The 288,358-nt window shown below is 32.1% G+C and overlaps 16 protein-coding genes and 2 long non-coding RNA genes across 48 annotated transcripts; 11 read left to right on the forward strand and 7 right to left on the reverse strand.

The window, feature by feature from the left end:
* Positions 1-6,085: 6,085 nt before the first annotated feature.
* Positions 6,086-60,729, forward strand: LOC148611874 (contactin-4-like). The gene is made up of 32 exons (XM_088592841.1): positions 6,086-6,157; positions 10,669-10,729; positions 14,928-15,185; positions 16,354-16,665; positions 17,780-18,070; positions 18,445-18,586; positions 19,281-19,447; positions 20,329-20,482; positions 20,902-21,020; positions 21,451-21,564; positions 22,686-22,838; positions 23,292-23,407; positions 23,835-23,985; positions 24,568-24,774; positions 26,284-26,352; positions 26,888-27,017; positions 27,280-27,449; positions 28,174-28,311; positions 28,960-29,136; positions 29,346-29,416; positions 30,323-30,545; positions 30,871-30,941; positions 31,362-31,477; positions 35,764-35,876; positions 36,373-36,534; positions 51,221-51,355; positions 51,952-52,170; positions 54,004-54,052; positions 54,570-54,651; positions 55,420-55,498; positions 56,254-56,348; positions 56,760-60,729. The coding sequence occupies exons 2-32, from the start codon at positions 10,669-10,671 to the stop codon at positions 56,925-56,927; spliced, it is 4,512 nt and encodes a 1,503-aa protein (XP_088448967.1). The 5' UTR covers positions 6,086-6,157; the 3' UTR covers positions 56,928-60,729.
* Positions 60,730-62,633: 1,904 nt separating this feature from the next.
* Positions 62,634-71,506, forward strand: LOC148611875 (salivary peroxidase/catechol oxidase-like). Its single transcript, XM_088592844.1, has 11 exons — positions 62,634-62,766; positions 62,997-63,167; positions 63,507-63,546; positions 63,886-64,001; positions 64,651-64,752; positions 65,970-66,065; positions 66,372-66,864; positions 67,130-67,330; positions 67,530-67,696; positions 69,594-69,702; positions 71,200-71,506. Exons 1-11 carry the CDS (start codon positions 62,658-62,660, stop codon positions 71,264-71,266), a joined length of 1,671 nt encoding a protein of 556 aa, XP_088448970.1. The 5' UTR covers positions 62,634-62,657; the 3' UTR covers positions 71,267-71,506.
* A 325-nt stretch (positions 71,507-71,831) lies between these two features.
* On the reverse strand, positions 71,832-93,552 carry LOC148611876 (serine/threonine-protein kinase TNNI3K-like). Of its 2 annotated transcripts, none has more exons than XM_088592842.1 (22): positions 93,461-93,552; positions 92,428-92,538; positions 91,436-91,544; positions 90,453-90,556; positions 89,685-89,782; positions 89,343-89,456; positions 87,492-87,590; positions 86,626-86,770; positions 84,736-84,874; positions 83,820-84,019; positions 83,352-83,507; positions 82,933-83,076; positions 82,080-82,230; positions 81,464-81,590; positions 80,389-80,456; positions 79,433-79,590; positions 78,681-78,730; positions 78,263-78,395; positions 77,836-77,945; positions 77,369-77,604; positions 76,491-76,549; positions 71,832-75,181 (listed from the first exon to the last, which is right to left on the reverse strand). In XM_088592842.1, exons 2-22 carry the CDS (start codon positions 92,465-92,467, stop codon positions 75,066-75,068), a joined length of 2,556 nt encoding a protein of 851 aa, XP_088448968.1. In that variant the 5' UTR covers positions 92,468-92,538; positions 93,461-93,552; the 3' UTR covers positions 71,832-75,065. The 2 variants fall into 2 exon arrangements, with proteins under 2 accessions (XP_088448968.1, XP_088448969.1); XM_088592843.1 differs by lacking the exon at positions 93,461-93,552 and adding an exon at positions 93,417-93,453.
* Positions 93,553-97,495: 3,943 nt separating this feature from the next.
* LOC148611877 (uncharacterized) lies at positions 97,496-99,710 on the reverse strand. Its single transcript, XM_088592847.1, has 2 exons — positions 99,483-99,710; positions 97,496-98,898 (listed from the first exon to the last, which is right to left on the reverse strand). The coding sequence occupies exons 1-2, from the start codon at positions 99,565-99,567 to the stop codon at positions 98,093-98,095; spliced, it is 891 nt and encodes a 296-aa protein (XP_088448973.1). The 5' UTR covers positions 99,568-99,710; the 3' UTR covers positions 97,496-98,092.
* Positions 99,711-100,406: 696 nt separating this feature from the next.
* LOC148611878 (uncharacterized) lies at positions 100,407-107,190 on the reverse strand. Of its 2 annotated transcripts, XM_088592846.1 has the most exons (8): positions 107,017-107,189; positions 105,053-105,224; positions 104,210-104,322; positions 103,428-103,550; positions 102,966-103,148; positions 102,519-102,634; positions 102,040-102,157; positions 100,407-101,053 (listed from the first exon to the last, which is right to left on the reverse strand). In XM_088592846.1, exons 1-8 carry the CDS (start codon positions 107,060-107,062, stop codon positions 101,004-101,006), a joined length of 921 nt encoding a protein of 306 aa, XP_088448972.1. In that variant the 5' UTR covers positions 107,063-107,189; the 3' UTR covers positions 100,407-101,003. The 2 variants fall into 2 exon arrangements, with proteins under 2 accessions (XP_088448972.1, XP_088448971.1); XM_088592845.1 differs by lacking the exon at positions 100,407-101,053 and having other exon boundaries at positions 101,077-102,157; positions 107,017-107,190.
* On the forward strand, positions 105,073-113,597 carry LOC148611879 (uncharacterized). 3 transcript variants are annotated; one of them, XR_015924265.1, is made up of 5 exons: positions 105,073-105,207; positions 110,644-110,658; positions 111,011-111,315; positions 111,619-112,557; positions 113,202-113,597. It is a non-coding gene; the product is annotated as an uncharacterized LOC148611879 (long non-coding RNA). The 3 variants fall into 3 exon arrangements; XR_015924263.1 differs by lacking the exon at positions 111,011-111,315 and having other exon boundaries at positions 105,086-105,207; positions 113,202-113,591; XR_015924264.1 differs by lacking the exons at positions 105,073-105,207; positions 110,644-110,658 and having other exon boundaries at positions 110,665-111,315; positions 113,202-113,591.
* Positions 113,598-117,678: 4,081 nt separating this feature from the next.
* LOC148611880 (uncharacterized) lies at positions 117,679-122,207 on the forward strand. The gene is made up of 8 exons (XM_088595334.1): positions 117,679-117,953; positions 118,510-118,524; positions 118,873-119,053; positions 119,325-119,425; positions 119,642-119,770; positions 120,190-120,369; positions 120,651-120,766; positions 121,971-122,207. The coding sequence occupies exons 1-8, from the start codon at positions 117,938-117,940 to the stop codon at positions 122,205-122,207; spliced, it is 975 nt and encodes a 324-aa protein (XP_088451460.1). The 5' UTR covers positions 117,679-117,937.
* A 641-nt stretch (positions 122,208-122,848) lies between these two features.
* Positions 122,849-128,376, forward strand: LOC148611881 (uncharacterized). Of its 2 annotated transcripts, none has more exons than XM_088592848.1 (5): positions 122,849-123,128; positions 123,391-123,501; positions 124,164-125,411; positions 126,508-126,636; positions 126,916-128,376. In XM_088592848.1, exons 1-5 carry the CDS (start codon positions 122,921-122,923, stop codon positions 127,095-127,097), a joined length of 1,878 nt encoding a protein of 625 aa, XP_088448974.1. In that variant the 5' UTR covers positions 122,849-122,920; the 3' UTR covers positions 127,098-128,376. The 2 variants fall into 2 exon arrangements, with proteins under 2 accessions (XP_088448974.1, XP_088448975.1); XM_088592849.1 differs by having other exon boundaries at positions 127,878-128,376.
* Positions 128,377-130,594: 2,218 nt separating this feature from the next.
* On the forward strand, positions 130,595-136,707 carry LOC148611882 (uncharacterized). The gene is made up of 7 exons (XM_088592853.1): positions 130,595-131,247; positions 131,875-132,058; positions 132,821-132,921; positions 133,917-134,045; positions 134,907-135,083; positions 135,953-136,071; positions 136,437-136,707. The coding sequence occupies exons 1-7, from the start codon at positions 131,166-131,168 to the stop codon at positions 136,575-136,577; spliced, it is 933 nt and encodes a 310-aa protein (XP_088448979.1). The 5' UTR covers positions 130,595-131,165; the 3' UTR covers positions 136,578-136,707.
* Positions 136,708-137,027: 320 nt separating this feature from the next.
* LOC148611883 (uncharacterized) lies at positions 137,028-143,989 on the forward strand. 2 transcript variants are annotated; one of them, XM_088592851.1, is made up of 5 exons: positions 137,028-137,526; positions 137,789-137,893; positions 140,232-141,212; positions 141,509-141,664; positions 142,566-143,989. In XM_088592851.1, exons 1-5 carry the CDS (start codon positions 137,154-137,156, stop codon positions 142,859-142,861), a joined length of 1,911 nt encoding a protein of 636 aa, XP_088448977.1. In that variant the 5' UTR covers positions 137,028-137,153; the 3' UTR covers positions 142,862-143,989. The 2 variants fall into 2 exon arrangements, with proteins under 2 accessions (XP_088448977.1, XP_088448978.1); XM_088592852.1 differs by lacking the exons at positions 137,028-137,526; positions 137,789-137,893 and adding an exon at positions 137,919-138,319.
* On the reverse strand, positions 143,452-166,296 carry LOC148611884 (uncharacterized). Its single transcript, XM_088592854.1, has 7 exons — positions 166,207-166,296; positions 154,739-154,803; positions 153,401-153,703; positions 152,729-152,892; positions 151,220-151,370; positions 149,991-150,092; positions 143,452-148,669 (listed from the first exon to the last, which is right to left on the reverse strand). The coding sequence occupies exons 2-7, from the start codon at positions 154,791-154,793 to the stop codon at positions 148,614-148,616; spliced, it is 831 nt and encodes a 276-aa protein (XP_088448980.1). The 5' UTR covers positions 154,794-154,803; positions 166,207-166,296; the 3' UTR covers positions 143,452-148,613.
* Positions 166,297-172,028: 5,732 nt separating this feature from the next.
* LOC148611885 (uncharacterized) lies at positions 172,029-178,956 on the forward strand. 2 transcript variants are annotated; one of them, XM_088592855.1, is made up of 10 exons: positions 172,029-172,159; positions 172,557-172,622; positions 172,999-173,077; positions 173,444-173,534; positions 173,710-173,820; positions 174,345-174,436; positions 175,771-175,861; positions 176,675-176,807; positions 177,059-177,210; positions 178,653-178,956. In XM_088592855.1, exons 2-10 carry the CDS (start codon positions 172,586-172,588, stop codon positions 178,776-178,778), a joined length of 912 nt encoding a protein of 303 aa, XP_088448981.1. In that variant the 5' UTR covers positions 172,029-172,159; positions 172,557-172,585; the 3' UTR covers positions 178,779-178,956. The 2 variants fall into 2 exon arrangements, with proteins under 2 accessions (XP_088448981.1, XP_088448982.1); XM_088592856.1 differs by having other exon boundaries at positions 172,098-172,159; positions 172,557-172,618.
* Positions 178,957-180,624: 1,668 nt separating this feature from the next.
* Positions 180,625-188,378, forward strand: LOC148611886 (uncharacterized). The gene is made up of 10 exons (XM_088592870.1): positions 180,625-180,692; positions 184,932-184,986; positions 185,169-185,250; positions 185,450-185,540; positions 185,864-185,974; positions 186,245-186,336; positions 186,716-186,806; positions 187,296-187,428; positions 187,636-187,787; positions 188,060-188,378. Exons 2-10 carry the CDS (start codon positions 184,953-184,955, stop codon positions 188,189-188,191), a joined length of 918 nt encoding a protein of 305 aa, XP_088448996.1. The 5' UTR covers positions 180,625-180,692; positions 184,932-184,952; the 3' UTR covers positions 188,192-188,378.
* Positions 188,379-190,164: 1,786 nt separating this feature from the next.
* LOC148611887 (uncharacterized) lies at positions 190,165-200,624 on the reverse strand. Of its 12 annotated transcripts, none has more exons than XM_088592858.1 (10): positions 200,436-200,624; positions 196,129-196,176; positions 195,438-195,540; positions 194,966-195,056; positions 194,536-194,646; positions 193,804-193,895; positions 193,402-193,492; positions 192,905-193,037; positions 191,301-191,452; positions 190,165-190,377 (listed from the first exon to the last, which is right to left on the reverse strand). In XM_088592858.1, the coding sequence occupies exons 1-10, from the start codon at positions 200,587-200,589 to the stop codon at positions 190,231-190,233; spliced, it is 1,122 nt and encodes a 373-aa protein (XP_088448984.1). In that variant the 5' UTR covers positions 200,590-200,624; the 3' UTR covers positions 190,165-190,230. The 12 variants fall into 12 exon arrangements, with proteins under 12 accessions (XP_088448984.1, XP_088448988.1, XP_088448990.1 ...); XM_088592862.1 differs by lacking the exon at positions 200,436-200,624 and adding an exon at positions 199,049-199,196; XM_088592864.1 differs by lacking the exon at positions 200,436-200,624 and adding an exon at positions 198,564-198,738.
* On the forward strand, positions 199,475-202,058 carry LOC148611888 (uncharacterized). Its single transcript, XR_015924266.1, has 3 exons — positions 199,475-199,788; positions 200,620-200,725; positions 201,204-202,058. It is a non-coding gene; the product is annotated as an uncharacterized LOC148611888 (long non-coding RNA).
* Positions 202,059-203,901: 1,843 nt separating this feature from the next.
* On the forward strand, positions 203,902-235,226 carry LOC148611889 (protein zer-1 homolog). 12 transcript variants are annotated; one of them, XR_015924268.1, is made up of 19 exons: positions 203,937-204,060; positions 204,869-204,958; positions 206,727-207,523; positions 209,055-209,243; positions 210,375-210,483; positions 212,319-212,462; positions 214,036-214,094; positions 215,003-215,065; positions 215,349-215,403; positions 215,741-215,794; positions 217,064-217,225; positions 217,549-217,639; positions 220,006-220,076; positions 221,076-221,123; positions 222,552-222,619; positions 225,473-225,661; positions 226,311-226,408; positions 226,894-229,628; positions 234,871-235,226. XR_015924268.1 is itself a non-coding variant. In XM_088592874.1 (18 exons), the coding sequence occupies exons 3-18, from the start codon at positions 206,754-206,756 to the stop codon at positions 227,079-227,081; spliced, it is 2,358 nt and encodes a 785-aa protein (XP_088449000.1). In that variant the 5' UTR covers positions 203,902-203,922; positions 204,869-204,958; positions 206,727-206,753; the 3' UTR covers positions 227,082-230,798. The 12 variants fall into 12 exon arrangements, 7 of the variants coding, with proteins under 7 accessions (XP_088449000.1, XP_088448997.1, XP_088449003.1 ...); XR_015924269.1 differs by having other exon boundaries at positions 234,930-235,226; XR_015924270.1 differs by having other exon boundaries at positions 229,535-229,628.
* On the reverse strand, positions 232,340-241,718 carry LOC148611890 (tolloid-like protein 2). Its single transcript, XM_088592880.1, has 8 exons — positions 241,573-241,718; positions 239,009-239,105; positions 238,109-238,227; positions 236,048-236,221; positions 235,570-235,660; positions 234,975-235,099; positions 233,484-233,789; positions 232,340-232,914 (listed from the first exon to the last, which is right to left on the reverse strand). The coding sequence occupies exons 1-8, from the start codon at positions 241,625-241,627 to the stop codon at positions 232,850-232,852; spliced, it is 1,032 nt and encodes a 343-aa protein (XP_088449006.1). The 5' UTR covers positions 241,628-241,718; the 3' UTR covers positions 232,340-232,849.
* A 2,689-nt stretch (positions 241,719-244,407) lies between these two features.
* Positions 244,408-285,241, reverse strand: LOC148611891 (uncharacterized). Of its 2 annotated transcripts, XM_088592878.1 has the most exons (22): positions 285,134-285,241; positions 283,809-283,882; positions 278,837-278,857; positions 274,608-274,733; positions 267,668-267,758; positions 266,971-267,032; positions 266,645-266,707; positions 263,705-263,792; positions 260,566-260,655; positions 256,478-256,524; positions 255,542-255,601; positions 254,074-254,161; positions 253,728-253,745; positions 253,272-253,315; positions 249,322-249,381; positions 248,317-248,398; positions 248,037-248,066; positions 247,114-247,155; positions 246,334-246,501; positions 245,910-245,969; positions 245,065-245,224; positions 244,408-244,623 (listed from the first exon to the last, which is right to left on the reverse strand). In XM_088592878.1, exons 1-22 carry the CDS (start codon positions 285,165-285,167, stop codon positions 244,440-244,442), a joined length of 1,692 nt encoding a protein of 563 aa, XP_088449004.1. In that variant the 5' UTR covers positions 285,168-285,241; the 3' UTR covers positions 244,408-244,439. The 2 variants fall into 2 exon arrangements, with proteins under 2 accessions (XP_088449004.1, XP_088449005.1); XM_088592879.1 differs by lacking the exon at positions 278,837-278,857.
* Positions 285,242-288,358: the final 3,117 nt, after the last annotated feature.

Consider the following 288,358-nt stretch of genomic DNA (forward strand, 5'->3'; position numbering starts at 1 on the left):
AAGATACTTTACAGCCCCATGTTGTAAAGAATTGCGTGGGAAAGACTATCTTACCAAAAAAGTCTTTTGCTATTCCGCTTTGTGTAAGGTTTATAAGTACAGCAGTAAATAGTCATTGATGTCATGGCTAACTTGACGCCTAAGCGTCTTATAAAAAAAGAGAAAGTGGAGACGGGGAAAAGAGGCAATCCATGGGCTTTCAATGGACAGTGAGAAATTTCCCACACCAGAGTCTAGATTTGACTTGATCCTGAAAAAATATACCTGTCCAGCGAAATGGGCATCACATTATATGTATAAAAGTCTATCAAACAATATGTATAAAGTCTATCGAACAGTTAAATACTGAAAATGCTAGATCTAGAGTTTCCTGACTTGGTACAGTCTCGAAAGATGCGTGGGTTTGAACTACTTTGATGGGTCAAACCCTTCCCTATACCCCTGGCAATTGTAGACATAAAAATACACTCCTAACAAAAATATGTAAGAAATACCAAATTTCAAAAGAGGTCGGAGTCCTATACAAAATGGTAAACATGAGATGCATTTATTCATATACTATTATCTGAACTGATCGAAAGATTATGCCTCACCAAATAGCAAAGGTTTTCGAATTTCAAACATGGCCACAATTTCAAATTGACCGCCGTCCAAACTTTAAAAAAAATCGTCCAAAAATCACCAAAAAAAGTTTGGTAGAAAAATAAGCCTTCCATCGGTCATGTTGAAATTTTAAAAAATGACCGCAAGTCAAAAATTTTATTTTTTTTTAAATTGTAGAAATTCATGGGCCGTAGAAACTGATTTAAATTGCTCCTTTGACAAAGGAGGGTGGGCTGGTGAAACGTCCTGTTACGCTGTGCGTGACAAATATAGCTAGCTCAGTATCCTTTTCATTCAGTTTAGAAATTATTTAAATTTATCAAGAAGAACGGAAACGTTGTCGTAAATCAGAGAACAAAATTATAAGACTAGTAACACTGTGTAAAATTCGAACACCGACTCAAATACACACACGGAAAGAAAAGAAGGAAAAAATATTATAAAGTTCTTTTTTATTTCAGTGCAACTTTGTGGAATTTTAACCTCATAATATAATTAGTATGGCACTAGTATTTGAGTACTACTTTATTTCCGGGTATATATCTTTTCTGTAAGTACGAAATCTCAATAAAGGCGTCCTGATACTCAAGTATATAAACAATAACCAACATCAAAAATTTGTTAGATGTTAACTTAAGCTAAATAATCACTTGATATGATAAAGATGTGACAATATAAGGATTATGAGAATTGATATTCACAACGCCCAAGGAAGGAGTAGTTTTAGCCACCAGGGGTAGTTAGTCACTTGATAAACAAACATTTAAATGTAAATATTCCTGACCGAAGGATATGAAATTTAGTTAGACCATGAAAATGTATTTACACCTTGTGACCTTGAGTATTCATGATAGAAACAACCTAGTCCAATCGATGTCTGGACCTGCTTCAAACTGCAGCTGTGATTTATAGTCGTTGAGGAAAATAAGCGGAAAAATTGTTACGGACACATACGGAACTAATGAACATTATTCCCATATAAATTAGAGAATAAAAATTTCCTGATCATATGCACAACAACAAATGGTGTTCTTGCTACATACCAAGTTTCAAGAAATGCTGTTGGATAGTTTCAAAGGAATTGTGATGACAAGCTGATAGATGTAGATCTATGGTTTAATTACCAAGTTCAAAGGGCATAACTCCCTTAAAAATTAGAGAATCAAAACTTCCTGATAATATGCATAACTACATATGGTGTTCTTGATAGTTAAATACCAAGTTTTAAGAATTTTTGTTGAGTAGTTTTAGAGGAGTTGCGATGACAAGCGGAAGTGTTGCGGACGGACGGACTCAACTCCTAGTACTATATCAAAATGTGGAATTAAAAATTGGAAAACATGCAACATTCTAATAACCGACTCTTTCTTCATTAGTACCCTTACGAACAAAACCTTTCACACAAGATGTCACGATGACTTAAGTTGCAAATCGACAAACTTAGATTATGGATTAGAATGCTACTCATGCGGTCTAGAATATGTTGGTGAAACACAAGAACGATTAAACGAGCGAATGAGAGGTCATCGTTCGGGAATTAATACCACCAAATTCCCGACAGTTTATCAACATTTTAATCTACAAGATCATTCAATCCTCTCTGTGAAAGTTCGTATTCTTGAAAAAAATTACCATCCAACGAACAGCCCTGTCCTAAGTAAAAACTAATAAAGGGAAAGCGAGGAATTCTGAATACGCAGACTAGATACTGCAATACCGTACGGGTGCAATGACAAGATCAAATGTAGGAAACATTTCAAGCCAATATAACAATAACATAAATGTCATGAATTTATTTGGCGGATAAGGAGAGATGACCATCGCCACTCTACGTCACCTAAGATGCATGATGTCTCCATAGATGGTCTTCTTCCTTTCATACAAAAATCTATAACTCTTTGACTTCATCACATTCGAACTAAACTTTATTCTTTACCTCTCAAAGAACTACACTCCCTTTACAAAAGAAGTCTTGACACTCCTGTTTCTGAATCTGCCTCATTATACAGACTTGTTGCCTTCCTTTTGGATATTGGTTTCCAAAGACTCTTTGAATCAGTTTGTGGAAAAGGTCAAGATGAAGAAAACCGATCATTCATTCCACTACCTTTGTCAACAAAGGTATAGATGCAATTAATATGGCTAACATCATCCATCATAAAAAAACGTTAACAACAAATTTCCCCCCTATTTCAAGGACAAATCAATACCAATTATTTCATACTCCTATACTTCACTTATTTACATCCAAAATTTTCAAGAAAGACTATTGAAGGACCTCGAGATTGAGGACTTCAATTCTTAACCACCTGACTGTTCTTGCAAAAACTCTCCATTCAAATATAGTCCTTCTGGTCACGTCGTTACGGAAGATTTAAGCATCATCGAAAACGAATCTCTGCGTAAGTTCCTTAATAAAGGTCCCAAGTAAACCACGCTCCATAAATTGGAACTATAACTTTAAAGTTCTCACAGATGCCGTGGAGGACTACGCAAGAAAATGGATAAAACGAGAACAAGAAGACATTTATTCTATGTCAGAGTGGGTAAAGGCCGTGGAATCTCTAATTTTGAAACGAATGAAAGTTTTAAGTAGGTCAATGAGTGTCAATGATACATTAGTTTTCAAAGACCCCGATGTAGCAAAAACATTTAGTGCATGGGCTGGGAGGGTCCACCGTGCACCCCACCCCCACTCATCAACTTCATAGTGATTTTTAGGTACCTTTATACCTCCCATTACCGAATCAATTTGTTGCCAAAGAATATTCTCGAATTCTTTTTCAGTATAAGCCTATATTTATATCCCACTGGCTAAAAAAGCCAAGATTTTTGTGACTCAATTGTTTGAGCGTCTAAGCCTTCCTGGGATAGCACGTGTGAACAAACTAGACAAATTGAGGTATCTTGTAGCGTAATGTCTCAGCTTTACAATGGTACCATGAAACTTGCGGTAACTCTTAGGGTTTTGCAGCAAAATGAAGAACATGTATCCCTACACTGCCGAAAAATCGTTTAAAATGACAAATTTTTCAGGGTTATGTTGCTACAAGATTGAAGTCATCACTACAGGAGTTTTATGGTCGTCATCATGAGCTCGTGGATTGTTACGGTGTATCCATCTGTGCCATGAAAACTGATTTGTTCAATGTGTCTTAGTTCTCCTGTCCTCTTTTGTCTACTCGGACTTGACTTTTTATGAGCATCTCGGTGGTTGTTTCTAGAAAAGCAGAGGACGCTTACCCTACCGGTGCACCCGGTCCATGCTCCCAGTTTTTAGTGGAGTCCGAGTTGCTCATTTGCTTTTGTTACTTTGTATGTATGATTTTAGTTACTTCATGTTCTTTGTTATGTATGTCTGTTTTCCATGTCTGGTCTTTGTCCCTGGATTACATTATTTTGATTACCCTATAACCTTGGTTCCCTTGATTACTCTTTCAATGTCAAAACCCCTTGAGTATCAATGCTTCAGTAAAAATGGCTTATTTGGTATTTCCTGTTTACTATTATCACAAGTTATACTTCTGGGGTTCTTCTGATGAATTTTTGGGATTTTTGTGGTCAGAATTTACTCCCCCCCCCAAAAAAAGAAGAGAAAATGGGATTTTTCACGGTCAAAAGTCACATAAATTCGACTCTACAAGTTATTATTGCTCAAATAAAACGTCTCAAATTTGGTATCGCTCAATAGATAATTTAATTTTCTACATAAATAAACCCCGAAAACCTAATTTTCAAGAAAGGAATTTCAAAAAATGATACAAATATTACCCCATACCCCTAGAAAACTGGTCTCAGTATCAAACAGAATTCTCATTCACAGCATACCAACACCGTAAAACTCATATTTTAGGCATTCATAATTAAAATAATGATGTTCCCAATATATCTGATCAATTAAGGAGCTCAGATTTTCTTTTTGGGCTAACAATTACTATAAAATCGTAAAAATGGGAATTTTCAGAATTTCAGAATTTCTTCCATGTCACCCGTTATTTCCCTTTTTTTCAGAATACCGTAGTTTAATCAAGCTTTTGTGTGATATGGTACATTAATATAGTGTCTTCGCTTCAAAATGAGCCCAAATAATACATCTTAGAACTATACAACTGTACAATAGACATGTTGGGTACTATTGTTTTAATTATTGATGTATACAACATGTCTTCTCATTTCAGGCGCGTATTTTTTAGTTTCAATCTGACAATAATGAGTTTTTCATAAAAAGGGGATTTTTTTTTTCAAATACCGTACTTCAAATAAGCTTTTGTATATTCAAATACAAATATATAGTGTCTTACCTTTAAATTTTAAATCTGTGATACCCTCTTTTGGTCTCTCTACCAAAGACGATAGTTGTGATTTACCGTCTATGTATTGTATTCCTTAACTCCACAAGAAATCATACAAACAACACTACATAGCTGGATCTGCAAAATATACTTATATATCATTATATAAGTACAACCATCTCGTCATACAATCTAAGCTTGCAACGCATATATTTTGTAACTTGGTCTGTTTCTATGAATCAACCACTGGTCTGGAGCAGAAGTAACCAACTGAATGAAAGCCGGAGGAGCATTCTTCTTGATGACAAAAGTGTCCAAATATTTGAAGGGGACATATTGAAAGCATTTGAATTAACTTTGGCTCATCTTTCTCACAATACTGTGACAATCTGACTTTTTTTTTAATATAATCAAGTTTTTATGTTGTACTTCTTTGTTTAACCCGGATACCTTCAGGGATAAATACCCTGAGAACCATGCAGAGCAAATTTTACAAAAAATAAAGATGAGGAGATTGTTAGGGAGACAAATGTAAAGTGGAACTAAAGAGATCCTGGGAAATTCCAGAATAATAGGGTGTTCAAAGCTATAATTTGCTGATTTTGTCAAAATTTTGCACGGAATGAACAAAATTTTCTAACAAAATGAGGGTCTCCGGGCAGCGATCGGAGATGTAGGAAAATACGGTTGACAGAAACATCAACACTCCACTACATATATATATTTTTGCACAGGAATGTCATCATGCATTCCATCATGAAATGAGTTTTTGAAATTTAAGCACAACACGTATAGTAATCAAACGAATGATGAATTCAAAATTTGCAAAAAAAAAAAAAAACTGCATGACCCCTACCCAAATAAAAAAAAAACAAAAAAAACGAAAAAAACAAAACCTGTAAAATCTAATTGATATTTTTTCCAGTAGCACAAAAAGCAGGGACTGATCCAGGATATTCGGTGTTGTTAGAATTAAATGCTGACCTAGCGAAGATTTCACGCACAAAAGTATAATAGTTTTCTCAAATTTTGGAGGGCGTGTTCGAACTATTAAAAAATATTTTTTTACGTCGGGTGTCGCTTTAAATTTCGCGCGAACATTTTCCCGCGGTTTCATGTTGAGTTATTCCCCTTTATTTACATTTAGTATTGATTGCATGGAGCCTGCTAATTTTCATGAATATTTTATTCTTTCTTAAGAATCTTACAACAATACACCTTGTTAGAGAGTTAAACGAAATAACAATGTCATTATTTACCAGGTAATTGATTATAAACCATTAATTATTTAGCCATAATTGTTATTTTTCGGGCCAGAATATATCCCAATAATTAGTGGAAATTTGTGCTATTAGGGGATAGACCATACATGTGCATAGTGTGCATTCAGTTCAAGCAGGAGTACAACTTAACAGGTAAAGAATTAAATAATGTTCAGCATGAGGATTGATATTTTGATATTTGAACAGTTTTTATGTAAAAGTTAGGGAGCAGTGGACCATTTGATATTGAGGGGAGGGTTTCGGAAGATTTCTTGGGATCAAACTACTTTTTTTTTGCCTTATTAATGGTTGATATATTTATTTTTCATGTACAATGAATCAAATTATATTCATATAAGTAAAAGCACTGACGGTGATATTGGATCAGACTGAAGTAGAAGGGTCAAAATATTTTTTTTTCATGAAGGTCTTGAGTTAACATATTTATTTTAATTTTCTTATAAGCCTCCCAAGTCTTGAGTTAACATATTTATTTTAATTTTCTTATAAGCCTCCCAATCAAATTCAAATGGTCATCAACAAATGCTTGGAATGACCTGCTTTTAAATGAGTTTAACGCAAAAGCTTGAAATCTTATCAATAGATACCCTACTAAGCTCTGAAATATGGGTTCACATTCTTAGAGCTGTACATCATTTATTGATAAGATTTCAAGTTACAATGGTAGTCATATTAAATGATAAATTCTCGTTAGTTGTAATAAATATTTCTACCTGTGAATTTTATTAAAAAAAAATGCATGTTTTGTTTCGTTTTGTTTTTTTAGGTTTTTTTTTTTATATTTTTCTTAATACAAGGGTAAATTTTAGTTAATGCAAGATCTTGAAATGTATTCAAAATGCCAACAACTTGTAGCTGTTGAATAAATTTGTATCTGGAGAATTTTCCCCTGACGTCACTTTTTAAGTGTTGATTTATATGCTCATAGAACAAACATTTTATGTCTAAAATTCTTCAATGTCATTGTTCTATGTAGTTGGCTCTGTTACCAGATTGAAATAACCTTTATGAAGGCAATGCTTTTCCACCATTTTAAAGCATAAACACCTTTTAATAAGGATTTTAATCCTCACATACTGATCCGATAAAAAGGGCATGGCATTTTGACAAGGTTTTATTTGAATTTATAATTATTTTGGATTTAAAAAAAATATTTGAAAAAATTAGATCAACTGGCCGAAAGCCACATGAGCTATTGCCATCTGAAACTTTGCACAGTTGTTCCTTAAGGTATCTTGCACAAAAGTTGTGTTTATACTTTTGATCCGTCAGATAACATGGCCTCCTTAACTGAAAATAGAACATAGGTGTCAGACGGAAGTTTTTTCGTATATATCTCCAAAACATTAGGTTTAACCAAGTTCTGACAGTGTAAGTGTGCAGCATGATGAGATCTATCTGTGATGAAATTTTAATCTGTTAAGCCCTTTAGGCGTTATTGCCCTGTTTCAACATTTTTTTGCTATTTTAAATGTTATTTCTTTGAAAAAATCTTCTTCTCTGACACTACTTGACCAATTGGAACCAAACTTGGAATGAATGTTCCTTGGGGTATCTTGCACAAAATTGTGTTAGAAATATAAAAATAGAACATAAGGGTCTGACAATAGATTTTTGCATATATTTCCAAAGTTTAGCCAAATTCTGACAAGGGTAAAAGTGTTCAGTAATATGATATGTATTTGTGGTCAAATTTTCATTTTGATCTGTTAAGTCATGTAATGATCCTTATATTAAGTCTGAGTAAAGTCTTCTTGAGTCAAAATTGTTAGAAAACTTCTTGTTAAATTTATTACCTTTGAAAGACAAAATTTAACCAGGTGAGCGATTCAGGCTCCTGGGAGCATTTGTTTACAAAACTTACCCCTACTAAAGGGGTTAGTCATGCCGTCATGACTAAGGGGGTTAGTAAATTTTCCCTGCCTATTTTTATCCAACTAAGCTTACCTTTAGCCATGACTGCATGGCTAACCCCCATAGCATGGGTTAGTTAAACACATTTTTTTTTCATTTTCTTAATTCCTAATTCAAATAATATCTTGTTTTATGGAAATTTTAATCCAATTTTTGTTTCAACTTCAAGCAAATAAATTAAGATAATTAAAAAAAGATCTCTAATTGTTGCAACAGATGGTCTTTCCGTATTGATATTGGTAATTATGATTGAACTAATTGGCTTGATTTATGACTTAGTATGTTGGAATTAATTTGAGGGCAAATTCTATGCCTTGGGTAAGGTCTATGCTCTGACAGTTTTCTTAAAAAATTTTTGGTGGTTCAAATTTATTTGAGTTGAATTCCCTGGACTTTTCCAAGTTGCAAATCACTGGTCCATGCAAGAAAGATTAAAAGTCTATAATAAACTGTTAATGAAGACTTTAAAGGTTTAGGCCCTAGGTTAATGAAACTTGGAAGATTCTAAGTCTGGATTTAAGGGTCTTTTAAAAGTTTTGATTTTGATGAACAGTTTGGAGTAGAAATCTGCATATATATAACCTACTTAGGTGGTTAAACTTTGTACCAAGTATCAAAGATAGTTTTTCCAAAAGTTTTATTTTCTAAACTTTGGTTGTCAATAATCAGAAATTGATTCCTTCATTTGGCCATACTTGAAAGATATCATTGTTCATTATAATGTAATTTATCCAGATATTTGAATAGGTGTTTAAGTATTAAATAAGTAAAAGTTTCATTTTAGGCCTTACATTATTTATCATAAAGTAAAGAAATGACTGCTAAGTTACTAGATGTTAGTACATATCCTGATGGTGAGGATTTAATAAAGGCAGTGGTATAAGGACTGAAGATATTTATCTTCTTACATATCCTATTACTGTATGTATATGGATTTGGAGTTTCTAAAGAACTGGATTAAGGATGGTGTGTTAAAAAGTTCATAAAACTTTACTATGATGACATTACACTTCTGTTTGGTCATAGGTTGTTGTTTGTAATGGCATAAGTTAATATAACTTGAGTGTGATGACACTTCATGTCTTTTTGGTCATAGAATTATGTTTGTAATGATATAAGTTAATAGAACTTTACTATGACGACATTACACATCCTTTTGGCCATAGGATGATGTTGGTAGTGGCATTAGTTATTAAAATTTAAGTGACTTTTCATGTCTTTTTGGTCATTGGGTGATGTTTGCAGTGGCATAAGTTAATCAAACTTGAGTGTGATGACATTACACTTCTGATTGGTATGATGTATGTAATGGCATTAAATTATAAAATTTGAGTGTGATGACATTACACTTCTGATTGGTGTGACGTATGTAATGGCATTAAATTATAAAATTTGAGTGTAATGACATTACACTTCTGATTGGTATGACGTATGTAATGGCATTAAATTATACAATTTGAGTGTGATGACATTACACTTCTGATTGGTATGATGTATGTAATGGCATTAAATTATAAAATTTGAGTGTGATGACATTTCATGTCTTTTTGATCAAAGGATGGCGTTTGTACTAGTGGCATAAGTTAATAAAACTAACGGAAACTCAATGTTATCATTATTTTACCACAGGTTGGCCTTTAATGTTGCATTGTTTTTCCCTGAGCGATGGCGAGGGGTAAAGTTATGACATGAATTGCCACCCTGTGGTGAAACAATTACAAAATGGAGTTTCCCAGATTTATTATGATTCTAATAGAGCTAGATTCATAATATTTTTGAAAAGACGCAGCCAATGTGTTGCATGAAATAGTGACCATCTTGGAGCAAAATTCTGTTGTGACATGGTAAATTTGGGTAAAACTTTTTTATGGCAGTGAAAGTATGACTGTTCTACATCCATGACTTTGGTCATATGTTTATCAAAATTTTACCATGGGTGTGGTCTAAAGAGCTTTGAAGAAGGTAATATTAAAATTCAAGTATGTTTAGTGTTATGTAGTTGCATTAGTTAATAAAACTTGAATATGGAGACAATTCATGAATATCTTAGTATAGAATGATTTGTGTAGAGGCACAAGTTTATAAAACTTTAGTGTGATGGCATTTCATGTCTTTAGGGTCATAGGGAGATATATGTAGTGGCATGTTGTATGCATTGAAGCAAAAAAAATATAGGTACATTATCAATGAGGTATCAACCCCAAGTGATCAGTAGTAAGATTACAAAAGCAAAATGTTGAGCTGTCAACACTGTGTTCTAGGATTCCACTTTCCCATCACCCAGGGCAAGTGCAGTTTTGGTGTGGGAAAGTTAAATATTATTCCTTACTTTCCCTTTGGCAAGTAGAAAGCTTGAACTGTTTTAAAGGATTTAAGTTTTAAAGCAAACTTCAGGTGTGAGAAAGTTAATCTTCATTTAGAGTTTTCTTGTGGAAACCTAAAAGTTTGAAAATTCCTAGAACACTGATATGTTTGATCTTGTCTCTCATTGTACTGTAACCCTCCTAAAAGTTAACAAAAGTGTACAAAACTGACTGTCTCAAGATAAAATTATAATTATGAAATCTTACTTTCAGATGAAGTCCACAGACTGCATTGTTTTCTGTGCTATACTTGGTATTGTGTTAGGAAGAATAGGTAGGTCCATAGTTTAAGTTGGATGGGTAATTTTGTTGCTGTACTCTTTTGAGATGCAGCGGATCACAGAATGTGGAAAAGAGAAAAAGACCAAAAAAAAAACAGACAAAACTGAAAAAAAAACAGCCAAATATACCACTTCAACAAAGTGGGCATCACACTATAGCCTAAATATATTTATATTAAAAAAAAAAAAAAAACTAAATATCACATGAGATTTACCAGGGCTATTTTCTAAAGACAGTGTTAGAATTCAATTTGTTGCTATCTTGATATAATGCAACACATCATTGTTTATGTGGTTAGGATAAGAAGTCTAGGCAGAAGACCTTTTGTTACCATATAACAGCTATTTACCAATTCAGATAGGTTTAATATTTGTATTTGTTTTTGCACCAAATGCATGTAGATTGGCTTGTTTCAGAATATTTTTTTTTCATGACCTATAAATTTTGGATACATTTGAACAAACATTCACTTTTATAAAAACCTTAGCCTAAATTGAAAACAACTTTATGAAAGAAATTAATAATTCTGTGATGCATGTAATTTGACAGGTACATGTATGGGTTGACATCAAATCTTAGCGATACCTCTTGAAACGCTTGTCAACACTTGAGATTGATTGACTTATGCACGTACATATATTACATAAGACTTTGATTCCTTAGTCTCTGTGTTATTGACTCAGTGTCCTTAAAATTGGCCTTGGTTCTGTTGCAATGTTGACGTAATAATTGGTTCAAAATTGCACCCTGTAGCATGGTCATATATTTTCAGTTTACTAGGGGAGATAAATCAATATTTTGTAATTTCATAGCTACTAAAGTCATAGAATATCTATGATAAGTTGTTTTGTTGCTATGTCAATGCAATAATTTATGGTTACCACCCTTGTTGGTGTGTCATCCAAATGTTTGTCTACCAAAGATTCCCTAAGACTGTCCCAAACTTATCCAGGGGAGAGAACCCACTGGATTACACTTCAAGAAGGGTGGTGATTAATTTGTTACATTTAATATTTTTTCCATGTAGTTCCTGGTGGTTAACATACAGACAACTGTATGATCAATTCTTTACTAAGGTATTCTATTCCATATTTTCTAGTATGCTGGTGGTCTTTGATATTTCTTTTAGAAAGTTCAAGATTAACAAATCCCTCATTACATTATTATGTTACTGTGCATGTGAACATCATTGCTTTTTATCTTGGCATTTGCACGGAGACCTTGTTTTACTTAGACATTTTATGATATATTTTCACAAAATCCTGTTGGACTTGTTTTTATTGATATTTTTGTTTGAATAAACAAGGTGTGCTTATAAGTTGCTTTTTGATTGTGAACTAGCTTACAGAAAAATCAAGTACTCTTTCAAGTTAGATACAGCTTGTTGTCTTTTGTCCTATTTGTTAAAGTGTATTCTGTATCGATCTCAAGAGTTCGATCAGAATTCAACAGATTTTTATAGTTTGATAGTTTGTTTTATTGTTGTATTTTCCCACATCTGTCCCAGGTCATGGGGAAGGTTGAGCACTCACAAACATGTTTAACCCAGCCACATACTTAATGTGTCTGTCCCAAGCCAGGAACCTGTAGTCCAGTGGTTTTCATTGTTTTTTATGTTCATTGTTATTCATTATATGTTTTTTTCTCTAGATTAGGTTGATTTTAATCTTTTATGCATAGTTTTACTTCATTTATTTTGGGGTCTTTTACAGCTTGCTTTATGGTATGGGTTTTGTTCATCATAGAAGACAGTGCGGTGATCTGTAGAAGTTTAATTGTTCGTTGTTTGGCTTTTGGTGGATGACTGTCTCACTGGCAATCATATCACATCTCTTATATTTATATTCACATGATTCAAAATTGTGAGACTGAATAACAACTTAACATTCACCTATGGTGTCTATAAATAGTAACATTTGATGTTAACATTTGAATTTTAATGGGATCACCTAAAATATTCATTTGTGCTTTAAATTGGCAGTTGACCCATCAAATAGGCAAAAGTCACATAGAACTTTCATCTAATCAGAATTTAGATCATTTTATGAATATTTAGTATTAACAAATAGTTTGATATATGAGTATTTCGTATGAACAATGTACCATGTAGAATACTTTCATGTTTTAAGGGGAGATAAATTAATATTTTGTTGTTAAATGGCTATCTAAGCCGAATAAATATCAAATTCTGTTTTCTGGTGTATTGTTTGTGTAAAAATAGTAATTGTTTTAATGTCTTACTTACTGAGATTTTTTTAAAATGTCCTTGACTTCCCTTTAGATTTCAGTCAGAAGAAAAGGTATGCAATGTAGCATATATGTTGATCATACTGCTGCAAGCAAAGGTTTTTTTTAAGTATATTTAGGGATCATCTTCTCCTACTACCTGCCTATTTATCTATCCTTTCATATATCCTATTATGCTTTTAAAAGGAGATAATTCAACACCATGGTTTAGTATGTACACAACTCCTCTTTACCCACAAAAGGATTTTGAGTTATCATTTTGAGAAGTACTAGTGTTATTTGTAGACATGCATGAAACAAGGTGATCTTCCAAATGTAGCCTACTCTGCTTATCAGTTTTAAATGTTGCTGGTGGGAGTTCAGTGAGTTCTAGTTTTTATTTGTTTATGGGAGTGGAGTTTGGTATTTGAGTTCTAGTAGCCCTCTGCTACTAGTACTTTTGCAGAAGAGCAGGTAGTTTTAAGGAGGTAGACCAAGGGTGAGGGACAGAACTCTTGAAATCAGTGATATGTTTGCATCAAATGTATATCCAATTTCACCAAAGCATATAAAGCTTTCATTAGAAACAGAATGAAATCCTTCCAAGTTACTTTGATGCTTACATAAGATTGATGTAAAATGCTGAAACGAAAAGTTCCAATGATTTGTAAGAGTTGTGTCCCTTAGCCTAGGGTACCTCCTTAAAACTTTTTGAAGTGTGTATTGTCAGTCTATATTAATTTGAGTATGCCAAAGTTTGATTGTAATTGCATTTTTTATCAGAATATCAATATTGATATTTATAACTCTACTACACTGTGAAGTGCATGTATTCTGTACTAAACCAAGAACTTTTAAAAATTGAGTACTAGAAATTTGTCAGTGTGTTAATTACTGTACAAAATTATATTAGGAAAAAAACTTTCTAAACAAAGTGCATGTAGTTAGTTTCAAAAAGTCGTATTTACAGTGTGGAAAACCACCGCTCGCCAGCTCGGCAAATACGGGTAGAATTGTAATTTGGCAAGTTCTCATTAGCTTACACTTGTCAATTTGGCAACCGTCAATGGTTGGCAAGTTCCAAAGAAAGTTAACCAGTCAACAGGTTATTTTGTTAAACATCCCTTATCATCATACATTAAAAATATGTTCCCTACATTTTAAGAAGTTTAGCTTGAGTATGTCAAGTGAATTTTGCACAATTTTATTGAATGGTAAAGCATTGTTTACGATCTGCCATTTTAATTTCCGGTAAATGGGATGTGCCAAAACCTACGTGACGGTCCCAATCTCGTATTATTAGTCAAATGAAAGAAATTATCTTGGTAATTTATGAAATGTTACCTTGCAAATTAGTTGTTTATTGTAAAAATAAAAATGAACAAGAAGCAAATGATAAACACTTTCTTGTTTCATAATGATGAATCTGTTGAAATATCATTTTATTTTTAAAATATGAGTTCAGAAATGGAGTACATTAAATACTTAAAAAACTTCAATGGGAGGAAATGTTTGAAAATGGAAAAGTTTTTGATAAATTTAGAAACAAATGAAAAGATAGTTGAAGAAAGAAATAGAAAGGCAGAAGATAGTCAAATCCAAGAGAAAACAGATGATAGTACAGACAAAAAAACCCTAAAAATTAGGCTAGTTGAATTTTGATTTGGCTAGCAAGATCAATATTCCACTAGCCAGAATGGCAAGTTGGGAAAAAATGGTTTCCCACACTGATTTATGGTAATAAAATGCCAGTTCTGAGTTGTATGATTCTGCATAAATGTACTATGATGGTGTGTATGCATAATTTTTTTAACACATTGTTTCACACTGAGAAATAAAATTTCATTTGGCACAAAAAAATTCAAACAGTTTTTTTTCACAGGAATATTTTTTCTTTTCTTAGGGTTAAAATGGTAGGGCAAGGGAACAATATCTTAAATTGACTTCATTTTCGCTTTTTTCAGACTTCACTATCAAACCAGAAAGCCAGACAGTAGTATTTGGACATAATGTGATATTGGACTGTAACGCTGTGACTGATGGCTCTGGTACCCTTGTCTACTCTTGGTACCATGATGGAAACCAGTTGACATCTTCAATTTTTGCCAACCATTCCTTGTTGATTGTGAATGTCGACCAAAATACACTTGGAAACTACACATGTCATGTGACAGGAAATAATAATACCACAATATCTGCATCAGCAATTCTTATACAAGCTTGTAAGGAATTATAAAATTACACTTTTGTCTGCATGATTTTTTATTTCTCCACTCTACATAGTGAGTATGGGAGTTCAGAGAAGTCACACTATGTCCATTCAATAAAGTAATCACCACATAAAAATTTCTTAGTTATCTTCCTTTTCAAGCATTTATAGGTACATTTCTGTTATGTACAGAGAAAAGAATTTTCAAAAGTTATATTGAAATTATTTAACCCCCAAAGTATTTTTGGTTGAGGCAAACCTGAAAAAAAGTTTTGGTTTTTGCTTTCAGCAAGAAAAAAAAACAAGGTAGGTATGTAGGGAAATTATTTTATTTTTATAAAGCATTTTACACTGAGTTATTAGGGAAACAGTATATACTTTACCAGTGCCATAAATTGACATAAAATTTAGGTTGGTACAAAAAATAGGGTATACCTACCCTATTTTTTGTACATACCTGTACTATAAAGCATTTTATGGCAATTTATGGCACTGGTAAAATATAGATTGTTTCCCAGGTAGCAGGAAACAGACATATTTTTTTGCCCTGACAGAAATGTAGTGGTCTTACTGCTTTACATTTTATAAAAACATTTTACATTGAGTTATTGGGGAAACAATCTATACTTAACCAGTGCTTTAGCTAAAATGGCCATAAAATGTTTAAGGTAGGCACAAAAAATAGGATAGGTAAGGTAGCAGGGAACACCATATTATTTATTTTGGCCTGACAGAAATGTAGTGGTCTTATTGCTTTCTTTCTCTTTTCATTTGCCAATCTTTAAGCTCTAAAGTGACAAAGCTGTTTTTAGTATTTGAAGATAAATTAAATCCACACAATTTCATTTAATCACAGAGATTTTATGAATTTGTCACTTCATACATCTTCCTACTCAGCAAAACCTTACTAATAATTTTTGCCAACTCATCACCTTAAGTGTTACAGGAATGATAAATTAAAAATTCTTATTTAATTTTGACTCTATAGTTTCTTTTTCAAAGTATCCTGTTAAGCCTTCCTGTGAAAATTTTGTATAGTTTTTGAGTCGTATGAAAATCACTTGATGAAGATCTAAGAGACTTTCATTGCCAATTTTTAACCACAACGATAACCACTATTACTGGTATAAAATTTTAAGACTGCTTATGTTCTATACATATATTTTCTGTTTTGTTTACAGACATAAGACCTTTTCTTTCCAACCCATCTTCATTGACTGTGACAGAGGGTGAAGTAGCGTCATTAGACTGTGTAACTGGGGATAGTGCTCCACCGTCTGAAGTACATTGGGAGAAAGATGGAATTCCAGTCACATCAGGGAACCAGTACAAAGCTAGTTATGGAACACATGCCTCTGACATGGTTGGCCAGTATTACATGAAGCTAGTCCTAGATTCTAAACCAGGAGAGACTGGACTCTATGCCTGTGTTTCCATCAACTCTGTGTTGGGGATTACAGTCAGGAGTTTATCTGTCCAAGTTACTGTTAATGGTGAGTTCTGGTAATGGTTGTAGAAAACTGTAGTGTGTTTTAAATTGAAGGTAGTCCATGTAACAAGGTATTTTTTGAATTTGGAATTAAGAAAATTATATGAATATAAATTTGTAAAACTAACCCTTAACCAAAGGTGGTTAGTCATGCCATCATGGCTAAGAGGTAGGGTCAGTAGGATAACAGAAGTCAAGTTTGTTTGTTTGTTTGTTGGGGTTTAACGTCCGAGCAGCAATATTTCAGCTATATTAAGACGATGAACATGAAAAGGATGATAAAATGAACATGAAATGAAAAAAAAAAGGATGGGACACAAGGATAATAGGGTCGACAAATTTTGATTGCCACTGGAAAAAGGGGGGATGGGTAAGGTCGGGCAATTTAGCCTCCTGTGGCGGAGTGCAAAGGTTCCTTCTCCTATCGAATACCACAGCAGGGTTCTTTAACGTGCAAGGAACGTGGCATCTTTCCCAACACGGTGCACCACTATGGTTTGCGGTCAGGTTTTCCGTATTATAGCCTGACGACCCCAGCATGTTACACGCCAGGGGTACCCCATTCCACCACCTGGGGCACACATCCCAGTTGCTCTGTGGGCAGAGCGCTTTAGCCCCCGGCTAGGGTTCTGAGCACTATTTAGTCGCCTTTTACGACAAGCTTAGCGCTGCTGCAGGTCTATTATTTTGACACCCGGACCTGCACGGGGTTAACAGAAGTCAAGGAAACTTATTAACCCCCCTTAGTCATGACTGCATGACTAAATCCTTAGTAGGAGTAAGTTTTATAAATAATTTTTTCCCTTATTTTCGTAAATCCATAACCTTGTTCTGTGAATATAAACCCAATGCAGGGCTACTCTGGATAACAAGTTAAAAGTTTATGTTGACCAAAAATTATCTTTGAAAGCAAACATTGCTGGCTTACATCATAATTTGTCATTTGTAATCCAGTTTAATACAAAATTAATTATTTCATTTAGTTATGTCTACATAAAAACTAAACGAATTGTGTTGTCTTTCAATCAAACACAGTTTAATTGTTAAAAGTTTCAGGACTCAGCATATCTGAATGTGTCATAATGGTCATACATGTGCTTTGTTTATTTACTTTCCAGCAGTGGAAGCAGCTCCTTATATAGATCCTGATATTACCCAGAACTCTACAGTTATGTCCCCTCAAGGATTTCCTCTGACCTTGAATTGTGCCATAGGGGGATTCCCAAGGCCAGTAATCACATGGTATAAGCTACAGAACAGAATTGTCTCTGACAGTAGGATAAGTGTGTTGTCCAATGGAAGTCTGAGTTTTGTTTCCTTGACAACCATTGATCAGGGTTACTATTACTGTGAGGGGAAGAATTATCTTGGCTTGGTTAGAGTGGCTGAAATATATGTTCAGGTTTCTTGTAAGTATATATTAACAGTAAAGCAATGAAGATAATTCACAAATAACATTCACAATGGTTTAAAATATAATTTGACAAATCTTGTACATAATGAAGTCTCAGTGTTGGGTTGATAAGTCTGAATTTCCTCTTACCCTCCTTTTTTATATGGATGTTGGTAAGTTTTGGGGGTGTGCCATACATGGTGATAACATCACATGCTTCTCATACTTTCTTGTTGAAGTGATGCATGCCAGACCTATCTACTTTGATTCCATATTCTTTTTCCTTTATGCTGGTACAATGTACTATGTATTTTGCTAAGTTTTTATTTTTATTAAAGTACATTATAACTCATGTTTTGACAACATTTCCTCTGTGTTAATTTTGAACAGATATTGACCTATTGTTTAAAGAAGAACCAGACTCTTCCTATGCCACAGCAGGGCAACCAGTCATACTCCACTGTTCACCACCAATCAGCTATCCTCCTGCTAATGTCACATGGTATAAAAACAACCAACCATTTAAATATAGGTATGATCTATAAAGTACTACATTTATTTTGTAGTGTTCCATGTAGCTTTTGAAAATTGCAGGGTAATCCAGACAATTAAGGGGCACTCTAGCACATTAGAGGTAAATTTGGAAGGACATCATGTAAAAATTTAGGGAAAATTGACAGTAAATGGCAGGTTTCCATCCTTCGTAAACAGCCTTTAGGGAACACATTTTGGTAAAAATGTTGTGTAATATGATAAAAACGTATTATCTAATTGGTGTTCTACAAAAAGGAAGGAAGCTTTTACAATTTACTGTAAATTCAGAGATCATTTCAGTATTTTATTATTGTCTAAAATGTTTTCCAACAATTATATCTTGCATAATGGAATTTTCACTATTTTGGATGCCATATTATTCTCAAAGTAGTAATAATTAACATTGCTATTTAGGCTTACAATACAAAATTGCAAATTTAAAAAGATGCAATATTTTTTAAATACAGTAATCCAACAAACATTTAAAACAGCTGAAAGTGATATCATACATAGCAGACAAGTCTTTCAAAAACAATGAATCTGATAAAGCCAGATTGTCTATGGACTTAGTGAATTAGGTGCTTCTAACATTTCTTTTTAATTTAAAAATTGAAAACACTGGTGTCAGATTCTATATATAGGCATAGATTAAATGATTAATTCTGTATGGATGTTTTGTTTGTGTATTTCAGGACTGGAGAGTATGCTGTTAATATTGTGGACCTTAATGCAGGTATATGGGACCTATTCTTTACCAACATCCAGAAACAAGATGAAGGTCGATATTTCTGTGTTGCCACTAACGATTTTGCTCTACCTAAAACAAGGACATCCAAATATGCAGATTTACAAATTGGAGGTAAATGTAAATTTTCATCATCAGTTTTGTGTTTTTATGAAACAATTTGATTTTAACATTCTTTGACTTATCATAACTATATAAATCATATAAATAAATCAAACTGATTAAAATGATATCTTTGATTGTGTAACCTTCATGGAAGGCTAGAATTGACAGAAATGCTTGATAGTACTTTCCTTATGTATCATGTGTCACATAACCTTCAATAACACTAAGATGTATCAGATAGCAGGGATGTCTGTTGAAGTAAAGTTGTAATGGGTGAATGTTAGATCTTGTATGAAGTGAAGCATAATTCTAATTTTGATTAATAGATTGTCAATAATTGTTTCATTAGATTAAAGTTATGATGTTTAAGTAGCACTCCAGGTAAGAATCATGCAAAATGTGATTCATGGGTAAAAAGCCTACATATTTTTATTTTTGATATTTGTTTGAATTGCCATAGTAAACAGAAACTTACATTCAGTTTTTCATATAATCCGTGCTCTTAGAAGATAAAAATTATATAGAATGCGCTGTAGATTTCAAAATTAAGGGAGATAATTCTGTAAATGACACTTGAATACAGTAGAATCTATTGGATTTTCAATGTTGACAGCAGGCAGATTTGAATGAATAATTACACATTTCATAGTATAGACCCATAAAACAACTGAATTACAAAATGAAAAATATTTAGCCTTTTTTTTTGTGTGTATCACATTTTTCAGATTTTGCATGATTCTTACAAAGACAGCTACTTAAACCAATAAAATGAAAATGTCTAAAACTGGTACCCCCATGAAACTACACAATATCCATGTATGTGGCTCAAGTTCCTTGAAACCTCTAGGTTTATTTTCATGTCAAACTAAAGCTGATTTGATTTTAACCAGGAGGTCCAGCGTTTATAGATCCTCCCCAGTCAACATCAGTAATAAAGGGAGAAGGTACCCAGATGAAGTGTACTGTAAGTGGTGATCCCTTCCCCAGAATTACCTGGCTACTGGATGGTAATGGGGTCCAGTTGGATAATACTATGATTTTAAGGTATGAAATCCTGTCTGTCAGATTTACTTTTAGTCTTAGTTGATATTTGTGTAATCTTGCATTTTAAATGTTAATTATTTAAAATATGGAGAAAAATATAGATTGAATAATTGTATGAAAAAGACATGGATTATTAAGAAATAAATATAAATTTTAACCTATGGCATAATCTTCAGGTCTTAAAAATAAAATGTGGAAATCAATGATTAAGGAAGGAGACATTTTGAGTAGTTATTCAGACAGAAAAGTATCACATCAGAATATGAACAGATAGAATGGAAACTGACATTTGTGAAATACTTTCTTTACACAGTAGAGGAGACATATGAAAAGAAAACAAAGACATTCAATAATAAAGTTACGGATATTGCTGTATCATAATATCATTCACACCAGAATTATTCTTTTTGCAATTTTAGGAACAAAAATCAGGAATTACACATGGCAAAAGTCAACAAGGTACATGAAGGGGTGTATACATGTAGAGCAGAAAATGTGTATGGTGTGGCAGAGGCTACAGCATTCCTGAAGGTTTTAGGTAAATACAACAGCCATCATTTATTTTAGGGTCCTGTACCTAGTCGACAGCATTACTTAAAGATTTAGAAAAATAAAATGATTTCATTTACTTCAGTGTCCCACTTCATTTAAGGTTATTTGATATGTTTGTATCCACATCATAGGCTGTTTCAATGTGCTGTCTTGTAATATGAATCAATAATTTAAGGTGGAAGACCTAAGGTAAGGGACACAACTCTTACAAATTATTGGAATATTTGTATTCAGGCTCTTTATAATAATCTTGTGTAAGCATCAAAATAACTTGGATTGATTTCATTCTTGAAAGGCTTTAGTGAAATTGTATATAATACAGACATGTCACTGATTTCAAGAGTTATGTCCCTTACCCTAGGTATACCTCCTTAACTGACATATATTTATGTGGTCAGTAATTTCTCATTTTCCAGTACCGCCTGTGTTAGTAAACTTCAAAGAGTCTGTTACAGTTACAGCTAAACAAGACCTTGTTCTACCCTGTTTTGTTAACGGTGACCCCAGTCCCTCTATACAGTGGATGAAAGGTAAAATACTACTTGTTAACTCAATTGTATCATTCAATACAAAATGTTTTGTGTTGTCAAGTGTCATGACCTGTTACTGACTGAAAAAAAAGAAACATAATTTGAAAAGCCCTGACTTTTGAATAAATATATTTTATTTGTGATTTCTTAAATGCCAAAGGTACAAATTAAGGAAATCTCTGGAGAAAACAGCTCATGTACACAGAAAAGACAACATTCAAGTAAGAAGTATAAGATGAAAGAACTATAAACAGAAGAACCAATGGTCTCACTAACCACTTCCGGGTCAAATGGTCACCCCCTATGTAGTACCAAAAACACACTGAACCTAGACATATGCATTGTAATTATTTGTGTGTATTATGATTAAAAGTAATTAAAATAAGCTGAGAATGTGTACTTTAAAATCATATATGTAATTAACTACAAAAGTGTATGAATATTGTTTACATGTGTGAGTAATTTGCCTCCATGCTGTCAGTTAGCAGAACAGGTATAAATGTGGATTTTCAGTATTATTTATTCAAGTAAATTTTGTGAAGAATTTCTACTATCATCGTACCATTAGCATAATGATTTTGGAAGCCTTACTTTCCAAGCTTCGCAACGGTATGCAACTTTAAGATGTCATTTGTCCTGGGAATTCACAGTGAGACTTTGAAAATTACTTTTTTAACATGTAAAGTAATGGAAACGTTAGAAGTGGTTAGTGAGACCAATGGATATGTATCAAATTTAGTGTATGGTATTATGTAGACGGGGCTTAGATTTTGATTGATTTTGAGAGCTTTTTTTTATCAACCTCCTGTTTTGTGGGACTTTTTCACTATGTAGAATGAAAGAGATTTTGTCACAAAAATCTCTGCATTCAACGGATTGATTTCAAATTTGGTATGTGGCAATTACATAGATGGGGCATATATTGTTAGCTATTTTGGGGAGCTGTTCAATATCAATTTCTTTATGAGTTACCTAGCTGAACAACGTGTGCAACTGCATGTTTTTTGGGGTATTGAATATATTTCAACACTTAAACATTCTGCAAATAAATTAATGTTCCATTAATATGTTATTATTTTTGTATTTAGATATATTGCCATTCTAGCTTATTTGTTTTCTAGATGGCTCTGATGTGGTATCTGATGACCGAATTATAATTAAACAGGATGAGCTTGAAATAAGAGAAGCTATTCTGGAAGACTCTGGGATATATACATGCCACGCCTTTAATTCTGCTGGATCTGTTGTTGCCATGGCAACTGTCACAGTAAATAGTAAGCACTTAGTTTTTATGTATAGATTGTATTAATAGGAAAAAACATCCAATTTTGTGTGTGTTCTAACCTTTCTTGGTAACAGAAAGTTATTTTCCCCTTTACTAGCAAAGTTGCTTAAGGGTTGATAAAGTGGCATTTTCCACTATTCTGTAGCATAAAAACTCAAAAATCAACATCCGTCAATTTGTTATAAAGAATGATGCATATAGCCTTCTATATGCTTATAAATTATTATAGGTCAACGGCACAGTATTGTTTACTTGGTGAGTGGTTTTCCTTGTTGAAAGCATGTTAATACCCATGTCCAGACTTGAAGATACCTATGATTCTCTTTAAGCACTGTTAATGATCATAGGTTTGATGAAAGAAATGGGAATTTCCAGAGAAGTGAAATTTAAGAAATGAACTAACTAAATAATGTTGTTCATTATTCAGAATTTATCATTTCAGTGAAACCAGACTTCATCAAATCTCCATTTGATAAAACTGTGACCCTTGGCCTCTCTGTAACTATGGAGTGTGAGGTCAAAGGCTATCCTCTACCTTCGATTACATGGCTTTTCAATGTGAGTATTAAATGTTCTTAAAAGGTGCCAATATTGTGAGAGTTACCTCTCTTGGAAATGGAAATTTCTTCCAGATTTGGTTTGTAAATGCTCACATTCCTACATTTTTCAAAGGATATGGATAGAATATTTATAGAATCTTATAACCATGAATCTCTAGGACAATTTGGGTGAGAACATGAAACACTGTTCTTCTATTTGGAGACAGATAATAATGATAAATTAATAGGTTATTTTTTTTTTAAAGATATATAATTCATTTCCTCTGCAGCATGATGGGATTTGGCTTGTTCATTAATTGTTTTTGAGACAGTTGTTCCTAAGCTGTTTACTTAATACTGTATTACAATGTTTGTATGCAGAAATTTATTTATCAGGGCTTTTGTATTTAAACATTTGTTACGCAAGATATCTATATATTTTCAAGGGGACCAATTTGCTGCCACCAGGAACCATGATAGCCAATGATAATGAGCTGTCTGTTGCCATAGTAACATGGAGACATGTAGGTCTGTATACTTGTGTGGCATCTAACATTCTTGGAGCATCAACTAAAGAAGGGAAATTGTCTGTTAATGGTAAGTTAAACAATGCCATCTGAAACTACTTATGTTACCAGGTGGCAAACTAGCAATGGTATATGCTGGACATTTTCTGTTGTTATAGTTTGTTTACCATGTAATCCACAAGCTTATCCTATGTAGATATGTTTCACTGAGAAATAAAACATACCTTGTCAAAAGCATTTAATAGCAGCTGAAGAGTATAGTTTTCAGTATTTTATGATTTATTTGACATAAGTTGTGAAAATTGAAGGTCAATGACTCAAAAAGGAATTTGATATGAAATCTGAAAGAAAAATCCTTTTAATTAAGAAATTTTTGGTAAAAATCCGCCATTAAAGTTTAAGATTTCAGAACTCACATTCAAGTGCTGTAAAGTATGAAAAATGTAAACAAAAATAACACAATGAATAAACTTAGTTACAGTGAAATCTGTCCAAACTGAACCCTGAATAATCTGAAAACCTGTCTAAACCAGACACTTTTTAAACTCCCTATTTAAATGTATTTATAACCTTTGTACACTGAACACCTGTCAGTCAATATCAAAAACCAAAAGTGGTTTCATTAAGTCAGGTTTTACTCTATATCTTTCAGTGATGCCTAGGATAGCAGCAATTAATGGAGACCCAGTGGTGTTTGTTAACCATGTGCTAGAACTAACCTGTAGTGTGGCAGGTATACCCAAACCAACTGTCAATTGGTACTTTCAAGATCTACCATATTATCCTTCTCTCGATGGTAGAGTGGTAATACCTGCTCCTGAAAAAATGATTATAAAATATACCAAAGCTTCTGATGCAGGTAATTAAAAAAATTGTCAGTAAAAATGTGTCATGCCAGTCATGGTTCTATTCAAGATATCAATTTTAAGCTAGGTTTTATCATAATATAGGCTTCAACAAAAATTGAGTAAATAATCATCCTCTCAGTCTGTTTTAGCTCACACTGCCTGAAAGGCCATCTGAGCTTTAGTCATCACTTGGCAACCTTTTTTGACAATTTTCCAGTTTTTCCTGTTATTAACAAAACAATAGCAGATTAATGATTGATGATTAGTGTAAATTGTGAAAAATTTCGAGTATAAAGATCTATGATTGGTTCAAATTTGGGAAAAATCTGTTGATTGCATTTTTGAATGATTTTTTCCCCACTGTCAGCCTATTACTCTGCTAAGATAAGTAGAATGAAGATTAATGTTTTAAAATAACAAAAATGTTCAGTATCATGACAAATGTTGTCTGTGCAAATTTAGTTAAAGGTGTTCAATGATTTTTAGTTTTTGCATGTATTCAACTTTTTAAAGCTATTTAACCAGGTGAGTGTTTCAGGCTCTTGAGAGCCTCTTGTTTTGTCTTCCTATCTTTGGTCTATTTATTAATTTTTTGAAGTACAACTCTTTCAAAACAGTTCAGTGGAAAAACAACTTTTTAATTCATTTATATATATCATTTTTTTATGTGCCAGGGGGAATAATGTGCCGTAAAAGCCCCCAAAATCTGTTTCATGGTTTTTAATGAAACTTTACATTTAAGTTTGGCATTGGATGTATATGTAGATTTCATACAGCAAGGACCTGTGCAGGTCCAGGTGTCAGAAGAATAGGCCTGCAGCAGTGCTAAGCTTGTCGTAAAAGGCGACTAAATAATGCTCAGAACCTTAGCCAGGGGCTAGGGTGCTCTGCCCACAGAGCAACTGGGTTGCGTGACCCAGGTGGTGGAATAGGGTACCCCTGGTTTGTTACTTGCTGGGTTGTCTGGCTATGATATGGAAATAACTGACCGCAAACCATAGTGTTGCACAATGTTGGGAAAGATGCCACGTTCCTCGCATGTTAAAAAAACCCTACTGTGGTATTCTCCCAGAGTAGGAACCATAGGGCTCCGCCACAGTATGGTAAATTGCCTGACCCTACCCACCTCTCCCTATTTCCAGTGGCAATCAAAATTTCTCAACCCCATTATCCTTGTGTCCCATCCCATTTTTCATTTCATCAACATTTCATGTTCATTTTATCATCCACTTCATGTTCATTGCCTGAATCTAGCTGAAATATTGCTGCTCTGCGTTAAACCCCAACAAACAAATAAACAATTATACAGCAATAATCCATACTATGAGTTATACAGTTATGTGGATTAAGGATTTCTAAGGAGATCTGACTCGCATTACTTCTTGTGGATCCACTGCACCATATTTTAATATATTTATGGTAATGATTTATTATATATTTTGATATATTTCATGTTTTCCTCTTGTTATATAAGTATATGAATGTCAATATGTACATGTTATTTTTAACCTATTTTATAGGAGAATATAAATGTGTTGCTACAAATTTGGTTGGTACAACAGAATTTTCTATAACTGTGTCCATAATTGGTAAGATGTTTATCTATTATACACATAATACTGCTCAAGTGTACCTTACTGCAATATTAGTTTTTTTCCCTCATGATATATTAACCCTTGCTGTGCCTTTAAGATCAACATCAGTCTTTGTTCAGATTTGAAAATGCTTTCAACCAAGTCCTACTTTTAATGAAGACTATGAGGGTACAATATTAAAACTGTTACAGTTTGTTTTTATATAAAGGGAGGCAATCCTGTCACAGATTACATAGAGTTTCTTTAATTTGAAACCAGTAGTTTTCCTTTGAATCTTTAATCAGTTTCCTTTTACCAGTTCATATTGTATTGTTTTATTAACAGATTTATGCAAAGGTTAATTCATAAATGGCCTGGGTATTAATCCAAACTCCCAGATATTTTCTGTGCACAGAACAGTTTTCACGAACTTTTAATATCTTTGCCTTTTTTAGCTTAAATGATCGTTATTTTGTTAATAAACCTACTATAATATAAGATGAGATTTCTACATATAATCTAGTGACTAAAAAAGGAATATGTATTGTAGAGCCACCACTGCCCCCTGTGCTATTAGATGCTTTGTCCTTGACCTCTACATCTGTAACCTTGACATGGACACCTGCCACACAGAAGCCAAATACCATAATATCAATGTATCTTGTATACTATAAGACAGAGTAAGTACCATATCAGGTGTCCAGAAGTATACATCGTTTCTTATGTACAGTAATTTCAAAATCATGAAGATCGTCTTTTGAGTAGTTCCTTTACAAAAAATTTGCAAGTGAGACCAAAATAATTGGACCATCTTTGTAAAAACTAATCTTATAAAAGGTTGTGTGATTTAAAAAACAATGAAAATAGTTAATGCATACATGTATGAAGGTTTTGAAAAAAAAGAATGGGTATTTAAACAATTATTTGTTTCAATAATGTTAGGATAGAAGCAGACTACAGGAGATTGTCTGTAACAGCTGACAGTACTGATTCTCAAATAGTGGTCAATGGATTGTCTCCTGGCATTGTTTACATGTTTGTCATGTCTTCTGTCAATCCTGCTGGAGAGGGTAACCATAGCAATGTACTGTCTGAAAAGACAATGGACTCAGGTAGGATACTAATTGTACTTAGAAAGACTAATTAGATAATTTATTTGTTCTCATACACTCCCATGTCAATTAAATTGAAAAAATAAATAAAAAATAATAAAGAAAGAAAAAAGCTAATCCCTCTTACCACTGTATAATTGCATTTAGATGTAAAACAAATACCTCCCTCTCTTATTTGTTTTGTAAGATGGCCTTATAGAACCTAGAAATTTACTTGAAGTAAGTTAAAGAGGTAGGCCAAGGGGCATAACGTTTGTGTAAAGCATTTTACATCAATCTCATGTAAGCATCAAAGTAAAGGATTGATTTCAATCTGTTTAAATTAATTTAATTTCAAATTAATGCTTGATAGGCTTAGGTGAAATTGAATATGATACAAAGATATCAATGATTTCAAGAGTTATTTCCCTTACCCTGAGTCTCCCTTCTTCGCAAGAATTTTAATCAAGAATCAGTATTTGTATTTCAGTTTTTTATTGTGCTAAATTATAGGTAAAAATTATGTTAATCTTGCTGTACCATATTAAATGAACCTAATATTTTCAGAACTAAATTCATGCAGTATGTACTGATAAACTGTGATACAAAATATGTGGACTTTCAAAAATGCATGCCTTTTTATGGTTACAAATTAATATTGTCAAGCAAAGCAGACCGGGGGCAGATATGATTTCTCTTCTGACCTGCAGTGTATTTCAGTTGATTTCGTTAAATTGTCTTATAGGACCATCACAGCCGAGAAACCTGAAAGTTCTATCAGTAAATAGTTCTTCTGTGACACTGGAATGGGAAATACCTGCACAAACCAATGGTCAAATCAGAAAGTACCAAGTGTTCAACAAAGTCAAGGGAGAAAACTCAGGTGAACATCTGTTTAAGACTAGCATCTTTTTTGATAGCTGGAATGGTACACTTACATAAAGGAGTTTATACAATTTATTTCATTCAGATATCTAGTGTTTAAAAATTATCAGTCTATATGTATAAAGTGTAAGAAACAATACAAGAACTACAGAGGATTTGTAAGACTTTAAGGTGTTTCTTGTGAAAATTGAATATTTTAGTGACAAAATGATTAAAGTTATTTTACAGTAGTAAAGGGGGATATTAATTGCCATTGTTTTCTTGGTTTTTATTTTTGATATTGTTTATGTTTCTGCCATGAAGTTTTACCTGTGTTTGTCATTCCCTTATTCTATCAATCAATCATTCCATCATTCTGCAAAAAGAAAAAAAAAACAGTTTTCCTGACATATTTATCTTAAGTGCTTGCTGTTGAAACAATTGAATTTTTTTTCTTCAAATCTAATGTTGAACTGTTTGTTTATTAGAGCTTTTACAAATTACATGGGTTAGTAGTTAGTGAATGGCATATGATAAAATGCCAAATTTACTGTAACTTGCAAAGTGAAAAATAAAAAGTGTCTGTTCAAGTACAGATTGTTGTAAACAAATAGTATTGAGACATTTTTATTAAGAATTTGGAATTACTTTGTTTCATTGTTTACAGCCTTGATATCAGTCATTACTGACAAAGATGTCAACAAACCTTTACTGTCAATTGTTGTCCATGACCTTTTGCCTTTCACCTTGTACGAGTTCAAGGTCAGAGGAGCTACACAGGAAGGAGGCCAAGATCTATGGGGCAATTTGACTGATAATGTGGAAGTCAAGACATCTCCAATAGGTAACATTTAAAATTGATAGTGAGATATCACAGACATTTTTCTTTTTTTTTTTTTTTTTTTAATTTGACACTGTGTAAGCCCAAAAAACTGCAAATTAAGACCAGAAATAGAATCAGATTGTCAGTACAAAAGTTATATTATATTTTAGCACTTTAAATGTTTGATATATTGCTGTTCCCTTCCCATAGTTATTTATTATAATTTTTAGCTCCAAGTTCAGAACCACAGATAACAGACATACAGACTCTTTCCACTTCAATGGTACAGCTGGGTTGGCAGGTATGCTCTTTTTCATCTATCATTTCATTCAGGCATCCTTGGTTCTGTCCATTCAATGGCTGTATATGTATATATTGAAAGCAGTTTAAGTTAAAGGATACTTGAATTTATTTCCATGTAAATGATAATCAAAAATATTTCTCTCACAAAAATCTGATCTGCAAATGATTGGATTGACATGACCTTTGGTTAGCTGTTTCATGTCATTTAGTTGTATGTTGGAAGCAATTGATTTCTGTGTAATGTCAACTTCCTGTTCATAGGATTTTTAGTGTTCAGGATTAGCAAATAATAGGGAAAATTTCCTTTGCAATCATCTTTGCTCCTAATGATAAGAATGATTCATAATTTGGTTTGTGGCTTTACTTTAATGAGTTGTATGTTGTATGCAATTTTTGTTCCTGTCTAAAATCAATGTCCTGCTCAGCTGAATTTTGAATTTTTAGGGGATCTTAGTGATAGTGTTATTTTATTAAAAATGTTAGTTTTCTGTGAAGGGAATGATCTGAAATTTGATGATTTGCAGCTTTTGTTTGATTAGTTGTACATTACAAGCAATTTTACATGCTGTCTGATATCAACTTTGTATCCCACAAAACACACATTATTAGTTTGTCCATTTACATGGTTGTCAAGTTGTTTGTCTGGTGGGCTTTTGTCCAGATGTTGCTTGTAATGCCTCAGGATGAGGTCTGCTTTAACTCTTTTCTGTGGAGACAGTTCACATTACCATTAAACTTGCTAGCCAGGTACATCATTCTATGTACTTTAATATATGTATTTAATGTTTTTTAGAAAACAAATTATGAATGACGCCTTTGCTGTCCACTGAATTAAAACTTTCAGTAACGCAAACATTAGTCTGCTGCTTTATATGAATCAGATCAATTTTATTTACATCTATAGGTACCACCTTTGCAGACATGGCATGGACAAGATTTAAAGTATAGAATTTCTTACATTGACCTTAACTTCACTTCTGATGAGCTTCAGTTGTCTATAACTGATACTGTAGTCAATGTGACTGGCTTGTTTCCATGGAGGTGGTACTCTTTTGTTTTGGAGATAGGAAATGAAGCTGGCTGGGGGAAGAGGAGTGATCCTGTTATATCACACACAAAGGCTACTGGTAGCTATACTTCGTTTAAAAAGAGAATCAGTAACCTGGTGAAAATAACCTTTAAAGAAAAATATTTGATTATGGAATTTAATTTGATATTTATTTTCAGAACCAACTCACAATCTCCCACCTTTCATTAAAGCATTTTTTTTCAAAGTTAACTTTCCTTCCTTTATCCATAATTTGACTAAATGAAACCTTCACAAATGGAAGCAGAACTATATTGACTGGGGACACTTTTTGGTTTCATGCGTCATGGTAACCATCTTTAAATTAGATTTAGTTCATTGCTTTTGTTTAACCATATTGCCTAAATACATTATTTCTTTTTCAGCTCCAGATTTATCTCCCTTGATCAGCAATATCAGTGCTTTGCCTAATCAGCAAGTTTTAGTAATCTATCAGGTGAGTGGAGTCTTCAGCACTTTCATTTAACAAAAAAATGGTTTAAAAAGATTAAAACAATGGTTTTACTATAGTGAAAACTGTCCTGCTGAATCTAGAATAATCCAAAAACCTGTCTAAACCCGTATGTTAAAGTAGCTTTATTTCAGTTTATATGAATTTTGAACCTTGGAAAATTAACACCTGTCTAAACCACATATTCTATTGTACAAAAGGAGTTTGGTTGAGACAGATTTCTCTGTATATGAAAATAACAAAACTTGTTCTACATTAGCTGATTGTCTTTTACTAAGAATACAACTTTATTGTATTATTCTTTATTGTATTATTGATTGCAGGAACGCTTATGTATTGTAACGTAATGAAGAGTGAAATTTCAATTTAGTGAAAACAATTAAGCTATATTTTTGATATCTGCAGTTGCCAGACCCAAGAACTTGGAACAGTCAATTGAATGGATTGATAGTTCAATACATAACAGGCAGTGATTCAAGGACTAAGACAGTGGAGAATATACAAGGGGAGATAACTATTAGGTAAATCGCAACCTTATGTCGTGAATATCTCAAAGAATATGAATAATGTTTAGTAAAATATCCCAATAGTTTGTCTTTTTATACGTCAAAATACATTATTTTGCTTGATAAAATGTTCCATTTTGGAAAATTATGACATAAAATTAGAAAGTTGTAATCAAGTTACAATTTAATGAATGGATAATTTCTTACTTACCAGTCACTAAATATACATATAGGAATTATCTCTGTATCAAATTCTCCCAACTCGCCACACACAGATGACTATGATTTAAACATACATCATATCCGGTTACCTGTGTGTGAGTAGCCTCAGTTTATTGGGCGGGATCAAAACAACCCTGATACCAGTTCACAACTGGGGTGGTAATGGGCACGTTGACTGGTAAGTAAGAAATTATCCATTCATAAAATTGTGCCTTGATTACAAATTTCTAATTTTATATCATTTAATTTCTTACTTACCAGTCACTAAATATACATATAGGAATATTGCAGATTTCAAAGCAATCCTACAACATTTGTGAATTTTCATCATAGTCTCACAAATACATATTTAAGTCCACTTGGAACTAAAGTAACACATATCTTTCAATACTGTACATACATCATCTAAATAATGAATACGAAATTGGTGCACGAATCTGTGATTAAAAACCTTCCACCAATAAATTTCGACAAAACTCACAGATTATAAACTTAGTCAAGTTTCTTTAAAACATTAACATCTAATTCTCTGAAATAAAATCTACAAAACATAGACTTTAGCTTCCAATCTGCAGACTGTAAGATTGATGTTAACAAAGCTCCTTTAAACAAAGCCCAACTTGGACCAATTGGTCTATTAGAATGAGCCTTAATTTTATACATTCCAGACTGACTTTTGCCACTGTATGTTAGCTTTATGCATTCCGGACTGACTTTTGCCACTGTATGTTAGCTTTATGCATTCCGGACTGACTTTTGCCACTGTATGTTAGCTTTATGCATTCCAGACTGACTTTTGCCACTGTATGTTAGCTTTATGCATTCCAGACTGACTTTTGCCACTGTATGTTAGCTTTATGCATTCCAGACTGACTTTTGCCACTGTATGTTAGCTTTATGCATTCCAGACTGACTTTTGCCACTTTATGTTAGCTTTATGATACTCACAATCCATTTTGCAATAGTTTGAGAAGTCACAGGTTTTTGTGAATCTAATAAAGATAGGAATAATTTGCCTCTTTGATCTTTAGATAATACTTTCCTATAAGATTCACTTTTCCTTAAGTAATGTAGAAGAGCTCTATGTGGATCTAATAATGAGTTTTCTGTAAAAGTAGGAACCAAAATCTTTAAACCAAAATGGCTTTCTTTGTCCTGCTTAGCTAAACCTTGTTAGACAAAAGTAATTCCATTGTGTTGAACCCTCATAGCCGTTTCCTCAGTTCTTAAAGCCTGTAGATTGCTGCATCTTCTGAAAGTAGTAAGAGCAATTAAAAACACAGTCTTGAAAGTTAACTCTTTCAATTCTTATTCTCTAATGGTTCAAAAGGACTTTTCTCTAGCATATTTAATACAATATGTAAATCCCATTCAGGTATCAGTTTTGTAATTGGAGGTCTAGAATTAAAAACTCCCTTGATTAACCTAACTATATAAGGATGTTGACCTACTGGATATTTGTCTACAGGAGGTAATATGTTTGACAACATAGAACGGTATCCAGCAATAGTTCTGTATTGTGAACCCGTACCGAATAAATCAGTCAGAAATTCAGCAACCTGATTCAAAGATAATGAAGTGGGATCAATTTCCCTTGCACTACACCAGCTATTGAACTGTTTGAACTTGGAGCAGTAATCTTTCTGAGTTCCTTTCCGCCAAGAGGCTGAAAGCAACTCTCTAGCCCCTTCAGAAAAACCTTCTGCTTCAAATTTTTGGTTGAGAGTAGCCATGCAGTCAGACTGAACACTTGTGGGTTTGGATGGAAAATCTGATTTCAGGGTTGACATAACAAATTTGGAATCACTGGTAACCTTACTGGTACAGCAATTAGTAACTGTAGCAGTTCTGGATACCAGTGTCTCCTTGGCCATAATGGAGCTATTAGCAAAATCTGACAATTGAACTGCCTCATATAATGTAGGACTTAAGGTATCATGCAAATTGGAGGATAAGCATACCCATACATTTTGTCCCAAGAAATTGTCAGAGCATCCATTGCAAAAGCCTTTGGATGCTGAATCCAAGAGCAAAAAACTTCCGTCTGACAATTGTCTGCCGAGGCAAACAGATCTATTAAAGGACTCCCCCACATTCTGAATAGGGTTTGAACTACATTCTTGTCCATTCTGCTGGTCTGATTTTGGTTCTGCTCAATTGATCTGGTAAAATATTCTTTTTCCCCATTATGTGGACAGCTTTTAGAAAAAATTTGTTTTGAATTGCCAAATTCCAAAGATTCCAAGTCCAATTACACAACTGGGGGGATTTTGTTCTCCCTTGCTTGTTAATGTATTGAACCACAGTTGTGTTGTCAGACCTTATCAAAACTTTTTCCCTTTCACTTGTTTCAGGAAATGTTTCAGAGCGAAATGGACTGCCTCCATTTCCAGACATTTTATGCAACTTTTTCTGAGATTCTGACCATGTCCCTTGAAAAATTTGATGAAATTTGATGTTCATGAAACCCCCATAACCTGCAGTCAAGGCACCTGTTATTGTGACAGAGGGTTGAGGCTGAACAAAAAATTGGCCTTTCTGCATGTTTACTCCATTTTTCTACCAAGAAAGATGAGGGAACAGATGTTGAGTAATTGGAATAAGAGTTGACAAGTCTTGGGAACTTGGTTTCCAAAAACAAAGAAGGTGTAATTGAATTGGACGCATGTACAGACGTGCATTTGGAATAAGTTGAATACAAGATGCCATCAGCCTTAGTAAATGTAGGAATTGTTAAGCTGATGCTGTCTTGTTCATTAGACAATTGACAGCTAAACTGATCTTTTCTATTCTCTCCAAAGTGAGAAATACTAGACCTTTGTCCAGACTGAGAAGCTTCATTTGAGGAACACAAAGCCAATAGGTTGGATTTCTCAGTAATGTCTGGGTTAGATTTCTGACCTAGCATCAAAATCTAGGGCTGCCTAAATCTTCATCAAGATTAGGTTCCAGTGGTACAAGCGGTCTATGCACCCCTAATGGGCCATTATCCGACATAGTTTCTCCATGCTGCATGACTATACCACTAGTCTGAGAGATATTATATTCATTTACTGCTGACTCAGTATCTGACTTTTTAGACAGTAAATTAAACAGTAAATCAAATTTCTTGTCAAACATTGATTCTAAATTCTCCATTCTTTTCTGTAACTGGACAGTTTTGGATACTCTTTTCTTCTTTCAAAAATCTTTACTCGCTATTCGCGACATCTCTGAGATTTCCGAAACATGCGACAAACTATCGTCCTCTCGAATCTCTATGTCTGTTAAACGTTTGACGACAGACATTGTTCATAAGAACAAAATATAGTAACTTCAGAAAGTTGTCTAACTAAGACTTAAAATTTTAAGAACACATGGGAGAAGCATGTTATTTTGATTCCTGCAGATGATAAACTGAGGCTACTCACACACAGGTAACTGGACATGATGTATGTTTAAATCATAGTCCTCTGTGTGTGGCAAGTTGGGAGAATTTGATGCAGAGATAATTCCTATATGTATATTTAGTGACTGGTAAGTAAGAAATTAAATGATATAACATTGCTTTATGAAAATCAAATTATCTGAGGGAAAATAATTTTTATATTTTCTGCTGCAAAGTTTTTCTTTTAGTTCTTGTATTATGTCCTACACAAAATGAAATCCTTTCAAAAAATTTAAAAATATAATCACATTTATACTATCATGTGTGCTGAGAATATCAGTAGCCGAGGTTTTGACCTCCAGATTCTCTGAAATTTCTACAATTTTTTTACTGCAAATTACTCTTTACAGATGTGAATCTCTCAGTTGTACCTTTATTTAAAATGAAATTGTCATAAAATACAGCCAACAATATGGATTTTCATAAACAGGTATGCAGTATATAAAACTTCAGCAAGAAACTATGTGATTGGATATTAATGTTTTCTTTATAGCCATGGTCATATTTTGGCCTTTCTCTCTTTTTATTTAGTTATCTTATGATAACTAATACTACTAAGGGGGTTTTTAACATCCTTAACTACTCTTACGAGTCTCACATGGATGGGTGATAACTAATAGTATTGTATTTCATAACATACAATAATTTTTAGTGGTTTATTACCATGGACACAGTACAGAATTCGATTGGCTGTATACACAGATTTGGTAACCAATGGTAATGGACCTTATTCAGATTGGTTCCCTGTAAAAACTTCAGAAGCAAGTAAGTGTAATAGAATGTATCAAAAAAGAGATGTGAGTAAGATGCCATTAAGACAACAACATCAGTAAAAAAAATACCTGAGATTTTTAGGTCTTACAAACTAGACTCCAACTAAACAGCAAGCCTTTATCTTAAATACTTCTCTTCACTTTAAGCATTAATAAAATGTCATTCAGTTGATAACTATTAATTTAGAAATTATTTCACACATGAATTATTGTGGTTAAGTCACTTAAAAATGATGTGATTTAAGTTTCTGCAATTATGAGAAAAATCCCACACAAGTTAGTTTAAAATTTCATGGGTAAAGTTTTGATTATTTGCAATTAAAAGACAGTCACAATTTTTTGCAATAATGATAACAATGCAATATTTTCAAAATTTACAGTAGTTTAGAGATATTTGAAGATAAAAGTTATGGAATCTTCTTTTGGAATAAAAAAAGCAGTGATTTTATTTGTCTCCACCTAAATAATGGCTATCACACTTTTTTCAGCACCAGGCAAAGTAACCAATGTACAGCATCAAGCTACACCCACTAGTATGACCTTGACCTGGACAGTTCCTCCCAAACCAAATGGTGTCATTTTATATTACATAGTGGAGTATAGGGAATCTGAAGTAAAGGGAAATCCCCTGAATTTGACAAGGCAGAACGGTAAGCATACACTCATGTATGAAGAAAAACACAATGCAGAAAGAAAAATCGAAATACTGATGTCCATCTATGTGTGTGTTGGTCACACTTTTTCGACATGACTCCTGTGAAACTGCTCAATGGATTTGTTCAAATTTTGTAGGATTTATTGTCACAAAATGAAGTTGATCATATTGTGCTGCCGCTTTGATTGACAAATTTAACAGGAGTTATGGGACTTGTGAATTTGTTTATACTACACCATAGGAACACCTTGTGGACACAACTTGCTGAAAACTGCTCAGTGGATTTTGTTCAAATTTTGTAGGATTGTTAGTCATCAATTATGGAGTTGATCATATATGGACACCCTTTTGATTAAACAAATTTTACAGGAGTAATGGGACTTTGTTGAATTTGTGCATACTAGAGGATGCAACTCCTTGGAAACTGCTCAGTGGATTTTTTTCACATTTTGTAGGATTGTTAGTCATCACAGTCATGTAGTTGATCGATCATATTATGCCGCCATTTTGATTTGGCAAATTTTACTTGAGTTAAGGGAGCTTTTGCACAGTGGTGGGGGAATTATGGTTATGGTAAGCGATCTTGCTTGAATGAAAATTGTGGCAGACCCAAAATGATTGGATGTTTTTTTAACTCACTTGGCGGTAGTCCATGTGATTTATAGCCATCACTTGGTTCCCTTCATCATCATTGTCGTCATATGTCATCTTTCTTGTCATCGTCAACAATATTTTAAACATCTTCTTCTCTGAAATCACATGTATTTGGATGAAACTTAGCATGATTGTTTCTAAGGGTATTCTGCACAAAATGATGGTTTGGATTTTTGATCTGTCAAAAAACATGGCCGCCATTACTAAATATAGAAAATAGGGGTCAGACAGCAGTTTTTCTCATATATCTCCAACACCAATAGGTTTTACAAAATTCTGACTGGGTAAAACTGTTCAGCATAAAGAGATCTATCTGTGGTAAAATTTTGGTGAAAATCTGTTGATCCATGTTGGAGTTATTGCCCCTTTTGAAAGTTTTTTTGCTGTATTTGATGTTATTACTTCCATAAATCTTCTTCCCAGAATCTACTGTATAGAATTCAATGAAAGTTATTATGATTGTTTGTTAGGGTATCATGCACAAAATTGCTGTTTGGATTTTTGTATAGAACAAAAGGGTCAGACAGCAGTTTTTTGCATAAGGTATAACAAAATTCTGACTATAGGTGAAAGTGTTCAGCATTATCAGATCTAGCTATAGTCAAAGGAGAAAGTTCACTAAGGACCCTTTTTGGTCGCATAATTTGGGCATATGTGAAAATTTGATTAAAGCTGACTTCTAGGTAGTAGTAGTATTGTAAAAAGGTCGCAAACACTGAATATAAGATGTTTTTGATGAGATTTATGACATTATTCCAGAAATAACAGTATGCATATATGTAACTTTTACAAAAACCTTTAACTTTTAACATTTCTGCAATTTTTTGATAGTTTTTGTGTGGAATGAGTTGTAACTGACAATTATACACAAGACATATAAAGCACTAGGGTCAACACATATGTGGCCATTGTTAAAGGTGTAAAAAAACTGCACAAAATTTTGTATTTTTCCAGTCTTTTTAACAGATTTTCACAATCTCAGCCAAGTTTGAAGGACTGTATATGTTCAAATTATTACCATAAACCAATCAAATCAACTATAACTTCTTTTGGTGATAATCTGTTGAACCATTATGGAGTAATTGCCCTTTTTGGATGTTTTTTGTTGTTGCTGTTTTTGATGTTACTACTTTCAAAAATCTGCTCATTAGATACTACTGCACAGAATTCAATGAATGTTGGTAAGATTGTTTCTTGGGGTATCCTGCACAAAATGACTGTTTGTATTTTTGGTTGGTGAAAAACATTGCTGCTGTTACTAAAAAATAAACATAGGTCAAAAGACAGTTTTTTTTTTAAAACAACTTGAAAACCTTTGATATTAATAAAATTCTGTTGGAGGGTAATATTGTTCACCATCAGAAGACAGATCTATGTGGAAATTTTCAAAATGATTTGTTGCCTGATGTAGGAGTAATGGGCCCTGAAACATAATTTTTTGCTGTTTTTCACATGTACAACTTAGAAATCGTCTCCTCTGAAACCATACTACAAAATTTAATGAAAGTTGGTATAATTGTTTGTTATAGTATCCTGCACAAACTGATTTTATATAATTTTCCATCAGTCAAAAACATGGCGGTAATTAATAAAAATAGAATATAGAGGTTAAAATCATCTTTTTGCTATTTTTTTCCTGAACTAAGAAGAATAATGAAGATGAAAGCTACTCATTAGATATACATGATTTTCTGAGTTGACTGGCAGTATTGCTCTGATTCCAATGATTTTTTATTTGAAACGCTGTGTTCTAGGTTGAAAGGTGATGACTTATTACATTTTCCTGCTAGACTAAGCTAAGTACTTGCTTTGATTTCAATGATATTTGGTTTATACAATAAGCATGGTCATCTGAATTGTATGTTGATGATGAAAATATTGTATAGCCATGGTTTAACTTCATTTTATGTTCTTTTTCAGCTCATGTATACTGGGCTAATGCCCAGTTAAATAACAGGGCAATGGGAGACCCCTACCCAATTTTTTTTCATGCTCTTTTTCAGCAATTTTTGTCAAACATGGTAACAAAACATGGTACTTGTACTTACTTAGTTACTAGGGCATGGTTTGCCAGGTGAGGGATTTGGGCTCATCTGGAGTCTCTTGTTTTAGTTAGGTTAATGGATGGTTCATTAAATCAATATAGGCTGTTCAATATCTTAAGCAGAGTTTATATTTGCTATTCTAATGCAGCATTTGTTGTAACTAATGATTTCTTTGGATAACACCAAATATTTCAGGATGTCAATTCCTCGATTGACTGTCTCTAATTTTTAACGCATGTGCAGATTTTTAAATGTTATTTTCACATATAGCTGCATTAATATTGTATTTGAAGATTTGTCATTGTCAATGTAAATGTAGCAAATATTTACTTACTGACTGTTAAGGCATTTCACATATTGTCATTTTGATGATTGAGTAACTTTACAGATTTGTAATAAGTAGTGCTTATAATTGGTGAATAAAATCACATTTTGTATAGCAGGGCCAAAGTCAGATAGCTGACTGATACATGGTGAACCAGTAAGTGTTATAGGTCTGTGGAGGAAATTGAGGCTGTTGGTCCTAACTTTGACTATGACAGTAACCTTACTTATATCAACAAGTTGTTGGACTGTTTTCTGTTCTGTGGACATGATTATTGTGTAGCAGCTGTAGAAAAATGCATATTTATGTTGGAAAAAGCTGTAATGAAATTATCAGTATGTCTCCAGTGGTTGTGATTATAGCTTGCCAGGAAAAATATGAATATGTCGAATGTTTCATGCCATCTCCCCTTGTGCGTTAAACCTAGGATTCTTAAATTATCAGAAAGCTAAATGTAGTGTTAGGGTAATATTGATATTTTTAACATATTCTCATTATTTGTGGAGTCAATTATTCCAGTATGACCAAATAATAACTGCAAGACAAATATGGTGATATTCTCAATATAAGAAAAATAATAGGCTATATCAAATGGAAAAATTCAGATTGTTTTGACATATAAGTTCTGTTCAGAAGATAAACACTTTGTCTTATTGTATTCAAATATTTTTATGTTTAGTTCAAAACTGTGAGTGTGTGCCTTTTCACAATGTCATTAAATTTCAATAAAGAAAAGGTGCATTTTACAATTTTATGATAAAGATTGTAAATATCTACCTTGATTCTATTAAAATTATCTCCCCTTGACCAACATTTTTTTAGAAAAGTAAACTGAAGTTTCTGATGTAGTTACACTTATATTTCATGATGTATAAGTGTTTTATCCCTAAGAACTGTGTTGTTTGATTCAATTGATGATAATGTTTTATTTTCCAATGACACTTAGGGGTGATGCTAAGTGATTGACCTTTGGACTGTGTCCATGTACATTATTATTCCTGGTTCAATTAGAGGACTACCTTATTTGGCTATAAAATTGTATTCAAACAATGACTAAGGAATTGACAAGTTTTGTTCAAAGTTCAAGTTATGTAAGAACCATCACATTAAAGTGTAGCTTGTCGAGCACTTTAAATGTCATTGAAGACAAATTTTCTACTTAGTTGAAGATCAGTTGTTTTCAGAAAATCAAAGAAGATAAAAGAACATGTTAAATGTAAAATTACAGTTTTAAAGGCATAAAAAGTTAATGGCTTTTGATAAATTGTGTCTTTTTTTTGGTGAATATATGGGAGAAAACAGGATATGTTCAACGTAAATAACTCTCTGAATAAAATGATCTGTTTTATCACAGCTAAGTGAAATCTTGATGTTTTAATATCTTCTTTATGGAAGAGATGTTTTATAACTTCATATTTTTTTTTACAAATTTACAGACTTTTTGGCAGAATTCCGTACTTTGATGTTAATATTGATATTTCATGATAAATGTTTCCTATATCATGTTAACTGTTTTAATAGCTATATCCACTGGCAATTGGAGTACATGTGTCTCTTGTTTCACATGCAAGTGGGATGTATTTGAAGGTCTATTTAATAATTTCTTTTTAGTCCTCTAATAGCAATTTTCCACAAAAGGGACTTTAGGTTTGAGCTTGATCGGCCCATCAGACTGTCATTCTGTCAAATCAGTTTTCCACACTTTTTTTTTTCGTCATGCTTGCAGATATACATTTGATATATGATACATTGCTTTTTCATGGCAAGTTACTGATCAAATTCAAATTTTTTTCTGGTCTGTTTATTTTTTGCTGAGAATGGCTGTTGGACTAAGAAAATTCATGCAAAAACTCAGTTTTCTCCACTTGTAAGGTTACCTGGCCGAAGGCTAACTGAGTTATTGCCATCACTTGGTATTTTTAGTTGTTGTCGTCCATCGCTGTTAACTATTTTTTAAACTCTTCTCCTCTGACGCTACTTGACCAATTGCAACCAAATTTGGTATGAATGTTCGTGAGGTTATTCTATATAGAACTGACATGGGGATTTTTGATACATGGAAAAACATGGCTGCTGTTACTAAAAATTAAATCAGGTCTCACTAACCACTTCCGGGTCAAATGGCCACCCCCCTATGTAGTACCAAAAACACACTGAACCTAGACATATGCATGGTAAGTGCATTATTTGTGTGTGTAATGATTAAAAGTAGTCAAAATAAAGCTGAGAATGTGTACTTTAAAATCATATATGTAATTAACTACAAAAGTGTATGAATAGTGTTTACATGTGTGAGTAATTTGCCTCCATGCTGTCAGTTAGCAGAACAGGTAAAAATGTGGATTTTCAGTATTATTTATTCAAGTAAATTTTGTGAAGAATTTCTACTATCATTATACCATTAGCATAATGATTTTGGAAGCCTTATTTTCCAAGCTTCGCAACGGTATGCAGCTTTAAGATGTCATTTGTCCTGGGAATTCACAGTGAGACTTTGAAAATTACATTTTTAACATGTAAAGTAATGGAAACGTTATAAGTGGTTAGTGAGACCTCAGTTTTCAGATGACTCTCTGATAGAGTTATTGCCCTTGAAAGGCAGAAATTTAACCAGGTAAGTGATTCAGGCTCCTGGGAGCCTCTTGTTTTGTCATGCTTGCAGATACACATTAAATATTTGGTACATGGTTTTCTTTTTGTCATACTTGCAGATATACATTTAATATTGATGCATCGTTTTCTTTGACAATTTTCAGATCAAGGTTGAATTTGTTTTACTCTTTTGATTCTTTGCTGACTTGGCCTTTGGACTTAGAAGATCAATGCAGACTCAGTTTTTAGCATTTTTCTTGTTAAGAAAATAATGCATGGAGTTCATATTCTATTGTCCTTGATAGAAATTTCTTCCTGTAGTGGACTTTGAAATGCCAGCCAAACAGTTACGAAATGATTGTTTGAATTTTTATGCGGTGGAGACATTAGAAATATAACAAGATAGCGTTGCATTATCAACTAAGTCAAATGTTGTTTTTTTTTAAGCCCCCGCAACAAACAGATGGGGGCATATTAATTTACCCATGTCTGTTTGTCCGTCCATCCATTGGTCTGTCTGTCCGTCCGTCGTCTGTCCATCTGTATGGATTACACACAGGATCATTGCTTGTCTGGCTGCCTCTTTGTACAGTTTTTTTTAGCTACATCTAAAATGTTTTACAAGACATTTCTATACATGATGAAGGTGTGCAGGGCCAAAGGATTTTGATTTTCGTGAAATATTACGGAAATTGGTGATAGTTACACTTGGTCATTTTACTCAGAAATATATGGATCATGGCTTCTCCGGCTATCTCCTTGTACAGTTTTTGAATTCATCTTAAATATTTTACAGGATATTTCCATACATGATGAAGGTGTTCAGGGTCAAAGAATTTTTATTTTCATGAAATATTACAGAAATTGGTGATAGTAAGACTGAGTCATTTTCATCAGAAATAGGGCTGTATGGCTTGTCCTGCTATCTCCTTAAGTAGTTTTTGAACTACATCTAAAATATTTTATGCAGGATGTTTCTACACACTGATGAGGAGATTTTTTGTGAGATATTTTGGAACTGGATGATAGTTGGACTTTGTAATTTTTATCAGAAATATACCCCAAGCAACAAAGTTAGGGATTTGTTATAGGGGGAATTAACATTTTTTATATGTCATTGCAAGTATTTTTGCAGTGCTTAGCCTGACATACCAAATATTTACTGCCTAAGCCAACAGTACATAACCTTTCTGAATCTGCAAACCATTTCTTCATACAAAAAGGAACATGTTCTTAATTTTGCAAACCCAGCGAGTGGGGGTATCATTAGTGTCTTACAGACACATTTGATTTATTAAAAAAAAATCACTACTGACAGATGACACTGGGGCTCCTGTGAAAAACAGGGCTTGTAGTTTTCAGTACAAAAAGCTCTGTACTTATAGGCAAGTTTTTTGCAAAGAAAATATTCCAAATTTAGGGTGTTACATGCTCTAGTTTGGGGTCATTCTGTGAGTATATTGCAATCATCTTGTCCATATTTAAATCCCTAACACATATCTAATTTACCAATTTCTATTGGATGGAATGCTTAGACATTTAGACTATTTCTTTTTCATGATGAACTGTACTGTGTCTCTCCTTTCTAGGTTTCTTGCTTATCTGCTTGCTTTTTATTGCACAATATAATTTGACATTAATGGTTGAATAGGGTTATTCTTAGTATCATGTAGCTTGCAAGATCTTGTTGAATCTGTTTTTATTGGAACAGAAGCAGTTTGATGAACTATTGAGTCAGGTACATTTTTCATATCTTTAGTCAACTGTTGATTCTACCAACTTCTGCATATAAAATGAGCCTACTATAACTCGATCACTGAGGGGGACTGTAATATAATATGTAAATTGAACTAAGTAAATTCTGTTTTTATTCAATTATTTGATATTTTGATTAATAACAATGTTTAATCTTATAAACATCACACTTTAAGATGACAAACTTTTTTAAAAGAAAATCTTACAAAATAACAAAAATGTTCCACTGAAAAGGTTGGTTTGATGAGTGCAAAACGAAAGTGAAAGTAGAGAAAAGGGCTATTTATAGTTCAAAACTACTTTTCTGTCCGATCTTCATGGACTCACCCTATTTTCTTTGCAGGAAATTATTTTTTTCATATGTCTTTAGAAATGCTACATAAGTGAAAGTTTTATTGAATCAATTTACATATTTTTTTTAAAATCCTAAAAATATGCACTTCACTAGAGAAGTCTATGGGAAAATTAATACAATACTGAGACCATGACTTACATGTATTATATTCCATAATTGTTGAAAGAGTTAAGGTTCTTTTGGGATCTATAATGTAAATTCATGAAACAGGTGTATGGTTTATATTAGTTCAACTAGTTATATCAAATAACTGTTATAGGTTGATATAGTCCAGTTTATAGAGGTGTCCTGTTTAAACAAGGTTTCCATTTTACATTTTGTGTATTCTGTAGAGTAACTACTGTTTATTGGGTATCAATTTTCATGATATTAGGGGTTCAAAACTTCAAATCTATATTGTCAGTAACATTTAGTGTGAAATTTCCTTTGTTAAAAAAAAATAAAATTCACAAAATTAAAATCCTCAACTTCTAGTTTGTTTAATTCAAGGGTCACATGTGTACAGAACTCCCATTTTCATACCATGTTTACGTTTTCCTTATGATCCTTTCAAGTGAGGCACATATGGGTAAAGAATTATCATTTGACACTTAGCTCTAGTATAAATTGAATCTACTGGTACTGTTATTACTTTTATTTATAGTGAAACCTGTCTAAACCAATCACCCTGTAAAGTTGATTCAGTTTAGACAGGTGTATAATTACAAAAGTTCCAAGTACATTTAAACTGATAAAAAACATTTAATTGTGTCTGGTTTAGACAGGTTTTCATATTGTTCAGGTTCAGTTTTGAAAGGTTTTACTGTATTTTTTTTTCACTGTCCTTCATGCCTATTTGAATGAAGAATTTCACTCAGAGATAGTCCTTATGTTAAGATGATACTTGAGTTGCATGGTACTAACTAACACCTTCAAAGGATAATGTGTGAATAATCAATGCATCAGCACATCTCCCATGGATTATAGGTCTGCCTAGTTTGTGGAAAACAGGTCTGATTAGCTTATATATGGTGTTGTTGTATGGTTTAAAATTTTGCAATATTCAATAACTGTTAATATGTAGAAAAATAGTCTGTACGTAGGCTTCAGTTGCTGGAAAAAAAAACAATCTATGTACATGTAAATGATAGCTTATCATCGTTTGTGAAATTGCGATTGAAATAATTCTAAGCATTAGTGTACAAAGGAAAGGAACAATTATAAACATGATATTTATAAAGGGACTATAGAAAGCTTCTAATTTTAACAGATTACTGAACAGGTAGCATTTTTTTAGGAGGTGAAAGGTTCCTTACAGACAATATTGGTTGGGTACAGGTGCCGTCCTTTTTTATTGTTTTTATAGACACCATGCCTTTGTTTATCAATTTTCCCTTGAAAGATGTTGATGCTGGCATGATGTGACCTCAAATTTGCCCCTAACATACTAGAGTGTCCTTTTTCATCAGGATTACTCTGCCCTTTTCAAAAGCTGTAGGGAACGCTAAAAAGGTTGTATAGATATGACACTACATGAGAAAATTACCTCTTACATTCACTATATTACATATACCTGTTCTAGTTAAATCAGTTTATTTTTTGCAATCAGTCTTGCACTACCACATGATGGTGACTTGCACTTTACTGAAAATTGATCACATCATTTAGGAAATAAATAATCATTAAATTAAATAGATTTGGCCTAAAGGTAAACTTACACACCTGTCGAACAGGTAAAATCATATCTAATTAAAGGTATTGATAAACTTTGAAATATATCACTGTAATAAGAGATAAAAGTTGAATTAAAACTGGATTTGTGCAGTTTAGTATATATATGAAAATTTATGGGATAACTTCAATGAGAATAAGTTTAAAAGTAGTGTGCTGTATGATATGGGTCTTTGTATACCTTTATCCTGTTAAATAGAAAAGTTAAATGTTTGTGCAAAATGGATTCATCATTAGATTTAAAGTAAGGTAAATATCACTTTTTGTAGTTTATGCATTAATTTGTTAAGTTTATGCAAAAGTTAGTAAAATGCTTCCAGCTGGAAGAATTATTGTGCAAGAAATGGACATTTTAAGTACCAGTCCATATAAAATTCAGACACTGCCCATATTAAAGTGATTCATAGTGAAGAAAAACCCACCGAACAAACAATGCTTTTTCAATCTACATATGCTATATTTTTACTTAACAGTTGGCCTTTCCATATTCAGATCTGTACTTTTGAGAAAACCACACATTTATCTCCCACTAAAATCAACCAAATCAAACCAAATCAAGAACAGTAACTCTTGCAGAGTGTTAATTTCATGTACAATCTATATACATTTTATCTAAAGAGCGCAACACCCAAATGTAAAACTATGACTGGTTATGTGGTCTGTAACTGATTCTGATTAAGAAATAATAATGAATTCGATGGGTTTTTGACATGCATGAATCACCTTCTGTCTGATTTTTATAGACTGCAACTTAATATGATATTCAAGGCAATATTAGCTGATGAATATAAGTAAAATCACAACCTATAGTTGTGGATGATTTTTATACTCTGGGGTCTTATGAGATAGAGGCATTATGGTGCAGTACCTGAACTGATCCGTGCAATTAAAATCGTGATCGGTCATTGATCACTGATCAGTTTCCGATCAGTCATTGATCGGTCAAAGAGATCCATTAAACCGGTGATCGCATCATGTGACCACAGAGCGGTCAATATAATTTACGCTTTCCCAAGTATCTTTGTCATTTGTACTCGTGTTTACAAGATGCAGTAGATTAAAACATTAATTTATACTTTTAATTTACATTTGTTTTATTTTTAACAAATCATCCGTCATTTTATATAACAAAACTGCGATCAGATCAGTCACTGGTCATCGATTATCGATCCATCAGCGATCAATCAGTCAGTGGTCATAGATCTGTCAAATCGTTGCGCAGATCGGTTCAAGGACTGTATACAAATGTCCCTCCCTTTCCATCCATCTGGCAGTTTGTCATCTGTTCATCTATCATTGGTCTGTGTAATTTTAGTGAAAAATTTTGTAGTCTGTTACTGAGTTAAGGAAAAGGGGGATTTCTTATCTTAAAAACATTTATCAAGTTTACTTCAAACTTTACACAAGTGTTTGATATAAAGTTTTCATCTAAAATTTAGACTAAATACTTCAATATTAGTGAATATCTATTTTTGTTCCTGAGTTATTGAACTTATCCTAAATAAAATGAGATCTTTTTCTTGTATCATATCTCAGAAATACCTTCTCTGAGTATACTTTTTGAAATATTGGTGTTGAAAATCAATACAGATTGCAATTTGGAGTTGAAAGCCTAATGAATGAAGTGTAGAGAATGGCAAAATTCAAGATATTTAGGATCAAATCTATAAAACTCAATACTAATTACCATTATGAGTAAACATATCTGCTTGTCTCATCAAAAAATTTCTTACATAAGCCTCACCTCTTATTCTAATACAAATAGAAACAATAAAATTCAAATTTTTGTTCGTGATGTACTGTGAAAGTACTTTAATTCATGGATACCAATTTTCGTGGATAAGGAAAGAAACACAAATTTGTGGTTTTGAGGTTTCCAGTATACACTTCAGTGGAAATCTCCTTTTCGTTGGGAACCAAATTTCACAGTTTGGCCTACCCACAAAAACCACAAAAATTTGTACCCAACAAACAATAATACTTTCACAGTACATGTAGTGAAATGTCATAATTGAGATAATAAATGAAGGAAAAACAACAAAAGCGTAGAAGAAAAATGGATGAAATACAAAACAATGCCTTCATCATGTTTACCTTTTGATTTATGAATAACTGCTGTAAATGTACTAATTCTTGCTATTTTTGCGCTGGACAGAAAATCACATAAATAGTATCTGCGAAATTTATTTTCAACACTACATAATACTAATTACTTTTTTGAAATAGTGAAAACTGGCTCTGGCAAATATGTTTACTTAACAGAATCTGCAAAAAAAAATATGTTTACATCATACTGAAATTTTTTTTTAAAAAAACTTTCACAGAATCTTTATCTTACCCCACTCAATGAGTGGATGGTATTTTAGAATCACCTTGTCCGTCTGTCCTTCCAAATTTGTTACAATTGTCTCAGTTCCCAATGGATTGATACTGGATAGATTTATTTCAAATTTGGTGTTTGGCTTTATATAGAAGGTGCTTATGCTGTAAGCAATTTTAGGCGCTGTCAAATGTTAACTTCCTATGGGATTTTAGCATACTTTCATCACAAAAATCTTGGCTCCCAATGGATGGATTGGTTTCAAATTTAGTTCGTTGCTTTATATGGATAGGGCATTTTAGGTGCTATTCAATTCCGTCTTCCTGTATGAGTTGAGGTATATCTAGCACAAGTTACTTAGTTTCATATTCCCATTGTAACCTCCCACTTAAGATTATGATCTAAATAAATTTAGGGGGCAAGGGGTACAGGAGGTATCAAATAAGTGAGCAATTATCACAGTTTTTCTAGTTTTCGTGGTTTTGTTCCTTAAAAAATCAATTACCTGGGTACCTGTAGATTATATAATTGCCGTATGAAATGTCAATATATACACCAGCTGGTAAGAAATTTTCAAATATCTTGATATCAACTGAATCAATGGTACCTAATCCAGGACTAGTTTTTCAATACATAAAAAAATGGACTTTTCTCTCTTCTTGACTTACTTGGTTTTTATTAGTCTCCAACTTGAAATGAATTTACAAAATAGACCCTCGTCTTTGACTTAAAGGGGGACTTGATCCAGAACTAGTTTCTCAAATACCCAAATCTTAAGGACTTTAGTATTGATTCTTTAAAAAGCATTAATCTTTTTGAAGTACTCGAGAGTCGTTCAGATAAGGTTGTAAACAGATACATCTTATACTAAGATAGACATGTACTTTACATATTTGAATAGCCCCATGGTAATCTAGTGTTCTCCATTATAAAATCTGACCACGAATAAAAATTTAATGTAAATAAACTTAATAAATGTTTGTATTTTGATAGGGTAGGGTGATAAATGTAGTAATAATGGTGACAAAGTTTTAGTGGGGGGAGGGGCTGGTTACTTTGGTTTAGTGGGGGGGAGAAGCTGGTTACTGATATAGTAGGGTGATAGATGTAGTAATAATGGTGACAAAGTTTTGTATTGTGTCTCTTGATCTAAGCTTTGTTTTGTATTGTGTAAGAAATAAGTATTTCTGGTTGGTTTAGTGGGGGGAAGGGCTGGTTACTGATATGTTTTAGTTTGGGGGAGGACTGGTTACTGATATTTTTTAGTGGAGGGAGGGGTTGGTTACTTTGGTTTATTGGGGGGAGGGGCTGGTTACTGATATGTTTAAGTGGGGGGAGGGGCTGGTTACTGATATGTTTTAGTGGGGGAAGGGGCTGGTTACTTTAGTGTAGTGGGGGAGGGGCTGGTTACTGAAATGTTTTAGTGGGGGAAGGGGCTGGTTACTGATATGTTTTAGTGGGGGAGGGGCTGGTTACTGATATGTTTTAGTAGGGGAGGGGCTGGTTACTTTAGTGTAGTGGGGGAGGGGCTGGTTACTGATATGTTTTAGTGGGGGAAGGGGCTGGTTACTTTGGTTTATTGGGGGGAGGGGCTGGTTACTGATATGTTTTAGTGGGGGAGGGGGCTGGTTACTGATATGTAATGACTACCTTAATGTATTGATATTTTAGACAGATTCAAATAGCATGAAAGTACTTTTGAACTGCTATGATTAATGATAGTGAGAATTTTATACGCCCATATTTTTTTTTACAATAGTTGAAATGGTACTCTTTTAACCTTTCAGTCTTTCTATTCATCAATAGGTCATACTATAACCCAAAATGTTTTAATGCTGTTCAATATTTTCTGTCAGAGTTATGGGACTTTTTAACACACCACCCCCTCCCCAAGGTGGTGGGATGGGTCTGGTGTACTATGTAATTTCTGTAACCAGTTATTAGCTAAATACAATTATTTTTTATAATGATACAGCATATCTGACTGTCATTACACAAAAATTGAAGTATTCATGCATGCATTTTGGCTGTATTTATCAGAACTTATCTAAATTATTTAATTTGCCAGGGTTAATGCCCTTTCTTTAGCAGACGTATGATAACTAATTGTTTAGCGAACTCATGCATGTAAATATTACAGTCAAGCATACTCAGATATGTTCTTCATTAATCATTCAGGTGAATAAACTATCAAAAATAATTTAGACCTTCAGGTCACCATTCAATGTCCTGTTATATATTTACTACCAGTTTCTAGTGTATTCAAACAATAAAACATTCTCAGAAAGAAGTACTCTAGCTAAACTTTTTTAGGAGTTTGGAGTACAGTGAAAATATAACTGCAAGACATCACTCCCAAATTTTGATAGTGCTAAAAGAAAGGAGATTTGCTTTCAAACTCTTAATATATTAAGTATATGTATTATTCTATATTACATCACCTATAACCCCATTCCTTATCTCAGGAAGACACACATTGTTGATTTGGGACTACTATACCGTCAGCCTGGCCCTGTGTTCAAGTGACACTAGTTAATTACTTACAGTATCACTGCATTTAATTTTGATAATTGTACATTTGAAGGTTCACGCACTTCTGTAGGTAGTTTTGTTTGTTGGTGATGGATTTGGATTCCTATTTCGATTGTATTTATTTTGAGTACTTTTTGTAAACAACAATTTTTTTATTTAGATCTTTCTGTGTATTTGACTCTAATATTGTTGATGAGAGGTTAGTCCATGAAACATGTGTACAGCATTTCACACTTTGCAATATTCTTTTATATTTAGTACATTTTTGTACTATAAAGCATGTTTATAGTCAGGATTAAAATAGAACAAATTCAATTATTTTGAATTTTTGTTAGAAGTAATATGAAAGAAAATAAAAAAAAAAACTTAGTTGATCAATTTTGTTTGTTTTAGAAATTGAAAGAATCAAAACAGAGACAACATCGGCAGTATTAGAGAATCTATCCCCTGGACATGTATACATCATTACTATTATGGCTGTCAACAGTGTAGGTGCTGGAGAACAGTTTGATTTCCATGCTGCTACAGGTAAACTTTACATACAAACTCAATGGGGCAAGTAATTAAAGTGTATTTTCTTCTGTATGTCTGACTGTCTGTTTCTGCTTATAAAGATAAGTATCTTAGCTTTTTTTTTAAGAGATAGAAAATTCATGAATCTTGGTATGACAATAGTCTGTTTTTTGTATGAAATTATGAAGATAAATGTTACTGATGATTTGAAAGACGAAAAGGAAAATGAAATTATAAAGATAAATGTTATTAATGATCTGAAAGAAAAATTCTAAGTACAGAACCAGTGTGGGGTCAGCATACTTTATTGTTTTCTAAAGCCTTGATGGATTTTTTTATTTCATTGCTAAAGAAGATGTGATGTAGACAAAAAATTAATTATATCTACTCATATTATAAAATATTTAAAAAAATTAAAAAGTGATGAAATTTGAATTGGCTACCTTTTTTTGTTTTGAGGAGGCGGAGGGGGCGGGTTGGGGTTGGGGGAGGGGTGTATGAGAGATTCAGAGGTACTGCCTTGCATACTTTGAACAATGACCATTTAAAATACTGCAAAGTAGATACATGGAAATGAGTTTAGATCAAACAGACTAGATTATTTTTTCCAGTCTTGTTGCCTACAGTACCAACAGAACCTACAACAGAGGAAATAATGACAACAGCAACCTTTACAACAGGGAACACTTTAGGGTCAAAGGGAGATAACTCATTCCTGTCGTCTGCTGTATTTGGTGGTATTGTCACAGGATCAGTATTTGTTGTCATGGTGATTATACTGGTTACCTGTTTATGTATCAGAAGAAAAAGACAAGACCAAAGTAAATATGGTTAGTTTTGAAGTAAACATGTAGTTAAGTTCATTGGTCATCATTGTCCATGGCTGAATTTGATGCCTATGATAATAAGGACTTATGTGATTATTTCATGTTTAGGCCTATAAGCCCATTGAGTTTTGAAAGTTTACTCATGTGAAAGATCCAGAATCATCTAGAAATTTTATTGGACTACCTACACTAAATACTACTGAAATTGGAAATAATTTTATTACAGTGTATTACTAATAATGCTTCTAAAACTTATCGTTGGAGTTGATTTATTGGATACAAAAGTCTGTCATTGCAGTGTCATCTTGTAAGGGAAATAAGCGAAAATTCATATGCTGAAAATCCTATTTCAACCATCTTGTATATTTTTTGGGGGCCAATTTAAAGTATATCAGATCCTTAATTTTATTTGGCCATTTATCTCCGCAGAAGCATAGCATGTCCAATTTGCAAATACTATCTTTCTTTTCTTTAAAATCATCTAGTATGTATGCAAAGTAAACCTTTTGGGATTTTTTTGTGAATAGTGGTATAATTAAAAAAAAAATGCAGAAATGGAAGATGCTAGTGAATGTTTAACAAAGATTTTTTTTATTAATTGAAATTATAAGAATTGACTAAATAAGATGTTAAAATTTGTCAGGAAGTTAATATACATGTTGATATATTGTAAAATATAGACCTTTCAAATCAGTTAGATTTAGATATAATGTTACATGAAAGGAAGTCTTGTATACTATTTAATAAGACCACAATACAACTTATTTTATCAACCCACTTAATGCAATGGTATCATTTTCCATTATTAATTGTATTCAGCATACTTATTATCTACAGTGAAATCTGTCTAAACTGAACACATTTTAGACTTTAAAATTTATTCAGTTTAGACAGGTGTTTGGTTTACCAAGGTTAAAAATATGTTTAAGTGTAAGTATTTGTAAGAATCAGGCAAGATGGGAAAAATCAGAAACATACACTGTTCTGACAATGTAATGTCACTCAAGGATACTTTCTCTATTTGAAAAAAAAACCATTTATTTGATCTCTGTATCACTGGCTTTACTCAGAGGTTTTCAATAGAATGTTAGAAAAATGAGGTTTTTGACTGAGTTATCTGCCCCTGAAATGTTCATTTTCAGTGCATTTCAATGAAATTATAACTCAAATAGCCAAAATGATATGGAAAATATTCTTTTTACCTTGATTCTGATGGTGCAGATTGTCAAATTACACTATCAAAATGATGGTTTTTTTTTCATACCATGTTTCACCCACTGCCTGATTTTTACGAAGACTGCTACTTAAATATATACAGGGAGTTAAAAATGTGTCTGGTTTAGTCAGGTTTTCAGATTACTCAGGATTTGGTTTAGACAGGTTACACTGTATATGATTATGAATGACCCATTTATTAAGGATGTGATACTGCAGATCAGGTTACATGTAGAACAGGGAAGTTCCTGTTTCTTTCTAATAAATCTTAATACCTCAGGTGTGTCTACAGCTGAATGAGGAAAACTTAATATTTTGATGTGATTTTTTTTTGTGGTGTATAGTTTTCCTACAATAGATTTCATTGATATAATGGAAAATGCTGCTTTTCTAACTTCATGTAAGAATTTGGAGTGATATTTTTAAATTTGTTTTTGATTTCTAAATTCATATTTTTAAAGTTTTGTGTACAGAAAATTTAATATATCGAACAATTTTTATATCTTTTCTATCAATAAAAATTGGGATTTTCTTTAACTGAAACAGAATTAATTAATTTTTTTTTGCCTATCAGATGTTTTATATGACACCTATAACACCAGTCATTTTTCTCTTTTTCAGCAAAGAATCCAGATGTTTTTGGAAATATAGATGGCAACAAATCTTTAGGGTAACTACTTACTTTAATGATTATAGCTTTAGAAAAAGAAAAAAAAAATGATTTGCTATTAAAGAGTATTGTAGTAAAGTTATGATTTATTGGAGTCTGACCCATTAATGATCACTGATCCATGACCCATCCGTGATTATATGATCACATATCCATGACCAATCCATGATATATTTTGACAGATTAGATAGCTTATCACAACTCCTCCTTAGCTTTTCATTGGATTTGCAATTGATTAATATGCTTGAAAAAATCTTGTTCTATGCCTGCTAAGGTAGATAATTCCTGTTAAGAGGGAGATAATCCAACTACATGGATTTACATGTTAAAAAAAAAACGACTTTAAATGGACTTAATGAAAGTTTTAGCAATGGTTAGGCATAATTGTTGATGTGCATAAAAGAAGATAACCATTGTATCAAAGCTTTATAGACATGTAACTACCTTTCCTGTGTGTCATCTTTAATATTTCCTTCATAGTATATATATTCTATTGATATAATTTTGTACTATTTAGAACAAAAGACAGAGGAGCCGTTAGGAGAATAGACTTCACGGGAGAACATACTCAGTATGGGTCAAACAGTAAAACGGAGAAGGTATTTTTCACTAAGAATATCTCTAAAGATTTTAGATTGGTTCTTCTTGCACAGCTGAAGAATGATATGAATTTATTGTAAACCTGAAAGTTTTGTAATATTTATACCTCACAAAGAGGGGGTATGTCTTAGATTCACCTTTTTCACCTGCCAATCCGTCCATTCATCTGTTGAAGTTTCGTATCAGTGGATTTCAAATTTGGTATGTGGCTTTATATAGATGGGGTATACATTGTCAAAAATTTGTGTTGCTGTCTGATATCAACTTTCTGTATGCGTTGGGGTATACTAGTATACCTAGCCAGACCATGTGTGCAACGTCATGTTTGTTATTGTAGAAGATGCAACTAGGATCAATTTGTGGATCATAATAATTCACATTTTGAAAATTTTTGATGGAAATGATGAGGATTAAAAGTTAAAAAAAGATATTTTTCATATTGCAAAAATGATGCTTCTGGGAGTTTTCTGCAAAAAGGGTTTTTGCTATCCCCCCAAAAATACAAATTGTGGTCATCTCTGAATATATTGGCAGTACTGTTTCCACTAAAAACTTTGGAGTATGTACCAGGTGCACCAGTAGGCAAAGCTCACTCTGCTTTTCTAGACACATCTGCCCAGTTGCTCATATGATGTCAAATCTAATGATTTTGGGATGCATGCATATACATACATATTGTATTTTAGACTTGATCTCGTATTATCTCATATTTTACCTATTGTAGTTAACAACTGGTTGTATAAATAATTTTACTGGTTTTATTGTAGGATAACCAGAGTGCCCATGTGTCAGCTTTAGAAGTTCCTGATAGAAAACTGTTGAAGAATTCAAACACTTCTATACATGGTAAGTCTACAGGTTTCTTTAATCTCCTACTGGGGGAAGCCAAAGATGACCAGTTTAAGGTTCCATTAATCTATCTGTCCTTGGTCCATTTCATACCCAGATGTATGGGCTATTAAGATATTTGATTTTAATGTAATAGATCTATTTAGATGAATTGTTGATTGAAATAAGTTTTGATGGAGTTAAATCCTCTGGTTTAGTATTTTTTCATGAAATTTTCAGATGTCTGGACTTTCATTAAGCAATTTGAAATATGGGCTTATATTTAGATGAGCTACATATGAAATTTGAATTTTTGTTTAGTCTAATTGTACCACCCCACAAACAAAGTTTGGGGGTATATAGGAATTAACCTGTGTGTCTGTTCACATTCTTGTAAGCTCGACTCTTCCTAAACCGCTCAAGGGATTTTGATGACATTTTATAGGAATGTTGAGCATCATAAAGGTATATAACTACTGTCAATGGACTTGTAAGGGAGATAATAAAACTGTAAGGTGATACATTGAACTACATTTGAAACGGGGTTATTCACTTTGTGAACTTGCTCACAGTATTTCTAGTTCTTCCTCAGCTTTAGTCATTCTAATGAAATGTTATGATTTTTAAACAAAAATAGAACAGAATCAGAATAGACCCAAGAGAAACAATCCAATGGCAAGATGAAATGGTAAATACTGAATAATTTCCAAAAATGACCAATTTTAATTTAGAGAAATACAGTATTGTGTTTCAGTTATCAATTTGATTTGCAGGTATAGAGAACCCAGGGTACAGCGAGGGAAGAGGGGGAGACACAGAATCAATAGCTGTCTCAATGACATTGTCATCAGAGGATTTACTCTCACAGGTATTTTCGGAAGCAATGGGAAAGGGGTTAATAGGTATTAGAAATTTTGTGATGAAAAAAGGTGAAGGAGACAGACACCGTTGCCACTGTAGAATTTACCATACATGTCGTAAGGGCATGATTAAGTAAGTTACAGGGACTTGTGGTAAAAAGGTGTGAAGAAGGTCACATAAAAATGTTTGGATTTGGTAAGAGGTTTCTTCAATAGTTGGAGTTGAGTAGGGAATAAAGTTGATTAGATACTTAAATTTAAAAAAGATAACTCATATGGAAAAGGTCTTTATCTGTTATTTATGGTCGTAACACATAATTTGAAGACAAAGTGGCCATTTGACAACATATAAAAATATCATTTGTGATGATATGAACAAGTAAATCTTTCATTACTTTAATGATTCTTTTCAATTGCAGGGGGGAGCTAGTCTTAAAAGGACCAGCAGAATGAAAAGTGAAAGTGCAGCAGCTATTGCAGTTATGAGGAACAAGCGGTTGCCACGGTTACCAAAATCCATGGATGACACAGACACTTTAATCAATCATGATTCAGTGGTAGTATATACAGAAAGAACGGCGCTGTAACAAAGTAAACAATTTTTCCATCAGTTTTACATGTGAGAAGATTGTAATTGGAAGTTGACAAAACTGGTTTTCTGCTGTTTACTGAAAATTGGCTTATAGTAGAAAGAAAGTGTTCAAATCCAAATGTTGATTATGCTTTTTTAAGTTGTGAGATGAGTGAGAAGTTGAAAAGCAAACATTTTTGTGCTGTTGCACGTTAATTATGTGCTTTTATGGAGAGGTTTTCTAATTATGTGATGCCACTGTTGATGAGTTCAAATTATTTTCAAAGTTTAATGTTGATCAATAATTTGAGAACTAAATGAGTTGTTTGACTTAGATTTGTGAACAAGATTTATCAATGCATTATGAGCATGAAAGTTCATGTTTTTTGTGGAATTTAAGTGATCCGTAAAGATTTAATGTTGTAGAACAGTACTATAACATAAGGTACTAAGTTTTTTTTATATTTTATTTTTAATTGTGAAGGATAGACAGTGTAAACTGTTATGTTTGTGTGTTTGGTACTTGTAGTTTTTCCTCAGTGCAGTTGGGATATTTGCGGAATTTGCACAACTCAAAATCCTTATTTGGTCATTAGTAATGAAATGCAGTTTTTAATGCAAGGATTTTTTAAAATAATATACAGAATTATACTCAATTCAACAATTTAAGAAGAAAACAAATTAATTTTTTCATGAAGTTACATCAGCGTATAATGGCTCACAGTAAGGGTATTCAGACAATATGTAAAATGAATAGATATATATAGTTTTTGGTATTAACACTAGAGGCCTCAAGAGCTTAAATACTTCAGAGGTCAAGAAGGTTACTTCCAAATGCACTTAAATTTTAATTGTTGGGATTGTATTTCTTCCATTTCTAAATTGTTGTGATAATTATCACTTTGTCTCAAAACAGTTGCAAATTCCTTTTATATGATGTAATTTTTACCATAGCTTTAGATACTCTTGATTTATAGATTCTCCTGTAGTAATGAGTTATTTAAATTATTTCTTCACTGGAGATGGTAATACTAAGATTTTCAACATGTAGGCTTAAGTGAATCATCAATAAATAACCTGAAGGAGAATCCTTTTTTCCCATGAAATTTGTAAAAAACTTGGAAAATGTAAAATGGTGGGAAAACTATTACAGAAATTTAATCACTGCCTGATAGTTCAAAAGTCACATGTATTTTTAATCACTGTCTTAGAATGGGACAAAATACTTTTCATACTGTATCAGAGTATTGTTTTTAGTCTGTATTTACAATATTTGATAGATAAAATCTGTAATGTATAAATGTAACAGCAAAGCTGTCATTTTAATAGGTGGGAGAGTTGTTAAATTTACTGATGCTGCTAAAATAATTCTCCCTGTGACAAGACTAGGGTTTTCATGACTTCTTGTTGGGTTTATGACCTAAAAAGAACAAAGCTAGTTAAGCTACGTGTATAATTTTTTCTCAGCACAAAAACAAAACTATGTAAGAAAATCCTTCACTGGCATTCTAGATAGAGTCTTTATTATATATCCCCAGTGATTTCATCTGATGTTTAAATGAACCTTGCATTTGATTAATTAAATTTAGTGCATAATTTACATAGAAATTCAATTAATCATCTTTAAGAATTTTATTCATCAACATTATTATACATTTTAATGATGCTTGAGCAAAAATAGTCATATTTTTTTTTAGTAGAGGAAAAAAGGGGTAGATAGGGACGGAGGAAATTGTCATACTTTTTTTTGGTCTTACAGCAATATTAGTGTTAAATTCACAATCATTGTTTGTCTTGTGTACATTGTTGATATTTACGATAGAAACTATGCAGATTGTAAGTAGTATGTAAGAAAAATGAAATGTTGTTATTGTTTTCTAAGGCATCTTTACATAGTGATACAAGTTATGTTTCCATTGTCATTCATTGAAGACCCATGGGTGGCCTTTAGCTGACATTTTTCATCCCGGTGGGGTTGTTGTTCCTTTTAAATATTCGCCATATCCCTTCTTGCTATATGTTAAGAACACTACTATCAACAATTTCAATTTCTCCATTTTCCACCCAACACAGTGGAGTCACCATTTCAAAATGTGTCTGTAGCTTACTTTTTATGACTGCATGCAACATATATATCATGATTTTTATACATATCATTTCAAAATAATTGAAAAGTATTGAAATACAGAAATATTTTCTTAGTTTCTGCTTTAGCAGAGACACGGATGAGTCACAGTGAAGAAAAAAAAATGGTTCCATTGTGGAGAGAGGAGAACTTAAAATTTAGGTTAATACTTGGTTATCTTACTATAACACTGTTTGGAGTGTGACTTTCCATGTCAATACACATCTCTTTCAATAAAGGAAGAAAATTAAACCCTTGAACAGATATCTGACTCCACTGAAGATTTCTTCATTATACACCTTTATAGAAAAAAGAGCTTTTTTGGAGGTAGAAGGAGTTAATATGATTCACACTATCAGTCTGTCTGTCTGTAGGGCATTATTAGGGAAGCTTTGAGTTCAATCAATGAATGAATGTTTTGCAGTTCCATACACTCAATTGAAATGAATTTTATCGTTTTAAAAATGAAGAGTGTTTCATGGTACAGTGTAACTTGTCTAAATCACTTATTGAAGTCCTTCTATATCAATTAACGTATATTTTGAACTTTGGTAAACTAAACACCTGTCTAAACTGAACAAAGTCCATAAGGGGTTAAGTGTAGATAGATTTCACTGTATAAATAATTATTTTCAGTTGAACAATTTGTCACACTTATTTTTCTGTTTGGAAAACTCTAAAATTAATGCTCATGTTATATACATGAACATAGTACTGGTTGCCTTGGACTTTTATCACATTGTAAACCTGCCTTTATTTGTTGTTAAATGTTAGTTTTCTGACTTAGAATGTGTCAATATGTATTTATAGTCATTGCAAGAATTACATTGTTGTTGTAGTCAATTATAATACTCAGGTTAGAAGATTAGCGAGTGTCTTATGACGCTGTGTCAAGTGATGGCATTTAGCTTTTTAGAAATAGACAAGTTTAGAAACTAGTTTCATGACAGACTATTTTGAGTACTGTAAATTCTGTATTACTGCATCATTTTTATTTTGGCAAAAATTTTCATTATCACGAAAATATAAATGACTTTTTAGGTAAAAAATAATTTAATCACAAAAATAAAGATATGCAGCGATTTCTTGAATTGCAGTTAAAGGACATATGGTAGTGTATTTATACATAGACCTTTACCTAAAGTGCCCTTTATCCAGTATATTAACTTATAAACAGATTACAGACCACACCAATTAGCTAAGTAATGATTGAATCGGTCATTCATTCACTAAGTAAACATAGAAAAAGTTGAAAAAAGAATTTTTTAATTGTCAAAGCTACTTTTATGGATATGAAAAAATTCACATCAGTTTGTAAAATGTTCATTACAGGTTGAAATCAATCCATGCAAAATATTTTTACCATATTTTTTATATGGGAACACCATAGTTTTTGTCAGCCATCTATAATTCTGGTACATTATAGTAGCTACAGAGAATCTGATAAAGCATGTTCCCTATTGTCAGTTATGCTAGAAGTATAGGTTATCATGTTTTCACTTCACCATATTTTCATTTTCCAGATTTTCAAAACTGTGAAAGGGAAATAACTCAAGATTCATGATTGTGATGCAACACTACACAGTTAGGTGTCTTTCATAGATGCTCTTAATCAAAATTATACGTTTTTGTGATCATTTATGTGATATTTTTTATGTGTTCACATTTACTGTTGAATAAAATATATAGCAAATGTTTTTATTTCTCTATGAAGTGGCTTTTTTGAAGACCTTCCTTAGGTCTCACTAACCACTTCCGGGTCCAATGGCCACCCCTATGTAGTACCATAAACACACTGAACCTAGATCCAAGCATTGTAAGAGCATTATTTGTGTGTATCCTGATCAAAAGTAGTCAAGATAAAGCTGAGAATGTGTACTTTAAAATGAAATTTGTAATTTACTACAGAAGTATGAATATTGTTTACATGTGTGAGTAATTTGCCTCCATGCTGTCAGTTAGCAAAAAAAAAGTAAAAGTGTAGATTTTGAGTATTATTTATTCAAGTAAATTTTCTGAAGAATTTCTACAATCATTGTACCATTAGCGTAATTTTTTTGGAAGCTTCGTAACGTAACTTTAAGATGTCATTTGTCCTGGGAATTTACAGTGAAACTGAAAGTTACTTGTTTAACATGTAAAGTAATGGAAGCGTAAGAAGTGGTTAATGAGACCTTACTCCTCATAGGGTTGGGCTCTGGAGAACCAATAGTGTTTAAGTTAATGGTTTTTGAGATGTCATGAGCAGTTACTTTTTTAATAATCTTAAAAGTCCTAAATGTGTTTACCAGTCTCAAAACTAGACAATGTCCCAGTTGCAGAGACTACAATATTTAGTTAAGAAGATGTAGCAACCCTGAAAGTAGAAACAAAGGGAAGATTTTTGGAGAAAACCATGCTGGAACACCAAAAACACTGATAAAAGTGTTCATCCTTACAAAAAGAACACTGAAAAGTTCATTTTCCTTTCTGTAACCTAAAAAATAACCCATCAATGTTATATATCACTGTAGGGAATAGAACACAAGTCTTCACATAGTTTGTACTACCTTGCCTCGTCAGCACAGGTGATGAACAAAGCTACGAGGGCTTTAGTCTAGGAGCCAACAACAGTCAAATCTTCATTATCATGTCAATTCAGGTTTGATAAGATCTTAAATACTTATTTCTTGTCCTAATTATGTACAATAAAAAGCAAATTAGCTATATTGTAGGCAATAAATTAGGGTGGATGAATGTATGACTTAGATGCAAAAAGTAAACATGACAATCCTGTTCTATCATTTTGCATTGTAATTGTTCGATTAAGGCTGGGCTTTTGTCTGTCTTCATTGGCTTTGTCTTTCTCAGCTTAATGGTGTTTTTGACAACTGAGTATTTGCAGAGAAGTTTTTGTTGGGTCTTATGGTATTATATTCTTTCCTCTTTATGACAGGCCTCCTTGTACAGACTAAATATGGTGAGTTTGCATTTCATTTCAATATTTACGACCACATTTTAAAAGATGTGCTTTGCTATTGAGTTCTACTGATTTTTTAGGATTGATTTTCTCTCATTGAAATATATTCTTCAACATTTGGTGAGTATTTTGTAGACTTCAACAACAGTCAGCTCCAAAATTAAAATGATTTTACTTCTTATCTTGATTACACAGATTTTAAAGATATATCAAGGGTCATCTGGTTTTTAACATTTTCAAGATGAAATGACTTTTTTCAGATGTTCAAATGGACTTGCTTTAATACAAAATTTAATTTTCGAACGAGAGAATACTGCTGATCCTGATGGAAATACATCTATGATACCCCTGCCAGGGGCACAGTTCCTTCTAAGGCAGGTACTGCTAGACCAGTACCATTTTTTTATTTTTGATACATCATGCAGTACCTTAAAATAGTATTTTACTCCCTAACTAATTAAATTCAAATACAACTGCCATAATAATTGGGTGGTCCTGCCATTTTTAACAAAGTCATTATTATGTAAAAGAAGTCAATTGGAGAGTCATATTGCTCAAACTTTAAATTGGTGATAGCTATGTATGTCCACATGATTTAGAAATAAGAATGGAATGTTGATTTAGTTACAGGAAAGTGTCTGTCCAATACCAGATACAGAACAATGGATGGTTCCTGTAATAACTTGTTACATCCATCATGGGGTAAAGCTGGCACTATACAGAGAAGGCTACTAGATAAAGATGGACTGCCTATGGTAGAATATGGTGATGGTAAGTAAGTGGCAAAGTCTTACATTCCAAGGTTATTTTACTTCTCAAAATAAATTGCTATAACGTATCTGTTGAGAAACAAGATATCCATCAAGTCATGATTCAAGACTGTTTCTCTAAATTTCAACAAGCTGAAAGCTAGATCTTATGTCTTTTTTTTAGGTTTACGAATACTGGTATTGATAAAGTTTTAAAAGTTTACATGTAAAATGTGTACCATATATATTTAGATTATAATTCTCCACGAGGCTATCCAAATAAGCTTCCTGATGCCAGGATGGTGAGTAGAGTGATAGCCACATCTACCAGCAACAATGTGATGGACAACAAGAGAACAGGACAACATATGTCGTATGGACAGTTACTCGCTCATGATTTTATAGAAACAAAGATACCTTCAGGTTTGTGGACAAGGATCCATTAAATTGTCTGAAATGAGCAATTCTAGTAGATGGGCATTGTATGTACAATGTTTATAAAAGCAAGCATACTGTGAGAAAAAAAACATCTTCGTAATGCAAAAAAAGAATTTCATGTGAATTTATATGTCATTGAATTTATTGAGTGTTCACAGCATTTTCATATTTATTTAGGCTTCAGTAAACCTCATATGTAAGATACTATTCTATTAAATGGGAGATAACTCAATTTATTAAAGTATAGTTTTTTTTCAAAATTACATTAACAATTGTGGCATCTTTTTTCTTGACCTATTACATTCAGTTAGGTTTCCTTTGTAGGTATAAATTGCTGTAATGCATCAGACATGGTTTATAACAAGTAAGCTTTTGTGTATCTGCCATCAAAATAAAATCCTTCCAAATTTTAGTATGTGTTATTTGAAATTGTTGAATGTTGTCTAAGGGTTGAAAAACCTCCTAAAATAAAATTGAAATTAAGTATGAAATATCACGATGCAACATCTTGAAATGTATGTTTTATAGTGTATCATTTATCTTGGGTCAGGTTGAGTCAATTTGTGAAGAATTATTGCACTAGAAAATGAATTATATCATCTTCAGGAGTAATCTAAGTCACAAAGTTTTAGTTGCTTTTGTCAATATTAAGAAAATTTTGGTTTTCTTTATGTTTTTAATTCAAGATCTTTATTTTTTTCAGCATAGATTTCTGCTTCCCATTTCAAGTCCCCTCAGGTGATAGATATTTTTCGCCTGGATGTAAAAATTTTGTGAGAGCAACAAAGGCATCATCTCCAAATTATGGAAGCTTACCAGGTAAAGGTATATATATTCATAAATAATTCAATTCAATTTGATTTGTAACAACCTAGCTTTCTGATTGGTTGGTTCTCTTTGAGCAAACCAGTTTACTTTGTATAATCTGGCTTGGTACTATGATGATATGAACATCAATTGGACGACACTTCATGATTCAAATAATCCAAAACAAAATAACATTTTGATTACAAATCAGTTATTTGGACTGTCATTAATTAGAAAGTAAATTATTATGAATGTTTATAATTGTTTAACAGGTTTCAAAAACCTGGGTAGGGCCAGTTTACAACTTGTTCAAAAATAAGAAAAATTCCTGAAGTAAAATCCAATTCTGAAAACCTTAAAAAATTTACAGAAGAAAAATATTTTATACAATCATCTACTGTGAAAGTACTGTTTTTATGGAGTTCCAATTTTCATGGTTTTTGTCAGTAGGTCAGTAGGTCAAACCACGAAATTTGGTTCCTGACGAATAGTTGTTTCCCATTGGTGTGTGTACTGATAACTTAAAAACCACAAATTCAAGAATCCACGAACTTGAGTTTATTCCCTGATCCACGAAAATTAGTATCCATGAACAAAATTGCTTTCACAGTACATTTTGACTGCTTGAATTTTTATTGAGTTAAAAATTGTATTATTTCAGCTTACAGAGAGCAGGTTAATCTATTGAGTTCCTTCATTGATTGTTCATTCTTGTACGGGGACACAGAATACTACACAGCCAAACTCAGGGTTACTAACAGTTGTAAGTTTTGTTGTTCTAAGAGGTTGTCCATACATATTATTCATACAACATATATCTTTACGCTAGCTGCTGAACTCTCTCTCTTTTGGTCCATGTAGCAAAAAAAAAAGATAAGGATCGTAAGAGTTATGGTTCCATAGCTATCCTTACACTAGTCAAACAGCCCAGAGTTATATTGAAGATCTGTGAATGTTGCAATACTATTAACAAATCTATAACATGGATTTTTCTTGATATGGATATTTATTAGAATACATGTATATGCATTTTATTAAATTCAATACAACACTGATGCTGGATTTATCTCCAAATAATAAGTGCATTGAATGTTTTTTTTTGTCTCATGCAATGAGTTGCAAGGGGCCATGGAAATGCTGGGTGCCTGTCCGTCCGCATTTTCCGCACTTTTTTTGGGGACATTGGAATGCTGTTCCTTTTATCATTTTATAGCAGACACAGCAGGAAAATGATAATTCTGATAGCCAGTATTACACTTGTAGTGCACAGTTGCCTTAGGTGAAATACTTGTACATAATCAACTAACCAGTCTGGCAACTGTTGGCACAAAACAGAAGTTCCTCTGTTCCAAACAGAAAACATTATGGAATTTATAATATTTGTTCCTTTAAGAATTTGCAATAATAAAAATTTTGTCTACTGAAAAATAACAAAAAGTGCAATAAACAAAATATGCACATGGAAAATTTATGTTATTTTTCAATAGACATTATTTTTATTATTGCCAATTCTTATAAATTAATTTTGAAAGATATTTTTATCTTTAAACATGAAAAAAGTAGCTCGGAATTCAACTGAATAGGGGCGTGTCAATATTTTTTTGTCCATTGAGATATAACAGAATTATTTTAACCAAAATTATTTTAACCAATCAGATTACAGTATTTATCTCAAATTAATTTATTATGGAAGAAATGTTATTTATATAATGTTGATTATAAATTAGTGTTTGTTATAGTTACTACAGGAACATTGGTTATAAAGAACAAAATTACATTGACAGCTACAGGAAAATAAAACAAGTGATATGAAAAACATCAAAAATAAGTAAATATAATATTTAAAGAATTTTGATAGGGATATTACATCCTTTAGTTAGGGATGTGAAGGTGGACTTTAAACTATGACTTGCACGGATGAGGATACTGCTACATGTATTACATGTATAATGGTTTTATTTGATGTGTTAAATATTTCAGGTTTATTAAAAACAGATGAAGGAGACCTGTTACCAACATATGACAAAGGACCATGTTTTAAACTTGATCCTGCTCATGATAAGTGTCCCCTTTCTGGTAAGTTTTCATTTTAAAATAATTCCCTTCATGGCAATCACAGTGAAAACCTAACAGTAAAACCTGTCTAAAGTGAATCTCATTGGGACTAATTAGACAGGTGTATGACCCTAATTCAAATGGACTTTATAACATCATTGACTTATGGTATTTTTGATATTTTAGTATTTAGGATCCTACAAAACCAATCATTCTTTCAGATGATACTAACTCCAAAAATTTACAAGTTGGATTCTTGTATTCTGTAATTGTTACTTGTACCATCAAGTTCTAACTTTATTATGTACAATTAGTTTCATATTCCAGGAGACAGAAGAGTTCATGAAGCTCCCAATCTCGGATTGAATGCTCTAGTTTTTGTCAGAGAACACAACAGAATATGTGATCAACTCCGCCAACTGAACCCACACTGGCATTATGAGAAAACTTTTCAAGAGACCAGAAAACTATTAATTGCTGAGGTTCAGCATATTACCTACAATCACTTTCTGCCATTGGTTATTGGTCACATAAACATGTGTGTATATGGACTATACTCTAAATTAAAAGGCCATGACAATGTTTATAACTCCAAGATTGACCCATCAATATTCAACAGTTTTGGAGCCACTGCTTGGCGATATGGACATTCTCAAATTATGCCAGAGATCTCAGAGTTAAAACAGAATTTTCGAACAATAAATGTACATAAGATTGAAGACAATCTTTTCTCTCCTAATCTATACCAGCATAACTATGGTGATAGAGTGGAGGATCTTAGTAGATGGCTGGCTGTTAAACCTGCCAGTAAAATTGATCAGTAAGTGTCAGAAAAGTAGCTGTAACTATTTGTTGTCATCATGGTCATTCCAACAGAGAAGTTTGGCAGCATGATAAACCATCTAGTAATACAAAAAATGTAAAGTATTCCAGGGTTAGAACTTTTCACTTTATATTCTATTAATTGCTGACTAAAACATAAGATGAAACTAACTGGTTTGCTGTCTTTAACCATAGTAATGTTGGTAATTTCGAAATTTTTAATCAGATAATGCTTTACTTCTAATACAATTGTATATCAACAGATTTCAAGTTGGAGGGATCCAAAACAAATTATTTTATCTATCATCTCCCCCTGGATCTGATCTGTTTGCCATGAATGTACAGAGAGGTAGAGACCAAGGAATCCCAGGGTACAACAAGTGGAGACAACTCTGTGGGCTAAACAGTTTTATTAGTTTTAAAGACTTTGGAGATGTAGGAGATGAGCTAGCCAGTATTTATAGGTTCATAAAGTAGTATATTTGTTTTTAATAGGAACATTAGAAATTAATTATTTTCATACCTAGATGAAGTTTGTTATGGGTGTTAAAGAGTATTGACTAAATATAAAAGGAGATAATTCATTCTTTTAAGTCTTAAAACAAATACACTCTGACAGAAAATTAATGATTTTAAATTAGTTTGTTATTTATGATTACACAGCAATGTTGATGACATAGATCTGTATGTTGGAGGAGTATTAGAGACAGGTCCAGATGGAACAGTTGGTCCAACATTTGCTTGTCTGATTGGAATTCAATTTAAACTACTGAAAATAGGAGACAGACATTGGTATGAATCTGATGACCCAGTCCTGGCATTTACAGCAGGTATATACAGACATTGGTATGAATCTGATGAAACGGTCCTAGCATTTACAGCAGGTATATCATAGATATTGGTATGAATCTGATGACCCAGTCCTGACATTTACAGCAGGTATATACAGACATTGGTATGAATCTGATGGCCTAGTCTTGGCATTTACAGCAAGTATATCATAGATATTGGTATGAATCTGATGGCCCAGTCCTGGCATTTACAACAGGTATATCGTAAATCCAAGTTGGTATGAATCTGATGATCCAGTCTTGGCATTTACAACAGGTATATCATAGACATTGGTATAAATCTGATGGCCCAGTCCTGGCATTTACAACAGGTATATCGTAAATCCAAGTTGGTATGAATCTGATGATCCAGTCTTGGCATTTACAACAGGTATATCATAGACATTGGTATAAATCTGATGACCCAGTCCTGGCATTTACAGCAGGTATATACAGACATTGGTATGAATTTGATGACCCAATCCTGGCATTTACAGCAGGTATATACAGACATTGGTATGAATCTGATGACCCAGTCTTGGCATTTACAGCAGGTATATCATAGATATTGGTATGAATCTGATGGCCCAGTCTTGGCATTTACAACAGGTATATACAGACATTGGTATGAATCTGATGACCCAGTCCTGGCATTTACAGCAAGTATATCATAGATATTGGTATGAATCTGATGGCCCAGTCCTGGCATTTACAACAGGTATATCGTAAATCCAAGTTGGTATGAATCTGATGATCCAGTCTTGGCATTTACAACAGGTATATCATAGACATTGGTATAAATCTGATGACCCAGTCCTGGCATTTACAGCAGGTATATACAGACATTGGTATGAATCTGATGACCCAGTCTTGGCATTTACAGCAGGTATATCATAGATGTTGGTATGAATCTGATGACCCAGTCCTGGCATTTACAGCAGGTATATACAGACATTGGTATGAATCTGATGACCCAGTCCTGGCATTTACAGCAGGTATATACAGACATTGGTATAAATCTGATGACCCAGTCTTGGCATTTACAGCAGGTATATCATAGATGTTGGTATAAATCTAATGACCCAGTCTTGGCATTTACAGCAGGTATATCATAGATATTGGTATGAATCTGATGGCCCAGTCTTGGCATTTACAACAGGTATATACAGACATTGGTATGAATCTGATGGCCTAGTCTTGGCATTTACAGCAGGTATATACAGACATTGGTATGAATCTGATGGCCCAGTCTTGGCATTTACAACAGGTATATACAGACATTGGTATAAATCTGATGACCCAGTCCTGGCATTTACAGCAGGTATATCATAGATATTGGTATAAATCTGATGACCCAGTCCTGGCATTTACAGCAGGTATAACATAGATATTGATATAAATCTGATGACCCAGTCTTGAAATTTACAGCAGGTATATCATAAATACAAGTTGTAATCTTTTGGTGGTGTACTTTTTGAGGCAAAAAAGAGTCAACAGGTAAAACAGAAACTCTCATATAGACAAAGTTACTACTGGGTACTTTCTCTCCATAGTTGAAAACTACAACATACCACAAGTCAAGAATGTCCCCTTAAATTGTCTTCTAGGTATATCAAGCTATTAAACAATATCATTGTCTCAATCAAACTGCCCTGGTTTTGAACAAGAAGTAAAAATTTAAGTTTGTTATATCCTGTTCATAGTTTTATGTTTTGAAGATAACAAAATAATATTAGAGAATAAATCAGTCACTAGCACATGCATTAGAAAGACATTCATACAGTGTATGTACAAAAACTCAGAAAGAACCAAGTGTAGAAAAAATGCATGCCTAAAAAAACTAAGAAAAAGAAGGCACAAAATGACATTTAATGCACCTTCTCCTTTTTCATTACAGATCAGCTGAATTCTATCAAAGCAAACACATCTTTAGCCAAGATTTGGTGTAAAAATTTTGGTTTGGATTACATACAGCACGATATTTTTCAAGTGCAATCACCTTGCAAGTACGTTTCATCTCATTCAATTTTTTTTTTAATAGGCAGGTTGACATCAAATTGTCTCATAATCATTGCTTACGTTTTTTATATCACTGTAATGGCCTAAGATATGCCTTAAATAGAAAACTACAATTTGGATTTTGCTGAAAATTGAACTTAATCTATATTTCATGGTACTAAACAACTGTGCTAAGTTTAAAAAAAATCATTGCTCAATTCTAAAGTAGTACTCCAGCTAAGAATTATGCAAAATGTGAATCATGGGTGAAAAACCTTCATATTTTTTTGGGGGATATTTTGTTTGAAATGCCATAGTAAACAGAAATTAACAGTTGGTTTATCATATAACCCGTGCTCTTACGAGAAAAATATTATAAAGAATGCACTGTAGATTTCAAAATTAAAGGAGACAACTCTGTAAATGACACTCAAATACAATAGAATCCATTACATTTTCAATGTTGATTATCTCCTAAGACCAGGCAGATACAAATAAATAATTATGCATTTCATAATGTAGACCCATAAAATAACTTAATTACAAAAATAAAAATATGTAGCCTTTTTTTTGGGTGCATCACAATTTTTAGATTTTGCATGATTCTTACAAAGATTGCTACTTAAGTTATTATTTGGAAACCATCAGGGGATGACAGATGGACATGCAGTCCACACAACTTTTGGAGGGTACCACATAAAACCTTGCCACCTCGTGTGGAGGTATATGACAAAAGAGAAATGTTAAATTTGCCAATAAAATCAAGGACAAAGTGTATTTCTGTGTACCATATACAGTTTTAGGATGACTATAGTATGTTTGAGTTTATGAGCATGTGGTGTTCCATTTTCAAATGTGCATTATTTTGCATTGATATTATTTCACAGACAGGAAAAAACAAGTGGTGTATAATAAAACAGGCAATCTTAGAAATCAAAATTATAGTGTAACAACTAGAATCCTTGATGAAATGACTAAACACATAGTAAAATTAGGTCTAAACATGAAGTTACACACATTGTCATGCTCGGTACACTCATACAGGAAGCTGATATCAGACAGCACCCTATATTGTTTACAGTTTATGCTTTATCAATATATCACCAAATTTTGAATTAATCCACCCACTGAGATCTACGACTTTTATGATGAAAAGATTTTTTTCTATAATTTCAAAAAGTAAAAAAATGGAAAAGATCCACAATAGGAAGTTGATAACGGAGAGTACACAAAATCACTTACATCATATGCCTTATCTACATAAAGTCACATGCCAAATTTGAAATCAATCCATCCACTGGAAGCCAAGATAATGTGACAAAGTTTGGATGAATGGCACGACAGATAAATGGATGGACAAGGTGATTCCAATATACCACAAACTCATCAAACGGGGGTATAACATGAGGTGATAAATGAAAATCTGAAAACAAGTTACTTCTGAAATAAAATTCGTGAAACATTTTTCTCTTCAATATTATTCAGTTATATTTATTTGTTTACAGTAAACTTACTTTCTGTGACAGTCTACCTGAAGTGGATCTAAGCTTATGGAAGGATGGGAAAAGTTGACAAAAGGATTATAAAACTTTGCACAGTTTTGGGTGCAACAAACCTGATTTGTAGATTACAGTTAAACATTCCTATAAATCTAAAAATTATTGTTATGTTTTTTTTTTTTTTCATTGTGAAAATTGCTACTGGGACTTAATACAAAAAATTTCAATTAGCATTTTGAAATTTCATTTTGAGCATTATACTTGTACTGATATTACAAACATTACAATCAAATAAGGCACAGATCCTATAAAAGGAGTGGCGGTCACCACCCCTTTAATTTATGAAATTACAGTATAATCAACCACTGTGAAAGTACTATTGTTCATGGGTTACCAATTTTTGTGGTTTTCATTGGTAAGCTAGCCCAATTAAATTAGGTTCCCAACGAAAAGGAGATTCCCACTGATGTGTGTACAGAAAATCATGAATTCAAGAATCCACAAGCTTGTGTATTTTCCCTAATCCACGAAAACTGGTATCCACAAATTAAAGTACTTTCACAGTAAACAAGAGAGTTTGACCACACCCATCCAAATTTCCCTGTTACATGTGACCTATGCTTCAGAAATGACCCAGGAACAGTAATGTATTTTATTAGCTAAAACATTGGCAATATCAAATAGCTTTACAAAACTGAACATTTAGCAACTTTACATGTAGAGTTAATGCCCATACAAATAATGATGTAATTCACAATGAAATAGTGTTAATGAATAAACAGCTGTGCTAAATCACTCAATACATCTGTCCCAATTTCAGGTCTTTTTTGGGTTTCTCAAGTGTGAAACTAACACTGAGAATAATTGAAAATAAACATTGTCATACCTGTTAACCTTTGAAAGAGTTCATATGGGTGATTTTAACACTGTCTTGTGTAGGGGGTTTTTATGTAATTTACACAATAATTCAATTATTTAGTATTTTTCTACAGAAAATATAGGAATTTTAATAAAAAAAAATCCTACAAATCTTTCATTTCAATGTGGGAGATTCTAAATTTGTCACTGATTTTGTGGGAGTCTCCCCCCTAATGTGGGAGGTTTAACAGGTATGATTTTTTCCCAAATAATTAGTTTTAAAATAAAGGTACATGAGAGCTTGTGTAACCTGTGGTAATAAAAAAAAGTAAACCATAATACATTTGTCAATAGAATGCCTTATAAAAACACACCTGATGCTGCCCAATTCCCAGTAATTAAAAAAAATCTGTTTCAAATGTAACAAATGATAACTGCTCCATCACCATGAAGCTACATATTAAAGGACTAAGTATATTTACGGGAGTTTTTGACTTTCCGTTACATGATAATTTGCCCATTTGTTGCCAAATTTGATAAGGCACAGGACCATTACCACATAAAGTTTTTTTTTAATTAAAAATTTTCTTGTAATGACAAGTCAAATGTTGTTTTAAAAAAAATAGCTGAACTGGATAGATAACTGATCATTTTTTATTCAAAATTGCAATTCCTGTTCAAAGATAAACCCACAAATATTTGTGAACTAATATTAGTCTTTCAATACTGGAAGATTTTAAAGGTTTACATTTGTACTGGTTCTTGTCTGGTCTTGCAATATCTCAAGTAAATAATCTTACTTTGTCTAGTGGTAATGACAAAATTGTGCAGTATGGACTAATTTTAAATAAACCCTATTTAACTTGAGGTCTATCACCTAAAATCAACAAGTAAAAATATGCTTGGACTTGTCTATTTTCACATAAATTAGGAGGCCAATATTACATGTACATGTACCACAACCTTTGAAATAATCTCAATAAGTAGAAGCCAGACTATTTGGACCAAATGACTAGACAGACAAAGTTATTCCAATATACAACCCACTTGGGCAGTAAAGGTGTAATACAACTTGTTTTAGTAGATCTTCAAAAAAAACCAAAAAAAAAAAAACTTATAAAGTTACATAAAGTGCTTATTAATGCTGAGATATTTGGTATACATGTACTTTTCAGTAACTTCATAGAAAACAAAATATAAGAATAATATAGACTTTCTGTAATTAACATTACTATGTGTATACTTCATAACTTCATGTGAATCCCTGAATTAAAATGGTGATGAAAATGTTTGAGTATTTTACACAATATTCATTGTACATGTATTATATAAAAACTAATGCCTTTACAGCCTATGAAATACACAAAACTAATGATTTTGTACAAAGCTATGAAATAATTGCACTATTTTTGGACAATATCAAATACGCAGAAAAGCATCAGAAATTTGTTTTTTTTTTTAATTTTAAATGTTAATGAATGGTCTTTATTTGAAGACAGATTATAAGTTGTTTGTTTCTATTGGAAAGTCTTCAAACTCCTGGAAAAGTATCTAGTTGACAAACTAAGCACTTTGTAGTTTTAACCAGATACAATTGTAACTTCAAAACTAGAGATTTATACCTAAAACACATTTTGCACATGTTCAGATTGCACTGAATAAAAAAAAAACCTAAAGATACAAGATTACAAAAACACATGTGAATGTAGAAAGAAATTCTTAACATTATGTGACACTGACAATTGGAATAAATATTGCAAAATTTCTTCAGTAAAAAACTCAACCAAGGAGTCAAAAAGACAATTAAAGACCTTGCAATATGTTCAGACTCATATGAACAAATTACTGTCAAGATATAAAAATAAGAACACACAGAAATAAATGTGAATAGATTATCTTAACACTTTGTGACACTGACTGCTTTCTTCATGTACACAGGAAAAATTGCAACAAATGTTTTCCTATGTTTCAAAACAAATGGACACATATTTTTAGGACCACTATGGACATTTACATTTATATATATTTTTGCACATTAAATCTCATCAACTGTATATTTTGCCCCAATCCAAGAAAATATATGCCTTTAATGAATGAAATCATGTAGCAAAGATTTGTTTTCCTATTATTTTTTTAATAAAAGATAAACATATATTTATATCTAAATGAAAGCACATGTATTTAATGGTGGTCCTAAACATGTGTAAAAACATATGTTGCAATTTTTCCTGTGTAAAAAAAAACAAACCAAGAAGTCACAAAGAAAAAACATAATTAACAATCATAACACTAAAAATAAAGCTACATAGTTACCATAATCAATGTTGTTTATATAAATAACAAAATGCTGATCACAAAACCATTTGATATGTGACTCTCTCACATCTGGAGACACATGTACACATATTAGGCACTTCCTTGAGCTGTAAATAAGCTATCCAGGACTAAGTTTACTGGTGAGGTAAACGTATATGTACATGTAGAGTGTGTTGTATTTCTTTAAGAAATATTACTACAATTTAAAATCCCATGCTCTCATGTAAATAGAAAATATCTTCCAAGAAAACAGCATCTCTAGGGAATATGGGATATCTAATAATTGTGGTCAATCAATGACCCTTTGAACATCCTATAGGTCTGATGGATATCAACAATTCTAAGGTAGTTCATCTCACAATATTGATCATGATCAGTTTCTTTCAAACACCTGCTAAAAGTTTCTAGCACTTTTATTAATTAAATCAACAGAAACCTGGTCTAAGCTTGACAAAGATTTGCTTCAGCATTGCAGATGGGTGGTAGTTTTATCATTCATTCCATCAAGCACATTGCATCAAAAGATGTGATGTATAAAAATTACGTATGGCACTTCAAAACTAAGCATCTGTGATGTCAAATATTCCATCATTGTAGCCTGGTCAATACTTGGAGCTATCTACTTCAACTTGTGTATGAGCATGTACCTTACTAATTGAGTCACTATAGGGATAATCATCTTTGAAGTTATTCAGCCATTATGTTAAGCTTGACGTCGTACTAGAAGCACTACTTAAATTACCAGTGCTAGATGAGTTGGAGAGAGGTAACGTTACTGGTAGTCTCAGAGTACTTAGTGGATCTGATACATAACCTGTAAGTATAAAAGTTAAAATAGTTACTGTGGATTTGCTATAGTTCATGGGGTATTAATTTTCATAATTTTCATGTGTAGGCCAAACCATGAAATTCAGTTCCCAACAAAAATGAGATTTTCATTGATGTGTATACTAAAAACCCCAAAACCACAAATTCAAGAATCCACTACCTTGTTATTCTTCCCTATTCCACGAAAACTGGTACATGTATTCACGAATACAAGTACTTTCAGAGTATCCTATATAAAGAAAACATTGCACTGTGCAATAACATCATACTTATGAATATTGCTGGTGACACTTAAAACAGGGACTTTCACATGCCTTCAAACTGTGGTTTAATTTTTATGTACTCATTAAATTTCTCCTCATGTCATATTTTGCTGATATTGTTTAGATCTATACTCGACGTCATATATAGCACATTTTCGAATTGAAGCTCTACTTTTTAAACCGTCGGGACTTACCACAAGACTTGTCTCTCTTTTATTTAATCTGAAGATAGTTCGCATATATGCATGACGTGTTAGTACCAACGAGTCGCTTATTGGCATAAATCATGTGTAACTAAGCGTTACGGGAAAATTCCATACTAATACCCGCCATGTTGGTTTCTACGGGACGATTTGTTTACAAATGAAGTTTGTAAGTTCCCGTCGAACTCCGGTGACAATCGTCTGCATGATCAACTTCTCGGTATTGTACTTTGTTCGCATAAAATAAATCTGAGATATCCGAACTAATGCCGAAATGCATTCTGGGTTCTTCAATTTTTGGCCAAACCATTTAAACGTAAACAACATCTCCTAGCAACCCGATCACTGTAAACATGGCCGACTTTTGAGAATGTAAATATTGGGACCGAGAATTAAAATCTCACCGGAGTTTAACAATTCAATGTTAAGGGAGAAGCCGTTTGGCTAAACAAATGAGCAAGTCATTTAAGACAATTTAAACAATGGTAGGTGTCAATAAAGTCGTAGAAAATATTTTTATTCAAATTTTAACAGTATCTTATTTATGTGATGCCGAGTATAGAAAATGTAGAGTGCTCTAACAGTGTTAATATTAGCAGATACTGTCTACAGATCGTATCTGGCTTATCAGAGTTTGGGGTTAACAATGTTAACATTAAATACAGCACTGCTCTCAAAAAGCAAGATTATGAAAACCTTTGTTAACAGATCATTTGCGGAACAATCATTGCCTCTGGATATAGTAGGTAATGGAATGACCAATGAACAATTAGTTTACTGATAAGCTTAAATTCGTCAGATTGTACTTAGGAATATTCTGTTTACCTACCATTTTTATCAATAGTTGGGAACTGTAGTCTTCTTCTAATTTCCTCCACTGATACACAGCTGTAAATAAAGTAAGAATAATGAATCTGTGAACGATAGCCATGTTTAAAAGGTAAAAAAAAAAACTAAATACAAATTAAATATGAATAAGATGTAAAAACAAATTGATAAATGTGAGCCAAAATTTTCGGCTTTACAGCCTTCATTAAGGGCAAAAGGTATTGACGATAAAACTGTCAATTCCTTCCAAAGAGACAAGGTGCCCTCCAAAATTGATGTAAAAAAAGGTAATTCAGTATCTTTTTACTGCATTTTATTATCAGAATAAAAGTTTTATGAACACTGCAAAATATTATTTCCAATTTAATTGTTTTATAGAGAATTTTTCTTACCATCTTGTTCATCAGAATATCTGCTTAGTCAATTAAAATGCTCCTTAAAATTCAAATACATAATCTAATATTTATATCACATAATTTTTTATCAAACATAGTTTTTGTAAACTGAAACGTGTGTAAACAAATAGTTTTTGTAAAGCACATGACAACCATTCTAATTTTAAATTGGAAACATTCAATAACTCAAAAATAGCAACAAAAAAAAACCCTACAAGGAGTTCTTAAAGTACTGTATCAATGGTGCATGGGAAGTGGAATACCATAATTTATCTACTAAACCAGGTTGTATTATAAAAACCATTATAAGCATTGTGTGGGGTTTAATGAGGGATGATTTTACAAGATCAAGAAACAAAGCAGAAATTGTCAAAATTGAAAGTAAATATGCAGTACAAAAAATACGAATTTTAACAGTAAAATCTGGATTTGAAATAGCAGAATTCCGCTTAAAAGCAGAAAAATATCCTCCCTGTATAATAACCTGCTGTTTCTATTGGCTTCTAGCTCCCATTTGTTTCTCAGAGCAGACACTGTCCCCACAACAGGAGGTGTAATCCTCCCCTCGTCCTCTGATTCGTCATCTTTGATTTGAGGTAATGGAGAGGTAAAGTGAGCCACTAAACTTGCTGTAGAGGAGGTATTATTGATAGTCCCAGCAGCTTGAGATTCTCGACACTCTTCAATGAAAGGTAAAATCTCACGAAATTCTGGACGATCCTATAATTAGAATAGATATTACATTATCAACTTTGATACAATTAAGGACTTGTCACTGAACTTGCTAAATGTGAACAGATTAAGCAGAACTATATCATCCTGTTTTTCTTCAGGTTCTTTTTATTAAAACCACAAAAAATGAAATCAATGAAAGTGAATGAAGCCACAGTTATTTGGATATGAAAATTGTATACATACACAAATGTCTATAGACTTCATTTAAGTTAATACCTCTGGATTAGCATGCCAACCTCTCTGTAGAAATGCCACAATAGGTTTAGGAAAGGTAAGAGCTATTGGAGGTCTAGAGTTGTGATACGCCATTTCTGCAGCTGCAGCAGCTGTAATACAGAATGTTCAAACAGTTAAAAACATATTATGATACAGTCTACTATACAGGCAATTTTTTTTCATATTACACCTCATTTCACATTAATATTGTGTTAATTTTTTATGTTAAATTCATGCTACTTTACTCTATTAATTTTAATTGTCTGTGACAAGAGGAAATAAAGGAAAGTTGATTCATCAATCACAAAACTTTTGTAGGGTTTGGTAATGCTATCCTGAGACCATACCATCAACTGTTTACCCGACTCAATGTGAGATTTACAATTCTACGATATAAAATCTGAATCTGAGTACATTTAGTACTAACCTGGCTTTAAATGAGCAAATGGGAGTTCTCCAGCGAGTAATTCCCAGAGACAGAGTGAGTAACTGAAAACATCAGCTTTAATGCTATATTTATTGCATTGAGTAAAGATTTCTGGGGCCATCCATCTTAAATTCTGAAACAAATGAAATGTATAAATAGTTTCTATCTTCTCTTCTTGGTTTCTTTTTTTATCTGCAGACAAACTTAAAGGAATCCTTAGATTTATAAGATTTGTACAATCTAAGGATCTGCTTTACAGTTACATACACTGCAAAATGTTTTTCTTTCAAAAATCTGTCTTGTATTAAAAAGAACTTTTTCTTCTGTCTTAAACCTAGTGAAAATTTTGGGTTGTTTCAGAACAGCTTTTATTTAAAAAAAAGAAAAAAATTATATGGTATATTGGTTGCAAACTTACCCCAGGTTGTTTGGTCATGTTATCTTCAGTTGACCTCAGAAATCTGGATTCTGAAATAAGACAATAAAAAATATTCCAAGAGTTACAAATCAAAGTTCAAGCAAATAAGTATCAGCAACTGCAAGTTATAAGATTATAGTCTGTGCCACTTTTCCTACAAAACCTTCAGAGAAAGTACTATAAAAAGTACTCTAAAAAAAAAACTACAAAAACTGTGAGCACACAATCACTCAACGATACCCGCACATCTCAAATGGTCATAATACATGTATAAACAAAGTCATCAAACAATAAGTTGAGTTTCTTGCTTGAGCCTGAAATTGCATCCCATGATATGGCATACCAGTACAGTCCTTGAACCGATCCGCACAATGATTTGACGAATTGATGACCGTTGACTGATTGATTGCTGACGGATCGATGACCGATTACCGGTGACCGATCTGATCACAGTTGTGTTACATAAAATGACGTAAGATCTGTTTTAAATTTAAGAAATGTAAAATAAAAGTATAAATTAATGTTTATATCTATTACATTATGTAAATATGTGTAAAATTAATAAAGCAAACAACAAAAACAGTAAAATACATTGACCGCTATGTGGTCACGTGATGCGATCACCAGTTAAATGGATCGGTTTGACAAATCGATGACTGACCAGAAACTAATCGGTGATCGATGACCGACCCCAATTTTTGTTGCACGGATCGGTTCAGGTACTGTATAAAGCATTAGCATTAAGTGCCTACCTCCAAAATCAGCAACTAAGGCATGCCCATCATCATCCAATAGTATATTGTGACTGTTTAAATCTCGGTGGATAATTGGTTGTGGAAGGTTGTGAAGGTACATCATACCCTTAGCAACATCACTGGCTATGGTCAGCTTGGATTGTAGGTCTATTAATCTAAAATACATGTACATATATAAATATCAGTAATCTAACATGTTACTACAGATGTAAAGCAATCACAATTTGACTGTTTCTTAGTTCAAGCAAGCATTTCAATAACTGTGTAACTAAAAGCAGAGGCTTTTGATCTACTAGATTTTACTACAGAAATTGGTTCATTTCCATATTATTTGATCAAGCAGAACAAAAATAAAATTATCTATAGAGCACTGTCCAACACCTACAAAGTTTCTCTCAATTTGTTATCATTTTCAAGACATTTACATGTATATAAAGCTAAAAAACTAAAAGATAATTATTCTTTACTTTTCAATGGCAATACCTCTTAATATTATACATTTATGATTTTCATTTGTTTACTTTCATAGATATAATTGCCGGTCTATATAACGTCATATGGACCAGTGGGAAATTATATGGACTGCCTTACTTTCAAATTAAGAACTGGATGTCATAATTTAAGAAGATGTGTACAGTCTAGAGTAAACTATTTATAAAAAGTACTTTAGCAAATAAATAAGGTCACATTGCAATATATGGACTGGTCGGTTGCCCCAAAAAGGTTCAATGGACCACAGCTAAGCTTCAGTCCATATAATTTTTGGGGTGACCAACTGATCTATATATTGCCATATTATCCTCAGCATCATGAATTATTTGCTAAATAAGAATCTGCAATACAACTTTGAGCTTTGGAGACATGATCACATTATCAAATACCTCAAAAACTAATATATTATATTAATCATTCTACTTCAATATGTAATGCACCCGTAGATAAAGCTGATATACCTTTTGTGTTCATGTAGTATACTGAATACTGATCCACCACTCACATACTGGGTAACTATTGCAAATTGCTGATAATGATAAAATGAGAATTAATGATAAATAAGGGGTAACAATGGCAAGTTACTGATAACAACAAAGCAAGAATGAATGAGAGATAACAAAAGTCTGAAATCCAATTCAATTATCATTAGAAAATGAAATAAAGGAACTGAATTGATAGAGGATACAATTTTGGAATTAACATTCTAAAATAATCTTATCGCTTTTTGTTTGTTTGTTGGGGTTTAACATCCGAGCAGCAATATTTCAGCTATATTCCGACGATGAACATGAAATTAATGATAAAATGAACATGAAATGATGATGAAATGAAAAAGGGATGGGACACAAGGACAAAGGGGTCGACAAATTTTGATTGCCACTAGAAATAGGGAGAGGTGGGTAGGGTCGCCTCCTGTGTGGCGGAGCCCTATGGTTCCTACTCCGGGAGAAAACCACAGTAGGGTTCTTTAACGTGCGAGGAACGTGGCATTTTTCCCAACACGGTGCACCACTATGGATTGCGGTCAGGTTTTCCGTATTATAGCCTGACAACCCCAGCATGTAATATGCCAGGGGTACCCCATTCCACCACTTGGGGCACACATCCAAGTTGCTCTGTGGGCAGAGCGCCTAGCCCCCGGCTAGGGTTCTGAGCACTATTTAGTCGCCTTTTACGACAAGCTTAGCGCTGCTGCAGGCCTATTCTTTTGACACCCGGACCTGCACGAGTCTAATCTTATCGCAAATTATTTTTACAACATATGCTCAATTAAAATGACAAGCTGTAAAATGTTTTTATTTGTTCATGTTAGAAGATCTAGGTCACAATGTCTGAAGTCTTTATTCCAGTTTTTTATGTTAAATGGAAAATACAATCACACTTATTTCTAATATATACTGACCACTACACTAAATTTGTGACTAGTTGGATCTGAAATTATAGCTCGAATGAAAAATTTGTTTTTTTTTCTTCAAAATATAATTGGACATATATAACTTTCATTTTAAATGCTTCTCTAAATGATCTACTTACACTAGGGTCATCCAGCGTGGCTCCTACAAAGTTGATCACATAAGAGCTGTTCAACTTGGATAAAATGGCTACTTCTCTACAGAACATATCTACATCTGACTTGGCACCAAAGGAATTCCCCCTGTATCTATAAATAGAAAGTAACAATAAGGCATTGTAAGTATTATATACGAACCAACTGAAAATAGCCATACGTTCTGCAGATATAATTTGAATTGTTCACCAGTAATAACATTCTGGAAATTATGCCGCTACATGGCACACACACAATGATACATTGTATAATTAAAGCAAAAATTACTTTGAAATTACTTCCTCAAACTACACTAAATCATGTGTCAAGTTACTGGAAATAAGTTGAAAGTACATATTAATGGTTTATATAAATTTTCAAACGTGAGTTGAATCTTTGTTTTCAAACCTTTCAAATTTCAATATAACTAAGCAATTTAACTACATTGATAAAAGTTACAAACAACTAGATAACTGAAATGAAAAAGTCAACATAAGATAAAACCATCATTTTGCTATGTCAATTGCTATACGAAAAAATCTTAGTACAACACTGTTACCAATGTTATAAATAGTAGATACTTAACCAGATTAATAAGAATACCTTTTGATGGCAACAGTTTTTCCACCACATAAACCTTTGTACACTTTTCCAAATGACCCACTACCAATGGGTTCCTGGAAGGTAAGGTCTGTCAGTTGTAACTGAAACTGACGTGGTAATGTAGCCCGTAACTGTAATACATCTATCTTTTCTAAAATAATACAAGGTAGAAAATACAGGTATTTCTTCTACAAAGTTCCTCATTATTCTTGTTTTGTTTAATGCATTTTTTCTCTCTGTTTGGCCAATAAGTAGACAACATTCCTTCTTCTGTTTTAAACAATATGGTGGTAACATAGATATTGTTAATTTAAGAAATAAATCAAGGAAACTCATTAAATAAATCATTGTTTTACCACGGGAGGGCCATTTACATCGCACTGTTTTACCAAGAGCAATAGCGAGGGGTTAAATAACGACATAAATGGCCAGCCTGTCGTAAAACAATGATATAATGAAGTTTAATTCAATTCTAATAGGACTAGTTTATTTCATATTTTTAAAAGACCCAGTCTGTATGTTGTACAAAATGTTGGTCATGTGTTTATCACTTTTTTACTGTGGCTGTAGTCTGAAAAGCTTTTTAAAAAACACATCAAATTAAAACAGTATTTTCTCCACACCTCTGTTTCACATGAAGCCATAATGAGATTTTAATTTACATGCTGTAATAAATAGAAATTGACATCAGGATTGAAAGTATTTCTTATTACTTTTAAGAACATCTTAAATCAAACATTATCTGATTTAATGTTGTGCCTTTATGTATAAATGATAATTGGAAGCACTCAGAAGAGTTTTCGTAAGAAACACCTTCATCAATTTCCCAATATACACATAAATAATCACTCACCTCTTGTCATACTTTTGAGTTTACCAAGGGGTGAAGGCACAGAGACATAGGACCCCTCTTGTCCTGGCTGGGAGTAGTCCCCACAGGCTGACTCTTCCTGGGGTAACTTATGGTGCTTCAGTAAAGTTACAATGGCATCATGCCCTAAGTAAGTGATAAAAGAAAACAAGTCATGGAAAATCTTCTGTTGTTACTATCAATATATCCTGAATTTTAGGTTTTGTATATTCTGTATGTAAAGTATGACAATAGGATGACTGAAGATATTAAAATCATTTCACACATGGAATAACATATTACATTTGAAATGATAATATAGTACGATATGACTATATGATAGTCAATTAGGTTGCAATGATGATTGTAGAACTTTTGGGGTATAACCATTATATTTGGGCTATGTCTCATTATATCCATACCTTGCTCATAAGCCCACATAAGGGCAGTTTGATCCTCAACTTTCTCCCCATCCTCCTTTTGTTCTATGACTTGTGCTGTGAGATTCATATCAGCCCTCCACTCCAAAAGAAACTGTACCACCCTGATGTGTCCATGGTAACAGGCACTGTGTAATGCTGAAACGAACAACAAATAAATACCTATAACTTTGCTCAATGACCTGAATTTCAAAAGAGGACTAATCCTAAGTGAGGATATTTGCTTTGTTGTCAGGAAAACTGGTATCATTTATTTTACTCTACCATTCTTTTCTGTTTACAAACATGTTTATAATTGTTTTACCAACTTAATATTACTGAAATCAACTGCAGATTTATTTTCCCATCTTTTTTTTCTATTTTTTTCAACCATTGCTTTGCCATTTTAAGAACACATACTTTTCATGCCTTTCCCTTAATCCACCCTGGTGATGTAGAAATGTCACTTACCAGTATGTCCATCTTTACCCTGGTAATTAATGTCAACACTAGGTTGCTCAAGAAGGAACTTGATCAGTTCTAGACTTCTCCCATTAGTACATGCACTATGTAGGGGAGTCTCCCCAAAAAGGTTCTCCATCACTAAGCTATCAGGTCCAGTGAGAGATATCAGCTGTTTAACTACTTCTACCTTGGCATTATAACAGGCTCTGGAATTAAAATATCAGGTCAGAAATTATAAGAAAACAAAGAAAAACCTAGATTGCAAGAGATCTGGTGATAGGTGTTCAAAATAACTAGAAATGAATAAAGAATAATGTATTGCAGAAACTCTTTGCTATTTTCCCAAGGATTTTGAAACAGGAAACAAGCTTGTCAAATTTAAAATAAATTGTCTCTAAATTTCTTCTCATTCTAAAATTTCTGAAGTGCCAAAAAACTAAAAGGATAAAGCTTGTTAAACAGTATTAAGAAATATATTTTTAGAGCACTGAAGTCACAAAATGGGCAAAAAACATAACAGTGACAGCATACATATGCCATATTTTTAAGAGATGTCTGCTATTCATTTAAAGTGTTCACCATGGGCATTGAGGTTATTTCAAATAGACCAAAAAAATATAAAAGTCATTCCTTATAATTTAAATTAAGTACCAAAATCCAACATGTACATCATTAAAAAAGTTTGATGACATCACAGTCATTACAAAATTTGGTCTATGTGAAGATAAACAAAATTTTTGATCCAATCAAAAAACGTGTTACTTGTGAAATTAAATTATTATTTGATAATAAATAAATAAAATTCTAAGGTATAATTGTTCAAGTTTTGTTCACCTAAAAAAAGCAAAAATCATATAATTAACAGTAAGTATTGGTTCACTCTCAAACTGCCTGGTTATTTCCACTTTATCCATGTACTTACAAATGAAGAGGTGTATCACCATAGATGTTTTCACCATGTGCATCAGCATTATGTTCCAGAAGATAGTGAAGAACCATCAGATGGCCAGATTTACAACAGAAATGGATTGGTCTGTGGTTTTCTTCATCTGTTACATTAACTGTTGACAAAATTATTATTTTGAACATATTCTAATTTGAATGAATATTGGTGTGTTTATTTTGTATAAATGCACGAATAAACATTCAACATCAAAATACTATATTAGTTTTTGTTATTACGATCACGTAACTGATGAAGGTTCAACCAGAAAAGTATGTTTTCATGCTAAGAATATATACAATATATACTAGATGTGAGCTGAGTCTTCCCTACATTTATATCATATATTTAGATTAAAATATGCCTTTTTTGTATAAGGATTGTAAGTGTTTGTTTAAACCCTATATTGTTTACCCTATATCACACCTCTAGACCTATATCACACCCCTAGACCTTTATCTCATACCCTATACCACACCCAACAGAGAACACACTCAAAGTTTATGTAAAATATTTGATACAATGAACATGACATGTTAAAATCTGTATCACATGTAGTATAAACCCTCAACATATATCATCCTGTGGGCTAATGGCCCTTGGGTTGATACTGAGTGCAATACAGATTTTGACATGTAACATTCAGTATATATCATAAATTTTCTACTACATATACTTGAAGCATAAAGAATATCATAAGATTGCTCAATGATGTGTTATTTGGATTGGAAAAAAAAACAATATCATATTAAGTTTATCATATGTTTAAATACTCAGACATGTACATGTAAAATGTTAATCATGTAACCTCAATCTTTTGGGATGCCTTATTAACTATTGATATACTGTCACTGATACATGATACTGAGCTTATGTCAATCACATATGTAGAAAAACGTATATTTTTTCACCATATGATATAGCTCTATAACATCAAAGCACAGATTATCACTTTTGAAAGCATCATAAAAATTTAAAAGTAACAAACAGCTTCTTACTGATTAATTCTAATTAGATATTATATTAACTGCTTTTCTATGTTATTCATATTCAAATTTGATGATATGATGAAGTGTTAGTGGCATCATATATACATGGAGTCAGATACATGAATGACTAAAAATCATTCTCTCAGTAATGACCGGACTTATTTGGAAGTGATGGCTTCAACTTTTAAAGCAGGCATAGATAGGGTGTTCTAGAAAGTTTGGAATAATCCCATAGATCAAGGCATCAAAATGCAACATTAACAAATTCCTGATTTGAGTCTAAATAGCTATATCTTCACAGGTGTGTCTAAAATCATGTAAACTGGTAAATTGTGACAAATGCTGTAATAAAATGAATGTTGGTGGGCTTTATGTTTCCCTAGTAACAAGATTAAGTTATTTCACAGACAATATTGTTGGACAGGGAAAATATTTGTTAAGATGAAATAATTCTATTCAAAAATGTGAGGTGACTGTAAGATGTTTTCATATACCTGTGGCTAATGTATAACTTCAGCTATCCAACTGAGTCATTTTAACAGGAAAATATGCATTGGTCCAGTGACATTCTAAAGAGTCTAAATGTTGCAACAATCGACAAGTAAAAATAAAGATTGGCAAGGTGTTTTGAATAATATACAAATTTTTCACAGGTGAGCTGCTCACCATCAGTAGTGTTACTTTACTACCCTTTACTGTTGCAGATGGTGAGGAACAACATTTTCACCTCTAGATTTCCACTACAGAAATACCTATTACCTAACACAAATGACTCAATTGAATGGCTGGAGTGATACAATAGTCACAGGTAGACAAAACATCCACAGTAATCTCACATTAATTTTACCGTGTAGCTTTACCTTACATAATTGTTACATACCATCTGCCTTTTGTTTGGATGTTCCATTAACCAATAATTTAGTGATATTTAGATGACCTTTAGAGCATGCTAAGTGTAATGGTCTGTCACCAACACCTCCAGATATGTTTACATCAGCACCTTGTGAAATTAATAAATCTACAACCTGAAAAAAGACACAGAAATTGTCAAGAGTTGAATGATGAAATACAACATCATGAGCAAGAGAGAGAAATTATAGCCTATAATGAATTCATGAAGAGGCAAATTTTTTGATAATGCAATACTTGAAAATCATTCACACATATCATATTCTACTTTAGAGAGGCTTCGACATAGTTATTACAGAATAATGGCAGTTTTGAAGTTTTGAAGATGAAACAGAAAAAATAAGAGTGAGTCGTCGAGATTGAGATTCAATGGTTTGTCGAGACTCAAAACTGGTGTTATTTTGTTTATTGGTAACACCACAGTTAATTTGAAGTAATGTTGTTATTTGGATATTGAAGTAATTTTTTAGTATCAGGGCAGTAACCCGAGATAGAAAAAATGTCTGGAAGTAACTATGACAGAAAAACGATAGAGTTACCAATAGAAGTTGAAGTATCCCACAATTGAAATATCATTTAATTTAGAAAATATTTGTTGATTTGATAGACCTACAAAGGGAAACAATATACCAGGGTAGGAAACTGACTCAAATTCCAGCCAGTCCTGAATACAATTTTTCAATAGTAAGTATATTTACTTACTATATGGCTATATAAATTTTTGCTAAAATTAGCCAGCCCCGCCAAAAAATAGCCAGACTTTGACTGGCGGGCAGGCTACTATTTCTAACTCTGAATATACAACTCAAAGTGGTAAGCTGTATAAATACAACATACCTTATCATGACCAAAGTTACAGGCTAGGTGTAATGGAGAAAACTTTACAGCATCCCCTTGGTTTATTTCTGCTCCATTCTCAAGTAATAAACTGGTAATCTACAAAAAATAATATGCAGCATAAAAGCATACACACTGTACTCGAGTAATATGACAGAGGCAATGGCTTTATATGTATAGAGTAGAACTGTTTTTTAAAGAGACAAATATCCCCCTGTGACTGCTAATGAGCTAAGTTAAACCAAATGACATCAAGTGCTGCCATATGCCAGGAACTGACAAGCCAATTAAACTGTTGAATAGTTTATTCCAATAGCACAGAATGATGTAATATGCGAATGCATATGCCTATGGTGAAAAGCTACAAAGAGAAATGAAGCTTCCTTATAACATAGGTTTAAGCACATAAAAATCAACAACAATGCGTCAAATAACCAAAAATGCATGTACAATAAACCTAATCTACCAAATATCAGTTATGAATACTAACTGTAAACATAATCAATCATACATCTCAAATACCTAAATTACCCACAAAATTACAAAGCATTCATCATACATAAAGAAAGACACATATTCCTACCTATAAACAGCAATTAACACTTTTGATGACTCCCATGTACACACATGGCGCGCACCCATGTATGTAACTTGTAACTATAAAAATCGATTAACATACACACCTACAGTCATTTCACAGGTAAATGGGTGAACAGAAATAATTACATTTAACAGAAAGAAACGGGCAGAAAAGTTATCGTTTATACAAATACGATAACTAGAACACATTTAACCAGTAATAATACAAAAATTAACTGACATCGTGGTATCAGAAGGATTAATAAGCCGAAAATGAGGGGCTCTGACAGAGCGCCGTAGTAAACTAACGGTAACCTCCGGAATGACAACCGGACCGATTTCCGGAAAATATGGAACATCAATAACCAAAAATACAGGGGTCGTGACTACCCCAGTTTAGGATGTGTCATGCTTAAGTATATACATTTGTACCAGTATTCACATCTTTTATAAAACTTGTTGAAACACTAACTAATCCACCACAATATGCAAATTTTTATACAGTAATCTAACAATGGATAAATTTTCACGAAAATCCAGTGAAAAAAGTACTTATCCACAGTAGATTTTGTTATCAAGGGTCTGATTGTAATTTATCATCCATTGGCAGATATTTCATGCATTTCAGGAAAAGAAAGCTTTTTCAATCAAACAGACCCGTCCTTGTACTACGCCAACATTCTGTGCAAGATTTTTACTGTGCTAGCTCAAAGAAACAACAGCCTTCAGAAAGGCATGTCATCCAAGCTGAACTTTTTTGGGTAAGTTTTACAAAATATATTGAATACATATACAGTAAAACTTTGGTAACTCGAACTCAAAGGGACCATCCAAATGTGTTAGAAAATTTCCTTCATTTTTGTTGTTGCCGATCTAAGTTACTATATCGTTAGAAATTGCTTATTTCCTACAAAGTTGTTTAGTTCTGGGAATTTTTATTTGTTTTCAGAAGATTATGTTTATATGTAGACTGTGTCTGAGAAATCCTGGGTGTTTGAGCCATTCTAGTTGAGGGTGACTGAAGTACATCTGTATTTAAAGATAAATTGTATTCTTCAGTCTTATCTGCATAATAAAACCGTTAAAGTACCAGTTGAAAATCATTTTATTGTATATTATCATGATTAAAGACTTTTTTCTGCAAATATCCACAACAAAAGTAACTTTGATTTTTTATTGGAATATACAGAACTAAAATATTAAGACAAAAAAATGATCAAATTTTTAACTGAAATACATGTAGGTAAAGAAAACTATAACCTATGCCATTACCTCAGAGTGCCCACACATTGCTGCAATATGCAGAGGAGTAATACCACTATTTCCTGCCAAGTTGATACCAACATTGTCATGTTCTAATAGATATTGTACACATTCAATATCGCCCTGAAAAATGATTGGTATGAAGAGAGAAAATATTTACAAGTAATGATTTTCATTTAGCAGTTTCCTTTTATGGATACCAAAGAGATGTGTTAATCAGCCAGTAAATGTTTTTAATATTGAAAGTTTTTGCATTCATATCTTCAGCTTCAAAGTACACAAATTTGAACCATATTTTATGTTTAATATACATGAAGTAGCAGTAAGGAAATATGAAATTTAATCACAAACCTTGTATGTAGCCAGATGTAAAGCTGAGAACTGGTTCTTTGTAAGGCAACATGACTGAACACCATTCCCTATCAACAGATCTACTAATGACCTGCTTGCTGAAATTAAAGCCAGTACTGGTAATTTTAAGAAAACATAACTGTACATGTACAACTGACTTCCAGTAAAAACTAAAGAATAAGTTAATGAAATGAAAAAGTACTTACATTCTGATACATATAAGGTTCTTACAAATGGTATGTGCCTGCATTTGTTGTTTGCATTTTGTCTCTTGTTTTTAATTTAGATTACAACTTACTGCTATAAGCTGGCACTGAGAAAGAAAATTTTTCTTAAGACTGCTGAGTTTTCAAATGTACACAGTTTTTAAATTCCTTGTGTTTGGTACATGTACATACACAAAGATAGAATTCAGACCTTAACCTTGAGAGTAAATATTCATGTAAAAACTTCTTTCCTCTACTATGACTACCAGTAGTTATGAAGATAAAAGGCAGGGTTAAATATGTATTGAACAGCCTGATGGACAGATTTCTACATTGCCAAAATTAGCTTTTTAGTGACAGGCCCTATTATATTGGCAAAATAAAACCATTACACTGTCTTTGGGTACCCTTTTATTATTTAACTGAACCCTACCAATTATTATTTTCTATGATAGAAATAATTTTGTCACCTCTTAAAGTCTGATATTTATCAGTATAAGAAAATTATTTTTTTTTAGATTAAAACACATCAGTCTTCAAACTATGACAGTCATACACTTACTGCCTGATAAACTAGCTATATGTAACAATGTAAAGTTCCCATCAGTTTTCTCTGTAACATTCTCCTCTGTTAAAATTTCTCTCACTTTGTTTACATCACACTTTCTGCAAGTGAAATAGATAGAAATGCTAGGATAAAACAGTATATGTCTTAATCCTATTTTAAACACCTGTCTTAACTCGGAATATTGTAAGATGTATGTAATTATTATTACATGTATGTGTAAACACGTGTATTTTGGAAAGGAAATAGATATGATTTGAGAGAAAGCCATACATCATCAGAAAAATGAAATTAAAAAACAAAATGTACATGTGTAAATGTGCTTCTAAATTTTTTGTGATCAAAGACAGTCTTAATTGCTGATATAAGATGATATGTCTCCCTTGAAGTTAAATATTGGTTGAATGCACAGCACATCATTGAAGATCTGATGGTAAAAGAGTGTTTAAAAGATCCAATATGACTGAATGAATACTCATTTCCTGAAATGCTTTAGGCATCTGTCAACTGAGGTATATATTAAGTTAAGTATCAGTACTTATAAAAATTTGACAAGAGGTGATTCATGCATGTCAAAAAACCCACCAAATTCAGTTTTATTTCTTGTTCAAAAAGAGTTAATGATTACATAACAAGTCTTAGTTTTTTATTTTGTTGTTGCAATTTTGATTTAAAAATTATGTAGATTGTACATGTATGACATTAGCAAGAGTTATCATTCTGGGTTTTGTTTGATTTGGTTCATTTTAGTGGGAGATACATGTAAATATATGATTTTCTAAAAAGTGCAGATCTGAATGCAGAAATGATTATTGTTATACAAATGTATATCATATGTTGACTGAAAAAGCATCATTTGTTTGGTGTTTTTCTCCACCATGAATCACTTTACCATTGGCAGTGTCTGATTTTTATGTAGACTGGTACTTAACTACATTCTATCAATTTATGTTTGGAACAAATGTACACAGATTACTTACGCACAGAATTGTTGAAGATCTGACCAGTCAGAATCTCTTGGTCTTAAATCTTCTATCACTCTTGATCGAAAAATTGAATAGCTTTCACTTATTTTCTTTTTCAATTCATCTGAAAGTAAATACAGGGAGAAAACTTTTCATGGAAAATATAACTCTCCTAGATATGAAAGTGATTACTATTCACTTCTGATAATTTAGTAACTAATTAAAATAAAATCTACATGTACGAATGTGTATCACTCCTCATAAGTGAACTTCTGGGTATTGACACAGAAGATTTAATTTTTATGCTGTTTAAAGCTCTATACAATACAGACAAGGCTGCTACTGTTCCAATATATCAAATGTAAAATGTTTTACTTTTTTTGTCTACAATCATGATAATAACATGATCACTTCTATCAGTCAAACTATATATCCCATGCCTTCTAAAGCAGTTATATGGTAATTACACACTGTACTGCTAAGTAATGATTTTTTTCTGATCGTTTTCGTACTATTCCCTACTTGCGGAGCTCAGGATGCAGTCAGATTTTATCCTGTTTTTGCAGAGTTACCTCCCGTAAGAGCAGGTATAATTTCAAAGTCTCTCTAATCGATGTTCGGATTCAGGTGCAGAAAAAAGAGGTAACTCGAATGAAAATGGAATTCTCAGCAGACAAACACAATGGTGTTTCTAAAATTTACAGGGTGTTTCATTTTGTTGGTAGGTTACATAAGGATGATTTTCATTTGTATCGGGTAAAGAAAATTTATGGCAGGGTCAGTAGAACGAGAAATTCCCTTTTGACTTTAGAGATTTTCTAAAGTATCATCGATATCGGATGGAAAACCTTACTTGTTCCGAATAGACACCTGCTCCAAAGGGAGATAAATGTTGACAAAATGTTGGTCCGCAAGTCGGGAATACCAGGTATGTTAATGTGATTCTGCTTAAAAGAAATATACACTGTAAGAAGTAACCATGACCATGCCAAGAATAAGTATGTTACCTGCACAAGAAACAGTGGGTCTGGATTTATAGTTTCCCATCCCTGTTCATCATATATCTTCTGCATTATGATCATCACTTCATCTGTTACTACATCTCTATGCCAACTTAACTACGTAATATTAATATACAACAAATATCTACTCACTAATTAATTTTAATTCAATATCAAATTGGTGAAAGTAGTATTATACAAAATGCAAGTATATCATTTACAACTTAACATGTTACTATACACAGAACTCAAGTAACTTTTAATCAATATCAGTGTTTGAACCTGGTGGAAAAAAATTGGGTGTTGAATACCTATGCATGTGGGTACTACTAAACAAAGGGTGGTAAAGAGCACAAAAGCCTGGTAAAGACTGGTACCGAAATATTTATTTTATTGAATAAAAGTTTCTTCGTATCTAAATAGTGATATTCTTTTATTTTTAGCTAAAATGTTTTTGGTGCATTTCTGTAGACATTTATTCACATACGGTCACAACATTTTCGTTTCTCCAACATGGCGGCCGTAAAGTCTGGAGGTACACAATTCGTGACAATTTCAGAGTGTAATATTGTTTTTATGCAAGTTGTAGTTTAATCATGTTATTTTGTCATTTTCATGTTTTTAAAACTTTTTCAGTCTTTAATATTGTATTTTATCACTCATTTATAACTCCCAGATGTCACGACAGATTCGTTGTAGATTGGAAATTGTCTATGTCAGACTGGGGCTAGTTAGAGAATTAGCCCACTCTGAATGTAATTGAAAAGTGTACATGCTGCAAAACATAAAAACAAATCAGGAATTTTTTTAAATAGTTTATAGACTAAAGAGAATGACTGTAGAACATCAACCCTAGGCCTAGGTCAATAGACGGACGAGAAGGCGTTCTCTCTACCAACATATACATGTACCGAACTGGATACGATTGCTGGTGTGAAATTATCATAAAAGAAAAAAATGAACGGTCAATGTTGAGTTTGTAGCACGCTTCGTACTTTAAATGTTTCTTTCTAATCTGATAACATTTGAAGTTTCTTACATTTGCTCAATCCAGTGTTAGGAAAGTTTCCGAGTAGTTCCGATTGAATTTCTAGCTTACCAAGTCGTCTCAAGACTTTTTCGATCCAATATATCCAATCGCTCAATGGGAAAAAAGAACATGCAAAAAATCCAAATTTACTATATTTCAATTAGTTTGATAAATTATTATAGTTTGAACAGTTTTCAATTATCATATATGAAAGATTTTAGATAAAAACATTCAGTCAATTTCAAAAAGAAGTATAATCAAAACCGGGGACCATGGGGTCGGACCCCCATTTCTAGGACAATTTTGTTCATTTCGTAAAATGAGCAAATGATAGCATTGGATACCGATATAATTATATCGAGATAACGATATAATAAGAGATAAAGACATGACATAATTATATCGAGATAACAAAATAAATATATCGGTATAATGATATAATAATATCGAGACACCAAATTAATCATATCGAGACAACGAATTCATTATATCGATACAATGAAATTAATATATTGAGATAACGATGTAAATATCGAAATAACATAATAAACATATCGCGATAACATAATATATCGATATGAAGATATAATTATATCGAGATAACGTTATAATTATATAGAGATAACGGTATAATTATATCGAGATAAAGAAATAAATATATCGAAATAACGATATAATATAATTATATCGAGATAACGACATGAAGATATCAAGATAATGAAATGAATATATCGATATAACGATATAATTATATCGAGATAACGAATTAATTTATTTCAATATATAACGAAATAATTATATTAAGATAACGAAATAAATATATCGTGATAACGATATAAATATCGAGATAACGATATAAATATATTGAGATAACGATATAATTTTATTTTTTTAGGTTCCCTATGGGCTTCAGTAAATCAGTTAATCAAACACATACAAACTCGGTGATTCATGATTAGGCTGGATTTCGTAATAAATTTGACAATACATAAACTGAACTTTTAACTTTGCATGGAAGCATGTGCATACGTGTACATGCTGTTGACACAATATTTATGTCGTATGATGTTTAACTGTGCGCCAGGCTGATGTGGCTTGTATTGCAGTATCCTCTGCAGGGGTGGATCCACACTGAAAAGAAGGGGTGCCGGCCGGGCTTCCTCGGAAAAAGTTTATGTGTGTTATTATTACCTTTTTTTTGTCAATTTTACACATGAAAATGACAAATTTTCCAATAAAAAGGGGGTGCCAACCCCTGCATCACCTCTGGATACGCCACTGCTCTGAACAGATTATAATAAACGAGTTGGAAACAAAAAAAAACTGATTCCTTGTAAAAATTCCAACACAAAAAGAAGAAAGAAGTTCAGACACAATAGAACTTTATGAATTTTTTACCTCTGACCAAATACTCCAGTTATAGTAGCCGTATAAATATTAGGACATAATGTTAACATACCTGTAATTGAATATTAGCTCAAAGGAAACATATCATTGACCAGGGCAGGGGCAAATCAAGAATATTAGAAAAAAAGAGGGACTCTGTTCAAAACGTTTATAAACAGGTATACAATCTATCATTTGCTATTTACTGTCTATAAGTTGTCATAAACCTACTTTTTTTGCGGCGTAAACATTCATTGACAAAGCAATTGTAGTAAGTGGATTGTGCATTAAATTCATTGGTATAAAAAAGAGTTACTTCTTTTGTCATTTTGACAAGGCAGAGAAGTTTTTTGAATATTTACAATGCCATAATTTTAATTTTCCGGCAGCCAATCACGTCTGTCTCTTAACGTAAAGAATGAAGACGTGAGCCACTTTAAAAATATGGTTGACTTCTCGAATTCTGATTTGCTATAATCTAATACCATTAAAACTGAATCTGGGATTTATCACAACTGTAAAACAGTGGCGGATCCAGAGGGGTGGCGGGGGCCCGTGCCCGAGCCCTCTCTTAGAAAAAAAATCGTTGAAAATTGTGTGTGTTAAATCATGAAAAATACTTACTTCGTGATCCTCACCGGTGATCCTGTCAAGGAATTTTTTTTTGCCCCCTCCCCCTTACCTAAAACTCTGGATCCACCACTGTAAAAGCAGCTTAACTAGCCAAGGGTTACGGTCTTACCCCCTCCCTTCATTCCATGGGAGGGGCAGAATCGTAACCATTGCCTAGCGAAGATGCTGTAAGAGCTAACAATCGGAAATAAGCCACTCATAACTTGGAAACTTTTGATCGGTCTATATGATAGTAAAGGCCGATTTTATTCAAAATAATCCATTTACAAAAAAAATCTTTGTAACGTTCTCTTTTCACCGTCACATACTTGATGACTTTTAAGCAATGCTGGAGTTTCCCCTCATTTGTTTAAATCCGAAATGACATCATTTATATCAGAACAGATCGACGGGCGCTTAAGGAAAACAGAGAAAAGGCGTTAGAATTAATATCCTACCAATGAACCTGGTCCAAACACCCAGTTTATTTTGTCAAGCCTGGGTTGCTAATTAATTATTTAAATTTATATATGTTATTGTTAAGACTATCTTTGGTGCCTTGTCTTGACTACGAATATCCTGTTCTTCGGTCCAATTTCACCAAAACGAACATTGTTGAGCGCTCAATTATTGAATAACCAAAAAAAAAAAAATATGTCAAACTTTTATCTATCAACTTAAAAAAACCACTTAAAATATTGATCATGTCAAAAATAAGTTACTTTGGATAAAATTCATGCTTTTCTGTTGTAAGAACAGTTCAGAAACAGAACAGGTTGTCCGGGAATTTATTTCATATTTTACAATTATAGTATAATGAGTAGTTAAGTAGCTGTCTTTGTAAGAATCATGCAAAATCTGAAAAATGTGATACACCCAAAATAAGGCTACATATTTTTTCTGTAATTAAGTTGTTTTATGGGTCTATACTATGAAATGTGCAATCATTCATTCAAATCTGCCTGCTCGTAGGAGATAATCAACCATTGAAAATCCAATAGATTCTAATGTATTTGAGTGACATTTACAGAGTTATCTCCCTTAACTTTGAAATCTACAGTGCATTCTATATAACATTTTTTCCCTAAGAACACGGGTTATATGAAAAACTGAATGTTAATTTCTGTATATAATGGCAAACAAAATATAATATCAAAAGTAAAAATATGTAGGCTTTTTACCCATGAATAACATTTTGCATGATACTTAGCTGAAGTGCTACTTAATATGTGAAAATTTGCAAATTCAAACTCATTTTTTCAAAGCCCATGTTGCAGATCGAATCGAGAACGTTGTGCTTATTTTATTTGTTATTCAATACAGAATATTTAGATATACATGGTAATATTCTACGCGGTGTTTTATTATCTCTTAATCACTGAAAATGCACTAATATGCAACCAATTTCTGGCATTTTTTTTTCAGTGATTAAATAGTCAACTTTACATTTTTAAATTCTGTGCATGTGATCCCAATACCTGCAATAAAATATTTCACTTAAATTACTTATCAAAGTGTACTGGGGTCGATTGATCTTTGACCCCTCATCTAATTAATGCAAAATAGCAGAAAACTTTACTTTTCAGTTAGAAAAGAATAATATTCAAAAACAACATTGATTTTTCTTTCCATTGACAATGCCCGTATACCCTCTAGGCCCATTAAACTCGAAAACTAAAGCACTTTTTAATACCTGTCCGCAGCACTATATTGAATAAAGCATTATCAAAAAAATATGTTCAATATTAATTTCGCCGTCATAGATAGATGTATCAAAAAATTTGCGAGCTTGAATATATAGAGGGCGCGCTCCAGAAAATAGTGAATTGCATCTTCTATCACCCAACTGCAGTCACATTTAGGACATTGTTTTAATCCAACACGAAATGTCTTAGACATTAAAGAATCATAAAATTTATGTGATCTTGGAAAGGTACCTCGGATATTGTGTCTGTAGGATGGAGATGTGGAAAATCGGATACTAAGATCCAGAGCATTCTATAAATTTACCGTTGATGGAAAGGAAGAATAAGAGAATAACCGAAGTCTTGTAACACGTTTACTAAACAAAATAAAAAAATACAGGACACAGCTATAGGTCTTTAAAATCGTCTTTCTGCATCTGCTTTAGATACACACATGTGAACGTAAATATAATGTGGTCCCAAAGATTTTATTTAATGTTTTTTATGAGTATACATATATGCGTCACAAAAATATATAATCGACATTTAAGTGACTAGGAATTTAATGAATATCTAAAGACCCAAGAGTTTTGATCAAAACATGGTTACAAGAGTCCATACAAGAACAAACTCTGTTTATACCACTCGACATCAGTGCAAAATCCGAAATAATCCATGAGACACATTAATTCGCGTGGTATGGTTATGAATTATATGAAAAAAAAAGTTACCAGAATAAATTTGTTTAAGGAATCACAAGCCGGTAGGAAAGATAATGTTTGAACAGTTATTCTCCAGCAGCAACACACATTAAAAGGATTTGAATTATATTTGGAAATTATTTTCGATGGACTAGAACCAGGTTGACATTTGAGAATTTAAAATCCGAGTTACATATATTAAAAGAATTATTATTCGAACAAACCCGATTAATTGAATGAAGATCACAATACAGTCTTCATCGTTCAAAATTCTGAAATGATCCTGGCATTTGGGTAAGCTCACGTACCGCCGGATATCTCCTACGAGTAGTGTCATTAATTTTCTTTGTAACGGTTATGTCTGGCTTTGGCTGAGGAGTTTTCATTGAACTGTGCTTATCTACTGAAAATAAAGAAATATTAGCCTCTGACATAACCATATCTATACTTGATGGCCTCTGAATTGACAATGGTGTTGAAGTTCTTGGAAATGAAGTGCTAACAAACGAATTGTCAGCTTGGGCAGATGGAAATGCTCCATTCGATATTTTATTTTGGCGCATGCTCGACGTTCTAGATTTGGATCGTGGATTGTGTACGTATAGGTTCATTCTATATTCTAGCGGAGCTAATGAGGGCACTTGACTTGTTTTACTGGCCGCTGCAGCTTCTCTCGCCATTTCTTCACGATCAGTCTTTTCTTTAGCCTTTAACACGGAAATAACACGAAGTTCTCTCTCTAAGTTTGTTCGAACTCTATCTATCCTTAAAGCGTTACTTCGTTTTCTTTCGGACTCTTCCCTCATCTGTGTAGCTATACGACTTTTCATGGTGTCAATTCGTTCGATCGGAGGTTGCGGCTTTGTTACCAGTTTTAATCTGCCTTCAGGTTCCTGGAATTCTTGATTATGTTTCCATTGTTGGAGTTCCATACTCTGTGGTTGTCCATTTCTAATGGGTTTCACCTGAAGGTGCGGCTCTGTCAATAATTCCTTGTTGACAACCGTTGATGTATCTGATAATGTTACAACAGTATGTGCTCCTCTCGGTAATGGTTTTGGAACTGTTAAAAAATAAAATGAGTGTCACGTATAACTCTTTTTGCCATTGAAAATATTCTGTTTATATTTATAGCAGATTTTGGTATACGCATATCTCGCTTCCGTGGCGAAAAAACGTGTTAAGTTCATCTTAATTTCATTATACCACTTTCTATCATCATCATCCCATTTCAAGATTTAACTAAATCACTTCATATAATAGTAATGTTTATATTAGAAGAACAATACATTTGATATACCATGAAACTTGTCTTAACCGAACCCTGAGTAATCCGAAAACCTGTCTTAACAAGATACCTTTTAAAGTCTTTTTTTATGAATTTAAATTGTATTTTGAAGCTTGTTAAACCTAACACCTCTAAAAACCTAAACAATCTTAAAGTCCAAAAGGGATCTGATTAGACAGGGTTCATTGTAAAATGTTTAAACGCAAATGTTTTCAGATAAGAACCAACCGTAATGAAGAATGGATAATACTTTGGAAGAAAACATTTCTATATATTTTATTGGTTCGCTTTCATGCATTTTATGTTAAACTGTTAAGCAAAGAACTATATTAATCAAAAAGAAAACATATCAAACCTACTTATTACAATTTTCTTCTCGTGTTTTTTTATATGTCTTCTGTAAAGACAAATCCCGATCACGATAGCTAAGAATATGATAAGCATGATGGAAAAGACGATTGCAAGTATCGCAGCAATGCTCAGATAATCATTCGATGACACCGGAGCTGAAAGAAAGAGGAAAATTCAAATGCTTAGATACGCTGAAAACGTAGTACTATTAGATTTTGAGACGCCATTTTAAGAGCGTTTAAAAGCCTATAATACTAAATCGTACTATATTACGGTTAATTGCTTTTTTTCTACAGCTACTATGTTGTTGGTCACTGCTACTCCAAAAATAATACTAAATGAAAAATTCAATCGATAGATAGAGAAACAAAGACCTCATGTTAAAATACGAATGATAATAATAATAATAATACCCCCCTCAAATAAGACTTATTCTGTGATACAGTATGGAAGCCAATCCTGACAAGTTTCAGGCTATTACGATTAAGAGAACATTACTATTGATTTAGATGGTAATGATATCCTCTGTGAGGATGAGGTAAATCTACTTGGAATAACATTTGATTTTAAATGGAACTTTAATAGCCATATCTGTAATGTATGTAAAAAGGCATCACAACAATTTAATGTATTAAAAGAATTGGAAATCATCTCAGTAAATTGTGTAAACTTACAATATATTATTCTTTTATACTAGCAAATTTCAACTATTGTCCATTAGTATAGCATTTTTGTAATGAAAGCTGTACCAAAAAGTTAGAAAAGATTCAAGAAAGAGCTTTCCGCATTATTTATAATGATGATAAAAGTACACATGAAGAGTTGTTAATAAAGTCTAAGATACCATCCTTAAGAATTAGACGATTGAGATTTTTAGCTATACATGTATATTAAATAATAAACAAACTTACTCCTATATACTTACATGAATCGGATATGATAACTGTTAAAGAAAGTTCTTACTCTTTTAGGTATACAAACTTGGTGAACATACTAAGAGTAAACACAACCAGGTATGGCCTGCAGCTATGGGGTAGCTAAACTGTGAAACCAACTTCCAAATGAATTAAGAGGGGACATGGGATTTGATCAATTTAAAAGTTTGATAAATAAGTGGGAGGGGAAGGGATGTTCTTGTTCCTTTTTACAATAGTTTGGCTTTCCCAACTGACAGGCGCAACATCATCTTCTTAAAATCTTTCAATTATTATTTTAATTTTGCCGGCTTGTTAATTTTAATGCTTTTAACTGCTTAGTAGTATCTGCTTTTAAATTGTGTCTGCATTGCTCTTATTATTGTGCTTTTTTTATGTGCTTGATTACTTTCATGTTATTTATAACCAGTATGTCATATTGCTATAAGTTGATATGTATGTCTTGTGTTTTATTTATGTCGATTTTAAAAGCTCTTCATAGCTTATGTTTATTGTTTGACATATCGACTTTAAATAAAGTTTACTTGACTTGACTTGACTTGACTTGAGTTTAATGTTCAATTTATTTGCTAATGTTTGTCTACCATCATGAATTCAGAGATGATTATCCCTTATCAAATATCCCACAAACTTACCACAGGAAACTATAAAAATAAAATAAAATAAGCATATCTGATTAGTTTACACCTGTAAGTAGTAGGAGAAAGAGCAAAACTCGTCATGAAATTGAAACTCGACAATACTAAAAATTAACAGAAGATGTCAGAAGTCTAGCTAGACAATAAATATCGATAGTTTCATTTATGATATAACATTTAAGAAGACTTATGTACACTAGCAGAAAATATTACGCAAAACATGAAAAAAAGAAATATAAGATGTGTAAAAACTGTATTAACCGAATACATTTCAGGAATTTATAACTTATGAACTAAAAATATTATTACTAGTATAATATCATTGTTTGATTGAACTCCGAGTCTCTTCCTGCAACACGCAACACACCATAAACATATGCGTCTAAGCCATTCTTATACATTAACACTGCCATTTAAAAATATGTGTAAATGTAAAGTATATTAAGTTTGATAACTAACATTATCTACATATTAACAGAAATCTGATATATTTTTCATTCCGGCTTCTTATAATTTACAAAGATCGTATACTACCTTCCTGTCTTCATAATTCCAAATCTTTATCATTACATTTGTTAAAATTTTGGTACAAATCTTCCATAACTTTTTTTGACATTCTTGTGACATTGTAGTAAGACGTGTATTTCATTTTCTATATTATCTTTGCACAGTTGACATACTCTTTTCTTTACATGTATGTTTTGTGTCTGCCAACTTCAATTTCCAAACAGTGGCTTCTAATTCTGTATTTACTCATAATATTTCTATATTTAAAATTTTCAAAATCTTAATAAGTTTCACACTGAAAATTGGTCTCAAACAGTCTAAATCTACGCAATTTGTTTTATGTCTCATTTTTTTTCTAATATCATTAAAAAGTTTAATCTTTCCAATTTTTTTTTGCAAGTTCAAAATAAAATTTTCAAAATGTTGATTTTTTTTCCAAGATCTGTGAGACAGATATTTAAAAAAATGTATAATGCTATAGGTACCAATTGTAGTAAGTTGAAGCAGAGCACCATCTGTGGGGAGTGTGGAGGGACTGGATGTTGATATACATTTCTCTGGGGTTTGACTGACATTGGTACCACTGTCATACTGTTCAACAGTCTACAATAGAGAGATGATTGATCCAGTAGTCGTTGATTAAGCAAAATACAAAAAGTAAATGCAAAAAGAGTATTTACATATGATATACAATAGAGACATAAAAGGAATAACACATATTAGAAATATATTTTGTATAAAAGAAAAAGAACTTTCGGCATAAAGATCAGCTTAGTGGGTGTGCATTGATGACTACAGGAATATTTCAACACATGTGCCATGCGACACATACACTAACAAACGCAAGGAGTCTTCTCTTGCCCTTGAACCATGCAGGGAAAACATTATGTTCCAGGGTTTAGAAATTAATGATTTTTTATCCAACTTTTGCAGTATATAAAGTAAAAAAAAATTCCAAACTTACAAAGCATGTGAACCTTTTCGTGGAAGCTCCATTTACGGATGTGTCGAAGTTATATATTCCTACGTAATACACAGAGCCATCCTGGATCGATACAATACAACCGAGGGATCCGGATGCTACAAGATAAAGGAACACATTACCAAAAAAAAAACAAAAAAACAAAAAACAAAAAAAAAAAAAAAAACAACAACAACAAAAAAAAACAAAAAAAAAAACAACAAAAACAACAAACAAAACAAAACAAAACAAAAAAAAAAAAAAAAAAAAACAAAGAGTTACTAAGAAATGATATACAGAAGAATTTATTTTGCCTGAAAGCTATAAGATACAGAATATATCAAAGGGGCTGTAAATTCGCATCAAAAAACATATAGAAGATAAATATAGTATGACAAAGCAACGTTTTTAGCATAATATAATAAACATATAGAGTAGAAAGTGCTTTACCAGAAAAACCAACAAACTGACTACCGCAAGCGGTATTGTTGAGTGTAATAGCTGATGTATTGGAACATCCATTCCAGTACGCTGAGCTACCACACTGTGTAGCAGCAGTTCCGAAGTTCATAGTGTAAGTAAAGTCTCCAAGTAGTGGAACTGGACATTCACTCAGACCTGATGTAGCTGTGGCTGTGCAAAAAGAGTTCAAATTTTTATTATAAGACTCCAGTTCTGAGAAAATTGAACATTAATTGGCAAGGAAAATCTCAATACATCGGCACTGCAGATGATTTTGCTGTAAATTATAGTAAAACATTCCTTCAGTTTCTGGATTCGAGTTTCATATTCTTGTGTTTTTTTTTTAGATTCCGTTTTTTTATGTTCAAATAAAATAAAAAAAAAAGGTAATACAATTTGAACAACCTTAAAATTGTTTCCGAGATATTACTTGTCCAATGCGATACTTACCAGAATCAACAAGCATATGGAATTCAGCCGTCGATGGCGAAGTATTACAAATTTCAGACTCGGTTGATGAAAGTGATGCACCTATAGGAACCACATCTCCAAAGTTTAAGTTGTTGGTATCCGCTTTAAATTGATAAACAGTGAAATAGTAGAAAATAAGTTTGTGTATATCATATCGACTACCTTTCACCAAAATACACGGAAATTTGTGATATAAACAGTGGAGTTTTACAGAGCTACGTAACCAGAGGTAAAATGGACATATTTTGAGTAAAACAAATCGGATGTGCTTTAACCTAAGTAGAGTCAATTATGTGTATTTAAGCATTGAAATATGCCTTTAAAACCATTCATAAAAAAGATTTAAAGTAAAAAGTTCACCTAGCAGGCTGATTACAGATATTTTTGGATGTTTTATTTTAAGTACAGAAATTATTCAATCACTGAAGTATAAGAAATATATAGATTTAATGTTTGAATTTTTTAACAATAATAGATTGAAAGGTTTAATAAAAAACGAAATATAAGATGCATGAAAGTGGATTAAGATAATAAAGCGTTAATTATATTTTAAAATTTCTATTTAATGTTGATATTGGAAAAAAGGGGAAGTGGTCTCAAAATCATATTTTCGAAATGCATTAAAAAACAGACCACAATAAAAATTAACCGCCTTTACATGGTTTACTTTTTTGATATAATAAATTTCATATTTATGAGAGAGTTCGAGACAGTCGTGTTTATGTAGTTTTAATTGAGACAATGAACACATCAATACTCACTTGATCGAAGATAGTAATAATATGATGACGCTGTTTTGTACTTCATTTCAAAGCATATCCATACATTTACATCAAACCCACCAAGAATTCCCAGGGTAACTGTTTGAACACTTCTAAAAAACACATGAAAGAAAAATAATTAAATTTTTATAAAATGATTATAAATGGCTTTTCACAAAACTTTCTTAGTCTGTTATATGTAAAAAACAAATTAGTTAAATTGAAATTCAGCGTCAACTACACACTTGCACCATTTGTGAACGAATAAATTTTTTCATTCATTTTTCTCATTTCTGTAGCAGTTATGTTCGAAGATAGAGTAAAAATAACTAAATGTCTGATTGAATCATATATCGATTTAAATTTCGAAAATTGGTTTGAGTCTACACTTTAAATCTGCATTGTTGTTGCTAGATTATTATGGTATTTTACTTATTTGCAATATCACTGGTGCCGCCGGAGGAGCACGACATGCTTATCCTCCCAGAGCACCTGATTTCACTTCCGGTTCACGTAGGAGTTCATTTTGCTAATGCTTTAGTTTTTCTGGTGTGACGTCTTGTTTCCCTTATCTTAAGTTTCATGTGTATTATTTTATTTGGTTCGCTACATTGTATATGTAGATCGTCTTTCTTTCATCTGTTCACATTTAGGTCATGCTTTTAATTTTGATGTATTTGAATCATTCCACTGCTTACGATTCGGTATTTTTTGTTTGTTTGTTTTTTTGCTGATACCAAAGTGATTGTATTTTCCTTTACCTGGACTTGTTCTTATGCACATAAAAAGAGGGATATCACGTACACATTATTGATACATATAATATATTATACCTATACCTACTTAGATACATAGATATCTCCGTTGTTTATTTCACAAGTAAAATTTGTATTGGAGATTCCTGAAAGGAATGACTTTGTTCTCATATTCATCCAAGAATTACCGAACTCAATGTCATCATACACACTGTCTGACCATACACCTCTAATGGAACTTGGGTAAGTACACAGACTACCTAATAAGTTAAAAATAAAGAATTTTACTTACTGATTCGATGCATTAAACGTTCTTGTCTACTTTGTAGAAATTGTAAGTAGGAAAAACGTTTGTAGTGATCATGGCTTAACCCGGTAAATATATGGCCAAAGAAATTCTGTGAAAAGTTTCTATATACAGAATATTAAGCAAATGGTTTTTGATACTGGCTTTATCACGGGTATTTCAGGCCGAGCCCGTCAGGGCGAGTCTGAGATGTCCATGAGAAAGCTATTATCAAAAACAAATTGCCTAGTATTCTGTTTATCAGTAATTTATGGGTAATATTTTATTTTCGTTTTTTGTATGTTAAAAAATACAAATATCAAAATTTTGACATTGTAAAAGAATATTTTAAAATGACCTATTTTGTCGGAATGAGTCAACGTAATACACCCTTAAAACGGCCGTCCGGTTTTGTATCAGGGTCAGTACGCTGTGACATGCATTATCGATCTGTGTTCACCAAAGGAAAATATCACAAATTACCGATAAAATGTCATATATATCATGTGCAGTTTCTACTCTACCCTTGGCTGTTTTTTGTCCCCTTTCGGCAAATGCCGAAGGGGACTTAGGTTTGCACTCCGTCCGTCAGTCAGTCTGTCAGTCCGTCAGTCACACTTGGTTTTCCGGACTTTTTTTGTAATGCCTCATCCAATTGATTTCATATTTGTTATATAGTTTTATCATGACAAGTTACAAGTTAAGTTCGAATGACATTATGGTTGAACGATTTTTGCAGAAGTTATGGCCCTTGGACATAGAAAGTTTCATAAAATTTTATGTTTTCCGGACTTTTTTTGTAATGCCTCATCCAATTGATTTCATACTTGGGATATAGTCTTATCATGACAAGTACAAGTTAAGTTCGAATGATATTACGGTTGAATGATTTTTACAGAAGTTATGTCCCTTGGACATAGAAAATTTCATAAAATTTTATGTTTTCCAGACTTTTCTTTGTAATGCCTCATCCAATTGATTTCATATGTGTTAGCTAGTCTTATCATGACAAGTTACAAATTAAATTTAAATATTATTGCGGCAAAATGGTTTATATGGAACTTATGGCCCTTTGACATAGAAAATTACATAAAATTTTATGTTTCATCATTTTGATGCAAATTGCTGCTGTCATTCTAGAGTTATTTGCCCTTTAATTCACAATAACGAGATTTTTTTTCAACTTTCCAGGTGATAGAAAGAGAATGTCTATATGCAGCTTTCTGTAATGCAAAAATGTTATTATCTAATGTAAAATGAAGCTCAGGTTTGATTTTGATGGAATTTCTTTTGCTGTTCAACAGTTATTTTCTCTTGATTGTTAAAAAATAACACCATCCATCGTTAGTTCACATATATAAAAAAAAATCTCATAAAGGCAATGAGTTCAAAGCCAAAAAGGGGACACTGTATTGCATCAGCAATACTGTTAGAATGCTTGTTACAGTTTAGTGGGACTGTCGTCTGATCTGACAATTTTCCCGTTTTAACTGTCTTCTTTAATGAATAAAAAAAATTGAAAAACGCTGATATGTAATTAATTTGGATGATATTTATGTTACATATAGATATAAAAAAAGATAGTATAATTTGAATTGAACGAAATATAATAAGTTAAACTTTAATATAACGAAAACAATGTCATCAAAATAATGTTAATACACGCAACGAAAACAAGGCCTAAATCAAATAAAGTAGTATATAGGTATGGATGTCTATATGGTTTCAAATTATCATATGCTACTTTCCATTTATCAATTTCTTACCGACTCTCTGTAGTATAAACATAACTACACAAATGACAAGCAGCATTATGATAGCCTATCTTATCCATTATCCAAGATACGTATCCAAAGTGTAGAGTGGAGTGACATATTTAAACATTTTTCAAGTTACTGAATGAAAATTAAAAATCAGCCATGGTTTTTGTCATTAATTGTAACTTAAAATATGTATCAAATTTCAACTATGTTAATTGAAAACAAAAAGTATGATATTTAAATTGAGATAACCAACAAAGCATAATTATTCTTTTGTTTGTGTATATTGTCTTTTATGTTGATAGTAACAACCCAAAGGAAAGAAAATCGGGTCTTAAATTCCTTCTTTAAATGTATGCATTGCTGTGCATTTACACATATCAATATATGATTCTATTGAGTAAATATCGGCAAAATACCGAAGTATCATTATAGTATCATTAACGAATGACCATCAGAGGCATTGAAACCTGAATATTTTATCAAAAAGGTGAAAACAGGAAACAGAGACGGTATACATACATGTACACCTGTATATATTGTAACATATACAGCACATATAGTAAAGATAAAGATAAAGTACTTGCACTTTGAACTCTCATGCACACAAAACAAAACAAAGAAAGAACAAAAAGCAAGAAAACAAACAAACACATACAAACCTCCTCCTACAGAAAAACGGTGACCTCAGGTCCTCTAGAAGAATACACATTCAGGGGAATTGTCCACAGGTCAATAGCTCTTACATTTTCAAAACTGATGAGAAAAAACAATAGGTAAATGCAGGAGGAAGCTGAAGTAACGATTTGAATTTAAATCAAAACTTATTTCTATAAGACTTATAATCTGAAACAGCTTTAGTGCACTTTTTAATTGTAAGAACCCAAAGGTATGCATTCAAATAACAAAACATAAATAGGACTAGGCTATCTACACACAAACTACTTGGACATGGACAATTTGCTCCTTGATTAATGAAGACATTAAACATCAGTATGACAAACGACTTCCAACTGTTTTTGAGTCTATTCCAGACTTGACTTTCAACTACTATTATAGTGGAGGTCTTGCAGGCAATAAAAAAAATGCCTATCTTTCCGGAACGTCTCCGGTTTTAAGAAACTTAACTAATAAAAAATATAAAAAATAACCACAAAAAATAAATAAAAAATTTACACATAAACAAATTAAGAATCTACATAAAAACAAATAAAAACGAAAATGAACATTACTTGAAATAAAAAAAAAACGTTTACAAAAAAAAACAAACAAAAAACAAAAAACAATAATAATAATAATAAAAAAAATAATAATAATATTAAATGTAGCTCTAACCGCCAAATTTAAATCGAATTCATTTCTACATTAAAACAGACACCTCATTGTTTAAGATTTCATGTTAGTGATAAGATGTAGTAAATGTTCAAAATCAAAAATTTATATACTTACGTCGTCTAAAACGTGCAAATAATAGAATGATATAGAATACAACATCTATAACATGTACAACCTTACATAATTAATAGAAAATGTCCACATAAAATATATTAAGATATACGAATCTGAACTCAATCTGTAAAAAGATCCAGATAGGTGATACTCAATATTAGATGTCATTCAATAAAAGAAAAATAAAATTAAAAAGTTTGATACAGGGATAAACTTATTATTTCTATATTTTTCATTGAGTTTTATCTGTGTTAAGAAGAAGGTACCAAAAAAAATTATAATAAATGAATAAATAGATATATACCAATCCTTGTTATACGTGTAAGCAATTTTAGTATTGAAAAGATTTGTTTTTGCATACGGGCATCTTACTAATTAAATCACAAACGTTAGGTGAATATGATCAGTGGTGAATCCAGAGATTTTGAAAAATGGGGTTCCAGTTTGGTTCCAAAGGAGGGAGTCAAGGCTGTTATTTGTTCATTTTTGCAAAAATCTTCTGCAAAAATAAAAAAAAATTACGACAAAAGTGTGTGTGTGTGTGTGTGTGTTTGTAGGAGGGGGTATGATTAACCGTATGTTAGGTTTGGTTAAGTTTAAGTTTTAATTAATAAATAGTAAATCATGCTCAGAACAAATACACGAATTTTGACACATACTTTATAATCTACTGGAGACAATTTGAATGTTAGTCTTAGAAGTGTTAGATGATGCAGATGTTCCAATAGAATTATAGGGTAGAACTGAGTTATCTCCTTGATCATGAAATTTCAATACATTTTGTATAATTTATACCTCGAAAAATTGACACTTACGTAAAAAAAAAAAAGAAACGAATACCATTTCTGCATTTCAGATAACATTTTGAACAAGATTTCATGGAAAGAATCGTATAGTTTATTTTGTTCCATCAATGTTCAACCACTGTCTGATTCTTACAGAGAACAGAACGTCAATGGATAATGATGATTAAAAAATATGCTTAAATCTATCATTTCTGAAAAATACATAGACCTTTAGACGAAAGTTAAATAATTGCCAAGAGTATCGAAGCCTAGGTATGGTTAACGGGAAGATTTTAAGTTTTGAATATTGAAACCTACAAATCTATCAAGTTTCAAATGTTAGAGTGAATATAAAAGAAATGATTTTAAACAAAAGAACTCAATGAAGCAAACTTGTTTTAACGGTTGGTGGTTACAGTTAAATGAATAAGGACGTGTTGATTATCAAAAAATCATATATATATATATATATATATATATATATTTCATTTGCATACAATGTGCATTTATGATGTAAATGCCCAAATAAATGAATAAAAAAAAAACGCATTTAAATGAAGGAAATGAAAATTAAAATGATCATTAAGTTGACAATCGAAACGACGTCAACCATAGAAAGCTATTATTTGCATTTCCACGAAATTTATAATAGTTTTAGTATGTTCTTATGCTTAGGTGAATTCGACTACATATTCTTATGTCGGCTTCCCTTTTGCACTAGTGAGCAAATATCTTTCTTCAAAGTAAGAATACTGCACTTTTTATATCTATATAAATCATTTATTTAAATAAAGTAATACCTTTTTTGTATATTCATTGTAAGTAATTGTTTAAACCCTATATCATTTACCCTATTTTGCACACCTTATTTCACACTTCCAGACCTATATAGTAATCCTATGTATCACACACTTAGATCTATATCACATACCCTATTATCTCTACAATTATTTCATTCTATTTTATATCGTCAATTAAAATAACGAAAATAAAGAAACATAATATTATCCCGAAAGTGTTATTGGCAGAAAATTGCATTAACACCAGAGTTATGTTCTAAAGGTTTTTCAAAATTTACTGACGAACAAGAAGTAATGATTTCTTACATATGAATAATGCAATATGTTACACTATTTTGTAAAAATAACACAATTTAATTGGTTAATTTTCTGACAAAATCTTTTGATCGCGTGATACTTTTTTAAAAAAAATCATCATTGCAACATGACACAAATTATCCCCGTCAATAGCTTAAACGAAAGCCTTAGGATTCGTCTCAAAATGGCTACTTCTTTATTGAGACAATGAACATTTTGATATTAATATAATATTCCATATTTGAATGCTTAATATTTAATTATTATGGATATTAAAATTGGATTTATTGTATGCATTTTAGCAATTTCACATAGAGGTAAGTATGTTATCTTATGTTGACTATTCAACAAAACAAGATAAAAAAGGAAACCTATTAGTTAGCGTTTATTTTATCATACTGCATATGATATTGATATCAAATGACAATATTTATAAAAGCAATATGAAATTCAAATTTATATCTACATGTAACATCAAATAGTATTTTTTGAGTGATTTCAGAAAAAAATATCAAAAAGGGTTCTTAATAGAGATAAAAACATCTAAAATTAAAGATCGTATTTCACCAGTCGTATATATTTTTAAGACATTGTATCAAAACTGAAGTAGTAAAATAAACGATCGGAGTAGAGTTATGAGATAATGATCACAAATGTACTTTCTTTCAGTAAATTATGATTGTACATTCGACGATGGATTTATTGGAACATGGTTCAGTAGTTAATATAAGACTATAACAGTAACCAAATCCTATCTGACACTAGGTTCCCATAACTTTTACATAAATGAGGATAAAATTGTTATGTATTAGTAAAACTTCTTTCGTTTGGATAATGTTAATGCCGTTAGGATAATTTATATCTTAAAAAAAAGTTCAGGTACAGAAAATCCTGAAAATGGTATCATCAATTAAAACATCAACTAAAACACCAGCTATCAATTAAGCACGACCTATGTAAAGATAATAAACAAAGTATGTATATTTTCTTAATGACATGTACAAATGTGTTCCAAAATGCATGTATCTAAATGAAAAAAAAAAACCTTAAAAAAATAGTTTTACTTTTCTTTCAGATCCGAATTTTTTTTATTAGGAATTGAAGCAGTTGCATTTATTTGTATTGGAGCTACACAAGTCAACAAAAATAGTATTTATTTCTACATGAATTCCCATAAGTATAAAATAAATTAAGTGTTGAAATAAAACTTGTTTAATGTTCAAATACATTGGTGTTTTAAAATAAATTAGAAATTCAATCATTTATTTTTATTTCAGACAGGAATGTAATCGTCGGTTCTGAGAGAATTTCAATATTTTCAACGGCTCATATTCCATCTAGAAATGCAACAGAAATATGTACGTAGACACCGTCACAGGCTGAATATATCAGTATGGTCAGGCAAGGTTATTTACCCATAACTTTAAAACAATATGTATTACTTAGTACATTAACTACAGTTAACGATGGTATCCCTTGGATTTCAGTTAACAATGGTATCTTTTGGATTTTAGTCCACGATATCCCTTGGAATTCAGTAAACGATGGTATCCTTTGGAATTCAGTAAACGATGGTATCCTCTGGAATTCAGTTAACGATGGTATCCCTTTGGAATTCAGTTAACGATGGTATCCCTTTGATTTTGTTTTAATCTTCCAACGAATATCCTGCATTATGTACTGGTAAAGCCGGAACAGACACAAAAAAAAACCTTATATATATTATGATCTCCTGTTGTCGATCTGAATTTGAAATGGATTTAATTTGTCTTTTTTTATTTCTTGCTTTAAAACAAAAAAAAAAAACCGTATCTTAATACTTATATGGACTGGTGTTCAAAAACATAGGTACATTTGAATACATAATATTAGAGATAAAATCACATTTACACACCCGAACACACAATACAGCAGTTAAGTCACAGTATATATTTTGTACAATATGTTAATTCATTTGTACGATAGTAGCAATCATTTTTATTTATCGTTTTGTGGGTTCAGGAGCAGATGCCGTTCCGGACTGTCCCACAACACTTCACAGAACATTTACGTATATCGTTAATACAGGCGGTTCAGACAAGTGTTCGGCAACGAATGGCGTTGCCTCTTTTTTTAGACAGCAATTGAGCATCGATTATGACATTTGTAGTAATACATTTATGTATTTCGGCAAGAGGGCAATCTTTTTTATTTCCGAAACAAATTTGTTTTAAGTAGTAAGTATCTGTTGAAGACACTATACTGACTGTTTTTATGCGATTCAGAAAACAAATATAAAAAAAACACAAAGTATAAAAAAAGAAAACAAAAACAAAAAAACAAAAACAAAAACAAACAAAAGAAAAAAAATAATAAAACACAAAACTGAACCAACGCAAATCAGAACAAAACGGAAAAAAGCGGAAATGTTTCTTTATGGTGTACATAGGCAAATGTGCCACACATGAGAACCGCTTGGTTTGCATCATGTGATCATCATATGAATCAAGCACCATAAGATTATCATATGTTTCATTTTATATATAATTATCGCATGATTATCTTATGTTTTCAAGCCAAGATATCAGAATCATATGATAATCATTAGACTACCATGTGTTAAATATCATATGATTATTTTATGATTACAATTTTATTATCATATGAATTAAACACATATGGTTATCATGTATGGCACATTTGGCCGTATAAGGTAATCAGTTTATTTGTTGGGGTTTGTTGGGATTTAACGTACCCCAACAAACAAACTGATTACCTTATACGGCCAAATGTGCCACATATAAGGTAATCAGAAAAGCAATTATACAGCCTACTTTTTATAAACTAATTATTTTCATTTTGACAATGTTTTTCATTCTAGGTAGAGGACGTTTGGGTTGTGTAGCATCAATAGATGACGCCGGAACTTTTTATGTGTCTTTGTTTAATTTTGATTCAACGGTTAATTCATTTACTACCTTTCAATTCACTGGCATGGTAAGCCAAAATAGAGGATGAAAAAAAAAACAAAAGCATACTGACAAAAATGTTCTTCATATATGCTTTTTCATATACAGTCTTGTCACATCAAGATAATAATTCAGTCCATTTGTGAAATGATCACGCCAAAGTCAACAACGTCAAAAGATGTACAAAATAGTCTTAATATATTTAGCTCCGCTAAATCAAAATGTAATTATATGCACATCTATTAACTTTCATCAATAAGATGGCTTGTCCCTTCAACAGTTCTTTTATATATATAAAGTATTTAATTATTGTTTTGTATGTGTTTTTTAAATTGTGTCCTATAATATATTTATCTATATATCGTAATTCAGTTGGTGGTTTGAAATCTGATGTTTTATCACCATCATTATACTCTGGCTGCATTGGCTTAGAATTGGTATTTGCTTTATGCCAAGCCAATTGTATGACATAAGACCAACATCTGGTGGTAAAGCAATTTTGACCCCTGTCGATGAGTGAACTTATGTTTCCATTTTTTATCTAACCAGGAGTGGTCAATTAGTCAATGTTCTGTTTCCGCTTAATTACGCTCTACAATCGTTTCAAAATTAAACTTTTGGCATTTATAAACTTGATGATTGAATTTTTAGTAAAATTTCATTCCAAGCATATTTAAATATTTTACATACATCTGATGAATATACACATAAAAAAATCAATATACACATATGTTCGTTATACATATGAATCAAAGTCAGTACTATATTTATCTAGCAACACGTATTTTTAATGTCCTTTTATTTTCTTTGGTAATTGTTTACGATAATTTTACGATATTTGTTTTCAATCTATATTCTTTAGGAATCTGTGGCAAGTTAGTATGTTTTCTTCTACGTGTACTTTTTAATCATTATATTCTTAAACGAAATAGCAATAAATAGTTACTGTAGCTCTATAATTTTAAGAAAGTTACATTTTGTTTGGAAAGAGTAATTGAGAATTGGTTTTAGAAAATTCAATGCATATTTAATATTCTAATATTCACTAAAAGAAAATCCCATACAATAGTTGTAAAAACATTTAAATTCTCTGTAAGACGTATACTGCTACCACACTCTCCAAAGAGGAGATTGTGGAAAACCGTAAATCTGTGCTATCCTCTATTGGTCTCGCTTACAAGGACGATGATTGCGATTTACCATCTATGTACTGGATTTCTAAACTCCACAAGAATCCATACGAACAACGTTTCATAGCTGGATCTGCAAAACATACCACCAAACCTCTTTTAAAACTTTTAACTTCAATACTCACAACTGTCAAAGAGGGTCTACAGTCCTACCATAACACTTACTACTCCCGTAGTGGTATTTATTCAATGTGGATCCTGAAAAATTCGGAAGATCTTTTGAAGACACTCAGTTCAAGATACAAATATATAGTTCTTAATAGAGATTCCTAATACTTCGTAAGAAATAATTCCAAATCATCTTCCAAATATACAGAGAAAGATATTAACAAAATGCTGGAATTTTTAATCGACCATATTTGTGCAGTGTGGTGGACGTGTTTATCAACAAACGGTCGGCATTCCAATGGGAACAAATTGTGCTCCTTTACTTGCTGACCTATTCCTTCACTCTTGACTTTATAGCTGATCTTATTTTAAAGAAAGAATATTATTTGGCTAGATCCATTAATCTCAGTTTCCGCTATATAGATGACGTATTATCTTTAAACAAATTTTTGGGATTTGATACATCGCATCCACCCCAAAGAACTTAAGATACAGAATACTACAGACACCGTGAAGTCGGCCTCATATATTGACCTACACTTAGAAATCGATGGTAAAGGAAAACTATTGACCAAATTTTACGACAAACGTGATGACTTTTCATTCAGAATTGTCAACTTTCCTTTCATTTGTGGCAACATCCCTTCAGCACCTGCGTATGGAGTCTTCATATCACAACTCATACGTTATGCCAGAGCATGCCGAAACTACGCGAACTTTTTGTATCGCGCTAAAATTCTAAAAAAAATATGCTTCTGGGACAGGATTATATTGCTACAAGATTGAAGTCATCACTACAGAAGTTTTATGGTCGTTATCATGAACTCGTGGATCATTATGTTGTATCCATCGGCACTTGGAAAACTGATTTATTCGACGTTTGATAGTTTTCCTCTCCTCGTTTGTGGATCCGGACTTGACTTTTTATGAGTAACTGTTCCGGTGTTTCTAGAAAAGCAAAGGACGCTTACCCTGCCTGTGCACCTGGTCCACGCTCCCAGTTTTTAGTGGAGTCCGAGTTGCTCATTTGTTTTTGTTACTTTGTATGTATGATTTTAGTTACTTTATATTCTTTGTTGTGTATGTCTGTTTTCCATGTCTGGTCTTTGTCACTGGATTACATTCTTTTGAATACGCTAAAACCTTGGTTCCCTTGATTACCAAGTTACCAAGGGAACCAAGGTTATAGCGGTAATCAAAAGAATGTAATCCACGGACAAAGACCCGACATGGAAAACATGGCCTAAAATAATTGAAATAGTATATAGGTATAGCTTTATCCATGGTTTTAAATGATCATAGGCTATACATTACTCACCATCTTCTTGTAGTATATTAAAAAAAACGTACCCTTAAGACAAGCAACATATTCATAGTCTTTCTTATTTATTATCCAAGATACGTACCGAAAGTTTAGAGAAAAGTGACATTTTTTAAAAAACATTATCAAGTTTTCAAGTGAATGGAAATTAAAAATCAGCCATGGTATTTGCCATAAACTGTTACTGTATAGGTGTGTCAAATTTCAACTATGTTAATTGAAAACAAAACGTATGATATCTAAAGTTAAAAACCCAACAAAGCATGGTTGTTTTTGTAAGTGCCCATTGTCTTTTATGTCTATAGTAACAACACAAAGGAAAGAAAATCGTGTCTTTAATTATTTCTTAATATGTATGCATTGCTGTACATTTGCACATTTCCATATATGATTCTATTGATTGAATATCGGCAAAATACCGTAGTATCATTAAAGATTAAATGGCAATTCAGAGACATCGAAACCTGAATGCTTTGTCAAAAAATGTATTCAAAAACAGGAAACAGAGACGGTCTACATACGTGACATAATGTACATATTGTTACATATACAGCATATGCTGAAGGGTCGATAACAAAATTAAGACAACAAACACACCGAAACTAAAGTACTTGCAGCTTGAATTCTCAATCTCACACACAAAAAAACACTAAATATATACCTGTTAAGTGAGTAAAAAGATGCAGAAAATGATCAGATTTAAATATATCTTACTAACACAAAAGTAAAACAGATGCAAGGTATTATTGGTGTAAATAAAAAAAGATAAATTTCATCTATATGCAAGAGTAATCAAGGGAACCAAGGTTATAGAAACAACTGACAATTCTACATCTTACTCAACGCCCCCAAAAACAAAATGATATAGAATATCACATATCACTATACTTTTCACTAAAGTCCCTAAAATCTTATCTGTGTTAAGAAGGGGTACTGTTACGTTTGTTAAACATCGGATCTTTTAAAAACATTTAAAAAAATAATTTAAATGATGCTTCCAATGTAGAATTTAAGTAAGACGATTTGAAAGTTTTGACTATGTTAGTCGATAAATATTATCATGATGTACAGCTTTGTGTAACTTTTTAAAATACCAATCATCGAAATCTGTGTGAACCATGAATCGTTTTTTTTTTATTTATCAGCATACAGGAAGCTTAAGAATAAAATCGCTAACGTTATCGTTAGGTGAAAAATCAGTGGCCGATCCAGAGATTTTGGATTCTAGGCTATTTTTTGTGCATGTTGCCTAATTCTTTGCACACAATTTACAAACTTTGCCAACAAAAGTGGGGGAGAGTGAGGGGTCCGACCACCAAAAACACCTTAGATCCGCAACGTAGAGTAAAAGCAGCAAAAGTGGTAACACATGTATTGAATTATCATATTCATGTCAATGGAAAATGATGAGTGTAAGCCTTTTACACATTAGGTATGTTTCAATCTATCGATTTTGAAAAAAAATGTATAGACCTATAGACGAAAGTTAAAATAATTGTCAACATAATATCGAAACTTAGGTATGATTCAAATATAGTGTTAAATTTTTAAATGTGGTTCGTATCAAGTTTAATTGTTTGGACAGAAAACAAAAGATCGAATGATTTTTAACAAAAGGACCCAATAATGCATACTTAAATATTTACTAATGGTGGTTAGAGTTAAACAAAAAAAAAAAAAAAAACATATCAAAATTCATATACATATAAGTGCAATAATAATAATAATGATAATAATAATAACAAAAACAGAAGTCAAAATGACAATCATGACCTTTTGTTTTTTTTTTTTTTAAATTAAAACATTGAATATAGAGGGCAATCAAAGAAAGACATTATTTGCTCATTTGTGCCAAACTGTTGCACGAAATTAACAAACTGATCGAAAATATAGGGGAGGAAGGGTTTCGACTCTCCGAACCCCTTGGATCTACCACTGGAAAATTGAGTATTTTCTTTATGAATGCTTAAGTTTTAAGCCTATTCTACTACGTATTCTTGTGCAAGGCTTCTTCTTTGCTCTAGTTAGCATGGGTTCAATTCAAAGTAAGTATAATTCACCATCACTTAATATTTTAAAAGTCTGGTGTCAGAAAAAAACGTACATCTTTTTATCTCTACAATCATTACATTTACAATTATTTCGTCGAGGAAAAAAATGTTGTAAAAAACATAATATCACCCCTAAAATGTTATTTGGAGTAAAATGCATAAACACCAGAGTTATTGTTTGAAGGTTTTAAAAAAAATTACTGATGAACAAGAAGTAACAATTTTCTTACAGATGAATAATAACTTATGGTACAGTAGTTTTGTAAAAAGTAACATGTATGATAGATACAACGATATATTTCTACAGTAAGAATTAAATAGGGTATTTTTCTGACACAATCTTCTAATCACGTGTTTTAATCATAATAGTAACATAAACCAAATGTTTCCTGTCAGTAGCTAAAGACAATAGCATTATAATTCGTCTCAAAATGGCTTCTCATTCATTGAGACAATCAACATTTCGATTTTTTACATTACAAACCATATTTGTATGCTTAATATTTAATCAGTATGGATATTAAAATTGGATTAATTGTATGCATTTTAGCAATTTCACATAGAGGTAAGTATGTTATCTTATGTTGACTATTCAACAAAACAAGATAAGAAAGGAAACCTATTAGTTAGCGTTTATTTTATCATACTGCATATACAATTAATATCAAATGACAATATTTATAAAAGCAATATGAAATTAAATTTAAATCTAATATCACATAGGCTTTTTATAGTGATTTCAGTAAAATGTAAAAAAATAGTTCTTAACAAAGTTAAAAACATCTAAAATTAAAGATATCTGATCTCGCCAGGTATATATATTTTTCAAGATATTGTATCACAACTGAAGTAGTAAAAATAAAAGATTGGAGTAGAGTAATGAAATAATGATTACAAATGTACTGTCTTTCAGTAAATTGTGGTTGTACATTTGACGACGGATCTATTGGTACATGGTACAGTAGTGAATATAAGACTATAACAGTAACCAAATCCTATCTGATACTAGGCTCCCATAGCTTTAACATTAATGGGAAAACAACGACAAACTGGACATGCCATAACAATGAAACAACGCCTTATATCATACTGCGGTAATCTTTTATATAAAGAATATTTCATTTGATAGGATAAAATTACTATATATTAGTAAAACTTCCTTCAGTTCTACTACTGAAAATCCTGAAAAAAAAGTATCAACTACTAAATCACTAGCTATCAATTTAAGCACGACGTATGTAAAAATAACAAAGTATGTGTAATTTCTTAGTGAAATGTACAGATATGCTCCAAAATGCATGTTTGTGTGAAAAATGAACAAACCTTAAGACAATAATTGATTGCCGTCTTTAACATTTCTTTCAGATCCGAAAAGTTTATGTTATATGGAAACGAGTCAGTTGCATTTATTTGTATGGAAGCTACACAGGTCAACAATAATAGTATATATTTCTACATGAATTCCCGTAAGTATAAAATAAATTGAGCCTAAAATTCAAACTTGTACAATGTGCAAAAAATAAATAAATAAAAAAAATAAAAATAAAAAATAAAAAATTTAAAAATTTAAAAAATATAAATAATAATAATAATAATAATAATAATAATAATAATAATAATAATCAGCATCATTGAATTGTGATTCAAAGAAACTAGTAAACATTCATTCATTTTTATATCAGCAACAAATATGTTCATCGGTTCGGAGAGAATTGTAATATATGGAACGGCTGTTAACCCATCTGGAAATGCAACAGAAATATGTACAGAGACACCATCAAAGGCTGAATATATCAGTATGGTCAGACAAGGTAATTTACCCATAACAATATGTATTACTTAGTACATTAACTACTGTTAACGATGGTATCCTTTGGATTTCAGTTAACAATGGTATCCTTTGGATTTTAGTTAACGATGATTTCCCTTGGAATTCAGTTAACGATAGTATCCCTTGTATTTCAGTTAACGATAGTATCCCTTTGATATTTTTTTCTACCTTCCAACGAATATCCTGCATTATATACTGGTTAAGCCGGAACATACACCACAAAACCTTATGTACATCATGATCTACTGTAGGTACATTTGAATACATAATATTAGAGATCAAATCACATTTTCATGTCTTAAATACACAATACAGCAGTTAAGTCACAGTATATATTTTGTACAATATGTTAATTCATTTTTACAGTAATAGCAATTATTTTTATTTGTTATTTTGTAGGTTCAGGGGCAGGTGCCCTTACGGACTGTCCCACACCGCTTCATAGAAACTTTACGTACATCTTTAATACAGGCGGTTCAGACAAGTGTACGGCAACGAATGGCGTTGCCTCTTTTTGTCCTGACAGACAGCAGTTGAGCATTGATTATGTCACTTGTAGTAATACATTTATGTATTCTGGTAAGGGAATCAATATTAGTATTTCCAAAACAATTACTTATATGTAGTAAGTATCTGTTAAGGAGAGTTTACGGGCTGATCTCTATGCAATACAGAGAACACATAGAAAAAAAAATAAAAAAAATAAAAACTGAACCAAACAAACAAAAAAAAAAAAAAGAAAAAGAAAAAGAAAAGCGGAATTTTTCTGTTATTCGTGTAGGGTAACAAGAAAGGCAATTTTACGGACTACTTCTTTTTATGAATCTAAATTGTTTTAATTTTGATAATGTTCTTTCTAGGCGGAGGAAATTTGGGTTGTGTAGCATCCATAGAAGACGGCGGAACATACTATGTGTCTTTGTTTAATTTTGATTCAACGGTTAATTCACTTACTACCTTTCAATTCACTTGCATGGTAAGTCATATTATAGGATTATTAAATGGTTATTTTCATATTAATCCTGTATTATGTCCTCGTACAGTCGTATTGGGTTTCGACCACTTGTATTGGCCCTCGGCTTCGCCTCGGGCCAATACAAGTGATCTCAACCCAATACGACTGTACTTGGACATAATACAGGATTAATATGAAAATAACCATTTTATGATCCCTTTATTAACTGATGACTTAATATAACAGGAGTTATCTGTACAAACCTTTAAATACAGCTCAGTATGACATATTTCCTAGTGAAGACTGTAACACTCCAGATCTCTTGATGCATTTATTCACCCCAACTGTTCTTTTCTATATAGATCTATATTAATATACCAAGTTTGCTGATACCTTCTCAAATTAGGTTTTTAATGCATTCTTTAGCTTTTCCCACGAATTTTATTAATGTGTAGATCATTATACAGTTTTGATTTTTTGTGTGTTAATGTGTTTTTTTTTTCACATATAGAACTTAGCCATAAAGTGATCCCTTTATGAAACATACATGTAGATCAATTAAATGTATGAAAAAAAGACATATTCGGATAAAAGCGATAGTTATGGTCTATTCCACATAACACTGCAAATTTATAGTCAGTTTTGGCAAACAAAATTCTATAGTCTGTTTCAAACAAAATGGCGGACAAGTTTAACTTTTTATACAGGGCCAGAATTAATACAGGACAATTGCCCTGTATAAATTATGGTTGCTAAAACCTCCTGTTGTATTAAAGGGGTAATTTACATTGTATTTTAAGTCATCAGTTAATAATAGAAGATATAAGCAAAGACATAATGACCGAAATGTTCTTCATACGCTTTTTCATACACAGTCGTATTATATTACACCACGATAATAATTCAGCCCATTTAGAAATGATATCGATAACAATACAACGTCAAACAGATGGTCTTAATTAATGTGTTTAGATATGTTAAATTGAAATGCAGTTATAAAGGCATCTATGTAACTTTTATCAAAAAGATTGGATGTCCCGTCAGCAGTTTTTTTTTATATACAAAGTTTTTAACCATTGTTGTGCACGTTTTTAAGTTTTGTCCTAAAATTTTTTTTTATCTATCTCGTAATTCAATTGGTTATTTGGAACCAGATGTTTTATCAGCATCAATATACTCTGGGTGCCTTTGGCTTATAATAAGTATATGCTTTATACCTTAAAAGGCTGTGCAGGATACATTAGTGGGTGATGTATCAATTACGTTTAAATCCTCAACTTGTGACCCAAGCCAATCGCATGACGCTAGACCGACATCTGGTGGTATAGCAACTTTGACCCCTGTCGGTGAGTTAACTTATGTTTCTATTAGCTATCAAAGCATGGGTAGTCAACTATCCAATGTTGTGTTTCCGCTTATAACGTTGTGTAATCGAGGCAAAATTAACTTTCAACATTTATAAGCTTGGTATTTGAATTTGAGAGTAAAATTTCATTCCAAGTATTTCTTTTATTTTACATTTATCAGTTGAATACATAAGATCCAATCATATAATATGAATACGTTCGTTATAAATACAAATTAAAAAGACAGCAGCCCTTTTCACAAAAAATCGTAAGAGTAAAATTAGTCGTAAGTTGTGACGTCACAATACTTAACTCTAATATGACATCATAACTTACGACTAATTTTACACTTACGATTTTTTGTGAAAAGGACCACTGTTCTATAATTATTTAAGAACACGAATTTTCCATGTTCTAACATGTTTTTTGCTTATTGTTTACGATAATTGTTTTCAATCTATATCCTTTAGGAACCTGTGGTAAGTTGATATTTTTATAGACCTGTTTTATTTAATCATGATGTTCTTTTACGATATAACAATAATAAAAATATATATATATATAACACTGTAATATGTAATAAAGATACATTTTGTTGGGAAAGCGTATTGAGAATTGGTTTAGAAAATTCAATCCACCTTTAATTAAGAAGCATATTGATTATGAGCTTTAGCAAAATCGCATACAATAGATGTAAAATTAGACATTTGAATTCGCCGGCTTTTTGTTTTCGATGTGAATCATGTCGACATACTATCTTTTTGTTTTCTTTTTATTAACGATAGAGATAACAACTACAACGACGACGACAACAACAACGACGACGGAGATGGAAACGACAGAGACCACAACAATTTCAAATACAACCGAAGAAGTATCAGTTGTCGATAATTCAAACGAAAGTTCAATATGGATAATTATTGGAGCTGTCCTGGCCGGATTGCTGCTAATACTGCTATTAGTGTTGTTGGGGTACTGTCTCTTTCGGAAGAAGCCATCAGAAGAGCAAACTATTGATAAGGTTGAAGAAGGATTAGGTAAATAAATGAAAATCTTAATGTGTTCGCATTACATTCTATTTTATGGTTATTGTACAAACCAAAAATAAAACGTTTGTTTGTTTGTTGATTAAAACAAACTTATAAAAACAACGGTGGAATATAGCAGCAGGAATTAGCATAGAGACACGGACGCAGACAGTTGAGAGGATTACATTTTCGACTTTTTAATAAGTTTCATTAAGTTCTCGTATTATGTTGATATGATAAAAAAAATTGTAAGCTATGCTTCTGTTTTCAGTTGAGGAAACTGATGAAGAGTATGATACTTTATCTATTGACCACCCTGAGAGTTGGAATACTCCAAGACAAGACCCCGTACCTCCGTCAATAGGTCGTTATCTTACCAAAGGTATAACATATGAAAGTTAAGTACAGTAATACATGCATAAGAAGTATTTGGGGACTCTATTGTTCTGTATCTGTGTACATTTTGCCATCTGCTTCCTACCCTGTGGTTTGAGGATTTCCTTCGTCATTTATTGAAGACCTATTGGTAAGCTTACATTTTTTTTATCCCGATGAGATCGTTCTCGCCTTGACATACTCACCATTTCCATTCTCGCTACATGACACAAACCTGAGTATATTGAACACCAGTTTAAATCAGACAATTTCTGAAGTCCCCTTCTGTAAATTTTGAACCTCTGTAAAACAACGCATGTCTAAACGGAACGAAATCTCAGTCTGAAAGGGGTTCAGTTTAGACGGGTTTCAGGTCATCAACTCTAATCTATGTTTACCGTCCTTGATCTAAAACATATATATGCACAAGTGTCTAATAAGCTACATCGCCTTTCTCTGCGATTTTTGATAAATCTTAGGAAACTCAAAACATTACCAATATGATGGTAATATTGAAAAGGTAACAGGTAACATAATCTCTGAATCACATGCTCATTGACAATCAGTTTAATCGTCAGTTGTAACATATTTTAATTATAAAATTATTATAAACATTTTCTTTCTTAATTGAATTTCTACAATTACAAATATACCTCTTTTTCTTTTCAGATATGGTTACTCAGACAGAATTGTTAAAGCAAATGAAAAATATAAAATTTAAGAAACCACCGACGCCTCCACCACCTACTCCTCCACCAACTCCCCCGCCCGAACCTCCAATGCCGAAATATCTCCCCTGGCCGTGGAGAACCGCAAAGAGAGCATCATCGAAGTCGTTTATCAAACCACAAACAGTCGCAAGTAAATTTGTCCCTATGACAGAAAACATTAATGAAAAGAAAAATTTAGCAGATTACACTATCTCAAAATATGGCATTAAATATGATGACACTGGAGTTGATATTACAGAGGAGAAATTTACTCGACAAGCGACTAAATTTATGCCACCGATAAAACTGGGCATTAATAGTGACAAGGTTGAACAAGTCGGCATGATAAGGTCCAATAGTACTCCATCATTTGTGGAATCTGAAACTGAGTCGAGAATGTCTTCTCCCGATGGGAAAAGAAGCCCCGTGTCATTACATAAAAGTAAATCAGCTTCTACACTAAGAAGTTCATCTCCAATCGACAACGAGTCGTTCCAAATCTCGAACCCTCTATCTATGAATGAAATACAGATACCAACTCCTAGTACGACTTATAACTCTCTGCCGCCTATAAATGGAGCAAAATTATTCAAAAAAACATCTAAGATGGAAAAGCCACATCCGAAACCGGATAATCACACCACAGCATTAAAAAGAATTCAAATGTTACGGGCTTTATCATTTGGTTCAATTGGGACCTTTTCTGATAGAACACAAACTGATATACTGATGACGGACGGGGAAGAGGAGGTTCGAGAAAAACCCAAAACCATTGATGAAGAAAATTTGAAATCTTCCATTATAGACAAATCCCAAAGTCACGCGAAACCTGTTCCTCATTACATGTTTCCTATAAGGTCGAATACAGTCACAAAAATAGATAAGAAGATGAAGAAAAATCCATTGGCACAGGAATTTCCACGATCTAAAACTGAAATCAAACAAGTTGATATTGCTGAAAACAAATCAAAGGAAAGGAAAGTCAAAAAGAAGAAAAAGAAGAAAGAGAAAGCCAAGTCGAAAAAATCGAAGAATAATCCATATACAGCAGATCTGAAACTAGCGCGTGCTCCGACTCTCGCTCTGAACGTAAAGAAAGGTTCGAATAGAATTAAGCCTTGTGATTCTCAACGCAAAAAATCTGTCGAACAAGTATTTTCCGACAGCTCACCGGGGTCCCGACCTTCAACAATCGGAAATACTACAGGTAAACATTCAATTCTTTCTTGGATATCTTAATATCGAAAAAGTTCCTATTTATTCGAATATGTACACGTATTAGATTCTCAATACCCTGTTTTGAAAATTATGTATACATAGAATCTTTATCAAGAGACATACATTATTATAAAATTTATGTGCGGTGCAACAAGTTAACATCAATACCTCTTTAACACGCTCATAACCAATGGGTAGCGTTTTCTCATGAAATACTTTGGAGAAAGGCAGTCATTATAAATTTCTAATTTTGCACAGTAAAAAAGACCAACTGCGATAATTTTTTTAAAGTAAAGTCTGTGATCATTCTTGTATGAATCCGGGTATTGATATTTACGTGACTTTGTTCATGACTATTTTTTATTGTAATTCCTATATCATGTTTGTGGCCTTTCGTTGTTAGATCACCTGACCTAAAGGGATAGGGAAGCTATTTGCATCACTTGTTGTCTATCGTACTTAACAAGTCTTCAAAATTCTTCTCTTCTGACACCACTAGGGGACTAATTAAAAAAACTTGGTATAGATATTCCCATGATTATTTTGCCTAGAAATGATATCGGGATTTCTTTTCCAAAATCATTAGGTTTAGCCAAATTCTGACAAAGAATAAAAGTTTTAAGGATAGTGAACTTTATCTTTGGTCAATTTTTTGTAATATCTGTTTACCTATGTTTGAGTTATTGCCCTTTTTGGACACTAGTTTGCTTTATTCAATGCCATTATATTTAAACGTCTTCTCTGACAATACTGGACCAATTAGAGCCAGACTTGGTATGAATGTTAGGTTTGGCCAAATTCTGACGTAGGGTAAAAGTGTTAATGTCATGATGAGATCTATTGCATTCAACAAACTATTGCACAAATTTCAATTAAAGTTTATTTCTTGCCTAGTACCATTCTAATTTTTTTTCCTTTTGAATCACTAATGCCCTTTTATCTATGTTTAGTCTCCTGTCCAAACAAATTGAGCATGTTCGTAGTCATTTACTTAAAATCCATACACTTTTTGTTAAATATTAAATGTATATTCAACAATCAAATGCATATTTAGACTAATTTCTTGTTGTTTTTGTGTGTTCTAGAAAAACCTTATATCAATAATCTTACCCTTGGTCAAAAGTCAGGAACATTTATGGCGGGACCTAAGGATTCTAAGAGTTTCGAAACTGAAAGCATACAAAAGATGAAGTCATCAAACAACGAGTTTCAAGGTATAATCATGATTTATTTGTTTTCCTAAATAGTTAAAATACCAAACGATTTATGATTGTGTGTAAATGCATTTACAAAAGCGGGATCAATCCATCTTTGAAACAAGAAGTGTGGTTATTAGCAACTAGATTTAAAAAAGCCTTAAATGCTCAACTAATAAGTTATTACTGTTCATGAAGTATGCTTACGACAGAAAAAAATGAGTACTTCCTGTTCTTGTATTTGGGACAGTTGTTTTCACATTTCATGCACAAGATCAATTAATTATATATTTTTAGATTCTGGTATTTCTGCTGATGAATATTCCATTGGGAAACCAATATCCGAGGATACTATGGCTCTACCTAGTCTATTAACGAACAAACAAGCAATTTCTCCAATATCTTATGTAGAAAAAGACACAATGCATCTACCAAAAATAGAGACAAAACAAAAGTCTAATACTCGTCCGTGGTACTAAAGTCCTTCCGGTATTTAAGTAAATTTCAAAATTGCTTCGACTTTGAACCGACTTTGTTGTTAGTACAGCTATTTAGAAGATTACCTGTTTCTGAAAATACTTGGAACTTTAAAATCCACAAAGTATTGAGCGTATCAAAAAAGGATTGCCTTTTCAAATCGTTTCGTGTGAAAGGAAAGGAGTAATATTTATACACAGAATCTAATAAATGATAATGATAAACGTCATAAAAAAATTGAAAAGTAGTCTTTTCAGGTATCTTGGCGTTAGACTTGATCAATGTAAAAAATAATCAGGACATCTAAATGGCTGCAATACATTCTCTATAGGTTATCATGGGATATTAAGGATGGGTTATGGAAAATTTTGGAACTAGTTAAAATTTAGAGGCCGTCATACTGATACTCTGTAAAAACAGTCAACAAGTGTAACTATTTCTGTGCGCTGAATGCGTTTGAATAATTAAGAACAAGGTTCTAAAAACAATGTATTTTCACGCGAAGTATACTCAAATAAGGAAGTCCTATCCATTTGAAAAACTAATTATAGTCAAATCCGTCTAAACTCAACCCCTTTTGGACATTAGGAATGGTTTGGTTTACCAAGGTTCAAAATAATTTAAACTGAATAAAAAAGGGACTTTAAAAAGTGCATTTTTTAAAGAGATTTTCTGATTATTCAGGCTTTAGTTTAGACAGGTTTCTCTGTATTTATTATTTCGACCAGAGGGAACTACAACAATTTTGATTGGAAATTTTCACTATCATTATTATTTATTAGATGTTCTTCTTCTGAAATTGAGCTGAGAAAGAATTGCTTACAACAAATGGACCATTATTATGGAGCTACATACTGAATTTAAAATATATTCAATAGAAAGTAGTCAAGACAATTCAGACGGAATGACGGCATGACGGTACGTAGTACGACAGACAAAGTAATTGCATTTTGCAATTCACTCGTTGAGTGAGAATACAATTGTTTTGTTTGAATTTTTCACGGAAAGCAACAAGTTAAATTGTAGATGTATTCAATTGGTATCATTAAAAGAATGCTCAAAAATACATTATAAAATATATCCCTAGCTACTGCAAGTAGTATTGTATACTGAAAACAAATCTGTATGTAACATTATAAGATATTTGTCATTTCCTTTTAATTTTATCTTAACGCAAAGATGAAGATTTTTTAAAAGAAAACACAACTTTGAAAGAGAGTGTTTTTACAACAACAGGTAACAAAATAATAACAACAAGAATAAAATGAAATAAAAGAAAAATTCAAATACAAAAACAAATTAACTCAGAAAACCAAACAAGACAAAACAAGACAAAGAGCTAACAAAAAGATACAACAAACCAAAATAACAAAACAGAACAAAAACAAAAAATAACAAACAAATAAACAAACACACTACCATAAAAATAAATAAATAAAATTTTTAAATAAAAGTTATTTTATAAAATAAAGAGGTATCGTTTTTCCAGCCATAATCAGCCCAAAATAACATTTTGTTTTAAATTAATCATCAAAATCCTGGCTAGTTCTTTAAACACGTGCTAAAATCCTGTATAAACCCACCTTTCATTTTGAAATGGCTGTACAAAGTCAGGACCATAGCAGTAGTTTCCAACTTTCCGGTTATACCTTGATATTGCCATTTGTTATAAGGACTTTCCCTTTGACTACTGCCTGGATTTTATCGGTCCGGTAATTTTGTTATTATCCTTCATTGTACCTACGGTTCAGGACAGTTCAGTTAAAGTGAGTATTTACTTTTGAGACTCGGAAATCCTATGAAATTCTTTACTTCTGATTTGGTTTAGTGAAATAAAAAGTAATCTCCGATAAACATTTTTTTCTAAGTAGGTAGTCTTCAAAGCACGTGTACAGTATATCAAATTTGCAACTTATATGATTGGTACTTTTGTATAAAAAGGTGTATTCACACTCGTTGAAGACATTTCGTTGATCACTAAAAGTACTTACTATTTATTATTTAAGTAATTCGATGGTGCATTTGATATCCGTACCTTTTACCATCAAGAGTTGCATACGTATTCAGGACAGTAAAACAAATTAGAATCCAGGGGTCACTTTAAAACATTATAGCCAACACCACTTAGACATGTGATCAGCGTTTCACATCAGTCGAATTTTTGAAATGTCATATGTACAATATTGTGTCTATGCTCTGAAAATAAAACTTCACATTTACATTTTGTCAAATTTTGCGTTTACTTATTGGTTTATTTATTTTAGTTCTAATATGACGTTCTTTAAAGCTCTTTAGACCACAGCCATGGTAAAAAAGTGATAAACACATGATCAACATTTCTTGCAACACATAGGCTATATCTATTCAAAAATATAAAGAAACTTGTCATATTAGAATCGAAATAAATCATGGAAACTCCGGGATTCATTTTATCATTGTTTTACCATGGGCTGGTCATTTATGTCTTTATTTAACCGCTTGCTATCGTTCTGGGTAAATCAATGCGATATAAATAGCCACCCATGTTAAAACAATGATAAAACTAAGTTTTCCTGATTTATTTCCTAAATATTCATTAAAGCATGAGCCAGACGTCATATCGTTTTAGTGGATTTTGAAACTATTTAAGACTACTCTTTGTAACACATGTCTCACGGGTGTTTCTAGAAAAGCAGAGGATGCTTACCCTACCGGTGCACCTGGTCCATGCTCCCAGTTTTTAGTGGAGTCTGAGTTGCTCATTTGCTTTTGTTACTTTGTATGTATGATTTTAGTTACTTCATGTTCTATGTTGTTTATGTCTGTTTTCCATGTCTGGTCTTTGTCACTGGATTACATTCTTTTGATTACCGCTATAACCTTGGTTCCCTTGATTATTCTCTCAATATCAATGTATCTAATTGGTTCTCGTAGCTAACATTTAACATCGTCTTTGCTATATTCACGTTCTGCCATATGAATTTTACGTATCCGCATTGTCCCATTGTTCACACTTTGTTAATTTTTGCCGATTTTTACTGAAGTGATTTTACAAAACCTTACAATCATGATAGCTGGTGTTAGTTTTCTGAAACTTCATTCTGGTTCTAAATAATCAAAAACGTGACTTTTTATCCTAAGTGTTTGTTTCAAATGATTATTGGTTTTAGTTTTCTCATGTTTTGGCCAAATTTATTTAAATGTCAGGCATTTGAGATTAAAATAGTATGAGAAGCATTGCAATTACATCATCAAAGGGAGATATCTCACTTTTGTAGATTATAAATGTTGTCACAACATTTTATATATACAGGTTTAACTTTTAATCTAACATAAACAGGATCATATATAGTATTAAATACAAATAACAACGCATATTTGTTTTGCGTGAAAATGATTCATGTAAAACTATTTTATGTAAATGTTTTTTAATATATTTGTTTAATGTGCCCAAGTGAAGGAAGTGTCAAAGCTTTTAGACTTCAAAGATGTATAGTTTGACCAGAAATGTGGTGAGCAAACACTCGTTATTCATGACTTTGAAAAAAAGAAACGATAACAAAAGTAAAATGTCTAGAAAACAGGAATGATAAATGTCCTGTAAATATCAAGATTTTGGCATACGGATTTGATAATTTGAAAATGTATTTACAGTGTAGTTAGCGGTTGTTGCATGTAATCATTCTCATTTCTATATTTGTTTTAAGTACATATATACAATTACAGCTGCATAGTAGTTGACAAAGGTAGTTTCAATTGATATAGGTGGACCCCATTTTTTCAAGTGAAGATATCGTGTTTGTGTGTGACATAGTTTTATTAGTAAAGGGTCATTAACCAGTAAAAGAAATCTTTTGGAAGATTTTAAAAATATAATAATTTATTCAATTAGTTATTATTTCAATTTAAATTCAAGTCATTAAACGGTTATACGTTCCATTTGATAAAACTTGTGCTTATAGATCAGATAATGTGAATTAGACACATTTGCTCAGCGTTCCCTTTAAACTATTTAAAACAAAAGAATTTTTTCTGCGCTTTGACTATGTTCACCCATATTTTTATTAAAATAATGATAAAATGAACAAGAAATGGCGGCAAAGTGTGGTTTTATAAAACTGGACAGTTTCGGAGCAGTTATATTGATCTGCATTATCAAACTTTTTGACAAAGGTAAGATGTGTAAAAAGTTATTTTAAACCGAAACAACAAAGTAATGTTTTTGATAAGAAAAAACAAACAAACAAACAAACAAACAAACAAATCCAAAACCAAAACAACAACAAAAAAAAACCCCACTTTTCTGACACGTGTGGCAAATCAAGACAGACGTGTAAATCAGACATTAACGGTAAATCTGAAGAAAAAAACCAAACATATTTATGGTTAAAGTGAACAATACAATAATAAAAAGGAATATTACACGCATCTCGGATTTGTAATCATATATTTAGAAATTACCAGTATACCATTGAAATCATGAAGTATAATATCGGTTAGACTAAGATTATAATAAGCATAATTTATGAAACACCAATGAATAAACATCTACCGTGATTAATAAATAGAAGTAGTCAATGCGAAAATGTTTATGACTCTTAACAGAAATATTTATACAAAATCACCGCAGCATTGCCAAACATTATTGAAAGTTTCAATTATTTCGTTAATATCACTCATATCGTCCAGATGTTGATTAACGAGTCTCAAAACGATAATAATTGATGCTACAACAATGATAAAAATATTATATATTTTTTTAAAAATCCCGCCCTATTGCCAAAGTATTAATTTTTACAGGCCAAGCTAGTTGCACATTTGAAACAAACCTTCAGGGTACATGGAGCAGCAATGGGTTTGGAACCATTACAGTAACTAGCAACCAATTGACCCTCGGGAAACATGGCTTCTTAATCAATGGACAGAAAACCAATACTGTGTGGGATTGTTTAAATGATGTCACATCGCCTTATATAATACTTAGGTGTGTTGGGTGTTGACAATTTGAAAAAATGATAAAAGAAGGGAAAACGCTGAAGTCAACATATTCTTTGATTATTGATGTTGTTGGTTTTGTCACAGTAGAATTATTCAGACAAAAGAATTATTTAGAGAAACAAATTAAGTAGATGAATTTTTCCTACAAAGTTCAAGTTAAAAAGAAATACAATTTTATTTCGTCCACAAAAAGGAAAATGAACATACATGTGACTTGCATTTATAAATCTTGAATGTAAATTGTACACAAATATTGACTTATCCATAATTTGATTTTATCTTTTTCTGAATATACTTTCAAACTGAGTCAAAACAGCAGTGAGATACTGTAAACGTACTAATTTCCGGTATTTTCGCGATGAACAGAAAACTGCAAAAATAGTACCCGCGAAATTTAATGTAACACTTTATAACGCTATTTTTTTTTTTTGAAATCGCGAAAATTTACACCCGCAAATATATTCGTTTGACAGAATCTTTCTACATAAGTTACCACGAAAATTAATACGTTTACAATAAAGGTCCATTACATCTGATGAATGATACGTAGAACAAAACGAATATAGACATACTATAAATTCGATATTTGGGGGATACGTGTTCTTCTTTTCAACTTTTATATTTGGACATTAATATGCTTATGTATTAGATTCTGCTCATGTTGAAGAGAGGTTACACCTTGAAACATTTGTATAACATAGTGAAGTTCACACTACGTAGATTAAATTGGTATTTTTGTATTCGATAGGTCAGAGCTTTTTCAATTTATGAACGAGAATTACTATGCCTATATATGTATGGTACTAACTCAAGTCAACACAAACAGCTATTACTTTTACATGAATTCAGGTATGTATTTTGTAATATTATGCAATATAAAAAAAATGTAATAAGTTAATCGATTTGAAGAAAACTTTCTTGAGTAGATTTTAAAAAAATGAACAAGAACTATTTGTTGCAAATGGTTTATTTTCACGGTTTTTGAAAATCATTTTTATTCTTGTATAAAATGATTTCAATATAGGCAGAGCTATACTTGGTAAGTGTACAAATTGTTAGATACATAAAATAGTAATATTATGAAAATGTCTCTGCTTTTTATAAACATTTTGTATGTTAAGCAATCATACATTGAGCTAATTCAGAACCAGTTATGTTGAAATTATTTTGTGTAAATGCTACACATTGAAAAAAATGAACTTCAGCTGAGAATTGAAAATTTTTCAAAGATAGTTCCTTTTATAAGCTTATTGGCATCTCCTTTGATTCGTTAAATAAGACTCTGTTTAAAAATGAATTCAATAGATACCGGATCGTCTTGATATGAAAATCACGTGCATATTAAATAAATATGAAGTCGCAAGCAATTTTTTAAATTTTACCGATGGAAAAAAATTATAGAAAAAAATTTGTGTCGGCGAACAGTGTACAAAAACAGACCGTGCAACAACTTATTGTAAAAGCCAGACTACTTTTTGTTAACATATGAGTCTAGGGGAAGAAAAATGTACCTTTATTTTCACAATGTTCAAGATAATTAAATAACTTTATATTTTGTTTATTATTACAATGGCGAGTTGCTTTTTAAATTACTTTATGCTTATGCTTTGTTTTAAGTTTGTCTATGCATACCATATAATTGAAATACCGGTAGCCTATGGATGAAGATATAAATCAAATTATTAGATTTATTTATTTACCTATTAATAATCATCTCAGTACATAATGGACTAGACTTTTGTTGTTCTTGCAATGTTCTAGACTGATTTTTTTTCATCCAATAATTGAGACTTATTTGGATAGATAATTTCTAGGCAGTGATGGGGGATTAAACTTTATTTCAGATACATTAAGTTTCTTTTCGAATGAAAGAATACTGCTGTACTCAACAGCAGCTACACCCGGAGTTCTCTCCACAGCCATGTGTACAACTACTCCCTCAACAGCGGAGTTCATTAGTATGATTCGTCAAGGTAATATCTTATATGTTAGTTGCTTCGTCATATCAGGCAATCATTACATTTAGTTTTATGTGTATTTTTTCTTATTCGGTTCGCTATATTGTGTATATAGATCGTCTCTGTCTTGTATGTTCTCGTTTAAGCCATCTTTTTTTTATTTTGAAATATTTGAATCGTCCAACTGCTGAACCTTTAGTATTTTTGCCGATAGTATATTCAAAGCAGGGTTACAAGAACACTTTGGTGCACAGGAATAGCTGCAATGTATATTTTAATATGTATCATAAAAAAACCTAAAACATATTTCTAATGTGTTCTATATATTTAGGACCACCATGAAAAAAAATTAAGGACTAAATATTAATTCAAATTCATGAAATACAGGTAAATAAAACTATGTCTTTCAAGGGTCGTAATGTAAGAAAATAGAATGGTTTCATATAATTTTGGAAAATTTGTATGGGCACAAAAACATATATTACATATCGGTCGTAAAACCTATGTTTTAAAGCATATGTAAACATATATTCCATATCGGTCGTAAAACATATGTTTTAAAGCATATGTAAACATATGTTGCAAATTTTCCTGTGAACGTTTTGGCTTTGGTTTTGATTAATGTATATCCATATAACAAACGAACAGAAAAGACAGTGTCAAAACAATACAAAAAATGTTCAACTGATGAGTAAATACAGAAATTATACATACGAATATTTCTGTATAATGTATGTTCAAGTTTTAAGAAATAAAAAGCCAAATGAAAAACGACTTAATAATACAAAAAACTATAGCTTAAATTTTCAGAATGTAAAGCACATGTTGCTGCAGATAAGTTGTTCATATTAAAATCACATTTCTTATCTCGAGCAGGTTCAGAATCAAGTGCGATAGTCGACTGTCCAGAACCTCTCCACAGCAATTTTACGTATACACTGAGTACAAGCGGGGCAAATCTCTGCCCTTCTGAGACTTTCGTGTCAATTTGTCCGGGAAGACAGGAAGTAGAGTTTGATTACACAAAGTGTTCTACACCAGTTGCTTACTCCGGTAAATTCAAATGATTACTCTAGTAAAGGAATGTTCTAAATATAATAGTAGATAAAATTATCATTGCACATTAATTTTGGAATAATTTAAATTTGATTTTATAACTTACATAAATATTAGTTTTAGGTAGCAGTCTTTGTTAGAATCATACAAATTATGTAATGTGTGATACAACCCCCCCCCCCAAAAAAAAAAAAAGGCTACACATTTTGTTTTATTAAGGAGGTGGGCGTAGGCTAAGGGAAACAACTCTAAAAATCAGTGATATGTTTGTATCAAGTTCAATTCACCAAAGCCTAGCAAGCTTTCATTTGAAACAGAATGAAAACAAGTTACTTTGATGATTACATGAGATTGATGTATAATGCTGAATAAAAACGTTCCAATGATTTTTAAGAGTTGTGTCCATTACCCTAGGTCTACCTCCTTAAGTTGCTTTGTAAGTCTATATGATGAAATGTATAATTATTTATTCTAATATGTCTGCTCTTAGGAGATAATCCACATTGAAAATCCAATAGTTTCTAGGATTTTTAATGCCATTTACAGATTTATCTCCCTTAATTTTGAAGTCTACAGTACACTCTATATAGATTGTATCTCTTAATAACAAGAATTGTATGAAACACCACATGTTAATCTCTATTTACCATGGCATTTTAAACAAATTATCAAAAATAAAAATATGTATGCTTTTCCATCCATGAATTACATTTTGCATGATTCAAAGCTGGAGTGTTAAAGATGTCGCATTTGAAAATGTGATAAATGTTTTCAGCAATTGCAATGTCTATTGTTCTACACACTAAATCTACATCCCCATGTACAGTACAAAATAACTCTGGTGTTTTTTTCTCTCCTGAATTTAGCTGGTGGACGACTTGGTTGTGTAGCTACGATCGATGATGGGTCTGGTACCATATACGCATCTTTGTACAATTTCGATGATTCTGTCAATAATTTAAATACGTTTCAGTTTTCATGTGCAGTAAGTTTTATTCCTGATATGCACTTTATTACATGTCTCACCCATCTGCTTCTGTAATATATAAAATAATTAGTTCGACGATTTACATAGAAAACAAAAAAGACGATTTTAGAGAAGATAAACTACAGTTACCCATTAGGCATGCACATGTAGCTTAAGCTTTGCAAACCATAAATGGTGTATATAGAAGTAATTTAAGAAAAGATCAATAATGTTTGACATGTGATTTTCCCTTTACATCCTCAGTGTACTCTTTTTGTTTTTGTTTTATTAATGTTATTTGCTTGTTTTATTTGTCTAGTCAATGTCTAGAATTTTTTGGTATCTTGTTCTTCGTTCTAAGCAATGTTTCTTTTCACTTTAAGGCTGTAGAGGATACTCTTGCTGAAACAGTACAAATGTCGTACTCAAACGACCGATGCCAAGCCAGTCAATCTTTCAGTACAACTCCTACTAATGGTGGTCTACTTACCCTCACACAAAATGGTACCATATATACTATATAAAAAGAAAGTTTTCTATGTGTAAACTAAAACAAAAAAAATAAATAAATAAAACAACAACAACAATAACAACAAAAACAAACAATCATAATTTTAGTAAATAATCTTATTTTATATTAGAGGGAAAAATCAATGAACGACAGACCGTTTTTTAAGTTAAAAATAAAATGATTATACATGTTTTCAGTCTTCATACTGGAATACTCATAACAGACATGTGTTAAATTCATTATTTTCTTTTTTGTAGGAACCTGTGGTAAGTAAACATATCAACTTGGGTCATATCAACAGCATTCGAACTTTTTATTAGTTTAGTTTGTTTGTTTTTTTTTCACAAAAATATTTCTCCCGTAGCAAGACAAATAGCACCAATTAATAGTAAGCAAGAGAAAGTCCGATTGGAAGTTTTCGATATTAAAAATGAAATATGGCGAAAAGGAGAGGTAAATAAAGACAAAAAGCACAAAATATGTATAATAAATGAAGCAGCTGACTCCATATATGTCAACATTTATCTTTTAACTAGCCATGAAGAAATTATTCGAATAGTAAGAGAAGCAGAATTGACAAGATTGCAAAATGCTGAATGTACTTATTTACAAGTGTTTAACAAAGCTTGTATGGTGTTTGGTGATCTATATCTCGATTATGCACATTTTAACAGAAATAACAACCACGACAGTAACCACCGAAGAAGCGACAACTGAAGCGACAACTGAAGAAGCCACAACGGCAACAACGACAACGACTGAATCTCCAATACCAATACTGAAAACAGACACTGTAAACGTTGCTGCAATTATTGGTGGAATTCTGGCGGCCATGCTGTTCATCATTCTTCTATTACTACTTGTTATATACTGCATCCATAGAAAAAAGGTCATCGCCAAGCAGAGAGCTATAATAGATAGGCGGATTAAATTGTTCAAAATAAAGCAAGCGCAGGGATTAGGTATGTCAAAAAATGTTATCGTAGGCTAATGAAAAACCAAATGACTTGAGGTAAAACTTAGGCTTATCACATAATACCTAAATAACTTTTGCTTATGGTTATTGAAATCATTGTCACGCATTAGTTGTACGCGAATTTGGAAATAACTTGCCCTCTGAGTTACAAATTCCCTTTATTTACCACTACAATTATATTTCAGAAATAATAAATTGAAAATAGAATTTTTACAGACCTTTAAATTTTTAATATTTATTTGTTTAAGATGACGACGAAAATGTGTTGACAGAACCGTCGCTGGACCCAGACTTTCCATCCTACTTTGAATCGCCAAAACAGGAACTTCTTTCGCCGGTTAAAAAGTACATTGGTATGTAATCGTATGACTTGTTGCATAATGTAATTTACAGGGGCGTAGCTAGGCCTCAATGACGTTTACTCAAACAAAAACACCAAAAACATTAGGATCTCGCCCACCTCGGAGGATAGCCTTGTAGCTGCGAACAACCAGGGCGGAAAATATTAATCCTCGGCAAGAAACATGACGTGTCTTCAATGAACAGCGGGTCCGCTGAGAAAAGCATCACGACAAAGGATAACATTGTACGCAGACACAGTGAAACACATTGTACTAGCACATGCATTTTCAGAGTATATTAGCAACATGAAATAATACTGAATTAGAGAAGTAGAGAAAAAGACTAACAAAGGAACCAGACAATCCTGACTTGGGACAGGCGTAAAAAAGTAAATGCATCGGGCATGCAGAAGGAAATACACCAGCGAAACCGAGAAGGTAACTCGGAGATCCTACTTACTCGGAGCACATACGTCTTTCGTGTAATAAAAATCTTTATCTCATACGAACAAGATTGATGTCATCACCACAGAAGTTATATGGTCGTCATCTCAACTCGTGGATCGTTAAGGTGTATCCATCTGCACCATGAAAACTGATTTATTCAATGTGTCATAGTTTTACTTTCCTATTTCATCTATACCCCGGACTTGACTTTTTATGGGCAACTCGGCGGGTGTTTCTAGAAAAATAGAGAACGCTTACCCTACCAGCGCACATGGTCCATGCTCCCAGTTTTTAGTGGAATCCGAGTTGCTCATTTACTTTTGTTACGTTGTATTTATCATTTTAATTACTTTGTGTTCTTTGTAGTGTTTTGTCTGTTTTACCTGTTTTTACGTGTTATTTTGATTTCCGCTAGAATCTTGGTTCCCTCGATTATTCTGTTACATCTGTATTGGGCATTGATCCATTTGTTACATTTCTCCGTCACTTGAATGAATGAATAAATGGAAAGGGGTTAACATACATTTCATTTTTATTAGATCGATCCATACATGGTAGGTTAATTATAATGGTGAATTTTTCCCAATTTTTCTATCATTACACTGCACTTTTCACCGTCATTCAGACTTAAATATACTAGGATAAGGTGGAGAAAAACCTTCCTTTTCTTTTTTGCCATTATAAACTTCGTGCAATATACAACATAAAGGAAGTAGATCAAGAAACGTAGGCGGATTGTAATCCATACTTCCGGTGATTTGGATGACATTACACATGAGAATATAACAGGAATGAAAATTATTGGCCTAAAAGAAAAACATATTATGTCGAAGAGAGAACAACCCAACCTAGGTGAATGAGTATTTAAAATAAAAAGGTACCACCATAGACTGGTATTCTATAGCAAAAGACGTTCTTTTTTTTTTGCTGATTTTTGATGTGTACGCAAATGGGTTTTTGCGAATAGGGAACTACGCCCCAGTGTATTTTCTTACATTTACCGTCGCGGTGTTTTCCAGTATTTGCCCCGAGACTGCCATCTGTTATACAGCCTTCCCTTTTAGACTATTATTTTTGACAACTGCCTAGATTGTATCACTTCGGTAATTTTATTATTACCCAGCACAACAAATATCTGTAGTAATAAGAAGTAGATAGATAATTATATTTCGCAAGCAAGAGTCTGTTCAATAGTTTCGAGAATCTTTATCAAATAATTGAAGCTAACAAAATTTATCACTATTTTAAATATGGCAAATTATTTTTAAAGTAGCATATATTGTTGATATTTTCGGTCCTGAAAATAAACTTGGTCAAATCAACATGGATATTGCATTATACATACGTAAATGTGTACATGCTTCTCCAACAAAACTTTTCGATTGTTGTTCATCTATACATAAAATGGGAAGAATAATGCAAAAAGAAACCAAAAAGTGTTAGTTCTGCCGTATTGACGGAACACACTTTAAGCTACTGTGATACGTTTGTACTGAAAACCACCTGCAAACCTTCTAACCTTCTAATATGTATTTAATTTAGTCGCATACTAAACGATGCTTTATGATATCATTTGGATTTGTAAATAATGTTTCAAGGAACGGATCCAGGATTTAAGTTAAGAGGGGCGTTAATTGAATTAAATGCCGTTCCAAGCAAGGCAAAAAGTATTATGGTATGAAAATTGTGGTATTTTTTTTTTCTTACTGGTTTAGGAGGGGGCGTACGCCCGGTATGCCGGTCCTTGGATTCGCGCCTAGTTACAGCCCGTAATTTCTTTTGTCAGTGTTTCTTTTTTTTACACTTAAAAATAAGTCTTTCGAGTATGTATGCTGTAATTTTCACTAAATATTGAACAGGGCCGTAAACTGGTATAAACGAGTATACTCCTTTTATTTTGAAGATACGACATCGCAAACCGAGATTTACCAGGAGAAAAAGAAAATCGTTCCAGAGCCAATTCCAGAAATAGGACCAACGCCTAAATACCTGCCTTGGCCATGGAGAACTGCAAAAAGAGCATCTCAAAAGACCACGTTCCAGTCACAGACCGATTTAAGAAAGTTTGGTCCATTGCCAGAGAATACATTAGAATGTGTGAATCTTGCTGACTATACTGTGAACAAATATGGATTAAGGTACGACGATACCGGAGTCGATGAGTCCAGGAACAGTATATCCAGGCCCCCAACACGATTTATCCCGAGGTCAAAATCAGTTGTGGATCTTACAAACCGAGAGAGCAAATCAGGCTTGTCACGGTCAAGTTCTGTTGCTTCTTTGTCGAGATCACGCACAGTTCTTGATGCCCAAACACCAACTCCGAGGATAATAAACCTGATGAAGTCACCTTCGATAAGATCTCTTAAGTTAACAGACAGATCACAAACAAATATTTTAATGCCAGTCAAAGAGAGGGAGAAAATGGTAGTCGAGCCTATAGAAAGGCCAACTATAATGACAAAAGAATTGGACAACCGACCATTACCTCATTATATGTATCCAATAAGAACAAAATCGGTGGTTTCTAAATTCGATACAGACAAGTTTGTTAATCCTCTAGCTAAGCCATTACGAAAGGAATATACACTACTGAGACCATTGCATACTAAGAATAAATTAACGAAATCCATGAATGATAAAGCGAAGAAGAAAAAGAAGGTTTTGAAGAAGAAAATAAGTCCCTACGTCGTTATACCGACCCCTATACGTCAGATTACTCTACTTCCACTTAACCTAAAAAAATGGAAAGACAATAAAGTAAGACAAGACCCAAAGAAAAAGAAACAAAGTTCAAAGAAGACCGCTGAAACAGACTTTACGGCACTCAGTCAGATTTCTAAATCAGTTAATACAATGGAGAGTAACTTTTCATTAAGCCCAGGTACGTGATATTTGGATGATACATGTGCATTTCCTCAACAAAGGTTCAATTCCCCCTTTACCATAGCCAAGATAAGTATTTTTGAACAAAAAGTTTTAATAGTTATGTAACCGGTTGCAAATAACCAATATATTCTCTCAAAATGTATTACAATTCAATACTTATACAACATTGTCATAATACAAAATGAATATGTTAAAATCAATTTTACAATTATATAATTTTACATTCGTTGCATTTTACGGATTGAGATGGAATCATAAGACTTAACGTTAACATTGACGTTTCCGTTTCAGAAACTTTGATATCTAATGATATGAAACCTGAGATAAAATCAGAAAATACCATAGTATATAACCAATTAACAAACAAAGAACAGGTCAATAGCATCGAAAACCATGCTATCAAAGACGGAGTCGAAAGGATCAAAGCAGATAAATCTGAGTTTCAAGGTAATATTATTTTGTTTTAAGTGATTACAAATATCTTGCTTGAATCTGTTTATTTATGTTCAAAATAACCAGTTATTACGAACCTTGATTTCAAAGTATTCCTATAACAAAAGACCTATAGGTCATTTACCAAAGGATTTTGACCACAAGTATGACCAATTTTAAATACCGGGTATGTTCAAATGTCCGAAATTTTGATTAATATTTGTAGAAAAAAAACTTATCGTCCCAAATATGCAAATTTGTGAAAAATCAGACAGAGAAATAGAAAAAAATTAACAATGAAAGTCGTTGAAAATGTATTTTCCACATTTTTGCTCAAAATTGAACTATTGTGTCGGGAATTTTCTCATGAAGCACCACTGCAACTATTACAATGTACTTGGTTTTGTGCTCTGTGATATAAAACAAATACATCATCTATAAGTGCAAGATGGTTAGTAACGTGCTTTTAGGTAAAAATGTAACTTTTTGAGGAAAAAAAATAACATACAGAAACATAGAAACCTTAAGTAGCTTATAACGACTCAGTGTTATGCAGTGTTTGAAACCAACTGACATTGCAGTAGTCCTATTCAGTAATTCATTGTTAGATTTATGAATTTTAGTTTGAGCCTGACTATGGCATTATTTTTTATTTTTGTTTTTTTTTTGTATTGGTTAAAATGTCTCAGTTTCAATAATTTGGGATAGGACAGTTCATATTCTAATTTTCAGTTCATAACACCTTTCCCCTGCTTTTTTTCTCCGATCAGCCAAATAAATAATCGATTCTTGACCTATGGAATCAAACACAAATACAGTTAAAGATCTTTCTACATTTTAACAATATTTCAGTCAGTTATTTTTAAGCTTATTGAAATAATTTTTTTATGAAAATTCTGTTTTTATCTTTTGATAGATTCTGGAATATCTGCTGATGAATCCTTCGTCGGAAATTCCGATTCTCCAGAAAATGGGGTTCATAATTCAGACTTATCTTCCAATGACTCTAAGCATTCGGATTCGCTGTTGGAGGGAAATACGGATGGACAAACACAACATCAAATATCTGAGGAATCGGGCACCTTCAAACTACCACGATTAAATCTTGATACAAAGACGGATGAAAGGTTGCATAATTGTCCATTGAAAGATAACCTTAAACTACCACAGATCCAGGGATATAAAAAGGCTACTGCTAAACCATGGAAGTAATTTCGGAAAACAGAATAATGAATTATTCACAAGATTGTATACCTGTAACTTACCTCAAGTAGTCAACAACTTTATGGAATTAAGGTGACTTTCTTATTCGGCACACAGAAAGTCAGTCTTAGCATGTGCTTGTGTCTATTTGAATCTATGTCCTCTTCAGATATATGTCTGTAATGTTAAATTAAGATACGAAAAATTCATTTTAAGACTACGAAGTAAATTTTTAATATCTTCAACTTCTAAAATTATTACGCACATCATTTTTGTTCCATAGGGCTGTTCAAGTAAAATATAGGAGGGACAGGGGAAAGCACTTTTATTCTTTGTATATGGGTGGGTGTTCAGGTGTCTTGACAAGATATAAAGTATGGGTGGTTTCTCTGGTGAAAAAAAGTGTCTTCCCCAGGATAGCTCATATAATTTCATGGAACAGCCCTTACTCACGATTTACCTATTGATATATTTTAACAAGTGCAAGGTATTGTTGCTTAAAAATATGGAATATTTCTATAGTATATCTTTTTTCAGTTATCTGGCAATTAAACTCTTTAAAAGATTTGGGAAGTAGGAACTATAATTCAAAGGCAACAAACATTATGAAGCATTTATTAGCAGAAGAAAAAGCATTTTACATTAGCACAAAACAGCATACATTAAGGCACTTTTGACTTATTCAAATTCTTGCAACCTTTAACCAACTGAAATTAGTATTTATTTTTCAAAATGTTAACAAATATAAAGGGGGTTGTTTACTTCTTTAATGTCTGACTATCTGAAACAAATGAAGAAACAATAAAAAATGCATAATAAGACTAGAACATTTCACAATACTAACTTACTTGGTAATTGTGAATATATATTTTCACAATGGTATTATGTTTATATATTATTATTTCTTATCAGTAAAAAATCCGTCATTTTAATTGGATAAAATCTTTACATGTGGTATTAATTAACCTGCAGTATAAAATTTTACCAGTCAATAAATTAACGTGATAATGCCCGCAGCCATTATTACATCGTGGTAATGCCCGGTTATGAATTTAGAGTTATATCCCCTTATTAATATGCATTCGTGATCAAGCAGTTGTCAGTGTAAATATGCACAACATGATATGCATGGCTTTCGAGGATATGGTTTCTCAATAAAATAAACGTAATAGTTGTTGATAAACTGGTCAATATCATGATATTCAGACTGACAGTAGGACAGTAGTATTGATTGCAACTGCGATAATGACAGTCGTAGTCAATACCACTGTCCTGTTTGCAGTCTAAATATCACTATATTGACCAGTTTATCAACAACTATTTTGTAAACATCAGGTAAATCAGTATACCCAAGGGCATGTTATTGACCATCTCTTGATTGAATAAACATCACCTAAATGATCTAAAACAAGACTTATACTTTCTCTCAGATTAAAAATACTATGGAATAATAGAAAGTTAGAATATCCTTGTCAATTGTCCAATTAACTACCTAAGGCAGTTCTTTGGGTAATAGGAATATCTAACTCTATCACCTGAAGCAAACTATTTTACTCACAGTAAATGATATACATAATTACTATCTACTCTGTTTGGTCATTAACTGAGTTTTTCTAATCCTTGTCATTAAGGTTTTGAACATCTAGAACATGGTTTAAATTAACTTTCATTTCTACAAAATATGTGAAATATGCATCTCTGTGCATGACTAAAATGTATAAACTTAAAAAATCCACACAAAATAACAATATAATTCATAAAACAGTGTACACTGAGACAGCATAAAAAGCAGTTACAAATAGAACTGACAAACACTAGAGACATACTCTAAATAAAATCATGAAGTAAGGAAGAAGCTTTATAAAAAGTACTATCATTCATAAGCAAGCCCTGATAAAAATATAAAATGCTGCCTGGTAAAAAGAAAAATAATATGGCAAGGTAATAAGAAATGCAATGCATCAGAAAATTTTAAGTTGTTTAAAATCAGTCTAATGACCTTTTATCCATGGGTACTTCTTTATATAATATAGATGCTTTTATCTTCTGGTGTTCTTTGCAAAAATGACCCATGTTATAAACTTTAGAATTTCATATGAACTTTTGAAAGAGTAATCAAGGGGACCAAGGTTATAGCGGTAATCAAAAGAATGTAAAAATTGTTTCTTTAAAATAAAGATAAAAAAAACACATTATGCATAATTTTACATTTTTGACTTAACTATCAAATCATTCTACATAATGCATCTATCGAAACCATTTTTAATTCATAAGATAAAAAGAAGATATATTTATCATGTGAACTCATTTCCAATCAACATTTCAATATTTACCTGTAATTTTAACTTAAAATTTTTCAATGAACAGCAATTCTTTTCTAAAAAATATGGGGGACTAGTGACGATGCTGCAATGTGGGGGTGAAAGCAATAATATATACTGTACATGAACAGGTAATAATGTTACTCCACAAACAATCTAACTAGTATTAAACCTCAAAATAAAAAAAAAACTTTTTAGAAATGAAACACTATCTTTCATTTAATTGCACCTAATTTCAAAGGTCACCTGACCTCAATTATTTAATAAAACCAAATGGTAATTTCACATGTAAATTTATGGAAAATTTAATTTGGCCATTGATATACATGTAACAAGTTACAATCATCGCTTGACCTCAGTTCACAACACTTGTTTTTACAAAACAACACATATATTATGCAAATATAGAATATTTAAGATGTTCACAGGCTGAAAAGAAACAACACATAGTATATTACATGACAACCCCTTGTAATATATTGCTACCCTACTTATGAACACATATTTTTTTTGCAAAAAAAATGAACCAACCAAACAAAAAAAAAATACATACCAAAACACTATCTCATTACTTCTCTTTGTTCAAATTTTAATTATATTTATTAATCATAAAATTTCAAATACTGAAACAAGTGTTTTTTTAATAACTATAATTACTGTCGTCAAAGACACAAATCTTTATAATTGATCAAACAGGCTTACACAATTCTATGTAATACAGGCTTTCAAAAGTCACATTTAAACTTTGCAATTGATACTTATAAGATTAACACACCTAATAACAGCTTCTTGACAGATTTCTGTATTTTCTTGAGTTGAAGTGCATTGATTTACAAAAGCACCGTGACAATATCAAAATAGATCATTTTCATTTGGTGAGGATCAAAAACAATAACCTCCACGGACATGGATATGTATTTAAGCCCTAACAACTATGAAGATCACAACTAAAATTCTACAACAAATGAGGTTTTGATTTGTAAATGCGACCAGAATAAAAAGCACAAAGCACCAATGTTTTATAAAGCACAATATATGAACACAAAACTGATATTTAACAAAACTAAAACATCCATTCTAAATTTACTTAGGTGTTTAAAGACAATGTTTAAAATGTCATTTGATTTACACCATATCTGGAATGTTTTCATTAGAATAATATCTTTTTAATAATAGGATAATTAATTGGAAGGAATGAATAACCAAAATATGATCATGAGTGCCAAAGAATGCCTAATTCTAACAACTGTGCGGAACTTGTTACTTAATGCGTTCTTGGCATCAGTGATCATATTTTGGTTATTCACGATAACCAAAATATTATCCTATTTATTTAGATTTCCTCGATTATTCATTGCAATTAATAACATAAATTTCAAATTTGGTGAATGGCAGAGTGATACCAAAGTGACGTTTTAGCGGGAGAAAGTCCGAGAGTGATATTACCAAATTAATTTCACAGTGTGAATTATCGGAATTTATTACACTAGCAACATTTGATAAAACATAGCTATCTATATAATAATGTAATTTCTGACCTTGAATCAAATTGCAGTACAGTTATAAATAAAAAGGTCTTCATAAACCCATACAAAATTATTTTTTATTCTGATTTTCTCAAAATAATGCTAAAGTATTAACTTTTAATCATGGCTTGTATTTTTGGAGATATCAATATTTTATTTTGAATTTGGAGGCAGCAATCATTGATCTGATGGTTGCTATGATGCATCAATCAAATATTCATAGACAATCACAAAAAAACATTTCAATAATTTGCCATCCTAATACAGTGCCTGAATAAATCTGTGAAAATAGCAATGAGCATGCCAGATGTCGGTTTCACAAAAAGTTGTAAGTGTGAAATTGATCGTAAATCATGACATCACAATGCCATTTTAGTTTATGACGTCATTACTTACGATCAACTTTACCCTTACGACTTTTTGTGAAATCGAGACCAGGAGCATAGCAGCTAGGACAGTAGGTGGCCTATAAGTAATTATGATTATCTAATATTCTTGTCAACTGGGTATTTTACTGTGTTGCTAATTAAACAATTTGTGTGTTTTTAACTCCCACCATACTAATCAAGATTTATATGCAACAATTCTGCATGTGCAAAAAATAATTATGATATAAAGTATGGAAAACATACCCTGTAATTTACAATTTTTATCAATGAAATTAAATGTTACATTGAATGTTGTAATTTTAAAAAATGATGTCATAAAATTAAAACAAATGAATTACAAGTACAAAGCAATATCATTAAAAGCTTACAAGCAGTATAACAAGAATAAAGACAAGCAGCTCAGTTGCAAATTCAAGAAAACAGTACATTTATAGATGTACTTACAATAGTATTATGTAAACTCACTTTAATCGAACATACAACACAAACTGTGTCTATTTATACATTTTTATTACATCAAAACACCAATATTCCAAAATAGATGTAAAATGCTCATTTTGCTTTTGTACTCTGTACATGTATGCCCTGCAATTCAAATTCGCTACTGAGATGTTTAAAAATATTGAATAATTTTATACATTATAACTATGTAAATTGAATAAAAATGATTAAAATGTAACATAACTGCATTGTCCTGTTGATAATCATATAATGATATGTAAATCTGAACACAACTGAAAAGTACCACAAGAAATGCAGATATTCTGGTTTATAAACTACTTCACATAATTTACATAAATACAGTAAAAGCTGTTGAACACTCAATAATCCAAAAACCTGGCTAAACCAGACTCTTTTTAAATGGTATAATTTAGGTTGATGTCATTTATATAAAATGATAGAAATGGTTCATTGAAACTTCTAAATGAATTACATGATTAATGATGTTCTCAATTTTAAGTAAATTTCAGAAGAAAAAAATATATCTTATCAAAATAATGAAGCATCATATGAATGACAATGAAATACTTCCCAGCACCAAACAAAGGTTAAGTATTAAATATAAAAAAAAAATATATACGAGCACATGTGAGGTACATTAGCTATGTCACAACCTAACATTATTAACATGATCATATAAAATGACCTTATAGCACAAAAAAAAAATTATAAAAAAATCAGATTTAAGCACTCATGTAAATGAACTTAAAAACATGATATCACTGCACCATATTTTTTTTCAAATTGTATCAAAATTTAGATCTCATTTAAAAAAAAAATATAAAGAACTAATGCTTTTAGTGTGTTTTCTCTATCATTGATAGTTTTTATGAGCTTTACTGCAGTGTTTACAAAATTACAAAAATCATTTACAAACGTTTACACGATGATTTAACGGCTGAGAGGTTATTCTTTCTATCATTGACAATTTTCATTAAAAGTGGCACATTTTTTTTTTCTTCATCATTACTAATTATCTCTTAAACTCCCAAACTCTCTCTTCTCTCCAAATCATTGATCAGGTTTATAGTTCTTCTTTTTCTCCCTCAGCTTCTGTGGCCAGCTGGGCACCTCCTTTAGCTGTAATTATCAAAGTTGAGTGGTAATAAATGATGGACATTAAGCATGCCATAGTCAAACTGTAACTCCTGTGACTTGCATTTTACAGAAGAAATAAATATTTGTTTCACAGCTTCACTCATTCAAGTTAATGAGAAAAATATTGACAATGTGAGAAAAATTCTGCTGAACTCAATTTCAGAAATTTATGCCAAAAAAGTCTTAAGAAGAAAGTCAACACTACCTTGAACATGAAATTTGACCCATGGGTCTTATCAATTATACTCCCACTTTTACAAGTCCCATGAAACAGGAAGTCTACATCTGGCATCAACAAATATACCCAATCTACATAAATCCACACAGCAAATTAGAAAAACAAGCTATCTATCTACTGGAAGCCTAGATAACTATGAAGAAATTGGCACAGAAGGACAAGGGGATTCTCATATACTATCAACTTGTTTAGCTTTAAAAAAATATTCCTCAAAATTATTACTTAAGGCCACATCAAGTTAATTTGTAGGTTCTCATCCCCACCCACCCCTACTCAAAATTTTTTTATTTTTGATTTTTTTCACGGTGGTTCAAATTTCCGGATTTCTTTTATGTCTGTATATGTCACGACTCATTAAAAAACGAGTAACATGGTGTATGGTTACAGAGTATCTTGATATTTTTCAGCAGATCTCAGAATAGTTTCTGTTGTTAGTCGCATTATAAGAGGAATTAAAGAAATAAAGCCTTGATATGGCACAAACATAACTGAAAGTACACATTGATTTCCTGGATTTCTTCAATAAACTTGTCAGCAGGAATAAGATTTTACAAATCTCGGAAAAATAAAAAAAATAAAATCCTCCCATCCACCCCATTTTTTTAGTTGCTCGTGGATGAGAATCTTCAAATTAACTTGATGTGGGCTATGTGTCAGTCCCTGTAAGAATCAGGCAGTTGTTGAAACATGATATGAAAAAAACCCATCATTTTGATAGTGTTACTTGACTATTTGCAACATCAGATTAAAGGAAAACAGAAAAGATTTTCCTTATCATACTGGACCATGGAGTTACAAAATCGTTGAAATGCATGGAAAATGAACATTTCAAGGGCAGGTTACTCTGTCAAAAACCTCATTTTTCTAGAATTTTATTGAAAAATTTCTGAACAAAGCCAGTAATGCAGAGATTAAATAATGGTATTTTCAAATAGAGAAAGTATCTTGACTGATCCTTATATCAGATCGGTGGGATTTTGACATGCATGTTTCTGATTTTTCCCATTTTGCCTGATTCTTACAAACACTTACACTTAATAAAACGACTAAAATTGTATTACTTACAACTTCTTCTCTTCTTGATTAGCAGGATTGCAATAATGACAGCAATAACAATTACCACAACAACTATCACTATGGCAACTATAGTAGTTGTTGTCATACCATCTACGAATAAATAGTTTAGACAAATGAATGAGTGCAGTAACAAATTTACAAAAGCATCTAGATTGTAAAAGAATGAACTTCCTTTATCTATTCTAGTAAAACTTCTTGTACTTCTACTTCCACAGTAGTGGATCATACTAAAGTTAAAAACCACTCAGCTTTGAAGCCATAAAACTTGAAGAATACTCAAGTACGAGAATATTCTAAACTTTAGACGAGAATATTCTCAGATGTAAGTAATTCTTAAATTTTTACGATAGATCGAAAATATTCCTAATATGACGTCTTCATATTGTCAAAGAGTATATGTCGGTACAACCCCAGCTTTAGCACCTGTGCACGGTCTCCTTTCTTTCGCTGTCGCTTCGAGACAAAACAATCATTTACAAACGTTTACGCGATGATTTAACGGCTGAGAAGTTATCTAATACTATACTGATACTGATACTTATTTAATAGATGGTTTACTTGGATATGTGGTTTATTTCTTAAATAATCCAACTTCTATACAGGGGAGGTTAAATGGAACAGAAGTTATTTTGGCTACGCCTAGGGAAATTTTTCAATTTACAATAATTTACAAAAATTACAATATTTGTCATATTAGAAAAGAAATACTTGCTTCCAGGGGTAGATTTGTACTCATTTTAACATGGGTTTGGCATTTATATTCTCATTTAACACCTCGCTCTCGCTCAGTGTTAAATAATCCAATATAAATGCCATGCCCATGTTAAAATGAGTAATTGTTAAAATTGTTTACAGTTTCCAAGGGAAAAAATAGTTCTGATGTAGACAGAGTTTATTCTAAAAAAAAAAAACTGCCAATATTTACAATATTGGACATGCAATATTGGTAGAAAATGCATCCTTTGCAGGATAAAATGACGTTCACAATCATAACCACTGTACAAGTGGAAGGATGGGCTAGCTACATGTATATAGCATGTTTCAACCCACCATTTCACTTTGAAATATCTGTACCAAGTCAGGAACATAGGGCTAATTTAATTTTTCCAGTTTATTCTTGACTTTGCCAATCAGTGCATTATTAATTAATTTCTTCCAATTTACCATTTGTTAATTTTGTCATTACCGTTATTTACATAATAGTTAAGATACTCTACCTTGAGGTTTTTTCTTCATACCAATACTATCACTACCCGTCCAGCTGATTGCCTGTACAGAGCATTCACACCTGTATTCTGTTTCCTCCATAGCTTCCATCATCCAGGTGTACACTAGACTTTTTTCATTAAGACTTGAACAACCGGTGTTCTAAAGAAGGAAGGAGGTTATCTATAAACATTCATCCATGGCAAATACAAAATTTTGATGGATATTTTATATTTTTATATTTATAGTGAAAAAACAATCCTCTCTAACCATTTTTTTCTATTCTTAACCAGTTGTAGAAAACAAAAATTCTCTTAACATTTAAATAAAATGTTCTATGCTGCTGATTGGTTGACTTGTGTGTATCTAGAAAAGCAGAGGACTCTTACCCTACCTGTGCACCTGGTCCATGCTCCCAGTTTTTAGTGGAGTCTGCTCATTTGCTTTTGTTACTTTGTATGTATTATTTCAGTTACTTTATGTTCTTTGTTGTGTATGTCTGTTTTCCATGTCTTGTTTTTGTCCCTGGATTACATTTTTTTTTATTACCGCTAGAATCTTGGTTCCCTTGATTACTCTTTGACCAAAAAAGACAGGACAAACTGGGTTATGTTCAAACATTAATATGTTATTATAATAAAGTCTTTAACAATAATGAAAACAGATGCTGTTGATGAAAGTGATTTGACAGCTTCTTGTTGTTGTCTTTCATTGTGCCTTTTAAGTATTATAGACCTGATTTTACAAGGTCAACACACAAAGCAGAAATTGGTAAAATCAGAAAAATCTGAATTTGAAAAAGTGGAATTCTTATTTAAAGCGGACGAAAATCAAGTTTGGTATCTTATCTGTTTACTTCAAGCAAATCATAACTGCTTTATTTTCACTCCTACTGTTTCCACAAATTATAGAAACCAAATCTTACACTGACTGTCAACTTTGGTCTTTTTGGTTTTTAAGAGCAACTCGGCAGGTGTTTCTAGAAAAGCAGAGGATGCTTACTCTACCGGTGCACCTGGTCCATGCTCCCAGTTTTTAGTGCAGTCCGAGTTGCTCAATTGCTTTTGTTACTTTGTACAAAAAATTAATATGTCTGTTTCCAGCTACCTACCTACCCAAGTTTTTCCTGCCTACCCTAAATATTTTATGGTTATTTTGGCTCAAGCAATTTTAAAGTCTAGACTATTTCCCTGTTAACACAATGTAAAATGTTTTGGGGAAAAAAAACAACTTCCCTACCCATCTACCCTATTTTTGCTGGCTGGTAGCTGGAAACAAGACTACTAATTTATGGAGACTAATAAGGAAAACATTTTTAAATATTCTATTTCAATAATGTTTGTATATAAATTTCTCCCATTCTAAGCTGGTGATTAAAAATGCATGACTTTTTAAAGCTGTGATTAAATTTCTGTAAGAGTTTTCCCCCCATTTTACATTTCCTAGTTTTCTATATCTCCAGTGGAGAAATCTTGTAATCCCCTCGAGACTGAAGGAGAATCTAAATATAAGTCTCTTACTCCCGTCATTTCTTTCTTTGCAGTTTCTGTAGATTCTTTATCATTTACAAACAATTTAACACTGACAGAATCAGAGGGATATGTACAATTTACTTGACATTGTAGTGAGCCATTCATCTTGTCATTAGCTGGTACTTTCACCAACTGACAAGAGCTTGGTGCACCTGTAAATGACAATGAAGCAATATTAAGACAATAGGAAACACTATAAGATTCCAATACAGTAACCACAGTATTTTTTGTGTTGTTCTAATTTTTTGCTACTTTGTGGTTACAAGAAGTACATTGTAGCACCTGCAAAAACTCCTCCATACTTTGAAACACTTTTTAAATGATCTATATATTTTTTTTCAAAACTGAAAAAAAGTTACGAATAAGTTCCACAAATTTGGCAATGAAGCAGTCATGTCTGAAAGGTGTCCATTCTAATACATAGATCTAATTCTGATAAACATGATCAAAGAAAACCAACCAATCAGAAAGCTTATTACAAATCAAATTAAAAAATTTACATATATTTCATTCTGATATACATGTACATGTTCATATCTCTCCTTTCCTTTCATCAATTCTCTCCATCCACCAGTGAGTACTTCTAAACATTTGACTAAATAAATACTTGACCAAACTGAAATGAATATAAATCTACATTGTTCATGATTCTATACTCACTGAAAATCTTCAGAGTCTGTTTCTCAGATTCATTCTTTCCATAGGAACAAAACCATTCCCCTTGATCTCTAATTTTAAGCTTGTTGATGGTAAAGTGTACCATTCCCATATTACCGTGGTCCATCCAATGTGCCGTGGATTCAGTGAATTCAGAGGATTTAATGGTACACTTGGTAGAATTGTCACAAACAACAACCTCATTGGTATTCATGGAAATACTAACCATCTCAGTTCCCTCGAGTGGAAAATGGCACACAATCTCGCATTCTTGACCTGTCACTGCCTTGTCACAGAGATGAAGTTCTAAAATAAATTGGTGCACATACAAAGTGTAATACTAGAAAGACATGATTTTTCTTCTAGATAGGCATTTCAATGGACCTGTGTTTACCACTGTAAGAGTATTGGTGTGGATTATTTTGAATACTTTAAACAAGTAAATTAAATCCTTCAATCTACCAGCAACATATGTAAATGAGTATGTTCAGAAAATATCAAAATCAGCCCCAGAAACTAAAGTGTGACAAATAAATTTGAAACTTGATTCACTGGTTGAATATGTGCCATCTTTAAAAACTAAGTTTCATTCCTGTTAGCACTGTGCATGTGTATCAGTAAAATTGTAGATGAAAAATTTAAGCAAAATTAAAAAATTTAGCCATGTGTTAAAATAGCTTATTTCATGAGACATTTTTATGTAGAAAATAAAGAGCGCATCTTTCAAACTCTTTGATGTACAACAAAAAAAAAAGCCTTCTGTACTATCAAAACTCCTCACAGGAGATTTTGTTGTTCATAGCTTGCACTTTATTTTTGGAATCAAAAAACTACCCTATATACTCTTATTTTTGTGAAAATTCTTTGAAAACTGTGTAGAAGCAGAGTTTTGAGTCCTTGTGAATAAACTATGACAAAAAAGCTTGCATTTCCTGAATATTAATATTCAGAAGTATTTTAGCTTTAAAATAAGCAAATAGAAAAAAGTAAGTTGAAATCTCACCTAAAGAGTAGGCCTGAAACTAGTATTAGTTTTAAAATTACAGCTGTATCTCAACTCCTACTTAAGTACATCAATACCAGACACATTGATGAGGCTGATGTCTTCTACTTTAAGTACTATATTTCTTTGTAATTAGGCAAAAAAACAAAACAAAAAAAAAACATTGTTTCCTGCTACCAGCAAGAAAAAAATAGGGTAAGAAGGTTAATTTTTCAAAAGCTTTCAATATCTAGACTTTGAAAATCCTGGAGCCGAAATGATCGTAAAATGTTGAGACACAAAACACTAGGGTATGTAGGGTAGCAGGAAAAAATTGAACAATACTTCTTTTGCCTTACCTTGACATTCAACGATAGAGAGTAGTAAACAGACAATAGAAATTTTCAGCATCATCTTTTAACTCCTGAAAGCAAATGAAAATAATTAAATGACATTTTAAAAACATTATAGTCATTGTACATGTACATTGTACTTCTAAATTAAAAATTCAACACAAAATGTACACTTTTTTACACATTGTAACATACATGTAAGCTTGATAGCTGACCTTATTATCAGTTATACCACTAATCTACAAGTATTTATCTTGTACAAAGGAAAAATCTTTAGAATCATAATGGAATGCAACTTTAACCGATATACTGTAATTAAATTGTATGATAATGTTAAGGGCAAAATAATACAAGCATGTCGTCAAGATGCAAAAAATTCATGGTTGGTATTCAATGTTTTCCTTACATTGTACTTGTTAATTTTTTTGTTCAAATATCGGTCTTTGGATTTATTCTTAGTGATGAGTACATTTGTACATGTATTTTCTTTGTAAATGTTTTATCATTATATGCTTGTGATATAACTGGGAAAGCTCCAGTGCTACCACTACTGGGAGCTGAGCTATTAGAAATTTTAATGAAGCCAACTAAGGTCAAAACTGGATACAAGCTTTTTGTGGAGATTTGGAACAAACTTAGTAAATGAAAAATTTTTTAGGTGAATATTTCCAGGTCAACAGTTTTGAACCCAGGTCAGTTGGGTAAAAGGAATTTAAAACTTCTTTTGTTTGGCCTAAAATGATCCCTGTAAGCAAAGCAAATACATCTGCAATGTTAGAAATGCTTCTTAGAATTTAAGTTTGTTACATAGAAATCAGGTTTATCTGAAATTTGCTCAGCCTTAGCCTTCCCTACATATTTGTGAAGGCATGGTGCTTTATTTAATCTTGAGAGCAATAAACCGTTACAAAAGGCTATTTTGGAGCACTTCACCTAAACATGAGGGCAATTTATTTTCTAAAACCTGCAATAAACAGCCTTCACTTTCATGTGTTGTATAAGTATCATAAATGAATATCAACACCATATGAGTATACATGTACGATGTACATGCAAGGCTGGGTGGTAAATTCCACCCATGGTATTTACCCTCGAATTTACCGGTTTTTACCACATGAATATATATTCTCATGTGGTAAAAACCAGTAAATTCCTGGTTGATTGAAATGTTTTAGTTATATTAATCCCATAAATAATTAACAAGAGGCTCCAAGGAGCCTGAATCGCTCAGATTGTTGAATTTTGCCTTTCAAAGGCAATAAATTAAACAAGAAGCTGTCCAACAATTTTGACTCAAGAAGTCTTTGGTAGGACTTATCACAAGATCTCTTCAACAACTGAAAGTTTCTTTTAATCTATCATAGTTTTCAAGATATTGACTGAAAACTACTTAAAAAAAAAGTTGTTTTATATCCTTTCAAGGGCAATAACTCTTACAAGGAGCCTGAAGACTTTTGTAGTCCTAATAATATGGATCATTTCAGCTATTGAAAGAATTTGGATAAACCAAACGTTTAGAAGATATATGTGAAAAACTACTGTCTGACCCCTATGTTCTATTTTTAGTAACAGTGGCCATGTTTTTTCGACGAATCAAAAATCCCCATATCAGTTCTATGCAGTATACCACAAGGTGCATTCACACCAAGTTTGCTTTAAATTGGTCAAGTAGTGTCAAAGGAGAAGATTTTTGAAAGAAATAACATTAAAAATAGCTAAAATCGTTGAAAAAGGGCAATAACTCCAACATGGCTTAATGGATTAACACCATAATTTGATCAGAAATAGATCTCATCATGCTGAACACTTTTACCCACTTCAGAATCCAGCTAAACCTAACAGTTTAGGAGATATATGTGAAAAACTACTGTCTGACCCCTATGTTCTATTTTTTGTAACGGCAGCCATGTTTTTTGACGAATCAAAAATCCCCACATCAGTTCTATGCAGGATACCCCAATGAACAGTCATACAAAGTTTGGTTCTAATTAATCAAGTAGTTTCAGAGGAGAAGAGTTTTGTAAAATTGTAGCACACATGGCCTTTGGCCAGGCAAACTAAAAATGAAGACTAGGTACATTTTAAATAATTCTTCATTACTTGGATTAACATTATGATTGATTATCATATGATTTAGGGGTTTAAATCATAGATTAATACATTTTAACAGTTATAGTTTTATGTATGTACATGTACATGTAGCAGTATGAATTTTCTGACAGTTTAGTTTTAACCTCATAAATAAATTTAAATAAAAAAACATCATCTAAATAATTAACATTTTGACTAATTGGGTTTACTCCTCGAATGTCAACAACTTTTGATCTGCAGGCAATTTACAGGTAAAAGTTTGTTGGCATTCCAGGAACAGCTGCAAGTAGTTATCACAACAAAAGTGCATGACATCTTAACAGTGATACTAATTAAATACAGGTAAATTACAGGTAGTTAAAAACTAGTCTGTGGCAAATTGTACATGTATTTTGCTAATACTGCTAGAACAATTGGATTCTCTTAAAATAAAACTTTTTAGAGTATTGCATCTCAACTTTAACTTGTAAATCATCAGGAATTCCAGTATGTAAAAATTCTACAATAGACTCTTTGGACTTAAATGTTTTTGTTTTTTTTTTATTTCTATAATTGTGTTACTGATGCAATATTTTACCATATAACTTGATGGAATTTCTTGAAACTTTGTATTTGTCTTTAAAAACTGTTTTATTTCGTTCAGTTATTCAAGATATTTTTCTGGTCATAATATTATACCCTTGTTTATCCTTTATTATTGTAAGTGGTTCATAATATGAAATATTGTTTGGGTGTTTGCTATGTTCGCAACTCATTGGAATTCTGGTTACCCTACAATGTATTTCATTGATTTTCTTGAAACTTTGTACAGTTGTGGAAGACACTATATATTTTCATACTGTGCTCATATTCATGCTCACCCAGTTTCCAGCTTACTGGAAATTATCAAATTTCCTTAATTATATCTTATTATCTTTAAAGTTTAATGAATTGGTCTATTATAAATTTCATATAAAATTTCATTTCAATAAAAATATTTAGAATGATATATTTGTTTTAATTTATAATATTAGTACTTCACTATACTTTCTATAATATTTCTAACATATAATTTGCTAATTAACCTTTCCATTCCTGAAATATTTTTTGTTAAAAAAGAATTTTTTAATTTTATTTATTTAAATTTCATAATGATTTTAACCCAAAATCTACTATTTTCTCTCATAAAAAAATGTTGCTGTTTTATCAAGTTCACTTAATATTTTTGATTGTTTAATACTTATAAAATCATTTGAATAGTTATAAAAAAAAAAAACACCCATTGTCATTATCTAACCATCAATTTAAATCTTTTTGTTGGCGTTCGAGGAATAGTTAACATATAACGTGTTGGAGGAAGACACCAACAGTTGAATACAGTCAATAATGACATAGGTAAAACAAGTAAAATTCTACCTACAAAATGTACGAACCCAGTCTTAATTAAGAAAAACCCTATTGTCGTATGGTATAAATGTCATAAATTGTTAAAACAACAGGTTTCAAGAAACTGTTTATTCAAGGTGGGTTAGCCAGACATACATGTAGACAGGGATGAAAACAATAAAATGTCATTAATGATTTCCTGTTCTTTGGCAAATATGTAACAGGTTCACCTTTTCCAATCATAAAACACCCTAAAAAATACTTGTAATAAATTAAATTAAACAGTACAAGAAAGCTTTTAAAAAAATCATGCAGTTTAAATAGGTTTCACTTTATCTAGACCTTAAGAATAAAATCCACTGACCAATTTACAATGTACATTTTTGTTGGTAAAACTAACCACAGTGAAATATATAAATTCCAGTCTGGTCAATCTAGTTGACTACCACAATTGTATATGCTGGCATTTACTGCAGACATGGATAAATGCCAGCATTTTGCCAACCTTGTGTACATTACATAGACATGATTACCCAAATTATAGTTTAACAGTAAGATTGACAGTATTTTTAGTTAATGCCCCTTACAATCCCTGTTGAGCGCTGCTTTGCAAACTTAACGGGGGAGGGGTTGGAGAACATGCACTCAAAGTAAATTTTAAACAAATTGATGTCATTTCATGCAATATGAGAGCATCTGCAAAAAAATTCAGAGATTTATGATGATTGGAATAAACAATTTTTTTTCCAAAAAATTGAAAAAAAAAAAAAAATTTGGATTTAACCACTGACAACTCTGTTCTCTTCTAGGAAAGAGTAACACTCTTTCACATGACTTAATAAGAAGGTATATCCTATTTTGATGTATAAATGAAATAATGAATAGATTGTTTTTGATTGTACTAGAAAAAAAGATGAAAAGGTTTAATTTTGTACAATTAAATGTTTCAGAATTTTTCTATAAAAACCTCTGCAAATGGAAGATAACTCTGGTTTATGAGAAGACTTCATTAAACATTTAATACAACAAACTGAAATATAGAAGTTAACATAAAACAAGTACAAAGATAGCGAACACAGTAAAATTTTCATTTTGTACTTTTAATTTTCATCAGGAAATAACACATGGCATGCAATTTCAATTTCCGATAGTTTTTTTTTTAACGCCACTAAATTATCAGTATTTGGCTAATCAGGAAACAGAATTTTGATCAGGTGACTTGCTTTTCCAAGGAAGAACATCTTCAAGGTCAAAGGGTAAAAAGCCGAACTACACCAACTGTGTTGGGAAAACATTAAACAAAACATCTGATAAATAACACAAGTTATGCTTCAGTGACTAGATATCTTTCACTAGATTGGAAATAAGATTTTTTTTACAAAACAAATTTTTGTCCGTAATTTCGAAACAATAATTCCACAATATCAATGAAAAATTAGGAATTTTCTACATAAAAATGTAAGATTTGTTGGAGGTTTTTGGTAAAAATTACTATATTTTCATAGGATCTCAGGAACCTGAGCTTCCGGGTCCCTGACCGTAAAAACTCATTCAGGACCTTTGGTAATCACAACAGGGAGTTCAGGGGACTTGTGAAAATTCTCATAAAAGATCAAAATTGTTTAACACAACTAATCATTAAAAGGATATATATAGGTTACGTTTCCATGGTTAGGGAAAGTGGAAGAAGGTGAACAAACACCTATTATCTGTACGCGGTGCAAAGACGCTAAAAAAAATCTGTTCACTACCGTTGATAGTACAAACTGCAACATAAGACTTTTCTTGGAACCCTCTGAATCCCTTACAGGACTTGTCATATTTGTGGCAAGGGAGTCCTGGGACTTGCATTTTTTTGGGAGGAGTGAGAACCCTGTTTTCTGTGAAAAATAAACTAAATAATTGAATGTTACATTTTATAATTTGCTTTTATATAATAGTCTCCCACATGAGACAGTGGCAATAAAGAAAAAAAATTTGAGAAGGAAAAGTATGTTGTATGAATATTTAAAAAAAAAAAAAATGCTATTTCAAGAAAAAAAAAATTCTGGTTCAATTCTGAGTATTTCTAAATAAATAGTCTAAAATTTTATCGAATTTTGTATTTTTTTTTCTAATAAATAAGCATTACATCATCAAATCAATAGACTGTAACTATCAGGGCTAAAACTACTTGAGAAAAACAGGGAGAAGTGACCTCATTCAGAGGGATATTAGGGAGTGATCAGGGAGAAGTGAACGCTAATGTGCATCATTTACTAATGCTTTTTAAAAATTTACATGTGTTATATGTTATGTACATGCACACAATATAAGCAGGAATTCTCATGTTAAATTTTTTTTTATTGAGATAAACGATACTTTTTCTTTAAGCTAAATATGTAAATACATTGTATTTTGGACAAAATAAAATCAGCCTGCTGACTGAAAAATGATTGATTGTATCATATATTCTGAAATGGAGTATATTTACATGTACAATATATCTATACCTCTACCCTTACCGAATTTATTAAAGCAAAATTAACTTATGATTGATTAAAGCAAAGATTCTGGCAATGCACTGTCCTATTTTGTCTTTTTAAACAGCACTGGCACTGGAATAGAAAATTTCAGACAGTGGCATTCTGTAGGAATTTTAATTTTGTTCTGCTCTTTCCCTGATCCCATCTAATCCTTACTGATTTCTTGTTCAAAATATCCAGTCTATTGATATAAGCTGATCAAAAGTATCAATAATCATGGTCAAAATTTATTACTGACAAATCAAGACTGAAACTTTATTTAATATTGCAGTGGTCGGTACAAACTTGTCTCAAGCTTAAGAAATGTTCAGTTGAAATGAAGAATTTACTGTTTAGTAATGAAACAAGATCAAAATGAAACACTTCAAGATTTCTACTGAATTATCACTTGAGATAAATTCAACCGAAGTCCCAAGAAACCGCACAACAAATTTGTACATTTCTTAACAAATTATGAGCTATAAAACATGAATTATTGTCTTAAATGTTTGAAACAAAAATGCTGATTAAAATACCGAAAATTTGATAGATTTCGAAGATTCTGACCATTTATTTTCTCAAATTGGCACCATTTTTGTTTGATTTGACTATATTGAAATATACAATAATAGCACTAACACAACAGTTTACACTATACAGTTGGGTATTCTTGTAGAATTTCATTTTTTTAAACCAAAATGCAATATCTGCATACAGGTACATGTACATGTATGTAGATGTAGTTCTTAACATAATATTGTGAGTTTTTTTCAAATTCTTTTTAGAATGGAAGTTTTACATTATAGAAATCAGAAACTTTTCTGTATTTTTATCAATTTTGAAAACACCTTTGACATGTACTTTGGTATAAAATGCAATAAGTGCAATCAGTAGAAAAATGTTCAATACTATTTACAACATACATGTAACATCAAATCATGCTTGTATTACAACAAACATCTGAAACTTTCATGCGGGAAGTTGGTGTGGTACAAGGAGAAAATGTGTCACCCTTTTTGATTTTTGCTTTACTGTAACGATTTAGAGGTCCACCTGGCATAGAAATGTATCTGGACTAAATACAATTACCAGAATTATGGGATATCAATAAAAGTCTTCAACCAGCAAAATAAAGTACACCCAGGGACATACCCCTAAAAATGGTGGCCATAAATTCTAGGGCCACCATGATGGACATACATGCCCACCCTTAGACCACATGCTGTTAGGACAATAAATATAATACACAGGAAATGATATACACTCTTTATAAGCAGTTCACCTTAAAACCCTCCACAGGTAAATTGTCTCAGGTAATTTTGGGTACCTGCACAATATTTACCTGGTTTAATTTTGTAACAAGCATATTAAAAAAAAACAAAAAAACAATTATTGTTGAAGGCAATAAATTTATTCTGTGGAAGACTTTTGTTTTGATATTTTAATTATGTAACTGTTCTTTTGATGTCAAAATTAAAAGTATAATAAGATATTTTTTCTTTTAAAAAAATAAGTGATTATATTACACATGTAATAAGCATAAATCAATTTACTCTAAAAATAAAGCTTTTGTTCTCAAAAAGAAATATATAATGTAAAATGTTATCATTTAGTTTTAAAATTAATATGTTTTAGTTTCATTAATTAGAATTACAAAAAACTAAAATTTCACAGCAGTATTATACAATTGAAGGGAAAGATAAAAAAATGTAAACACGTAAATAATGCTTTCTTAAAAATAATGTTTTCATTTTATAAAAATAATGCCACCTATTTCTATTTTCATATTGTAACACTAATTTTAAGTATTAGAAAGTTACCATAAAAAATTAAAATCATTGGTTTGCTTGACAGGAAGAAAAATCATTAGATTTCAATGAAAGCAATAGGGAATGGGAACACCATACATACAATGTATTACATACATATTAGTATATATGCATATGATAATACTGATACACATAATTTTAAGATTCTTTTTTAAACATTTTTGATTGGCCTTCAAAAAGGCTCTTAATATGTAGACTAGAATAAGTGTCTCTTTCATGTCTTTCAGCTTATGTTGGTAGTAGACTGGTTATCTTCTCTTTGAACAGTTTGTCCTTGAGTTTCAGGTTGAAGTAGCCGATTGATTTTCCCCTGGATCGCTCGGGGAATATCTTTCTTGGTAGATCTGCAGTTGCACGACCTTGCATCAGTACCACTGTTGGAACAACCTTGTAACGATGATCTATAAAAGTATTGCAACAATCTACTGTCAAGTCTGTGCTCCAAAATGTTGTCATGGCATTTTCTAAATCATCTTTGGTTTGGAGGTTCTGCTTGGCTAGTCTGCACTTTAACATGTTCCACACCATCTCAATCGGGTTTAAGTCTGGAGATTCTGATGGCCAGCATTCCCACCAATTGATGCTGTTTTCTTTCATGAAGTCTTTGGATAATTTTGAACAGTGTTTTGGATCATTGTCTTGTTGAAAACGATGCTTGTCTGGGTACACCTGCTGAATGAATGGTAGAAGAGTCTGGCTAAGAATCTTTTCTACAAAAAACTCAGATTTCAGTATGCCATCAAAAATCATAAGACGAGTAGTTCCTCGTCGACTAATACCTCCCCATACAATGTACATGTACTTTTAGAGCATGCTTAGGTTGTGGAATTGGTTGTGCTACTTGGTCTATCAAATGGTATATAATAACTTTATTGTCATGTAGTTGAACCATACATTCATCAGTAAAAATTATGTCATTAAAATTGTCATTGTCAGATATCAGTTGCTGACAAAAATGCTACTCTTTTCTCTTTATTGGGTTGTGGAATCATTTGACAATAACGTGGAGAATTGGCTGTATAACCAGCTTCTTTGATGGCAATATGTACAGTTGTTTTTGACACAACTGTACCTCTTTCAATAAGTTACGTTGAATATATGATGCTGTCATTGTGCAGTTTTCAGCCAAGGCAGATTGGACTGTTGCAATATCTCCTTCTGAAACTTTTCTAAATTTAGTGAAGTTTTCTGGTTTGGAGAAAAGGTTGCCTGACTTGTACTTCTGGATTATATTTTTAACTGTGCTCCAATCGACGTCTATACCATGATGACTGGAAGGAAAGATATCGGATGATGGCACTGACTTTCCAGCTCTTTCTGTACAGAGAAACAATCTCTAGTCTATGTGAATGGCTAAGCTTGAACTTTGGCGTGTAGGACAGCTACACTATTTCCAATAAAGAGCTGCACTATAAACGCATGATACGCCCGTTTCACTTTTAACTTGTCCTTTTGCTTTTAATAAAGTTATATGATCGAGTAGAAATACTGTGAGCCCTGTCAAATACCCTCCCCCCCCAAAAAAAAGTTAATAAAAATACACAAAAAATTTGGCACTATCAAGGCTACCTCAAGTTTAACTAAATTTGCTGTCTTGATTTTTCTTCAATACATTTCTATCTTGTTTAAAACACACATTTCTGACAAAGTTACAAAGTACCTTTATATTTGTTAGTTGATCATTATAATAAATGGTCTTTTTTAAATGATATTCCAACAAATAAAATTTCCTTGGCTGTTTCCGGCTTTTTTTTAAAAGTAAAACTTCATAACATGGAATTGTAAAATTTAACATTTATACAAATCAGACAGGACCTTACTTCAATAGATATGAACAATTCACCAAAGTTTCATAAAAGTTAGTGAAAGTGCTTTCGAGTAATTGTGCGAAAACTTGAAAATCTCTGTTTTTTTTTAAGTATAAAAATTCATATATCTGAAATTTATAAAAATTGAAAGGGAGCTTACATCAATTGATATGAACAATGCACTAAAGTTTCAAGAAAGTTGGTGAAAGTATTTTTGAGTTCTTGTCCGAAAACTTCAAAATTCCCCCCCTTTTTTTAGGAAAAAATTCATAACACGGAAACGAAAAAATTTGAAATTTGTAAAAATTGAAAGGGAGCTTATGTCAATAGATATCAACAATTCACCTAAGTTTCATGAAAGTTGGTGAAAGCATTTTTGAGTTATTGTCCAAAGTATGGACGACGGACGGATGGATAACGGTATACCATAATATGTCCCTTCTTTGACGGGCGTATAAAAATGGGTGAATTCTTGCAAAATTTTCATCAGTCTACCTGCTACTCTTTCTTTTTTTCCTGCTACTTGAAATACAGACTGTACTACAGATATCAATCCTGTTATTTCAGAAAAAAATGATCCTGCAAAAGTTATGTCAGTTTTTGGTATAATTTTACAAAAACTTGATGTAACTTTTTCATATCTAGGAGACACTATGCCTTAAAAATTTTCTAGATACATATACATTTGCATTTGTCTGCAGTCATAAAGAAATTAGGGGTGAAATTGAGGCCATACAGGGATACTAGATTTTGAGCTGGGCTACCTAACTTTTGGGTGAAATTTAATTGAACATGTAGAAAATATTACATAAAAATATGGTCTGGGCTACCAGCTTGTATTTCCTTGTTTTTACCCCTGTCATATTTGTAGAAACTAAGAAAGGTAATGATGCATCTTAAATGGCCGGGTTTTTGTAAGCTTAAGCTACAACAGTGAGCCATTAATAGCAGAATCCCTCTAAATGGCCACCATGATAGAAACATGAGGATGGTGACAGTCAAGACAATAAAACCCCAAAAGCATCTCAATTTCATACTCCTACAACACAAAAGGTTGGAATTCTGTTCCTCCATACCCCTACCTCTTACTTCTAAGCGCCATGTTGCATACCACTCGTTCCCACATTTTTTTAAATCAGCAGAATTATTGGAAAATATTTACCATTTAAAACATTTTGTACATGAACAGTTTCTTTCCTACAACACGGAAGAATGTGAATAAACTGAAGAAAAACAAATGACCTACCTGATGTCAGTGATGAGAAAATCCAGCAATCCTGGAATTCCTTTGTAAAAGCAGTTTAAATTAACTTCACATTCGGTTTTTAGCTTTTTGAATGTGTAATTCCGTTGATAAAATTACAGATTTTAAAATTTGCCCAACATTGCAACAAACATATTAAATTAACCAACGAATTGCCTTTACCAACTTGCAGTTTGTTTTGTCAAAAATATATTGTATTCCATAAAAATTAGTGATTTAATTCAAAATGACTGGTCACTTTGATAACTGACTTCATTACAAATATTTTCTTGGTATTTAACAAAAAATGGATTTGTATTGCTTGATTTCCGGTAGGTTAAACTTCTTTTAGACTCAAAATATTTGTTTAGCTAATTCACATTTGCGATGGCTTTCAACATGTCAGATGCTAGAGGTTAGGATGGGACCAAGTCAGAAAATAGCTTGCCGGACAACCTCCAGCACTGCTGAAGTACTCGATTTCAAAGGGTCGACAGTAACTGCAGTAATGTCGGCGTGTTTTAGACATTGCCAAATAGAAAGTGAACGCGTAGCGTGTATCACAATGATATGCATTAATACCTTGCAAGAAAAATATGTTTAAACATACATCTTACTCATGAAAAAAGCATACCTTTCACCTCTTACACTAATGCAAATTAGAAAGCAGCCGCCAATTCGAACATGCGGAAGTGATTAATGTTGTACGTTTCGTAACCTGGTCGTTTCGTACCAAATCGATTCGTACCTTAATTGAGACGTTTCGTACCTGGGTTAAATTTAATAGTGAGATGTTTCGTACCTGGGCAAACTCTTCACGACATAAGGCAAGATTGTGACGACATGGTCATGTTTATTAGATATATTGAACCATTTAATCAGCATTTTAAGCAAATTTGAACATATATGTTTGGTATAGAATGTATTAAACAATCAACTGATACCAATACCCGAAGTAATTAGCAATCAAGACACGCTCCAATAAACAAATTTACTGTATATTCATAAGACTGAACATTTATAATATTACTTCAATATTGAGATCATCTTTAAGCGAATTAAAAAAATATCAAATGAAAAATATAGCCGTGTCTACACCTCGAAAACTTGAGTACAGATAAGCCAGTACAAGGTGAAAACTTTTAAAGGGTAAATGCACCTAGATATATGAAATCTTAACGCATTTTATGTTTCAGACAACATCGGAGGTGAATATCTTTCAGATTTTTCACGACTTTGTTTATTTTGTCCACTTTTGTAACTTCGAAAAAAAAAAAAAAAAAAAACTGAATTGCAACAATACACAAATAATATCTATTGTCTGAAACATAAAATGCCTTTTGCTTTAATATATCAGCTAACCTTTAAAAGTTTTCAAACTGCACTGGCTACGGTAATATTTTTCAAATTATTTAGATGAATCTTAAAGGTAAGAGATGATTTGACAGAAATTAACTGTGAAGGAGCGAACATTAACGTAGTAATCTATAAAGACCCTCTAAAAATAATAATGCTGTATGTTTAACAATAGGTATTAAACGTCTCTGTGTGATATAACCCAGGTAAATGAGTTCCAGGTCAGTTCTTCGCCCCTATAAAGAATTCTTTCTTCCTTATTTTAGAGGCGAAAAGGGATGGACGTACTTCGTGTTTAGCCAGACATTTATTGGTTTTCGGTTATCGTGATAACCGTGTCAGCAAGTTAAAAACTATTGATGTTGTCTCCCACTTCCCTCAAAATGTCGATAATTACCTGCTTGTAAAGATCCAAGTTCTAAGTGTTTTATTTTACCAATCATGATGTCAAAACAATATTTATGATTAAACGCTGAGTTTTCTATATCACATTTTTGTTACTTTTCTATTATAATCTTTCGAACAAGAATTGGCATGTTTGCCAAAGTAAGAAAAATTACAATTAGTACCTTTAAGTTGAATAACTCATGAAATTAAATGAAAAGTAGATGAAATTGAATTGAAAACATTAGTTTGAATGTAGAAGTATAGCCTTACGGTATAAAAACATCCAAGTTAAAGCAAAATTTTGAAAATGGACTTTCAGGTATTAGACATTCGTCTATTTTTCTGATGTTATGTTTGCCATGCAACTTCAAATAAATGCTTGATCGAAATCGATGATTGTTTTACCTTTATTCTGAAAATTGATCTGTTCTTATACCGTTCTCAACTGAAAAGAAAAAAAAATGTATTTTTCATTTATCACATTTCATTTTTATACGGTAGGTTTCTAAATTTTTGAAATTTTCAAGAAACGACATATTTCAGGTCTATAGAATTTATTTAAGTCTTTGTCATAAGTGTAATATATAAACTCAAATAAAAGATAGTTGAATAATTCTACTATTACATATTTATTTTGGGTTATGTCTCAAAATTCAAAATCAGTTGAATTTCGTAATCAATTGCTGGTTGTAATTCGCAGTTTCAAAATGATCTAAGATAGGTCGTTAATAGAACGAAATGACAATGTTTAAATGAACATTCATAAACTTTTAACAAAATAAGCTTGGCACTGAAAATTAATTTTATAGATTCAAATTCATATATAATAAATTTATGTATCAAGACAATTTGCAGATCATTTTAATTTATAAATAGCGCTGATAGTTCAAATATTTCTGAGGGTATTTACCAGAAAAGTGGTAGGCATTTTCTGTCCTGAAGTATATCTATCAATATTTGTAGTGTGAAATTCAACACTGTCTTTATAAAACCCCTAAGGCTTTGTTCTTTGTATTGCAGGCGGTAGAACCTCGATTTTCGCTTCATATTTCAATATTTTGGAAATGATTTATTCTTGCATGTAATAATTTTTTTACGAAGACCTTTCTATTTATTTGGCTCTATTTCTTCTGATAAAAGGTAACTCATTGAGACACGTATGTGTCATACTGAAATTGGTAATATTTGATGAATGAGAAAGTACACAATCGTATATTAAAGTACCGCTGGAATCAATGGACTAAGGTGAGTCCTCTAAAACTTTATTCTAATCCAAAATAGTGTCGAACATCTTAATTCAACGTACGCAACTGTTTACGTTCTAGTTTGTAAATCTGAACATTCGAAAAACTTCATACAAACGCCTTAAACAAATACAAATGTATTTATGTAGTTAACAACATTGATATTTTTTCATCTCCAGAACATAATTATAATGATAAATTAATGGACATTTTTCTCAGCACATTAACAATGAAACTTATATCTTTAATGGTAAGCTTACATTTAGGAAGATCATTGGCCGACTATTATTGAAATCGCTTTTCACCAGTGACTGCCTTCAAGCCTCTTGATAATTTATCTGACATTGTGTTATACCGCTGGTTTTGGCTTCCTATTTCGATATTGTTTTTACAACTTATAATTTCTAATAGTTAACTTCCTTAAAAGTATGTGGTCCTAATGTTGCTAATAAGACGTTTCACCTTAAAGCACAAGTACAGCATATCGAAATTTGCAATATCTAAGTAATTGATGTTTTCGTATTTTGTGATAATGAAAATAATAATAAAAAAAACCTAGCAAATAATATGCAAATATATAGAAACATTTTTTTTCATTTCAGAAACCAAAAAATATTCATTCTGCACAAAGGAATCGTGCTTCCCATGACAATTAGATTTTCTTTTGTTGCACTTTTAACTCACCATATTATGTTTCACAAGTGCAATATTTTATGGCGGTACGACGTATCCTCTGGAAGTTTTGAATTTATAAAAGGATAAACTTCGAAAACTTTTGTTGGTTGTGAGTAAACCGTGAAAAATAATTTAAAAGTCAACAGTCATATAGCCACTATCCAGGTGCCTGGTCAAAGCCAACATTTAGGTATATCCCGAAGACCCAATTGCACTAATTATCTTGTATAATTCAATAAAAGGAGGACTTAGAAATTTGAAAAAAAATTACATTACATAACAAAATATTATTTGTTTCTCTTTGGTTTCAAACCTTAATTTATACTGTAGAATTATCAGAAAATTTTGTGTTCTAACAAACTGATTAGTAAATAAAAGGTAGAGAGGTACCTTAGGCTCACCTTTAAAGTAATAAGTTGAGAGTTTGTGAGCGGTGAACCGTCTTTAATAATAGACTACAAGGCCAACACTCGAAACATGAGGTGGGTCATGGAAATTTGATCTTCAACATAGAAAACCCATCTACAATTGGTAACTATTCATAATGAATTGGTAAGAACTAATTCACACATTGATACGTATCATAGTTTTTAACAATCTCATTCTTGAATTGACCAAAACGGATAAAAAACATTTAGAATGATAAAATCGAGAAAAACCGAAATTGTATTTTTTCCCATCTCTGTCAGAAATCAATGAACACCTATTTTTACACAATTGTGCCATGACATTAATGAATAAATCATAAGATTTATCAATTGAAAGATCACAGTTGCAATTGAAATTAGTATTTTCCAAAATTTTGCACATTTCAAATGGGGTAGGGTAGCAATTTTCTTTTAAAATGAAACAAACCTGATACAATTCAAATTACATAATAGCTTTTAGATAGAATTTTATGTAAGCAATAAATAAAATTAAGATAACTTACGTTTTCACTATTAAAACTAAAATACAAAAAATTGTACAAAAAAAAAAAAACCGTTTTTTGTTGTATACTCTGCAGTAAATACCTAAATTGTGAAAGCAGACATATTTAAGTTGCTAAAAATCATGGTCCCATGAATTCCACAAGCGGGTCAGTGTTTCCCTATGTGATCCAGGGATTAAATGAATTTATTTTTGAAAAGAGCAATTTTCGGAATCTTAGATTTTCTTCCATTTCACCTGAAATTGGCAATGTTTTTTCAAACACCAAATTTCAAACAAGCTTTTATACGTCTAAAACATTTATATTTCATATTAGCTTTCTAATGAACCAAAATGATGAATAATTGAATCTATTAAAGTCTATTTAGGCAAGGAATAGTACCCCCATACCCCGCTTAAATTTGCCTCAATTATAAATGCCTAGAATATAAGTTTTACAATGTCGGTATGTGTGAATTAGCATTTGTTTGATACTGAGACTTGTTTCCTAGGGTTAGCGGTCATAATTGAAATTTTTCTTAGAAAATTCTTACATGGAAATTATATTTTTCTAGGTTACAATGATGTAGAAAAGCAAATTATTCATCGACCGATACCAGATTCGAGACGTGTAATGACTCGTAATTTAAGTCGATTTTATGCGACTTTTTATGGAAAATTTCGAAAACTCCCTTTTTAGCCATTTATGATAAATTCTTATTATGAAATTCCACTAAGTCGAAAGAAGCCAAAGAGTATTATGATAGTATTAAACAAACAGAAGAGACCAGATAAGTCTCTTTTTGATCTTTCCGTGGGATAAGGAAAATAATTGTTATTTAGCTCAAACACCGAACGAAAAAAAAAGTTGCAATAAACAAAAACAAAAATGAAAAGCGATTCAAACAGACAAAAATAAAAAACAGTAAAAATAACCAAGCAAATCGGTACAATAACTGTTATTTATTTTTTTTGTCACCTTTCATTTAAAACATTTTGTCGCAATTAGTTATCAATAATAGTGGAAGAGTAATCAAGGGAACCAAGGTTATAGCTGTAATCAAAAGAATGTAATCCAGGGACAAAGATCAGACATGGAAAACAGACATTCACAACAAAGAACATAAAGTAACTAAAATCATACATACAAAGTAACAAAAGTAAATGAGCAACTCGGACTCCACTAAAAACTGGGAGCATGGAGAGTGGATTTAGGAATTTCGAAACTAAATTCCTCGCTAAAGAAACTCTAAATATACAATTCATATGCATTGCATTAGTGACGTATAAAAAGAATACATATTTTATTCTATTTTCCTGATGCCCCCTTCTGTGTTAGTTCTTGTAGTTGACTGTTTCTGTTACTTTTAATAGCATTTGTTTACACTTTTGTTTTTGTTTTCATATGAAATCACTGTTGTCTGTTTTTATTAGGTTCTTGTCAATCTTCGGTTTTGACCTCTGCTCTTAATCTTTTAAAGACGTCTGTCGTACAAATAAATGTCTGTTTTTTTTGTCTGTGTTTTTTATTTTATTTTAACGACTGTTTGCCTTGTTTTTGCTTTTCATGTCTGTTTTTGGTTATTGCGTCTGTTTTTAATATTTTGACGTCTGTTTTCGTTTTTGATGTTTGTTTTTGGTGGTAACGACGGCTTTTTATAGTATATTTTGCTCGAACGGCAGCCCATACTGCAGCCCAAAGCACTAATAACAACAAATGCACTGTGTTAAACTCTGGCTTATTTTATTGACTCTACAAATTAGGTTTAGCATGAGAGTGTTTTTCATTTTACTACACAGTTATAATTTGGATCATAACGTTTCTCCAGTCTTCACATGATAATTTTGACAATATATTTTGTAATGTGCGGAATTATAGACATCACTGAATCATTATATAGTGTGTATTTGTGTACACTGAATACATTATATAATCACGTTTATCGTACAGTGCATACATAAGTTACCGTCGTGTCCTTTTATCTTGTTACACGCACCAGATAAACACAGTATCATGTAAGTTTTCCTTTTTTATATGTTCGTATACAATAATTTTAATATTGTGACACAAGTGTTACGAAAGAAAGTAATTGATATTTTGCATCTTGTTTTCTTTTATATAAAATGATATATTTTCAAAGTCGAATAACCACTGAGAGTGTTATTGACATGTTTATTCTGAACTTGAACCATTCCCTGTAATAAATAAAGATTAGATTAAACGTGCACACACGTAACTGGAAAAGAGACAAATACATATTATTATAACTATATATCCTTTTGCAAAGGATACAACTTAATACCATAAAATTAAAACCAAACCAAACAAACACACAAGCTAACGCACATAAAACAAACTGCATACGAAACCTTCATAATATGCATTGATATGATTATGCTTTTTTATTTTTAGTGGAAATTAACTGTTAGAAAACATACACTATGGCAACAACCGATAAAGAAACAGAACTAAGTGCAGGTTTTACTAACTTATTTACGCATAACGCCACAAAATTACTTATTTTTAAACAACCATCCAGAAATACGCATTTAAGTAAAGGAGATTACATAGAAATGTAAAACAAAAAAATATGATGATTCTATATTTATTTGTTTGAATAAATTATAAACTTATTGAAATAATTTTCAAATATCATCAAAAACCTCCGTGCATACAATCTTTCAATAGAAGCAAATTAATTTAATTTGGCGTTTTGATTATTTATTTATTATGTAATGATCACACTCAATATCAAAATACGGAAACAGAGCTCTACGTTAATTACGTCTCATTTGTATGCACACTTCGTATTATAGCAATTAATTAAAAACTACGTATTCATCCATTATTATAGAGTTTGATTTTACCGATGATTTCAAAGTTACTCCAGAAATGAAGAAAGATTTTGACCGTTACGGCTATATTCTGTTAAGGTATATATACTAAAACACATTGTAATACATTTGTGAAGAAATACACCGAAGTGAATCTAATCGTTTGGTTGATTGATAAACCATTGCCATCCCCGCTTCAGTACACAGTTATTTGTAGTGATTTTTAGTGTAGAGTTATCAAATTATGAACTTATCAAGGACGAAGATTTTTTAGTTATTAACTGAGTACAATTACACCAGTTCTCGGCAAAGGATTAAAAAAATTGCATGATTTAGCTAAACGCGCAAATCAAGTCTCTATTCAAATTAAATAAATGTAAAGTTGGGATTATCAATCTGCTGCAAGTAAAACTTTTTCTTGACGAAAGATAAGCAAACATATTGTTGTAAACATTTTTTTCACAGAAATTTGCTGGATAAAGATGAAATTGCAAAAGTGAAAAAAGTCTTTGAAGCAAAAGAATGTAAAGAAATTATGGAAAACAATCAAATGAAGGTAAGGTTGCTTTAAAAGATGGTTCTCCAGTTCCTGATCAAAAGATGAAACAAAAAGAGTAAATTTATTGAATTCTACTTCCTGTATTGTTGTTTTATTTGTATTTTTGAAAATGCATTTTGCGTCTTACTATCGTTCCATTTATAATACAATGTAATTGTCTAAATTTGTGCAGGTGGATGACGGATTAGAGCGACAAGCAAAGTTGACTGTTTGGTCACATCCTGGCGATGATGTCACAGGTATGGTAAGCAGGTCCGACAAAGTAGCAGGAACGTGTCAAGAGGTTAGTAGTTATTTGGTGAAACGAAATGCATTAAAAAATCTATTATAAACACGCAATTTGGCGATTTCTTTATTTTGTATTTCATCATCGTCATCATAATAATTAAACCAATTTAGTTTTTGTCAGAAACGAAAATCGTAACTATTAGCTATCTGGATTTTAGGGTTATTTGTTAAAAAAGCCCCTATGATGCATACTGTCTAGAAGATTTACATGGTAATACTACTACTACTAATAATATAAAAAGCAAAAAAAGTCCAAACAAAAAACAAAGGAAACACAATACAAACAAATAATAATTAAAAAGAAATAAAAAAACAAGATAATAGGAAGATGAAAATAAAAAAAAATATCGCAAGAATGAGAAACGAACAATTACAGTTTTACAATTAACTTTGAAGTGTCTGTTTGGCACCAGATTACTTTTTTCACTATTATACTGTGTTGTTTTTATAACATGAAAACAATCTTACGTAAAATAATATCTTCCACAAAGACGTAAAAAATCTTATATCTTGTACTAGCTTTTAGGAGATGAGATATACCATTACCACGGGAAATTGGTTACCAAGGAAGCTAACACCGGTGGTGCATTTCTCTGGCATCAAGATTATGGGTAAAGAAGTTATGAATGTTTAACATCGTACTTATGTTTTTTTTTATGAAAGTTGTATCGAATGAAACACTGTAGAATTAGAAGACTACAAATTTCAAAATACCTAAAACACTGTGGCTTCATTCCTTGTATTATGCATGGTAGAACCTCTCGTCGATGAATTAGGCTCCGTATTTTGAAAATTGGTTTTGCGTACTTCTTACATACAGTAAATTTATAGATTAAGATATCTCTTTATATTTGATTCTAATGCTGCTGATGAGAGTTTATCCTTGAAACATATGTACAGCATATCAAAATTTGCAAAATGTGTTGGTTTTTTTGTATATATATATTAACCAACTTTTCCCGGTACCAGTTGACTTTATAGTGTTTTTTTTGTATTGCAAAATACCAGAAATAGTCAACCGTTAGGATTGAGGTGCACTGTTTCGTACACAAAATTGAACTGCTCTAATTTTGTAAAACTTAAAAATAAAAGGTGAAACTTGGTGGAAATATTGATTGTAGGTGGTAAAACATTCATACATAATTCGATGCAATACTTGTGAAGGTAATAAGGTGAGAAATGCATGCTTTAAGCTATCAGAAAAAAATCAGGTCCTTGCCGGATTGGGTTCTCCATAATTCCATAATTTAAAGCTTTGAAAAGATGTACCTTTTACAAGACATAATTGTTGTATTTTCTTGTCATAGTGTCTCAATATCGCTTTATTTCCACAAATTGTCTTTGCAGTGACCTATATATATATTTCCGTCGGAAATGATTGACCAAATCAATTCCAATGCGTTTATTTCAACATCCGGGTTTTTGCCTCTATATTGCCACTTGTTATACGGACTTCGTTATACTTCTTAACTTCGATATTTCTAAAATTACCCTTATTGATCATGCAAATGAGTTTAATGCCGAGTACACAAGCCTGGTAAAATGTAGAAAGTATGATTTTTCACATGAAAAAAGTCCTATATTGATACGTGAAAAAGCAAACAAAATGGTAGCTATATTTGTTCTGTATAAAACTGGAAAGATCATGGTTTATCTTACTGGCAACACAAGGTAAAAAATCATTTATTCATTGGAACAATGAGATTAACTCGTTATAGTGTACTCCTTGTCGACATTAGCATGGATGCAGCTCTGAAGGTTTATTAGAAAACGTTAACACACCCCATTCAATTGGTAAATGCATCGAAGTAGTTAATTGTTTATTAGTTTTTTAACATCGTTAGTGGTTGCTTTTCTCTCGATAAATTGTACCATTGACATTGCTATATGAACTTATGATACCATAACCGGCTTAGCATGACTTCATTTGTGAATATTATTTCAGATATTGGTACAAAAACGGATGTCTGTCTCCTGATATGATGACTGTCTTTATAGCAATAGATGAATGTACAAAGAAGAATGGTTGTTTACAAGTAAGATTTAAATATTTGATTGATTGATTCACCGAAATAGTAGATAACTGTAGTTGACGTGTCAATCGTAGATTTGAGTCTACCGGTAACAGGTAATTAACATCAAATTGACGGCGTAGATCTTCAGATACAGCACAATAAAACATTTATTCAATTGCAATCGTTGAACATATTTTTTTGAAAGTCTGGAAATAACGACTTCCTCAGCATACAAATTTGAGGATATCAATCATGCATGGTAATTTGGCTTAAAGGCACTACAAATGTACATGTATAATAAGACTGGCGAATGTATAATTCTCAGGATCTGTACAAAACAGAAAGTTCCATGTGTCCAGTATTATTTTCCAAAAAGCATACATTTTGTTCTCTATTAAGCTTTTGTTCTTAATTTCAATCACTCAAAAAAACCAATGGGTTTATCTAATTCTGACATGGGTAAAATTGATCACCATGGTGATACTTTCATTAAGATATGTTGATCGATGTTTAAATTAACTTTGTCCTTGAAGAGCCAAAAAATGACTATGAGAAAATTTATTTTATAATCTGAAAAGCTGGTGGACGACTAGAATTTCACGGAAACACATCAGACTCAAATAGGCATTAATAACTTGGTCCACGTCTTTGAACGAAACATGACTGAATTTATGTCTTTTATAGACTCCGATAATTTTTGTTTTCTCTGATATTTCTATATCTTGCCATATCTGCCCTCGTTGATTGGTTTTGTTTGTTTCCTTTTCAGCTTTTGCCATTGTTCTTCAAACTTTTACTTGATTGTACATTTAATCTATGAATTTATATTCAAAGATTATAGAATCTTCACATAAATGTGGACGACTGGACCATGAAATGATCTATGGCCAAACTGCTGTTTCAGACACAGAAAGGATAGAAAAAATTAAAGAAAGGTTCCCTATGAAATACTGTATAATGCAACCAGGTTATTGTATTTAAATATCACAAGAAACTTATTTTGACTAATCGGTCCATATTTTATTTCAGTAGTAATGTTTTAATATAAACGTAACAATGAACATATCCGTCATTATATATATTTTCAAGACATAAAAATGACTAATTAATTGTTTTACAGAAGACTAATCGATTTTCTTTCGATAATATATTTGACAGTAAGTTAATCAAATTAAGGTTTATCAATGAAATTTAAATGAAATTTATATTTACTTCAAGGTGACGCTTTATTTTTTCATTGCAATGTACTACATACAAGTGGCCACAACAACAGTCCTAACAGACGCTGGGCTTTCCTGACAGCGTTTAACACCAAAACAAACAATCCGATCTATGAACATCATCATCCACTATACACTCCACTCAAAAAGGTAAAACTTCGACATCGACATATCCAATAAACAATGTACCTCACAGTTGATTGAACTTACTGTAAACGTATCATATTATGTTTATTTTCGGGGATTTTATCAAATAAACATATTCGTGGGTATCAATTTTCGCATTGACGAAAAATGATTAGTGTTATACAGCGATACAAATCAATTTTGCAGGTACTATTTTTCGTGATTTTCTTTCTACGGAAAAATAACGAAAATCAGTACGTTAACAGTAGTATAAAAGGAGAACTTATAGCCCAAATCATATAACGAGAATGTGGATGGTGAATATGTTATAGAAATACACAACTCCAGCGGGATAAAAATGTCAGCTCAAGGCCACCCATCGGTCTTCAATGAACGACGAGGGAACCCACAAGGTAGGCTACAGCTGGCCCCAAAACATCATTATACACTGGTACAGCGAAACAGTTGCCCCTATATACTCAAGTAATATAAAAATAAACTGAAGATAAAAACAAAACAAGACATACAGAGGCCAGAAATTCCTCACTTGGGACAGGCGCGAAAATGCGGCGTACATTTGTGTAGCCTGGAAAGTTGTAAATGTCAATATGCAATTGTAGCCCAGTCTTTCCTTTATATTAATGCTACAGCTTGAGTAGTTGACTGCTACCGCCACCGAAAAAGCCACAGATAGAACACGATATTCATAATAACAAAAATATCAATAATGTAAATATTGCAAAGTTTGTTATGCTGTACACGTGTATCTCTCATCAACAACATTATAACCAAATTCTTAGGAAGTTAAATATTAAGAAATATCGTTTACAGGAAGTTCCCAGAACTAAGAATATCAAAAACAAATCCAAGTCTAACAATGATTAGTTTTACAAGATTATGTCAATTATTGTAGCCATATATTGAATACAAAGAATTATCCCTTTTTTATGGGTTTCGAAATTTGCGCTCCGGTATATGTTGGTAAATATATTAGAATATAAAGTTTATGGTCAGACTAGTATGACTTCTGGATAGACTCTGGTACCTATGGGCCACCACCACTGGTATCATCCCAGTGGCTTCAAAATACTGTGAAAATTTTCTTTTTCGTTGGTACCAATTTTCGTGGTTTAGGGAAAAATCATCAGTACGTTGACTCTTGAATTCGTGGCTATGGAAACTCTATCATACACTCTGATAGAAAATATCCTTTTCGTTGGAAACCAAATATCGGGGTGTACCAAACCACGACAGCCACCAATATTGGTACAAACAATAATACTTTCAGAATACAAAACATCAATCATATCGAACGATGTTGATGGAAAAGGCGGGCTTTGTTCGATTGTGAAAAGATAGGTTACTTATATAACTGTCAGCGACTACATAAATCAACTGTTGTCACCTTATTACAGAAAAGTACAAAACTCATGGTAAGATGGCAATCAATACATTTTTTTCTTTAGGTTCCTAATTCAGCTATTAAAGAGTGTACAACATATACAATAGAAAAGGAGCAAATGGCTTTCCTCCATCCAAGTAATGCAAAAACCGTTCGACCAACTTTAACAAAAGAACAGCTGGAATCTTGACGTATTACTGTTCTATTATTTTTTTTAAATTTATGTACATGTATAAACATATTGGAATATATTATTCTGTTCAATTTTGATGAAGGTGGTAATGACAATTTTATTTGTTCTGAATCATATTTTCATTGTACATAGATTTAGACCGTGTAATGATGTTTAATAAACTGATGAAAAGCTGTTTTATTATTATAAAACTAGAAATGATCTAAACGGAAGAGTGTACTACTGATATTATTCAAATATAGACAGCATGTAGGAAAAACAATGCGAAAGAAGATATTCTCATTATCAAATTAGATGCATGAAATGTTTTTCAATTACTTTATAAAACACACACACACACACACACACACACACACACATATATATATATATATAGAAGGATTTGAAACGATGTTAGAACTGTCAAATTTTTTTTGTCGTTCGGTCCTCGCACTGGTACCGCTATGGCATATGTGCCAACACCGCCAGCAAACGTCCAGCGCGCTAGACCACTCGGCCAGTTAGGCTAAATACAATTGTAGCTTTTACTGGCCGGGTCATTCCTCCTCGTAGGATTAATCTAGGGCTGTAATTTAGTACAGATGGTAGTACTGGAAAGTTCATCTAGGTCATTTTTTCAAGAACGATAAATCTTTCAAACTTCAATCTATATAATTTTTAATATTCTAAGTGCAACAATCGAATAAAAAAAAACTAAGAATGGCTATGCGGTCCATCTGTAACCGTGTCTGAATAAGATATAAAGTGAATTTTGTGAGATTTGACATGCAATGATCACCTCTTTATTGGTCATTTAAAAATATTACATAATACAATTAGACAATTGAGTATCGGTGACCTAAGAATCATACGGTGGGTTTTATACGTAAAAATCATATATTTACATATTTAATACGTTGTTAAGAATGCTTTAGAGTATTGAACTGCTCTACTTGTATTTGTTTTACATACGTTTCCTCTTTATAGAGGGAATTAAGTTTACTCTATCTTTTAATAAGCAATGACTCTTTTATTTAACGAACTTACTTTATTATAACTTCCAATGCAAATAAGTCGCACTAGAAGGCTATGGGAAATTATTGTCTATTCCTTAAATAGTATGCCCGAAACTTTCTTTGAATAAAAACAAAAATACGTTATATATTTTTCCTGCCTTGTCTTTGCTTCAAACTTAAGCAGCATACACGCATCCCACTACAATATGAACTATTTATCCTTCTTATGTAACGAGAAAGGCTGAGTATTTTCTATGTATTCCGCAGTGTGTAGACCGATCTGGAGCTTTCCCAGACATATGAATAACCTAATTCTAATTTCGCGTATTTTCAAGGGAGAAAGATACTTATGATATTGTCCAAGTAGAAGCTAGGCAATTCCTATGATATGGATACCATATAGTAAAATTTATACCACGGCATTTTTTGTTCCAGTGTAAGGTTTATATCATATGCATGTCAAATTTTACAAAGATTTTATAAAATTGACAATGGATGTCTAAGAAAATGATTTTAAATTCCCTAAGAAAGCGAGCAAAATTTGCTCAAAGTAGAAGAGTTATCTCCCCTTTTCAATGAATTTCAATATTTTTTATGTAATTTATGTCTGTTAAACCGTTGCAGTTAATCAAAAACCAACATTAAACTTTGAGAAAGGATGCGTTTACGATATGAAATGGATGAAATTTGTTAGCAAAAAAATATTTGTCATGTGCCACCCACTGCCTGCATTGACACCCTGTTAATGCCTAAAATTCATTAATCAAATTATACAATGGCTCTGCATTTCATTCGTAATCATGTTTGTAGTTGAAATGTGAAACTAATATATACTAATCGCACATGGAATGAGATAGGCGATAGTCGACAAACATCCCTATCTAACAGTGCAAATCCTTACCTTGATAAACACCTGGTAAGTTCACTTATTGACATTATATGTTGTATTTACCCCGGTAAAAGTTTATTTTTGAAATGTATAAAGAACTGAAAACAGTGTCAATTAGGCATTCTGTAAATCTTACATTATGCAAGACTTTTTTTATGTTTTAATTGAGAGGAGAGTAAATGTGATTCTAGACTTGGAACGAAGGAAAATCAGGTCGAGAAAAAAAAAGAAACTAGAGAAGGGTTCATGTATATCGACTGTTCAAAAGAAATAACATTCTTCAGAAGGAACATAAGTATCATGAACAAATAGTAAAAACAAAATGGCCAAATAAATATAATTTACATATTTTTAACCGTATAAACAAACTGGGAAGTTAGTTGCATCGATGGACGAGAATCATCTCGGTTTCCAAACAGCACTTCGTGTCACATTCAAATCCTTTCATACATGGCAGTATGGGGTTAAGGATGATCATAATTAAAGTGTCTATTAATACAGATCAAGGTGAATAGATCTAATAAACTACACGTTCTCATTTTTTATTCAGCCTGTATTAGATTTTCCTTTTTTCCCCGATTGTCAACCGTTTCATTTAACATTCTGGACATGTGATGACTTAGTTGTTTGTCATAGTATTTGTCTTTTTGTTTGTATGCGTTGCCTACTCTAACTTACAGATATCTAAGTGTTAATTACAACTTCAAAAGTATAGGAAATATTTCAAGTCAATATAACAATAATGTAAATGTGATGAATTTCTACGACAACAATCTTAGAGGGATAAGGAGTCATGGCTATTGCTGCTTCATATCACCTAAGATGCATGATGTCTCGGTAGATTGTCTTCTTGCCTTCATACAAAAACCTCCGTTACTTTACATCGAACCAAATTCTACTCCACACCTCTCACTCTCTTTACCAAACGAGTCTTTAAACTCCATTTTCTGAGCCTACCTCATCTTATACAGACTTGTGGCTACCAGTTTGAATATTTATTACCACAGACTCTTTTTAAGTCGCTAATATTGTTCGCGACTTCTTGCACTCGTAATGTCAGTACTTCATACTCGCATATGATTTGCATAAATATATAGTTACACGCCACGTAATACTGCAGATCTTCTTCGTCTTTACCGCCATAGTGTCATAGTTGTAGCTTCATACTAGATAAAAATGTACCTCTTAAGTATCATACACGTGTATTCCACGCGTGTTTCTTGCTTGTATGAGAAGGTGAGATTTACATGAAATGATCGAATAGTATTGGACATTACCTTGTTTCCGATTCAGTCACTATTTAGTCTTGCAACGCCCCCGATATCTATGAATATTCATTGCCAGTTATTTAATCCGGTTCCTAATCTGGTATACCCTGTCAATATAATACGTCCCTTTTTTAAAAAGTATTATACACATGTCTATGTGTGTGCGTTTGTTTTTGCTTGTATGAGTATGTACAGTTTACATTAAATAAAAAAATGCTAGTTTTATATATTGTTAATATCGATATGCTGTGCACGTGTTCTATCAGCAGTATTAAAATTAAATATATAGGAAGATCATAATTGTATACAAGAAGTACTCAAAACAAAAACTATCCAAAAAGGAAGCCTAATCCATCACCGAGAGGTTCTACCATATGCAATGCAAGGAATGAAGTCTTAGTGTTTTACGTATTTTTAAATTAGGAATACTGTAAGATTTCATAATAGAATAGATAATATATGATATAATTCGGGGTCAGACGAGTGTGATTACCGGGTTGGTGAATACCTTCGTGGAACTCAGGTCTCGACCCAGTGCTTCTTAAATACAAAAATACCAGTTTTTTATATTGAAAATTTCGATATGCTAATCACTTGTTTCCAAGATGAATTGATCGGTTAGCATTGAATTGACGACTATTACCCAGTTTCCGATTCAAACACAGAGGCTCGTTATAATTGATTATATATAGGTCATATATATTAACATGACCCCGATATCTATATATATATAGCCATTTCCAGTTGTTTTAATCTGGTTCCAAAACATTCGGGTCATCACGAATACGAAAGAATACGAAATCATATCAAGGAAAACAAGAATTTAGAGGAAGTCATCCAGTTTTAGAGCATATCGCATTTCGTATGTTGAAAGTAAGCCAAAATCAGTGACAGAGAATATTTGACGATTATCTACTTTGGAGACTTCAGTCTTTGATTTTTTGTTAAAGGTAAAGATGAAGAAAAATATTTCCGCTTTGTATATGTCGTATTATCGTTAAACAATTAGTTTCGGGTATTTTAAACATCGCATTTACTCAAAACAACTGTAGATCAGGACACTACAAAAGCTGTAAAGTCAGCCTTATTGATTCACTCTTAGAGATCGATGGAAACTATACGACAAACGCGATGATTTCTCATTGTGTATTGTCAACTTTCTTTTCATCTCTTCACCACCTGCGAATGATAGTTCTATACCACTCATACGCTAAGCTAGAGTTTGCCATAACTACGTCGTCTTTTTAAACCGTGTTTACTTCTTACAGTTAGGCTTCTGGAATAGTCTCAGGGTACACTATACAGTTACATTAAGGCGCACTGTTTCGCACACCAAGTTACCCCCAAATTTTGTAAAGCTTAAAATTAAAAGTTGAAATTTGGTGGATATATTATTTAAATGTAGTTAAGCATTTATACATAGACAGATGAATATATATAATGGTAAACAGGTGTAATTTAAATGAAAAATGGTACCCGGAACGTTTCAGTCCCTTGCCATATTAGGTTCTATCTCAGCATCAGATGGCTGATTTTCAAAATACCTCATTTCGCACGAACTTTTTGAACAAAAATTGCGAGAGAATGAATCGAAAAGGGTCTTATTTTTTTACCCTTTTCCCACCTACTCCATGCATACTTTCACCCTGTGGTAGTGTCTAAATGTCTGATATTTTATAAAACATAATATTTGGCTTTTAGTTTTGGAAGGGCACCCCTGATTTGTACTGTATATATGTATATATAATTTATTCTGATAAAACCGATGTAGTACAAAGATATGCAGAAAAACATATTATTACAAATTGCATTGAGTTGTACAGTTGCGGAGGGAAATACAATCATAGTTTTTTAGAGGACAGAGAGAATCCAGAGTGTCATTTATAATTCTAATGAATTTGCACAATTTTCTTAGTTTGGATTGCTGTTTTTGATTCATAACAGCACTAAATTTTAAAATATTACAGTTAGATAAGGTTTTTTTTTATCAATGTAAAGCTTTATATCGTTTCGAAAATTTGGACATTCCATCAGGTAGTGGTATTCATCACCAATGGCCTCTCTGCATACAGGGCATGTTCGTTGATTACGCTCTATATTTTGCCACCTGCCGCTTTCTATTGGTAGTTTGTGGTTCGTTGTCCTAAACTTCGAAAATGTAATAATATCTCTGACATTTATTATGTTAAAATATTGTTCGAAGTTATGTGAATTCTTGAATAACCGATAGTTAATAGTTTTTGGTGAGATGTTGACGTTTCCTGCCCATTTCTGCTTATACTGGTCCTCTAGTCTTTGTTTTGTTACGTGTTTTATATTAGTTGTATTTTGAAAAGTCCAAAGATACGATATCATTTTAGTTTGTATGTCTATGTATAACGGAAAACAACCCAATTCTCCATAAAGGACATCATTCTGGGTCGATGGTTTTAGGTGTAAGAGGATCTTATAAAATTTGAATTGTACTTTTCCCAAAATGTCAATATTTTCAAATCCCCATATTTCACACCCATATAGTAATATCGGTCTGACAAGTATATTGAATAGATCTATGTGGCACTTTATTGATAGATTATGCAGACGACTTTTCCTTAGAACTTCATACATAGCACAAGTTGCTTTGTCCTTGAGTTGCTGTTTGCATTGTTTAAAACTGCCAAATTCACTAAAGGTAATTCCTAAATAATCAAAGTTGTTTAATACTTCGATTTGACGGCCGTTGTAGTAGAAATTTGGATGATTTGTTCTACTAAAACTCAGTATTGTTTTTTCAGTATGTTACCATGGCTACTGGATTTTACAACAACAATAAATAATCATTAAATTACTTATAAATGACTTGAACCTCTGGACCTTTGAACCTTTGTTGTGTTTGTCTGTTTTCCTTGTCTAGTCTTAATTTCCACTCGAATCTTAGCTCCCTTGATTACTCTTACAGACAAAAGTCTTTTCACAGAGCACATTATTTACCACATTTTCTTTTTTTATATTGTTGTAGATTTACATTAAAAAAAAGAAGATGTCTTCGAAGGATTACAAGACACCACACGCAGGTAAATCAACAATTCTAAATACAATGATTTATGAATAAAAAATTATGTTATTTTGAATATTTTAGAACATTTCATATATTTTACTAATTACTGTTCCTGAGATAAAGTCTTTTATATATACCCCGAGTCTAATACTTGATTTTGATAAGCCTTTTGTTTGATTGACTTATAATCTCTTACAGAATATTGTCTCAGTAGAAACGGTTTAACTGTGACGCAGGAAATGAAAAACGATTTTGAGCACTATGGGTACATACTCGTCAGGTATGTAGAAATATGCAATAAAAGGCTATTGACTTAAAACATAATCACATACATCTTTATTACGAAGTTTAGCCTCACAAAGGAAAGCTACCTGATTATGACCCTCTAAATTACACATCAAAGGAATGGAAATAATTGTCTTATTACGTATATTGACTTAGAATTGTCCTTACTTTTTATATAAAATTTTCTATCATAGGGGATTATTGGATGAAGATGAAATTTCTAAAGTAAGGAAAGTATTCGAGAACACACGATCAGCTGATGTCTTGGAGTCAAACAAAATGAGAGTAAGTAAAGATTTGCTTCATAGAATATTTTTTTTACTATGAACAAAACACATGATTTTGGCTGTAAAATAAGCGTGAAGAAATGCTAAAATTATTATATATCATTTCAGTAATATATTGAAGTTAAAAACAAAACCATAAATAGTGGGAACAGATATTTTGCTAGTTCAAACAAATTTATTTGTAAAACAATAAAACATATAATTGTTACCCATTATATTGAACACTACTTGCAAAGAGTGGCTTTAACTGAAAATACGCATGAAGTTTCATCTGTACATTATCGCAACGTACCATTATATTGTTCGAATAAACGCATGCAGGTGTCTGATGGTCTTGGGCGCACAGCAAAACTAACCGTTTGGTCACATCCTGGGGATGATGTCACTGGTATGGTCAGCAAGTCTGAAAAAGTAGCAGGAACCTGTCAACAAGTAAGTTAATTGAAGACTAAAATTGAATATGAAATCATGCTTAAAGGTAAATGAAATTGCTTTTTTTAGTATAAATTAGTTATCTATTTTGCTTTTTATATTTGTTGCTATTTTTTTATTTATTTTTGTTTACTAATATCTGTTTCGTGTGAATAAATTTGTCTTTATCTATCATAATTCGAATCTTAATAATTTGCATGGAATACTGAATCTCAAGATTTTATCGTCATACATACAAACATATGTATTTACAGATGTTCCTTTATTTAGCTATTAGGTGACGAAGTGTACCATTACCATGGAAAGCTTATCAGCAAGGAAGCATTCACTGGTGGGTCACACTTGTGGCACCAGGATTATGGGTAACTATGTATTTTAACAAATGTAAAATAGATTTCCTGAAAATTTCCTTGAAATAGTCCCCCCCCCAAAAAAAAAGAAAAAGGAAAGTCCATATAACAAAAGGCAACATCAAAGCTAAAACCGGAAAGATTGATACAACTGCAGTTGATCTAACTTGTTATGGGCATTTCCGGAAGAAATGGTTGGTTCCACTATGTTTTACAGCCGCTAAACCTCCCGCTTTCGTTAAAATAGATTGAAAAGAAGCATATGGTGAAAGTAAGACTGTGTAATCAAATCATATCCTACAGCACTACTAATAAAAACAAAGACATTTAAACGCGAATTGCTCATAAAAGTTCTAATTTTAAAGAGCTTCTATGATTATTTTATTTTCAGATATTGGTACAAAAACGGATGTTTAACTCCAAACATGATGACTGTTTTTATTGCCCTTGATAAATGTACAAAAGAAAACGGATGTCTGCAGGTAATCGTATTAATTGATGTGCGATTATAATTTCAGGTTATAGATGTAGTTCTCGATAATCAATACAAATATTGGTTGGCGTCCGGGCTTCTTATTGTTTTTTGTCGATGTTATTTGTTACTGTTAAGCTTTGCGATGGGTTTTCCTTTCAAGTTCATGTCTAGAAATAGTTTTAGCTTTTAGCTTCAGATTATCGGTCTAGAGTGGATCTTCCTGTTTTTGCAGTTCAACATGTTTTATTATCTCCAAAAAGTTGATTATTACACATACTAGTACGTTAGAATGGCTTGTAAAACTGTCGAAACAAATCTTTTTAGGTCGAGTATCCATAAAGTAATAACACCCTTTTTCCGTCTCAAAATATAAATCAAATTTATTAGATACTGATATCATTTGATATATAATATTTTTTTCAAGTTATGACGAAAATGTGTTTTTTAAATGAAATACAGCTTTGTTATTCATTTGATACTTCTGTGAAAAACGTAGATCATTGAAAGTTCACACAAATGTGGAAGATTGTACCACGATCTGATCCATGGACAACAGGCGATTCCGGATGTAGACAGGATAGAAAAAATTGCCGAGCGATACCCTAAAAAATACTGTCTAATGAATCCAGGTAAAACAAAAACAAATACTTAGATTTTTATTTACGTCCAGAGAAAATAATATCAATGCTTTTTTGGATTTCACTGTCATTAAGAAAGTAAATGTTGATGCAATTTTAATTTATTTAGTTATCCAGTTATAGTCACATCAACTGTATATTAGAAGTGTCGCTCAACGCCTTAAACTTATTTTCGAAGCATTATCTGTTTCGTTTCAGGAGACGCCTTATTTTTTCACAGCAATATTATTCATACAAGTGGCCAAAACGATAGTCCAAACAGGCGATGGGCATTTCTGACAGCATTTAATACAAAGTCAAACAACCCAACGAAACAACATCACCATCCATGCTACACGCCCCTCAAAATTGTAAGAATATCGGTGCCAATCGAATTCGCTGACGAAATGAATAAGAGTAGTTTCATAGTAGTTAGTGCAGTTGAAAACTAGATTATGTAACAATTGCAGAAGTTAAAATAACGATAGGTGCATCAATGACATGACGATAATAAATATTAGAGAAAAAAACTATTAAATTTAAATGCAACATTTGATATATATGTCTTTTACGCTGAGTAATTACAAATAACGATCATAGACAGTTGAAGCATTATCATTTTCTTTCATTAAAATATTTAAAGGTACCTAACTCTGCCATTAAGGAGTGTGAGAACTATACCTTAGACGTTGGTCACATGGACTTTGTTCATCCAAGCAGGTCACAGACAAGTAAACCATCTCTTACCAAAGAACAAGAAGAGGCATCGCGGTAATGGCTTCATTTTAGAATGAAACTTGTACTCAATATATCAAACAATTAATATTCTAAATGATAATTTTAAATTTCAAATAAGGTGAAGCAGTAAAACTTAATAATCTGAGCTGTAATTTGTCTTCTACTTTTTCTTGTTAATTATATGCAATGTACTCATAAATAAAATTAAATGATTTTTAAGATTATTGCTGTTAACGTTCATTAATCACATGTTCGTTTTATTCGTAGGTAGTTTAATCATTTAATTTCAGATGAAACACGCTTTCAGATCGGATAAAAAAATCATCTCAAAGACCAAATTTTGTTATGTGACTGTGACGTCGTTAACAGTTTTTGATGATTTACTCGTTAAATTTTGAAACTAAAATTGAATCATAAGGAATGACTGTTCTATTTTTTTTTCGGTCTATTTTAAATAACTTTAATCACATGGTGCACACTAAATAACACGTGATTGAGGTTATTTTGTCATAGACAGAAAAAATATAAGACATTCCTTAATTAATAAAAGTAGGTAGTGAAGTAAAAGAAATCAACGATTATAACTGAAAAAAATCTAAGAAACCGAAGAACTAATTCAAACCTTTTGAAAAATCAAACGATAGGCGTCGCAGCGAGGAATGAAATAAACACAGCACACTAAATTAAAAAAAAGAGAAAACATGTTTCATAGTTCATATGGATCAATCATATGAAAAACAGGAAGATATGCTTGTTTATTATAAGGTAGCTATAAGGCTTATTTTATGAATAAACAACACCGTTTTTAAAGAATTACTCCTCCGAGTCTGACTACTTTAAGGTGGATTTTTTTTGTCGACATTATTTTTGCAAATATGTTTATATTCGAATTTAGCTATGTTTTCCACGGGCTTTTACAGAAACAATTAAGAGAAGCGAGCAGCTCAGTCATTCTATTTCAGTTTCCATTATATAGAAGAAGTATTATTTTTGAATAATCCTTATTTCCAGAATTACTTACAATTGATCTACTCAAACTGATCTTGATATTCAAGAAACAAATGATGTACCTTCTTCTGCTTCATACCTATACCAATATACTTACACACATATATATATATATATTACGTTTCAAATCATGACTGTATGAAAACTTAATGAGTTTGACTAACCAACATTCCATATTTAAGTGGCAATGTATTAACATCTTCAGGAGTATATATTTCACAGTTGTTCCGTTACTGTGATTCGATAAGATAAAAAGAATTTAGTCAAAGTCAGAATATTCAGCCTTTGTTGATGTCATCACTACAGAAGTTTTATGGTCGTCGCGTGCACCACAATTTAATTGACCAAGATGAATTTTCTTTATCTATCAGTCGAGACCATATATCTGATGTTCACTTCTTCATGGATTTGACAATTATCGGATTTTACTCAAAAGCAACACTGAAGGATCACATGATGTCGGTTGTTAGTTCATATTGCAAGTAGTGGTTCAGTTTTTTTTACGTGTGCTTTCTTGCTTTTATATGGTCTCTAATTTAACATGAAATTATCTACGGTTTACATATGTATATATGTAAATCGCCTCTCCAGTTTTCACATTTAGTGATGTAACTGGATTTTGTTGTGTCTGAGTTATACTTCTGTTTTGATGTTAGGTGTAATATATACTTTGTTTAATCATAAAACATTCCGCAACTTCCGCAAAGTCAAGTCCGAGAGTCTGGACTTGACTTTTTATGAGCAAATCGGCGGGTGTTTCTAGAAAAGCAGAGGACGCTTACCCTACCGGTGCACCTGGTCCATGCTCCCAGTTTTTAGTGGAGTCCGAGTTGCTCATTCACTTTTGTTACTTTGTATGTATGATTTTAGTTACTTTATGTTCTTTGTTGTGTATGTCTGTTTTCCATGTCTGGTCCTTGTCCCTGGATTACATTCTTTTGATTACCGCTATAACCTTGTTTCCCTTGATTACTCTTCAACAATCAGAAGAACAACAACCGATTATTCAAGATAATAACAAACTAAATACGCATTTATTTTAAACTAAAATCAACTTTAATCAAAGTTTTAATTTCGTGTTTCTTGTCCACGTTTGTTATCCTCTTCTGGTAGTACAATATTTACTTGCTTTCTGTCCAATGTGTTCGGAACCAGAAGTCGCTTCTGTGAAAAATCTGTATAGTTTTCACATTCTTTTATAGCAGAGTTTGGTACCTTGGAAGAAGAAATTACACATGCATAACTTAATATAAAAGTCTGCATTGTGAAAGTAATAAAAGAGGCGAAACATTTGTTTATTGTTCCGTAAATGGAGTTAAGGGGTAAACACTGAATATGTTTTTAATAATACTAAATCATTACTTTTTCTACAACAATTGCCTTGTCGTCATAGTTTGGAATATTTTTTATACTAGTAATTATGTCAATACTTGTGTATTAAACCAAGCTATCGCTTAAATACAAAAATAAAAGCTCTCGTACATTGCGGACAAAAAGGCATTGGGCGCATATATAACGGCAATACGATAAATCATGAACTGGTTTATCATTAATTTATAGAGAAATTTCGATTTTTTTTGTTTTGGGTTAAGCCTAAATTGAGGCGCTGAAACATTGGGCCAATTAATTTTGAAGTTCATTCACATTCACATGTTGATAAAGACCTTATACATGTATATGTTTTTATATCAGCTTGTTTTATCGACGAAAATATCAGGGTTGAGGCAACAAGTTACGTACCATTCTGTGTTAGATTCATGTAATGGGAGGCACATAGTTTTATTTAGTTTTGTCTTTGTTACTTCAATTATATTTTTTCTTTAAAATTTTTTGAAAACAACCGAAAAATTATTTAAATTAAACATGAAGTAATGTGTAATGTTGATATTTTTACTGTTTATACAGGGAAATGTGCGCGAAAAACTTTCCGCCATATTTTCATTGTGTATTTCATTTAAATTTTATATTTCAATATCCTAAAAGTTTTCAAACACTCGCACTGTTTTATCTGGAGGCTATGAGGTACAAATACATGGATAATGCAATAAAATATCTGCGTTTTTTTTCTTTTTTATGTGCCACACCTTATGCACATTTTGCCTGATTCTAAGGCAGAGAAGTCCTTGTAATAGCAATACCTTTTGAAGTTTTTGATATTGTGGATGATGATGTTGTTTACAGGACTGATTTGATACGACATTATAAGCCGTCAGTAATGCCCATCTTCTGTTAGGACTATTATTCTGGTCACTACTATGCAATACATTGGAATGGAAAAATAAAGCATCTCCTGTAAGTTATGATGATTGTCTTATGTTATTTTAGGTAAAATATGAACAAGACAAAAATACAGTTTTATACATATACACCATTTTCATGCACGTATATAAATTTGTATATAAGGAAGTATCAATCTACTTTTGATTCTTTCATGCATCAGTTGTGTTAAATGTTTTCTTTTTTATGTGTGAAGGCCTTTAGTGAGATTAACTTTGTATGTTATATAAATTACCTTCTTTAAATAAAAAGTTTATTGATATTATGATTATTACTACTACTATACCTAAAGGGGGGACTAAAACAGCCTTATTAAATGATTCTACATTTATTAAGGTGGTAGACCTAGGGTAAGGGACATAACTCTTGAAATCAATGATATGTTTGTATCATATTCAATTTCACCAAAACCTCTAAAACTTTTGTTTGAAGCAGAATAAAATCAATCCAAGTTGATTAGATGCTTACATAAAATGGATTAAAATGCTGCAAACAAACGTTCCAATGATTTTTAAGAGTTGTGTCCCTTACCCTAGGTCTACTTCCATAAAGTGGAGCCACTATAAATCTATTGATGTTGAACCTTATAACACATTATCAAAGGGAGAAAACAAACAAGCGTATAATATAATACCACATTGCAATAATACATATAGCATTAGATTCAAGAAAAATCGATAACAGAAATGTTTCCTCAACGTTTTAAGCTCTCCCTTACAATGACAAGATTATTGCAAAATTGTAAATGATTGATATTCCACAAGGTTGATACATGCAATAACCATAGTTTGTTATTGGAAAGAAATACATTTAGCAACCAATAATAGGCGCAAGACAAAATTAAAATATGGATATTAACATTTAAAGTTTTTCATACAACAAAAGTGTTACTAGTAATTTTGTAATGAACTTTAAGTAATATTTTTATAGCAAGATCATGCAGTATATACAGATTTAATAGCATCATGAAAATGATCAAACTGATAAAATCTAGGCAATAGAAATAAATAGCAATATCAGGGTAAAAACCGAAAGTTGGAAACCATATAATATCTGCAACAGAATTCAACCAAAACGACCAAATCGCGCTTTTTAAAATGTTTCTCAAAACAAAATTTCCCCAATACTACCAGGGAGGATATCATCTTTAGGTAATTCACGCATTATCCCAAATGCAAATCCAGCTATGATAAAATAATGTTATCTAGCTGTACTTAAGTTAATAAGAATATCATTAATGCATACACAAATCCTAAAGGAACGAACTAATATTCAATGCAAAAAAGAATGGATATGATGATACACAACAAATATACCAGCGTATAACCTAAATCCAAAATAGTAAATACTTTCAGAGATCACTAAAAGATCTTCAACAAGAGCAAATACACATTTCAGTAAGTTCTGAAAGGCCCAAAAGTCAGTCATACTTAGTTCGGTATGTGATAAGTCACAAGGCACTGACCTGGATCCATCAGACAATATTTTTTTGGAAAACGTTCCATTATCTGATCCAATCTGTCCGAGTCTTCGACAACTGTTTGTCCAGCGTATAACATATGATCTAGACGTCCACATCGATGGGAACCTTCTACAATCTGAATGGGTTGAAAATATATAAAGCTAAAAAAGTTAAAAATGTTGAAATATATGGAGTTGCACTCAATTCATTCCATATCGGATCGTTCCAATTAGTGCATACTTAAATTAATTTGCTCAACTATATCAACACCATCATGAAACGATTCATAGAGGAACGAACTAATATTGAATAGAATAAATAACGGATATAATGAAACGCAACAAATGTACCAGCGTATAACCTAAATCCAAAATAGTAAATAATTTCAGAGATCACTAAAAGATCTTCAACAAGTGTAAACACGCCTTTCAGTAAGCTCTGAAAGGCCCAAAATTCACTCATTCCTAGTTCAGTATTTTCAGAGTCCTGCTGATAGATACCTGAAGGCATCCGTTTGTCTTATCACACTTGTCCAAAGCAATAAAAACTGTCATCATTCTTGGCTCCAGAAATTCATTGATGTACCAGTATCTGGAGAAATAAACAACAGCATTTTGATATTTTTTTGTTAACGCTTGTTACTATCTCATCGCGAAAATAAAGAAACATGTAGTAATGTAGTTAATGGTAAAATATCGACCTACAAATATTGCCACCTATGTTTTAAAAGATTTTTATATATGAAATAAATGTTAAAAAAACCTTGGTTTTAAAGTTTTTTGTTGCACAATAAAGGTTAATAACTTAAGAAAAGTAATTAAAACTACGATGCATTTTGGACCACTTTCAGAGACCATTTTAATACTTTAGCTTGATTATCAAATATGGATGACATGGTTTACCCATAATCTTGGTGCCACAGATGTGCGCCTCCTGTAAATGGTTCCTTTGTGACGATCTTTCCATGGTAGTGATATACTTCTTCACCTAACAGCTAAACATGAGAAACCAAATTTCAGAACAAGTTTTTTTTTCAGAACATTCCTTATTATTCAATTTCTAAAGGGTGATAGTCCAAACTTTAATAATTGGTTTGTAACCAGAACGTTTTTTTGTTTTGGATTATTCATTATCAATAGCGGAGTGTGGACCAATCTACGTTAATGACGTCATAGTACCAATAGTACCAAGCAAGGTTATACAAAATAACATAGTTTGCTTTAAGAGAACTAGCCAATCAGAAAATTTGTTACAAATCAAACCAAATTATATTGATTTAAGAGAAAATGTGACTACTCTATACCAACCTACCCTCGGTTTCAATTTAACATTCTGTATGTCACACAATGATCTAGTACAAGAAGTGATTTTGTTTCGATTTCATTTATAAATTTGAAAATAGCAAAATATCGTGGAATCAAAGCAATCAACCAAAATGCATTAGTCCTCCAAATGTTTCAATAAACAATCTATCTATTTTTATGTAAAATACTGCTTGAAATCATGTGATTCTTCTAGAATATACTTAATTATTCCCCTTACTTTAATATGTGGTGATCAACTTGTATGTTATTCAAGTTATCCTTGACAAAGGTATTTGTGCCAAATATGAAGAATTTACTGAATTTTATTACTTTTTCGCATGTTCCTGCAACTTTCTCTGATCTGCTAATCATACCACTGACATCGTCTCCTGGGTGGCCCCACATTGTTAGCTTAGCTTCACGTCCTTTCCCATCAGAAACCTTCAATATCATGAATGCTCAACAACATATTTAAATAATAAAAGTAATAAATAGGTATTTGTTTCAGTAAATATGCAAATTACTTGTAATGTAGTATATATCACTCGAATATCTAGTGAAAACATGGTTCGTTTTGACATTTTTAAATCAATGTTTCGATCGTGACAATTGCTAACAAGTCGATGCAACCATTTCCGTTTCTTTAATGCACGCATTTCGAATGTATTTATCGAAAAAATCTTCCGTTTTTCAAATAGGAATGGAATATGAGTAGAGATCAACCTTTAAGGGGAAATGATCCCACATGATACCTTTATACCTTAACTTTATTTTCTGTCAAGATCTTAGACGTTTCTGGATCCTCAAATTCTTTTATCACTTTCTGAACTTCATCTTTATCCAATAAATGTCTGCAAATATAATTGTTAAATCGTATAAACTACGCAAATGTTCAGAATTAAAAAAATATTCAGGACTTGATTTAACCAAAAACTAAAAAAAAAAAAAAAAAAAAAAAAAAACTAACAAACGCAAAATTAAAGTTTTTAGTAGGCCATAAATAATTATGGAAATACATATCATCTTAAAAAAAAGTAGATGCGAAAATGAGGAAACCTCTTGTTTAAGCTGTTGTTCATGGCCAATAGAATTTAATCTGTTACATTTAAAAAGCTGTCGATGTTGTAGGCAATATTGGAATTACATGGACAATAAATAAGTTTTATTTCTACATGATAGAAAAAGCGTGATTAATGCTTATAACTTGCGGTACAACATTTGAATAAATCTACTGGTAAGTTGCTTCCGTGTACCTCACTAAAATGTATCCATAGTTATGAAAAGTATTCTGCACCTCTGGTAAAACTTCAAATGAATCTCCTTGATAATCATATACTGAAAAATGTTTTAAACATTCATGTTATTATAATGTGTCGCTTCAATACAATTCAGAAAATACCCGCAACCTGCAGCCATTTATTTAAAAAGTATATGGATTTGTTCCAATTCAGATATTTAAACTCGGTTTGATAGAAGGCAGAAGGCAATTATTTGCGTGTTAAGTATACCATTACTGACGACTTGCATAACTTTCAAATTATATTTTTGATGGTCACAAAATATTTATCGTCTATTACAAATACTTTGATTTCTTTTTGTAGGTGAGCAACATGTGTGTTTGATTCTTATCGTGTAAGTTAAGAAATTTCTGAAATTAATAAGGTTTCATAGTTTCATATGCTTGTAGAAAGCCGAGTTTAAAATGCTTCAGTCACAGTTAATGATCGTTTGATTTACATACTCAAATTCACTCTTGACGTTCTCTTTGTGAATCGCAATCCCCCTTTAAATTTCAAATGGATTCGCGTACATGCAAACATCTTTTTTTTATTTGGATTTTAATTTGGATATTTGCATTTGATTTTCAGGATAGATAGGAACATATTTAGGTATTGTATCATAATGATATAACCAGTCACGTACCTGCACTAAGGTCGCAGTCTCGGTTCATTTTTCTGGGATGTGGGTGCACTGACAAAAAAAATGTTGTAAGCAGTAAAACCTGTCTAAACCGAACCCCTTTGGGACTAAATAATCTGTTCGAATAAGGTGGAACTATATAGATTTGATTGGGACGCACCGTTTCGCACACAAAGCTGACCCGGAGTAAAAGGTAAAAATTAGTAAAGCATTCGTACATAGACAGATGCAACACTTGTATTGTGACGAAAAAGAGGTTTTTTAAAGCTGTTCGGAAAGATTGAGGTCCTTACCTAATTGAATTATCTCCTCTGGACCAGCTTCTAGCACAGATTTTAAGAATTTAAATTATTTACAAAAGAGCAGAAAAGGGTACACTTTGTCCCTACAAAGCAATGCCTGCTTACTTTCCCTGATAGTTTTAAACAAAGTGCCGGGTGTTTTTTTTTTTTTTTTTTTAAACTGTCGTTTAGCATGATGTAGTGCACCGCTAATTTACAGTAGAAAATCCCATGCAATGTACAGGGTTAGCGTGCTGGACTTTGGCGGTGAGGCGGGTGGTGGTAATGGAATGTTCGACTTCGTATCTCAAAAATATAAAAAGATATTAAATTTTCTTTGGATCTCCGTAACGTAAGGACATGAAAATAAATACTTTCTATAGGACAAAATGCTGGATTTGCTAATTGTAGTCTCGTTATATAGCTTTATTTTCACAAATTGATATAAAATTATCTACATTGTTTATCTTCTAAGTGTAGCCTTGGGCTTGTGTTCGGTTTACACAGGTTCAGAACGTAATGAAATAGATGTGAATGGACTTCATCAGGTGTCAGGTTTGTATAGGTTTCCGATTAAGTTCGGTTTAGACAGCTAGGTTTCGATGTAATTATTCATCGGTGATTTAAAAAAATATACATACTAGCTGTCGTTTTTATGACCCTCTTGAAAAGTGGGAGTTATAAATAGTGATCATCCTGTCCGTCCGTCCGTTAGTACGTCCCAGTTCTAATCAGACACTTCTTTAAACCGGTAGATGAAATTTGATAAAACTTTCTTTATCGCATGATGCATTAAAATTTTGGGCATCTTCTATTTTGTTATTTTCATCTGAATTGCTGTTGGGGTTTCATATATGGTTTCAATTTAGGGTAGCGGGGGCGGGGTGGGGCCTAACCAAATATGCTTTACTCATAGTTTTTCTAGTTTAATATTTTGGTAGATGATATAATGATTATGTTTGAATTTGGGACCAAAGTGTTGAAAAGCAATTAAGAGAAGTTCAGAAAATACAAAGTTAATTGATATCCAACGTTTAAAGACATCGTAGAAGGGAAGAAATGCATTTACAGATAGTCTGAGAAATAATAACATGACTATACATATGCTACGCAGCAAGCATTTAATATTTTAGGTATAATGACCTTTAAAATGGCATACCTGACACAATCTGGTGTTTCATAGATAACCCAGTAGATCCGACAATGTTTATCTATCTATCTAGACACTCAAATGTTTGTGTTGACTTTATATTGGTTCGATATAATGAAACAGATACGCCAAACATCATCCCCTTTTTGTTTCCTATTTGATTTTACTCGAACTCTACAATTTCTACCTAATATTATCTATTGTACTACTGCATTTTCTTGTACACACTTTTGAGACCACATGGTCTGAATCAATTAATAAGACTAAGTCCGAATTTTATAAATACAAAATGTAGGTCATACCGAAGTGTCTAACGAAAGGAATTCAACTTGGTCTTGACACGTAAAAAGGGAATACAACAGTTAAGTAAACACCCATGAAAAAAAAAACAAACGTAAACAAACAAAAACAAAAGCAAAACAAAAAAACAACAAAAACAAAAACAAAAACAAAAGCGAAACAACGACAATAGCAAAAACTAAAACAAAAGCAAAACAAAAGAGAAAGCAAACAAAAACAAAAACAAAACAAAACAAAAACAAAAGCAAAAGCAAAAGCAAAAACAAAAGCAAAACAAAAACAAAAGCAAAAACAAAACAAAAGCAAACACAAAAGCGAAACCAAAAGCAAAAACAAAAGCAAAACAAAAAAAAAAAAAACAAAACAAAAGCAAAGGCAAAACAAAAATAAAAATAAAAGCAAAACAAAAACAAAAGCAAAACAAAACAAGAAGAAAAGAAAAAAAGAAGGGTCTCCAAAATAGTAAAACTTTTGCCCGATCCCATTGATTGACCAATAACGAAGCTTACTACATTGTTTTGACAAAAATAATTCAAACTGAAGTAAAATATGTTTGTTTCTTTTAAAGCATAGACCTGTATTTAAAGATATCTCTTTAATTACAGGCCCTATAGTAAATGAGTAGAAATATATATGTCCGAGAATTAAATAAAACCACCAAATAAATTATAGAGTGGCCCACTATAGTGGCAGATGAGAGAGGATACCGATTTCCAGTTTGTTCGCCTGAAACCCTAGTTTATGCTCCTGCTTCAGTTACACCCGTACTCCCTTCACATGGTGACACAATATCTTCACATGCTCCTTAATAGTGCTCTCTAGAGATAATTGAAAGAATAATAAATGTAACCAAGATTCTAGCGGAAATCAAAAGAATGTTATCCTGGGAAAATACCAGACAAAACAGACTCTCACAACAAAGAATATGAAATAACCCAGGGCCGGTTGCAGACACCTTGAAAAGGGGGGTTCCAGTCGAGGTTCCTCAGAAAAAGGGGTGCTAGGGCATTATTTGTAATTTTCTGTCAAGTTTACATATGAAAATGCCACCCCCTTCACCTCCTCTGGATCTGTAACCAAAGCAATAAAAGTAAATGAGGAACTCGGCCTCCACTCGGTAAAAACTGGGAGCATTAAAGATCGTCGGGCAATGGCAGTCCCCGAAAAAAAAAGATTTTTCTGACAGGCTTACCATTTCCTGACATTTTTCCAAACTCTCTCAACTACATAACAAAAGAGCCTGACCTCCTATATCCACCCGCTCATCTGTCCAGCGGTCCTTAGAAATTTTTCTTATACCTTCCGGATTCTTGCTGTTATTCTCCGTCAATGATCCGCGTATTACGCAGTTTTTGACATATCCGGTCAAATTTTTCTATGCAGCCCATAGAAACAGGAGTTCGGAATTCTCGGACTTTTACTAGACTATTGAACTAAAACCAGACTTTCGAACGGTATTTTGTGAAAAACCATGCTGTCACATTGGGGGGGTGTCGTCGTCGTCTGTGTACTCACATATGGACATATATTCCACCAAAAAATAGGTGACCCATTAAGGTGAATACAAATGAACCTGAAAATCGTAGTTTGAGATAATTCCAAACCTTCTACAAAAACCCCAAACTATTTAAAATTTTCTCCATTGTGTTTTTTTATCAGCAGCTTGCTTATGAACTTCGGCATATTTGTCGCTAAATTTATGTTTTATTTGAGTATATTTTTTTCATTTCGAACATGACAGTTTGTTTTTATTTCAATTGTTTGCTATGTTTTCTTGTTTTCATATTTTTATATATCTAAAAATTGATTAGCAAAACGAACTAACATTAATGATATGCATTCATTATTGTTTACAGTGCCGCCATGATGAAAATACAAATATTTTATTGAGCTCGAACACAGTTACAATAATGAAGAATTATGATAAATAACGTAAGTGTTTTTCATATACCATGTATTTGTTAATTATAATTTGTCTAAATCACGTGCTGTAGTCTAAGTAAATGTGTGCAGTACAAATTACAGGAGATATGGTACACAAGAAACTTTCTTAAGCCTTACATGTGTACTGACTACTATATACATGTTCCATAGTCCATACAAACATTTTTATGAAGACATGAAGAGTTGTCGTTGAGTCAATGACTGTTGATTTTCATTTAAATGAAACAGTCTATGATACAAACTTGTTGAACATGATGAGGGTAATACAAACAAAACCTTACAAGAATCTGTTATTTGTGTATACAGTAACCCATATTTCATTTTTGAGAACAAAAATAAATTCATGTACAAGGTCAAGGAAACTCCAGTGAAACAAGTATTGCTGAACAGTTGACCAAGAGCAATCAAAAGCAATATTTAATGTTCCAATGTATTGTACATGTAAGTCATATGAGAACATTTCATACATAACTTGAAGTAAACTACATGAATTATATGATTTGGAAATTAATCTAAACATTAACATATACATTTGTATGACCTTGTATATGACACAATTTTCAATTTTTTAAGAAGTTTATTGTGCTATTTTTTTACTTTTTTAATAGATCCATAAATACAAGCTGTTGACTTACATTGTATATCAGTAACTAAGGATAATGAACTAGTTTTATCAGTCATCAGATTTCTTTTGCACAGTATGTTGTCATGAACATGTACAATTATACCATAGTCATCACAGTATGATAAAAGTCTATCCATGTTGATTTTCAGTATCTCTTTCCACATTAAAAGGAAATATGTTTCGATATTTTCCAGAAAATTTTGGATGCAGCCGTCATGTTCACCTACCAATGATACAAGTTACCAGACAAGTCATACATAACAGAAAGCTCTGTTCAAATGAAGTATGATAATAGATTGTGTAGGTATTTGAGGTTCAGTATACAATATTTTTATGCCTTTTTTTTTTTTGAAAAAAAAAAAATTATATTGATTTGGGGTGTTCCAAAGGTAGGACCCACCTCTTTCGTTGGGAAATGTTGGAAGCTTGGACCCCCACTTTCAAAGTCTTTTGATTGTTCACTAGAAACTCTCATTAGTCAATTTATTTTAGAAATGTATTTGTATTATTTCTACATGTGTAATGTAGATAGATCCCATATGTGTTTATCGCTTAAAATGTAGCACTACAGTTCCCTTGACACTTAAATGAAGGTTGTAACATAGACATAATATTTTAGCATAATGGGATGTTTTGTTTGAAGAAAAAAAAACATCCAATGATCCATATAATGTAGGGTTTACTTAAATAGAGGTCTACTTCAATACAGGATTCATGAATCACAATAACTTTGAATATGAGTATTATGTATATTTATTACTGATTTTTATACTTCCAGGTCATCCATGGCATATATATGACTGACAAGAATTTGTACATGTGTAATTTAGATGATCTTCAATGCTGTTCAAATCTCTGCTTGCACTGTAATGAAAGCTGATATGAAGCTGAAGTTTGAACATAAATATTATGCAAATGTACAAGGTTTAAATGTGTTGTGCTTCAAAAGTAAAAGTCACTTTCATACATGTATACAATAACAGCCATGTATACTTCTTGACAGTACCATCCTGGAATACAACCTAGAATCCTTGCACTGCAAGCTGTCACTCTATTAACTGAGCTAAAAAATTACTTCATTGTTTTCTGTAGATTAGGTTGATTATGGTCTTTTGTAAATAGTTTTACTTTATTTGTTTTTGGGCCTTTTTATAGATTGCTAAATGGTATGTGGTTTGCCCATTATTGATATCCATGTGGTGCTTTCACTTGTAGAAGCTTAATCGTTACTTGTTTTGTTTTTTGAATGACTATCTCAATGGCAAACATAAATGGTACATGTATTTAAGTTTTCTACTTATGACTAGTGAGTGCTTAATCTTTCACTACTTCTCGAACAAGTAATTTTGTGTAACAACTATTTGGCTAAGCAACTGTTGATTCTGTGAAGTAGCACTATGAAACCGCCTCAAAATGTCATAATAGTAGAGTAGTATAAAGCAGGATCATTTCATACAGTAAAACATTCTTGTCCTGAAATACAAGAAATAATTGCAATATGCATTGAAACCACAACCAATCAATGAAAAAAAAAAACAAGTTCCATGGGAATATAGAATAAAATATAAACATTCACAGACATTAAACATTTTGAAAAAGAAGAGATTTATTGTTGAATTTTGAGCTAATCATAATCATGCCATGTACTTGTACCTATAATTTACATTGAATTGATCTGAATTCATGGTTTCCTTGTATAAACTCCACAAGACTGGTAAATTGTGATTTTTTTTTTGTTCACAAGTTAAGAGAGATAATCATACCATAAGCTCATGATGCACCTGTTTTATAGGACATCTTATCGAATGATAATTATTAGTCAACTGTGCTGGTAATACCTGTTCATTGATCAGAGGGGGTTGGCACACCTCCTTTTTACCAGAAAATTAGTCATTTTCATGTGTAAAATTGACAAAACATGGAAAATAATGTGTTGGCATCACCATCACTTTGGCTTGCACCCTTCCTTTTCAAAGTGTCTGGAGCCATCCCTGTTCACTAATCTGTAAATAGCTTTCATCATATTTTGCTTTAACCGTCTAGCATAAAACAAGTTGCCTGTTTTGAAACTATTTTAATATTCTCCATGAAAGCAATAAAGAAATATATAAAAAAAACAATACAATGCTTAGGTAGCAAACCATATTATACTCCAGCAATGCTAAAGGTTGTCTGGCAAGCTATTTTCTGACTTGGTGCCATCCTAGGGTAGAGAGGAACGGAATTCCAACCTCTTACGTTGTAGGAGTAACAGGGACGGATCCAGGATTTTAGATAGGGGCGCACAGTAAAAATTCTGCTGAGCAGAGCTTGCCGGAACTACGCAGAGTTTTTGTATCGAGCTAGAATTCTAACAAATAAACTTCTGGAACAGGGTTGTGTTGCTACAAGATTGAAGTCATCCCTATAGAAGTTTTATATTATGGTTGTCATCATGAAATCGTGGATCGCTATAGTGTATCCATCTGCGCCATGAAAATTGAATTGTTCAACGTGTCATGGTTTTCCTTTCCTCTTTCGTCTACCCCGGACTTGACTTTTTATGAGCAACTCGGCGGGTGTATCTAGAAAAGCAGAGGACGCTTACCCTACTGGTGCACCTGGTCCATGCTCCAAGTTTATAATGGAGTCATAGTTGCTCATTTGCTTTTGTTAATTTGTATATTTGATTTTAACAAAATTTCATATTCTTTGTACGTCTGTTTTCCATGTCTGGCCTTTGTCCCTGGATAACATCCTTATTACCGTTATAACCGTAGTTCCCTTCACTACTCTTTGAAGCAAAAGCAGTTGAGATGTTAAAGAATTCTTACAATAAAAAATTCAAATCTTCAATTCCAAAACTTGATACTTTGGAAAAGTCTTATCAAAATCAAGAAGAATCAGACACAGCTCTTGAGATTCAAAGTATTGGTAAGGATATTGAATCGTCAGCAGATAAGTCGGACCAATTTGATTTAATAACTGTAAATGTTTTAGGTCCTGATGGTTTTGTTGATATGTGAACTTGATTTTACCAGAGATCATGCATGTGACAATGAAATAAAATGTTTAATGGTGGTAAAATATGTTTTAATTTGACTGGTGTAATGCTCTGCTTAACTAAAAATTTGGATCCCCCTTGAAATCCATGTGCAAAAAAAAATGACCCCCCCTCTTTGAAGTTATAAAAAAACTGAACCCCCTTTTCCACTTACAGAAAAAAAATGACCCCCTGGATATATGTACTTGGTTTGTTTAAATTTTCAAATAAATGTCTACGGTTTGAATATTATTTGTAAAATTATATAAAGGATGCTGAATCTAGAAGTTTCACCTAAAAAAAAAGCTGTTATGCACGTGGCTAATTACAATATTCATTATGTTTCGGCTAAGTTTACAGCCAATGAAATGAACATCTCGTTAGCGAGAACACAGCGTTACTTTATATATTTATCGAGCATTTTTAAAGAACCCCAGGCTTTTCCGGGAGGAAATAATCGCCATTTTCTTGTGATGTATTTCTCTGTTTCCTTCCCCTTTCCCTATGATATCCCCTGTTCTATGCAATTATGAATTGAACATTGAAGTGTTTTTCGCTGTTCTGCCTTACATTTTTAATTAGAAAAGACATATATTACAAAGTTGCACCTAAGGTTTATGTTCAATGCATTAAGTTTAAGTGTCAGCAAGGATTTTTTCTATATTTAACCCCTGGCTTGGTGTCAGTCAAATATAAACGACTTTTAAGGTTCGTCATTACCTTTCGACAAATATGGCCCTAATTTCACCACTAAATTACTTCTGACTACAGACAATCATGTGTATCTGGAATCATAGCATCCCCTAGTTATGAAAAAGTTACATTGAGTTTATGTAAAGTTGCATCCCCTGCCCCTGGATATGAAAAATGTTACATCAAATTTATGTAAAATTATATCAAAATCTGACCTGACTTTTGCAGGTTTATTTTTTTTTCAATTCTGCAGAGACAAACAACTGAGATTCACTTGATATGGTCCACTCATTTACACAGTATAAATCCCCTATTGTGGAAAGGTGGCTAGTATTGTCCTTCTATTGACCAGTATGTCAATGTGAATAAAGTTTACATGTCCTTTAAATACACAGGGAGCATCTTAAAACATTATCCAGACTTAGTTTATTTTCGCCCTCGCTACAGAATTGATAAAATTAAAACAGTAAGAATCAGGTCAGTTTTTGATATAATTTTATATAAAATGAATGCCATGCCTTAAATTCGTCTGTATACACAGGTTTGTCTGTAGTCAGAGGGAAATTAGTGGTTAAATTGAGGCCATAATTGTCAAAAAAGAATGATGAATCTTAAGTCCTACATCACGATAATCTGATTTTCCTCCGAACCTGCAAACATTCTCTTTTTATTAATACGCCCATACTGACGACAATCCAGATGAAAAATAAAATTGTTCTATTTTGCAGTTTGATGAAATTCAGACAATACAACAAACACAACATTGCTATAATCCACAGTTCAAGATATATGCATGTCATTGTCAATTATATCGCCAGGTAGATGTTTTATGCTGACTTCTTTTTTTGTTTTCAACCTTTTTTTCCCATGTGCGTAGATAGTGTGAATTATAAGAATGTAAAATTAAGGTCAATTTTTAGTTTTCATATCAAGTAAACATACATAATGATAATTGTAATACATGTGCATGCACCACAGGTCTCTGAAAAAATATTTGTAGGGTCTTAATTTCTTGGGTAGTACAGTGTGCAAGTCACAAGACAAAAAAAAATTCAATGCCCATTAACCTGCCTTTTTAAATTGGATATATATCAAATAAAACAGAAGAGGATTGCTGGGTCAGAGGATACTTTTTACAGGATTAAAGTTGCACTGCAAGAATGTACATATGATTCTGTAAATCATTATTGCACACATTTGTATCCCTTTCTGATAGTTTCAGTAATTTTTCGTGTCAGGACTAATCATATTATTTATTTTGTATTCTCTATATACACCCCCCACAAAAGTCACACATGTACCTGTAGAGTATTTTCAGAGCTGACAAACATTTTAACAATTTGGAATTTATATCTACACAAGTAACATACATGTAAGGGGATGACCATTTGGCTCTGAGGGGAGCTGGCAGGTTTTGTTGCGTCAGAATATTTGAAAATGTTCAGATCAGAAAATTATTTTAAATTAATTTAGGACTCATATTTTTTTTTATTGCATGTACACAAAATGCAAATGGGTTGAAGTGGGATAGGCATCAGGTACTGTTGGACATTTAAAAAAAGTTATACTTAATTAAATGAAAATAGATAGGAATTCCATAATTCCAAAAAAATATGATTTTAGCTTTTACAAATGTCATTCTTCATGTATCAGGCCAAATCACAAAAAGATTTGTGTTTACTATTAATTACCATACCCACCCTTTTTTGTCAGTTAAAAATAGAGAAGTCAGTACTTTAATTTTTGGGTTGTTTTTCAGTGAGTCAAAGAATAAAAAAATATCTGTGATTCCACTCACATGCTGAAAAAATAAGTGTCGGTAGATGCATAATTTTTTAAAATTTTTGCCAAAGTTTTTGACTTGTTTGTTTTTGAGACACATTGAGACCTTTATAGCACTTGTCTAAAAATAGCCAAAAAAAACCTTAAGGGTAGGCACAAAAAATCGGTAGGTAGGGCTAGCAGAAACACATGTATTTTTTGTTAGGTCTAAGCTTTAGTTACATTCATAATATTTCTCCAATAGACTCAATATGAAAAAAAAGTAAATTTGAAAAAATCCCTACCTACCTACATAATTTTTCAAAGGTGTCATGGAAAAGACACGTATATGTACATGCATTTTTTATTCCATGTCTATTTCTCAAAATTTTAGAAATACAATTATCACCTTTCTAACTAACATAAATAATATAACTATACATGTACATGTATATGCTTTAGTGGTGAACATAAAGATATACATGTAGCTATGTGATCATAGTTTTGTTAAGAGCCTATATTTAAAAAAAAATATCTACATGTATAATGTGAAATTTTCTTTGAAAATGTGAAGCATCAATTATTTATCAGTTATTTTCTTTTTATTATTTTCAATAACCAATCATGAAATAATTCCAATTTCCTAACATTATAGAGGATTTTTAATTCTGAAATAAGAAATGAAGAACATGTAAAGGCGTTTCAGGTTTTTGGTTAACAATGACAAAAACTAAGATGATTATTGTTGAAAATAAGATTTCCAAACTCTTTAGGCTTGTGATCAATTGGTGTAACCTATATGTACATGTAGCTTTTTTTTCACAGGTTTTTTTGTTGCAAATGTAAAGAGCAATGACTAACAATTGGCCAATCAATGAGCCAGATTCATTAGAAGACTTATGTGTACAGACTTGTGTGAATCATGTTAAGACCTTAGCTGTTAAATCTTCTCTACAGAAGTATGAGCTGAAACCAGGAGTTTGTATTCTAGTTCCAAGTATCTGTGATAAACTTTTCAAGCAGTTTGTGGAAACACAACAAAAAGATTCAAATATATGGTCTTGGGTAGGCTTGTTCTCAGACACAGAGAAAACGAGACTTTGTAAAGTTCAACTTCCACCAAGTTTACAGACAGAATGGGAAATTACTACAAATAAGGTTGTTGAACATGTTCTTAACCATCCTCTAAAACAACTTGATATAGACTGTACTTTTCTTCATGATTTATTCACTGTGATCAATTCCTCGACAGCACGGAATTCACTTTTATCTTTCAGTATAGAAGGTCAAGAATATGTGGATGATATTCTACGTAAACATTTCCAAACATTAAATCTGCAACCTGGTGACACAATTCCAGATATAAGATTGGAACTTCCCCATTTACAAAGACTTGTTGTACGTGATGTAAAAAGGCATGATTTAGGTTTACTGCCTGGTGGAGAGATATTGCACTTAGTTCCACAATTAACTCATTTGGATCTTAGTCGATGTGTGCTTTCATCCAGAGCTCTGAAATCATTGACTTATGGACAGAGACTTGTTTGGTTGAATCTAAATTGTGTAATCTTTGAATCTCATTCTGAATTTATAGATTCCATTTGTAAATTGCATAAATTGAGGTTAGTAAAATATTAGACCTAGAGATTGTGAGTGCTTAAGAAAAAGGTCATACTTGCCTATACCAATTTGCCATCCTTTTATTTTGTGAAATCTTAATAGGCTTATTGGAATTTTATTCTTTGAAAGATGACAGGGTCTGATGTTAAAGATTGTCCTATTGCCTGGCACAACTAAAATTAACATTAGGACAAGTAGAAGTTAAATTGCACTTGCCCAAAGGACATCCAAATTTTATGCATTTTTCAACATGCATTAACTTAAGGACAGCCTAGTTCTCAATATCTTATCAACAAAATGTAAACATAAAACCCTGGTTTTATAGATTGCAGTTCCTGTGAAATTCTAATGTTATTTTATGAAACTGAGAGTCATCTCCCTTGGAAATGAAAGTTTCATCAAAATTTGTTTTGGAAGCACTCTCATGCTTACATTTCTCAATGGATTTGGATACAGTTCATACCAGTAGTTGCAACTGTGAATCTTTCTGAAGTTAGGTAAATCACTAAAATCAGGCCCAGGTGCCACAAAAGTTATTTTAGTCTGATTATATTCTCAACTTCCATGGTAACTTCAATCAAAGTCTTTGAAATTGATGACGTCACAAACATTTGAGAATTTTCTCAGACCTGAGTAATTTTTCAAGTTTTGTGGCACCGAGGCCAGCAATATTTTAATGACATGTGTGCCCTTTTTACTTTCCAAAACTGGAGTGGGGAGGAGATATTGTGCACTGTTCTTTTATCTTGACAAAAGATCTTTCAATAAGCTAAACAATCATACTTTTATGATTAAGAGGTACATGTAAATGAAATCTTACAAAAAAAGCAGTATGAAAATGTTTTAATTAATTCCTTGATCCATATTAGAATACCTGGTATTTTCATAATGTATGTTTATAAATATTTTACTTCATATTGGCCCTGTTATAGGTTTGAGGTCTGTCATAATGGTCAAGGCGGTCGTATTGGTCCCAAGGCATTGCTGAGGACCAACACGGCTGTCAAGGCCAATATGGTTGACCCAAACACAAAATAAAAAATCCATTTTATACAAAATGGATATTCAAGACTGATTCATGCAAATAAACCTACATGTTCTATGTAAAACATGAAAAACATCTGTTCTACAAATCATCTAGTTAAGTTGGTTAATAAAATTGTCAATAAATATGTAATTTCATATTGGCCCAGTATTTGTATAAGGGTTGAAATGGTAATTATACCTATAACTCTGCCCAATTTAAATTAAAATAACTTGCATCATTTTAAAAACTTATTTATTACATCACAGGTACATCTACCAATATTATTAGGCTAAAAAAAATTGATATGTTTTTGTCCTATCTGACATACATTATTTTTGTGCCTACCCTCAACATGTCATGAATATGTTGACGCAAGCACTGTTAAAGTCTAGATTGTTTCCGCTGGTAGCAGGAAACATGACTCGTGTTATTTTTGGCCTTACTCATATTTTTGTATAAGAGGAGAATAGTAGCAATATGTTCTAACTCTCTTAGTTTATTTGTAGGCATTTAGACATATCTTCTGATGCCAGTATTAGCCAGACAAACTACCCTGGTGATGGAGTTTTGAAAACTTTGCTAATCAATTTACCATATCTTGTATCTCTGGACATTTCATGCACAAACTTAGCAGGACGAGACACATCTACGAAGTCTTTCAGACTAGAGGCAAAAGCTGCAGGGGATAGAAATGAGTATGAATATTACAATTTAAAAAAAATATTTTTCTGGCACAGTTGGTACAGTTTTGGTTTTACCTTTGACCTTAAAGGCACGCTTCTATGGAAACGCAAGTCCCCTGTTTGCAAATATGCTCCTTACCCTTTGATATCTGAATTTGTCAGTCTCTGTAAAAATCAGGCAGTGAGTGAAAAATGAAATGAAAAAAAACACCATTTTGAAAGTTTAATTTGACTATTTGTACCATTACAATCAAGGAAAAAAGACAAAACTTTCCATATCATGTTGGTACATTGAGTTATAATTTCAGTGAAATGCACTGAAGATGAACATTTCAAGGGCAGATAACTCTGTCAAAAACAAATTTTTTTTTTAACATTCTATTGAAAAATTTTTGAACAAATCCATTGAAGTAGCCTTGAGTGAAATTACATATATATTGTCAGATCTATGGGTAATCACAGTGATTCTGATAAAAAAATTTACAATTGGAATTTTTAAAATGATTAAGAATTTTAGAAACTTCCTTTTTTCAACATTTTAAAGGGGCATTTTTAGCATCAGTGTCTAACAGATGACAGAAAGTGAAGAGACATTAGGCTTTGAATATGGCCCAAAAATATAAACTTTGTTGTAACAACATTTATAAAAAGTTGTTCAAAACATAATAAAATATATAAATATATAGGAAAATAAATGTTTTGGGACTTTACTTAAAAATACAATATGAACAGAATATATTAATTATTGTGAACTCAAAGCTATTCTTTTGACTTTTTAAAGGAAGAATTTTATGAAGCCCTTATGTTTTTTCGTATAAAATGGATACAAGTCTTGAAATTTACAATGAACATTTTTAACATTTAATTACAATATTATCTCCTTTTGCACAGCTTAAGATGCACTGTCTTGGCTCTTTTGGTTGTATACAGTTGGCTTTTAGAGTCAAAATGGTAAAGGACCAACATGATCCATGAGGGCTTGCTACCAATATCAAACATTCACTGTGATTAGTATTTAGTGGGGACTGCATTTTTCATTGAAATGGAGAAAACCCATGTGCATGATTCATTAAAATGTACAAACTATATGTAAATTAAATTACTATCATCAATTAATAAGTAAAAAAATGTTTTTTTCCACAGAGAAGAACCTTGTCCTATTCCTGGACTTGAAGGTCGTATGTTTGAATTCCTGGGTCTTTACAACTGCCCATTTGAATCTTACAGGAGAGAAAACATCCCTGCAAAACAGGTATGAACTAGTTCTTTTCTTTAAGAGTAAAAATTGAAAAGTGCTAATTGACAATTATTGAACATTTATATTGATAGTAGTAATGTATCGGCTGTTTTGATGCTATCTGAATAAATGATGAACAACAATTATACCCCAAAAACCTCAGCTGGTGAATCAGTTTAACTCCTATGGGAATGAAGATAATTTTAAATTTTCTGAATGTTTTAATACAATTGCTACCTGCAGACTACTTCTAACTACATGTGTAGTAAAAAGTTATTGAGATGAGGAACTGTGTAAACTACAGCAATCTCCTGTGCACACCTATTACTGTTTTCTGATTTACTATACATCACTCCTTTGTGGAATAGGTCTGCTATGCAGAATGAGAACCACAGTGTATCAAAAAGGATGGGGTACATTAAGGAATGTTTTTGGCCCCCTACTAAGCAGAATTCCTAAACATGGAAATAGAATGTTACCAATCTGCCTTTTTGTTAAGGACTTTGTAAGAATCAGGCAAAATGGGAAAAATCAGAAACGTGCATGTCAAAACCTTACTGATCTGACAATGTTATTTCACTCAAGGTTGCTTCCTCTATTTGAAAAGACCATTATTTGATCTTTGCATCACTGGCTTTGCTCTGGAATTTTTCAATATATTGTTCGAAAAATAAGGTTTTTGATTGAGGTATCTGCCTTTGAAATGTTTGTTTTCAGTGCATTTCAATGAAGTTGTAACTCAATGGTCCAGCATGATATGGAAAATCATGTCTGCTTTCCTTGATTATGATGATGCAAATAGTCAGACTACACTATCAAAATGATAGCTTTTCTCAAACCATATTTTACCTACTGCCTGATTCTCACAGGGACTGGCACTTAATGTACATAAGTAGGACAACAACATTTCCATATTAGAATTTTTTAGTAAGTGGCATGTCAGTCAAAGTTAAAAACTCAAGTTTTTGCAAAAAGTTGCAAGTACTAAATTGATTTGTAAGGTTTGTGCAAATGTAGACCCACCAAATCTTCAGGAATTCTGATAAAATAGACAAAAAAGCTTAAGAATATCAAGATATTACATGGGGTCATATTGGCAAAGATACTTGTATTTCATGTGGATTGGGTAATTTACTCTCTGGTTTTGTAAAAAAAAACCCAGCTATTTTGACCAGTGATTATAATTTATAACTTTAATGTGCAGTACAGATAAGTTACAAATTATATAATTAAACTGAAGATGTTACACTTTTGTTCTGCAAGTAAAAGTTTGCTCTGACTCAAACATCAATTTTCAGGTAAAATAAGGGGCCAATTTAACCTGTTAATGTACCTCAACCTGTTTGAAGTTGTTTCATTTGTACTGTAAAACTTTTGCATAAAGAGGCATTGCTTAGTTCTGAGTGTGGCAGAGGAGAAAAAACTTCGAAATAGCAAATATAACACAGTTACATGTCCTTGTATATTCATTATACATATTGTCTCTAAACTACCTTTCTGTTCTGTATTAGACAAATTAATGATTTTGAATCATGAATACAATTCTGGTTAAAATACATGTATGCACTTTTCTGAACATTGATGACATTTCAAATGCTTTGATATCAATGTCTCATTAACAGTTCTATTCAGTGATCAGTTTTGATTTCTATTCCTTTTGCTCCAATTGCAATTTCTTGTACCGGTATTTTATGCCAGTTGTCTATGGTTGACCTCAGCTTAATGGAAGAAATTTTGGGAAGAAATAGAGTGTAGAATTTGTCCGTTGGTTGGTAACTGATATGTACTATGAATAAATAAATGATGTTTCAAGCATTCATACTGATGAGCCCTTGCTTTCTACACTTTAGGTTACAGGCTGTAAGAATGAACAACAGCTGTTATTAGCTTTACACAGATATCTGGACAGGAAGGAGGATGTTAATGACATTCTGAACCATTTATTTATTCTGTTCAAAGAGGAAACTGTCATCAACCAATCAATGGCCCTGGAAGTAAGTGGTTTCTTTACCACATTATGTTATGTTATTCTACCTTTTTCTGTATTTAGATATTCATGTATATAACATACAAGTAACAATAATAAGTTTTTTAACCCTCGCTCTGAAGGTGTTTACCTTTGTCTGTGTTTTTTTGTTTCTATTTGTTCGTAACACTTTTTTTCCACCGAATTATTTTCAGCAACTACTCATCACAGCAGTTTGCCATTTCAACACATTCTTCCTGTAGGTATGCCATATGGTAGGATCTATTTGAGTAAAAATTTGACAACATTTTACTGTATACTAAGGAAATTTTTTATTTTCCTTATGTTGTGATAAATATTTTGGGTATCACTAGTGAGTCATTGCTCACAGATTTTTTATTTGTCCTGTGCTATGTTGTAGGCCCCATGCAGGTCCGGGTCTTAAAAGAGTAGGCCTGCAGCAGCGCTAAGCTTGTCGTAACAGGCGACTAGATAGTGCTCAGAAACCTAGTCGGGGGCTAGGCGCTCTGCCCACAGAGCAACTGGGATGTGTGCCCCAGGTGGTGGAATGGGGTATCCCTGGCATGTTACATGCTGGGGTTGTCAGGCTATAATACGGAAAACCTGACCGCAAACCATAGTGGTGTACTGTGTTGGGAAAGATGCCACGTTACTCGCATGTTAAAGAACCCTGCTGTGGTATTTGATAGGAGTAGGAACCTTTGCGCTTCGCCACAGGAGGCTAAATTGCCCGACCCTACCCATCCCTCCCTTTCATCTTGTGGCAATCAAAATTTGTTGACCCTGTCATTCTTGTGTCCCATCCCATTTTTCATTTCATGTTCATTTTATCATCCATTTCATGTTCATCATCTGAATATAGCTGAAATATTGCTGATCGGACGTTAAATCCCAACAAGCAAGCTATGTTGTAGAAAGAAATTAATTAGCAAGATAAATTGTCCTACATATTTTCTAAAGTATAAGTGGTCACTTACTGTTATTCATGATGGGAATAATTTACTGGATAATCCACAACTCATAATTGTTTCTTTACAATATATATACTGATAGTACTATGGAAAGAACTGAAAATCTAAAATTAGGAAATTTAACACCTGCCTGAAGTATCGACATTTGTCTTCAAAGTCTTGCTTTCATCAACCAATCAATGGCCCTGAAAGCAAGTGTTTTTTTTGCCAAAGTGTGTTGCATTATTGGTCATTTTTCTATATTTAGATATTCATGTACTTTGAAAGTATTATTGTTTGTGGGGTACCACTTTGTACTGAAAACATCAAAAGCATGAATTCAAGAATCCTTGAATTTGTTTTTCTTCCCTAGTCCATGAAAATTGGTGTCCCTAAATTAAAGTTCTTTCACGGTATATTATAAATGCTATGGAATATTTTGATAAATTTTTTCGAATACAGGTATATATTTGGATTAAACCTTTTAAATTAGCATAGGGTATCCTGTAAACAATTTTGCTTTTAAGTAATGGCAACATATTTGTTTTTTATGTTCTGTACAATATTTAGTTTTATGTGCTTTATTAATTTTTTTCTCCAAACTATGGTGTTTTTTCTCTGCTTTCTTAGGGCATCCTTGCAGCAATGAAGCGCTACAAGGAAGAGAGGCACATTCAAATACCTGGCAGGTTTGTTATTTATGTTTATTGACCTGATTTATACAGTACTATTGTCTTGATATTTTGAGCTTCAGGCAACTGGTCACTTTTATCTAAGGAAAGTTTTTCAATTTTTTGACAGGCTATACAAGATTACCTTTTTTGTGGCAGTTGATACTTATAAACTGTGATGCTGTTTATGAAAAGTGTAAACTGGCCCAAACCAGGTTATACGGTATAGTCTGCACATCTTATAATTTTAAAATTTACAATGGATTCATGTCCAAATATTAAGAATATTAAATAATATTAAAACATTAGTTATTTAGGATTATTATAAATCATGGACTGTGGAACAATTTATGTTAATGAAGTTAATGCTCAAAGAGAAGCAACCATTGAGGAAGCTTGTAACAAATCAATTTAAATTATAAATATATGAACATTATCAGCAATTTTCATTGTAAAACTATGGGTGTGAAAGTTTAGAGTGATTCATTATACATCAAGGAAAAAGCAATTAATAGAATAAAATTAAATTATATACAATGAAATCCTATTTAAATTCACTGGGAAAAATGTTTTGCATATGTACATTGTCGCAATAAATTATGAAAATATAACTCGACTATCAAAAGGTGAATTTCATAGAAATCACTGGTTTGTGAGGAGTTATTACATTGGTTAATCCAGTAACATTTGGTAATTATTGAAGTCCTGTTGCCATAGGTTTATTAGCACCCATTTTAAAAAAAATCAAAAATGCTGTCTTGTCATTATAACTCAAAATATTCCTGTTTCTTGAAATGAACATGGACAGTTAAAGTTTTAAATGCACAATATTTACAAACACAAGTTCTGTTATACAAAACTGATCTCATACTACTTAGCTCCCATTCTATTTGTACCAATGTGCTGTATATGATATTATTTTACAGTGCCTCACTGTTTTACATAATGAAAGGAGAGCAGAAGTGTCACATAACACAGAAACAGAAAAGGTATGCATATCATCAACTGAAGTTCGTGGCTACCTTTTATGAAGTTATGACATTTGTTGTTTATGACTGCCTTTTTGACATTTCATGTAGTTCATGGCTACCTTTTATGAAATTTGAAGGTCTGGACTATCTTAGAAACAGTTTTATGACTCCCCTGTTGATAAGTTCAATACTAATTGGTCACCATATTTGTTTCTAAATAAAAGCATGATAATTCTGAACAGACAGAACCAAGGTATTGAAGAGTGAACTAAAAATTTAATATTTTATGATGTAATTGTAGAACATTGATAAATTGTTTACTTGATGGGATGGAAGACCCAGAGGCAGAACAAAATGTAAGTACTTTCTTAATGGATTCATACGTGAACCTACATACATGTATGTGCACGTGTATTTAAAATTGCTCTTTAGTCATTCTGTCATTTGGCAATAAAGTAACATCCGAATTAGATATCAGATGTACAGCTGATCTGTTTCACATTGGCAAAAAATTGATCTCCAACATTTTTTTTAAGATACCCAATACTCTTCTTTTGTATCAATGTTGTTTTTTTCCTTTGATTTGCATATTTGACCTTCAACTTTCTCTGTCTATATATAAAATAACAAAGAACTTATAATACAGTAGGAGAGTTTTACATAAGTTCTATAGTGGATATGTATATTTTGTAGATGATAAGGAATTGTTGTTTAACCATGTGCCACCTTACTATGCCTCAAGATGTTGTGAGTACATATCTAATAGTTGTATGTATAGTGTTGTAAACTCAGACCAGTATTGTTCACATGGTCTGGACCATTCCAGAACTTAAAACAAAGTTTCACCATTGCAGGGTGTTTGTAAAATACGTCTTAACCAATCAGGAATGTCATGAACAATAGCAATCTCAGAATGCCATACAGTTTCTGAATTGGTCCATTCCTGTGAATCAAGCTTTATATAAAATTGATGTGATTTTTCTTATATTCAGTGAACATGAACTTCATGAGATCTTTCCCCATGAGATCTTTTCCAGATGAAGGTTCAATTCACCAGAATTTCACATGAACTCTTGCAAAAATTTTATTTGCTCATTTCAGGTGAAAACCATGTGCAATTTGTGTGAAATTTATGTGAAATAATTTTGCCTGTGTAGTGGTATTGAGTTATTGTGTTTTCAATTACATGTAGTATGAAGGAGTTGTAAGTATACTTCAAAGCAGGGTGGCATCAATGACATTGGAGTAGGTAGTCCCTACAGTTCTGCCAAACATTTGGCATATAGGAATAGGGCAATAACTGGTTGGCTCAGAGTAAGAAAAAAGTGTATGAATTGGATGTCATGCCTACCTGTGAGTAGTTGCTTCTGTGAGCTAGCACAATAAAAATATGGTTCAGTGTGTCTGATTTGTACAAAGCAAGGTCTTTTCAATTTGTCAAACATTCGTGTCCTCAGATGCATGAAATATCTGCCATAGTACATTAAACTACAATCAATTAATCAATAACTGGATTATAATTCTGCAATGCGATATCTTTACTGGTTTAAGTTGATATTCAGTATCCAAGGCCCAGTGCCATATAATTATGTTAATCTTTTTTTGTGTACTATAAGATGACTGGTGTTTTTTTTTTATAATGGTATAGTTTCAATTTTTTTTTCAGCAGAAAATGCAATTTGAAATCTTGCAATTAAACTCTGTAGTTTTTGACTTATTTATACAACTTCAGATATTAATATCATGCTGCTCATGATTTATTTTTATCATAATGCAGGAATATCGTATAGCAGGTAATTTTTTTGGTTGCTGATTTGGCATATTTTAGTCGTCTGTCTAAAAATATCAGAATAAATTCCATGAACTTAAGTACTTTGTGCTCTACTTAGCATCCAAAGAAAAAGATAAGAACGAGCAAAATTTTTCATGTACTTTTTTTACATCAAAATCGTAAAATTTTGCACTGGCTATAATAATCCGATAGTCGATACCACATTGTAGGAATTTATTTTGTAGTTATACTGTTATCGCAGAGTAATATCTACATTATTGAGATTGAACCAAGAGGAGGGGCATGATGAATTTATTCAGAGAATTACATTGTATATGATTAACCATCTGGCTTGTCAAGTAGATGGGGAAGAGAAGAAAGTGGTTGGTGACCTTGGGGCTATTACAGTATGTACTCAATTATACCATTTAAAAAGTTTAAAAGGAGGAGAAAGATTTATCTTTAGTTTCAATTTTGAAATAATTAATGATGCAGATATTAAAATTAAATGGACAAAATGATATGATTCTTTATACCCTTACAGGTCTCCCCTACAAAATGAAATACATATTGAAAGCCTATCTTAAGGACTAAAAGTTGGTTCAAGAAATGACTGAATAATGTCATATTTTTTCAACAAACATTTTTTCCATGAAATGTGTATATAGAAAAAGTAGTGGTTTTTTACTATCTATAAAGTTTGCTAGGTTTTTAAATATTATTCTTGCAGCTGATGTTGGAGACAGTAGGGAAGAAACTCTTAAATCATGAGTGTGATGAAATCATGGAAATGGCATGGAGTACCATGTGGAATGTTACAGGTTGGTAGTTTTCTCCTGTCTTTTAATGATCCTACTATGGTATACTACTGTCTGTTAGTCTGTTTGTCAGTCTGTCTGTCTGTCTGTCAGTTAGTCTAATTGTTGTGTGTTTGTCTTTTTGCCAGTCTGTTCAGCTTTCTAGTAGTAATTGTATTGAAAGGTGGATCTCCCCTTTGGTCTATTATATCTTCCACAGTTCTAATCCACTATTCAGTATTCAATATTAAGTCATATTCTCTTCAAAAGGATTAATGTATCAGATTTAAAATGGATTTTTTTCTATCAATTTTGTAGAAGAGATACTAGGCTTTTAATTTACCAAAACGACCAAAAAGGGGAGATAACTTTCAGGTACTTGCTTATATAAAAACCTCTATTTTGCAAAAAATCCATAATTCAATTTTCGTACAAAACTTATATTACATGGACTAAACATATGCAAATCAATAAACAAATTTTCAGAAAAGTTCACTGGGTAATTTTTTTAAAAAATGTTTGTAAGGTAAGGCATTGAAATATTTTTTTAAATAATTAATCATTATGGCTAAAATCATGTTAATATTCAATAAAGTTACCAAATATCAAATTATGATGACTTCTATTAATGAAAGAGCATTGCTGGGCACAGTTTGAGTCAACTACTGTTGCAAATTAATGTCACACAAATATTCATACTTCTGTACGAAGAGACAAACTGAAATGCTAAACATAGTTCAATGCTGGATAGAGCCATATGCTGAACAAAGCAACAAAATGAAAACAGAAAACTTGCAGTCTTATAAGGAATTCTCTAAAAGGTTAAGGAGTTATAAAACTGGCAAGGTTATTGGTTAGTCGTACTGTCTCATGACAGTGATTATTTTCATATTTCAATTTGAATATTTTATCTAAAGGTTTACAGTAGGAGGCATCATTTCAAACATTTTCCCACCTTATAAAAATACATTACTCAATGTACCCATTTGAAATATTTAATCAATACTTCAAAAGAGCAGAGTTACTGGGGCTGGCATCTTAGTTCCATAAGTTTAGGTCTCACTAACCACTTCTAACATTTCTGTTACTTTACATGTTAAACAAGTAATTTTCAATGTTTCACTGTGAATTCCCAGGACAAATGACATCTTAAAGTTGCATACCATTACCAAGCTAGGAAAATACGGCTTTCAAAATCATTATGCTAATGGTACAATGATTGTAGAAATTCTTCACAAAATTTACTTGAATAAATAATACTAAAATTCCACATTTTTACCTTTTCTGCTAACTGACAGCATGGAGGCAAATTACTCACACATGTGAAAATATTCATACACTTTTGTAGTTAATTACATATATGATTTTAAAGTACACATTCTAAGCTTTATTTTTGCTTCTTTTAACCATGATACACACAAATAATGCACTTACAATGCCTATGTCTAGTTTCAGTGTTTTTGGTACTACATAGAGATGGGGGGGGGGCATTTGACCCGGAAGTGGTTAGTGAGACCTGAACCCTTTCATTGGAGTAATTTCCCTTGAACATTAGGTCAGTGATATTTGGTGTACAGATGCATTACCATCATTGCATCTCAATTTCTTTGTTGACTTTGACAATTTAATGTTAAAGTTTAATGCTAAGTTTAATGCTAAGTTCATTTCAGCATGAACCCTTTATTCTAAGTCTGTTGTATTTGGTGTACAGATGCATTACCATCATTGCATCACAAAGTCATATCAATTTTATTCATATATCCCTCAGTCATGGTCTGTTGACTTGGAAAATTCAATGTTAAGTTTAATGTTGAGTTTTCTGATAAGTTTATTTACACATGAACCCCTGGTGCTAAGTCAATGATATTTGGTGTACAGATGCATTACCATCATTGCATCACAAATTCATGCCAATTTTATGCATATACCCCTGCAGCCTTGGTTTGTTGACTTTTAACATTAAGGTTTCTTATAGATCATGTAGACATTTTCATAATATGAATTCCGTCTTTACTTAAATCCCAACTATTTCAATTTGATGCAATAAAAAAAACAATATAATACAGCACATGCCCAATGGTCTTCTTTTGTGTCAAAAAAATTATTCACTTTTGTCAGACTATTTTTTAGCCATCCATAGTTCTGGTATTAAATTCTACATATATTCTACATATACAGGACAGCTCTGATGCTCCACCAATATAACATTTCTAACAAAATATCAAAAATAAAAATATATAGACTTTCCAACCATGAATCATATTTTGCATAATTCTTATCTGGAGTGGTACTTAACAGTAATTATAAGCACTTGTTTTTATCTATTTTTGTACTTATAAGTACACGTAAAGTAAATGGTTCAAGTAAATACAAATGTTTTATTTTTACAGACGAGACAGCAATAAATTGTGACAGATTTATGGATGAAAATGGAATGACCCTGTTTATCAAATGTTTACAGGTTTGTATTTATATCTCAATCTCTATATGGTAGGGTATATGCACTTATGTTTATTGGCTATTAAGGTTCTGAAAGTTTCACATATTATTGTGTACTTCAGTACAGGATGTACTAAATCACTCACAGTTCACATACATGTACTGTTTTTGTACTTTTGTTCAAGATATATATAAAATTACTGGAGGTTTCACTTATCTCATGTGTACTTTTTTGTGCTCAGGATTTTACATATTGTATGATTACCTTCAGTACTGTAACACTACTACTCATAGATCATAGCCATATATATCTACTAGCTAGGTGATTAGTCACTTTGGTCTTCAAGTGAATGACAAACTTTCTTTGGTCATGCTACCATATTGGATTCCTCAGCAACCACCTGTGTTGGAAATTTTCTTGTGCAAAGCTTACGGTTGTTAAGACATTACAAAGATTTTGTCAACTCATCACTTCACAGTACCAACCATGATTATATGTACATATATAGAAGAGGTTTTTACCTGTGTCACATCACATCACAGTACCAAGCATGATTATATGTACATGTATAGAAGAGGTTTTTACCTGTGTCACATCACATCACAGTACCAAGCATGATTATATGTACATTTATAGAAGAGGTTTTTACCTGTGTCACCTGTGTCACCAACAGTGAAAGCAGGTTTTGTAGCTGCTTGATTAGTAAATTTTAATATGAAATTATATCTTTTGATTTTGTGCCATTTTGTCAGTAATATATGCTGATCCTAATTACATACTTAAATGTAGTGTTATGCATGCATTGACAAACATATGGTGACACAGGTCCAGACAAATTGTTATGGGTCTTGTTTAAGGAAACAATTAATTCACAATGCTAGAACTTAAAAAGTAATTCACAATGCTAGAACTTAAAAAGTAATATTATAACATGTTCTGTTACTTTCTACTGATTTGTTGTCATGTAATGGAAGAGTTTATTTAGGGATATATTATTGAAATATTGTTCTTTCTTTTCAGGAATTTCCTGAAAAACCAGAGTTATTACGTAACATGATGGGACTAATGGTGAGATATCTTAAACATTCATGTCAGAATTTATACTTTATTACTTGGGTTTGTTTTGTGCTGTTTAGACAAAGATGTTCCTTTCTTTAGCCATGTGAAATTTCTTAATTTCTTCCGATCAGAGATAAAACATGCAAGACTTATGATGTCACAATCAAAAGTATTTCAATATCTTTTAAATACAAATAAATAGTGACAAAAGGGAATTTTGTGTTTGAGTATTTATAACAAAACTAGTTACAAAAATGAGAAAAATTATCAAAAACTGTCAGAGATTGCAGAAAAAGGAAAAATCAGACACCCTTGTGTAACACTTAGATTTTCTCTAACTCCATAGGGCCTTATAAGGTATTTGAAATATTACCCTTCTTGCATTCATTGCAGTGTTTAACTTTTAATAGACTGTCCATTTAGAGACAAGGCAGTTCCTATGATATGGATGACACATGGTAAATTTCATCCCATGGAATTTTTTATATCATATATTATATATCATATATATGTCCTATAGTACAAAGATTTTTTTCAATCAACAATGGATGGCTCAGAGAATGATTTTACATTTCCCTAAGTTTTTAACCAAATTTTGCTCAGAATGAAAAAGTTATCTCCCTTGTCCTATGAATTTCAATGCTGTCTCTAATTTTTTTTTAAATCTCTTTAAATGTTGCAATTAATAAAAAAAAACAACATTCAAGTTTGAGGAAGGATGCATTTTTGATATGAAATAGATGAATTTTTTTTAAAATCAAAATTTAGCATGTGCCATCCACTGCTTGGTTTTTTCATGAATGCCCTCTTAAAACATATTAATAGAGAAAGGAAATAAAATTTTATTTACTTGAATTTACAAAAGCCATCCACTGCCTGGTTTTTGCCTGGACACCCTCTTAAATTCTTGATTGTGTTGGAACAGCAAAAGCAAGTGAAAAGGACAAATGATAACCTGTAAAAATTTTCTTGTGATATCACTATTGTTTACATTGACAACTTTTGCTTCTAGCCATAGTTTATGTTCCAATGCTACTTAACTGGAGGAAATCACCAGTCAGTATGAACAAATATATTATGATTCATTCTACCTCAATTAGAGAATTAATTGAATCCTATCAAATCGTTTTAGGACAATTGACTGACGAGACAAGTAAACAATGATAACTAAAATATGATCCCAGGTCCTGAAAGTTCCCCCCTATATAAGAAAAAGATAACAAATGCATTCAGTAATTAATTAAGTGTCTAAATCTTACTCATTTTGGACTTAAATATTTGTCTTTTTACTGAGTTTTAACATTTATGATTTTTTAATTGTTAAAAATGCATTTAAACCTATATGAATGGATTTCAGAATGTGTCTGGTTCAGAAAGGTTTCTTATGACAAATTTAAACTTAATTGGTTGATTTCCATGTTTTATTTTTGTCTAAAGGGTAACATTGCTGAGGTACAGCATTTGAGGCCGAGACTGATGGAAAAGTCTTTTATCGAAATATTCTGGTATGTTACTTATAAAACTTATAAAAAAATCATGATCTGTAGAAAATGTGAAATAAAATGTAAAACAAATGGAGATAGCTAGTATCAAAGTCAACAACTATCTATAACATGATCACTTGTACTTATGCATACCATGGAAACACCAACTCATTGCATAATTCTTTAGTGCATGCATATATATACAATTATTGCTTTAAATTATTTCCTTGTTCTGTATGCAGTCTAAAATACATTTGACCTTAAATAAATATTGAGAATTTTCTAAGCTTTTAGAAACAAGTGTGGGTAAATATGATTGACTTAGTACACCAGTACTTTTTTGTACAAAAAAGTTCATTTTCCAGTTCCTTGGGTGGTATTAGTTACCAGTATATGAAGTTGCCCCTCTGACAGGTAATGATAGTGTTCTGATACTAATAAAGATGTTAATACACTATTATACAGTTATTAAATGGGTTGGATGCAATAGACCAGATTATTTGTCCTGAGGTACTGAGAATGATCAAGTGTTCTATTGCACGAAGCCGTTAGCCTTGTGCAATAGAACACTTGATCATTCTCAGTACCAAAGGACAAATATTCTGGTCTATTGCATCCAACCCATTTAATAACTGTTTTATTACCTAATTTGTCCATGAGATATAATAAAGAATGGAAGTGGGAATATGTCAAAGAGACCACCATTCTACCAGGAATAGGAAATTGACCGCTCCATGTTTACAAATTGGCAGACGAGAGTCACATCTACGTTTTTACACACAAGTTTTTTGTGTGTAAATTCCAATTCAATGAAGCGCTGAAAAAAAGTTCAACCAATCAAAAGGCTTAGATTAAGGTCATTATGGGGTCAGTGCAATAGACTTCTCAAGGAGACTATTGGACCGTGCAATAGTACATCGACAGTGCAATAGATCACCCTGTTCTGAATAAATTTTGAAAATAGAGAAAAATATGTGTATATTTAATAAACAAGATAAAACCTTATAATTAGGTAATAAAATAAAATATTTAATGAGCAAACTTTTCAGTCAACAAATGACCCTCTTCAGTGCTTTAAATAAACTGAGTGTGTATGAAAGTAAATGGTCTCTGAACACAACTCACTACCTAATCAGGTGAATACCTGTGACATATAAAATTTTATCGACAGTTAACAGAGATCTTGAACATTGTGTTATAGATGTTATTTGTTGATCTTGAAACTGAACTAATACTAAAAATATTTGCAAACACTGTTATAAGAAACTATACAAAATAGGAAGAACTTAATGTTTTTTGTTAATTCCGTGTGGGTGTAAAACACGGAGTTCTTTTATCCAAAATCCCTCCCACTTCACTCTCTGTAGATTGCTCAAGATCGTGTTTTGTTCCACGATGAAGATTTTCATTTTGTTGAAATCATCAAGGCAGTGGTTAGGTAATCTGAAGTGTTGACTCACTGGGAGTAGAGGTTTTTTTGTTAGTTCGCTCCTGTGTCCATTCAAGTGCTATATATATTGGTGTCACGCAGGTGATATCAGTGTGCTATACATAGTAGTCCCTCAGGTGATAAGAGTATACTGTATACATACGTACCATTTTCCCCCAGGTGATATCCGTGTACTGTATACATATGTACAGTTTTTTCCACAGGTGATATCAGTTATATTGTATACTGTATACATATATACAGTTTTCCCTCAGGTGATATCAGTGTACTGTATACATAGGTACAGTTTTCCCTCAGGTGATATGCGTGTACTGTATACATATGTACAGTTTCCCTCTGGTGAAATCAGTGTACTGTATACATATGTACAGTTTTTCCACAGGTTATATCAGTGATATTGTATACATATGTAGTTTTTCCACAGGTGATATCAGTGATATTGTATACTGTATACATATGTACAGTTTTCCCTCAGGTGATATGTGTGTACTGTATACATATGTACAGTTTTCCTCTGGTGATATCAGTGTACTGTATACATATGTACAGTTTTTCACAGGTGATATCAGTGATATTGTATACTGTATACATGTGTACAGTTTTCCCTTAGGTGATATCAGTGTACTGTATACATATATAGTTTTTCCTCAGGTGATATCAGTGTACTATATACATATGTATCGTTTTCCCTCAGGTGATATCAGTATACTGTATACATATGTGCAGTTTTTCCATAGGTGTTATCAGTGACATTGTATACTGTATACACATGTACAGTTTTTTCCCAGGTGATATCAGTGTACTGTATACATATGTACCATTTTCCCTAGGTGATATCAGTGAACTGTATACATATGTACAATTTCCCTCAGGTGATATCAGTGTACTTCATACATATATACAGTTTTTCCCCAGGTGATATCAGTGTACTGTATACATATGTACCATTTTCCCTAGGTTATATCAGCGTACTGTATACATATGTACAGTTTCCCTCTGGTGATATCAGTGTACTGTGTACATATGTACAGTTTTCCCTCAGGTGATATCAGTGTACTGTATACATATGTACAGTTTATAATATCTGCTGTATTTAAGCAAATTGAACAACTGTAATGATTTAAAATAACATGACAGTAGTTTTTAGGCCAATCAGAAAAGAGGAAAAATCTATTTATATAATAAATACATATAAGGAGAATGGATATGGTGACTGTATCAAGTAGACAACTACCCCTCCAGGATGAAAAATATCAGCTCAGGACATATATATAGTTGACTCTCAGGTGATATCATTGTGCTATATTAGTTGTCCCTTGGGTGGTACCAGTGTACTATAAATAGTATATTGCACTTTAGAGCCAATGATAGTTGTGCATTAATTGATGTTATAGTTTTGAATTCCTGATTTTGATGTTTTACAGTAATTTACTAGACTCAGAGAAAGATGGTATAGAAGTCAGTTATAACTCAGCAGGTGTCTTCTCCCACATGATGGCGGACGGAGCTGAAGCATGGACCATTGATTCTCCAAGTCGTGATTATGTCACAGATAAACTGATAACTGCCATTCAAAAGTGGCCTCTGAATAGTACAAGGAATATTAATTATAGGTATGGAGTATGATGGTAAATTGCTTAGATTGATTATGCTGTATGTCAATAGGAAAAAATTAAAAAACAGAAGTACAGTTTTAGCTTTGTTTAAAAATTATATGCCAGTCAAGCTGGAATATATTCAAGAGGTATCAAATTTGGCACAATGCTGTTGAAAAAATTCTTTCTGTAATTTGACTCTTCATACAACTAGAATCTTGGAAATTCTTATTGGTCACATGACTGGGAACATATCTCAGTACATCAACACTTACTTCATTAAGACTAAAAAAATGGCTTTGCAGGTATTAAAGTTACAGTCTTTCTCATATTAATGTAACGATATATTAAAGTCACTCAAGTTGTGAGCAAAGCTGAAATCTTTTTTAAAAGTCAAATGCAGAAATCACAAAAAAACATATATTTGTTAAAAGAAAATTTATGAGCAATCTAAGACCACTGTGTTTTGTTTTTATAGAGTCACCTCAAAGTATATTTAAGTTTTTTTGTAGTTTTTAATGCTTTTAACTCAGTTATTGCTTTACTTACAATATATGTCTTTGGAATTATGTAGAATGTGTAAAAAAAAACGTGTACAAGATAAGCTATCTCCAAAATAAGTCTCTTATTAACTTAAGTTTCAATCAGGTAAATGATTTTTCTACAGATCTTTTGGACCTATACTGAGATTAGTGGATGCATATCATGCAGTTGGAGCTCAGTATTGGGCAGTCTGGGCTCTGTGTAACCTAACTACAGTCTATAGTAAGTAAATCTTTTATGCAATTTGAGCTCATGGGATTTTGATGAAATTTATAGGGAGGTTGGGCATCATATGTAGATGTACATAGAGGAATGTAGTTACTGTTGGTGCACTCCAAAGGAAAAAAAATAATCCAGCTTAAGGATTTAACATGTTGAAGCATCTTAAGTGCAGCTCGTTCTTAACTGTTACAGGGAATTTCATGAAATTTATAGAAAGGTTAATATGCATGATGGAGTATAGCTCCTGTTGGAGGATTCTAAAAGGAGATAATTGAACATACTGGTTATATATTCAAGTTCATATTTGAAGTAGGGGTATTCTCTTTGTGAGCTTGCTCACAGTATTTCTATATTTTTTAACTTCCTTTTAGCAGAATTTTTCAGAAGATGTATTATTATATTGAAAAAATTATGAGTCATAAAGTTCATTTAAAAATGTACATATAACATTTTGAAACAAATTGTTTCTTTAAATATTTTTTCAGCAAATAAATATTGCCCACTATTAAGGAGTGAAGGTGGTGTTGAGAGAATCAAAACAATTCTAAACTGTGATAAAACTGACCCAAGAATTATTACACTAGGACTGAAAATACTGAAGAACCTTAATAAGACAACAGATAAGACAGGATCAGGAAGTGTTTCAGATTCAGATTATGATTGTAGTGATTAAGAATTTAGATCTACATTGGAACCTCTCTAAACCCAAACCTCATTAGGACTGGTGTATTCCATCTGATAGAAACTCATTTTTTTCAGCAGGGGACATATGGCTTTGAGTTGCTTGTTTAAATTTGGGTAAAGCTAGCCCAAACTTCAATGAGTTGATTTTAAGTACCAGTCCATATAAAATTTAGATACAGGCTATGGTACAGTACCTGAATCGATCTGTGCAACAAAAATTGCGATCGGTCATGGATCACCGATCAGTCTCTGATCAGTCATCAATCCGTTAAACCGATCGGTTAAACTGGTGATCGCATCATGTGACCACAGAGCGGTCAATATATTTTAAGGTTTCCGTTGTCTTCTTTGTCAAATTTACACATGTTTACATAATGCAATAAATTTAAATATAATTTTGTACTTTTACTTTACATAAGTTCTATTTTTAACAGATTATTTGACATTTTACATAACAAAACTGTGATCAGATTGGAGACTGGTCATCAGTTATCGATCCGTCACCGATCAATCAGTCAGTGATCATAGATCCATCAAACCATTGTACGGATCGGTTCAAGGACTGTAAGATGATTCATGGTGTAGAAAATCCCATGGATCAGATGATACTTTTTTGGTCTACATTTGCTATATTTTTGTATGTCAATAGTCCTTTCTGCATTTAGGTCTGTACCTTTGATAAAATTACTTTTTAACCTCCCACTAAAATCAACCAAATCAAACCAAATCAAGAACAATAACTCTCACAAATTGCTAATTTCATGTACAGTCTACATAAATTTTATCTCAAAAGCGCAACAACCAAATGAAAAACTACGACTGGTCATGTGATTTATTACGGTTGGTGAAATAGAAATAAAACTGATTTTGGTGGGGTTTTGTCATGCATGAATCACCTCCTGTCTGATTTTTATAAAGACTGCTACTTAAAATGTCAGTGACGAATAATTTTAGTTTTTCAAGTCAGTTACTTTGTCTATGTAAGTTTATAGCTACTAAGACATACATTTGTTAGATTAAAGTACTCACTGCTGTAGTTTTCTGTCAGCTTTTAATACTTTGGTTCAGTTGCAAATATATAAACATAAATGAAAAATATTAAAATGCCTATTGCACGGCCTTTGTGTTCACATCACTGTGCTGCATCAAAATCCGCCAACTGTCTGTACTGTTTACATTGTGAGAAAGCACTAGTGTAGGAAGGATTTTTTTATTCGTACAGCCAAATAAAGAATAGTCAGAAAAAAATTTATGTAGGATAATTAATTGGAAAGAGCAAATAACCAATATATAATCATGAGTGCCAAAGAATGCTTAAATTAAAAGAGAGTTCAAGGAGTTAAATCTTAAATGTGTTCTCGGCACGAGTGATCATATTTTGGTTATTCACGATAACTAACTGATTATCCTATTTATTGTATAAATTTCCTCCATTATTCATTGCTATTTTTATCATGAATTTGAACAGTGGATTGTATTCTTGTGCCTTTTTGGTGAGAGAAAATCCAAGACTAAAATTACCGAATGTATGTCATAGTGTGAATAGTAGAAAATTTATACACTGTGAAAATTTGTTAAATCACAGCTATCTATATAATAATGATAAACTTTATACATACATGTAATATGCAAAACACTGTAAATGTATCATTGATTTTTTAAATTATTGGTATGGTTTGAGCTGTACCACCTGTACCACTTCCTACACCTATGGAAAGCAATTGAAAACAGATCTGTAATAACCATATGAAACATGTTTGTTTATTTAAGTACCAGTCTTTATAAAAATCAGACAGAAGGTGATTCATGCATGTCAAAACCTCACCGGAGTCAGTTTTATTTCTTGTTTAGAAACCATTATAGATCACATAACCAGTCTTAGTTTTTCATTTCGGGGTTACGCTTTTGAGATAAAATTCATATAGATTGTACATGAAATTAGCACTTGGGAAGAGTTATCGTTCTTGATTTGGTTTGATTTTGTTGATTTTAGTGGGAGGTTAAAGTGTAGTTTTCTACAAAATACAGACCTTAATGCAGAAAGGACTATTTTCACATAAAGATATAGCATATGTAGACAAAAGATAAAACATCATTTGATCCATTGGTTTTTATACACCATGAATCACATTACCAAAGACAGTGTCTGAATTTTATATAGACTGATACTTAAGTTAACAGGTCTTTTGAAGGTCTTTTGTTAAATGCTTAGGGTATTGAAAATTGAAGCACAACACATGTATTTGTATTTATTTTCTTCTAAAAAAATTAACTGAATTGTTAGAGAAAGTATATAACCATTATGTAAATTCAAATTAGTTATTAACAATGTATTGGGATTTCATGTTGTATTATAATCTTTAAATATATTATGATACCTGTGTGTATACTTGAATATAATAGTTGTTTTTCACATTTACAAATTGAGCAATTTTTTTAAAGGGATGTAACCCATCAACACATGACAGCTTTGTCTCATTGGGGAAAGGCAGAACAATAGACATTTTTTTTAAAAACTGAAACTGTTTACACTTAGGTAAGTAGCTAAATGGTTTGAAATAAATTATTTAAAAGTATCAAAGTACTTACCATAGCCCCAATATGTCAAATTCTAAGTCTACTGCTGTCCATTGCTCCAATTGGACAGTAAACCAGTATGTCAGGTTATAGAGTAAGTTCCCTATGCTCAAAATTAAAAAAAAGTAATTCAAAGTCAGGAATATGAAAAAGTTCTGTTGATTTGACTGTCAGTAAACAGGTAATTATGCTTGGATCCATCCAATTAGTCACTTACATTGTTACATTGTTTTCCTAGAGAAATTTACATGAGGAATGTTACAATTGCATTGCTGTTTATAAAGTAACATTTTTTAATATCAAGTTTACAAAAGTATTGGATTATAAATATTTAAATTAAGATAGCAATTTTGAAAAAAAAATATGTTTATGACATGTCAAATTGAGTTTGGAATGTATTCTGTATCACCTGAAATTGCACCAACAGCCATTTAACCATTTTAAGAATTGGCATTGAATAGTTTGTGATACTTACACAGGCAAAGGTGTCATATATGACATTAATAAGTTGCTCAATTCATATGATAATCATATCTTATATGATAATCATATGTAAACTTTGGCTTGCTAACATGTGACTATCATATGTTAGTGAGAAAAAAATATGGTTATCATGTGATAATCATGTGATAATCATATGGAAATGATATGAAAATGGAAGCATTTCCTAATCCTATCACTTTCTATTCATATGAAAATCATATGTTGTACTTCATTTGGTACTTATTCATGGCACTTTCAGCTGCATTGCCATGAGTAGTAAAATTAAGTTTGATTTTTCTATTGTCTGTAGATTGTCGTTAATTGTGTGTGAAGTAAAAATTTTATACACTTTTTATTATTAATTTTTCACATAATCAAAACCAAAAAATGTCTCTCTTGTTTGTAAAAAAAATCAGTGATACATTAATATTGGAATTTGATATTATGTTTTTAAGCTTCGATTTAATGTTGAAAATCATGCAAAATTAAAGCTTCAGGAAGGGAGATGTCTTTATCATTTCTGTGAATAGCATTTGAAACCCATGTTATGCCATAATTATTACTGATAGTATGCATGGCTTCTTTTGTTGATGACTTTGTATACTTGTACTGTTTATGAATGAAGAATTACAATTCTATTTGAATATTTTAGCCTTATTATGCTAAGTAGATCTTCTTATCTTTGTTCTAAATTTCCATGTAAGAATTAAACGAAACCCTTCCTTATGACACCCCACTATAGTAGTGGATAGTATATTGGAATCACCTTGTCCATTTGTCCATCCTTCATTCTGTTCATCCATTTGTCATGCCGCCCATCTGCCCATCAACCCATCCCCAATCTGTCCAAAGTTCGTCACAGTTATTTCAATTCTTAGTGGGTGGATTGATTTCAAACCTGGTATTTGGCTTTATATAGATGGGGGATATGTTGTAAGATTGAGCTATACGAATGCATTTGATGCACAATGTTGACCTGGTGTAGTTTAGTACAACTTAAAACTAAAAGGTGAAACTTGGTCAAAATATTGATTGTGGGTAGTAGAGAGATGAACAGGTACAATATTTGTGAAGAAGAAAAGTGCATGATTTAAGTCATCCAAAAAGATACAAGTCCTTACTGGACTGGGTTCACTCCTCTGTACCAGCTGACTGTTTCTCAAATTGCATAACTTTGCACAAATATTAAGAATTAAAATAATGAAAAATAAGTAAAAAAGGTACATGCCAGCTTACTTTTTTGCCACATTAAAATGCTTGATATTTAACAAAAAACCTGTCTGTTGAGAGTTCATTTTGGGAAGGAACCAACATTTGTCATGAAAATGATAATTTTATTACCGGTAGGTTACCATAGCTACAGAATTTTATGACAAAAATATAAGAATACCTATTTTTTCATGGACCTCCATAATGTAAGTAATTGAACAAATGTATACGTTTTCATAGGAAAATGTTGTTAGATTTTCTTGTTTGAGCGTCTCAATTTAACTATTTCTACCAATTGACATAAAATCATCTCGGTGACGTACCTGTATAGTGCAACCTGTGCGATTGTGGTTGCTGTTCAATTTCAACTTCCTGAATTAGTTTTGGTTGCACGAGAATGCATCATCATGTTTTGTGATTCATACTGTTGTGACATGTATTTAAATATAGCCAGAACTATGGCAAACCTACGTAGACGAAAAGCCTTATTTTCTAATATAAGAAGTTCTTTTTTTAATATTAGAAATTCATTTTCTGATATTATAAAAATATTCTTAGATTTTTTAAAAAAGAATTTTAAATATGAAAAGAAAATTTTAATCTTAAAAATTACTTTTTGATATTAAAAAATGAATTTCTTGTATTAAATAATATGGCTTTTTGTCCACTTTGGCTTGTGATACAAAACTAGTCAACTTTAAGCCAGGAGAGTGTGTTTACGACTACATATTTTATTGCAGATTATTTTTGTAGATAAGTAAATGAAGGCTAGGATATTTGATCCTTGTATAAAATTAGGTGATATTTATGCATAAGCATTGTTCATGTTAACACATTTTCCATTTTATCCAGAGCGGTTTCAAGCAGAACTGATTTTTTTAGGGGTAACTGAAATTTTATAAGTACAATGTACATATACATGTATACACCCTTAATGAAGTGCTGGTCCGAGAACTTGTAACACTTCACAAGTAGAAATTAAAAGATATAAAATGTTTATTTGCTGAACATTTTGATAACACGTCTTACAAAAACAAGCACTGAACAAGAGAAGATCATACTGCTGTATCATTTACGTTTTTCTTCAAGCATATAGTTGCTTATTAATGGTTTGATTGATCATTGGAACAAACTACGTAAAGACAAATGCTGTATAATAATGTATACTAAATACATAAAAGTAAAGTACGAGGCTTGATTCTAAGGCTTTGGATATATCGAGGTTTGATGCTGAGACATAATGCATAAATTTGGTGTTGTCCCTGTAGTAATACGCTGTACGAAAATTTATTTCAATTGATTTTCATAACACACATTCTTCTTGTAACAAGATTTATAATATAATATGATTCCGAACAGATTATGATGATATAGTGTTTAAACTCGTTCTACAGTATAATTCAGTGAAAAAGTTATCCATGAACCGAGTTTATAAAAGCCTAAATGAGATGACTGTTTGGTACACGTGTTTAAGTGTGTTGAGATTACTTAAAACATCCAGAAATAAAAGAATGGTTCCCACCAATTGGACCAACTGTTTGGCGACTGTGTCACTGAAATTAAAATCAAAGCGAAACACTAACACGATAGTTCAAAGAGAGAACTTAAAATATCACAAAAATAAAAACACCCTGCCCCCCCACAAAAAAAATGAAAAAAATGAAAAATAAAAAAAGAATAAATAAATAAATAAATAAATAAATAAATAAATAAAATATAATAAACCATTTGAATGCTTCGATCATATTAGTCTGTATAAGTATAAATTTTGAAAAAAATATTTTGGATCTATGCTTTTTATTGTACTGAAAAAAAAAAAACCAAACAAACATTCATTGTATCATAAATTCCAACTACACTTCAAGTGTACTTTTTATTCAGTAGACGCGCGATGTAGGATATGTGATACACACAATGTACATGAGTGCGATAGTTACGGAAAAATAACTTACATTTGTACCTTTACACATGATATATTTCCATCAACCATAAATATATCTAAAGATTGTGTGTAATTGTTAAAATTTTGTTAAAGTATATGTCTACGTCTAATGATTTCGTTTTCAAAGGAACAGTAGATACATAAATTAATGATATGAACAAAATACATTCAAAGACCTACCTGGAGCATGGGTAGTTACTGGTTGTACTGGCGGTGGTGTGGTTACAACTGGTTCGTTCCATCCAAAATAGTTATAGTCGGGGTATACATAATAGTCCAGCAACATTTGGTTCCAGTAGTGAGGCGGAATAGTAGGTTGTTCTGTTGTTTGCTTTTCTGTTGTCATTACCCTTCGGATAGCTTTGTATCCCAGTAGAAATCCAACACGACTATTTTTATCGTCTGACTGGAATGATATGATTATCTCATCTCCCTGATATTTTCTTACTTCCCATTCAGCCTTGTCACACAACACTGTAGTATTCCCTAAAATGTTTGCTATATACTAGTAATAAGTTATACATTTTGTTCGACAAAAAGGCTGTTTTTAGAAGACAACTATGTTCATGTTTTATTAGATTTACGTTTGTTAATTTTGTGATAGTTTATAACAACTCTGAATGCGAATGCTAAGTAACAAAATCGGAACTATGATATTCTGGAGATATACCATTCTGATGTAGCATTCTGGAGCAGTTGTGCACAAGTCTGAACACCATTAAAAATTAAAGTATGCATACCACATACATTAATACATGTAACATTGTAAAAGGCAATTGTTATCAGCATACCACTTACATTTATCTCTATGACATGTACAGTAACTATATATCATGGAATTTTAACAGAAATTTGTTGTAGCACAAAATTCAAAAGTCCCAAAACACTTTAAGCTTCATTCCTGGTATTAAACGTGATAGCCACAATGTAGTTCCTTTGAACACGTTAGTAGAACCTATTTTGCTGTATATTTTTTCCGTATTTTTGATCTTGAGTACATCTTGTATATAATTCATTTTTGGATCTTGAACTTCCTAATTATTTGGTTCTAATGGTGCTGATGAGTGGTAACGCCTTGAAGCACGTGTAAAACATAAAGACATATTTCATCATTGATATTTTGTATTAACAGACTATGTATACGATACCATAGAAAAAGTAATCTTTCGTACTCTCGCTCTACATACTACTAAGTATATATATATATATACGTTTATGTATCTTCCCTGTATCAATTTGATCCGATGGAACAGTGTAGCGAATAGAGTCGTCACATTCTGAGACGTTTATATATATTGTGTACAGTCATTTCATTTTTTTGTATCATATATATATATATATAGTTATCTATATATGCAAGCAGTGTACAGTCTTTTCAACTTTATATACAATACAGAGTTAACTTCAGCTATCAGCATTGTTTTACAGTAAGTTCAAGTTAATAATCCGAATACAGCAATATGTAGTCAATAATATGTCGAATCAGTTACAGTCTACATACTGTAAGTAGTTATTTTAAGTCAATTGTTGGTACAGTCAGTTACATTGGTCTTCTTTACATTTTTAGAAATTTGAAGTTTGCCGTACCTACAGTCTTTAACAATGTAAATATTATAAATTACACAGAGATCTCAAAGCTATGGTTTAAACAGTCAGTTTCTGTCTACATACCATCCACAGTAATCTCCAGTCTATGATATGTACAGTTGATATTGAAGTCAACATCCAGGAAGTATAACGCCAACTCTACTCTGGAACTTCCATTTGTCGATATATTCCAGCTACAGTTATTGTTTCTAGAACGTATTGCATATTGTTTGTATTAGGTTTGTGTATGAAGTTAATTAGAAATGTTTATGAATTTGATTAGTTCAATTTGTTTATATTTAAAAAAAAATTGATATGATTTTCATCAAGCTTTGATTGGTTGGTTTTCTTTGAGTAAACCAGATTATATTGTATAACTTGGTTTGGTCCTGTGATTAATTAAAGTTTATTTGTCATCCATCTGCAACATAATCTCCCTTAATAGAACGTTATGATTTAAAAGGTATCGCAAAGTCCAAATAGTTAAATAAATTCGTTTTTAAAATAACTCAACTATTTGGACTCATTTAGAATATCTTTATTCTAATTCTCACTTTTTGTGTTCTTAAATTTTCTTCTTTGCTACATGTGAATAGTTTTGTTTCTATTCTTTTAAATTTTTTAATAGCAGTTTAGTGATAGATAATAAAATGCTTGTGTTATCCAATCGCAGACTTACATGGGATAGGTCAAAGGGAAACTAGGACTGGTTATAAACTGTTCTCGTTCTTCAGCAATCTTGGCATTGTCTTCTGTGCAACTATTCTCTGCTGAAATGATAAACAATTAAATATATACATGCACTGTTCTTATACATTGCAGTTGTACTTCATGTGAGTTAAATTTAATTTTCTTCATTTGTTGAAATTCATTTCATAATCCTAAAAATTAGAACTTATTTGTTTTTAGAAAAATCTTTGAAAAGTACCATCAACTACTTGTAAAATGTAAAGGAATTAATTTTTCTTGAGACGAGTAAACTTCATTTTGAAAATTGAAATAAATGGTAGTCGTTTTAAAGACAAGGCAAGCATTTTTTTTTTAAATTGTTGTACAGAACAAATAGTCATTAGATTAACTTTCAGTATATACATGGCTGACGTAGTAGTAAAAGTGCTGAAACTGTGATTTGTGGTATTTGTTTAAGAATTACTGACATGAGTCGTTGGCTGAAAGAAACGTTAGTCGAAATCCTATACTGGATTCGGTCACGTTGTCTCCGGATTTAAAAACAACAAACGCTGGTCCCTGTATCACTAGAGTTTTGGTTCTATTTGTGTCACTGTTACATTCAAAGTCATCATAAAATGAAACTCCCGCTGTAGATATTCCTATGAAAGAAAAATTCTGCTTAATTAAATTGCTACTGCTCATTTTGATATTGGGCTAAATTCGAAGGATTGGACAAGATTCGCAACCAAAAATGAATTAATATATATACAAATGCTGCAAACTTGCCTGAAAAAGAAAACGAAATGCTTTAAATCGTGATGATGTGATACGTATTTTAAATGTAAAAAAGATGCACAGATAATGTATTGGTTTTAAGACTTGAATATATAGCTGAATAATTCGTATGTGAATCCCTTGAAAACCGGCGATATATTATACTTTTAAATGAGTAATTAAATAACGACTGTTATATTTACTATATCTACTAGTATAATTAAGGTAATGTGTGAAAATACTGAAGTACCAACTCAAATATTTTGGAGTTCCATTATGATAAAACTTGAGACAGAAGTATTGTGCAAAAGTAAATAATGATATCAAATCTGGACCGGGATATATATAAAAATGAGATTTTCATCAAATCCCTCCTCAACTCAAATTTCGACTAGTCCAATTGCCCGAAATGAAGATTTGAGAAAAAACTTAAGGATTTAAAAAAAAATCACAGTTTGATCTTTATTAAACTGGGCTGAGGTGTACCAACAAGTTATCAAGTATCAAGTATCAAGTATCGTTCAAATTGCAAGCGTATTTTTAGAAATATTACTTGGAATGTCGTATATCCCAAGTTTCAGAGCACATCTTGCCGAAATCAATGATCATATCCACAGAGTGTAAAGCATTCTGTACAAATTGGCAAGATTCGGGATAACATATGTAGCTGGGGAGTTTATTTGATCTGGAAATGCAGCCACAAATTGTGCGTAATAAGAAGTCTCTCATACAAATTCCCGTCTTATACATAAAAAATGTAACAATATAGCGGTTCATTATTAACCAAGTCAAATGTTATTTGAGTACAAATAACTCTGTCCTTCATAGACAAAGCCTAAAAGCACTTGCCATTATTTTCTGATGGTCAAGAAATTTTTATGAAGTGTTTGAATAGCTGTCTTCATAAAGACCAAACAGCGGATTTGTGAGTCAAAAAGATTACATAATTTTATTATTAACATTTGTTAAAGAACTACTAACATGATTGAAATTCAATATTTAATCCAAAGGCGGGAATGCACTATATCAATTTCGTTTAAAGGGAGATAATCCTTTTTGAGTGCCAGGACATTCTAGAATGAGAGTAGACAATGGAGCGAAGATTTGAGCAGAAATCAAATGATGCCAGATGCACCAGTAGGAAAATCGTTTTCCTAGAAACACCAACCAAGTTGCTCATAAAATGTCACGTCTGGGGTAAACGAAATAGTAAAGGAAAGACAACTATGACACGATGAACAAATCGGTTCTCATGTTGCATCTGGGTACACCATGACATTCCATTAACTTCATATTGACGGCCATAAAACGTCAATAATGATGATTTCAATATTGTACATGTAGCGACTTAACCAAAGAAGCCGAATTGTAAGAAGTTTAGCACGATAAAAAATAGTCCGTGTAGTTACGGAAAGCTCTGGCATAAGGTATCAGTTTTGATATGAAAACTCAATACACATATGCTGAATATTGGCAAAAATACTGAAGCATCATCAGTGATATAACTCAAATACGTTCAAATCTATGTAAATGGCATAAACGTGTACACATGAAACAGAGACGATCTACATAGACAAGGGGGTTTTTTGACATACAATTTACCAATTATGCTTATATGAACGATGCCTATTTCACGGAGCCTTCAATTAGTGCAACCGATTGAATATAAAGTAAAACATTGGGTTATTACAGATCACTGATTGAGTAACATTGTCAACAGTATAACGTCACTCAGTAATTTCAGTCTGAAGTAGTGATTAAGAAAGTCATACCTGAGTATATCCTCAGGTAATCTGTGGGACATCCTAGTCGATAGACATCAATTTGTAGATATGTTTTAATAACTGATGTGTTTCCTGCATTTTCCACCTTCCAAGAGCACGAAACGTTACTGTAACAAAAATGTGTGGTTAAGAAATGATTCAAGCGTAAATATTCAGTCATATGAATAAAGAGCGTAGAAAATATATAAATATAAATATAACAATGTTTTATGAAATAAAAGCATCATGTTTAATTCTCAACCTTATGATAACAACTAAATAATGAATAATAAGGTGTTAAATTAAATACAAAACTCATTTAAAATGGTTCACATAAAAGATGTATAGCCGCACCAAGTAGCTCGAAGTTATTGTATCAACTTATAAAGTGAAATAGCATGTATAAACATGTTTACATACCAATTGTTTTTATCTAAATTTGGCTATGAATACAAATAACAAAACAAAAAACAAAACAAAAACAAAATAAAACAAAACAAAAAACAAAAAACAACGAAAACAAACAAAGTGGAAAAAAACTATGAGTTTGTTCACTTAACTGAACACACCCTCTCCCATTTAATGTTGTGAACCTTTGGTCTTCAAATTGATTTTGGTCAAAATCTAAAATAGGAGGTGCACCATGGAAATAACAATGTAATGGTGATTCTGTGAAAATTTCAGTATAGTCCATTCGGTGGTGTAGGAGGAGTAATGTGTACCCACATCTTTGCGCAGTACGAAAATAGGGACGGAAGGACGGACACCTATTTTACTATATATTCATATTTTAGGGGTATAAAACGATGAATAATTTAGATAAATGAGAAACATTTAAGAACATTACAAGACGATATCAGATTACAAAGTAAAAATGTCGGACTTAATTAACATTTAGAAGTATTTTACCTTGGGTAAGAACCATTTTGTAAACCAGGGGATTCAATTACAGTAGGTCGGTATGGTTCCAGTGTAACCACCTCTCCCTCATTACAGGTACACTGAACTGCAACACAAAAAGATGTATATTTCATTTAGTCATTAATTACCAGAATGAATAAATAAAACCCTTGGAGTAAACTATTTTGTTTTGTTTTTTGTTTTTTGTTTTGTTTTTTGTTTTTGTTTTGTTTTGTTTTGTTTTGTTTTTTTGTTTTGTTTTTGTTTTTTTTTTTGGGGGGGGGCATTGGTTTACTATGTACCTAGACGTATTATTATTTGTTGTCGTAAACATACATTTATTGATTTTTTACCACACTTTGATGAAATGACTTACATGTAACATGTGTTTGAATATTTTTTCGAAAGAATGATTGTTAAGCCTTCTACAAAAATATCAATCTTTATGACATCATTACTGTAAAAGGACCGTCGATTTGAAGAAGTGTGCGTAAAAATTTCATCAAAACTACTTCCGATGCAATGAATTAACACGTAATGATATATTAAAGCAAACCTTGTTATGACAGTTCATTAACGAATATTACGACTGTAGAACAAAGTCGGAGGTTTTAGAAAAGTTCCGGCTTTTAGCAATATACTAACTGGGCTACTTGTTGAAGGTCACGTCAAATGAAGAAGAACGAGTGTCGTCTAACAAATTAGAAACGGGCATTGAATGACGACTTTAATTTACGGGCAAACCAACAATATCATTGTTTAAATAAAATAAAGCTTCCTAAAGAAAAATATTGATGTATATATTGCAAGTCCTAACTAACTAAGCAGATAAAGCCTCCAAAATACCGGGAGGCGGATCAAATGAGTTCCGTCCTCACAAATAACAAATTTAAGTTGATTATATGAAAAACTGGAAATAACTAGGGCAGCCCCCTTCCGTTGGCCGTTTTTTGGAATGTTTAGACCTGCCAATATGCATACGCTGGAGCAAACACTTCTCACAGAAGATGATAATTTGCAATATAGAAATGAACTCAAAGTCGTTGTGTTAATCATAGTCTTGCCATATTTGTCAATTTATTGTGAAACTCAAAATAAGAGACATGTCGACTTCAGTGTGTAAGTATTGAGATTACCACAGTTTCCTAAAAATCAAAATGACAAATGTTAATACGTGACTGTTGACTTAATTTCGCTTGTCAAATGATAGTCGTAAAAAAGTCATTAAAGAAACTATAGGTCAAACCATGCTACTATATTTTCGAAGGGATGTAAAAATATATGTCACCTATCAATTAAGTTCTCATATATCACCACACCAAAATCCCTATATATACGTAACAAGTTCGGGCAACCGGCTAAAACTAGTTCTTTTGAATTTATATAGTTACATATACAAAGTTCAATCGTCAGAGCTAAATCAACAACCAGTATAATCAGTTTTCTAACAAGCCTTAACAGTAAATCATGCATTTGTTTCCATAAAAACTTGTTTTTAACAGAATAAATTTCACACTAAATAATAATAGTAAAAATAACCGAAAAAAGCAATGTACTGCCTCTCAAAATTTTAGCGTTTTATGCTGTTGCTGAAACATGAATAGTTCTTTTATGTTTTGCGATTCATTTTTCATTTGTTGTCTTGTCTGTTACGTTGGTGTTCCCTGTATTATCTTGTCCATGGAGTGCCATACATTTTGTTTAGTTTAGAAGCATCTGAAAATGGCATGTTTTTATATAAAATTTCAACAAACTAGATCCACTATTGAGTTTATACACTCTGTACTACCTGGAAAGAAATGTCGTACTTTAATTAAAAGTATTTTTTTTAAACAGGTAATGTTGGAACAATATTAAAGTCAATCTCGTGGGTCGCTATGGTGTAACCATTTGCACCATGAGAACCGACTTGTTTACCGTGTCAAAGTTTTCTTTTCCTCTACCCCGCACGTGACATTCTTTAAGTGACTTGATGGATGTTTACAGAAAAGCAGACAACGCTTACCGTACCGCTGCATCTGGTTTATGCTCCCAGTTTTGAGTCCGGGTTGTTTATTTGCCTTTTGTTTCTTTGTGTGGTTAATTTGATTATTTCACGTTCTATATGGTGTGTTGATTAGATGTTCTGTTTGAATCCAGCAATCCTTGATTTCCCAACAGAACATGAAATGATATTTCATAATCAACAATAATCATTTTATTAGCAATATATATATATATATATATATATACATAGGTTTTAAACGTATAATGAGTTATGTCTTAAAAAACCTAATCTAGCATAGTAGTTTAAATTTAAAAGTAGAGAATTTCCCGAAATAAATAAAATATACCATTTAGAACTGTAGATATGAAGTAAAGATGCTCAATTTAGTAAAACATATTTAATATCAGTTTACACATATTTCGGCTCTCGGTAAACTGAACACCTTTCTAAATCGTATCAATCCTACATTCCGAAAGGGGTTCGGTTTAGACAGGTTTTACAGTATAAAAAAATTATGCCTAATTATATTTCTTTAAAAATAATAAAAGTTTACGATCACATATAACGTCTTATCATGCCGACTTACCGTTCACTATTAAAAATCCAATGACCATGTAAATAAATAGCACACTGCTAGACATAATTATCTATATGGACACAGCCGCATATTACTTACACTAACACAAACAGACTCCCATGTGATACAGTCGTCTAACGTTATATATATGTAGATATCTTGATTGACAGCTATACAGTTTTTATGAAGAAAATGTACATTTTGATGTATATTTCATTCTTGAAGTAGGCCAGTTATGACAACGTTGATGAGATGTTGTTATAAAAATTACTTTTTCCGTAGAAGGTTCATAATATATACCCGTTACTCAACCAAGAGGTTGTGATAAAATTTTTCTCAGGGATTTCCTGATGTCTAAGAATAAACGTTAAATTCAAAACTTGTACACTCTCAATAATAAAAGAACTTGTATCGCTTTTTGAAAATCTTGATTTTTCTTTTTCTGATTGTAGACATAATTCTGACTACTCTTAACTGAACGGTAATCATTATTTACATTTTTAACCGACTAATGATGAAATATTTACAAACGGGCATGTAAACAATGTACAGAATTCCAAAATTGGCGAAAGAAAATATGCATTTTTATCTGTTTTGTCGTGCGGCTAAAAATTGTGCTGTTCGCTGAAAAATGAAGTGCCGATTTCATAATTGATCATTTTGTACATAACGACACCAATTGTTTATTAAATAATCCAGTTAATTATTTGAAATGTGTTTATCAAATACAATCAAATAAGTTAACCGCAATGTTCAGTGTGCATAAAAAGAAACACCATAAAGGGGCATCTATTCTTCATTTCTCATAGGGTTTGTCAATGTCAGGCATTAAAATATCCATTCCCTTCCTTCAGTATCCTGATCATCAAACGTCGGCTACCTGTTGTCCCAATTTGTCTTTAATGTGACCATTATTGCTCTATTAATTAAATTGACAATATAAATACATTTTTGCGAAGTTGATTTTCGTATGAAACATGTTTCATTGTATCGTTACGGTGTTTCCATCTCCACAATAAAAACTGATTTGTTCAACGTGTCAGTTTTTCTTTCCTCTTTTATTTACCTAGGACTTGACTGGTTATGAGCAACTCGGCGGGTGTTTCTAAAAAAAATAAAAAAACAGAAGACGCTTACTCTACCGGTGCACCTGATCTATACACCCAGTTTTTTGTTGAGTTCTAGTTGCGCATTTCCTTTTTTCTTTATACGTATTATTTTTGTTGTATCATGTTCTTTGTTGTGTTTGTCTGTTTCCGCAGTCTAGTCTTTGTACCTGGGTTGCGTTCTTTCGATTTCCGATAGAATCTTGGTTTTCTTGATAAATCTTTGTTATTTTACCTTACTCACGGTTTATGACAAATGAAGCAGCCCGGTGTTTAAATTAAATTTATGTTATTCTATTATTAGCTTTACACAGAAATCAACATAAGTTTATACTTCCAACATGCTTGCTTTATATAATCGTCGAACATAAAATCAAACTTATGCTTGAAATACAAAATAACATAAAAACAAAAACAAAAACAAAAACAAAAACAAAAAGTGATAACCAATTATATATGCATATGTATTTAAAGCATTGCAATTATCAAAACGAGACTGAATTTGTGCAATGAATTATGATTTTTATAGCTATTTCTCTCCCCTTTTCAATAAAAAAAATAAAGGGATACTTCTTCCGACAATTCCGACAGATGTTTTAAGAAGTTATAGAGAAACATATTTTTACTTTTATTACCAGTAATAAATTGAGTTATAAAATGTAGAAATATAGACTTGGGAACTTTGTAAATTGCTTTACTTATTTAGAATTACAAGAAATGGGGGCATTCACAATAAATGTTATAATTTATGATGGAATGTATTTCTGTATATACTTTATCCAAGTTTACCTCCTCTGTTGACACTTGCAGACCTTAGTGACACTTGCAGACCTTAGTTACACTTGCGACATATCAAACCACTTAAGGCAGTAAACAATAATACAGGTAAATAATTACTATGAAATTGTTCGTCATGTCTTAACAATTAACAGTTTTTTAAACCAGGATTAGACATTCATCTCCTTGTGTAAACATGTTGATAAATCAGCATCAAGACCGATGGTTTATTACCTTTTAACGTCAGCAAATTATTTTGTTATTTATCGTTGTACTTCATATTAAGGCAAAACATAGTATTTTAAGATTCGTTTCGTTTTTACATACAAAACATATTACTGGAATAAAAAAAAAATCGAGTCAAATAATCAATTTCTTACGTTTTGTACCTCAAAAGCGATATATTTTTTTGACGATTGAAAGGTAAATGCCCTAATTGAAACAATTGATACACTAAACACTTTTCTTAAATATGCTACACTTTGGTTGTTCAGAATATCGATCAGTATGGTTTATCATCTGCTATTAGAAGATTTGATTTGCTAAATTTTGGCAAACAAATACAAAACATCAACATTGGCGTTAACGTTAACGTGAACACAGGAGACTATGATGATCTACATCGCACAAGCGAACGGAATAAAATACAATTAATTATCAAAAACTTTTAAAAAAAAAAAGAAAGAAAAAAAAAGGATCATAGTTAAGCACTAGCAATTTGAACAACCACAAATTCTGGGAGTGACATTGGGTGTTCTGGAAAAGTAATGTCTTGCGGCACCCGTTACATTGCCAGTGTGCAAAAATCGTTAAAGTTGTTAATAGTATACTTCAAAAATGTAGCTTTTCAACACACTCTTTCAAACCATGACACACTGCACATAAATGAAATTTCGTTGTCTTGGTAATATTTGTTCTGTGGTATACAATTCATTTTGAAAGATTTAATTATAGACAGAAGATGACTAATAACCCTTTATTAAGAACGTCAGATCAGTTGACCTTTCTGAAAAGCACTGATCTATCTGGCATTATGTTTGTATTGCATCCATCTCCGACACAACAGAAGTGGCAGGAGAAAGCTGCGTAGTGTTGTACTACTCCATACTGTTTACAGTAATCCTGGTCAGCACTTTCCTGGATCCACTCTTTCTGACAAGTGGCCTGATCAACACATCTATCAAGAATAACAAATATGTTATGAGTAATTGCTTTAATTGAGTAATTTGCTGACGCATTGGGGTACTCAAATCAGTAGACCCCCCAAAGTAAACAACAAAGAACAAAAAAAAAAAAAAAAACAAAAAAAAAAAAAAAAAACATATATGTATGTGCACTTGTAACCTTTTACATAAATGAGCTGTATGTGTATGTGACTGTACTAAGGCATTAGTTCTTATTTGTCTATTTCGCATTAACATTTATTATTCCTTTGAAATAAAAAAGGTATCAAGTATTTCTTTTTTGCATTTTGGCATTTAACATTTATTCCATTACAAGTAAAGTGTTAAGTCTATATTCAGGCTTTATGATTTAAATGAAACACCGGTAGAATTTATAAGGGACTATGATTTTTGGTTGTTGCAGGAAACATTTTCTTTCCTTTCCTCAGACATACCTTTTATAGACGTCAATATTGCCGTGGGCATTATGCAGAACATCTGTCATACAGTAGCTCTCCCCTCCAGTACACACCGTTGAAGAGTTATGTGCCACATCTCTACCACTGCATGGAATCTGGAAATCAAGGTTGCCACAAATGTTGCACGACCTTGTCCCTAAAAGTGTATACAAAGAACAAAATACAAAATACTCCGTGCAATCATGCAGAACATGCAATATAATAACGAAAAGTTTCTATTATGTTGTTATTGCCACTTTATGAAATCATAGTAAATATAAACATAAAACCGATTATCAGGGATACAATATACTTCGGCGACGAAACGGTGAGCAATTAACGCACTGAAGTTAAAAGCATTTGTGCTTGGAAAGGCATATCATCAAGAACAAATTGAGCTTAATCACAGACAAAATTTGTATTTTTTTACTAGATGCAGAACTTGCATGGGGTTTACATTTCATTCTATAGAATATTGGGGATATGGAAGAGAAAATTGTGTCAGAGAACTTAACGATTTTTCATGAGGAGGGTGGGGGACGTCAGTTTCAGAATCGATACCCGTTTAAAAAAATAATTTAATTGAAAAACAATAGTTTAACAGTTGAAGAATATGAAAAATTGCATAATTTAAATAAATTATATAAAAATACAATAAAGGAAAATGCAATAGGGATTTTTAAAAATTTGGAACCAAGAATTATTTATGATGAATTAGGAATTGTATATTGCGTGAATGGACAGTTTTACTCTTCAAGGGCTGTAACTCCATACAAATGTCTGTCTAGACTTTATCTCATCATTGGTAACGGATCGTGTTTAAGCGTGTGGTTTTGCTTTACCTGGTGCAGTAGTTGATTGTGTTGTTGTAGTTGTAGTCGAAAGTTGTGTCGTAGGTTTGGCTGAAAATAGGGCAATAAACATTGACATTGACATTGTAGAAGACACATGTATAACAAAATATTGCTTTTCAATATACATATTTTAAATGTATTTTCTGTGTGAAGATAAGTGTCACTTACAATACCTTGTAATCGACTATTAACCTTTCTGAACAAAGTATACTAATGCTAAGTATATATTACTGGTCAGCACAAAACCTGTCTATAAACTGAAATTTTCTATTTTATGATCAAAGTAATTAAATTAAACACATATCAAAAATATAATATGTGGGATAAAAGTTCGCTTTGGTGTTAAAAGAAATAACTATAATTTAATACTACAAAAATAATCTTATTTCCTTCAATTCATATGAAATCGAACCTGTTGTAGATGTTGCTTGAGTTGTTGGAGTTGTTGGTATTGTTGTTGGAGTTGTAGTTGTTGTTGGAGTTGTCGTTGTTGTTGTAGTTGTTGGTGTTGTTGTAGTTGTTGGTGTTGTTGCAGTTGTAGGCGTTGTTGTTTGAGTGGTCATTTGTGTTGTTGGTATAGCTAACAAGATTGAACAAGTTTGGATGATACTATGCGAAACATGAATATACTAAAGACATGTTATTGCTAAAATAAATTTTTAATTAATATTTTTGCTATAGTTTCGATAGCAATGATAGTTTGTTACATAAAATATTCGAACGGTATTATTCCTTAAAAGTATGATGCAATCATAAATGTATTTTGTGTATCATATACTGAAACTGAACATACGGCAATAATGAAGAATCATCTTTGTCTAATTTTATCGTAAACATGACATTTGATTTTATTTGTTATAATACTATATTTGTTTGTCTACAGTTATAAAACTTGTATTTACCCGTATGAATTATGGTTAATAAGGATTTTTAACATTTAAGCTTCAGCTTCAGAATATTAATTGTACCATAGAGAGTGGACAAATGATTTATAACACTCATTACGGAAGGAGAGTAAAAATCTATAGAAAACTTGGAAAACATGTAATGCCGGAAACCTTTTCCTGAAATTTAATCACCACCTGATGGTTAAAAAGTCACGTGCATTCTTAAACGGCCGGTTTGAATTAGATGAATGCTTATGTTCATGATGTATACTTAAAAAAGTATTTTTCTGTTGGTTTAACAATACCTGTTGTAGTGGTTTCCTGATTTGTGCTTGTCGTCGGAACAGCTGATAATATAAAAGCATTTATTATAAAGAGAAAAAAATGTGAAGAAGCCTGCAAGAAGTATGCAAATGTATTTGAAAAGACTGTAGATCTACAGATTGTCGAGAATAATGACATTAATGAAAGCGTTTGATAGGGTTCCAGTGAAATAAATGATGATTGTTATTTAAGGATAATATGAAAGAGATATATTCAATAATCTTCTACAAATATGCCAATACTTACCTACATATTTTAAATATGGTTTATTACATCTAACACAGTATCGATTTATATATAGAGAATGTCTATGCTGATGAAATGAATGTTAAATTCAAATATGAAACATGTATTTCGTTGCAAGTAAATATCCATAATGATAAGGCAGATTCGTTCTTTAAACTTATCTACATATTTTTTTTATAAAGAAAACTATTACAACGCAGACATTAATAAGATTATAGTATATGCAAATGCTGACATTAAAGATTGTGTACTACAATCATTTAAAATTATATTTGAAGCAAATTGACTTTCATATCATAATTACAAATTTCTTTATGTTTTGCATGTCGATTTTAAAAGTAAATCGTCCATAAAAGTAATACTTTACCTGCAGAAATAAAATATTTGATAATCAAATCGCATTTTGAAACAAAACAAAACAAAACAGAACAAAAATGAATAAATAAATAAATAAAATAAGATAAAATAAAATAAAAATTGAAAAAAATGATAAAAAAAAGATACAAGATTAAATACAAATTTAATAACAATTGTAAACATTGTAAACAAATATGAATACAAACATTAAAAAAAAGCATGAAAATAAATTTGTTAAATTTTGAACATTTGTCGTTTTAAGAATATTGAGCGTTGGTTTGCTCCAAGACTTCATACTTACATGTGGTTATATGCTGATTAAATTCTAATACTGAAAAAGGGTAAAAATGTAAAGTCAGTCTCAGTTTTTGAAAACCTTTTAAGTGCTTGATAATATTTTGCTTATGTGCTATATCATATATATGAAAAAAAGTAACGAATAAGGATTATTGCGCAAAACTAATTTTAAATGCGTATAATCATTACAACCATAAATGGGTTTAATATCCATTTCGATTTCTGTATCAAACGCAGTTACTTGCGACGAGTAGAAACAGAAACAGGACAATTAAATTACTCACTTGTATGGTTAGAGCAACTCGATGACTGACAGTAACAGCCATTGTCATAGGTATCTGTATATGAGGTACATTTGGTATCAGCCTGTAAAAGTTGCCACAAATATTACGGAATGCTTTATATAAAATAGTTTAGACCCTTCATTTTATAAACCAGGATAGACATAGAAATAATGTTCTTGGAACGTGAATATCGTGTTGCTTGTCCACTTATTCAAAGTTTGTACAGATTAAACATTATTTTAGTTCGATCTTGTATCTCAACTGGAAACTTTTTTCAATGAAAAAATAGCTAATTTTGTGATTTTAAACCCGCAAATAAACTTTAACACTTATATTCAAGATCGTAAATAAAATTGTTATTCTATTGCAGTGCCTTCCTACAAAAATAAGACGGTTAATATAACTTTTATCTCGGACAATGTCTATGCAAATAAATTCTGGTTTAATGTTACAGAACAAGATCCATATCCCTAGATTTGCATTTTTTGCTAATGATTAGTAATCCTTGGCACTATTTCGTGTCAAATTATAATAACCAGCATTGTATCTTGATCATGATAATGCTGATTGCTAAGTAACTTTTAAGTTTAAATACAAATTATGATACCTAGCATACAATATGCTCGAATAATCGGCAAGAGCGTCCGTTTTTGCTCGTTTTGAATTCCGTGATGACCGAACGCATATCGTAAAACAAAACAAGCTAGCTATCTTAATACCGATTACGACAATAGCATGCCAATGGTGTTATATCTATTTTGGACCTAACTTGATTATGAATCGGTTTAGTGTTTGGTAATTTTGTTGTTACCTATATTTAGTAGCTATATATACTTCTTCATATTATATTAATGTTTTGAAAACCAGGTTCGAAGGGATATTATAAGTACTCGTTTATGAAATCATTTTTTAATTTACTTTGAGCCAAACTGAAATTGGTCCAATAAATGTAATTCGATAAAAATCTCTAGAACCTTATCTAAACAAAATAAAACCATTGCTTACCTTAACGAACATGCACCGTGGATTAACAGCGCCATTTAATTCTTGTATAACGCAATATGACTACAAAATAGAAAGAATAAACAACGGTATTTGAAGAAGGATAAATACATTTATTTTAGAATCAATGCCTTAAATATAATTTATATTGCCAAAGAAAACTTAACAGCCATCTGTACTATTTTTTAATTTTATCATTATTTGAATTAACAAATTCAAAAATAAAAAAAAAAATCATATGAAAAGTGGCAATTGTGGTATGTTGTACACGTATTTTAAGGAGTAATCTTTAATCAGCAACATGGAATTAATACTTATAGAGTTCAAGATTCAAAAGTAAATTGTATACACTAAGCACTCAACAAACAAAATATCGAAAAAAGAAACCGAATCCAGCACCAATAGATAGCACAAAGAGCTGAAGATGTAATTTCTAAACACAAAATCAGATGGCAATAATACTGCAATGAATGGATTTATAATACAAAATAAGAGCAATCATAAAGTTTTCGCATACTTTTTCCGTCTTTTCTATAATACTGTTTATGATATTTTTATCCAAAGGATGGTACATTGTTTTGCTTTATAAAGACGTAATATCTTTAAACAATTGAAGTTTCGGGTATTTTATACATCACAGCTTCCCAAAAAGACTTGACACAAAGGACACTATGAAGTCAGTATCGTATATTTACATACACAAAGAGAGATCGATGGTGAAGGAAAGACTCATCACAAAATTGTACGACATACGCAATGACTTCTCATGCCGTATTGCCGACTTTCCTTTCATCTGTGGAAAACTCCATTCTACACCTGCATATCAACCTATACTTAATCTATGCCAGAGCATGCCGTAAATATGCGAAAGTGTTCCACTTTTTCGCAATTGGGCTTTTGGAATAGGGTTATATTGCTGAAGGATTGAAGCAATCACCACAGACATTTTATAAACGTCATTATAAATTCTTGGATCGTTACAGTGTATCACACTGTTGCACCACAAGAACCATTTGTTAATCGTGTCATAGTTTTCTTTTCCTCTCTCTGCTAACCATGACTAGACATTTTATGAGCAACCTGGTGAGTGTTTCTTCTGAAAAAAAAACAGAGGACGCTTACTCTATCAGTGCATCTGGTTCCGGCTCCCAGTTTTTTTGGGGAGGTCTTTTGCTTTTGTTTTCTGTACGTGTTCTTTTGAATATATCATATTATTTGTTGCGTGTGTCTTTTTGCATGCCTGATTTTTATCCTAGCGTATTCTTTAGATTTTTGTTCGAATCTTGGTTCTCATTATAACTCTTTAAAATCATTTTTTTACGGACAAGAACGGTTTTGTTCGCACAAAACATTTATCCTGGTACAGATCATGTATCTTAAGACCCGTTCTCATAGCAAAATTGCAAATACATTTGCATATTTGTAAATGTACGCACAAGTGCAAATGTGTCCATGTGAACGCATATTCGCACTTGTGTATATTTGCAATAAGTCGAAACCAAGTGCAAATTTACCATTACACATTATATTTTTGTTATTTTCTAAATTTGTTTACATGTGAACGGATTGCAAAATTGACATACCCCTCCTCTTTCGACATATAACGCGAGATTCTGCTCGTTTAAAAAGAAGGTACAATTTTACCAAATTAACAATATGATTGTGTGATAGTGATTTTCTCATTATAAAGTTTTTATGATTCAACTTTGTTTTCTTTGTGCTCCTGATAGCCATTTTCTTTTTTTAAACATAGAACCAAGTTTAATTCTTATGTATTTTGGTGTGCCAAATGTACTTTTAAGTATAGTTAACTAAAATAGTAAGCACAGGCGTTTTAAGACACTAAACGCATGCCATTTTAAGCACATTTTAGATAACATTTATGCAAGTATTCCAAAATGATTTATCTTGCTAATCCTGCAGAATTTATTACAATAAAAACATAAATCAAAATATGCTGTTTCTGAAATCAGGCAAAAGGTAAACACATGTTGCGATCGAAACATGTACATGAAAATGATATTATCATACTTACGAGAACAATAAAGTAAACAAGAATGCAGACTTGATTTTGTTTGCAAAATATACATGTGAGCAAATTAAAATTTTTGTAAAGGATGAAATGGATTTCATGTAGGTAATTTAGAAAGTGAGTTTAAATAAAGCTACAGCTACAAAGAAAATAATTGTAGAGTCTAGACATTGAAAATATTTTCCGTAAATGACAGGAAAATTCCACCATTCTTACATGTACATGTACATGTAATAACGTACTTGAAAATGTTTAGACAGTAGCAATAATACATTGTAATTTCTTTTAAATATTGAATTCCCATGTTATTCAAGAACATACAAGAATGCTACGCGTAGCCATATGTCCATGCCGCTGTAGAACGATTTGAATTACAAATGTTATATAAATAGCAGATTCAAAACTTATGTGCTTTCATAAGTCCATGTTGCGATTCAAGGTTAATGTATCTTAATGAATCAAATTAAGTCAGGTTAAGAATTCTTCATACAACAACACCCTAACTCCAAAGAATTGACGAATCAAAATGGCATTTGAGTATAATCAACTACATATGATGAGAAACAATTTTGCAAGATTTGGTCAAATTCCGTTCAGCGGTTTCTGAGGAGTTGCGTCCAAAATGTGTTCCTCTTGCGAATAATGTGAAAAATGAACAAAGTCCCGTAACTCCCATAAAATTGTCAAATCAAAATAGCGGTTAAGTATGAGGAACTACATATGGTGAAAAAAATCCTACAAAATTTGGTCAAATTCCGTTCAGCCGTTTCTGAGGAGTTGCTTCCACAAACTTCGGACGCACGGACGGACACCAGCATTTCTATGTCTCCGCTCCTCGTTGCGGCGGGGGACACAAACGAATGAAATTGACGGTTACTCGAGGAGGTGGTGATGATGTTATTTGTTTATTTTTTATGGGGTATGCACATTATAGTAAACAGTTTATCATATTTTATATTCGGGATTACAATTCTTGCTGCGATAGATATTATAAAAGTAACCAGCATATGAAAAGGAAGTTGTTATAGTTTTACTCATTACTGAGAGTCCAATCCTTTTACAATTATCCATAATCTCCTATATACCTAATATTCCATTCCTTGAAGTGCAGATTTAAAACATGACACATAATGGTAAGCAAATTTATTTTTACACGTATTGAAATTTCAATTACAATTTCACATGTCCAAATGTGCTAATGTATATACATTTTCGTTAAGAGAATAGGAATTTAATCTATGAATTCTGATCTATCTAGAGGACAATGATATTATTCCTCTCATATGGGATTATAGTTTTGAAAATCAAGCAAATTAGAAGTCGTCATGCTGTTATTTTGATATCTATGAAATCAGACTGTTTACAGTAAAATCACGAACTCCAAAGACTTTTCTGAAGTAAATTATACTTATACTTTTAGAAGATAGATTTTTCCTATTTTTTTATAAGATGACTTGAAACAAACAAACTGTGAAACTAAGCAGTATAAAAAAAAACAAAAAAAAAACAAAAAAAACAGGTCACCAAATTTTATTTCGAGATAATTGAGAGAACATTTATCTAAAATTATTTCATATTTTTATCTAACATTGCAGTTCACCGAACTTTTCTTGTAATGTTTAAAAATAAAGTTGAAATTTCCATTACATTTTTAGAGCCTATTTTCCTGCCAATTATCTCTCTCTTGAAAGTGGGTTTTTACAAATATTGTTAGGAATTTTATTATATAAATGTTTATACCAAACAATCTTTCTGAACAATTTAACGTAAATTCTTTACAGCATTACAACACCATTTACATATTGAAAATTCTTACTTCTGTATCATTTTGCAAGACGCAGAAAAAAAATTTATCAATGCAATAGAATCGATCTATCTTGAGTAGATTATTGTATTTATGTTTTGTGTTTATAACACATACCTGTGTTGATGGGCACACAACATTACCACATTGTAACGGTTGCACTAAAGGAAATACAGAAAATTTCATAAGAAAAATAGCTTAGACTAACGTATTTGTTTAATCAATATTTGTATGAGTAAAGACCATGTTTGAAGGCATTCCGTATAAAGGTGTTTCTGTTGTAGAGTCAATTGAATGTAAAAGGTATTGATGTAAGATATATAAATATGATTTGAGTGCAAATGTAGAACAGTGTCAAAATTGGTTTTCAATTTACAGATTCTTTGAAGTTTTGAACTGTTAACAATAATTTGTAAATCCTATTAATTGAATTTAGTGAAAAAGGTGAAGCCGATGTTCTAAAATAGTAAGCATTATCTAATTGCATATTCTTGATAATCAGTTGCATGGTTCCTGTGATAAATGGACTTAAAATTTCCTGTTTTTCAATTGACATATAACATTAATACTCACAGGCATAATACTCATTCACTACAAAGAATATGAAACACATATAAAGTATAGAAAAAATGATAATATATTTTTTCTTCTAAGCAACGAGTTGTTTTGTTGTGAATTTTCTGATTTCAATATTTCCCTAGAAAGTCAGTGTAGAATTTCAGTCAGACCGTGTAGTTTTATCGGTTTTTATATTATCTGAACAACCCGATCGATGACAATTTAAATTTGACCGAACGGTCTAATGTGTTATATTTAGGCAAGTGGCGTTTCTATTTAAGTTTTAGCATGAGCTCGGGTCAGATTATAAGCTATTATCAATTCAAGAATACAATAGAAGTTATAAAAAACGCATAGATACCTGCTTTTTGAACACATTCTGCAGTGTCGCAAAAACATCCTTGCTTTTGGTTAGTTATGTCCTTCCCGTTTGTACACTTGTGATCAACCTTGCAATGATGTGTTTAATTTTAAACAAGACATATAGGTTATTGCATTAATTTAAAACAAATATGCTCGCATAAGTATATGTTGAATTAATATTCCATAATGTGCAATCTAAAAATGCTTAATCAAGTTTGGTTTTGTAAGCTCTATTTATTTAACAATTTTACTTTTCCTGATTAACATATGTTTTTTATCATGTTAATGCATAACCCTCAGAATATTATATTACTACTGACGGGCAGAGACCAGTTGCAGAGACCAGTTAGTTCCATGCTTCATTAAGATAATGATTTACGATTAAAAAAATCTAGACCATCTTTCACGAAAATACGTATTTAGATGAAACCATTCGTCCAAATAATCAAAGCAGTAGTATGCAAACGAAGAACTATCTATCCACCATTGATGAAAATATTTGAATGAACTATAGGCAAATGACCATAAAAGGAAAAATCCATCCACCAATGAATTATAAAAATAGTTGCAGAATTAAAAATGTAAATGAAACGATGCACTACGATGCACGATAAATATGTACTTTTTAACAATTTGACCTGAATGTCGTGACAAGGATAGTTCAATCACGCCATCAGCCAGTGTGTACACTTGACCTGGACGTCAAAACAAAAGCAGATTTTCACCTAGTAACCACTAAATGATCCGTAAATAGCCAGCTATGATTTTAGACAGTCAGTACATCTGTTGGAGGGATTCGACTAACGCCTCATTCTCCAGCAGAATCTACTGACTGTCTATATAATTATATACGGTCATCTTATAAGATAAAACATATATTGTCTATTCATATTAGAAAAAAAAAGAAAACAATATATAGCGTATTTCAAGTATTTGTTGGACAAGAAATACAAATGTGGCCAAAATATTCGAAACCATAGATAAATATGTCTACCAAAAGGTTAAAAATATATAATATAATTTACATTTCCAAAATAACATGTAAAAAATAAATCGAACTTTACACCATATCCTTTGCAAAACGAGTCGATGATAACATGAAGAAATGTAACATCATCAAAACAATAATTTGTCCAGACATATCAGAAAAAATGTACAATTTTTCAATTAATTATTCAAAATAATTATGCAGTTAATATTTCATGTGACAGAAGTATCTTTTTAATAGACGTCTTCATATTTGTCGATATGTGAAATTGATTCCTTATTTATGTACCTGACCCACCCGACTAATTTTTACACCTTGCAAAATTCTTGAAAAAATAGTGTTAAATTCTATATTAAACTATTGTAAATATAAGATGACTTCAGTTATTTGCCAATGACTTTTAGGACGTTGACAATCCACTTTAACAATTAAATGTCTATAAAAATTGATAAACCAGAGCATATGATGATTGTAATACCTGAAACAGAAGGCATTTTGCGATGAGGTCCCCTCCAGCTTCTAATAAATTACAGTATTCCTGAAGTGAAAAAGTAAAAAAAAAATTTTTTTAAATATAAAAGACAGAATTTTTTTTCTTCAATCGCTAGAAATAACTGAATGCAATTAATATCTTAATAACTCAAGGCTATGAGAGATGCAATATAAACCATTTATATTTTTGAAATAAGTCAAATTAGGACAACAACATAAAAAAAAAATCTTATAATATTTTACACATGACCAACTGTCAATGCATTAGTAGAAGTGGACAGTAGTAAGTAATGCAATTGGGCAATTGGTACATTGTTTTGTATAAATTGGTCATGTAGGCGTGACATTATTTTGTACGTTCGAATACAAGTGGTCTTGATCTATTACATGTAATGACAAACATATAGTACATTATAATGTGTTGTATTTTGTCTTATCCAAAAAGAGTAAACATAAAACAAAATAGAAACCTTACCAAATATCTTATGCCCAATCGATAATAAGACATATTAAAGAAACCTGTTCGAAAGAATAGTGACAACACAACAGTCTAGATATTCATATTATGACATTAGCAACGTGTTTATAAGAAATCTTAATCCATACTTCTTAAGTTATGCTTAGACTTTGAATTTTAATATAGAGAAAAATAATAAATACATTTGTCATATTTTCTTGTATGTACAATGTATTTATATTCAAGACATAAGAAATATGGGATACCTACTCTTTGAAGTAAGATTCATCCTGAGAACAACTGTGAAATGCATTTTAGAAATATTGTAGATGTAAATATAATGCTTCAAATAAAATATAATGCGTTCACTGTTGTCCCATACTATTCAGTTAAAAATATGTATTTAAAGTTTAGTCGTCAACTGACTAACTCCTCATACATGTAAATAAGATATAATGAAAATACCTGTTTATTGCACAATATGTCTAGACACTGGAATGGTACCATATGTTCTGAAAACAGATTGAAGAAATATTAAAAAAAATGTTAACAGTATTTTGATGTACAATGTAGGTAGTAATAATGACTGGAAGTAGACAAAGAACAGAAAAAAGATCACGCTTGACCACTTGTATTTCGGACAATGACACATTTACCCTTTGACACTCATCACAGTATCATCGTACAAATTGATTCAATAAAAAGAGCCTCCCCCAGTTGTTTCCGTGGTGTTCTAGTCTTTTCTTTTCCTTTACACCAGATGATCTTCATTGAGGTCTTTTTTCTGTCCTTCCTTTCTTTGATTCCTGAAAATCACACTGTTAATAGTTGTCACATTCTATCAACCATTCCACGTGTAACATGTTTCAGTCAGAATTACGACTAATTGCCTCTTTTAAATCTTCTTTGCTCCAGGTACGTCTATTTTCTTTTCGATTTGTTCCCGAAGCTCGAATCGAAGCCAACTAACATTCCTCTCCCTCACTATTTTATAGATCTCTACGTCTATAAAAAAAAACATTCTCGTTTTTCCCTTGAAATTGCAGTTTTTCAATCTTGACATGTTTGCTGCATGTCTAATGTTGGTCCTTTCTATAGTACGATTCCATAAGGAACTTTTTAGGTAGGGGGGGGGGGTCATTTGTTGGACTATGGTCCTTACAAGTGATAGGTCTCTTAGATTCTTGAACAGAACCAAGTAATAATTATTTAGACTAACGGTCATGTGTTTTTTGTTAAATAGATTCTGGACTAACAGTATAACATTCATTTTTTATAGTGATGATATATAGTGAATACATATTCAGTAGCAATCAATGGTTTTTTCTCCTGTCTCCAATGTATTTATTTGAAAGTCCTTGGATAAAATGTACTCCCTCCGTGGTGCCAAAAAACAGTCTGGAACACGTCGTAGCACCTTTGTATCCGAGAGTTATCATGAGTTTCACGTTTGGTACAAAAGGACGTATGTAAGAACCGTTTTAAAAGCTCTTATTTGCTTATTATTCTTTTACTATTATTATTCATATTCACTATTTCATAGTTAGTGAATTTGTAATTGTATGTTGAATCTGATAACACATTAATTAATTGATAGTTCAAGAAACAATCTAACGTTTTGACTAGAAATATACTGCTGCGCATTAAACGTTTGTAACGTACAATATGTATAGTTTATATGGGCGATTTTCCACACTACTTGAGGATTAAGGAAGTTAGAAGACCATATTTGGTAATGGTATGATATGCGCAGAAAATATTGTTTATTTGTAATGTTATTTCGATAAATTACCAACATCCTTTATTCTATTACTAGATGGTTTACCAATGTTTGTCCGAGACTTGAAAATTGTCTCCAGATGTAATATTTAAGTTTGTTTATATATACTTATACTTATTTATGTTTCGTTTAATTTATTGTATTTATTTTAGAGAATTGTACACAGAACGTGCAACGTAAGTTACGGACTATGTATTAAAATGTGATTCAAATGGGAATAAACGATGAAAAAAATGTACATAAACATATTACTCTATTATAAAGACTAAATCCACAAGCAATGTCTAAACATTGTTTTCCACTTCCGGTAGGTCCTTCAATAAAAGTAGTTGAGGATCTTTTGTATTAAATGGTTGTCCAAGTATCCCTTGACTACGTGGGTTTATTTGGTAAGCTGTCTTTTCATGGAAAGGTTTTATCTTGGATCGATCATCTTGACTTGTGATTTGCAAACTTATGCTTTATTAACGAATGTACTAGGGTATTTGTGTAATCCTTTCATCAAAGTTTAAGTATCTTGACATAGATGACAAAATATCGCACTGATATGGAGTGTATGTGTCTGTGGCTGCGTGAGCTGTGTGTATGTTTTCTTGCATGGTGCGTGTGTATTTGTTTCGTGTTGTTATATGTTTGTGTATTGATCGACATAATATTTTTTTCCTGTTTATTGCAGAATTTGATTACTAGTATTCTTCACTACCAATAAGTATTGATCAATGATCTTTTAAAGATTATTTCTATTTTTGAAGTGCTCTTCGTCAGAAACTGTTACCTTATAAAGAATTTGCCTTTAATATTCTGTGAAGTAGTTGATGGTACGATATCGCGTGATACCACAAGATTTCATTTGCAGCCCAAAATGTACTTTTAAGCACAACATTCACGCAAATTGCTTGTATTCTTATAAGTGCTAAAATTTAAGCAGTTACTTTCCCTGACCTGACAATAACTTGTATCGAGTTTCAAATAAAGGCCCCTCTTCCTGAACTTTTTTCCCGTTTCTAAAACTAATCATCGTTTGCACGTTAACTTCAATATTGATGCTAAGTTTTAATTCTATCACGTTTCCAAAACTTCTCCCTGTGATAAACTCCAGCAGCTTCGACCCTAAGCTCAAAATAAACTCTAATCGTGACCTTATAGTTTTTACCCTTCCAGGTTTTAATTTTACAAAAAACATATAAAACGTTTAAAATGACTCAAATATAGTTTGAAAACTTGACAAAAATTAAGATAATTAGGAGGCTATTTTATAAATAGTATTTATCAGTTAATCTTAAGTATAAATGCATTCGGCTACTATTGTTATCATTAATTTCGTCAAGGATATTTTAATTGAGTAAGCAAACTAAGATCCCCTAATGAGTCATACTGGTGCCAAAGTAATTAGATATTTTTGTTACACTTTTTAGATATAATTGTTTTACAAAACAGTCATTTTAAGATGAGAGGCGAACATTGTTTTAAAGGGAGTGTGGGATAGGGAGTGGCTACGTATTTTTAAGTGAGAGTAAACCCTGTTCAGTAATGAGTTTTGGAACTTTTGAATATAGTCTCGAAATTTCAGCGACTTAGTGTTTCTTTCATCTCACTAGATTTATTCAAATACTCATATGGATCCACAATAAATTTATCGATCTACAACATAAATTCGGCTGCATGGGTTCTGAAGTTGAGGGTTTGGAAGTAAGTTGCGTCACTTATGGTCAGTCGACCATTAGAAGTGATACTTGCTGGAAAAAAAAGCCACGCATGCAACAACAAATAAAACTCTTTCTACAAACTATCTAATAAAGGGTGCATCAATTAATCAAAAATGTATATTAGGAAACCCATGGATTTCTATGCAAAGAAAGAAAACGGTAGTTCAAAATTCCCTCCCTTTATTTTTATTTATCTATGTATACCGGAAGGTGTAAAACAAAATGAAACCACTGGCTGACGCTAAAAAAGCGGTTCCACTTATTGAACTTTATCCTGGACAATTACACTTTAATGAGGCGATGGAAGGTCAAGGGTCATTAATCAAGGCCCGAAAGGTCAGTAGTAAAGGGTCGTCTACTTCCAGATTGTTTCCTCCTGCGTTCATTGGTGAAGCGGATATGAAGTCATGCGCATGCACGACCATCCTACGGAGATACATTTTGAGATATTGATTGTACAGTCATACAGCAATCAAGACAAAATTCTACCAAATATTTCATTATTTTCATACTTTTTGTTTATCTAATTTCAGACAGAGATAGCACAGTAATGAATCAATTCAACAGGCATGTTTAAGTAGCACACTACATAAGATCATACAAAATATGATTCATGGTTGGAAAGCCCACATATTTTAATTTTTGTCACAGTAAACAGAAAGTAACATGTGGCTTTTCATATGTTCACAGGAGATAATCAATATATAGAATATACTGTATAATTCAAAATCAAGGGAAATTACCCTGTAATAGACACTAAAATACAATAGAAACTATCGGATTTTTTATGCGGATTATCTGTGGAATAGCAGACAGATTGGAATGAATAATTATGCATTTCATCATAAACCTATAAAGCAACTTAATAACAAAAATAAAAGTATGTAGTCGTTTTTAGGTGTATCACATTTTACCGAACTTCTAACAAAGACTGCCACTTAACATAAAAACAAATAACCAGTAATTCTTTACACCTTTCTTAAATGCCAAATCACATTATTGCCTAAAACATACTCTAAATTAAACCTATTATTTCTTTATATACAAATAATCAATATCGTACTTACGGTCAGGAATGTTTGTGACTGGTCCATGTGCTGTAGAAACCATTACTTGGGATGACGACGGAACTGTCGTTGATGGGTAAAGAGATGATACTGTGAAGAAAAGACAATATATATATATATATATTAATTAATACAAGCAATTACTGTTTGATCTATATCAGGCATTGTGACGTCACAATCTTTATCGCATCCACGTTATTGCATATCTAACCTCATTTACACTCCTTCTTGAATTTATCTAATATTATTATTCTAGGCGTTTCTCGGGGTTTCTCCTTGTCGCATCACGGCGAGGAGCCCAAACAGCATTTTGTTTTCAACAGTAGAAGTATCAAAAATGTAAACAAAATTACAGGAATTATGAAAAGATAATTAAGCGGTAAAAACGGGTTTTTATAGTGGAGTTAGCGGAGAAGGTCATGTACACCAAATGGGAAAAAATGTGAAAGAAAGAAAAAAAGTCAATAAAACGCTGAAATACACCAGTTTGGGTAAACAATTATCAAATAATTAGTAGGAGTAATGAAGGAACTAGCGGCTATCAAAAGAATGTAATCCAGGGACAAAGACCAGACATGGAAAATAGACAAACACAACAAAGAACACAAAATAACTAAAATAATACATTCAAAGTCATAAAAGTAAATGAGCAACCTAGACTCTACTAAAAGCTGGGAGCATGGACCATGTACACCGTTAAGATAAGCTTCCTCTGTTTTTCAACAAACAAACACTGAGTTGCTCATAAAAAGGCAAGTCCGGGGTAGACGAAAGAGGAAAGGAAAGCTATAACACATTTTAAAAATCAATTTACATGGTGCAAATGGATACACCATAACGATGCACGAGTTCAGGATAAGGACCATAAAAACTCTGTAGTGATGAATTCAATCTTGTAGCAACACAATCCTATTCAAGAAGCCTAATTGTAAGAGATCTAGCGCGAAACAAAAAGCCTGCATAATTACGGCAAGCTCTGGCATAACGTATTAGTTGTGACAAGAAAACTCCATACACAGGTGCTGATGGGATGTTGCCACTGACGAAAGGAAAGTTTGACAATACTGAATGGAAAGTCATCACGTTTGTCGTAAAGTTTGGTCAGTAGTTTTTTTTACCATCGATCTCTACGTGTACGTCAAGATATGAGGCCGACTTCACAAAGTCTGAAGCATCCTTTATCTCAAGTTCTTTTGGGTAGATGCGATGTATCAAATCCCCGAAACTAGGGTTGTTTAACGATAGTACGTCATCTATATAGCAGAAACTGAGATTAAGGGATCTAACTAAATGAATTTTTTTTCTTTCCGATGAGATCGTCTTTAAAGTCAGTTTCATAAGAGTGAAGAAATATGTCAGTAAATAGTGGAACACACTTTGTTCCAATTGGAATGTCGACCGTTTGTTGAAAAACGCGTCCACCACATTGTACAAATATGTTGTCGATAAAAATTTCCACCATTCAAAAAAATTTTCTTCGGTATATTTTGAAGATGATTTGGAATTATTTTTATAAAGTATAAGGCATCTCTACCAAGAACTACATATTTGTATCTAGGTGTACTGTCTTAGGAGTAACAACAAAGTATAAATATCGCCTATAAGATAACCAGATTTAACTTGCTGGTGCACGTGCGGGCTGTTTCGTGCAGTTCAAAAAGTTTGATTGGCGTTTTGGGGCTACACCCACAGAGCTAATTCGAACTTCTTCACTAGACGCTTGAAATACTGACTAATCTGTGATAACTAAAACATGCCTGGATGTAAGAAATCATCCAAATGGGGAAAAGATTAAGGAGGATGAGCGAATTGGGCTTGAGGACAAATGAATCGAGTAAGCATAGAGGAAAAGATGATGATAAATCGGTCGTTAATGAAACTAAAACAAGTGAGAATAGAATAAATTTTCCTGAAGTTAATCAGGAAACAAGTGACGTAGGTGAAAAACCATCTGAAGCATTTAATCAATTAGGTTTTATCGCAAAACGAACCAAATTACAAGAAAGCATATATGAACCTATCGGTTACTTCATTCCCCGTAAACTAAATGAAAATGTCTGGAGCAATGAATTTGTTGATTTTAACATCCTTATTAAATCTCCAAGAGACTTTTTCACACGAAACGGTGAAGAAATGTTATAGAAATGTTATGGACAGACATGTGCAATTCGAATTCTGTCCTCCCGTCCTCTAACTAACAAGGGAAAGCAGTGAGCTTTAAGCCCCATGCAGCTTTAAACACTTATTTTCCGGATGCGATGGACAGCTACTTGTGCAAACGGGTCAATACAGATTGATTTATCATTTATCTTATCAAGAAAACCTCTCCGTCAACGATTTCATCGATTCTACTAAATGTTTAGTTGCAGCAACTAGTATCGACGATACGTTCGACACAAATCTTGGTCCAAATTCCTTAGCAAAAAAATCTGATGTGCGATTAGTTTTTTTTGTCTTCCTATATCACCCATTTATTGTGATCTATTAGGTTTCAAGGTGAACAATCATTTTTCTTTGACAAATGCTTGCTGTTCGGGGCTTCAATCAGTTGCGCCTTGTTTGAACAATTTACATCGTTTTTTTCACAAGGCCGTAGTTAAAAGTCAACCAGATCTATTAATCAATTTTTGGGTAAGATGATTTTTTGTTTCATGGCAAGGAAAGTACTGAACAAATTTTAAATCTAAGACTTTCGAAAGGGTTTGTAAACAACTAGGATGCCAGTGGCAGAAGCACCTACAACAAAAATAACCTTCTTAGGTATTGAAATTTATAAAATATTTTTAAAATGACGCTAAGAATATCGAAAGATAAGCTCGATGCGGTTTACAGGAAATGAATTCACAATCAGTCGCGAGAAATTAACATTACAAGAAATGCAATCTTTGTTAAGATTATTAAAGTTTGTTTGCAGTTATAACACCAGGTCGCGCTTTCTCTCTCATAGACTCCACGATAGGAATAAAAAGAAACATCATATAATAAGAATCATTTTATCAATGATAGCTGACCTCAGGGAATATATCTAAAAACTTATATTGTATTAATACATTTTTTGGATACATATTTGCATTTCTAATTCACGCCAGGAGTCCGTATGTTGATAAAAAATATATCAAAACAATAGATGGATATTTACCTGCCATATCAACACACTGCGTTGATTTGCAATAACATCCATGTATATTGAGTACAGTGTCATCTCTACAAAGGCCAATACTTTTGTCCTGAAATATTTTAATAAGATTTGTAGTGTGTATTTCTTATTGCATCATTATGGTATTTGTGACACCATTTGCAAATATGATACCATATACAAATTGAAAGCATACTCGAAGGGTCTTTCAGGTGGCTTTTTTAACATTACCACAAGTCATAGTCGGTATTTATCATTTATTACTTGAATTATTATTACAACACGATTCGTGATGTTTAAACACTGTTTTGTCAATTCAAACTCCCATTTTGATAAATATCTATTTTACCACGTGAATTCAGTGTTTTTATGTTAGACATCTCGTACAAACGTCAACGTAAATGAAAGAGGGATCTTTTAATGATGTTATCAGCACAAACCAGGCCGTTATCAATTTGAATCCTAATTTCATCAACAGTATAAGGAAAACCAGTCTTGTTACTAGTTACTGCTATACGAAAGGACATATATTGAAAAAGATATGAATAAAAGTATAACAATTAAGAAATATAAATTAATTTTAAAATCAGCATAATAATGAGGAAAAAAATATTGACACCCTAAACCAAGAAAAGTCAAAGCGTCAGCAGTGTGTTAGCGCTGATTTTTACACGATTAAAATATAATGCATATTTGACGAAACATAGTTATTTACAACTCGAGAAACAACCGCGACAGAATACGTTTTAAACCAGAGCCATGTTCACCACCGGCATAGACACGACAAAAGCAAAATAAATATTCAAAATTTCACAAGATTTCGATAAAAAAAAACTTAGAGTAAAAAGTGTCATAAAAATAAATGAGTAAAAATCGTAAACAGTAAGTAAATTACTTTTGGTAAACGAAAACGATCATGTTAATATATCCGATAAACAAGTACAAGTAAAATTGAACTTGTTGAAAAGCTGATTGACGAAATGGTAAACTTAGGTCAATGTATTGTCATCGGAAAGCCGTCGAATACTCGACACACTTTAATTTTCCCCATGATTATTACATCTAGAAAAAACCGTTTGTAGTTACACATTTGACGAACTATGTTATTTTTTCACGATTATTTTATTTAATGTACACCCGAGATCCTTTCAATTAAAGATCGTAGCTTTATCCAACTATTATTTCGCCCATGTTTTGCTGCTAATTTACAACTATTGTTCAAAAATGATTTTCCTGATCTTAATTAATTCACAATATCAATAAACAAAAGTGTTCACTTTTCCACCCCAACAAAACAAAACACGAACGGGATTTCTGTAGTTCTCGTCGAGATAAGTGTCTATCTGGGAATGCTAGAAAATGCTATGACATCTAACACTTTCGTTACATGCCCAGTCTAAAATGCATGAAACGCCCATCAGTAGACTATTTGATCACTCAAAAAAATCAAATCATTTATAGAGGCCCTCCGTTCGTTATACTTGCAAAGTGCTCATTAATTATTTCAAGATATATTTAAACTAAAAACCACATAGACATTTTTCGAGTTCAAAAATTCAAATAAGGCGCTGTAATGTAAAAATGACTCTTTTATAACCCGGTTATAAATATCATATCATCATTTATTTTTTAATGGTTAAAGATAAAAAGCTGAAACTGCCAAACTCATTATTAGCTTTTTTGTTTTTTTTTTTTATAATTCTTCATATAAGATGTTATGATACTACCTAAGCCTAATGAGACGTTTAGGCTTTAAAATAAGAAACATTTCATCAATTGAAAGTTCATTTTGTGTTTAATGAACCTCAATATATTAGTTTTTTTCCAATTCTTATAAGTAGTTGTCGTACAGCTTCAACTAAGTGCCTTTTGTAGGCTTTATCATCAATTAAAAGTATCAGTCCATCTGTCATTTTTTCAACATGTTAGCTTAAAACTTCAGCACAACTAAGAGCCAATGGTGACGCTTGTAATCGGTAGGATGATGTCAACAATTGTAAGTATTTTTTTAATCATATATGTATCTCGTGAAGTAATATTTTGTATTTCAAGATTTTGCTGTTCAAAGGTAATCAGTTTTATTAGGGGAAGTACTTTGTACCAAAGATACAAACTAGAGGGAAATCTTATATTAGACAACATGGGAGCACGCACCTAAATGCAACACACAGAGAACACATTTAATCATGCAAAACAAAAGAATCGAAAGGTAGTCATATATTAAAACAATCTTCGGACGTACAAATTCGATCCGGTACTAAATTAAGTAGGGCTAAAAAAGGGATGCTACATTTGTGTTTATTTATCGAACTTTGAGATATATTATATAAGTAAAATGAGATTCCCCTGTATTTTATAAATAGACAAAGTGGCCGTGTTTATTGTCTTTTTTTCAATCTCATAGTTTAACACAAACACAGAACATAGACTATTACACAGAAAACTTTTTTTTAGATTTTATCGAAAATATTTGAGTGGAAACAAGGATTTGCACTTAAGAGATTTTAACATGTGAATTCCTCTGGATAAAGTATGGCACTTTAGACTCCACCGACAATAATTAAATACCTTCTTAAACATCTACATATGATGCCCAACATTCCCTTAAAGAAGCGGACAAGAAGGAGTAGCGCTAATACGAGGATTTAACATGCAACCTTACTAGTAGTTAAGATTCCACCGAAACCTTCATGCACATTTACATACAATGCTCATTCTCCCTATAGCATACCATCAAAATCTCTAGCGTACATAAGAAGTTCAGCCACAAGAAATGTGGATAGACAAATGAACTGAGAGACATGACAAACAGGCAGATTGAAACCTATATACACTCCAAACCGTGCTTATGATGTATAGTAATTGAAATATGAGAAAAAAAAATCCAAAAACAAACATTACTAAGACATAATTGACGAACAAATTAAAATTTAAGTAACTTACGGCGTGATCGTGACAAGAAGATACAACTTTATGATTAATCCGATATACATGACATATTGACTCCTGAAATAGAGTATATCAATTGGTATAATAAGGAAGAAGAAAAAAAGGAAGTAAAATACACTATCACTGAAAACAGTTGCCCATGAGGTATGTTGTATTTGTATATTGAATTGTGAAATGTGCAAAAAATACGTCTGATACTATTACATAAATTGATGTACAACAGTCATGTGGGAAGTACCAATTACCTCTCCTAAACAAGCACAATTAAATTAAAATATTATGGTAGTTCCAACCAAAGTAATGTTAGACGTGTTACAAACCGGTTTACATGTCTCATCAATACACCAATAGGGCATAGGTAGTGTCTCCAGATACTGTTTATCTAAATATTAAAAGCAAGACGATAATGATAATTAAAATGTTTATTATAATTAGGATATACAATATGCTGGTTATCACAAAAGCATTTAAAACAGAAAGCGTAAGAGAGAGAGAGCAAGTCATCCAAATCAGAATAAATTCGGACTTACACAACATCGTACACCTTTATTTCTTCCATTCAATTGCTAAACGAACAAATGAAAAAAATAACAAAAAACAACTAAAATTGTTGAAAAAAACTTCCTTCCATGATATTATTATTTGCTACATTTTTATGGAAATAGAAAGGCGACAGTGCAAGGGAAGTTCACAGTTTACCTTTGTATGAAGAATATTGTGTACATATTATTTTCTACATTCAATCGTTAGAATGATTATTTTTGAATAAGGGATATTATTTCAATAAAAAATTTTCGGTGCAGATATTGCTATAAAACAAATAAGTCGGGATAGGAAAATAAACAAATAGTGGGTTAAAGGTTAAAGGCTTAAAATCACAGAAATATGATAAAGCATCTTACTTTTCATGACTTAATCATAAATCATTTTTTTTTCTCTGATTTAAAGCATAAAACTCAGTTTTAAATACATTGAGTCAAACTGTTTAAAATAATGAAAAGAATCAATCATACTCACGATTTTCTTTCAGATGATTGACACATTCCTCTGAATTGCAATTGCATGTATTGCCAGGAAGTGGAAGTCGCCAATGTTCATGACAAATACCCTAGATAAAGGATGATATTATAACATTTAATTTGAGATCCTTCCTATATTATATGTTGTCCTAATAGGCAGGGATTGTGAATCAACAGAACACCATTCACCGTTCAAGTATATCTAAACAAAACAATGCGACATCAAATAAGTAGCTACCGAGGTGTGTACATGTACTGATCTACAAGAAATATTGCTCATTGAGGTACTCTTTCTTAACGTTGCAGTCAACGGAGAGCAATAAGAGGTCAAAATCAGTTCGTTTATAATTTATCGATAAAACTTTTCTCATTCGAAAATACATATTTGTTTTGTTTTTTTTTTGGCCACCAAAATTGTATGTAGTAATGATGTTATAAAATTGTATATTTTTGGAAGAAACTTTACTTTCACTTTTGCCTTTGGTATTTTTTTCGGTATGGTAAGAAAATGACTAACGTGATAATATAGATACGTATTTTTGTACGATATAAGAAGCTGTATAATGAAAAGTGTCAAGCGATGAATACGGTGAAGTATTCTTGTATATACGTTTTTTTTACTTTGAATTTTGAACTTCCAAATAAGACATTCATATAGGGACGTATTGCAGCCTAAGCCGCATAAAAATTTTTTTGAAGATTTAAATTTTAGGAAAAGTTAGAAGATGTGTTAACCTGCATAACGAGTAAGCTTGTGACTAAATTGGTGGAATTTATTTTCATATAAGTATGATATACATGAAATACAAATGTAGAGACTGGTGAGCCACCAGCATAAAAATATATGTGTATGTTAAACATTTACAAATAGACACTTGGATACTTATTCGGATTGTTTACCAAACTTCACAATGTAAAAAACATAATGAAATAGGTACAAAAGTTAAACGAATTGGTCACAGTAACCAACACAAACTAAACCAAATATCAACAATAAAAATTAAGTTCAACAATCTAATAATGGCCTATAAATATTTTATAAAAGGTCTCAGTATCGTATTAATTTTCCCATGTACTTCTATAGTGAAGTGCATATTTTTAGGATTTAAAACAAAATATTTTTTAAAACTTTCACTTGTGTAGCATTTTTAAGGACATGTGAAAAAATAGTTTCCTACAAAGAAAATAGGGTGAGTCCACGACGATCGGACAGAAAAGTAGCCTTGAACTATAAGTAACCAATTTCCCTACTTTCACTTTCGTTTTGCACTCACCAAACCAACCTTTTCAGTGGAACATTTTTATGTTATTATGTAAGATTTTCTTTAAAAAAAATTCTTCATCTTACAGTGTGATGTTTGCTCTATTTTATAAGTCATCGTTCATATCTATTGACAAAACATTAGTTTGTAGAGAGGCAAAAAGAAAATGTCCTACATTTTTATAGCATCCATGTTTTGACGTACACCCGCTCAGGGATATGCAATACGATACTGATTCCAAAACAAAATGATACATGAATTCAAAACAAACAGCAATTGTTTCCCTAAATAACTATTACAAAAAAAAACAAGTATGAAGGCGCATTTTGGCGTACTTGTGACTTTTTAAGTCAAGGAGCCACTGTGAGAACTTGTAAGTTTGCAAGCAACTATTTCGTGGCGATATGATACAAAGGATATGTTTTGCTCTCAACCAGATATTATAAGTCAAGGCGATGTCAACAATCTCTACCAAGAACTCTATGTTTGTATCTAGGTGTACCATCTTTAAAAAAAAAAACAACGATGTATGATGTTTTTAAGTCGGGACTTAAACCTGAGTATGTGGAATAGAAATATACAGAGTTGAAAAATCATAAGTGAAATGTATGTATTATTAAGTGAATTTTGAAGTATGTATATCATAAACTAATTAAACCCAACACAAGACATGGGTATGTTGGTCATTGATTCGTCTTTATGTCGTTATTTGTCTTTATAGTATTATTCAAAGAAGCGTCGTCGTTTTTTTTTATTACCGTGGATTTTATTACTTTTGTTGAATTTGTTTAATTTGTCTTACCCTTAGAAATCGTGCATTGATAATGTGAACGTATTTCAAGAAGTGACCCGACACCGCAGTCCGTTTTCTATTTAAAGTCCATCAAAGAATAATCAAGGGAACAAAGATTCGAGGAAAATAACCAAACAAAACAAAACAAAACAAAACAAAATGACGCGTACAGATTTTTGTATCGAACTTGGATATCAGACATTATATTTTTACTATTCAGACTGTTGCCTTAAGTTCGTCAGTTCATTAATTTGTATGAGAACCACTCGTGTCCGTTACAAACATCTAAATGAAACAACAATGTTGTCTTCCGTCTAATAAAATTACGTAATTGAAGAATAAATGTCCATTATTTGCAGCAAATGAATATGTGTAGACCGCCATGTCGGAACACGGAATAATTGAATTATGGGTTTCAAAGTCTATAGAATAGCTTTAAAGAAGACTGAAATGATTATTCAATAGAACATTCGAACCATGTTCAAATTGGTCAAGTGGTGTACATTAAAATGATAACATTGAAGTATCAGTTTGACACCTATGTTCTATTCTAAGTAACAGTGGCCATGTTTGTCAGTGAACACCAGTTCTGGGCAAGATATCTTGGGGAACATTCATGCCAAATTTGATTCCAACTAGTCCTGCAGTTTCTGGAGAAAATACTTTTAGAAATAATAACAGGTTAGTGGTCAAATAATTACTTTTTCATGTGGGATGAAATAATAAAGAGCTTAATTTTTTGCTGACTGCTAAAGTTTTGGTGCATATAATCTAAAACTGTAAGAATGGTAAAAATAACGAAAGGGGGTCATAATTCTAAATGGTAGATGAGTCATTTTGGAAGTATAAAGGGAGATAGATCTCGCGAACTGAAAAGCATAAGAAGCCTTAGTTTTCTTCTTTCTGTTACCTAATTTAAAATTTACACGAAAAACTGGTGTCCAGAAACTTTGACATATTTTTAGAAGGACTTCGTTGTTTTGACAGATTAAATATCAAAACGCAAATAGTAAGAACAATAGTAAATCAAAATTTAGAAAAAAGAAAGAATATGGTAAATCGCAACGAATGCACCTTTTTATGACCAAAATACAAGGTAATAAAGTCCTTCATGGGTCCTTAAAAGGTTTTCATTCAGTGTAAACATACCTTTAAATGACAGTAAAAGTGACATCTTTTTAAATTTTGAAATTAAATAATTAGAAACGATCAATTGATTTTTGTTTGTGCTATTCAATACTTAGATTCTTTAATTCAAAACTTCAATGGTGCCGGTAAAAGATGTTCCTCCTCGGTTATTTTGCGAAGTTTTTTTTTCTTTTTGTCTAATCTAGATAAGTTTAATGCTCAAAACAGGGTCAGTTTATTCACTATATTTGGAAAAAAAATAGTTCTGCTTTAATTTTGTACTGTTAGGATTCCACGTTTTTCCGAATTCCTTTATTTAACGATGAATATTACTTAAAATACCTACATTACATACGATGGGGACATAACTTTTTGTAGGTTTAAACGGGCCTGAAGTTGGCTTGCCTGTCAACTGCTAGTAGTCATCAGTTTGTACATTTTTTTAATTTATATTCAGTTTTTATATTTCCGTTGAAGCAAGGGACTCAGACTTTTATGAACTTATTTTAGGTGTACTTAATCGGGTAATATATTTTTCCACAGTGGCACTTTTCGCGCCTGTCCCAAGTCACGTATTTCTGGCTTCTGTATGTCTTAATTCGTTTTCACCTTTGTTCATGTTTATGTTTCTTGAGTATATAGAGGCAATTCTATATCTGCAGCTGTGATTTGATGATTTCCTCGTTGAAGACCAATGATTTGCCTTGAGCTGACATTTTCATCCCAGTGGTGTTGTTGTCTGTTTGACATATGCACTATACCTATTCTCGTATATAGTCTTAAATTAAGTAATCAATATAGAAATACATGACTTGATTTGTATGTGTTTTAACGCATCCCCTGTAAAAAGTGAACTTATTCAGAAGATCTTTAGTATCCTTTTTTAAGATATATTGATATATCAGTTTAGATAAATACGGAATTGCATTCACACAAATTTGGGTGTTGCATAAATTTCCTGTAATCATATTTATTTTTGAAGACTTCCCGTCGTATCCACTAACAATAAAAAAAATGAATCATTTGCATACTAAATTGCTCGTACATGTAGTACCAATCGACAAAGGCGACAATTTCCACCCTCCAATTGTGCACTTCGCCTACCGATATGAACTGTCTTTCTCTTTTTCTTTGAGCAACTTGGTGGGTGTATCTAGAAAGGCAGAGGACGCTTATCCTACCGGTGCACCTGGTTTTTAGTGGTGCCGAGATGCTCATTTACTTTTGTTACTTTTTATGTATTATTTTAGTTACTTTATGTTCTTTGTTGTGTTTGTTTGTTTTCCATGTCTGGTATTTGTCCCTGGATTACATTCTTTTGATAACCACTAGAATATTGGTTCCCCTGTTTACTCTCTCACATATGGGAAGACGGATTTTCAGTTAGACTTCACGTCCTACAGGATTGACAACACACCAAGCTGGACACTTTCTAAATACATTGGTGTATCTTATTTGACATACTACGTCAGAGTAACTACAAAGATGTATGTATTATGAATCTTCAGAATGCAAACATTTTTTTTATTGCAATTGTATCATACTACCATTAGGTAAAGGTAATAAACTTTGACAGATATACATTATTCTTGATAAAATCTCATGAATTTAACCTTGATTTATTTAGTTTTTAATTTTTACATTATTTATTAACGTAATTATCAAGTTTAAGATCAACAAATTATCGTACAAAAGGTTGTGGTATTAACTCTTAAAGAAGTGTTATAGATCTTTTACATTTAATTCATCTATTTTTGGTGATTTTTGTCATAGCCATATTATTTACAACATTTAACTTCTTGAATTAAATTATATCGTCCATATGTGAATCACACATGGAGTTATTTAGTTGTCTTGATGGGACGTCTGTTTGACTCTGCCTGACTTATAGCTGATCTGATCCGAAAGAAAGAATATCGTTTATCTAGATCCTTTAATCTCAGTTTCCGCTATATAGATGTCATATTAGCTTTAAACAATCCTAATTTCGGGGATTTCATACATCGCATCTACCCCAAAGAACTTGAGATAAAGGATACTACAGACACTGTTAAGTCAGCCTCATATCTTGACCTACACTTAGAAATCGATGGTAAAGGAAAACTATTGACCAAACTTTACGACAAACGTGATGACTTTTCATTCAAAATTGTCAACTTTCCTTTAATCTGTGGCAACATCCCTTCAGCACCTGCCTATGTAGTGTTCATATCACAACTCATACGTTATGCCAGAGCTTGCCGAAACTAAGCAGACTTTTCGTATCGCGCTAGAACTCTAACAAATAGGCTTCTGGAACAGGGTTATGTTGCTATAAGATTGAAGTCATCACTACAGAAGTTTTTTGGTCGTCATCATGAACACGTGGATCGGTGTGGTGTGGTGCATCCATCTGCACCATGAAAACTGATTTATTCAACGGATCATAGTTTTCCCTTCCTTGTTTATCTACCCCGGACTTGACTTTTTTTGAGCAACTCAGCGGGTGTCTCTAGAAAAGCAGAGGACGCTTACCCTACCGGTGCACCTGGTCCATGCTCCCAGTATTGTTTGTTTAATTGCACAAAAATTCATAATACTGGTTGGTCAATTGACCTCGTGTGACAAAAGTATTACAGAACTTGAATTGGGAAACGTCCCTACCCTACCGGTGCACCTGGTCCATGCTCCCAGTTTTTAGTGGAGTCCGAGTTGCTCATTTGCTTTTGTCACTTTGTATTTATGATTTTATTTACTTTATGTTCTTGGTTGTGTGTGTCTGTTTTCCATGTTTGGCCTTTGTTCCTGGATTGCATTCTTTTGATTACCGCTATAACCTTGGTTCCCTTGATTACTCCTATATTACAGCCGGTAGTATATTACTAAACTTTACTCACTTGCTGTATGACGGATGACGCTGACAGAGCAGGACATGCTTACCCTTCCCAAACACCTAATATCACTCCTGATTTTTTGTGGGATTTATTTTTACAAGTGTTTTAGGTTTTGTTTAAATTCCCGCTTTTTTATCTTTAGTTATATACTAAATTATATTTAGTTTTTTTGTTGTTGCTAAATTGTGTAAGTAGATTGTGTTTATTTCCTATTTCCATGTTCTTACCATTCACACTGATTTTGCTGTATCTGAATTATCATATTTTTCACAGATATTTAGTGACAATATACGAACATATACAGTCTTTAGAGTATCATTTGCACAATTGATCCGTAACTATCGTGCAAGTGACTTTAAAGAGAGTGTGTTTTTGTAGGGCGATGGTATTGTCAAATAAACTTGTAATTCAGGGGTATGTTTAACCTCCAGAAATGTTTTGATCGTCTTCACAATTAGATTGACAGATATGGGTTTTCTATCTCACAGACGGAACAGGATACTTTTAGTTAGATTTCACGTCTTCCCGGATTGAAAACCTACTGATCCTGACGTTTATCTGAGCTAACCTACTTGCAAAGTATCGGGTTATTTTTGCCTCAGATTTTGTTTGTCATTCTCATGTTTTTTTGTGAAAGTTCATATTGTAAGGTGGTTCAGTTACTTGTCACAGTGTGACAAAATATTTGTTTTGCATTTATCATGTATTGTAAAATTTTATAGACACACAATTTCTTACTATGTTTTTTGATGTTAGAGAATAGTGATGTTGGTAAATTCCTACGACAAACCCTGAATATGTATTTGTATAAAAAACATCTTTTGTTGTAAAAGAAATTAAATTATCGTTCAACATGTTTTGTTAGGAATGATGAATACTTACGTCAGTAGTTTCTTTAATGCATCTACCATGCAGATGTCCATTAACATTTGTCATTTCACATGTATGGTATGTATTGTAAAAATGGTGATGATGCTCTGTATCTCGTTTTACTATTGGTATGTCTTCCTGCAAAGCAGAATTGTATCTTACGTAAATTTTGCCTAGTCCGACTTTTTGCAGTTAAACCACAATAAGACAACCCAACAAAACATTAAACAAAGATGAAACACAAAACAAACAAAACATACCGCCGCCAAAAAAAAACCAAACAAAAAAACAAACAAAAACAAACAAACAAAAACAAAAAACAAACAACCGAAAAATTAATGTATTATACACTTTGGCCCGGAGCAGTGCCTAAGTCGCTGAGCATGGATTGGCCGTTATGATTTTATTGCATTTTTCATAATTTGCTATGCAAAATTGATATTTTAGATTTGATTAAACGTCACGCTTTTTATCCATTACGTTTTCTGACAACATGATTTACTTATTTCTTTAGGTTGTACAAATTAGCAGTTTTCATCTTATATTTAGATATTTTGGAACTAAGCCTTGCATAGTGGATCTTTGTTCATGTATTGCTATTTCTTTTCGTTGCATATCAATTTTGTACGAACCCCGAACGGATTTCCAAATATATAAAATATAAGATCATGACGTCATCTAAGGAATTTGGCATAATGTTTTGTAAAATAATAATTTTTTTTTTTCGAAAAATACTTTAATATCACAGAAAACAAACAGATTAGTTTAAGGAAACGACTATACAATTTGGCGATATCATGTGCCAAATGAGTTTGACTGAGAAAACGGGAAAGGGTCAGTACAGTTGTTTTCTGTTACACGTTCGTAGTACTCAGTTGGTGATGCATATGATTGTAATACTGAACCTTACGGATATGTTAATTCTCCATATTGAAACGCAGTGAAACTCATTTGTATTATGAAGATTAAGTTTATAAACTGTGAAGAAGATTCATTTATCAATGATGCAGAATAATAAAATAAAGGCTTTTCACTCTTTACCATAGTCCGAAATTTCTGAAAGGGAAATTCGATTCAGAAATAGCTGTAATGCATTCTTCACATATACGCTTTTCTTTACGAAAACTACGAATAATCCATTCATAGTCGTTTGGAAGCATTCGTGTCTAATTTGCCAGCATCCGTAAAGAAGTCTTACATTCTCATGGGCATTCGTAGACTTCCTTATTGAGTTGTGAAGGTGTAAAAGTTATGACATGCAATCCATTTTTGCACGAATGCCCACGAATTCCTTATCACTTTGACAATCGTAAAGAGCTAATAAACCACTCTTTGCAATTCACAAGGCATGACCAACCGATCGCAACAACCTGTTAAGCATTCGCAAGAATATTGAGGTAATCGTCAACGATTGTATTACGATTTTTTACGAATGATTTTGAGGAGCCTTTGGTCGCTTTTTGCTTATGCTTATTTGAAGACAAAACACAAAATCATGCGTACACTTTGCGAATATAAAAAAGTACTTTGTTTAAACGTTTAAGGTTAGCTTTGTGTACCGGTAAGAGAAGCAGTCAAGAGAAGTTTTGGTATGATATCATTTTTTTTTTATTTTGTTAAACATGTTAATTCTTCTTGAATGATAAAATGAAGAATGTATGAGTCGCATGGAAATATATATGTATTCATATTGGCCCTTAAGTGTCATTTTCAAAAAGTAAAAATGTTTTTTCATCAAATATTGGCAAAAAAATAATTACCGAACCGTCAAATTACATCTTTGATAAATCCAAGGAATAAAATAACTGTTTGATTTGTATGGAGGATAGCATCATTTATTTTCACTCTGGATCATTTCTTTCATATATGCAATAGTAATTTTATTTACCAACAATAAATGAAGATTTGATTGAATGGTGAATATTGGATCATCATATCCCACTAATTTGGGAATATCAGGAATTAACTGAAATTGTTGATCATAATGTGGTTGGAACCCTGTTAATAAAACATTTGTCTTTTGCTAAGATTGATTTTTGTACTGAATTTAACTTTACTTTAATATTAAACGGCATAGCTGTATGCACAAGCTACAACTAATAGCGATCTGATTGTCTTGAACTGTATTTACGTATGATGTTTATGTCCCAACGCATTATGAAAATTTGGCGAAAAAATTTACATGTGTCTGCAATATGAATCACTGAAGAACGATTAGAATATGCAACTGAGTCAGAGTGAAAGCTTTTACATCACACTCTTGACTGTCTATATTTTAAAAAATCGCAAAATATTGATAAAAAATTTCAGAAGCGATTTTTTGCATTCTAACAAATATAGGGCTTTAAGAATTCTTGACTCCACAGGACCTTTCTTTCTTATCAAATAAGTCACCTATTAGAGTCTATCAGATGGAATTGTATGCGTAGATTAAAAGAAACATCGTATGCGTAGATTAAAAGAAACTTATAAACTAGTTTACATTTTGCTCTTAACAGTTCAGCGGTATTGCCATTGATATTTCAACAGGTTGAAATTTATTTAAACTGGTCTTTTGGTATAAAAAATACCATCGAATGTTTCTGTTTGTCTTTAAATAGCTTGTGTATTTGGTAAAACTGAGATATTTTGCAAAAATTGACCTAAATATGTTTTTGGTTAAAAGTAGAAAATGAAGCTTCATCATAATCGATGGTTGTTTTGTTTTGACATTTTGAGCATATTGAGTTAGAACTTTCACGTAATTGGTGATTTTTAATATATTTTTTTGTATTTTAACCTAGCTGCACATTGTAAACAGCCGAATTTGCAAAACAATAATACTGTATGTGTGTGTGTGTTTTGTGTGCAAAAACTTTTTTAGTTTTGCAAAAAATCTGTAGAATATGGTATATTTTGACCATAAAATCACAAAATGTACCATAATATTGGCAGAAATTTTTATGGCACAGTTCAAGAGTAATCAAGGGAACCAATGTTACAGCGCTAATCAAAAGAATGTAATCTAGGGACAAAGACCAGACATGGAAAACTGACATACACAACAAAGAACATAAAGTAACTAAAATCATACATACAAAGTAACAAAAGCAAATGAGCAACTCGAACTCCACCAAAAACTAGGAGCATGGATCAGGTGCACCGGTAAGGTAAGCATCTTCTGCCTTTTTAGAAACACCCGCTGAGTTGCTCATAAAAAATCAAGTCCGGGGTAGACAAACGAGAAAAGGAAAACTATGTCCCGTTGAATAAATCAGTTTTCATGGTGCAGATGGATACACCATAACGATCCACGAGTTCATGATGACGACCATAAAACTTCTGTAGTGATGACTGCAATCTTGTAGCAACATAACCCTGTTTCAGAAACCTATTTGTTAGAGTTCTAGCGCGATACAAAAAAAAAATGAATTACACCTAAAATTTAGTGTTCCTATTTTTTTTACTAAACTCTATCTAATCAGAGAAAATTTAGATATGCGTTATTTTTTTTCCAATATTTTGTCATATGACCTTGAATATTGATAACATGTTAGTTAAGCAAAAGCAGAATTTGAAATTATTTTTTTCTATTGAAAAACTATTGTCCTTCTTGATAATGTTTTGTGTACAGATTGTGCTTATAAAAGCAGAACATAAAGTCTCTGAAATGAGCTTGAATTGAGTAACTCTTTTTTTCTTATGTTCTTTTGGGTTCCTCTATGATAAAGGTTTAAAACTTATGTGTTTTAAGTATGTTACAAAAATTAACAACAATTTGACCATAAGAAACTTTTACGTCATTTTTTTGTTAGAGCTTAGATGTATTTTAAATGGGAATAAAAAAGGGTCAACGTTTATGCTCTGCGGGTTCAATAAACTTTTAAATTACAGCACGTTTTACGATTTGAACGCACTAATATTAGTGTAATTATACAAGGTGTATGTGCAAGCTTGTAGAAAATACCTACTTGTAATACTTTGCAGGTTAATGTTATAACAATCTTTACATGTATAATGAACGTTTAATCGTTAGTATGAACGTTACCCACAAATGAGCTGCAATGAAGCTGAACTAGATATAACCAACTTTTATTCTGTTTGATTTACATAAAGTATTTGATTAATGCTAGCTAACATCGAAAAGGTTTTATATTGCAGAACCCTTTTTGATTTGGATAATTTAACCTTGTATTTCCATATTTCAATTTCTTTGGTGTTATCATCTATAATTATCATGAACATATTAAACTGATTCTTACCGAATAGCTTGTTTTATGCCTCTGAAAGATAAATTTTTTTCAGTGTTGAAAATGTTCATATTTAGATCAGACATGCATTTAAAAACAAAACAAATACATAAATTTCAAGGTTATAAGACAATAATTATCAAAGCAGAACTTAAAGACTTCAATCTCTTTAATGACCTTGAAATGAGAAATCTTGACCTTGATGATTAACTCTACTTTCTTAAGTTCGTTTGGATTCTTCTATTATAGCAGTTATCGCCTATAACTGGATTTAACCGGCTGGTGGTGCACGTGCTCCCTGTTTCATTCAGTTTTAATAGGTTTCATTGGCGTTTCTGGGCTACACCCACAGAGCTAATTCGAGCTTTCTTCCATGGCGCAGCCAGTTTATCACAATATGTCTGGGCAATTGGATTCGGAATTTATATCGCCATTATAGCATCATAATACAGATTTTACCATTAATTTAACTGGAAATAATGCCTAATTCACGTTTGCAAAAGCAGTTACGTCATTCCCTGAAAAAGTAAAGAAAAAGTCTGGAGCAACGACTTTGTCGATCTCAATATCCTCATTAAATTTCCAAGAGAGTTAGCCAATTTTTCAAGTTTTTGAAGTTGTTGTTAGGGACGGACACATGCAAGCGGAATCTTCTCCTTCCCGTCCTATAACTTACATTTATTCGTGGACAAGGGCGTTCATAATATCCATGAGTATAATGCTTGTGAAAAGACCAGATATGTCCCAAGAATTACTGAAATAACTCCAGGACATTCGATTCACGGCAGGTAAATCAACGGGTTGGTCTACGTATGACGAATAGTTCCATCTAAGACAAAGAAGTAGACCAGGGTCATCATGAGGTATTATCAATCAAGATTTATGGACTTCAATATGAGAGAATAATAGCCGCAACGTTCATTCCTCAGTACAGAAATTACAAATGAGTGACAATGCACCCGCCAATTCTTCTTGGCAGCCCTTGTGTGAGAAAATTAACCTTGAAAACACAAGATCTTGTATCACGTACAATTCCAAAAAAGCTTGAAATCTTGAAAACGCAAGGGAAAGTCCAAATATTTTGCTGAAAAAGGTTAAAAGGGAGTCAACAGCAGGATGTATAGCTGGTTCATTTAAATCGAAACCAATTCTTACTTTTGGCGTATCCCTTTTGGGCTTAGTGCTGACTGGTAAAGAACCGGTTATATACAGATTGATTCATTATTTATCTTATCAAGAAAACCTCTGTCAACGATTTCATCGATACTACTAAATGTTCAGTTGTTTACAATAGTATCGATCGACGACGCTGCCGACGCAATTCGCGATCTAGGTCCAAATTCCTTAGCAAGTAAATCTGATGTGCGATCAGCTTTTCGACTTCTTCCTATATCACCCACTGATTTTGATCTATTAGGTTTCAAGGTGAACAATTCAAATGTTCTTTGACAAATGCTTGCCGTTTGGGGATTCTTTCAGTTGCGCCTTGTTTGATAAATTTGCTACGTTTTTTTCACTTTATGAATGAAAGCTGACCTAAGGGTCTGTATTCTGTTCTTAAAAGTATAATGGACTTACAATAAGACCGGTAAAAACATGGTCGACAAACGAGGACTAAGTAATTTTTTGCGATAGTTCAGGGCCTTAGTTTTCGAAATTTACTTTAAGGGCAAATTGTGCTACAGTTTATGGCCAAAAGACTGGTCCAATAGTAATCTAACCCAAATGTAATTTTTTTAGATGTTCTCTATATATGTGTCCATTGTTCTGTGGGGTCTAAATTTAAGAATAAGAACATTGTTTTTAACACTGATAACGAGGCAGTCTTGTATGTGGCAAATATGAAAACGTCCAAATAACCTCAGGTGATGTCAGTTGTACGAAAACTGAAATTTGAAACCTGTAAGTTTAATATTGGCATAAAACCTTGACATATTCCAGGCAAAAATAATTCTATTGCCGATGCAATTTCTCGTCAGGGATTCAAATTCCGGAAACTAGCCACAGATGTAGAAGAAATTCCTACAGCTTTACCAAACCATGTTTGGCTACTATAGATGTAGAGTCGGATAAGTGGTTGGCCAGTTCTTTATCCGACATTACAAGAAAAAGATATGAAACAGCGAAAATAACTTTTAGTCACTTAAAAAACTATTTGTTAGACATTACTTGGCCAATCCCAGTTGAACAACTAACCAAATTTACAACATACCTTTCATTGAAAAAGTTGTCTGCTAAAACTATTAAAACATATATTAGCGAGATTTCCTTCTGTTACAAGATATAAAAATAACCAGGACACAACCAATAATTTTGTTATTTCAAGAATCTTAGGGGGCATCCAAAGGTAAAATTGTAACAAAGATAACCGACAAACAACTGCGTATCACCCTTAAAAAGAGTAAAACCAATTAAAGGGGTCATTCTAAGGCTATCGTCATTAACAAGTAAGCAAACCGCACAAGCATTTGCCCCGTTGTTAAGGTGAGAAAGTTTCTTAAAATACTCCCAAATATTCCTGGTTGTCAACAATTCTTCATTCACTTCAACGGTTCTCCATTAACCCAGCATCAGGTGTCATCTGTGCTAAGTTAAACAATAGATTTTTGTGAAATTAGAGGAGCGTACCTATTTAAATCACATTCCTTTAGAATAATCTTACATTTGAATTCCCATATAAACGATAAAGTGAATTAAATTTTGGTTGTAGGTCAAATTGTGGTTTTGATAATTGGTCCCAAATTCTTCACTGGGGTGGAGAAGCAGCGAAAGAACGAACTGGCGGGAAAAACCTGAATCTTTAAAGAAAAAATGTTAAGATACACTGGAAAACTTAATCTGGCTTGAGTTGGTCCGAATTTGACCATGTCTTTGAGATGGAGTTATGTGTCAGGGAAAAAACCAAACTACCTCTTAGTTAAACTTGGAGCTTGCGATTTAGTAGTGTCAAATACTAAAGAACTAATTAAGAACATCAAATGTTCCTTTTAAAGAACAAAACATTTCGTACCAGACCTAAGCATAATTTGGTCCGAGATGTTGACAAGATTTTATTGGCATGGAACTCTGACATAAAAAATAACAGACAAATTGAGAAAGAGGCTTAATTGCGTAGTACAATCATTTATGATTAAGAAACAACAATTTTATATTCATTACCCGCCAATCAAAGCATCAGAATTAGAGATTTTCAGACACGACGGTACACATTTGTCACCGAAAGGCCTAGGTAAACTACTCAACAACATTTAAGGAGCATTTTATTGAAACTTTCATTTTTGGTACGGACAGATTTTTCCCACCAGAATGCTAAGTTTGCAGAGGAATTGTTTTGACTGTGTTTTCTAATCTATACGAAAGAAAATGAATTCGTGTGGCGGTAGATTCAACAACATATTGAAGGACACAGATGGGACGGTGAAGCAAATATATTACATTATATTTTGTAGCGTTTCCCTGTGACTGTGCTGGTGAATAATGACGAGTGCTGCATTTGGTTGCAACATTTACACATGTCACCACAGGAGCGACTCTCGCCTGGAGCCAAGTTAGGCTTAGATATTTCAGCCCTCACTAGCAGATTTTTGGAAACCTTCTTTAATGGTCTTGTATCTATATCCTCTTCCTCTCAAATTATTCTTCAGTTGACCTAGAGGTTTTTTTTTTTAAAGATTCGTCATTTGAACAAAGGCACCTTAGCCTTAGAGGTTAACTTAATGATATAATCTTAGTCAAGTGAGATGGAAGACAGCCCTTAGGCATAAGGTATCGATGTGTATCAGTTGGTTTGTAGTATAGGTCCATGGAGAGCTCATCCCCGATAAGGTGCTGGAGGCATCATTTTTGCTCATTATATGTTTTATCATAATGTATTAACATCTTCATCGGTATTGTTGTGCAATTCTGCATCATCAATCGACAATCTGATACCCATTAAGTTTGCTGGTTGCAGATTCCTTTATATATATATATATATATATAGAAAGGTCTGAAAAATTCCCAACGATGTTAGAACTGTCAAATTTGCGATGCAAATGTTTGGTCGTTCCCTCCGCAGGACTCGAACTCGTACCGCTGTGACATCTATGACAACACCGCCTGCACAAAATCCAGCGCTCTAGACCACTCGGCCAGATAGGCTATATAAAATATAGCTTTCGCAGACCGGGTCATTCCTCCTTATAGGATTAATCTAGGGATGTAACTTAGTACACGAATTATCGTAGTACGGGACAGTTCATTTAGATGCTATTATGTAGGATTGAGGATCAAATTAATGATGCATGTCACAACAAATCAATATTATGCAAACGCCTCAGAATGTGACGACTCTATAGTCACATTTTGGCAGTGTAGTGAATAGTCGTGACATTCTGAGACATTTGTATCATATTGATTTGTTGTGACATGCATCATTAATTTGAATATTACCAAACATAGTTTCTGACTTACATACATATATTAAATATTTGTTAGCCAAAAATGAGTTATAAGACTTCTTATAATAAAACAAAATATTCAAATACATGATTTTTACACCACAGTTCATATGAGCTATCAAAATGTTCAATTAGCTTTAATGTTTATAATTCTATGATAGGTTGTTTGAAAACATAAAATGTCATGCTTCAAATTCGTCAAATATCAAGCAGTGACCGTAACATACTGTTTCCTTCTTTTTTTTTTTTGGTGCGCGAATTACTACTGTGTCAGAAACACAGTTTTGTTAACTTAACAAAATTAGCCTTGTAGGAATTTCATAGTTACTACTTATCAACAAATCGTGTCTTAATTAAGAAAAACTCTTAATAAATATTTGTTTTAAACTAATGATCAGTTACGGGTTGAAAATCTAAGAAAAATACAGATAAAATTTAAACTTACAGAAAAGTTTTCCTTATAATATTACAACGATGAAGTGGTTTTGGTATAAAGAGCACATTTTCAATACAAATAAGTTAAACATAACATGTCAACAACTTACTCTGAATGTGCAATGCTGATCGATGCAATTGTGATGAAACAGAAAGGCAGTCGACAATAGAGGGCTTGCAATACCTGAATAATAAAAGATTTTATACGGTATTATTGTTATAGAAAAATTTTCGAAGTAGTATATTCTCATAAATCATGTACATAAATCATACAAGTAAGCCTCCACTGTTTAGTATTAGCCACTCGATGTCTTGAACATTTACTTTGATTCCAAGCGTTTTGTAAAACAAATGTTACATTTTTAAATTCCTGCTGAAAATTGTTGTATGAGAAACATTTATCGTTATGGTGTATCCATATGCGCAATGCAAACTGATTTGTTCGACCTGTCAGAAAACTATTGACAAAACGTGATGACATTTCATTCAGAATTGTCAATCTTCCTTTCATCTTAGGCAACATCTATGCGTATGAAGTGTTCATATCACAACTCATACGTTATGCCAGAACTTGCTGAAACTACGCAGATTTTTTGTATCGCGCTAGAATTCTAACAAATAGGCTTCTGGAACAGGGTTATGGTGCTACAAGATTGAAGTCATCACCACAGAAGTTTTATTGTCGTGATCATGAACTCGTGGGTCGTTACGGTGTATCCATCTCCGCCATGAAAACTGATTTGTTTAATTTGTCATGGTTTTCCTTTCCTCTTTCGTCTACCCCGGAATTGACTTTTGGCGGGTGTTTCTAGAAAAGCAGATGACGCTCATCCTACCGGCGTACCTGGTCCATGCTCCCAGTTTTTAGTGGAGTCCGAGTTGCTCATTTGCTTTTGTTAGTTTGTATGTATGATTTTAGTTACTTTGTTGTGTATCTGTTTTCCATGTCTAGTTTTTGTTCATGGATGCTATTCTTTTGATGACCGCTAGTACCTTTGTTCCCTTGATTACTCATTCATCAGACAAAATCGAACCACTGGATGACAAACTGTTCTTTAGGAGATTTTTGTTGGAAATCTAGGTGAAATCTATAAAAACTGACCAGTGTAAGTAAAGGTATCTCAATGTGTATGAAAGGAAAATAGAAGCTTAATTACCATCAATAAAAAAAAACACAAACAAAAAACAAAACAAAACAAAACAATAAAAAAAACCAAAATCATTTTAATACACAATATTGTGTTTTACTTTTTTTTCCATATATACTATTATGACATGATTTGTCATTAGGGTTTGACCCTTAAGCTTAAAGGTACAAAGATTTTTAGTTATAAAGTGTGTTGATATATAACATTAAGACTGAGAACAAAGTTAACGGCAAACAGGCTTATTTCAACAGGATATAAGTCTTTGTGTATAAAAAATGACAACTTACAAACAAGAAAGACTAGAAGCCAGTTAGGAGCCATTTCTAGTCAACCTTTCGTATTAACTAGTCGACACACACATTGTTCAAGGTTGTTGTTCTTATCTTAATACCAGGTAGAACTTTCATTGTAAATGCTTAAAATTGTTTTACGCACCTTGCATTGGGAGGACTATAGATTGAATGGTGTATTCGCTTCACATGTAGTGTATCAACACAATACATACACAATTAAAGTACAATAGGAAATGTATGGTAACGCTGAATTGTGCATTTATGAACTAAGTTGATGCTTCTGTGTTTTGGACGAATGAAAATACAACTTCTAATATTTACGTTATTGTTTTGGCTGGTACAGTTAAGGGGCATGCGATTTTGGCTTGTGTTTTGTGTTTGATAAATAACTACCAGTCATACTGTATTGTTTATGTGTATTATAATTTGGTACACATTGGCTTTAACAAGACATACTTTTTTGTCTAAAATCACAGTTAGAATTTATCAAACATATCAAAGAGTGGCATATCGGAAGAGTAATCAAGGAACCAAGATTACAGCGGTTATCAAAAGAATGTAATCCAGTGACAAAGACCAGACATAAATAAAGAACATAAAGTAACTAAAATTATACATAAAAAGTGACAAAAGCAAGTTAGCAACTCGGACTCCACTAAAAACCGGGAGCATGGACCAGGTTCACCGGTAGGGTAAGCGTCCGCTGCTTTCCTAGAAACACCCGCCGAGTTAGTCGAAAGAGGAAAGGAAAATGATGACACGCAGAACAAATCAGTTTTCATACCGTAGATGGATACACCGCAACGATCCACGTGTTCATGATGACGACCATGACACTTTTGTAGTGATAACTTCAATCTTGTAGCAACATAACCCTGTTCCAGAAGCCTATTTGATATAATTTTAGCGCGATACAAAAAGTTTGCGTAGTTTCGGCAAGCTCTGGCATAACGTATGAGTTGTGATATGAACACTCCATACACATTGTTTTGTATTATTATCAAGTTTTCATCGTTTATATATTAATTTTCTACTCATACGAATACTTATTCACCTTGAAAAGAACAAAATATTATTAAATAGTTTTGAGCTTAATTCATCGGAATATCTAAACCGTCTACGTCAGATGAAGATTACATTGTTTCTTAGTCATGATAATATTTATCGATCTATTAACCTATTTATTGAATTTTGACACGGAACAATCTTATGAAGGTTCGTTCATATTTAACCTTGCAAGACGATAAGGAGAAATCGTGATCCTAAAAATCTATAAACGTGAATTAGTTTATCACTGTAAATTATATTGGACGAATTGTAACCAAGTTTATTGTGTTCATTTAATACAAAAATAAGAGACCTGTCCTAATTGCCAATGAGACAGTCATCCACCAAGAAAAAAAAAGACAAGCAACGAACAATTACAATGTTCAAGATATTTGTGATCGGATATTACTTAAATTTGTTGTTTGAAAAGGAATAAATTAGTAAAAAGCCCTAACAATACGCATACTTTACATTAATCTTAATCCGAATATGAAAGTCAATAAAACGTTCAGGTAATATGTTTTTTACTCACTCTTCAGAAAAAGAAAAACCTTATAACGAAATATTAGTTGATCCAAAGATTAAAGACTACAAAACTTTATCAGAACGTTGTGATGAAACAATTTAATGTTTCTCTTGAACATAATTATTGCAAATGGTTTGGCTATCGTAATCGTGTTTTTGTTCCAAAAGTATTTCAATGGAAAGTATCAAGTTGGAAATATTCATGCCATACATTTTTTTTCAGAAAATTACAAGAAAAGGAAACAAGAAGACCTATATATTTTGTCTCTATGCATTGACACCGTTAAGTGCTTCATTACGAATTAACTTAGCGGTTTTATGACGCGTACAGTCATATCAAGTTACATAAAGTACGAGATGAAAGGGTGTCTTCTGCTATATCTGTTTTGTATTAGACCAATTAGAAAGGTCTTTATTCGAATTGATACTCTATGTTATACATTCACCATTTACCCGGAACAATGTAATTGCACTATGCTCTTTGATATGAAGAGAGAAGAGCTTCATCTAAGAAATACATATCTTTAAAGACTCTCTAAGTTGCGTCAAATATTAAGATGTATCAAGTTCCTATTAAGCCTGTTGCACTCTTATTCGGTCGTTTTCTAGTGCTGACTAGATGAAAGAATTCAATAAGAAATAATATAATTATGAGTTTTCCTATGGATTGGTCTGGATATGTTGTCTTTTTATGTTCCTTTCATTATCCAATCATTCTTTCGTCTGTATTGATAGTTTAAAAATTTAAATGATATTGCTGAGGGTTGATATGTGTTCCTCTTGCAAATGCAATTGGGTAACTTTTTTTATTAAAATCAATTTCTGTGTTTAGTGTTGAATATTTTATTCATGTCGCGTTTCTTATAAATAAAAATAGTAGGTCCAGGTTTAAGTGCAGACTCATATAATTAATATGCTATCAGTATATATTTGGTCACGTGAGTATGGTCGAGACAGTAGAATTATAGATCTGAATTAACGACTTGCTATAACTATTCGTCATATCTTGACCTACACTTAGAAATCGATGGTAAAGGAAAACTATTGACCAAACTTTACGACAAACGTGATGACTTTTCATTCAGAATTGTCAACTTTCCTTTCATCTGTGGCAATATCCCTTCTACGCAGACTTTTTGTATCGCGCTAGAACTCTACAAAATAGTCTTCTGGAACAGGATTATGTTGCTACAAGATTGAAGTCATCACTACAGAAATTTTATGGTCGTCATCATGAACTCGTGGATCGTTATGGTGTATCCATCTGCACCATGAAAACTGATTTATTCAACGGGACATAGTTTTCCTTTCCTAGTTTGTGTACCCCAGACTAGACTTTTTATGACCAACTCGGCGGGTGTTTCTAGAAAAACAGAGGACGCTAACCCTACCGTTGCACCTGCTCCATGCTCCCAGTTTTTAGTGGAGTCCGAGTTACTCATTAGCCTCTGTTACTTTGTATATATGATTTTAGTTACTTTATGTTCTTTGTTGTGTATGTCTGTTTTCCATGTCTGGTCTTTGTCCCTGGATTAAATTCTTTTTATTACCGCTATAACTTTGGTTCCCTTGATTACCCTTCGACATTTTAAAATACATATTATTTTTAAGAATGTATTGACTCGGAACATCTTATATTTCCACTTT

The sequence above is a fragment of the Perna viridis genome, chromosome 7, assembly GCF_037379345.1.
Source record: "Perna viridis isolate PV_CMFRI_1.1 ecotype Kerala chromosome 7, ASM3737934v1, whole genome shotgun sequence".
In the NCBI taxonomy this organism is placed as follows: Eukaryota; Metazoa; Mollusca; class Bivalvia; order Mytilida; family Mytilidae; genus Perna; species Perna viridis.

What these genes read in the sequence shown, in the direction of transcription:
- LOC148611875 (XM_088592844.1), top strand. Translation starts at nt 62,658, where the DNA reads ATGGATGGTTCCTGTAATAACTTGTTACATCCATCATGGGGTAAAGCT. An exon ending in AGAAACAAAGATACCTTCAG is followed by an intron (nt 63,168 to 63,506) that starts GTTTGTGGACAA and finishes TTTCCTTTGTAG; the next exon opens with GTATAAATTGCTGTAATGCA. An exon ending in AAATTATGGAAGCTTACCAG is followed by an intron (nt 64,002 to 64,650) that starts GTAAAGGTATAT and finishes GTATTATTTCAG; the next exon opens with CTTACAGAGAGCAGGTTAAT.
- LOC148611889 (XM_088592874.1), top strand. Translation starts at nt 206,754, where the DNA reads ATGACTAACAATTGGCCAATCAATGAGCCAGATTCATTAGAAGACTTA. An exon ending in GCTGCAGGGGATAGAAATGA is followed by an intron (nt 209,244 to 210,374) that starts GTATGAATATTA and finishes TTTTTTCCACAG; the next exon opens with AGAAGAACCTTGTCCTATTC. An exon ending in ACCCAGAGGCAGAACAAAAT is followed by an intron (nt 215,404 to 215,740) that starts GTAAGTACTTTC and finishes TATATTTTGTAG; the next exon opens with ATGATAAGGAATTGTTGTTT.
- LOC148611878 (XM_088592845.1), bottom strand. Translation starts at nt 107,062, where the DNA reads ATGCTGCTTGTCATTTGTGTAGTTATGTTTATACTACAGAGAGTCG. An exon ending in TTATTACTATCTTCGATCAA is followed by an intron (nt 103,551 to 104,209) that starts GTGAGTATTGAT and finishes ATCAATTTAAAG; the next exon opens with CGGATACCAACAACTTAAAC. An exon ending in CCATATGCTTGTTGATTCTG is followed by an intron (nt 103,149 to 103,427) that starts GTAAGTATCGCA and finishes CTTTTTGCACAG; the next exon opens with CCACAGCTACATCAGGTCTG.
- LOC148611891 (XM_088592878.1), bottom strand. Translation starts at nt 285,167, where the DNA reads ATGGCTCCTAACTGGCTTCTAGTCTTTCTTGTTT. An exon ending in GCTTCTAGTCTTTCTTGTTT is followed by an intron (nt 283,883 to 285,133) that starts GTAAGTTGTCAT and finishes TTTATTATTCAG; the next exon opens with GTATTGCAAGCCCTCTATTG. An exon ending in CAATCATCTGAAAGAAAATC is followed by an intron (nt 267,033 to 267,667) that starts GTGAGTATGATT and finishes TTTAATATTTAG; the next exon opens with ATAAACAGTATCTGGAGACA.
- LOC148611883 (XM_088592851.1), top strand. Translation starts at nt 137,154, where the DNA reads ATGCTGAATGTACTTATTTACAAGTGTTTAACAAAGCTTGTATGGTGT. An exon ending in AAAGCAAGCGCAGGGATTAG is followed by an intron (nt 137,527 to 137,788) that starts GTATGTCAAAAA and finishes TATTTGTTTAAG; the next exon opens with ATGACGACGAAAATGTGTTG. An exon ending in TAACTTTTCATTAAGCCCAG is followed by an intron (nt 141,213 to 141,508) that starts GTACGTGATATT and finishes TTTCCGTTTCAG; the next exon opens with AAACTTTGATATCTAATGAT.
- LOC148611886 (XM_088592870.1), top strand. Translation starts at nt 184,953, where the DNA reads ATGTCTTCGAAGGATTACAAGACACCACACGCAG. An exon ending in TATGGGTACATACTCGTCAG is followed by an intron (nt 185,251 to 185,449) that starts GTATGTAGAAAT and finishes TTTCTATCATAG; the next exon opens with GGGATTATTGGATGAAGATG. An exon ending in TAGCAGGAACCTGTCAACAA is followed by an intron (nt 185,975 to 186,244) that starts GTAAGTTAATTG and finishes TCCTTTATTTAG; the next exon opens with CTATTAGGTGACGAAGTGTA.
- LOC148611890 (XM_088592880.1), bottom strand. Translation starts at nt 241,627, where the DNA reads ATGTCTAGCAGTGTGCTATTTATTTACATGGTCATTGGATTTTTAATA. An exon ending in CAAAATGGTTCTTACCCAAG is followed by an intron (nt 238,228 to 239,008) that starts GTAAAATACTTC and finishes TTTTTGTTACAG; the next exon opens with TAACGTTTCGTGCTCTTGGA. An exon ending in AGTAACTACCCATGCTCCAG is followed by an intron (nt 232,915 to 233,483) that starts GTAGGTCTTTGA and finishes TTTTAATTTCAG; the next exon opens with TGACACAGTCGCCAAACAGT.
- LOC148611884 (XM_088592854.1), bottom strand. Translation starts at nt 154,793, where the DNA reads ATGATGCTGAAAATTTCTATTGTCTGTTTACTACTCTCTATCGTTGAA. An exon ending in CTCTATCGTTGAATGTCAAG is followed by an intron (nt 153,704 to 154,738) that starts GTAAGGCAAAAG and finishes AATTTATTTTAG; the next exon opens with AACTTCATCTCTGTGACAAG. An exon ending in CAAAGAAAGAAATGACGGGA is followed by an intron (nt 151,371 to 152,728) that starts GTAAGAGACTTA and finishes TTCCTTCTTTAG; the next exon opens with AACACCGGTTGTTCAAGTCT.
- LOC148611874 (XM_088592841.1), top strand. Translation starts at nt 10,669, where the DNA reads ATGAAGTCCACAGACTGCATTGTTTTCTGTGCTATACTTGGTATTGTG. An exon ending in TATTGTGTTAGGAAGAATAG is followed by an intron (nt 10,730 to 14,927) that starts GTAGGTCCATAG and finishes CGCTTTTTTCAG; the next exon opens with ACTTCACTATCAAACCAGAA. An exon ending in AGGGAAATTGTCTGTTAATG is followed by an intron (nt 23,986 to 24,567) that starts GTAAGTTAAACA and finishes TATATCTTTCAG; the next exon opens with TGATGCCTAGGATAGCAGCA.
- LOC148611880 (XM_088595334.1), top strand. An exon ending in ACGCCTTATATCATACTGCG is followed by an intron (nt 119,054 to 119,324) that starts GTAATCTTTTAT and finishes CATTTCTTTCAG; the next exon opens with ATCCGAAAAGTTTATGTTAT. An exon ending in ATATTTCTACATGAATTCCC is followed by an intron (nt 119,426 to 119,641) that starts GTAAGTATAAAA and finishes TTTTTATATCAG; the next exon opens with CAACAAATATGTTCATCGGT.
- LOC148611877 (XM_088592847.1), bottom strand. Translation starts at nt 99,567, where the DNA reads ATGCTTATCATATTCTTAGCTATCGTGATCGGGATTTGTCTTTACAGA. An exon ending in CGAGAAGAAAATTGTAATAA is followed by an intron (nt 98,899 to 99,482) that starts GTAGGTTTGATA and finishes ATTTTTTAACAG; the next exon opens with TTCCAAAACCATTACCGAGA.
- LOC148611885 (XM_088592855.1), top strand. Translation starts at nt 172,586, where the DNA reads ATGGCAACAACCGATAAAGAAACAGAACTAAGTGCAG. An exon ending in TAGCAGGAACGTGTCAAGAG is followed by an intron (nt 173,821 to 174,344) that starts GTTAGTAGTTAT and finishes ATCTTGTACTAG; the next exon opens with CTTTTAGGAGATGAGATATA. An exon ending in ATACTGTATAATGCAACCAG is followed by an intron (nt 176,808 to 177,058) that starts GTTATTGTATTT and finishes ATTTACTTCAAG; the next exon opens with GTGACGCTTTATTTTTTCAT.
- LOC148611882 (XM_088592853.1), top strand. Translation starts at nt 131,166, where the DNA reads ATGGCGGCAAAGTGTGGTTTTATAAAACTGGACAGTTTCGGAGCAGTT. An exon ending in TTACTTTTACATGAATTCAG is followed by an intron (nt 132,922 to 133,916) that starts GTATGTATTTTG and finishes ACTTTATTTCAG; the next exon opens with ATACATTAAGTTTCTTTTCG. An exon ending in CGTTTCAGTTTTCATGTGCA is followed by an intron (nt 136,072 to 136,436) that starts GTAAGTTTTATT and finishes TTTCACTTTAAG; the next exon opens with GCTGTAGAGGATACTCTTGC.
- LOC148611876 (XM_088592842.1), bottom strand. Translation starts at nt 92,467, where the DNA reads ATGGGAAACTATAAATCCAGACCCACTGTTTCTTGTGCAG. An exon ending in ATCCAAACAAAAGGCAGATG is followed by an intron (nt 84,875 to 86,625) that starts GTATGTAACAAT and finishes TTTTGTCAACAG; the next exon opens with TTAATGTAACAGATGAAGAA. An exon ending in GAAGCCAATAGAAACAGCAG is followed by an intron (nt 76,550 to 77,368) that starts GTTATTATACAG and finishes CTTTATTTACAG; the next exon opens with CTGTGTATCAGTGGAGGAAA.
- LOC148611887 (XM_088592857.1), bottom strand. Translation starts at nt 196,345, where the DNA reads ATGTACGAATGCTTTACTAATTTTTACCTTTTACTCCGGGTCAGCTTT. An exon ending in TACACGGAAGCAACTTACCA is followed by an intron (nt 195,057 to 195,437) that starts GTAGATTTATTC and finishes TTATATTTGCAG; the next exon opens with ACATTTATTGGATAAAGATG. An exon ending in CTGTGGCACCAAGATTATGG is followed by an intron (nt 193,493 to 193,803) that starts GTAAACCATGTC and finishes TTATTTCTCCAG; the next exon opens with ATACTGGTACATCAATGAAT.
- LOC148611881 (XM_088592848.1), top strand. Translation starts at nt 122,921, where the DNA reads ATGGAAACGACAGAGACCACAACAATTTCAAATACAACCGAAGAAGTA. An exon ending in TAAGGTTGAAGAAGGATTAG is followed by an intron (nt 123,129 to 123,390) that starts GTAAATAAATGA and finishes TTCTGTTTTCAG; the next exon opens with TTGAGGAAACTGATGAAGAG. An exon ending in AGGTCGTTATCTTACCAAAG is followed by an intron (nt 123,502 to 124,163) that starts GTATAACATATG and finishes TTTTCTTTTCAG; the next exon opens with ATATGGTTACTCAGACAGAA.